The 287168-nt window shown below is 42.9% G+C and overlaps 3 protein-coding genes, 1 long non-coding RNA gene, 3 other non-coding genes and 3 pseudogenes across 16 annotated transcripts in view, besides 22 other annotated features; 6 read left to right on the plus strand and 4 right to left on the minus strand.

Annotated features, from left to right (window-relative positions):
- Positions 1242 to 111518, minus strand: MFHAS1 (multifunctional ROCO family signaling regulator 1). Of its 3 annotated transcripts, none has more exons than NM_004225.3 (3): positions 107949 to 111518; positions 15253 to 15379; positions 1242 to 3943 (listed from the first exon to the last, which is right to left on the minus strand). In NM_004225.3, the coding sequence occupies exons 1-3, from the start codon at positions 110944 to 110946 to the stop codon at positions 3910 to 3912; spliced, it is 3159 nt and encodes a 1052-aa protein (NP_004216.2). In that variant the 5' UTR covers positions 110947 to 111518; the 3' UTR covers positions 1242 to 3909. The 3 variants fall into 3 exon arrangements, with proteins under 3 accessions (NP_004216.2, XP_047278375.1, XP_011542154.1); XM_047422419.1 differs by lacking the exon at positions 1242 to 3943 and adding an exon at positions 8213 to 8322; XM_011543852.4 differs by lacking the exons at positions 1242 to 3943; positions 15253 to 15379 and adding an exon at positions 84165 to 84728.
- Positions 12853 to 13053: a silencer, noted in NCBI's record as "peak6897 fragment used in MPRA reporter construct". NCBI's record gives its function as "represses an SCP1 promoter by STARR-seq MPRAs in K562 erythroleukemia cells {active_cell/tissue: K562}" and the evidence as "EXISTENCE:reporter gene assay evidence [ECO:0000049][PMID:32103011]".
- Positions 39597 to 40139: an enhancer, noted in NCBI's record as "H3K27ac-H3K4me1 hESC enhancer chr8:8679219-8679761 (GRCh37/hg19 assembly coordinates)". NCBI's record gives its function as "activates a minimal SCP1, AML or CMV promoter by ChIP-STARR-seq in naive H9 embryonic stem cells {active_cell/tissue: H9 hESC(naive)}" and the evidence as "EXISTENCE:reporter gene assay evidence [ECO:0000049][PMID:30033119]".
- Positions 61971 to 62110: an enhancer, noted in NCBI's record as "active region_26977". NCBI's record gives its function as "activates an Ori minimal core promoter by ATAC-STARR-seq in GM12878 lymphoblastoid cells {active_cell/tissue: GM12878}" and the evidence as "EXISTENCE:reporter gene assay evidence [ECO:0000049][PMID:35858748]".
- Positions 63349 to 63398: a silencer, noted in NCBI's record as "silent region_18901". NCBI's record gives its function as "represses an Ori minimal core promoter by ATAC-STARR-seq in GM12878 lymphoblastoid cells {active_cell/tissue: GM12878}" and the evidence as "EXISTENCE:reporter gene assay evidence [ECO:0000049][PMID:35858748]".
- Positions 66036 to 66245: an enhancer, noted in NCBI's record as "active region_26978". NCBI's record gives its function as "activates an Ori minimal core promoter by ATAC-STARR-seq in GM12878 lymphoblastoid cells {active_cell/tissue: GM12878}" and the evidence as "EXISTENCE:reporter gene assay evidence [ECO:0000049][PMID:35858748]".
- Positions 78314 to 78523: an enhancer, noted in NCBI's record as "active region_26979". NCBI's record gives its function as "activates an Ori minimal core promoter by ATAC-STARR-seq in GM12878 lymphoblastoid cells {active_cell/tissue: GM12878}" and the evidence as "EXISTENCE:reporter gene assay evidence [ECO:0000049][PMID:35858748]".
- Positions 86367 to 86661: a silencer, noted in NCBI's record as "tiled region #1187; HepG2 Repressive non-DNase unmatched - State 15:Elon, and K562 Repressive non-DNase unmatched - State 23:Low". NCBI's record gives its function as "represses a minimal TATA promoter and a strong SV40 promoter by Sharpr-MPRA in HepG2 and K562 cells {active_cell/tissue: HepG2 | K562}" and the evidence as "EXISTENCE:reporter gene assay evidence [ECO:0000049][PMID:27701403]".
- Positions 102206 to 103180: an enhancer, noted in NCBI's record as "OCT4-NANOG-H3K27ac-H3K4me1 hESC enhancer chr8:8741828-8742802 (GRCh37/hg19 assembly coordinates)". NCBI's record gives its function as "activates a minimal SCP1, AML or CMV promoter by ChIP-STARR-seq in naive H9 embryonic stem cells {active_cell/tissue: H9 hESC(naive)}" and the evidence as "EXISTENCE:reporter gene assay evidence [ECO:0000049][PMID:30033119]".
- Positions 108018 to 108978: an enhancer, noted in NCBI's record as "H3K27ac-H3K4me1 hESC enhancer chr8:8747640-8748600 (GRCh37/hg19 assembly coordinates)". NCBI's record gives its function as "activates a minimal SCP1, AML or CMV promoter by ChIP-STARR-seq in primed H9 embryonic stem cells {active_cell/tissue: H9 hESC(primed)}" and the evidence as "EXISTENCE:reporter gene assay evidence [ECO:0000049][PMID:30033119]".
- Positions 108979 to 109938: an enhancer, noted in NCBI's record as "H3K27ac-H3K4me1 hESC enhancer chr8:8748601-8749560 (GRCh37/hg19 assembly coordinates)". NCBI's record gives its function as "activates a minimal SCP1, AML or CMV promoter by ChIP-STARR-seq in naive H9 embryonic stem cells {active_cell/tissue: H9 hESC(naive)}" and the evidence as "EXISTENCE:reporter gene assay evidence [ECO:0000049][PMID:30033119]".
- Positions 109939 to 110899: an enhancer, noted in NCBI's record as "H3K27ac-H3K4me1 hESC enhancer chr8:8749561-8750521 (GRCh37/hg19 assembly coordinates)". NCBI's record gives its function as "activates a minimal SCP1, AML or CMV promoter by ChIP-STARR-seq in naive H9 embryonic stem cells {active_cell/tissue: H9 hESC(naive)}" and the evidence as "EXISTENCE:reporter gene assay evidence [ECO:0000049][PMID:30033119]".
- Positions 109939 to 111013: a biological region, named in NCBI's record as "H3K27ac-H3K4me1 hESC enhancer GRCh37_chr8:8749561-8750521".
- Positions 110744 to 111013: a silencer, noted in NCBI's record as "silent region_18902". NCBI's record gives its function as "represses an Ori minimal core promoter by ATAC-STARR-seq in GM12878 lymphoblastoid cells {active_cell/tissue: GM12878}" and the evidence as "EXISTENCE:reporter gene assay evidence [ECO:0000049][PMID:35858748]".
- Positions 111124 to 111403: a silencer, noted in NCBI's record as "silent region_18903". NCBI's record gives its function as "represses an Ori minimal core promoter by ATAC-STARR-seq in GM12878 lymphoblastoid cells {active_cell/tissue: GM12878}" and the evidence as "EXISTENCE:reporter gene assay evidence [ECO:0000049][PMID:35858748]".
- Positions 111414 to 111663: a silencer, noted in NCBI's record as "silent region_18904". NCBI's record gives its function as "represses an Ori minimal core promoter by ATAC-STARR-seq in GM12878 lymphoblastoid cells {active_cell/tissue: GM12878}" and the evidence as "EXISTENCE:reporter gene assay evidence [ECO:0000049][PMID:35858748]".
- Positions 113701 to 113806, plus strand: RNU6-682P (RNA, U6 small nuclear 682, pseudogene; annotated as a pseudogene).
- Positions 131750 to 132359: an enhancer, noted in NCBI's record as "OCT4-NANOG hESC enhancer chr8:8771372-8771981 (GRCh37/hg19 assembly coordinates)". NCBI's record gives its function as "activates a minimal SCP1, AML or CMV promoter by ChIP-STARR-seq in naive H9 embryonic stem cells {active_cell/tissue: H9 hESC(naive)}" and the evidence as "EXISTENCE:reporter gene assay evidence [ECO:0000049][PMID:30033119]".
- Positions 134876 to 135141: a silencer, noted in NCBI's record as "fragment chr8:8774498-8774763 (GRCh37/hg19 assembly coordinates)". NCBI's record gives its function as "represses an EF-1alpha promoter that drives an FKBP-Casp9 reporter gene in an ReSE screen in HepG2 liver carcinoma cells {active_cell/tissue: HepG2}" and the evidence as "EXISTENCE:reporter gene assay evidence [ECO:0000049][PMID:32094911]".
- On the minus strand, positions 151566 to 151979 carry MRPS18CP2 (MRPS18C pseudogene 2; annotated as a pseudogene).
- LOC124900259 (small nucleolar RNA SNORA70) lies at positions 179463 to 179596 on the plus strand. Its single transcript, XR_007061200.1, has one exon. It is a non-coding gene; the product is annotated as a small nucleolar RNA SNORA70 (small nucleolar RNA).
- RPL10P19 (ribosomal protein L10 pseudogene 19) lies at positions 179635 to 180012 on the plus strand (annotated as a pseudogene).
- On the plus strand, positions 181114 to 205976 carry LOC124901866 (uncharacterized). Its single transcript, XM_047422504.1, has 4 exons — positions 181114 to 181177; positions 181213 to 181589; positions 196885 to 197093; positions 205775 to 205976. Exons 1-4 carry the CDS (start codon positions 181114 to 181116, stop codon positions 205836 to 205838), a joined length of 714 nt encoding a protein of 237 aa, XP_047278460.1. The 3' UTR covers positions 205839 to 205976.
- Positions 195787 to 196081: an enhancer, noted in NCBI's record as "tiled region #10847; HepG2 Activating DNase matched - State 8:EnhW". NCBI's record gives its function as "activates a minimal TATA promoter and a strong SV40 promoter by Sharpr-MPRA in HepG2 cells {active_cell/tissue: HepG2}" and the evidence as "EXISTENCE:reporter gene assay evidence [ECO:0000049][PMID:27701403]".
- Positions 205977 to 206369: 393 nt separating the features above from the next.
- Positions 206370 to 220630, minus strand: LOC105379227 (uncharacterized). Its single transcript, XR_002956680.2, has 3 exons — positions 220549 to 220630; positions 215100 to 215216; positions 206370 to 206443 (listed from the first exon to the last, which is right to left on the minus strand). It is a non-coding gene; the product is annotated as an uncharacterized LOC105379227 (long non-coding RNA).
- Positions 216598 to 216657: an enhancer, noted in NCBI's record as "active region_26980". NCBI's record gives its function as "activates an Ori minimal core promoter by ATAC-STARR-seq in GM12878 lymphoblastoid cells {active_cell/tissue: GM12878}" and the evidence as "EXISTENCE:reporter gene assay evidence [ECO:0000049][PMID:35858748]".
- Positions 220631 to 220784: 154 nt separating the features above from the next.
- The window catches only part of ERI1 (exoribonuclease 1), a 97208-nt gene continuing 30824 nt past the window's right edge, over positions 220785 to 287168 (plus strand). For 2 of the 8 annotated variants that reach the window (NM_001354638.2, XM_047422402.1), the window contains exons 1-6: positions 220785 to 221059; positions 225858 to 226036; positions 229430 to 229640; positions 234210 to 234293; positions 236185 to 236294; positions 238238 to 238352. In NM_001354638.2, coding sequence (NP_001341567.1) covers positions 220952 to 221059; positions 225858 to 226036; positions 229430 to 229640; positions 234210 to 234293; positions 236185 to 236294; positions 238238 to 238352 — 807 coding nt within the window. In that variant the 5' untranslated portion in view covers positions 220785 to 220951. Of the gene's footprint in view, positions 221219 to 221961; positions 222185 to 224750; positions 225133 to 225857; positions 226037 to 226919; positions 227099 to 229429; positions 229641 to 234209; positions 234294 to 236184; positions 236295 to 238237; positions 238353 to 247679; positions 251227 to 287168 lie in introns of those variants that run through there. The other 6 variants (XM_005272401.4, NM_001354636.2, NM_153332.4 and 3 more) reach the window with 6 other exon arrangements.
- Positions 232539 to 233248: an enhancer, noted in NCBI's record as "OCT4-NANOG-H3K27ac hESC enhancer chr8:8872161-8872870 (GRCh37/hg19 assembly coordinates)". NCBI's record gives its function as "activates a minimal SCP1, AML or CMV promoter by ChIP-STARR-seq in naive and primed H9 embryonic stem cells {active_cell/tissue: H9 hESC(naive and primed)}" and the evidence as "EXISTENCE:reporter gene assay evidence [ECO:0000049][PMID:30033119]".
- On the plus strand, positions 266333 to 266406 carry MIR4660 (microRNA 4660). Its single transcript, NR_039804.1, has one exon. It is a non-coding gene; the product is annotated as a microRNA 4660 (primary transcript).
- Positions 276427 to 276518, minus strand: SNORD3I (small nucleolar RNA, C/D box 3I). Its single transcript, NR_145772.1, has one exon. It is a non-coding gene; the product is annotated as a small nucleolar RNA, C/D box 3I (small nucleolar RNA).
- Positions 278452 to 278997: an enhancer, noted in NCBI's record as "NANOG hESC enhancer chr8:8918074-8918619 (GRCh37/hg19 assembly coordinates)". NCBI's record gives its function as "activates a minimal SCP1, AML or CMV promoter by ChIP-STARR-seq in primed H9 embryonic stem cells {active_cell/tissue: H9 hESC(primed)}" and the evidence as "EXISTENCE:reporter gene assay evidence [ECO:0000049][PMID:30033119]".
- Positions 283704 to 283910: a silencer, noted in NCBI's record as "fragment chr8:8923326-8923532 (GRCh37/hg19 assembly coordinates)". NCBI's record gives its function as "represses an EF-1alpha promoter that drives an FKBP-Casp9 reporter gene in an ReSE screen in K562 erythroleukemia cells {active_cell/tissue: K562}" and the evidence as "EXISTENCE:reporter gene assay evidence [ECO:0000049][PMID:32094911]".

Below are 287168 nucleotides of genomic sequence, written 5' to 3' on the forward strand. Positions count from 1 at the left end.
GGAGTCTTGCAGTGAGGCCCTCCTGGTCTGAAGCGATCCCTTCTTCCCTGTATTGCGCTGTCTTCAGGGCAGGGCTCCTCTTGTTACAGTAGGTAGTCAGGCACACATAAGCAGGGCAGAAGAACGCCCCCCAGCAACCATCAGGTGAGATGGTCAGGTGGTTGTTACACTGTCTCTCTAAAATAATTGGTGACAGCCGGTGCCAGGGAAAGGCAGGCTCCCAACAGACAGAAAACACCTGAAGCTGGTGATCAGCAGCTTTCGGATAAGAGCTCAGGATTTGGGTGCGTGGGCTGAAGCATGCGCATTAAGAGGCAAAAGGACGGCGCTTGACTGGTATAGGACCTTCTAGGAACATTCAACTAGTAAGGGAAGAACACCTCAAGTGAGCATGCGCACAACTCCAGTAATACACTGCGCATGCGCCCCCTCCCAAGCGCTGGCAGGCCTCTGCGTATGTGGACGGCCAACCCCAAGGAAGAATCAGGGGAGACCTCGGAAAAATGCCCACGTATAAAACCCCAGGTCAAAGGTCAAACTGTGCACTTGCTCTCTCAAGCCGCCTGCTTGGCCCTCTTCCAAGTGTACTTCCTTTCGTTCCTGTTCTAAAGCTTTTTAATAAACTTTCCCTCCTGCCCTAAAACTTGCCTCCGTCTCTCCTGCTGTCTTATGCCCCTCGCTTGAATTCTTTCTTCTGAGGAGGCAAGAATTGAGGTTGCTGCAGACCCGTTATGGATTCACCACGTTAACACCCTGGCTTTGGTCCTTCCTTATCTTCTCTTTGCCTTTATTTAAACAATATGGAGTACTAAATCCTCTGATGGGTACCTGAGGGGCCTGCTCTTCCAGTTTGCAAATAGGGCACCCTGAGGCAGTATGTAGCAGGACTTCTGCTAAGAGCCTTTGAAAGAAAGATCAGGGGAACTTCCAAAGCTACCATAAATTCAACAGCTGTGACTTAGGAATATAGTGGATCATTGAAAAAAAAAAAAAGATTCTGATTTAAGAGAGCTGATCTTCAAGTTATATCCTCAGCCTGAAAACAGAGGCAGTTTTAAAACAGGGATTCTTTAGTTTTCTCTTCGGAGACCAAACAGATGAGAGCTACCACCACCCACCTCCCACAGCTCCAACAGTACCACTAAGGACTAAAACTATAAAAGTCATTCCTTAACTGATAGAATTAAAAGTAAAAACAAATGAACAAAATCTGAAATAATTAAGTTCTGGGAATACAACTGTTTAACCATTTCTTTGTATTTTTATTGATTTTTCTTTTTTAATTTCTGCCCAGTTACAACAACGAAATGGGAAACCACAATTAAAATTCACAAACCATGGCATGAAAAACAACACGCACCCCATCAGGAATTACACCAAACCCCTTTTCCTTTTTATTCATTCAAAAGAGAGTCCAATACACAAGTGTCAAATATGAGCACTGTCATTTTTTTTTTCTTAGAAGGGGGAAAAACATTTATTTTGGCAGTGCTTTGACAATTCCAGGAAGTGGTTTTGATACCACAAGTTGCAGGAATAGAAACCCTAACAAACTTGGAGGGCATTTGTTTGAGAGGCAAGGGACGCCTTGCTTAGAAAACATTCCTCTTGTGCTTAGTGAATCACCTATCGCCTCGGTGGGCTGCTGTGTCTTTCCAGGTGCTGAAAGAGAAAACGGAATTTCTTGCATAGACAGCTGAAGAGTCCTGTAGAGCAGAGTGATTTTTGTATCTCCAACCCTCCTCCCAACTTGAAACAAATTCTCAAGCTTCTCTGGAGCATCTTTTGGTCACATGACCCTCGATCATGGTAACCCTTTTGCTAAGACACATGTGACACCAAGGTTTCCTCTGACACTGCTTCTCTAGGGTTCAGATGACAGCATAAAACATCACTGGTCAAAAATATTAGATATTAAGAATGTGGGCGTTTATGTTCGTAACAGCAAATACTTTGTAGGGTGTGTCACCCAAAGGAGCATTTTTGTCATTTAATATGGTCCCCGGGGAGTTAGCCCAAAATCATACAAATAAGCCTTTTTCTAAAGACAGGTCAAAGTTGGTTAATTTAACAGTTGAGGAACCGTCTCATGCCAATTAAAAAATTCTTACTTCCCAACTATTCAATGGTCCAAAAAGCAATTAAATGTGACCATTCAGTTTTACACACATGCACACACACACACACGGAGACGCGCACACACACACGAGAACTGTGACAAAAGGATTCACCAGATTAATCTTGTGACTGTGTTCTAAAAGAAAATGAAATCTCAAACTTGAGGTGTCCTATTCAAGTATTAAAAAAATGCAAACATCGTCTGATCCCATTCGATTTTTATCATCATAAGAAATCATTCTCTGAACTGCAGGTTCTGGAGTCAGTGAAATTAATGCCTGGGGCACAAAATATTCTACAAAAATCGGTTTGTGATTTCTAGCAGGGCAGTCGCTTGCTCCTTATTTCTTTTAAAAAACATGTTGAGACTTTGTATACTGTAGCCTTCCAAGAGTCAATACTTTACAAAAGAAGTAAAAGAGTAGCGAGTACCAGCAACTCACTCTTCTTGTCTGAGGCTGGCGAGAAGCAGTCAGTTTTATACATTTTCGATCAACCCACGGAGGAGGCAAATGTAAACAGAGTTTTTTACACTCTCCGAAAAACATGTTACTACTGTAGCATATGCTGTTTGGCCCAATTAAAAGTAGAATGGAGAGCAATTTGTTTGGTTGGCTTTTTAAGTTTTACCTTGTGAAGATTTTAAAACAAGGGTATTACTAGTTCTTGGCAGGAGACCGTCCAATCAGAGGCTCTGTATTTATAAATAACCCGTGTGGGATTATGCTCTCCAGTGAATGTAACTGGAGCCTAAATTCACAACCTTAAGATCTGACAGCCAGATGTGGAAGGTCTACAAAGAGCTCTGCTAATAAGTAATATGTTTGCAAAGTGCTCTGCTAAGTAAGGTACTTATTAAGCAGAGCACTTTGTAAGATTCAGAACTGACTCCTGATTATCTTAAGCCATTAAAAGACTCAAGTTTTGCATGGACTTTTTGTCCTCTTTGGCCCCTGAGTGTGCCCCATCTCTGCCCAGCACTAATAACACGTTGGAAGAGCAAAGGATTTCCCACCAGCGTGCCAGATGATTTATATAGGCAGGGACCTTCATTGAAAAGAAGGGAAGGGACACTGTCTTAAATGCACATTTAAGGTTCTTTCTGATTATTGGCAATCTCTATGAACCAACACTTAATCCATGGGCTAACAGAGAGATTTTTTTTTTAATGTGAAGAGGATTAAAGAATAAAGAAAAAACAAAAAAGTCTTATACTAAAATAAGAAATCAGCCCCATCTTGGCACAGTTCTCATGCAGAATATTGCACCCAGTGTGAACTAACGCTAGAAGCTTCAAACTGTATAAATTTAAATGTATTTGCATATTATAAAAATAAAGATAAACATATACATATTTTACACTAGTTATGGAACAGCAATGAACGTCAGTCGATCCCTCTTTCACATTTAACAGAACTGAAATCTGAGTGCTCTAAATACTGCCACCTGTACTGTAACTATGGCTTATATGTGCACGGAAAACAAAATCCCTGAGAAGCCATTCGACTTTTTTTTTTTTTTTTTCTTTTCTTCAAGTAGCGCGCTCCTTGGAGGATCACAGTTCTGAGGTTCAGGTTGTAAAACATTTGCTCCATGTTCTCGTCCATGCTTCCCCCCACCACCCCCTCCCCACCTCTTCCCCAGTCGTCCAAAAAGCACCCTGCAAGCACGCGTTGTCACTCAAGTTCACAGAACACGCTGGGGTGAGTGCAGAGGGTCTGCCAGGTGCAAAAGATGGTCCAGGTGTTCAGATGCTCTCTTTTCTCCATGGAAATTCCACAGCCACAAACGTCACTGGTTTCTGTGCTTTTCACCAACATTCTTCCTGTATGGGTGGACAACAAGAAAGCACAGAGATGACAAAAACGTACTGGACAATGCTACCCTCAATAAGAAAAGGAAGTGATGATAGAAATCTATTTTCTGCACATATTTTCATTTCTACTTCCAGGACTCATTATAAACATGTAAATGTCAGGCAACTTATGTCCCCACAAAGGAAAGAGTCATTTTAGCAGTCTATTTGCCAAACATTTCTGTTGGTGTGTTAAGCTCAGTTCAGCTATAAGAGGGAACTGTACTAACTGGCTGTCATCACTTATTCCACTGTAATTTTATAGCTTAACTAGACCTCTAACTAACAACCCAAAACTCTAAACACGGAACTGTTTCCTTTCAATAAACACACACGGTCACACGCAGACACACACCAAATAATCCTCTAGAAGAAGGAATATATACTAAAAAGTGAGATGTCTGTCTGCCTAAAATGCATGATTTTACTTAAAATGTTATAAGTTAAGTTGTCCACGCAAATCTGGAGTCTGATCAATATAGAATGAATAAACTACTGCAGCCTCAGCAAATAAAGCGGGATTCAGTTCCGATAAAATGGTTAGAGGAAAAAATATCAAGTGTTTTTCTCATTTTTGCTTCCCTACAATGACATGTGATGGGATGTTTTTGAAAGTGGTTTTTTTTTTTTAGCAACTTTTAATAAAATATACAAAGACATTGAAAGGAAAGGAAAAAGGAGTTACGATTCGTTTCCTCCAATCCCCCATCTCTCATTAGGAGAGACGCTGATTTCATGGACACTGATAATTCAGCATCTGCCTAAACACTTCTCCAGTCCATACAAGATTCAGTCATGGGCTCATTCAAGCATGATAATAACGACATCACCAAAACAAAGCAAAGCAAAGCAAAACAAAACAAAACAAAACAAAAAAACCAAAAACCTCTCATTTACTAACTACATGCCAGGAATTAGGTTGTTCACTCTAGTGCATTATTTATCTTCAACTCCTAATAATCCCACCATGTAAGCTCCATCTTACTCAGTATTATTATTATTTTTTTTTTTTTGAGACAGAGTCTCGCTCTGTTGCCCAGGCTGGAGTGCAGTGGCGCAATCTCGGCTCACTGCAAGCTCCGCCTCCTGGGTTCATGCCATTCTCCTGCCTCAGCCTCCCGAGTAGCTAGGACTACATGTGCCCGCCACCACACGCGGCTAATTTTTTGCATTTTTAGTAGAGATGGGGTTTCACCATGTTAGCCAGGATGATCTTGATCTCCTGACCTCATGATCCGCCCACCTTGGCCTCCCAAAGTACTGGGATTACAGGTGTGAGCCACTGCGCCCGGCCTCAGCATCTTACTAGGAAGGGAACTAAGGTTCCAAAAGATGAAATAACTTCCCCAAGGGTGCATACTAGCGAGTGACAGAGCCAGGCCTTTCACTAGGGTGATCTGACTCCAAAGCTCAAAGAGAAGTTGGATATTTGGAGCCCTAGGAAAGAGTTTCACATTTCTAAGGCACTCTGCCACGAGAATTTTTTGAATGCCTATTAATATAGTAAACTCCCAGAAGAGAGGGTTTTGAAAACTGCCTCAAATTCAACTAATAATATAATCAATCTAACTGTAAGGAGGACGCCAGTGTAAAAACACACGTCTCAACCTAGCAGCTAACTTTGGTGGTGTGAGTTTTGGGTTCACGTGGGAGATGTGTTACATAAACATTTTCCCACTGAATCTGACAGACCTTCAGAAATGCAGACAGTCTGCTCCCCGGGCTACACGTAAGACTGAGAAACACAAGAATACCTAATCAAGGACACCTAGACGGAAAATCCCACTGTTCAACCAGCTTGAAAATTGTTTCACATCTATATGCCTTTTTCCACATTTGGGATCTTAGAGAAAACAACCATCAAAATCACCAACCTTCTCTGTTTCTCCCCACCTCTCTAGCTCCATAAACTTGTCCTCCTTCTTCAAGATCCATCTCAAGTACGACTTCCTGGAACTTTTCCTGATTCTTCCTGGTAGAGTTCTTTCTTCCCTGTGCTTACAAGACTCTGTTCATACACCTATCATGGCAGGTACCATGTTTCAATTATAATTAGACTCTGATAAGTTTGCCTGGTTATGGCTTTGATTCCTATCTTCTCCAAAGAGGCTATTAGGTTCTGGAGGGCAGGATTTGATTTAGTTCTTTATGTATCCTCAACACCCGGCCCAATGCCTACTAGAGGATAATTACTCAACAAAGATCTGTTGAATGAATGATGGGTCAGATGTGATGAAAAAGCCACAGGTAAAAAGTAGCCAAGATACTATGAGATCATTACCAAAAGAGGTATATAAAAAGTACTGAGGAGAGCCAGGTGCGGCAGCTCATGCCTGTAATCCCACTGCTTTGGAAGGCTGAGGCAGGCAGATCACCTGAGGTCAGGAGTTTGAGACCAGCCTGGCCAACATGGCAAAACCCTGTCTCTACTAAAAATGCAAAAATTAGCCAGGCGTGGTGGTGCATGCCTGTAGTCCCAGCTACTCGGGGGGCTGAGGCAGGATAATTGCTTGAACCCAGGAGGCGGAGGGTGCAGTGAACCAAGATTGTGCCAATACACTCCAGCCTGGGTGACAGACCAAGACTCTGTCTCAAACAAAGAAACAAAAAGTATTGAGGAGACATGAAGAACAGAGTGACTGGTTACAGTTAGGATGGTTACGGGAGGCTCCCCAGAGGAGCTGACATATGACCTTGGCCTCAGCGACCAATGGGCCTTAACTGGGTAGGAGAGAAGGGCAGCAGCCAGCCAGTGGACTGAGAGGCAGCCACGGCCCACCACGGCTGACCTCCCATGGTAAGGGAGTATCTGTGTGTTGGCAGAGTGGCTGGGTCTGATTGTGCAGGGCCTTGTGAGCCACGGCCAGGAGTTTGAACTTGAGCCTGTGATCACCAGGAAGCCATCCAAGGCTTTTCAACAGGGAGAGATGTGATGAGGTCTGATGTTAAAAGACAATTATTGTCGGTTTGAAGGACAAAAAGATAAGAGAGCAGGCAGCCAGCTGAGACTCAGTCACAGGAACCTTGGCAGAGACGGGGGAAGTGGTGGCTGGGGGGGTTGGGCCCTAGAGGGAAGCCCGAGGCTGAAGCTGAAGATGTGGGTCAAATTCATTCATGTCACGACACAGATGAGATGGGATAAAAGGTGTTGGAGAATTACTACATATAGGGAAGAAAGCAGAGGAAGGCAATGAGGCTTACGGACTCCTAGCTTGGAGCCGATGGTACAAAGCTACGCTGTTACCCAAGACAGGTCACAGACTGAGGAAGAACTTTGCGGGAGGAAGGCAATAAATTCAGCTGTACACCTGTGAAGCCTACAGACATCCAGGGATGATGCCACGTGAGACATTGGAAACAGAGGTCTGGGGCTGAAGGGAGGGTCCAGCCTGGGGGGCACCCAGCCCCCGAGTCCTCCCAGGTTAGGGAATTGAAATCTGCCCTTCCAGGATGCAACAAAGAAATTATGACGCAAGGTACCGAGACACTTAGGCTGAAACTGAAGCCATGGCATGTTGTATTAACCATGTCTTTTATTTTCTGTATTCTGGTGCTTTCCTACTCCGGACCTTGCAAACTCTGGAGGGACTGCCCCTCCTAGGATTAGCCAATTCCTAGAGATGGTAAAACAATTTGCCCGGAGTATACTCTTCCAATACAAACCAACTAATCCTGAACCCACACCTGGAACACCTCCTTTACTGGCTCTCACACTCCAGGCCACCATCCACCTGCCCTAATCACCCCTGAGCCAGGTGCCAGACGACTAAGGCAACCCCTCTGCCCCAGGGCCACTGAGATTATTCAAATAAGCCTGTCCTAGACCTGCCTACCCGGCCTTGCCCGTTCCTCCCCTCTCCCCTCCTGCCCCCAGTCCCTCCCTTTCCCTACTTGTGACCATCCCGGTACTTTCCTGTGTAGTTCCTGAAGGTGTGGACCCACTTGATGTTTTATTTCTGCATAATATTAACATTTTTCAAAAATGACTTCCTTTTTTGAACAAGGATCTAAGATCACTGTCTATGCAATATCATAGTAAATTAAGCAAAAGAATCAAGCAGTTCCCTTCTTCCTAATTCCCATATGCAACTTGATTCTAGAGATGTATAAGGTTTGTCTAGGATTCCTGTTCTCCAAAATCTCTTCATCCCAACACCCCCATATCCCCCCTAATCTCTCTGAGTCCTCAAGAGGGCCTTACCTATTTAAGAAATTCTCTCTGTTTCACGGAGACTTACCCTTAAAAATTGGTGCTCCTAAAGTCACAGTTTGGGTACAGTAAAAATGATGGCATAAGGAAAAGAAGCACTATCTTTTCCACTTAATTTTCCAAGAAAGTATGAAGATACCTAAGCAGAGAGGGAAAAATTCCAGTATCAATGTGGCTGACGGGAGACTAAATAATTAAAGAAACACAATTCCTCCTAGCTTGTTAAAACAGCAAGGCAAAGAGCTGCCTCACTCCTTGCATAGAACAAAACAAATCAATGCAAATCAATGTGAAACACCCCACAGGCAACCTCCACATGTGGCCTTTTCTTATAAAATACCATCCCATCCTCACCCTCTATATTTTAAAATTCTGTGGTCAGTGAAAAATTCTCCATTGTGATGAAGCCTAATTCATATCACGCCACTGCTTTTTAAAAATATTTTATCAAGTTCATGCTAATTTGTGTGCTGTTAGGCATACGTGGCCTGTTTATTTGGTGATATAAAGGCTACAGACTTCATCCTGCTTTTTATGAAAGGCTACTGCAACTGGTCTTAAATGTCTTTATGTCAAAACGATGTTACTGCCAAAATTCCTGTGCAAAGTAACCACGGTACTTCTGAGAATACTTACAAACAGCTAGCAAGTAACTGGAATTTAGTGGGGATCTTGCTTGAATGGGAACTCTACAGTATAGAGGCAATAATCCAAGATTTTAAAAGGGTATTTCGAAATGCAATAACTCAGCCTTCCCCTCTATTATTATTAGTACTTCCTAAAAAAGGAGAAAGCTTAGCTCAACCATTTTCAAACCACCACCCCACCCGTTTTTTTTTTTTTTTTTTGCTAATTCTGTTAACACATGATCAGCCAAAATCAGAATGAACTAACTTCTTCAGTCTCAGAACTCCCACCATTCCCCACATATCGGAGCACAGACAGATACGGTATCGCTGCAGGAGAAACGTCAACCATCAGGAAATAAGAGTGACACATGCCCATTTCCTGTATATTCAAGGGTCAGTCCATTAAGAAACCACATGTTAGAATGTGGGTCGCATTCCAGTAATGCCTCAAGGTAAAACATTTTCATATGATGACCTGTTGAATTTGCTTGGTCTTTTACCCAAAAATCAGTAGATAAACTGGGTTATCTGGCAGGTTATCAAAGAGTCTTCAGTTTGGTGGAGGACGGATTTGCTCTAAAGCTCTTTAGAAGGAGAAAGAGAAGCATTCTGCAGGAACCCTAGAAATGAAACGCAACCAGCAAGCTGCCATTTGTCCAGAGAAGCTCACACTCCCTGGGAAATGGAATATTGGGTCTCAACCTGAAGAGTAGCTGGACAGAGACAGGAATTCACAAATAAAAGCTTTAAAAGATAATGCGGTCTACTTGCTTCCTACCTTGCCCACGGGAAGTATAGGTTTGCCCTATCTTTTGACTCCTAATGTCAAGGCTCAGTACCCCTGAAATATCTAGGGCCTAATTAGGCTGCCATGAAGAAGTTCTAAAGGAGGAGCTCTCCAAGCAGCTCCAGCTCCTCTCCACCATCCAGGAAATAGGGGGCTGGCAGTGGCAGGAGCAAGATAAGCCACTGCCTTTAGACTGAACTGTGCCAAGGATAACGTGTTTATGAGAACCTCTTTAAAACTCAGAAATCGGCCAGGCACGGTGGCTCACGCCTGTAATCCCAGCACTCTGGGAGGCCGAGGCAGGCGGATCACGGTCAGGAGATCGAGACCATCCTGGCTAACACAGTGAAACCCTATCTCTACCAAAAATACAAAAATTAGCCAGGCATGGTGGCATGTACCTGTAGTCCCAGCTACTCGGCAGGGATAACAGGAGAATCATTTGAACCCAGGGGGCAGAGGTTGCAGTGAGCCGAGATCATGCCACTGTACTCCAGCCTGGGTGAAGGAGTGAGACTCTGTCCCAAAACAAAAGCTCAGAAATCTGCTTCATACTAACACACCAGCCTGCAAAACCATTCCTGAAAGTGACACTAAAAATATTTATTGGCCGGGCGCGTGGCTCACGCCTGTAATCCTAGCACTTTGGGAGGCCAAGGCGGGCAGATTATCTGAGGTCGGGAGTTCAAGACCAGCCTGGTCAACATGGTGAAACTCCTTCTCTACTAATACAAAAAATAAAAAATTAGCTAGGTGCAGTGGCGTGTGCCTATAATCCCAGCTACTCTGGAGGCTGAGGCAGAAGAATTGCTTGAACCCAGGAGGCGGAGGTTGTGGTGAGCCAAGATCACGCCACTGCACTCCAGCCTGGGCTACAGAGTGAGACTTCATCTCAAAAAAATAACCAAAAAAACAAACCAAAAAAAACTTACTGACTGCATGAACTAGGTGTTGGATAAGACACAAGTTAACTGCAAATAGGCAGGAGATTTCTTTTTGGGGTGAAGGAACGTTCTAAAATTAGATTGTGGTGATGGTTGTATAAATACAACTCTGCAAATACGTTAGTAATCATTGCACAGGTGAATTTTCTGGTATGGAAATTATACATCAATAAAGCTTTTAAAAATGTATCTGTCACAATCTGTATCCTTGAGGAGGCCAGAATTTTTCAGAGCGACCCAGGCAAATTTGCTACTAGGTGAATGTTCACCTCATCTTAAATGCAGATATCCTTGAAAATCATCTCAAGATATTCAAAGCATGGAAATGACTCACATTTCTATCTGATAATCAGCAAGGGGGAGAAGAAGCCACTCAGCTCCTGTTTCTCCCTGGAGGGTGAGGTGCAGAAGGGGAGGCATTTCATCCTGTTCCTGAAACCTCTTCCCAATGAAACGCTGGTGGAGACCTCAACCACCAATCCACTGAGACAAGTTATAAGAGTAAATCATGTTGTTAAAACAAAAAAAAAAATATCACTACCTACTTCTTATTCTCTGTCTCTCCCCATGGGGGAATAAAATGTCTACAAATTGTTTAAAATAAGAAATAGAAAAGCTTGGAATTCATTTAAAAAAGGCCAATCAGGTAACAGTCATCTACAGTTTCTTCTTTATAAAGAAAGCATTGCAGCACCATTAGTCAAAGACAGGCAGTTAAATGACAAGTCTCTGATTTGACCAATAAAGGAGAGGGCTAAACCAGCCAAAGAAGAGCTTGGAATGTCTTTTTAAAAACCATCATGAGATCCAGATCAGCCACCTAAGCCCCACAAAAGCCAGCAATCACCTAGGGTAATTATTCTGGTCTACCTGGGAGCTTTCTCTAGGGCACCCATCATCCCAACATGACTGACAGCCGTCCCATCACTCTCAATCCTCTCCTGATTTGAACAGTGAGTGATATGTTCACCTTACCTGAGAGTGGGAGGGACTGTGCTGAGGCTGAGAGCAGACAGCATGGACAGTTTTGCCTTTGTGCTGCAGAGCAGGTATTGACCACAGAGCAGTCCTAAGGCCCCACTGGCCAGGGAACCCACCCTTAGAGGCATGGACTGGAACTGAACCATCAGAAAGTCGTGTACACACGTTAGACTCATCTGGGTGGCTTCTTCTGTTTTTTAGTGACTCATGCCTGGTCCCTTCCCTGAGAAATTCTAACTTAACAGGTCTGATTAAGAAAGCCTGACCTTGGCTGGGCACGGTGGCTCATGCCTGTAATCCCAGCATTTTCGGAGGCTGAGGCAGATGGATCACTTGAGGTCAGGAGTTCGAGACCAGCCCAGCCAACATGATGAAACCCCGTCTCTACCAAAAAATACAAAAAATTAGCTAGGTGTGGTTGTGTGCGCCTGTAGTCCTAGCTACTTAGGAGGCTGAGGCAGAAGAATCACTTGAACCCTGGAGGTGGAGTTTGCAATGAGCTGAGATCGCACCACTGCACTCCAGCCTGGGTGACAGAGTGAGACCCTTTGTCAAAAAAGAAAAAAAAAAGCCTGACCTCTATGGTGACCTGCTTAAGTTACCTCGGCTGGAGTTGAAAGCCAGTGCAATAGCCCCGGACTTCCAATGTCTAGTGCCTGCTGAGACCCCAAGTCTCAGGCTCAGGCCCAAGCTGTGTTGACTTAAGCACAGATTCTTTGCCAGCTATCCTAACCGATCCCCCCAAATCTCCCGCTTCCAATCCACTGTCAACCACCCATGAATGGGACCTTCCCCGGAGCCTGGCCCGGCCTCCACATGAGTTTGTTTTTGTCCATGTGTTCATGGATGTAAACTGTGGGTGCTTAAGGCGGTGAAGGTGGGGGAACACTGGGCAGCTCGAGCACAGGCTTCACATCTACGTGTGCTTTTCTATAAAGTCACACAAGAGATCATTTACCCCTTGCAGCTGCACTAAAATATGGTAATTTTCCAAGAAACGTCTTGCCAGGAATATGAAACTTCCCTACTTAGAGAACATTCCTTCATTTAGAGTTGAGAATTATATTGCAAAGCTGTCATCCATTTCATGAGACTTTTTTTTTAACCTCTTTCAAAATAAAATGATTCTGATAGCTAGGTCAAAAGTGGTTCAATGCCTAAAGAGGCTTCCTCGGCATTTGGATGTCTGGCGCCATGTACCGCCGCTTACCCATGACTTTAGGCTGCTTGTTCGTTCAGGTTCAATACGCTGTCGAGAGAGAGGCTGATAACATTTTTTTCAGGTTGGTATAAACGTGGTCTTTCTGCGGCAGTACAAGAAGCCCATGGGAAAACACTGATAAAGCTGGCTTGGTGCCAGGAAGGTTTCTAGCGCAAATGGATATTTTAACTCCTACCTCTATCGCACCTATTCGACGGCACTTGGCTATGGCAAAACAATAGGTTCATGTCTCTCTTGGCTCTGGAAAGTTTACGCCAATGCAAAGTATATTGAATTTTTGTTTCCTCTGTTTCATACCTTGCTGGTTCTGTAATATCCCCTTGAGCTTTAAGAACTTGCGGGGTATTAAAAAAAAGAGACAGAAGAAAAAGAAAACATATAATATCCCCTTATCCATCCTCACCCAGGTGTATCTGAAAGAAAGGGACCAATATGTACAATTTCAAAGAAATTAAAAGAGAAACAATAAAATTTCCGTTGTTTGATATGTTCAGGACAGGGGATATTCAGGTTAATATTCGGTTGGTGCAAAAGTAATTGTGCAATTACTTTTAACAGTTATTCTGTAATCCTATTTTAATATTTAAGAAGCACTTCAAGATTCACAATGTCTTAGGGTCAGTGATAAATTAAACTATGCACATGATAGTTAAATAGTACTCTGAATACAAGAGCATTAGATAACAGTTTCCCTTGGGTGTTCGGTGATATTTTCCAGCAAGGATAGATTAGGGATGTTCTATGTAATGAGTTTCCCAGTTTGGAGAAACGGGGCACTGAGCCGAGTGCCCTCTACTTCTACTGCAGCAGCTAATGAGTAAGAATGCCACTGGGAACCCTCGCTTTGCAGGGAGCACACCAAAGGCAGGGAAGCTGCCATGTGAGGGGTGAGATGGATGCCTGTCACACTGCCTGGAATGCAGCCGGACAGCAAGTTTCCCAAGAGGAGATGACAGGTCACAATTCCCAAAGGCGCACTTTCCAAGCTCCCTAAAAACAGGCTTAGATTCATACATAATTTTTTCATTAAAAAATTCCATGTGGCCAGCTAGGAAGAAAGAGTCGAGTTTGCTGCATGGATATGAATACTATGCTGGAGAAATCATGGTGCTGACATCACCCAGATCATGAGATCTGACCCAAGAAGATCTGTGGCTGCTGCTTTTCAGGATTTGAAGTAACAGGCATTTCATCTCAGCTTAAAAGCGGCCTCTTTGGTTCTTAATACAAACAAAACAAAACGAAAAACACACATACATAAAACCCAAACCAACAGGATGAGTGTTATCTAGAATAGTAGTAACCCAATGTTCTATCTGAAAGTTACTTGGCATGTGTGCGTTCTCTGTCTTCAAGTCCATTTTGGGGCAAGGTGGTGGCAAACTGCACAGCCCTTGATTTTCAGGGACTGACTCCGCAATCAGAACCATGCAACAGAAAACGGCCTATTACTGACTTTCTGCAGGCTTTGCTCATGGAATGGGCCTGCGCTGGTTTTTGATGTGAGAGCCAACTTCATTCTGCAATGACAGAGTTAAGACTGCCCGTCAAAAAACTATTTTCTTTTGTAATCCCAGCACTTTGGGAGGCCAAGACGGGCGGATCCCGAGGTCAGGAGATCGAGATCATCCTGGCTAACAGGGTGAAACCCCGTCTCTACTAAAAATACAAAAAAATTAGCCGGGCGCGGTGGCGGGCGCCTGTAGTCCCAGCTACTCGGGAGGCTGAGGCAGGAGAATGGCCCGAACCCGGAAGGCGGAGCTTGCAGTGAGCCAAGATGGCGCCACTGCACTCCAGCCTGGGCGACAGAGCAAGACTCCGTCTCAAAACAAAAAAAAAAAAAAAGGCAAAAAAAGGCCGGACGTGGTGGCTCACGCCTGTAATCCCAGCACTTTGGGAGGCCAAGACGGGCGGATCCCGAGGTCAGGAGATCGAGATCATCCTGGCTAACAGGGTGAAACCCTGTCTCTACTAAAAATACAAAAAAATTAGCTGGGCATGGTGGTGGGCGCCTGTAGTCCCAGCTACTCGGGAGGCTGAGGCAGGAGAATGGGGTGAACCCGGGAGGCGGAGCTTGCAGTGAGCCGAGATCGCACCACTGCACTCCAGCCTGGGTGACAGAGCGAGACTCCATCTCAAAAAACAACAACAAAAAAAATGTTCTTTTTGGTTCCATATACCTGCAAATAAACTGAAAACCAATGAACTGTACACTTAGGTAAGTGAACTGTGGTATGTGAATGACATCTCAAAAAGGCTGTTAAAAAATGTTCTGACTTTATTAGCTAAAGTAAAAAAAAAAAAAAAAATCACAAAAAAGAGGAAATAAAAGTTCCTGTTTTGCTGCATAAATCATGATGCTGATGTCATCCAGAAGAATTATGTCTGTTCAGGAGGACTTTGCAAGGTTTGTGCAGATGCAGTTTAACCTGGATTTTTGTGGTCATATCTATGGAGCTGGGATCAGGAGCCAGGTCCCGGGGCCAGAGGGACTTTGAGAACTCACTTGGAACAGGGGCTGATCACAGTCGGCGTGGGTGGGTAAACCAAGGCAACATTTACTCGCTCGCTGCCGTTCTTGGGGCAAATGATCTCTGCCACTCCTTCCGGTCTGGGCTGACTCAGCAACTCCCCTGTAGGAGGAGAGAGAAAAACGTGTTAGGGAGATGTGCACTAAAAATGGGCTCATTTTACAAAGACAGCACTGCCCGGGGATGGGGGCAGGGGGAGAAGGGCAGAGGTGAAGCAACGAAGGATGTGAGAACAAATGTGCAACCAAGAACAGCAGAACTGCCTGGGCGCCGGCTCCAGCGCCTAAATCCTCCTCTGCGTCACCGTGGAGAAAATTTTCATGGTTATGGCAGGAAGGCCCACACTAGACAAAGACAGCATCTGTCACTGCTCTGCTCACCTTCCTTTTAACAGACTGACTCCAGGGATCTTTATCTAGATATCAACGACTGAGCCAGAGTCCCCAGAGCCCACCGAAGCAAGGGCTGCCAAGGAGGTGTTCATAATTAGGATTTGGGGCAGATGGGACTCAAGCAGACCACAGCAACCATTCAACAAAGCCCTATATAAATGATCTGGAAACACAGCAGACTAAAAGTGTTAAAAACACAAACAGCCTAAGATCAGCCCAGCCTCCTCTGGGCAAGGGGATTGCCCTGATAGGTATGTGTGAAGCAGATGCACGACACAACACTATCTAACGAGTCTAGCAAAAACACATAATTAACCTAATGGATCACCACAATACTTAAAGGAACGCTATTACTCTGCATGCCCTGGATGTAATCTCTCTTCAACTAGATCATTACATCTCTAAAAGCAGTGATGACTTCCATTCTCTCATCCATATACCCAGGGCACCCTGCCCTTTCTCAGAGAGTACTCAAGAAACAGCTCCTGGCTGCAGATGGGACACATTATTGTTCAAACTGCCCTACTTAAACCTAGGAACTAAATTTTTTGTTGTTGTTTTGGAGACAGGCTCTTGGTTTGTCACCCAGGCTGAAGTGCAGTGGCCTAATCACAGCTCTCTGCAGCCTCAATCTCCCAGGCTCAGGTGATCCTCCCACCTCAGACTCCCAAATAGCTGGGACCACAGGTATGCAGCACCACATCTGGCTAAATGTTAACCTTTTACTTTATTTTTGTAGAGACAGGAGTCTCGATATGTTTCCCAGGCTGGTCTCAAACTTCTGGCCTCAAGCAATCCTCCCACCTCAGCCTCCCAAAGTGCTGGGATTACAGGTGTGAGCCACCATGTCTGGCTTCTAGAAAGTCAATTAACCAAATCAAGGATGTGAAATGTACACCAACTGGGGAAAGACACTACTGCAATTACAACTTCAACTCTCTGCACCAACCACTTCTACTGCTGACTTGAAATTCTAGAGACTCCGGGCTGGGCGCGGTGGCTCACACCTGCAATCCTAGCAGTTTGGAAGGCTGAGGCAGGTGGATCACAAGGTCAGGAGTTCGAGACCAGCCTGGCCAATAAGGTGAAACTCCACATCTACTAAAAATACAAAAATCAGCTAGGCATTTGTGGCAGGTGCCTGTAGTCCCAGCTACCCAGGAGGCTGAGGCAGGTGAATCGCTTGAACCCGGAAGGCAGAGGTTCCAGTGAGCCCAGATTGCGCCACTGCACTCCAGCCTGGGCGACAGAGTGAGAATCTGTCTCAACAACAACAAAAAAAAAAAAAGAAAAGAAATTCTAGAGACTCCAAAGAAGAGCAGTCCCCCCTTATCCCTCAGACATGCGTTCCAAGACCCCAGCGGATGCATGAAACCGAGGACAGTACCGAAGACTATACAGACTATGTTTTTGCCTATAAGTAGATACCTATGATAAAGTTTAATTTATAAATTAGGCACAGTAAGAAATTTACAACAATAAATAGGACAATGATAATATACTGTATTAATAATTAAACTTTTATGAATATGGTCTCTCAAAAACTATTATTATGCTGCATTCACATGTATTTGGACCACAGTTGATTGCAGGTAACTGAAATCACAGAAAGTGAAACCATGGATAAGGGGACCACTGTATCTGCTGACGTATAATGATATGAAATTCCTTTGCTTCAAAGTACTGTATTTCTGGCTGGGACAGTGGTTCATGCCTCTAATCCCAGCACTTTGCGAGGCAAAGACGGGTGGATCGCTTGAGCCCAGGAGTTCAAGATCAGCCTGGCCAACATGGTAAAACCCAGTCTCTACTAGAAATACAAAAATCAGCCAGGCATGTTGGCGGGCACCTGTAATCTCAGGTATTCGGGAGGCTGAGGCATGAGAATCACTTGAATCCAGGAGGCAGAGGTTTCAGTGAGCTGAGATCAGGCCACTGCACTCCAACCCGGGCGACAGAGTGAGACTCCGTCTCAAAGAGCAAAAGAAAACAAAAACACCGTATTTCTAAATGTCTCATCCCCCGCAAAGGCCACACTGATAGCGCAGGCCCATATCAGCACTGGGCCTGCAGTTTTAAATGTACACCTCGTGTAATCTTCACAATGGCCCTAGATGGGTTTATCCTCATTTTACAAATGAGGATGCTAATGCTCAGGGAGGTTATGCGATGTACCCAGAGTCAGGAGCTAACCAGCAGCAGACTTGGGATGTGAACTTGGGAACCCACTTCTGGGGCCCTTACTCTTTGCCCCCAGGCTAATGCCTCCCCAAAGCAGGGACTGCTTCTTTATGCCAGAACTCATCTTTCCTAAATGAGCAATCTAAAAACGCTATTTTTAATTAATGAACTAAGCGGCATACTTTTATGAAAAACATTAATTTCCTGACGTGTACATTTTTATATAGTGTCGCACAATATTAAGTGAATGTAATTTGAGTTCCTTAACCAAACTCCTGTAAACAGCAAACTGCTACAAAAGTTAATTTAGCATCATTAGCTTGTAGCATGGCTATGTGGATATCAAAAATGCACTTCAAACACCAGCTAGGAAAAGATCCTCAAATATAAAAATGCAAGTTAAAAATGTAAATGTTAAATGCTTATCAAAGTAATAAAATGAACCCAAGTAACAGCATGTTCGAGCTAGACTGGAACCTGGAAGGCATCCAGTCCAAACATCAACTAGTAAGTCAGAAGCCCTCTGAGTTTAACAGATTTGCTCCAAGTCCCACAGAGAGCTGCAGGTCTGTAAACCAACCCACCCACCATGCACCACAGGGGCCAGGACTCCAACGAGAAGTTGCTGTGGGCACCCCAGTCTCTTAACACTCTTACTTCTGAGACTGCCCTCACCTAGCTCCTTGCCTGCTTATCTTCAAGTTCTACTTTTGTCCTAAAATCATCCCCAGGGCTTGAACACAGATGCAGCTTCTTTGGTTTCCCCTGAAAACTCTCTCCTGGTTGGAATTCCACACAGGCCCCAGCTCCACCTGCTTTTATCTGCCTGGACACTCAGAATAACAACAGCAGATGCCAAGCCCCTGTCCTCAGCACCCATCCCTGGCACCAGCCTGGTGCAGCAGGCTTCTTGGCTAGTATGTCACAGCTTTCGGTGGTCAGATCATTTTGCCAGAGAATTTGAAATAACAGGCTGGGTGCAGTGGCTCACACCTGTAATCCCAGCACTCTGGGAGGCCGAGGTGGGCGGATCACAAGGTCCGGACATCGAGACTATCCTGGCCAACATGGTAAAACCCCGCCTCTACTAAAAATATAAAAAATTAGTGGGGCGTGGTGGCACGCGCCTGTAGTCCCAGCTATTCAGGAGGCTGAGGCAGCAGAATCGCTTGAACCTGGGAAGTGGAGGTTGCAGTGACCCAAGATTGAGACACTGCACTCCAGCCTGGACGATGGGGTGAGACTCTGTCTCAAAAAAAAAAAGAAAGAAAGAAAGAATGTACAGCAGACTATTAAGCCTCCATTATCAACTCTAACTGTACCCCAGACTGTCCACGTCACACAGAGCCAGGTAACTGGTTTTGTTTGGGTCTTATCTCTAGCAGGACTGCCATCCATGGAAACAGAGCACGAAGGTGGAAGGCACTGAGAAGTTTCACACATGTGAAAAATTCACTTGATGTTAACAAATACTGAGCAGCAAGCAGAACAGTCCACAGTTTCCAGCATGTTTGTATACTCCAACAACCTACTACGCGGTGCCAGTATCCTCAGGATTTAAGAAACGTGCACAGTTCCTAGATTAAGAACATAAGAAAAACAGCTTTTTCCTTTCAAAATGATCTTAACTCACATATGAAGAATGGTTTATTTGTGTGCTATCTAGCAAAACAGAAGCTAATCATTCTCAAATTGAACATAAACTTGATCTTCAAAATAAAGTGCATTATTTCACTGAGTAACTAACTATTGAGACCTTACTGTGGGTGAGGACTGAAGAAGACGCAGGGGTCTGAGAGTTGAGGGCACAGCCTCCACCATGGAGGATCCCAGTGTCCACAGGGGAGGCCAGGTGTGCAAAGAACTACAGTCCTGTATGATGAGGCCCCCAAGGAAATTTACAGGAGATGCTGGTGGAGTTCGGAGAAGGAGAGATTCATACTGATTCACAGGACTGGGAAAGACTTCAGAGTGGGGAACACTTAGACGAAGGACCCAGCAACTTTTGTTATCAGAATGGAGAACGATGCGTGCACTTTACCTTACCATCATGGTGTAATGTATGTCAAACTGCAAAATAAGCCTAAGTTAATCCAGGAAGAAGAAAAGATGACCACAGCAGCAACTGACATTGAGCGAGCACTTTTTACTGGCTTAATGTTGTTTATGTACCATCTCAGTCTTCACAACAACACCAGAAGGGAGGGACAATTATTATCCTCATTATATACAGAAGAGGAAATTGAGGCTCAGATGCAAGAGGTAGTTTGCCAATGGTCACAGGAAGAAGTGGCTGTGCTGAACTCTGACAGTAGGACTGACTAAACTCATCACTACCAGATATCCTGTGTCAAGGATAGCATGATGTTTAAATTAGGTAACACATACACGAAACATACTGAACACTGTATCTGGCACCTAGTAAGTACTTGACCCTATTACTGTAGTCACGAGAAGATTCTCTAAAGGCTTACTCTTCTAAATACACAAAGAGTTCATACAAGCGCATGTGAGGACATGGCGAGAAGACACCATATGTGAATGAGAAACCCCTCACCAGATACCAAATCTGCTGGTGCCTTGATCTTGGACTTACCAACCTCCCACACTGTGAGAAACAGATTTCTGTTCCTTATAAGCTACCCAGTTACAAGGAATGAAGGGTAGGGTATGGAGCAGCTCCTTGCATGGTGGAGAAGCTGGCTGGACTGCCCTAGGCCAGACTGTCCATGATCAGCTGGCCAAAGCTAGCAGGCAGGGGACTGTCCTCTGGGTGCCAACAAATTCCCTGGGAAGCTATCTTGGGGGGTGAAGGAGCAGGCTGTGCGGAAAGCAGGCTACAGAACTTTCTGGGAAACATGATGAGGCAACAGCTGTGGTCCCTGGAAGGCCACCCACACGGGATGCTGAATTCATGGGGAAGGCAGGTGGAACATCCTTAAAGGGGCTGAGTTGCTGCTGAACTTGCAAGAGACTTACCCAAGGTATGCAGGCTATCGGTAGATTTGGCAACAATCTTCCTGCATAGCCACTAACAAGTCAGCTGGGGTACCCACAGGTATATTCTACCACTAAGCCACATATACTCTTAAGGGGTTTTGGGGATTCAAAGAGTGGTTCCCCAAAACTGTAGGGATGTTGCATTCTTCCTGTGAACAAGGTTTGCTCTTGGCTCAATTACAGAGTTAGCCCTCCTTATCAGTGAGTTTTGCATCCACGGATTCAACCAACTGCAGGTCGAAAAAATTGTTTTTAAACTGCACCTGGGCTGGACGTGGTGGCTCATGCCTGTAATACCAGCACTTTGGGAGGCCGAGGGGTGGGGGCAGATCATTTGAGGTCAGGAGTTCAAGACCAGCCTGGCCAACATGGTGAAACCCCCATTCTCTACTAAAAAGATGAAAATTAGCCAGGGATGGTGGTAGGCACCTGTAATCCCAGCTACCTGGGAGGCTGAGGCAGAAGAATCGCTTGAACCCGAGAGGCAGAGGTTGCAGTGAGCCGAAATCGCACCACTGCACTCCAGCCTGGGCGACAGAGCAAGACCCTGTCTCAAAAAAAAAAAAAAAGAAAGAAAAAGAAAACTAAATTCCATCTGTACTGAACATGTATAGACCTTTTTCTTGTCATTATTCCCTAAACAAAATAGTATAACAACTATTTACATAACATTTGTATTGTATTAGTTATTATAGGTAACCTAGAGATGATTTAAAGTAAGGGAGGAGGCTGGGAGCAGTGGCTCACACCTGTAATCCCAGCACTTTGGGAGGCCGAGGCAGGCAAATCACCTGAGGTCAGGAATTAGAGACCAGCCTGGCCAACCTGGTGGAACCTCGGCTCTACTAAAAAAACAAAAATTAGCGGGGCATCGTGGCACATGCCTGTAATCTCAGCTACTCCAGAAGCTGAGGCAGGAGAATCACTGGAATCCAGGAGGCAGAGGTTTCAGTAAGCCGAGACTGTGCCATTGCACTCCAGCCTGGGCGACAGAGTGAGACTCTGTCTCAGAAAACTAAACTAAAATAAAATAAAGCATCCGGGAGGATGTTCGTAGGTTATGTGCAAATACCATGCCACTGGATATCAGGGACTTGAGCATCCAAAGACTTTGGTACCCATGGGGGTCCTGGAACCAGTGCCCCACAGATATCATTCCTTTTCAAAACGACTCAAACTCATAGGCTCACTTGATAATTGAATATATCCTAAGGTATGGTTCCAACGACAGCTACAAAAACTTACACCATCAAAAATTATGACCCTCTCCTAGAACCGTTTTCATTTTCAGCACACATCTCTGCAACTCTTCAAAATGTAGGAATCCACTGAGTTCTGGGCAATTTAACAATGTAAGGAAATTTCCATTTTCAGGCATTTGTGGAATTCTCAAGTCCGGTTTTGATATTGAATGCTGAAACTTCAATAAAATAAAATAAACAAAAAACAAACAAACAAAAAAACAACATTCATAAACACCCTTCAGCGTCTTGAAGCTTTGGAAACCATTTGTGAAGTCTTAGCAGTCACAGAGTACAATCGGTAGGGTAAATAAACCAGGCCAGTTGGGGCCTCTCAGAGATGCCCTTAAATCAGAAAGCCCTCAGCACCTATCTTCAGTGAGTATTCATGGCCTGGTCACTAGGCAACACTAAACAAACTCAGTGTCAGCACTTGGCTTCTTCCACTTCTTCCAAGCATCCTCCAAAGTGGTGATAGTTATAGGCAGAAGGAAGAAAAAAGGCCACACTCTTGATTACTTCTGCGACTCACACAATGGTTCTCAGATTCTCCCAATGAATAACGCCAGGGAAGCCGTGCCAGGCCCACACACTGGGCACGGATGACGGGCGCCTTTCAGTTTTCCTTTCATGGCAGGTGCTCCACCTGGAGCCCATGACCTCAGCTTTTCCTTGTTTAGCCCAACTCCTGGCAGAAGACGATCGTCCTGACAGTAATGTTTGCTTGCTAATTACATAAAGCTTTGTTAAAATTATTTTTTGGTTTGAAAGATAGGAGGGAGAAGGGGATGACTAAATGATCTCAGGTTTGCTAAACCAAGAAGAGCTGCAGTTGGTCCAAGGGCCCCTTGAGGGATCATCAGTCAGGTCTCTTCTAGATCAAAAAGCTGAGGCCTCAGATCACAACGGCCCTTCCAATGCATTTGGTAAACGTTCAACCACAGAAAGCCAAGGGGAAAAAACTGCTACTATTTTTCAAATCTCTACCAGAATTTAGTCTCTTCCCTCACATTACAAGCTTATATAGTTGACCCTTGAACAATCAACACCCCAAGCAGTCAAAAATCCACGTATCATTTCTGACCACCCCCAGAACTTAACTACAAAAAGCCTACTGTTGACTGGAAGCCTTACCAATAATGTAATCAGCTGATTAACAGATATTTTGTGTGTCACATATAGCATGTGCTGTATTCTTACAATAAAATAAGCTAGAAAAAAGAAAATGCTATTGAGACAATCTTGAGAGAGAATATATTTACTATTCATTAAGTGGAAGTAGACCATCATAAAGGTCTTCCTCATCATTGTCTGTTCATTGAGGAGGCTGGGGAGGAGGGGGAAGAGGAGGGGTTGGTCTGGTTGTCTCAGGGGTGGCAGAAGTGGAAGAAAATCCTTCTGTAAGTGGACCGGCACAGTTCAAACTCGTGTGTGTTCAAGGGTCAACTGCATTTCCCTTTCATGACAACCTTTTGTTTGGAGGGTTTTTTGTTTTGTTTTGCTTTCTTTTTTGAGACAGAGTCTCACTCTGTTGCCCAGGCTGGAGTGCAGTGGCATGATCTTGGCTCACTACAACCTCCACCTTCCGGGTTCAAGAGATTCTCCTGCCTCAGACTCCCAAATAGCTGGGATTACAGGCGCGCACCACCATGACTGGCTAATTTTTGTATTTTTAGTAGAGATGGGGTTTTGCCATGTTGGCCAGACTGGTCTCTAACTCCTGTGACCTCAGGTGACCCGCCCACCTTGGCCTCCCAAAGTGCTGGGATTACAGGCGTGAGCCACTGTGCCTGGCCGTTTGGGGGTTTGTTTGTTTTGTTTTGTTTTAAAAATAATTCATACAAATCCAATCCTCTGTAGCATTGTTCCCTACGTCTTCCTCATGCCTGGTTATTTGCAATTCCTCTTCCTCCTGCTTTCTCTGTTTCTAATACCTGCAACAGGAGAGCCCATCTCCCCTCCTCCAAGCCACTCTTCCTCACGGGACGCCCACCTGCTGCAAAAGCGTCAGAGTCTTGGCATCTCCAGAGTCCCTGGGGAGTTTCCTTCCCCAAGTGTCCATTACAACACTGGGATGAGAGGCCAGGTAGAAACTTCAGGAGCATTCCACTTTGAAGTGTGAGGCTCTACCAGACACAAAATAAATATAACTGGGGGCCAGAATAAACATCCAGGGCCAGCAAGTGAACCTGGCTTACGTGGCATGCATTAATATTTGGAGAAATTTCCCCAGCGAGGTTGCAGGAAGCTGAGTCACCTACTAAGAAGGGCTTTATTTTTGGTTCTAAAAGACAGAACAATAGCAAAGTAAAATATTGTTCTATATCAAAGTTCTTTAAACTTACTGTTCTCAGCATCTTCATCAGTCCCAGATTAACCCTGACACTATACAAATTGCAATAACACAAGAACAATAGATGCTTTCTCTAGATTTTGTATGAGATTTCTCTGGAATTTCTAAAAATCCTAGAAAGGGGCCGGGTCCGGTGACCCAGGCCTGTAATCCCAGCACTTTGGGAGGCCAAGGCTGGCAGATCACTTGAGGTCAGGAGTTCGAGGCCAGCCTAGCCAACATGTTGAAACCCCATCTCTACTAAACATACAAAAATTAGCCAGGCGAGGTGGTACACATCTGTAATCCCAGCAACTTGGGAGGCTGAGGCAGGAGAATCGCTTGAACCCGGGAGGCAGAGGTTGCAGAGAGCCGAGATTGTGCCACTGCACTACAGCCCTGGGGACACAGCCAGACTCTGTCTCAAAAAAAAAAAGAAAACACAGAAAGGAACCATGAGGCACCACTTGAAGCTTCAATGAGGTGGTTTTATGATGTTGGGGGTATAGAAAATCATTCCTCAAAATATGGCACCTGAGCACGCTGGGCGCTTTTGAAAGCTGAGCGGCCCCTGAAGTAAGCCTCAGAATGAAGGTCCCTCTAACCTTGTCTTGTGCCTCCCCAAACCACAAGGGCAGGGACTATTCCTGGAACGTCCTTATCTGACCAAGAGCGCTCACCAAAAGAAACATAAATGCTTTCTATGCCCTCCCTGGAATCTCATTATCTCAGAAAAAAAGCCTGACGAATGTGACCACACCTGACAGACATTTTCCCGAGATAATGTCTGCCTCTCAGGCCCATTCAGATTCCAAAGAGAATCACTTACAATTTCATTTCGGTCTCTGTGGTCCATTCATTCTCCCTAATCCTCACTTACTGCCTCTCAAAAGAGCTGTCTACATTCTCATCTCTTCCCTCCCCTATGAAAAAGCGTATAGCTTCTGTATCCCACTGTGATTCCCTTTGAATGTTAATAAATTTATTTGCCTTAGTAATCTTCTTATTCTTATTAATTTGCCTTTCATCAGTTGATTTTCACTGAACCTTCTTCTGAGAGCAAAGGGAAAGTTTTCCCTGTACCCCCTACAATGAAAAGAAGGCATTCGCGTGGATGGCATGCACACTTAAAAACCTCACCATCCACAAGAAGTGGCCAGAGCTGGTGTGAAAGGCTGAGACTAATTCAAGGAAGTAAATTAATAGTGGGACACACTGTAAGTAGCTAAAACTTCCGAGGTCAATGTTGCAAAGGAGAGCTAAGGCCTTCTACAACATTATTCTCTTAGTAACAATTTAAAAAGCAAAATGAACTTGAACTTGTCATTCATCTGTATGTATCACTATATATAGTGATATATTTAGATATACAGTGGTCCCCCATCATCTGTGGTTTTTGCTTCCAAAGGTTTCGGCTACCAGCCATCAATCTGGGTCTGAAAATATTAAATGAAAAACTCCAGAAATAAACAATCATCAGTTTTAAATCTAGCACCATTCTAGTAGCATGATGAAATCTCGACCTGTCCAGCTCCATACCCCCCAGCACCATGAAATCTCCTGTGTCCACTGTCCCCACACTGTAGACGCTCCCCTGGGAACCCTCCTCTGCCCAGTGTCCCCACACTGTAGACTCTCCCCTGGGAACCCTCCTCTGCCCAGTGCCCCCACACTGTAGACGCTCCCCTGGGAACCCTCCTCTGCCCAGTGTCCCCACACTGTAGACGCTCCCCTGGGAACCCTCCTCTGCCCAGTGTCCCCACACTGTAGACGCTCCCCTGGGAACCCTCCTCTGCCCAGTGTCCCCACGCTGTAAACGCTCCCCACCTGCTCATCACTTAGGCACTTTCTCGGTTATCAGATCCACTGTCAAAGTGTTGCAGTGCTTAATACGTCACCCTTATTTTACTTCATAATGGCCCGAAAGTGTAAGAGTAGTGATGCTGGCGATTTGGATCTGCCAAAGAGAAGCTGTTAAGTGCTTTAGTAAAAAGCTGAAAGGTCTTGACTTAATAAGGAAAGAAAAAAAATTGCATGCTGAAATTACCAGATCTACAGTGAGAATGAATATTCTGTGAAACTGTGAAAAAGGAAAAATAAATCCATGCTAGTTTTGCTGCTACACCTCAAACTGCAAAAGGTATGGTTACAGCACCTGCTAAGTGCTTAGTTAAGATGAAAAAGACATTACATTTGTGGGCAAAAGATATGACCGGAAACGTTTTCCAATTGATGGCAATTGGGTTTGGTGCCATTGGTGGTTTCAGGATCCAGTAGGGTACTTGGAAAGCATCCCCCGCAAATAAGGGTTGGAGGAATGACTCTATAGCAAGGGTGCCCAACGCCAGGGCCATGGACTGGTACGCGTCCATGGGCAGCACAGAGGGAGGTGAGTGGTAGGTGAGCAGGCAAAGCTTCATCTGTTTACAGCCACTCCCCATTGCTCAAATTACCACCGGAGCTCCATCTCCTGTCAGATCAGGGCAGCATGAGATTCTCATAAGAGTGGGCAAACCCTACTGTGAACTTGTATGTGAGGGATCTAGGTTGCGCGCTCCTTGTAAGAATCTAATGCTTAATGATTTGTCACTCCCATCACCACCAGATGGGACCAGCTAGTTGCAGGAAAACAAGCTCAGGGCTCCCACTGATTCCACATTATAGTGAGTTGTATAATTATCTCATTATCTATTACAATGTAATAATAGTAGAAATAAAGTGCACGACAAATGTAATGCACTTGAATCATCATGAAACCATCCCACCAACCCCAGTCTGTGGTGCCGAACAAGGTTGGAGACAGCTGCTCTTGGTGATATAGACATACAGTGAGATGCACACACACCCTGCCCTTTGTTGCTCTACAATGGCCCGACATGTAAGTATGTCCTTAAGAAAATGTGCACAAGGACTTACACCATCCTCTCCTCACTGACCCTAAAAAGGTCTGACACCATGTGACCCAAGTCAAAGCCGCCTCTTCCCGCCACTCACTCGTCCCACCACGCCTCCCTGCAGACGCGTGTGCCACTTGGCTCCATTTTGCTCGCTAAGGGTTTATATAAATACAAATCCACCCAAGAAAGGAAAACTATTTCCCCTTTTCCTGCTCTGGATAAAGTTCCAGCAGACTTGGCTAAGGATGAGACAAGCTTCACAGATCAAAGACAGTTGGGGAGAGGGGGAGGGGGAGGAGCAGAGCACAAACCTAGCTCAGCCCTCTCCTCTCACAAAACACAAGTCAAGATTATAAAAAGCCCACAGTGCTGCACTGAAGTGCTTTCAAAAGGTTACTCTTTATTTTGATAGCCTGTCACCTACTTCTTACTGGAAAATGGTTCCAGACTCAGAGAGGTTACTGCAGACGGCATAAAAGCATTCAGACGACAACGTTCTCTCCCCAACATTCATTTTCCTTGCAAGAGAAAATAGGACGAACCCTTATGACCTGAAATTATAAAACTAGCGCCCAAGGACCTTATCAAAATCTACCTGACTTTGAAGTACTAAGGGGAATCATGTGAAGTCCTTAATAATGATCAGAAGCCAGGCCGGGCGCAGTGGCTCGCGCCTGTAATCCCATCACTTTGGGAGGCCGAGGCGGGCAGATTGCTTGAGACCAGAAGTTCGAGACCAGCCTGGCCGACATGGTAAAACCTCATCCTACTAAAAATACAAAAATTAGCCAGGCATGGTGGTGGGCACCTGTAATCTCAACTACTCAGGAGGCTGAGGCAGGAGAATCGCTTGAACCTGGGAGGTGGAGGTTGCAGTGAGCCTAGATCATGCCACTGTACTCCAGTATGGGCGGCAAAGCAAGACCGTCTTGGGAAAAAACAAATGATCAGAAGGCGTATACAGTCAACTCCTGAACAACAAAGGTTTGAACCATGCAGGTCCATTTACAGGAAATTTTCTTCCACTTCTGCCACCTCCTGAGAGAGCAAGTCCAACCCCTCCTCTTCCTCCTCCTCAGCTCACTCAATACGAAGACGATGATGAAGATCTTTATGACAATCCACTTCCACTGAACAGTAAATACATTTTCTCTTCCTATGATTTTCTAAACATTTTCTTTCCCCTAGCTTAGTTTATCGTAAGAGCACAGTATATAATACATAAAACATACGAAATACATGCTGATGAACTACTGATGTTATCCGTTAAGGCTTCCAGTCAACAATAGGCTATCAGTAGTTAAGGAGTCAAATGTTATATGTGGATGTGATTCCATGGGAGGGGGCTGGTCAGTGCCCCTAAACCCCGAGTTGTTCAAGGGTCAAGTGTACTTGCTTCTTGTCTCCTAACATTTCTGCAGATTCATTTTTCTCCAAGGAAGGGGAGGAAGGAGAAGGAGTGAAGGTTGGGACTGGGAGGTCTGGTAGAGCTGAGGCCTCCCTGAAGAGTCCTGGGAGAGAGGAGAAAACCCACAGGCTTGCAATCGGACCCACAGCACCTCAAGGCCAGAAGGAACCTTGAAATGGCTCAACTTTCTCCTTTTGCTCATGAATAATATCTCGCGCAGGCAGAAACATCTCCCACAGCACTACAGGGAGAGGATTCCAGCTGGAATCCTCTCTCAACACCAGCTTTTCTTTATCTACTCCCCTACCCAAGTGTCATCCGCAGAATAAAATCCAGCCGGGACTTGAGGCCATTTGAAACCCACAGCATCTATGATGACGGGAAAAGCACTAAATTGCACAACTAATTTAAACCCAGCACTGCCAAGCCTCTTCAACCTCTGAAAAATTATAATTGCAAACCAGAATAAAAATTTTTTTTTTTTTGAGATAGGGTCTTGCGCTGTCACCCAGGCTGGAGTACAGTGGCGCAATCATAGCTCACTGCAGTCTCAGCATCCCAAGTAAATGGGACCACAGGCACACACCATCATACCTCATTTTTTTATTTTTATTTTTTGTAGAGATGAGGTCTCGCCATGTTGCCCAGCCTGGTCTCAGACTCATGGTCTCAAGTGATCCTCCCACTTCAGCCTCCTAAAGTGCTGGGATTACCGGCGTGAGCCGCCATGCCTGGCCAAGGCCAGGGTTATTCTCCTTTGGGTAACTAACGTCCACCTGACGCATACTAGCTGATGCTGCGTCTCCTCTGCAGGGACGTAAGCTCCACAAGAGTGGGATTTTCCTTACTCACTGTGGGATCCCAAGCATCCAGAACAATGTCAGGCACACGGCAGGCCCTAGATATATGTTAAAGAACGAAACTCATCCATCCCCGAATCCATAAGTTGGGGCATAAACACGGAGGTCTCTCAAGTGCCCTCAAGCGTGTGGTTCTGAATCCGACACTGGTGGGGCACAGGGTTAGGCTGCGGGGGCCAGAGTCCACACCCTCTTCTTCCACAGGGTACACAAGTCACCACCTAGGAAGCTTCCAGACTTCCCTGGGCAGTACTACCTTCTCCGCATGCCATCCAAGGGCAAACAAAAAACCCCAAAACCAGAAGCACTCCAGGAAGTGGTCACCCTGCTTTGCTGTCTTACCAGATTACTGGATCTTTTTCAAACTAAAGAGAAAACCACAACAAAGTCAAGTTCCATGTGCGGCGACTCCAATGCCAACCTCTTAGAATATTTTCTCAATTTTGAGGATTACATGGCTCGGAGAAGCCCGTAAGTGTAGTGCAAAATGTCCTCTTCTGAATCGTAGTTGCAAATGGCTTCCTTTGAGGGGGAAAGGGCAGAGATACGAAGAATCATTTAGTGGTTCAGGGGTGTGGGGTAGGGGGAGACTGAAGCCGGCGTAAGATCTTAGCATCCCCCTTTTTGTCCTCCAGTCTTGGTTACTTACACGGGCTGGTCAGTACGCTGCTGGGTCCCAGGGTGGTGGGCACATCTCTGGAGATCTTTCTTTCTGCAATTCTCTCCTCTGGGTCGGCTATCTAGGCCACCCTCCTGGCACCACAGCCTGGAAACTCTCAAGACAGTAAGCTGGGGCAATGACAGGGCTTGCCTCCTTCATTTCTCATAGCTCAGGATCACTGTCCTTTGTTGCCTGATGCTCATGGTCTTGGAAATCATTACTTCTTATATTTGACTGGGGTTTTTGCCCTAGGTGTGCAAATGAATATGGTTCCTGTGACACTGTCTTGGCGGGAAGGGGTAATGTGGCTACAGGCATGTTTTGCTTTTGCTTTGTGCTTGTTTTTGCCATAGGTTTTTTAGTGCTTGATACTGTGAATAAAATACAGTCAGGCACTGTCTAATGACTTCTTTTTTGCCTTTTTGATATAGAGTCTCGCTGTCACCCAGGCTTAGAGTGCAGTGGAGTGATCTGAGCTCACTGCAACCTCCACCTCCTGGGTTCAAGCGATTCTCTGGCCTCAGCCTCCTGAGTAGCTGGGGTTACAGGCGTGCACCACCACGCCCAACTAAAGGTTGTATTTTTAGTAGGGACGGGGTTTCACTTTGTTGGCCAGGATGGTCTCAAACTTGTGACCTCAAGTGATCTGTCCACTTCAGCCTCCCAAAGTGCTGGGATTACAGGCATGAACCACTGCACCTGGCCTTCATATAATGACTTTTCGAGCAATGGTAGACCCCACATTTATAAGGGTGGTCCCATAAGATTACAAAAGAGCTGAAAAATTCTTATCACCTAGTGATGTCGTAGAGCAATGCATTATTCTTATGTTTGCAGTGATGCTGGTATAAACCACCTACTTCACTGCCAGTCATAAAATGCTAGCACATACAATTATGTACAGTATATAATAACAAACGACTATGTTACTGGATTATGTGCTTACTATACTATACTTTTTATCATTCTTTTAGGGTGTACTCCTACTTATTTTAAAACATTACTGTAAAACAGCCTCAGGCAGGCCCTTCGGGAGGTGTTCCAGGAGAAGGCATTTTTATTACAGGGTATAACAGCTCCATCACTGTCATTGTCCCTGAAGATCTTCCAGTGCGACAAGATGTGGAGGTAGAAGACAGTGATATTGATGATCCTGACCCTGTGTAGGCCTGAGCCAATGTGTGTGTGTCTTCATTTTAACAAAAAAGCTTTAAAAATTAAAAAACTATAAAATTTAAATAGAAAAAACTCATACAATAAGGATATAAAGAAACAATATTTTTGTACAGCTGTACAATGTTTGTATTTTAAGCTAAGTGTTACTGTAAGAATCAAAAAGTTAAAATATTAAAAGTTTATAAAGTAAAAAAGTTACAGTAAGCTAAGGTTAATTTACTATTAAAGAAATAAAGACTTAATAAATTGGATGTGGCCTAAATGTACAGTGTTGAAGTCTACAGCAGCAGTAACGTCCTGAGCCTCCATATTCACCCACACTGACTCACCCAGAGCAACTTCCATTCCTACAAGCTCCATTTATAGTAAGTGCCCTACACAGGTGTATACCACATTTTTATCTTTTTTTTTTTTTTTTTGAGACAGAGTATTGCTCTGTTGCCCATGCTGGAGTGCAGGGGCATGATCTCGGTCACTGCAACCTTCACCTCCCAGGTTCAAGCGATTCTTGTTCCCCAGCCTCCCAAGTAGCTGGGATTACAGGTGTGTGCCACCACGCCCAGCTAATTTTTGTATTTTTAGTAGAGACAGGGTTTCGCCATGTTGGCCAGGCTGGCCTCGAACTCCTGACCTCAAGTGATCTGCCCACCTCAGCCTCCCACAGTGCTGGAATTACAGGCATGAGCCAGCATGCCTGGTCACCATTTTTTATCTTTATACTGTATTTTGATTGTACCTTTTCTAAGGTTAGATGCACAAATACTTACCATCGTTGTTACAATGGTCACAATATTCAGTACAGTCACATGCTGTACAGGTTTGTAGCCCAAGAGCAATAGGCTAGACCCTACAGCCTGGGTGTGTAGTAGGCTAGACCATCTAGGTTTGTGTAAGTGCACTCTGTCATGTTCGCACGATGACACAAGCGCCCAAGGGTGCGTTTCTCAGAACATATGCAAATTGTTAAGCAAGGAATGACTGCAATTTCTTTATTTAAATGGTAAGCCTGTCATGAAAGTTAAAAAAGTTAAGCTCTTCCAAAAATGCTGAATGAAAAGACAAGTCACAGACTGGGAGAAAATATTTGCAAAGTATGTATCTGATAAAAGACCTATGTGCCAAATATGTAAAGAACTCTGAAAACTTAAGAAAATAAATAAAATAATTTTTTTAAATGGGTAAAGTTCTAACAGGCACCAAAGAAGGTAAACCGATGGTAAATAGGAGCATGAAAAGACACTCAACGTGATGCATATTGGGGAGCTGTAAATGAAAACCACATGAGATACTACTTCATGCCTGCTAGAATTTCTTTTTTTTTTTTTTTTTTCTTATTTTAGGTTCTGGGGTACATGTACAGGATGTGCAGGTTTGTTACATGGGTAAACGTGTGCCATGGGAGTTTGCTGCATAGATCAACCCATCACCTAGGTATTAAGCCCAGCATCCATTAGCTATTCTTCTCAATGCCCTCCCTTTCTCACCGCCCCCCACACAGGCCCCAGTGTGTGTTGTTTCCCTCCCTGTGTCCATGGGTTCTCATTGTTCAGCTCCCACTTATGAGTGACAACATGCGGTGTTTGGTTTTCTGTTCCTGTGTTAGTTTGCTGAGGATGATGGGTTCCAGCTCCAACCATGTCCCTGCAAAGGACATGATCTTGTTCCTTTTTATGGCTGCATTGTATTCCATGGTGTATATGTACCACATTTTCTTTATCCAGTCTATCATTGATGGGCATTTGGGTTGATTCCACGTCTTTGTTATTGTGAATAGTGCTGCGATGAACATACACATGCATGTATCTTTATAACAGAATGATTTATATTCCTTTAAGTATATACCCAGTAATGGAATTGCTGGGTCAAACGGTATTTCTGGTTCTAGGTCTTTGAGGAATTGCCACACTGTCTTCCACAATGGTTGAACTAATTCGCACTCCCACCAACAGTGTAAAAGCATTCCTATTTCTCCACAGCTTCGCCAGCATCTGTTGCTTCTTGACTTTTTAATAATTGCCATTCTGACTGGTGTGAGATGGTATCTCATTGTGGTTTTGATTCACATTTTTCTAATGACCAGTGATGTTGAGCTTTTTTTCATATGTTTGTTGCATGCCTACTAGAATTTATAAAATGAAAAACACTCAGCATAATCAATTGTTGCTGAGGATGTGGGGGAACTGGAACTCTCCTACACTGTGGGTGGCATTTCTTGAAAAGTTGAAACATACACCTACCATGTTACCCAGCTATGCCGCTCCTAGATATTTACTCAACAGACAACAAAGCATATATCCATACAAAGACTTGTAGCAGCTTCATCTGAAGTAGTCAAAAAGTAGAAACTCCCTCATTTGAAGGAATACAAGTGTCCGTTAAAAGGTCGGCACATAAACAAATTGTGGCATATTCGTACAATAGACTACTATCTAGGAAGGAAAAGGAATGAGCCATGGATATATACGCCAACATCGATGACCTGGGAATAACTATGTTGAGTAAAACAAGCCAGACCAAAAACAGAGTGCATAGTGGATGAGTCCATTATACAAAATTCTAGACAATGCAAGCTAAGCTGGAGTGACAGGAAGCAGATCAGTGGCTGCTGGGGGTGAGGATGGGAGCCAGGAAGGAATGGAAGTGAGCAAGGAGTGAGGGTGATGGACATACTCATGATGGGGTCTGGGGTGACGATTTTATGGGTGTATGTATATATCAAAATCTATCAAATTGGACCCTCAACTATGCATTTTTCTGTGTGCAAGTTATATCTCAATTACAAACAAACAAAAACACAAAACCCTATGGTTAACCCAAAACCTAAACTATCACCAAGAAATATCAATTGGGGTTATGGCATGACCATCCTCCCCAAGAAAATAAAATGCTTGACAGATTCTGAGCGGGACAAATTTCACTGATCATATCCCATGAGTTTCATGCTAAAGAATCAGGGAATCTCATAGATCAAATGCACACACAGGCAGAAATGCCATATAAGCGTGCATCGTTCTGTGAAATATTTATGATTATTTCATTTGTGCCTTACTGTATTGTTGGTAAAAGAAAAAAAGTATATTCTATGAGATGAAATTCAAGCTGAAGCTCTACGCAAACATGTAGAAAGTTCTCATATTAATAATACTAGATGCTATCTAATAATAATTGGTAGATGACACTACCTACCAATGGTTATTATATCAGTAGGTCAAAGTAGTTAAACATAGTTGATGGTTATAAACTTTGAAGGAGTAGCAATAACATGGAAACACACCTACTGACTGAAGGACCCACATGTAAGAGCTGACATTTAGGGAAAGGTAAGCCAAGGTTAACATACTCTTACCCATCTCTAATCAACTAAAGACATATATAAGCGTGGCTTCTTTCTCCTCTTCTTCTTCAGCCTCAGGAAATGACTCCCTACCTGTTTACAAGGTTCAGAGAACTGTAACTTAAAAGTGAGACACGAGCTTTAGTTCATCCAACACTATCCCCCTCGAAATGTCAAAGAGACACCAAGGCTAAGGGTAATTAGAGATCAGGACACTGGCTGCTTTCAGTATAGAAGCACACAGCAATCTAGTGGCAGACTCCGAAAACTAGCTCCAAAGAGCACCATCCTCTCTCCATCTAAACTGGATATTACATCACTTCTGATAAAATGAGTAACCACCATAATAATCTCTGTCAGCTATGAGAAAATTTACCCTGGCTTCTATGAAAGGAAAAAAAAAAAGCACTTGATTTCTTGAGCTGAGAAATTACATTAAATTACCTCCAAGCTCTTTGTTAATTGACGTCCATTTGTATCAGAGGTAATTCGCTTAATAAAGCCATTTGAAATAAAAAGTATGGGCAGTTGCCAACCTACACATACTTGACTTTCAAAAATAATAAATGGCCTCATTCCTCCTCACAGTGCTCTCTCTGAGGCTTTCAACAATTCCACCTAAGAGGCCACCTATTGCCCTGTATCCTTGGCCACAGCCCCAGCCTTGCTGCAGCCTCGAGTGCTGCCGCAGTGCCCCTGGACTCCATCCCAGCCCGCAGATGGGGGGGCTCTCGCCCCTCCTGTTCTCCTTGCTGTGGCTCTAACCCAGCAGTCCCCAACCTGTTTGGCACTAGAAACCAGTTTCGTGGAAGATGATTTTTCCAGGGATGGCGGAGGAGGGGGATGGTTTCTGGATGAAGCTGTTCCACTTCAGATCATTAGGCATTAGATTCTCATAAGGAGTGCACGGATCCCTAGCATGCAGAATTCACAATAGAGTTCAAGCTCCTATGAGAACCTAATGTAATGCTGCCGCTGATCGGACAGGAGGCAGAGCTCAGGCAGAAATGTGAGCTACGGGGAGCAGCTATAAACACAGATGAAACTGCTCACTCCTGCCCTGCAGCCCAGTTCCTAACAGCCCATGAACTGGTACTGGTCTGTGGCCCGGGGACTGAGGACCCCTGCTCTAGCCCGTATCTATACATACATTCTCACCTATGCATCCCATTATGGACTAAGAACACCAAGAAATCATGGCCACCCATACGTCATACTCTTTCAGAATGTTCTAAGTTAGGTGGGCTTTGTGGGTCCACCTTGAAACCTGACCAGCTTTCAGAGCGTCATACTTCGGGGCTGGCTCTTCTCCTTTAAAGTCAGTAGACTCAGAAGAGTTTCTGGAACACAGCCCTTTGTGGTTGAAGACAATCCACATAATCCAACAGTAAATTTTCTCTGCACACCCTACAACCTTATTAAAAGTGACTTCTTAAGTACAAGCAAAGTCATACATCACAGGTCAACCTCAGGTGAAACTGGTCTTCCACCTAGTTCCTGGTTCATGCATCCCCAGATCCTTCACAAAGCAAGAGCTACAGAGATTTCTATTTTTCTACGAGGAAGAGAAGGAGAAGGACTGTAAAAAGCTAGAGTACTTTCATGAAGTCTGAAAGGTGACTCTGCCATTTATCCACTGGATAACCCTGTGGAACTGACTTAGCCTCCTGAGCCTCATTTTTCTCATCTGTGCTCTGTGGATAGTAAATGCCAAATATGGACCTTATAGGAACACTACAAGAATTAAACAATACTTGCAACTGACTTAACCCTAGGCTTGGCACATAATAGCAACTCACTCAATGTTGACTTCCTTCCTCACATCCTTGTTACCCTGAAATATAAAAACCAAAGTTTGGGCAAAAATATCTTCTAGAAAGAGAGGTGTCTATGAGAGAAGCAACTGCAAGGGCCCTGACTTTCCTACTTCCTTCTCTAAAGTCCCTGTCGCTATCATTATATTTCATCCCACTTCCAATGCAGACCTTGTTCTATAAAGAATATCTAGCACTTTCACATGTTTCTGAAGGAAGTGTATTATTTGTAGCCCCTTTTTGGAGAAAAATTATTCTGCTTCAAGGTATTTATTCTACGGATATACTAACATGTGTCAAAGAATACAATCTCGAGTCTTTAGTGTTGTTTCTGGAGTAAAATATTGAAAATAATCAAAATGCTCATCAATAGAAGGCTGGCTAAATAAAGTCGGCTTATATAATGGAATATCACGTGGCCAGTAAAAAAGAATCAAACAGCTCTCTATATATCAATATTTTGCAGTGTATATATTAAACTTTTAAAAAGCATACAAAACACTGTTTCTATTCTACTACCATTTTGGGGTGGGAGACTTTCTCTCCCTACTCATTATATACATGCAAATATATATATTATAAACAAATCTCTAGATTTTTTAAACCATAGAGCATTTCTTTAAGAATATCCAAGAATTGGCCGGGTGCGGTGGCTCACGCCTGTAATCCCAGCACTTTGGGAGGCCGAGGTGGGCGGATCACGAGGTCAGGAGATCGAGACCATCCTGGCTAACAGGGTGAAACCCCATCTCTACTAAAAACACAAAAAATTAGCCGGGCATGGTGGCGGGTGCCTGCAGTCCCAGCTACTCGGGAGGCTGAGGCAGGAGAATGGCGTGAATCGGGAGGCGGAGCTTGCAGTGAGCCAAGATCACGCCACTGCACTCCAGCCTAGGCGACAGAGCAAGACTCCAACTCAAAACAAAAAAAAAAAAAAAAAAGAATATCCAAGAATCTGGCCAAAGTGGCTGCCTCCAGAAAGGGAAATACATGGCTGTGGACAGAACAGACAACTTCCTTTTCCCCAAAGAGCCTTTTGTACCTTTTGAGTCACCCAGGCTGGAGTGTGGTGGTATGATCACAGCTCATTGCAGCCTCAGCCTCCCAGGCTCAAGCAATCCTTCTGCCTCAGCCTCCCGAGTTTCTGAGACCACAGGTGCGCACCACCATGCCCAGCTGACTTTTTCTATTTTTGATAGAGACGGGGTCTTTACATTACCCAGGCTGGTCTCAAACTCCTGAGTTCAAACTATCCTCCCGCCTCGGCCTCCCAAAGTGTTGGGACTGCAGGCATGAGCCACCACACCCAGTCTATACAGACTATCTATGAAACACAAAACTTAAAATAAACAATCCCAGTGTAAATTTAGTTTTTGTTCTGATTTTTCCCCCAGAACAGCTCTCTCACATTTAAAAAGTCTTTCTCTAAATTTATTTAATTACAAAAATTAACAGTGCTGGTTTGAATAAGGAAATAAATATAAAGATGTGCAAAGAAAAGAATATAATCCTTTCCCTTACTCCCCCTTCCCAAGTCCCCAGAGTTAGACTGCTATGCTCCCCCTTCCCAAGTCCCCAGGGTTGGGACTGCTGTGCTCCCCCTTCTCAAGTCCCCAGGATTAGACTGCTGTGTGCCCTTCCCTACACCTTTTTCCAAAAGCGCATGCACACATCAGGAATTTTTTGTGTTGATTTCTTTTCTTCCAAGCAGAATCAAGCCATAAGCATAACTGCAACATTCTCTTCTTTCATCTGACAGTCAGGTTAGCGTGAGAATGGTATTTGGTCCCAATTCCTTTATTCACTTGATCTCAATGTCTTTCTCTTCCCCACCCTGCCCCTCCACCCGTGCTCACCCAAACAATTTTACGTAAGTAGACTAATATCATGAATTTTTTTTTCATGGAATCCCCCATTGCCTAATCAATCTCCTTGCATCCCCTTGAGGAAATGAGGCTACACGTCCATGTTCCCATCCTGTGGTCTTTCAGAGGCCCTCTCACTTGGGGCTGGCTCCCGCTCTGAGATTATCTCTAGTCAGGATGGGAAAAACTCCAGGGGTGCCCCGGGAAAATCTCTAGCCGTCTGGCCAGGCAGTTAAAGGTGGCCTTGACCAAGTGCGAAGCATGATTCCAGGCCAAAGCTGTGCTGCCATTTGCATCGTGGAATTAAATGATCTAAGTGGAGAGCCACTGGATGCTTTGAACAAACCCACATCACACATTTAATGAAGAAAAAATAGCAGCAGTGAGAGAGAGAAGCTCTCAAGCAAGACCTGGCAATGCTTCTAATTTCACTGTCCTTCCTACCCCTCTTCCTTTAAAAGCCAACAGAGATGACAGCCTACGTGAGTCAGCACAGGGAAGTGGGGAGGCCTCTGGGTCTCAGTTCCACATATCTTCCCCCTGCCTGTTCCCAGGGGTCTGCAGGTCCAACGGCCACTCCCTGCGAGTCCTTGGGTGTCAGAGGGAGCAGCTGCCAGGTGGAAACGGAATGAACTGCCTGCCTGAACTGCCTGCCGGGGGATTAGCAGCTTCTGTGCAAAGCTTACAGGATGCCTCTAAGGCCCCTGTGGCAGGAGGTCAAAGAATCTTAACAAGGAGGTGGGAAGTGGAAATAGAAGGTCACTTACTACTAAGCCTATTTCCACCCTGCATTTTTGGTTCTTGGATTTCATCACGCCGAATTTTACAGAATGCAAGTAAGTATGTACAAAGATCGAAGATCGGCATGGAGAATAGCATGAAGCAGTAACCTCCCTCCCAAATTTGCTTACAACTCTTATGTCCATACAAAGTTGTTATTAATGCCACAGGTTATGAAAATACCAGTCAATCATCACTGATTAATCACACTTTGATTTATGCCAGAACTTCACATTTTCTTAAAAGGTGGGGGGTGCTTTTTAAATATCGCACAAAAAAGCCAGCAGTGTTTAAATCTTCCTTTGATGTTGCTACACAGACTTGATGTATATTAAATCCTCCTCTGCCTCCAAGCATGCAAAGATGTTAGCAGATACTACGCAGGTTTTCCATCAAGGTTTTAATAAAATCCTATTGCTATCAAACCTAGTCTAGGTGCCTAATAGTAACTTTTCCAACTATGTGCAAAAGACAGCTGGGTTTAGTCACCGTAGGAGCATGTGGACATCTGAGGAAATCACTGATTAACTGTGGATAAGCCCGCGTCAAAAGGAGAACAGCGCAGCGCTGGCTTTGGGGTCTGGCTCCAGCTCTGCCATCTCCTAGCAGCGGGTCGCTCGACAAATGGCTCTGACAGCTCTAGGCCTGAGTGCACACGTCTAAGGGCAAGGTCACCGCATGCCTCGTAAGACTGTGGTGAAGCCTGCACGAGATGCTATACGCAAGTGTGTAGCATGAGGCCTTGAGACCCTGGCCACACACAAGACGAGGACTCTCCACCCGGCCACGGGCAGCCAATTCCTCTGTGCGGCAGCACCAGGCAGGCTGAGAGGAGCTGAAGCAGGCAGATCAGACAGCTCCCTGGGGATTTGAAATTGGGGTGAGAGATAGAATTAGTCTGTGGTGGGGGACTGAAGCCAAGAGAGGCTGGGGCGGTCATTTGCATCGTGCGCAGCTGCAGAGCAAGCTGGTCTGAGGGGAGAGGAAAATGGAGCGAGTCCTCAGGGAGAGGGTGAGATGGCACTGAGACGTGACCATGCCTGATGCAGAGGGACAGAGATGGGGGCAGGGGATGGAGCGGGAGACAGGGGACCACGCCAGGGGCACTGAGATGGGGACAGGGACCAAGTCAGGGGGGATTGAGATGGAGACAGGGACCCAAGTCAGGGGGACTGAGATGGGGACAGGGATCACGTCAGGGGGATTGAGATGGAGACAGTGACCCAAGTCAGGGGGCCTGAGGTGAGGACAGGGACCAAATCAGGGGGAATGAGATGGAGACAGGGACCCAAGTCAGGGGGACTGAGATGGAGACAGGGACCCAAGTCAGGGGGACTGAGACGGGGACAGGGACCAAGTCAGGGGGACTGAGATGGGGGCAGGGACCAAGTCAGGGAGACTGAGATGAGGACAGGGAACCAAGTCAGGGGGACTGAGATGGTGACAGGGAACCAAGCCAGGGGGATTTAGAAGGGGACAGGGACCAAGTCAGGGGGACTGACACAGGGACAGGAACCAAGTCAGGGGGACTGAGACGGGCACAGGGACCAAGTCAGGGAAACTGAGAAGGGGTTGGAATGACTGAAAACCAGAAAATCAGGACAGGAGGTACCGACAGGCTGGTGGCGGGAAGGGAGGGTAACAGAGCCAGGCATGGGATCCCGCACAGAGGACACAGACAGAAGACCGGGAAGGAGAGACAGAGGGACACAGGACAGTCTCGAATTCTAGTCCATACAGAGATTCTCTTCCCCATCCTTGGAATCTGGGGATAGCTCTCCTCCTGCCAGAATCCTGACTTTCCTTTCAAATTAGCTCAAGAGCTCTGACTAGAACACAGTAACTACAAACGGTTTTTCTCAGGGGTATCCATTTTTCTCATTAACTGTAAATGTTTATTTGCAAGTTACTATGTGGCTCTAACAAATTATTATAAAAACAGCTTCTGAAGCCTTGCTTTCAGATGAATAATGTTTCTCTCTGTATCCAGAGAAATGTACTGTGAAGGCCCGGTGGGCATCGCTGCCAGAACAAAAAGAGTAAGGAGCTGGACACGGGGCCCCGCGCTCCGATCCTGGTGCTGCGCTAACTCCCTGCAAGTTCCCGAAACACCGTGAGTCCTCTGGGCCTCGTCCCTTCTACTGCAAAAGGAAGAGACTGAACTGGTTTATCTCTAGGGTCTCTTCGAGCTTTAAATAGTCTGTTCCAGCTTAAAATACTGTAAAAATATATTTTCTACTTAATTTTCTAGGCTTCATAAAACTCCTCACAAATTTAGCATGAAGTAGAACAATCGCCTAAATAGGGCACACAAACATGTCCTTGGTTCTCCCAGGCCACCACTTCCCTAATTCTCCCGTCTTCAGTCTTTGACACAGGTAATGAACCCACAGGTCACCGAGAAGAGCATCACCTGCGAAATTTCAAGACCCACGGTGGCTGTGCTCCATCTCTGATGTAGCACAGAAGATAGTGGGGGCTGAGAAAAGAAAGAATCTCGCCTCTCAGAGATGTGCCTGTCTCCATGCGCTTCAAAGATCTTAGCCACGTCGTGCATAATGTATGAGTGAGCGCTCACAGAAAAGGCCTGTTACGCAGTTCTCTATCACAGCAGATTTCCCTACAGGGAAGAAAACAACGGGAAATCATATAAAAATAGGAGAGATTTAATTTTGTGCTTAAATAAACATGCTTTTCATTCCCTACTTAGCAAAAACAGTTCCCCCTAGGAGCTCAGGCTACCTGCCTGTGAGGCAGAACTAAATCTATGCATCCGTACAGCTCTTTTGTCTGACACCTGACCAGTGGGGTCCTCTATGCTCCCTTGAGAAGAAGCCAGTAAACAGACAGGCAAACTCCATAAATAAGGCCACCTTCTCAGGGGCTCTGCGGGGAGCAGGATGCCTGGAGGCCAATCTCTCCTCACCTTCCATCATCTAAGCATCTCACATCTTGCATCTTCTTAAGCATCTTAAGAAATACAGGACTGCCTCCCTCCAAGCACACAGGGTACCCCGGAGTCCTTACCCACTCCAGCACAGGAAAACCAGCCCTCATTTAGCCTCAGAAAAGATCCAGTCTCCCTTAAATGGCCTGGAACACTGCAGGCCATTTCAGAGTCTTCTGGCTCAGATGCAGTGCTAGGGTGAGGGCTTAAAGGGCAATGAAAGTCTTTCTCTTTCTCTCTCTTTCACACACACACACACACACACACACACACACACACACACACACACACCCCTTTCTGCTCCATCAGAAGAAGAAAATGATTCTTGCCAATATCTATAAGAAGGTCACTCATGTAACATAAGATCCTGCCCTCAAATCTCACCAGCTGAAGAGATATAGATCATCTCTAAAAGATAAACCATTTGTAGTCCAGATGGGTTTAGCGGTCAGAAGCCAGGCAAGGAATCTAGAGTGAGACAGGGTATCCATCAATTCTGAAGTTCAAGGAAAGAAAATAGATTAGAGAACAGGTAAGCAAGTTGGAGGCAAGGCCCCAAGGAACCCAGGAAGGAGGTGTGCACAGCGATCGCACCCTGGAGGAAGGCTGCGCTGGCCTCACGGGAACAGATTTGCTTCTTCCAGTCAGATGCGCTTCTCTGCCCCCAGGCCACGTTTAGCATTTGCAGGTTCCCAGGCTAGACTCCTAGGGGACCTGCTTTCACCAAGGAAGGGAATAGAGGCAGTAGCTAAGTCAGTGCAATCTCATGCTGTCCTAGAGATTCTGCAAAATGCAGAGCTCCCCTCACAAAGTGTAAAGGGACAGAAGACTGCATCAGCTTGCTAAGGCTATCATAACACAGGACTACAGGCTGGAGAACTTAAAGAAAAGGGTTGCGGTTTTTTTGTTTTTTGAGATGGAGTCTCCCTCTATTGCCCAGGCTGGAGTACAGTGGCGCAATCTCTGCTCACTGCAACCTCCGCCTCCCGGGTTCAAGGAATTCTCCGGCGTCAGCCTCCAGAATAGCTAGGATTACAGGTGTGCGTCACCACACTCAGCTAATTTTTGTGTTTGTAGCAGAGACAGAGTTTCACCATGTTGGCCAGGCTGGTGTCAAACTCCTGATCTCAAGTGATCCATCTGCCTCAGCCTCCCAAAGTGCTGGGATTATGGGTGTGAGCCACCATGCCCAGCCTAAGAACAGGTATTTATTTTCTCAAATTCTGGAGTCTGGAAGTCCAAGATCAAGGTGCTGGCAGGGTTGGTTTCTTCTGAGGCCTCTCTCCTCTGCTTGCAGGTGGCTGCCTTCTCCCGGTGTCTTCACGTGGCCTTCCCTCTGAGGATGTTTGGGTACAAATTTCCTCTTCTTGTAAGAACCCCAGTCCTACTGGATTAGGGCCCAACCTAATGACCTCATTGAACCATAATTACCTCTTTAAAGACCCTAACTCCAAATACTACCTTCTGGAGATTAAGATTTCCAAATATGAATTTTAGAGGGAACACAATTCAGCCATAACAAAGGCTAAGTAAGAACCTGTTTAAAATCCTGGATGTCTTTTCTTGCTAAAGGAGCTGACTCTTAGTTCTCTCCTTCAGCTCCTGGAGATTGTGTAATTAACTGGAGGAGGCTCAGAGGTAGAAGGAGCCTAAGATACTATCTATTCTAGCCTCTCATTTTGCAGTTGAGGCTGAAGTTCACAGAGGTTAAATGACCTGGTTCTGAGTAACTGGTTGGACAGCTGTACCCAAGAGGTTCTGATAATGGATAGTTGTCAGCTTCCTATCAACTTCCTTCCTTTAAAGTTAACACATATTCATTGTTTTTTTAAAAAATTTGCAGGAAAGAACACTATAAAGTGAAAAATAAATGTCCACCTTCCTCCTGACGGCCAGTCTATTCCACAGAGGTAACTACTGTTACCCATTTCTCAGGCGCCTTCCAGAAATACTGCATGCAAACACAAAGAGTGTGTGTGTGTGTGTGTGTGTGTGTGTGTCGCACACTGCTGCCTACCCAATATCCCTTCTCCTCTTCTTCCATATTCACAGAACTCTGGATTGTGTGTCAGGGAAGAACACGTGCCTAATCAAAATTTTTGCCTTGACAGATTCCCTGAAGGTCTGGGTAGCCATGGGATAGTTCTAGCCAATGAAATGTAAGCAGAAGTTGGGCCAGGCATGGTGGCTCACGCCTGTAATCCCAGCACTTTGAGAGACCCAGGAGGGTAGATCACTTAAGGTCACGAGTTCAAGACCTGCCTGGCCAACACGGCGAAACCTCATCTCTACTAAAAATACAAAAATTAGCCGAGCGTGGTGGCGGGCGCCTGTAGTCCCAGCTACTCGGGAGGCTGAGGCAGGACAATCGCTTGAACCCAGAAGGTGGAGGCTGCAGTGAGCTGAGATCACGCCACTGCACTCCAGCCTGGGTGACAGAGTGAGGCTCCATCTCAAAAAAGAGCTGGTTGGACATTTCTGGAAATATTTTGGGTTTTCCGATTCCAACTTCTTACCTTCCTCCTTACATCTTTTTTCCATCAGAAATGCAGATGTGAGGTCCGGTACAGTGCAGCCATCTTGCTGCCATAAGGAAACACACCCACATAATTAGTACCGCAGAGGAGAAAGATGGCATCTGAGGCAGGGATGGCATAGTGAGACCCTGTCCCAACCCTGCACTGCTGACATATGAAGATGTCTTGTTGTACAAGGTAAATACATTCCCTTCATTTTTGTTAATTTATAGCTAATATCTTCCTTACTGATATCCCGTATATCTTTTTAATTTTTAACACAACATCCTCCTATGCATAGTGATTTGCTTTTCCATTTAGTATCCTGAACCTTTCCTAGTTAGTACGTAGAGAATTGTGCCATTTTTAACACTACACAATATTTTGCTGGACACCTACAGATGGTCATATAAGCTACCTCTATTTTTTGCTAGTATAAATGCTATTATTACAAATATCTGCGTAGTTATTTTTGTGTACATGCTGGAAAACATTTACAGGGTCATTAGTGGAATGACTGAGTCTAAGAATACGAACCTTTTAAATTCTAGTCTAAGGATATTGTAGAAATGCCCTTCAACAGCACTGGTCAACTCAATATGTCTGTTTTCTCATCCTTTCACCAGCAAGGTGGGTATTATCAGACTTAGCCACATCCAATTTCACAGATGAAAACAATGAGACCTCTTTATTTTCCTTTGCATTTTTAAACAAAGTGAAGTTTACTATGTTTTCACAAGCTCACTTCTAGCAATGAACATTGGTTTAACTATTCCATTTTTCATTTTTCCTATTGACTTCTAAGACTTCTTTCCATGTGAAAGGAATTAGCTCTGACACATAGGCTGCAAATATTTTTCTCCAATATATTACTTGTTTTTTGACCACATTTATGGAATTTTTGCCCAACAGAACTTTAAATTTTCCTCATGAAATTTTTCTTTTAGGAAAGTTAGCCTTTTTCTTTACAGCTTCTGTGTTTTGTGACACGCTTTGGGGGGAAAAAAGTCTTCTGTCTACATTCCAAGATATATTTAAAATTTACTCATGTTTCGTCTAATAATTTTTATGAGTTCATTATTTAAGTCTAAATCTTTCAGACAATTTAATTTCTTTTTTTTTAAGAGACTTTCTTTGTTATGTAGTTTATTTTTATCTAAGGAATGTTGGAGGGACCCCAGCTCCCTTTTTTTTCTAACAGCTCTTCAGCTGTCCTAAACCACATTTATTGATGAATTTACTTCCCCCGGTGATTAGGAATGCCACCTTTTCCCAATCTGGAGGCACAGTGTGAAGCAGCCTACATCTGCCAGGACTCTGACATATGCCCTACCTTCGAGAATGTTTCAGTGAATGATGCTGATGCAAATATACAAGGGAACTCGTCAATCATTTGTGTCGCTTACAACCAAGAGAATAAATTAACAGGATGAAACCAGAGATTAAAAAACATCTCAAAAGCATGGAGCAACAGGAACTGTTTAACAAGATAATGTCTAATAGGATATAGTTTGAACTTACACTTAGGTGCGGTGAAATCAAAGCCATCAAATACAGAAGAGAAATAGTGGGGAGGCAGAACACATGCCAAGGCCTCCTTGGGACACTGCCAGTAGCTCTGACCTAGGGCAGTCTGAAGCTGCAGTGTTCTCAGATGGCCTTCAAAGACGCAGGGCCATACTGTATCTTAGGCCGTCTTCACAGAAAGAAGGTAACAGCCCGGGCCCTAGTCCACATTGCTCACACCATTACCTAGAGCCTGCAATTCAGTTTCAGACACGACCAGTTAAGGGGAATATCAACTAGACCACTCCACGGAGGAAAAACGCAAAAGCTAAGGGCATTTAAAACAATATCACATGAAGAAGGAATAACTGGAGATGCCCACTGCCCACTAAGCAGTGACACTCTGTAATGCGGGCAAGGCCCACGCCACCTTTATCTGTGCAGTCCTCACGGCGTGCATAGCCTGGAAAGAGCTGGCCCCTAATGAATAAGCATTGAGCAAAAGTGGAGAACTGAGGGGACAGGATTTGCTGCTTTAGATTTATGAGGTAGATTCCTTAGAGACTAGTGGCCGAGCTCTTATCCCGCCCCTAGCTCAGTCCTTCATGTCTTTCCTTTAGATCAGGCTCTGTCAATCTGCTAAGAGCACCCCTGCCTCCCTCTTCCGGCCCGTTACTGCAGCCAGCAGCCTTCTTCCTACAATGCAAATCTATTCTCCCCAGCCTCTCACATTCAAGTGAACTCCTTGGACACTGCAGAATGGGCCCTTTGTGATCCAGCCCCCTGCCCACTTTCCCAGCTCCTTGCTACTTTAACATAAGGAAATCAAACTTTTCAGGGACCCCAATACGTCACCTCTCATGCCTCTGCTAAGCTCTTCTCTGGGTGCGGAGCGCCCTCCCAGAACCCCTTCCCCATCCTGAGTCTGGCAGATTCCAACTCAGTATGTGTACCGGGCTGCACCCCCACCTGGAGGTCCTCTCCAGCACCCTTCTCCGTGCAGCTCAGCACCCTGGACATCATCTTCTTCACTGCCTTTCTCACACTGTGCTCTAGTTCATTCATGGACATCTCTATTTCTATATCAGATCGTGAGATCTGTCCAGCGCCATGGCCCATGCCTGTAATCAGAGCACGTTGGGAGGCCTAGGTGGGTAGATCACTTGAGGTCAGGAGTTCAAGACCAGCCTGGCCAACATGGTGAAACCCCATCTCTACTAAAAATACAAAAATTAGCCAAGCAAGGTGGCAGGCACCTGTAATCCCAGCTACTGAGGAGGCTGAGGCAGGAGAATCGCTTGAACCCAGTAGGTGGAGGTTGCAGTGAGCCGAGATCACGCCACTGCACTTCAGCCTGGGCGAAAGAGTGAGACTCTGTCTCAAACCAACAAACAAAAGATTGCGAGATCTTTGAGAAAGGAGATTGCGTGGGGTATCCTCAGTGCCTGACACAATGGCAGGACCAATGGATGACAGCAAGTTAAACTAGAAGGGAGGGGAAGACACATTTCAGATAAATACAAAAAAGAGACTTGAACAGAACTGTCCACAAATGGAACAGATTGCCTCACGTGAGGTCACGTTCAGAGGTGCCCAGAGGCCAGATGGTCTGCTGGGAAGACCATACAGAAGATTCTTCACTGTTCAACTAGAACAGTGCTTCTCAGCCTTGCTTTAGAGTGTGCCTGCTTCGGCAGGTCTGGGGTGTGGCCTGGGATTCTGCATTCCTAATATTCTCCCAGGGGAGGTCGAAGCTGCTAGTCCAGGGACCACATTTGAAATGCCCGGGACTAGATGACCTCTAATTTCTCTCCAATCCTGGGATCTGTCCCAGGACACATATATGAGGTGGCCCCACACCTCTGGCGTGGGGAGCCATTAACTAAGGAGAAAGCATGGCTTCGAGTTCTGTGTCAGGAAACACCAAGCAAAAGGCTCAAGGAAGAAATGACTGTAAAAACTCCTAAAATAAACTAGAGTCTGGTTCTATCTATATCAGGATTTTCCTGAAGCATTTTAACTAAAAGAAGACTAAGTTATTATTAAGTGTCAGCCACCGTTTTCATCAAACGATTTGGCTTTCAGTATTGTTTTTGTTCAGCTATTTTAAAACCTGAATCAGGGCAGAGAATACAAGTAAAAGAGAAAATCACTCATAATCCATCTAAAATTACAGGTTATTAAATTTAAATAGGACATTAGTGGGGGCTATTCTAGAGTTCTCTGGACCAATTTTCTAATTTTACAGGAAAGGAAACATGTACCCAAGGTCACCAAAGTTGGCCCTAAAGCAAGGAATCCTATCCTATATATTTCTTTTTGAGATGGATTCTTGCTCTTTCTTCTAGGCTGCAGTGCAGTGGTGTGATCTTGGCTCAGTGCAACCTCCGCCACCCGGTTTCAAGTAATTCACATGCCTCAGCCTCCCGAGTAGCTGGGATTACAGCACCACCATGCCCGGCTAATTTTTGTATTTTTAGTAGAGGCGGAGTTTTGCCATGTTGGCAGGCTGGTCTCAAACTCCTGACCTCAGGTGATCCGCCCACCTCGGCCTCCCAAAGTGCTGGGATTACAGGCATGAGCCACCGTGCCCAGCCAATATTCTCAGTATACTTTCCCTTCCTTTAAAGTCAGCTTGCTCTTTGTCTTAGTCTGCTCAGGTTGCTATACCAAAATACTACGGATTGGGTAGTTTAAACTACAGAAATGTAGTTTCTCACAGTCCAGAGGCTGGGAGGTCCAAGATCAGGGTGCCTGCATGGTTGGTGTCTGGTGAGGGCCTCTCCCTAGCTTGTAGAATGCTGCCTTCTTGTTATGTCCTCACATGGCAGAGAGAGACACAGTGGGCTCTCGGGGGTCTCTTCCAATAAGGACACTAACCCCACTGAATCAGCAACCACCCTCATGATCTCATTTAACCTTAAAACCTCCTTATAGACTCTATCTCCAATATACATTGGGGGTTGGGGCTTCAACATATAATTTGGGAGTCACAAATCAGTCCCAAGCAATGCCAACTTTGAAAAATGATACTCTTACTTCATTTTTCCAATATGAGTAGAATAATGCATTTGATAAAAGTTTGATCGAATAAATCCAACTTAAAAATACACCTTCTTGTCTACAGCCATACTACCTGATCTGGAAAGCTAAGCAGGGTCGGGCCTCGTTAGTACTTGGATGGGAAAAATACATCTCCACAATCACCTGATTTCAAAACGTACCACAAAGCTACAAGAATCAGGGTAATGTGAACAGACATATAGATCAATAGAACAGAATAGAGTTCAGAAATAGACAAACACATAAATGGTCAATTTTTTTTTTTTTTTTTGAGACAGTCTCACTCGGTCGCCCAGGCTGGAGTGGTGCAATCTCAGCTCACTGCAACCTCCGCCTCCCAGGTTCAAGCGATTCTTGTGCCTCAGCCTCCTGAGTAGCTGGGATTACAGGCATGCGCCACCACACCCATCTAACTTTTATATTTTTAGTAGAGACGGGTTTCACCATGTTAGCCATGCTAGTCTCAAACTCTTGACCTCACGTGATCCGTCTGCCTGCCTCAGCCTCCCAAAGTGCTGGGATTACAGGTGTGAGCTACCGCCCCCAGCCGTCAATTGATTTTTGACAAGAGCCCAGGCAATTTAAAGGAGAAAGAATAGCTTTTTTCAGCAAATGGTGCTAAAACAACTGGATATCTGTATGGAAAAGAAAATAAACCTCAATCCTTACTTCAAGGCGCACATGCACGCGCGCGCGCGCGCACACACACACACACACACACACACACGCACCAAAGTAACTTGAAATAGATCCTAGACCTAAATGCAAAAGCCAAAATCACAAACTTCTAGGTGAAGGTCTTCTTAACCTTGAGAGGGACAGAAAGAAAGAAAAAAAAAAGTACTAACCAGAAGACTTCGACAAATTGAAATGTTGAACTCTTGCTCTTCAAAAGACACTTGAAGAAAATGAAAAAGCAAGCCACCCACTGGGAGAACATGTTTGTAATACATACATCTGGCAAAGGACTTGTTTCTAGAATATATTTAAAAACTCATACAGCTCAATGATAAGACGACAAGCAACCCTATTAAAAATGGGCAAAAATTAGAACAAGATACTTCACACACACACACACACACACACACACACAGAGCCAGTAACCACAGAAATGGCACAATGAGCAAAGATGCTCATCATTAGCTATCAGAAACACAAACAGAAACCTTACGAAGATACACAACATAACCACTAGAATGCCTGCAATTAAAATGACTGACAATACCAAGTACTGATGAACATGTGATGCAACCAGAATTTTTTTCTTTTTTTTTTTTTTTTTTCAAGACAGAGTCTCTCTCTGTTGCCCAGGCTGGAGTGTGGTGGCTCAATCATAGCTGACGGCCACCTTGAACTCCTAGGCTCAAGCGTTCCTCCCACTTCAGCCTCCTGACTCGCCGAGACTACAGGCACATGCCATTACTACATGCTAAGTTTTCACTTTTAATTTTTTGTCGAGGCGAGGTCTCTTTTAGTTGCCCAGGCTAAGAATTTTTACAAACTATTGGTCGAATTGTGTAGTAGCCCATTCTTACACTGCTATAAAGAAATACTTGAGACCGGGTAATTTATAAAGAAAAGAGGCTTAATTGGCTCACAGTTCTGCAGGCTGTACAAAAAGCACGGAAGCATCTGCTTCTAGGAGGGCCTCAACGAGCTTTTACTCATCACAGAGGGCAACGGGGGAGCAGGTGTCTTACATGGCAGGAGCAGGAGGAAGAAAGAGAAGGGAAGGTGCCACACACTTTTAAACAACCAGATCCCATGAGAATTCACCATCGTGACAACACCACCAAAGGGGGACTGGTGCTACACCATTAGAGACCACCCCCTGATCCAATCATCTCCCACCAGGCCCCACCTTCAGCACTGGGGATTGCATTTCAACATGAGATTTGTGTGGGGACATAGATCCAAATCATATCAGAATGTAATGGTACAAACACTCTGGAAAAATTTGGCAGCTTCCTATAAAGCTAGACATGGGCTGAGTGCAGTGATTCATGCCATAATCCTAACATATGGAGAGGCGGAAGTGGGAGGATCGCTTGAGGCCAGGAGTTCAAGACCAGCCTGGGCAACACAGGGAGACCCCATGTCTACAAAAAAATTAAAAATTAGCCAGGCGTGGTGGTACATGCCTGAAGTCTCAGCTACTCAGGAGGCTGAGGTAGGAAGACTGCTTGAAACCAGGAGTTCAAGGCTGCAGTGAGCCACGATTGCACGACCACACTCTAGCCTGGGTGACAGAACAAGACCCTGTCTTTAAGAATAAATAAATTAAATCAACAAATAAACAAAAAGCTAGACATGCACTTTCCATATGACCTAGCAATTCTAATCTTAGAGCAATGACAATATATGCTTACACAAAGCCTTACATGTGAATGTTCATAGTGACTTTATTCACATTGCCAAAAAAATGAGAAGAACCCAAATGTCCCATCAAATGAATGAACATACTGCAGTACTTCCTAAAATGGAATACTACTCAACAACAAAAAGAAACAGCCTACACTTTGGGAAGCTGAGGTGGGCGGATCACCTGAGGACAGGAGTTCAACACCTGCCTGGCCAACATGGTAAAACCCCGTCTCTACTAAAAATACAAAAATTAGCTGGGCATGGTGGTACATGTCTGTAATCCCAGCTACTCAGGAGGTTGAGGCATGAGAATCGCTTGAACCCGGGAGGCGGAGGCTGCAGTGAGCCAAGATCGTGCCACTGCACTCCAGCCTGGGCAACCGAGTGAGACTCTGTCAAAAAAAACAAAAAAAACAAAACAAACAAACAAACAAACAAAAAACAGGAACAGACTACTGTCACATGCAGCATAATGACATTTTATACTATGGTGGTCCCATAAGATTATAATGGAGTGGAAAAATTCCTATCACGGAGTGACATCATAGCCGCCATAACTCAATTTTTTAAAATAAATTTAGTGTTGCCTAAGTGTTCCATGTTTATAAAGCCTACAGTAATGTGCAGTAATGTACTAGGCCTTCACATTTACTCATTACTCATTCACTGACTCACCCAGAGACACTTCCAGTACGCAGGCTCCATTCACGAGACGTGCCCTATACAAGTGCACCATTTTCTGTCTTTTATACTGTATTTTGACAGTACCTCTTCTGTGTTCACATTTGAGATACACAAGTACCACTGTGTTATAATTGCCTATAGTATTGATTACAGTAACATGCTGCACAGGTTTCTATTCTAGGAGCAACAGGCTTGACCATATAGCCTAGGTGCATAATAGGTTGTAACATGTAAGTTATGTGGGTCCACTCTATGATGTTCATACAACAATGAAATTGCCTAATGACACATTTCTCAGTATCCCCATCATTAAGGGATGCATGACTGTATTCATTCATGTAACAACATAAATAAACCTCCAAAACATTATGCTAAGTAGAAGAAGCCAGATCTGTGGTTCCTCAACTGTGCACGAAACCACCCCAGGGCCCCCAGTGAACTCACAGACATGCCACTGGATATTTTAAATCTTGGAGGGAAACAGCAATAATTGTGGGACACCATGTAAGCTACTTTTAATGAGTTCTCTGGATCTAATGGAACTGGTAGGTATCCCTTTTAACTTTCAACACCATAAAAAATTATGGATTCTAAAGGCACTGTGAACCAAGGAAGTTTGCAAACCTCTAAACCAGACACAAAAAAAGTACATACTAAATGACTGAATGTATAGGAAGCTCTCTAATAGGGCAACCTAATTCCCATGGACAGAAAGCAGATGAGTGGTTGTTCGAGGGTGAGCATTAGGGGAGTGAGGGTACATTTGGGGTAATGGGAGTGAATGCTCTCTATCTTGATTGGGAGTGAATGCATGTCAAAACCCATAGAATCTATCACACACTTAAAAAAATAGGTGCATTTTTACTGTATATAAATTATACCTTAATAAAGTTTATTTAGAAATTAAATACTGCAAGAAAAGTTTAAAACACACATTCCTAAACACTATCCTGTCCCACGGGTCTTGAGCATCTTTCTAGATGGTGGGCATCCCGGAGCAGAGTTACGAGATACCCATCATGCAGCCGCCATCTCAGTGACTACAAGGTATCACAGCTCACACTCAGGAAACAAATGTTCATTAATTCCCTCATTTTCCTCACGATGAAGATGTTTCTACAAGGAAATGAAAATTGAAACTAAATTCCAAACTTGCTATATAATGATCTTTTATGTGAACAATTTTTTCAACAACTTAATTTTCAGCACTTATTAATATTTATAAAGCTTTTCTCTCTCACTTCCTCAGGATTCCTGCCACTGAATATGGTTTCAACTTAAAATTTTAAAAGATCCTTTACTGGGTAAGAGTATTTGGGACACCCATTATACTACGTAGAAGAGTCAATATTCAGACCCAGTTCTCATGTATGGAAATTAAACTTTTCATGGCCTCTTGTGATTATTTAGAACAAAAGTTGGCAAAACATGGCCCGCTGCCTGTTCTTGTAAATAAAGTTTTATTGGAACTTAACCACAGCCAGTCATTTACATATTATCTACGACTGCTTTCCAAGGTAGTGCAATTCTGCTAACCGATGCTACTACAGTGGCACAGGTAGGTGGTTGCCACACAGGCTATAGCCTGCGAAGCGAGAAATAATTACTATCTAGCCCTTCAAAGAAAAAGTGTGCTGAACTCCAATCTATAATATATCTGTTGACCTAAAACAACATGCTGAACCATGCAAGACAGAGAGGAAAGAAAAGGAGAAAACCAAACACCTCAGTGATGTTATTTCTTTTTAAAACACAACTGAACAATTACATAAAGGCTGTGTATGTGAGAAAAGCACACTGTTTCAATTGCAAATTTCAGGCAACCCTGTTGCTTCTGACAAAATAATAGTTTGAGTAGCCTCAGGTTCTGGGTGGCGTCCCTCTCAAAAAGTCTGCTTCTGTGAGTTGTAATTATCAATGGCTCTTGGCTTCTTAGAAAAAGTACCCAGCTTTCCTTTCTACTTTATTGTTTTGTTTTGTTTTTTAGAGACAGGGTCTTGTTCTGCTGCCCAGGCTGGAGTGCAGTGGCATGATCGGAACTCACTGCAGTCTCAAACTCCCGGGCTCGAGTGAACCTCCCACCTCAGCCTCCAAAAAGCTGGAGACTACAGGTGTCCACCACCACACCCAGCCAATTTTGTTTTTTCTGTGGAGGCAGGGTCTTCCTATGTTGCCCAGGTTAGTCTCAAACCCCTGGCCTCAAGTGATCCTCCCACCTCAGTCTCCCAAAGTGTTGAGATTAAATGCATGAGCCACCTCGCCCAACCATCCACTTTTCCTTTTTGAACACTTCCTGGTATCTCCATTCATCTCTATCCATGAACTCAAGGTTGGGGAGAACAAATGAAGTAGAGCTAGATAACTTCCTTTAGTTTCCTTTCTGCACACAGGGGTCTAAAAATTCTGATTCCCTTTCCCATCTGAATCTTGCCATTTTTCTCTAAGTTAACCAACCTTTCTTCTTTCCTCTTTTTGTTCCGCCGCAGTGACAGTCATCTTGTTGTTTATTTAAAATGACCCTTTAAAGACATATTAAGTCTCATTCTGTCTGCTTAATGTCATGACCAAAACATAGTTTCATGCAAAAGAGATTTTAAGCATTTTTGTACAAGCTGAACTGGATTGGGACGTGCAATGGCGGAACTTGTGACTTTGGCAAAACATAATAACTAGGCTCAGTGCCCACAAATATTTATTTAGCATTTTGAAATATGAACTATTCTAAATATGTAATTAGCAACTAGATGTTCATACCACTGCAGTTCTGAAATGATGATACAAATGTTCTGCTGAGTTGAGCAAGATCTTTATATATTCTTAGAGCAGAAGAACAAAATAGTTATCCTTGCTGGGCTTTCAAGTCCAAATATTTTAAAAAGCAATGCAGCAAAGGAGTTGAATAGACATTTCTCCAAAGAAGAACATCCAATAAGTACATAAGAAGATGCTTGGCCAGGCGCAGTGGCTCACGCCTAATCTCAACACTTTGGGAGGCAAGGCGGGCGGATCACTTGAGAGATCAGGAGTTCGAAACCAGTCTGGCCAACATGGTGAAACTCTGTCTTTACTAAAAATACAAAAATTAGCCAAGCGTGGTGGCGCACACCTATACTCCCAAGCTACTCGAGAGGCTGAGGCACAAGAATTCCTTGAACCCAGGAGGCGGAGGTTGCAGTGAGCCAAGATCGCGCCACTGCACTCCAGCCTGGGCGACAGAGTGAGACCCCATCTCAACTGAAAAAAAAAAAGAAGAGGAAGAAGATGCTCAACACCACTTATCATTAGGAACATGCAAATTTAAAACACAATGAGATACCACTGCACACCCATTAGGAGGGCTACTATTAAAAAAATAAATAAATAACAAGTGTTAGCTAGGATGTGGAGAAACTGGAACTCTTGTGCACTGTGGGTGGGAATGTAAAATGGTACAACCGCTACAGAAAACAGTATTATGACTGCTCAGTAAAATCAGCGAAATGATTTAACACCATGTGACCCACCATTCCACCCCTACATGTTTACTCAGGAGAAACAATGACATGTCCAGCACACAAAGACTTGTACATGCATGTTCATAACAATTTTATTTATAATCACCCCAAACTGGAAACAGCCTCTATGTCTATCAGCTGGTGAATGGATAAATAAACCGGCATATTCAGCAATAAGATGGATGAAGTACTGACCTGTGCAACACCTCAAGAGTGAGTGTCAAATACATTACACTGAGTGAAAAGGTCAGACAAAAGACTATCCGTTAGGATTTCTACGAAGCTCTAGACAAGGCAGATCTAATCTATAGTGACAAAAAGCCCATCAGTGGTTGCCTGAGGCTGGCATGAGGGAGGCCTGGCTGGGAAGAGGCAGAAAGCAACCCCAGGATTGAGGGGAAGGGTCTATATTCTTGATTGTGGTGGTAGATACCTAAATCTGTCACAATTCACCCAAATGTATAGTTAAAATGGTACATTTTATTGTATGCAAACTATACATCATTAAAAAAATTTTACGCTATCCTGCTGTGTTTTCATATTGAAAGATGAAAAGAAGCGAAGCTGTCCTTCTTCCCCCTATACCCCACACCTTCTAATAAGCCTCACATAAAATTCCATATATCAGCTGGGCACGTTGGCTCATGCCTGTAATCCCAGCACTTTGGGAGGCAGAGGCGGGCGGATCACCTGAGGTCAGGAGTTCAAGACCACCCTGGCCAACATGGCAAAACCGTGTCTCTACTAAAAATACAAAAATTAGCTGGGCATGGAGGCGGGTGCCTGTAATTCCAGCTACTCAGGAGGGTGAGGCAGGAGAATCGGTTGAACTGGGAGGCAGAGGTTGTAGTGAGTCGAGACTGCACCACTGCACTCCAGACTGAGCAACAGGGCGAGACCCTGCCTCAAAAAAAAAAAAAAAATCCACGTACCTTCAAGCTTCTCTTCTCCCTTCCTGAGTACCAGTTATTTTCATATTTTAAAGGACTTTCTCTTTCTCTGATCTAACACAATGACAACTAAGCAAAGGCATGTACCATTTTATAATATATGCAGGGTCTCTTTGCTCCACTCTATACATGTGAAAGATTTTAATTCAAGTACAAGTTACTACTCAGAAAGACAAATGCTATTAAGAAATGACAGTAATATTGACAAACTAGACCACTAAAATTTATGAGAACAATAAACCCATTTCCTGCAGGAACTATCTATTCTGGATATTACTTAGTATTATAAATCTGCCTCTTAAGAAAATTAAACCTGGGGAAGAGAGAATTAAAAAAAAAATAAGGACTATAAAAGACTTGCTGCAAAAACTGACTGAGAAAGAGAAAAATAAAGTTTTTTTTTCTTCTCAACAGTATGCAAAGACTCTAATTTCTCCACATCTTCATCCAACATATGTAAAGCCATTATTTGTCTTTTTGTGAAGAAAATGTGCTATCTATGTAAAAGCCTGTCAAACTGTAAAGTGTTATATATTTGAAAGCTATCATCATTAAAGAGCCAGACTATCCTTTTAACCAGATGGCCCCTTTAACAAATATCACAGAAAGAACACTAGGCTGGAAATGAGATATCCTAGTTCTGGTCCCAAATCTACCAATTATGAAATTAGTGACTGTGGGTAAGTAACCACTTGCCTTAACCCTCCATTTCTTATGTCCACCAATCCATGCCTTCCTCATCTCATAAGCTTGCTCTGCAGATCTGATGATGGCATATAAACAAACTTTGAAAATCACCAAGCCACTCTCAATAAAAGAGAGCAGTATTATTTATTCCTAGGTCTGGCTGAAATAACGTAATATATTATTGATTACATATATCAATGAAACACCATCATGATATCCTTGTAACACGAGCCCAAAGAGTAACGGTCACCTGGCTGAATCCACCTGTTTCTAAGAAACAAAGAATATCTCATTTCACATAGTATTACAGTGGAAGATCCAGAACCTACCATGCCTGGACTGTCTCAGATGAGTATTTCCAGAGCTTTAATAGCAAGTCAAGATAAACACAATAATTGGAGGAAAAAGAAAAAAAAGATACAAACCCACTAGTATTTGAATGCATTCTCTTAATTCTAGTAAATGGATATACATATACGTATATATACACATATATGTTTGTACAGTGTAACTCAATGTTTTTAAGGAATTGTTATCCATCAAAAGACATATCCAAGCACCTACTGTTCCAACCCCACTGCCACTACCTCATTATTAGGAAGACTCCAGGGACGCAACAAAATGCTCATTACTGGCCGGGCACAGTGACTCACGCCTGTAATCTCAGCACTTTGGGAGGCCGAAGCGGGCAGATCACTTGAGGTCAGGAGTTTCAGGCTAGCCTGGCCAACATGGCAAAACCCTGTGTCTACTAAAAATACAAAAATTAGCCAGGTATGGTGGCACACACCTGTCGTCCCAGCTACTCAGGAGGCTGAGGCATGAGAATCACTTGAACCTGGGAGACGGAGCTTGCAGTGAGCCGAGATTGTGCCACTGCACTCTAGCCTGGGCCACAGAGTGAGACTCCATCTCAATACAAAAAAAAAAAAAAAAAAAAAGAATGGTTCATTACCATCTGGAACATCTTGTTCAAATCTCAAGGACTTGGCAGCCATGATGGTGCCGGTCATTCATGGACCCGACCCGGTAATGACATACCATCAAACTCGGCACACTGTACACGAAAGCAAAAGTATCCTTCAGTTCTTCTGAAGGCACAATCTTTTAAGATGGATGATCACTTCTTCAACATTCCTTTAGGAACAAGTCCATTAGTTAGATGCCGTTGGTTCTTAGAATCCCTGTCCCCCTAAATCTCACACCTCACTACACTTCTAGTCGAATTCTATGTACTGGATGCCTAACCTAGTGATTTGCCTTGCCTTGTGTGATAAACATGCTCCTAAAAAGATGGTGTAGAAGGTACCACTTTTTAAAGTACTACAGGATTCCTGATTCAAATATCTTATAAATCCTTTAGTAAAATGATACACTTCTTACACAAGAGCATATTCTCATATTGGATTTGTTTTAAACAAGGCACACAAACTATGACATTGTATGTAAAACTATAAGCCCCATCACATGTAATATTTTAAATGTCTTCATTTAACCTTAAATAAGTAAAAAATAATAAAATGTAGGGCAATTACCAAGTGCCTTAATAAAGGTCAAGCTACCTATGTAACATCTCCTTCGCATATTCCTTAAGATATTCTTCATGTGCTAAAAATACCGATGGCGGGCTGTACTTCAAGACTTCTTTTTGGGTCGGGCGTGGTGGCTCACAACCGTAATCCTAGCACTTTGGGAGGCCGAGGCAGGCGGATCACCTGCGGTCATGAGTTTAAGACCAGCCTGGCCAACATAGTGAAACCCCATCTCTACTAAAAATACAAAAATGAGCTGGGCGTGGTGGCGCACGCCTGTAATCCCAGCTACTCGGGAGGCTGAGGCAGGAGAATCGCTTGAACCCAGGAGGCAGAGTGAGCCGGGAATGCACCACTGCACTACAGCCTGGGCGACAGATCAAGACTTCGTCTCAAAAAAAAAAAAAGACTTCTTTTTGTTGTTTGCTGGGAATGGATCCACCACATGTAAAACACTCACTCATTCCCCTCAAGCAAACATGCTGAATGTAAGAGGCCTTGTGAGCTGACAATCACTCGGTCAGACAGTCGAGTGGAGGACTTTTATTTCAAAAATGGCAATGGTAAGGCCAAAAGGAAGTTAAGTAGCTCCTTCCAGGCTGCAGAGAGACTGAACAGGAATAAGAAGCCAGCCCCTGGTTATACTCTTCCCTGCTCCACGAAGCCTTCCAGACCCCACATGGGCCACACCCCACGGGTACGAGAGTTTGGGTTGAACCAAAAAGACTTGATCTTCCTGTTCGTATCCCAGAATAAGCCACCCTTATGTTGCTGCAGAATTTTAGGAAATATGCCATCCTACTTTGGCAACCTTATGTGAGATTTTCTGCATTTAAAGAAAGAGGGATGTGTGTTCTGCATTAGCTCCAGAAATAAAAACCCCTACTCAGTCTCAGCAAGGCATGCAGTTAAAAATAATCAGAGCCGGTGTTTCTCTACGGTGAAAGAATGAGCCAAGCAATGTGGGAGGCTGAGTGCCAACAAGGCTGCGCCTTTATAATCATCTTAGTAACCGGACAGCCTGCTGCAGGTTTTCAAGGGAAGTCCTGAAAGAAGCAGCACGACCCACCCTACCTTCTTCCGGAGAAACTGTAACTTCACAGGTCTGATTTTCTTTTCTTTTTTTTTTTGAAACGGAATTTCGCTCTGTTGCCCAGGCTGGAGTGCGGTGGCTCAACCTCGGCTCACTGCAACCTCTGCCTCCCAGGTTCAAGCGATTCTCCTGCCTCAGCCTCCTGAGTAGCTAGGATTACAGGCACCCACCACCAAGCCCAGCTAATTTTTGTATTTTTAGTAGAGACAGGGTTTCACCACGTTCACCAGGCTGATCTCGAACTCCTGACTTCAGGAGATCCACCCACCTCAGCCTCCCAAAGTGCTGGGATTGTAATAGGCGTGAGCCACCATGCCCGACCCCACGTCTGATTTTGAATGCTAACATTTCCTCGGTACACAGTAACTCACAACATCAAAGTGACACAGGACGCACGTGTAAATCGCACTAGAAGCCTCATCCGTACAGCCTTGCTATCAAGTGTGGTCTGCACCAGCAGCACCGGCATCACCCAGGAGCTGGTAAGGAAAGGAGAACCTCAGCCCCTGCCCCAATCTCTGGACTCAGCATCATCCATTTTGAGCAAGGTGCCCAGGTGATCGGACAGCACGTTAAAGCTAGAGAAGCAATGCCCTAATCCTAGTAACCCATGCACCATCATGAGAAATCCCAGACACTGCCTCCTCTTCCTTCCCACCTGATGCTGCAGGACACAGGACGGATGCTCATAGTGCTCCCTGTGATCTCTCCAATTTCTCACTTGGGCCTTTGCAATCTGCATTTACAAATTAGCATGGTTTGAATTAACAGAAAAACAAAAGAGTAGTATCTGGTTAGCATCTAAGAAAGCGAAAGAGGCCGGGCGCGGTGGCTCACGCCTGTAATCCCAGCACTTTGGGAGGCCGAGGCGGGTGGATCATGAGGTCAGGAGATCGAGACCATCCTGGCTAACAAGGTGAAACCCGGTCTCTACTAAAAATACAAAAAAAAAATTAGCCGGGCGCGGTGGCGGGCGCCTGTAGTCCCAGCTACTCGGGAGGCTGAGGCAGGAGAATGGCGTGAACCCCGGAAGCGGAGCTTGCAGTGAGCCGAGATTGCGCCACTGCAGTCCGCAGTCCCGCCTGGGCGACAGAGCGAGACTCCGTCTCAAAAAAAAAAAAAGAAAGCGAAAGAGGGCCAGGTGCTGTGACTCACACCTGTAATCCCAACATTTCGGGAGGCTCAGGTGGGCAAATCACTTGAGGCCAGGAGTTCGAGACCAGCCTAGGCAACATTTCAAGACCCCATCTCTACAAAAAATAAAGAAACTCAGATACGGTGTTGTGCACCTTTAGTCCCAGCTACTCAGGATGCTGAAGCAGGAGGATGGATTGAGCCCAGGAGGTTAAGGCCGTAGCGAGTGGTGATCATGCCACTGCATGCCAGCCTGGGCTAAAGAGTGGGACTCCGTTTCAAAAATAAATAAACACATAAATAAAAAGAAAGTGAGAGAGAAAGCAGGGAGCGGGGTCTGTTTGGGAGAGAAAAAGAAGAAAGTGAAAGGTGAGCAGGTCCGGTGTGGAAGAAGCAGGTCAGAAGAGAGGGCAGAGGCTCATTTCTCCCCACACGTCACCCTGCACCTGCTCCCATAAACATCAGCGAACTCATCCCTATCTTACAGGCTGGAAAAGGAGTCACATTTCTCTTAAATTTAACTTTTACGCTAAGGTCCAAAAATGGAAAGGTAGAAATTGAAGAATTAATTACCTCTGTTTTATCATTAACCAAAGCAGTATTACCTGCCTAAAGAGGACAAAATATTAAAAAATAGCAGAATCTTATTTTATAAGGGATTGTGGGATCAATTTAAGTAATTAACAATCCACTGTTCTCTGGGACTCTACCTACATGGGTGTCATGCTGAAAGGCACAGAAACGCAAATTCTAATCCTTTTGAAAAGAATGACAGATGGAGAAGAAAGAACTCTGAAGTCAGCAAGCCCAGAATGCAGTGTCAGCCCTTCTACTACTAACCTAGCAAGAGAACTGTGGGCAGTTTCTCAGGCTCAGCTTTGTCATCCAAAGAAACAGGAAAAATCAACCAACGTTGTCTCCAAAGGTCCTTCCATAGGAGCCCTAAAAACTGTATGATTCTAAGTCAGTTAATCATTGTCTCAATATTACTATTTCTCTTTAAAATGGGAAAAATGACTCACAGGTAGTCTCACCAGATGCAGGCTTCAAATGTGTCATTTGCTCATTTTAGGAAATAGTCCAGACTTCTTCAAAACATGACTCTATTCACACTTAGCCAGTCTTGTTTACCAAAATACAAATAAGCCTAGGCATATACACAGCACACCTGTCATTGTTTAAAGTTAGCATGACTCTTGCACCAGCTTCTTATCTGAAAAGATCTAAAAATGACACAACTGGCGTGCTCTAATTCTGCAGAGGCAGGGCTGGCTTCTGTCCACCTTCTCGGGCATAAACGGGAAGCTCCGCAAGGTCAGCTCTCTGCTTCAGATGCCTCCTTCTCAGACCATCTCTCATGCACCACCCATCACACTCTATCCCCTGAACCTCTCTTACATCTTCTCAAAGCTTAAATTATAATTGGCATATTGGATTACTGACCATTCCTCTTCCCCAACTTGATTTTCAACTCCTAGAGAGGAGGGGTGTTACCTGGCACTACTACTACATCAAAACAGTGTCTGGCACAGAGGCCATAACCACTGGCCAAATAAGCAAATTTAAGTTCTAATACTGGTCAGTGAGGTTGTTGCTGTATTTTCAAGAAGAAGGCCCAAAACTATCTGCATGACAAAGCAATCCTTGGATGAAGATAAGAACAAGAGCAACAAAAGAAGAAGAAGAAGAAAAGAATTCATTTTTGTTGGAGTAAGAGGAAAACTAAGAAGACCTATAAAATGGATTAAGATACAACTACCCTCAGTATTCTGAATGCACATGTGTTTTTCCCTTTAGAGTTACGAACAGAAATTTAAACTGACCCTCTGTCATTCATATGCAAAGAGGATAAAATCAAGTGGATTTTTTATGTTCTGCTTCAACTGCCATTCTTTTTCAGATTTAATCAGCTGAACAAATAATGGTAGTTTTCTAGGTTAGTTCACATAAAAGTCAGAAACAGTCCTATAGACACTTAAAAACTTTTTTAAAAAGGTGCTTTCATCATCAATACCAATATTGGCAAGATTACAATTGATGTATCTGTGAAGCAGCAGAAAATCATATTCCTTTTCAGTAATATTAGCATATCACAGAGCATACCGGGTAGTGAAACCCAAGCCTGGGTGCACGCTTATCTAGCGGCAGACCCAGGAGCAGAAGATTATGAGTGGCATCTGTGAGGCTGCCGGAAACAGGTTCTCAATGAGACACTTATAATTTCATTAAATGGCCTTTGACAAGACCCTCCTGCTGGGGGGCCCATGGCAGGCTCCGGGGAATGCTTCTTCCTCAGTGGTCTTTTCTAGTCTTTATCCTGAATTTTCCTTTTTTTGACTTAATATTTCCCTATCTTAAGCTTAGTGTTATACTCTGAGATTTGTTAACAAAAGCACACTTATCCCTATAGAAAAGCATAGAGAAGACTGAATGAGACAATAATAGCTTTTCATAACAACCACAGCAAAAAACTAAATGGGTCCCACACCCAATTTTAATTTTCCCCACAAAATCTGCTCCTCTCCCTAGCTTTCCCAGTTCAATAAATAGCAACTCCATCTTTCTGGTTGTCAGGCCAAAAACCTTTGTCTTTACCTCTTTCTCTCAAAACCCAGAACAAATCCATCAACAACCCCTTCAACTCGATCCTCCAAACAGATCTAGAAAATGGGCCTGGCACAGTGGCTAACACCTGTATTCCCAGCAGTTTGGGAGGCCAAGGCAGGCGGATCACTTGAGGTCAGGAGGTTGAGACCAGCCTGGACAACATGGCGAAACCCTGTCTCTACTAAAAACACAAAAATTAGCTGGACATGGTGGCACGCATCTGTAATCCCAGCTACTCAGGAAGCTGAGGCAGGAGAATCGCTCGAACCTGGGAGGTGGAGGCTGCAGTGAGCTGAGAACATGCCACTGCACTCCAGCCTGAGCGACAGAGCGAGACTCTGTCTCCAAAAAAAAGGGGGGGGGGGAAGGAGGAGGAGGGGGAGGAGGATAAGAAGGAGGAGGGGAAGGAGGAGAAGGAGGAGTAGGAGGGGGAGGAGGGGGAGGAGGGGGAGGAGGAGAAGGAGAAGGAGAAGAAAATGACCACTGGTCACCAGCTCCACTGCTACTATGCAAGTCCAAGGTATCAGTGTTCCTTGCCCAAACTACTGCAAAAGTCTCCTGCCTTACCTCCCTGCCTTCACCCTTACCTATTCACCACACACTCTCCAGGACCTTTTAAAACTAGTTCATTTAAAATGTTCTCAGCTCAAAGTTCCCAAGCCTCACAGAATCTCCCCTCTGCTGCTGGCACCTCTCTGATCTCTTTTCTCCTTCTTCCCCTGCTTGCAGCCTTCCTGTTGTGCCTCAAACAAACCAAGAACACAGCTGTCTCGGGGCCTCTGCACTTGTTCTCCCTGCCTCAAATGCTCTTCCCTCACATAATAAGATTGCTCATTCCCTTACTTCATTCAAGGTTCTGCTGAATTAGCCCTCCTAGACAGGTTTTCCTTGGCTGCTTTATTTAAAATAGCAGCGACCCACCCCGCCCATCATTCTGTCTCTCATCACAAGTATGTAAAACCCATAAAAACAATGACTTTGTGCAGTGTCTACGATGACCTTTGATACACTGCATTCAACAAATGCTTGCAGAATGAAGGAATAAACTTATTATGCATCTACTATATGCCAGACACAATAAATATTTGTTGAATGGATGAATAAATGAATGAGTGAATTCCAACATCCCTCCTCCAAACACACTCAGAAAAACAATTGTCTTAGATTTTTCAGAGGAATCACCAAAATGAGGCTAACACCAATGATATTTTTCGTAATTGGCAGGAAGACTGGAGACACAGGTACTTGTGTATACTCGCTAGTTAGAAATATTTTTTGTTTTTTTTCTTTTGAGACAGAGTTTTGCTCTTGTCATCCAGGCTGGAGTACAATGGCTTGATGTGGGCTCACTGCAACCTCCACCTCCCAGGTTGAAGTGATTCTCCTGCCTCAGTCTCCTGAGTAGCTGGGATTAGAGGAATGTGCCACCGCACCCAGCTAATTTTTGTATTTTTAGTAGAGACGGGGTTTCACCATGTTGGCCAGGCTGGTCTCAAACTCCTGACCTCAGGTGATGCACCTGCCTTGGCCTGTCAAAGTGTTAAGATGACAGGTGTGAGTCACCACGCCCGGCCAGAAATATCTTAAGAAACAAAGAAGCAGAAAGGATCTACTCAGAAGCAGGCAGGATCTACTTGACAAAAGACAGAATGGAAATTCATTATTGATAAGACAGCTGGTGGTTATATACTAAGAAATAAAAAGAGCCCTATGCTTAGAATTGTCATTTACTAACTACCTGATGAAGACATCTCATGACAGACGTATAAAACAATTTTGCAGTAAATTCCCTGCACACTCTGGACCTTCAGAAAATGTGTATGAACTAAAATTCCATTTTATCATCAACAGTGATAGGAGAGTTTCTATTCCCAACCGCTTCAGACAGCAGGTGTTTAAAGTCAATTCATTCATTAAGGGATGCTCAGCTTAGTCTAATCAATATCTGGTATAGCCCATGTTGCTGAACAACCTCAATTTCACACCACAGTTATGCTTTAAAAAAAGATTTGTAAATATTGAAAGAGGCAGTATACTTGCTGTGATGCACACATGTAACATTAAAAACACTATCCAAACATCCTTCCCTGTTAGGGGATATTTTCCCCATCCTAGGATAAAAGGTGAGAAAAAACAAAGCACAGCCTAGACACTGGGTTGCAACTGAACTGCTGGGACAATCATCTGGGACGGCTGCTTTCCACCCAGCCCGCCCAGGGCTGCACTGGCTAGTCCCTTTGCTTCTCTGTCCCTTTTAGCCGAGCTCCCAGAGTGTTCCACCTGACACCACAGGGTTTGCAGTTGCCATCTGCATCCTGCTGTTCTCATCTCTTTAATCATTTCTCCAACATTTATCATAATAGCCTCCTCCTAGTCTTCAAAGAAGGGATTATGACTCCAATTTACACACCGCTGAACCCGTGTTAGCCATTTGGAGGGAGTGCCTCTACTTTCCATTTTAAAAAGGGCCAGTCAGGCCTAAAGAGGAAGAAAAAAAAAAAAAAAAGAAGCCATGCCATCCCACTTCATTTTCCTCTCCACTGCAGGCAAAGGAATAAAAGTGAAAGCCATTAACATAAAGAGACACACGTAAAGGGCAAACGGCTCAGGCAGAACTCAAAAACCCCTGATCATTTAACTGGAAATTGAATTAAAATACTTCATGAGATAAAGACAAGCCCTTTTACTACTAACGGAGCTGGGCAGTTATTAATTTTTTTTAAACAATCAGATCTCGCAAGAGGTAGTTATTTTTAAACCATAAATTGAGTACTCAATAGAGAATGGACAAAGATTTTGGTCCTTACATTAGGACGTGTTTTTTAAAGCAAACAAATGAAAAACACAGACTGCTATGGCAAGCAGTCGGCCCACAGGCTACTTAACACAAATGAATTAAATAGCCACAGAACCAATTTAATCAAACAGTGCGAAGTCGGTTTCCGTTCTCAAAGCTGGTGTTTTTAAAAACTGGTTAAATCAAGTTACCTTTTTTCTTCTGAAGGTAGGAAGAGGGATTTACTTCTGAATTCAAAACACTATTATACTTACTTTTTTCTTAAATTGCTACATGATGGAATTGACCACTTCCTCCCACTAGCAGGGTAAAGGTACACAATGCAAAGAACAGCTCTGCAGCAATTAATTCCTTTTTACCTTTTTTTTTTTTTTTTTTTTTTTTTTTTTTTGGAGACATAGAGTCTAGCTCTGTTGCCCAGGCTGAAGAGCAATGGCACGATCTCAGCTCACTGCAACCTCTGCCTCCCGTGTTCAAGCGATTCTCCTGCCTTAGCCTCCCGAGTAGCTGGGACTACAGGCGTGAGCCACCATGCCCAGCTAATTTTTGTATTTTTAATAGAGACAGGGTTTTGCCATGTTGTTCAGGCTGCTCTTGAACTCCTGGCCTCAAGTGGCCTGCCTGCCTCAGCCTCCTGAAGTGCTGGGATTACAAGTGTGAGCCACCGCACCCAGCCTTGTAGCAAGTAATTCTGAAAGCCTTGCAGAAAGTAATACTTGCAGCAAGTAATTTCAGTTCACTGATTTTCTGCCTTCACCACCCCACATGTGCATAATGTGTGTGCACTTACACGTGTGTGTATTCTGTGTCAGTAAGAAACGTGGGGTTATTATAAAGATATTTGCCAGTTGCAAATTAGACCTTCACAGCTGCGGTCCTGTTCAGTCCAACTGTGGCCCCAAAGAGCCTCCCCTGGGCTGAAAATGCATTTTGTGTCTCCTGGTCAAGAAATGAGCAGTCCAAGTGGACACTTCATTGTGGTCAAGGGAAACTATGCTTTTGTATAAATAAACTATTTGTCTAAACTTCAAACAGGTAAGGGTAGATAAGCTTTACTTTCTAGCAAGGGCAAAAGTTATCTCCTTTCCCTTTCTCTCAGAGGGAACCAAATCCTGAAGACGGTTCATGGCTCAAAGCCCTAATTGCCTGGTATGACCCAGGGAAAACTCCATTTTAAGAAAATGTACTTTCCTTTAAATATTCTGAGACAGAAAGCAACCAGGTCTCTGAAGAAGCTGCTAGACTTTCTCAGGATGGTAGAAACTTTCAGGAAAGCAAAGGAATTTAATGAAGCCTCAGAGAGAGTTTGAAATCTTTACCTTACATAGCACTGATGGCTAATACTATGCTTGTTCTAATGAAGATAATTTTGTATGATTCTTGACTAGGTTTGAGGCTACCAAAACCAAAAATCAGTGTGTATACCTTTAAATCCCGAGGCAACTAACAGCTATTAAACTAGTTAACATTTATAAACCATTAACTCTCACCTACACCCCTTGTAAACTATTAACTCTCAGCTACACCCCTTGGTAAATGTTAACAGTTAAAGTTCTCTTTCATTCATTAAAATGCAAATAGCTTAACATGTCTGTGACAATACACACTAATAATTTCCCACTTTTTATTAAATGTTTAATAGCACTGATACCCAATCTGAAAAAACTTCCCATATTAGAGAGATAGACTGTGGTGCTAATATTTTCCTAGCAAACGACAGAATTTTTAAATTGGAACAGACTTTAGAGATCATTTCATCCAGCTTCTCATTTTAAAGATTAGGAGATAGAACCAGAGCCTCTGAAATGTCCAAAGCCACAGAGTTTATTAGTAAATATAAAATCAGAACACCCAGGGTCGGGTGCGGTAGCTCACGCCTGTAATTTCAGCACTTTGGGAGGCCAAGCCAGGTGGATCACTAAGGTCAGGAGACCAGCCTGGCCAACATGGCAAAACCCTGTCTCTACTAAAAACCCCAAAATTAGCCTCGCTTGGTGGCGCACACCTATAATCAGGAGGCTGAAGCAGGAGAATCGCTTGAATCCAGGAGGCGAAGGTTACAGTGAGTGGCGATCGTGCCTGGGCAACAGGAGTGAAACTCCGTCTCAAAAAAAAAAAAAAAAAAAAAAATCAGAACACCCAGAAAGATCAGGTCAGCACCCGCTACACACCAATTCATCTAACCCTTCAACACTCACGTAATCTCAGCGATCTCTTCTCTTTCCCCATCTCCAGCTAGCAGGTTCCATATTCACCCCATAGCTCCATCTGTGGTTTTACCACCCTGGGCACTACACCTGCTCTGTTCCTCCTTAGTGAATCTCCTCGACTTTATCACCCAAAAGTCTTACATAGGGTCACGTATATAAGCGTGCCTCAAGAGGTTAGGAGAAAATCCCAAGGCTAGATGAATTACAGAAGATGAAAAATACATTTTTCTCTTTTTCCTAACCCTTGGTGGTTTTCAGGATGCTGAATGTTACCAAAAAGAATGTGCACACTTCATTTGTCCTACAGTTTATTTAGTCTTGGGTGTCTTATAAATAGAAACTATATTTTGTGGTTGATCCCAAATATTAATATTTAGCATTCCTCCAGCACTTAAAATGCACACAGTTTCTGCCATTTCAATGAGTCCCTACAAGTCAGTAGGACACTAGGCTTTGCACAAACATAAAACAAACAGTCAGCACACAAACGTCTCAGAAATGCATGGACAGGTTCAGGGAAATACTCTTAAAAGTGAGGTCTAGATACCACAAAACAGGCTCTTCAAACTCTACGTGTGGAGTTGTTATCTAAATCAACAAGTTTGCTTGGCAGCTTAATTAAATTCATCCTACCATGTAGTACAACAAAATCGTGTTTCCATATACTATTAAAAAACCAGGGACTAGAAAGTTTACAGTTCTTATCTACTGTTGCAAAACAAAACTGGAAACAAAACTCTATTCTTTCATATTATACCCCTTCCTCTTGCCTTGTTTTTCTCTTTCCATTCACTGAGTAACACTTTAACTAAAGAATGTATTTAAAATAAGAACAAATACAGGAAGTTAATCCAACCAAAACACTTAAAGTAATAGTAAACTAAGGTACATGGAAAAAGAGGAAGTTGTGATGCCCCCCGCAAAATAAAGATTTCCTGGCAGGTGAGACTTGAAAAGCGATCACAGTGTTCTCCATTCTCTTGGTGACAGAGAAAAAATGTTTTCCCTCAACAAAGTTGAAGCTTAAGTGTAAATCTGAGGTCACCAGGCGGATCCCTAATAAGGACAGAGCGCTCCCTCAGGAACAGCGATGCCAAGCCCAGTTTTGGATACATAGGGAGTGGGTGGTGGAATGCCGGCTTCCATTCGAAGGAGACCCCTCTCCAGCACCATGGGAGTCGCACCCTTAGCAGATATTCTGTCCTCCAGAGAGCTGAGGTTTCAGGAGTGCCAAGCAAGGTATAAATGTCATTAGCGTGAGTACTTAAAACATACCACAATGTCCAGGTGCGGTGACTCACACCTGTAATCACATTTGGGAAGCCGAGGCGGGCAGATCACTTGAGGTCAGGAATTCGAGACCAGCCTGTGCAACATGGTGAAACCTCATCTCTACTAAAAATACAAAAATTAGCTGGGTGTGGTGGCATGCACCTGTAATCCCAGCTACTTGGGAGGCTGAGGCAAGAGAATCGCTTGAACCTGGGAGGCGGAGGCTGCAGTGAACTGAGATCACGCCACTCCAGCGTAAGCAACAAAGCGAGACCCTCTCTCAAACACACACACACACACACACACATACACACAAACACACACACCCACAAGAGGGTTTAGACCTGGTGCCTGCTGGTTTCAGCCACTCTAAAACCAATGGGAGGATTTTATTATTTTATTTCTTTGCAAAATAATTGGTTCTGTGGACACCATCGCCCTTCATTAAGGCTGAGATTCTGACTTCCATGGCCATTTGCCATTGATGCTTTTAATAACCATGCATTAATTCCGTTCTGAAGTCCAGAGAAAAAGCTTTCTATTTTTGCCTTCCCTAATAGGGCACAGCCAAGAGAAAGCATCCCACCATGCAAAGCTCTAGCTTGGCTGACATCAGAACAGAGTCCGGTAAACAGTTTCTTATATTAGGCTATCATTGTTGTTAGCCCCGATGAGTCAAATTTACATTCTGGGAGAAGGGTATGAGCCCTCACTTCTACATACTTAAAGTCAGAAGTGATTGCATTTCCATAAGAACATTTATACCCGGATGTATTTCAGAGTCCTACTTTGTGGCTGGGAAGGTGGCCTAAAAAACCCAATATCACCCAAAGGAAGCAGGAGGTCCTGATTCTGTTCTCAGCAGCAACTGCCTGGCTCAGTCCGTGTGTCTGCTCTCAAGACCCCGACTATGCCCCTGCAGGCTCCATTTCTCCTACTACACAAACAAGGCTCTTGCCACCCACTCAGGCTTATTTACTTGCACTGTGTACATATACACCGACTCACACACACACTCACATACCCCCCAAAAAAAATGGAGGCTTAAAATACCCCATTTTGTCACAGTTTGCTCGGAAGCTACTCCCTCTAGTTCAACAGGCGGCAAGCTCCTGTCCTACCTGCCCCTTTCTACCTTTTGGGAATAAAAAGGAGCAACCAGAAATAGCAGAGAAAGCGGAAGGGAACCAGGATCTGACTCGTAATTACAGTTCCATAAACCCAGACAACTATTTTTGTTAGTTAACCTGGACAATCGCACAAGGTGTCTGCTCATTCTTAAAAAAAAAAAAAAAAAAAAAAAACCACACACAACTTAGATTGCTAGTGCCTGGCACGTACAAGGCAAACAGTGTGGGTACAACCATTAGGTCAGGTCCTAGCTACGTATATATATTTGAGATGGAGTCTTGTTCTGTCGCCCAGGCTGGAGTGCAATGGCGCAATCTCAGCTCACTGCAAACTCCGCCTCCAGGGTTCAAGCGATTCTCCTGTCTCAGCCTCCTGAGTAGCTGAGATTACAGCTATGCGCCACCACTCCTGGCAAATTTTGTGTTTTTAGTAGAGACAGGGTTTCACTATGTTGGGCAGGCTAGTCTCGAACTCCTGACCTCAAGTGATCCCCCTACTTCGGCCTCCCAAAGTACTAGGAGCCACCACCCCTGGCTTAGCTACCTATTTCTATTGTCAAGGTTATCCAACTGTTGTAGGTTAAATGGTCCATACTCACTAACACACTGGTGAAGGTGGATAATTACTATTTCCAATTCCCATGTTGCATTCCATAAAAGACACCAACCAACTCCATGAACACCTTGATTTGTCTTAGTTGTGTTCACATTATTAAATTACACTGATTTAGGAGCAAAAAATCCTTTGTAAGTCATGGGCATTGTATAAGGTTGCCCAATTTACAAAACAAAAATATACGCTGGGTGTGGTGGCTCACAGCTGTAATCCCAGCACTCTAGGAGGCCAAGGTGGCAGGATGACTTGAGGTCAGGAGTTCAAGACCAGCCTGGCCAACATGGTGAAACCCCGTGTCTACTAAAAACATAAAAATTAGGCCAGGTGCAGTGGCTCACGCCTGTAATCCCAGCACTTTGGGAGGTCAAGAAGAGGTCAGGAGATCAAGACCATCCTGGCTAACACAGTGAAACCCCGTCTCTACTAAAAATACAAAAAATCAGCCAGGCTTGGTGGTGGGCGCCTACAGTCCCAGCTACTCCGGAGGCTGAGGCAGGATAATGGAGTGAACCCGGGAGGCCGTACTTGCAGTGAGCTGAGATCGCACCACTGCACTCCAGCCTGGGCAACAGAGCGAGACTCTGTCTCAAAAAAAAAAAAAAATTAGCCAGGTGAGGTGGTGCATGCCTCTAGTCCCAGCAACTCAGGAGGCCGAGGTATGAGAATTGCTTGAACCTTGGAGGTGGAGGTTGCAGTGAGCCAAGATTGCACCACTGCACTCCAGCCTGGATGACAGAGGGGGACTTTGTCTCAAAAAAAAAAAAAGGAAGAAAGAAAAAAATATGTATTATGACTAAATCAGAACATCACATGGAACATATTTACACTAAAAATTATTCGTTGCTTACGTGAAATTCAGATGTAAGAATAGATGTATACATGAGACCCACCCATAAGCAACACTTTATTGTTTATCTGAAATTCAAATTTAACTGGCTATCCTGTTTTTTTGGTTTTGGGTTTTTGGGGTTTTGTTTGTTTGTTTCTTTGTTTTTGATACAGGATCTCACTCTATACCCCACGCTGGAGTGCAGTGATACTATCACAGCTCACTGCAGCCTCCATCTCCTGGGCTCAAGTGATTCTCCCATCTCAGCCTGTCAAGAAGCTGGGACCACAGTCGTGGTCCTCCCTCAGTATATATGGGGGGTTTGGTTCTAGGGCCCCCACCCCCAGCATACCAAAATTATTTTTTATTTCTTGTTGAGAGAGGTCTCGCCATGTCGCCCAGGCTGGTCTCGAACTCCTGGGCTCAGGGGATCCACCCGCCTCGGCCTCCCAAAGTGCTGGGATCACAGGCGTGAGCCACCACACTCAGCCGACATCCTGTATTTTATCTGGCAATCTTAACATTGTATTAGGACAAGCGGAAAACAGATGAATTAAGACATGGCATCTTACCACAGGAGCTCATTGTCTGGTGAAAGAGCCAGACCTGAACTAGAATCATACAATGGAGGATTGGAGGCGCTTTCCAAGCGCTTTCAAGAACACAGGGAAGGAGCAATTAAATCCTAACTGAGATGCACACTAATGTCTCCATCCTGCACAATGAAAATGAACGTTATAGAATTTATTCTATCATTCTATATATCCCACAGATTCTTTAATCCTGATTCATGAACTCGCTACAGTGTTTTCAGCCAGGCACGGTGGCTCACACCTGTAATCCTGGCGCTTTGGTAGGCCGAGGCGGGTGGATTACTTGAGGTCAGAAGTTCAAGACCAGCCTGGCCAACATGGCAAAACCTACTCTCTACTAAAAATACAAAATTTAGCCAGGCATGGTGGCAGGCACCTGTAATCCCAGCTACTTGGGAGGCTGAGACAGGAGAAGCACTTGAACCTGGGAGGCTGAGGTTGCAGTGAGCCGAGATCACGCCACTGCACTCCAGCTTCGGCAACAGAGTGAGACGCCGTCTCAAAAAAGAAAAAAACAAAAAATTATGCTTTCTGCCGTTATTTTCATCTGAAGCAAGTTACTGACAAGGTAATGTGAAGGGGGTTATAAAACACTGGCCATAACAGATTCAGAAACACAGATGAGAAAAGATGCTCAGTTATTTCAATGCCAAATAAGCCTCCTCACTTTTGTGCTTTGAAAGCGAGCGGGGACTGAATGTTTACCTGTTTCAGAACTACAGTTTAGAAGACGGTCTTCCCCATGTCTGCTGAGATGAGGGATTCCCCATGAACTCCTCACATGCACAGCTCTGAAAGTAAGATCTGGGGCCCTTATTTGGAAAACAAACTCCCTAGATCTTTTTGCTCCAGCAGCCAAAGGAGCTGGGCATGGTACAAGAGTCACTGGTCAGGTGGGGTCAAGCCAGGACAGTGCTGGAGAGATCTGTCCCGAGCTCACTCGAGTGTCTTTCTCATGGCACTGGGGCAAGCATGACCTGCACAGCCTGGCACAGAAACAGCACTTGCCCAGAAGATACTTCCCCGTATTTCAAGATCAAACAAAGTAGGACGCAGAAAAGAAAAGAAGCAAGGGAGGTAAGGGATGGTGTGTACATATTTCCTGTTGGAATTCCTCTGGAGTATAAAAAAGAGGGCCTGACAATTGCCAAACATATCAGGTGAGGCTTTGGGATCCACTGGTGGGAAACACTGAATATATTTAATATCCAAGACAATAATTCAAAGACTCTAAATTGGGAAATTAGCTTAATAGTATTTTACTTGCAAGGTCCTACATTTCAATATTAAAAATACTGACACATTAAAAAATGAAATTGGTCTTTTATTCCTAGCCTATTCATCTTTGCATCTTTCCCAGCACAGAGCATCCCCATGGCACTCAGCAGACCCCCATGATGTCTGGTCAATTAATGAGTTAATGGATGGTTTCAAGCCCATGAGCCAGATTCCTGTCACCGGCATGTATCAGTTTATTGCTGCACACGGGAAACCTTGCAGCCACAGGGCTTTGTTTATACACTGCCCTAGAAGCCACTAGGATTCTCTAGATCAGAAAGAGAAATATATTCTAGTTCTCATCTTTCAAACTGGCTCAAAACCTGACACTTTCACATCAGGAAAGTGAAAAAAAAAAAAAAAAAAAAAAAAAAAAGAGGAGAGATACCGAAAGAGCCAGGCTGTTCATAATTTTGTTTTGGAGGCAGTGCAGAAGAAAACATCCTAGAGAGGCACTGCCAAATTCTAAAAAGAGTCTTAGAATGCCAAAAACAGATTCAGTCCCTTAAGCAAAGTGGAAGGGAAAAAAGAAGCCTATCAATTCAAAGCAATAAAGATTTAAACAGAAAGTTCATGAGACATCAATAAATTCCGCGTGTGGCCCTATTGTTTAGTTACTAAACTGCCAATGCAACTTTCAGTGGTTAACCAACACAGCACAAGTTTGCTCCTAATTTAATATCCCTTTCAGATTTCTGATTCCATAATGAGATATCTTCCAGGCCAAAATATGCCAAATTTTTCTACCCTGAAACAAACCTGTGAATTTTCTGGGCTTAGGTCCTTTCTTTTTTCCTCCATTCAGCCACTGAAATAATAAGAATTCTAATTAAAAATGAGTTCAGGCCCGGCGCGGTGTCTAACGCCTGTAATCCCAGCACTTTGGGAGTCCCAGGCAGGTGGATCACAAGGTCAGGAGCTCGAGACCAGCCTGGCCAATATTGTGAAACCCCGTCTCTACCAAAAAATATATAAAAATTAGCCAGGCATGGTGGCGGGTGCCTGTAGTCTCAGCTACTCAGGAGGCTAAGGCAGGAGAATCGCTTGAACCCGGGAGGCAGAGGTTGCAGTGAGCCAAGATCGCACCAAGGCACTCTAGCCTGGGCAACAGAGCAAGACTCCGTCTCAAAAAAAAAACAAAAAAAAATCTTTTGTTTGTAAACTCAGTAGATATATAACTGTCCTACAGTGACATTGACAAGTTAACTTTTAAAATACCTAAAGCAAGTTTCCCTGTAGAGTTGGGCAAATTCCATATGCTGACTGCCCACTTGTTGATACATTTTGCTATCAGGAACCCAACACCACCAATTTTGGGGAAACCTTTTTCTAAACAAATGAGAAAATCCAAGATGATTCAAATAGCTGAGCTGAACAAAACAAAATGCTCTGAGACAATGACTGGTGTTCACTGATCTGGGTCATTTGCCTGCCTCCACGCCTGACAGCCTTTGACCTATCCCAAAGCAACAGCCATCTGTCTAGTATCTGAACAGAAATTGGGACGGAGCACAGGGGGTATACAAGGCAGGGAGTAGTTAAGAAGCCAGCAAGGGAAGGAAGGAAATTGTTTAGTAAGTGCCCACTACATGCCAAGCATTGTCTTAGGCATTTTTATATGCATTATTTTATTCAGTCCTTACAAGAGCTGTATGACATAAATTTTGCTTTTTTAAAACTAAGCAAGTCTCAGATGTCTCCATGTCATCAAAATCTAAATATATAACATTATTACCCTTTGAAAATTCTAATAAATGAAAGAAAATTTAAATTTAATATTTAAAATTATATTAAATGGCCCATCCAGTTTTGGAGCCTAGGAAGGGTTCAACAAGAGTGATTTATTTTACTAAGACCTAGAGCAACAGATGAGACCTATGTTACTGAAAACGATTATGCAATGCTATAATTACAACTATATTAAAAATATGCCTTTTGGGGGATACTCTCTTCATTGTGGCGATGGCCTCACAGGTAAAAAACAAAAATAGACAGTCCTCCCTCGGTATATATATGGGGGGTTGGGTTCTAGGGCCCCCATCCCCAGCACACCAAAATCTATGCATAAAGTCCTGAAGTTGGCCCTCGGGACCTGCATATGAGATGAGCCAGCCCTCCGTATGCACAGGTGGCGTCGAGGTGGACCCAAGCAGTTCAAATCTATGTTGTTCAAGGATCAACTACACTCATGATTCAGACCAAAATAGAAATAAACAAAGTGAAAATATCCGTAACAACAAGGATAAAGCATTCTCAGTCAAAAAAGACTATATAGAGGAACACAAGCCAGATATCTGTTTTATATTTCTCAACATATTTTCTGCACAATACCAGCTCCAGCGGATGTTACTTCTTACATATGCACACACATACACACACACATAAAGATTCTTCAGTCAATAAGTTTGAAAAATGCTTGGTTAAACAAAGCTCACCACGGCTGGTAGTGATGGCTCATGCCTGTAATCCCAAAACTTTGGGAGGCTGAGATGCAAGGATCACTTGAGGTCAGGAGTTCGAGACCAGCCTGGCCAACATGGCGAAACCCCGTCTCTACAAAAATTACATGGGTGTAGTGGCACACGCCTGTAGTCCCAGCCACCTGGGAGGCTGAGGCAGGAGAATCACTTGAACCCAGGAGGTGGAAGTTGTAGTGAGCCAAGATCACACCACTGCACTCTAGCCTGGGTGACAGAGCAAGACTCTGTGCCCCTCACACCAAAAAAAAAAGTTCACCATGTTTCCTAACTGTGGAACTTCTCAGAGGCCTTCTCATACACTAAGATACTTGGTGCTATTCAAAGACAGCTTAATAAAATACAGTTGATCGTTTAACAACACGGGTGTGAACTGTGCTGGTCTACTTATATGACAGTTTTCTTCCACCCCTACCATGCCTGAGACAGCAAGACCAACCCCTCCTCTTCTTCCTCCTCCTCAGTCTACTCAATTTTAACATGACAAGGATGAAGACCTTCACCGATGATTTACTTCCATTTAAGGAACAGTAAATATATTTCCTCTTCCTTACGGTTTTCTCAGTAACATTTTCTTTGCTCTAGTTTACTATATTGTAAGAATATAGTATCTAATATCTATAATGTACAAAATATGTGCTATTGACTGTTAATGCTATCAGTAAGACTTCCAGTCAACAGTAGGCTATTAGTAGTTAAATTCTGCAAAGTCAAAAGTTAGATGTTCAACTGAATGGGGGGTCGGTGCCCCCAATGCCTGCATTGTTCAAGGGTCAACTGTATTTTTTACTAATTTTAAGTGATATCTGGTATTAATCCCATTTTCAGTTAAGTGGCAGTTCAAACAAATTAAAATAACTTACCCATCAGGACTGCATACCTTAGGTGGAGGATTTAGGATCTGAAACACATTTGGCTGGCTCCAAAGCCTGTATTCTCTCCCATTGTCCCACAGTGCCACAAAAAAAATGGAAATAATTAATTTGGGTCTGCCTGCTCCCTCTCAGGGCTGCAAATCCTTCATCAAGAGTCAAGGTACGGTCAGAGGGAGCACACGCAGGCCTGAGATTCCACAGAAAGAGCACAGAACAAAAGATGGAAACCCATCCCACTCACACGACAGCCCTTCTTGGGTACACTCTCTTTGGTGGCAGATGCCCAAAGATAACAGACTGTGCTACGCGTCAACAATCTCATCTGACTGCTAGGTTAGGTCCATTCCATGTAAAAATAACAACAACCCCTGCCTTCTCAGTCCCCTGTACTTAATTATTAGAAAAAGAGAAGGAGAAAATACGCCAGTTAGGAAACTTCAAGAACGCCCTCTGTTCCTTTCCATTTTGCTGGCATGCATCTCTACTAGAAGCCTGAGAAAATAAGGCATCAAGGTGACCAACCTACATACACTTGTACCGGATTCTCTAGAATGTGTCTTCAGGAATTCCCCGGGGCTCTTCCTGTGGTGCTGAGAGTGGCTCTGCCACCATCACAGCAAACAGGAGGCTTAAGGATGAAGTGACAGCCGCTTTCCCAAATGAAATGCCATAACATCACCCAGACCGCCTCACTTAGGACTGAGGGCTCCACGCATTCAAGCAATAACTAAAGGAGAATCAGTGTGAGGTCATCCACTGAGTCATGCCAAACTACAAGACCTTTTTTTCTCTTGAAAAAGGGTGAGAGAGATGTTTGCTCTTGGCAGACAGTTCTAATTTTCATGCAAATTAAATCATTGGTCTCGTTTCCATTTCTTCTGGGCTCATACGCATACATATTTATGTATACATACGTATACAAACCCACAACCACTTATTTCATCACTATGAAAGCCCAAATACCTTATTATAATCACTGCAATGGACATGACAAGAACTGGGAGTTCTATTTCACAGTCCCTATTAGCGATTATGACAGAAAGTCTACACGTGCCTTTTAATTTCATCACTTAACGTTTCTTGGGCTGAGGTAATATCAAACTCATCTTTACATTCATCCACTGTAATTTCAAGTAGAATGCCTGAAAAGTGGTAGACATATATAAAACATCTACCGAACTGAATTAAAGCAAAATAAAACATGTAATGTAAAACAGAACACTCAGGCCTTGTGTCTTACAAAATCCTTGAAACTTCACAATCGAGATGTGACCATTGCCAAGTCTTTCCAATGAATTAAAAAGCAAACAAAATTTCTACTATACTTATGCCACGTGAAATTGCTGCTTTTGTAGGTCAAGAATGATTGGATATCAACAATTTCATGTGGTTCAGTCTAACAGAATATAATCAATCACACAAACTAAGGTAGAAAATCTGGATATATCTCCAACAACAATGTTCCACTTACCACAATATTCATATACAAAGGATATAATCACAAGGTATATACCAAATTAGTGTGAAAACAGCATGTTTCAGGACATCTAAGGAAATCGTATAATCAAAACTTATTTTTTAAATTAACAAGATATAATAAAGGCATTTTACGTGTAATAAAATTCACCAATTTTAAACGTAGAACTTGATGCATTTTGACAGATATAGTCTCGTAACCTCCACTACAGTCATGAGGTAGAATATTCCCGTCACCACAAAAAGGTTCTCTTGTACCCCTCTGCAGTAAATCCCTTCCCCATACCACCGGCCCCAGACCTGCTTTCTGACAGTGTATCAGTTTTGCCTTTTCTAGAACTTCATATAAATGGAGTCATACAATATGTACTCGACTGGCTTCTTTCACTCAGCATAATGCTTTTGAGAGTCATCCATGTCGCTTTATCAGTAGTTCATCTCTTTTCCTTGCTATGTCGCATACCACAATGTGTTTATCTGTGCACCAGACAAGTTGTTTCCAGTATGTGGCAATTGTGGAAAAAGCTGTTATGAACATTTGTGTATCTTTTTAAAATGTATTTTCATTTCCCTTGGGTGAATTAACTCAGAATGAAATTGCTGAGTTAGCTAGTAAACATGTGTTTAACTTTATATGAAACTAGCAAACTGTTTCCCCAAATGCTGTATCATTTTCCACTCCCAAGAGCAGCGTAGGAAAGCTCCAGTTGTCACAGCTCCTCGTCAACATTTGGTATGGTCAGTCTTTTTCATCTTAGCCACTCTAGGGAACATGCACTAGTATCTCCTAGTGGTTTAATTTACATTTCTCTAATGATTAATGATGTTGACATCTTATACTTACCTGCTATTCATGTATCATATTTTGGAAAATCTCTATTCAAAATATGTTACTCATGTTTAACTGGGTTGTCTCAGCTATAAGAGGTTTTTTTTTTTTAATCAGATATATATTTTTCAAATATTTTCTCCTAGACTATAGATTGTCTCTTCATCTTAACAGATCTTTTGAAGACCCAAAGTTTTAAATTTAGATTAAGTTAAAAAAATTTCTTAAACTAAAAAATTATTTAGTTTCTATGCTAAAAAGAAAAAATGTCTGCTGTTAGGGGGTGGAGGTGATGAACAGGCAGAGCTCAGAGGAATTTTAGGGCAGTAAAACTCTTCCGTATGATACTATAACGGTGGATACATCTAATTACACATTTGTCCAAACTCATAGAACACTAAGAGTGAACCCTACCTAGTGTGAACTACTGGACTTCGTGTGACAATGTTGTGTCAATGTAGGTTCATCGATTGTAACCAGTCCCACTGTGGTTGGGGATGCTACTAATGGAGGAGGCTGCGCATGTGTGGGGACAGGGAACAGATGGGCAATCTCATGCCTTCTGTGCAATTTTGCTGTGAACCTAAAACTTCTCTAAAACATAGTCTATTTAACAGTAAAAATCTTTGCCCGTCTGAAGGTCACTAAGAGTTTCTCCTATGCTTCCTTGGTAAGACTGTATATTTTTAGCACTTACATTTAGATCGATTACCCATTTCAAGTTAATTTGTGTATATAGTACAAGGAATGACTCAAGGTTCATTTTTATTAATACAATTATCTGATTGTTTTGGCACCACTTGAAAATATTCTTTCCTCACTGAATTATATTTGTACCTTTGTCCATAATCAATTGGGCATGTATGTGTGGGTCTATTCTGTTCCATCAATCTATCTGTTTATACTTACGCCAATACTACACTGTCTTAATTACTATAGCCGGAAAGTAAGCACTGAAATCAGGCAGTGTAACTTAGAATACAGTACTGATTTTTAAATAATTTAATAACTGTGGGACAATTCACCCCCAATGGATATATCACAGGACCTCAAACTGATGCTGTTACTCCCTCCATTCCTTTTTCCTGTGTAAATTAACAGTGGCTCCTTGCACACATGCCAGTGGGACTTCAAAGGCCTCCATGTATTTCCTGCCTAGATGGAGCATAAAGAATTCCTGCCCAGTTGACCTCATCCAGAATGGACTGTTACCTATATTTATTACCACGTATGATCTTTTCTTGTTCCACTGGCCATAACCCCTTGCACCCGTGGTCTCTAGTCCTTAGATTTTTCCAGACCATATCATTAAAATGTTTCTAACCTCTGTTTTGACCATCTGATTCCTACCTATTTGGACTTCCTCAGAGAATCATTTCCCTAACATACTGGTCCTTAACCCAGACCATGGCCTGTTTTCACTAAGAGTCTGGCCCTTACCTGTAACTGAAACCCACCCCATCATCTCACAGAACTAATCTATTAATATGCAGTTTCTAATGAGCTTAGAAATTGACCCACCCTGTCTTAAAACTTAAGAAAGTTGCATTTGTTTTATCTGAATTCCTTTCTCAGAAAACCAACCATCAGGGCTCCCAGATATCAAGGAGCTGAAACTCACCAGATCACTGCATTTGGACAAGGAGACACCAGACCCTTCACCCATTATGGCTGCCTCAGTGACCACCAGCTTCCTGTTGACCAACTCCTCTTCCTTATACCTTCCTAATTCCTGTTTACCGGCATGTAGTTACATTGCCTTCCCACTATATAAGCCCCCAATTTTAGTTGGTCAGGGAGATGGATTTGAGACTGAGCTCCCATCTCCATGGCTGCAGTACCCGATTAAAGCCTTCTTCCCTGGCAACACTTGTCTCAGCAGTGATTGGCTTTCTGTGCGGCAAGCAGCAGGACCTAAACCAAATCTCTGGTGTTCTGGTAACATAAACACAGAAGGGTAAGTTAAAAAAACAAAGCCATTTTCTGCCCCTATGCTCAACCAAATCTGCTGCTACTGGCCATGAGGGCCGCCCACTGCACGATTCAAGGATGCCATTCACACCAAGCAACAAAATGGCCCTGCCCGACTCCTCCTCCTCTTTGCCCACCCTCCCACATTAGTAGAAACAATGTCTTCCTATCAGAATCACCAAGTAAAAATATTTTTAATGTTCCTTGGACCAAATTCATATCCTAAATATTCTTATGTTAACCTTGATGTGTTTCAGACAAGTCAAAATGCAATCTACAAATAACTGTTTCAGTGAGATCACTTTTTATTTCTCCTAAAATCCTCATATATTTACATCATCTTACAGAACCACAATGAGCATAAAATTAGCTACTCTCTTCCTATCATTTGTACCAGCTACCCACCAGACACTTTTGAAATGTATCATGTAAACTGAATTTTCCAGTTGCATGCCAGGATAAAAGTCCTTGAACTTGGGGTCACTTGGCAGTCATTTTATCTTTAAACTCACACCTACAGGCACTAGGGAAAAAAGGAAAGGGAAGGAGAGAGGGAGAGAGAGAGGACTCAGATAAGATGATATCATAAAGTTATATAACATGGTGCCGAAATTGTCTCATCCAAAAAATTACTTGAGATTTCTTTTGGCTTTAGGTATGAACCACATATTAGTTACTAGAAAGGGTATCTAGTTTCCACCTAGATTAAAAAACAAACCAAAAACATGTTTCAGGCCAGGTCTGGTGGCTCATGCCGGTAATCCCAGCACTTGAGGAGGGCAAGGTGGGTGGATCACTTGAGGTCAGCAGTTCAAGACCAGCCTGGCCAACATGGTGAAACCCCATTTCTACTAAAAATACAAAAAGTTAGCTGGGCACGGTGGCATGCACCTGTAATCCCAGTCACTCAGGAGGCCGAGGCAGGAGAATCGCTCGAACCCAGGAGCTGGAGGTTGCAGTAAGCCAAGATTGTGCCACTGCACTCAACCCTGGATGACAGAGTGAGACTCCATCTCAAAAAAAAAAAAAAAAAAAAAAAAGAAATGTTTCACTGTCAAGATGACAGGCTGAGAAATTATTTCCCCATAAAAACCTAGCTCCACTTAGTTTAAGAAACAAAACTCAAAAGGCAAAAATCAGAAACTCCTGGATACAAAAATCAGAAATGGGAAAAGAGACACAAGGTACAGAGGATGGAGAGGAAGGAGACTAGGAGTTACTACCCTAACTCGATGAAAGCTAAACACAACCAAGGACCCCTCCCAGGACAGCCCTGGTGAAGTGGAATCACATAGAAAAGCAACAGATGACACTTGACATGAATTACTGTCCAGAAAACTTCATTTTAGAAAATGGCTGTTAAGTACAATTGTATATCACTCAACTGTCAAATCCTAGTCTACTCAAGGTGAGGCTCCTATAACTTCTTTGAAATTTCTAGTAATTATTATCTGAACTGAGTTGCCACTATTAAACCAGGCAGCCACTTAGTCCAACTATTTTTGGGTCCCAAATTTAACACTTAGTGTCTTAGAAGAATTTAATTTTCATAGTCCAAAAAGGTCAGAAGCCTGGTTGATGTAAAACAAGTGGTGTCTATTATTTCTCTCAGGAAGGCAGAAAAACTAGGGCAGGGATTACTGCAGCTACAGAATGACTGTCCTCCACACCTCTCCTTGTTCAGGCGGCTTGGCCTACTCTCCTGACAGTGCAGCCACGGAAAAAGTGCCAAAGCATGCCAACCTCAAACAGAGGTGATGACAGAGAAGCTGAAATCCTGGTTTCCCTGGGGATTTGGCTGGCCAATTTTTAGAAAGCTCTACTCCTAGCTGAAGTGCTTTTATTATTCTCTTTTTCTAAGCAGGAAGAATACAGAAGAACAGGGCCTGGGAACCTAGGAGCACTTCTCTTTACCATTGGTTCAGTAAAATCAGTGTCATTTTGCCTGCGAAAAGCTCTCTAACTGATCCCTGTTTTATCAGACGATAAAACTCTGACGCTGAATGGGAACCTAGAACAGGGATCTATGGCAACTTAGCAAGGATCACTTCTTTTTTGTTTTTTTTTTTTTCTTTTTTGAGACAGGGTCTTACTGTCCTCTAGGCTGGAGTACGGTGGCGTAATCTCAGCTCACCGTAGCCTCTGCCGCCCTGGCTCAAACAATCCTCCCACCTCAGCCTCCCCAACGGCTGCAACTACAGGCATGCACCACCACGCCCAGCTAATTTTTTATTTTTTGTAGAAATGGGGTTTTGCCATGTTGCCCAGGCTGGTCTTCAACTCCTGGGCTCAAGCGATCCTCCCACCTCAACCTCTCAAAGTTTTGGGATTACAGGCATGAGCCACTGCAGTCAGCCAGTAAGGATCACTCTTATCCCTAGTAAAAAGGATCCGTGATACAAAATGGCCACTGAGTCCCTTCTCTCTCCCCAGTCTCTTACACATTCTCATAAACAGTGATTGACTCACTTATTTTCTGCAGAAGACAGAATGGCATGAATGGGACGGAAACGGTTCATATGACTACTTGGATATCTCTCATCCTGTGAACCAGTCTAACAAGCAATTACCTTGAGGAATCTGAAAATAAAATCGTGATATGAATTCATGAATCAGGAAAGAACCGTGTACTTGCATAATTAGCCTTCTTTAGAGAATGGGGAAATACATATCTGATACAAGACAATTTTTAAGGTGTAATCCCATCATTTGCAAGTCACTAAGAATAAATGTGAAGGTGACAGTGGGAAAAAAAAGAAAGAGAAAGAGAGATGGGTTGGTATGATCTATTTTTAGCTTACAGTTCAGCTACACATAATATATTAACAAAATTTCTGATACTGCTAAGGTGCATTAATATAGATTAAAGGAAACAAGATAATAAAGGAGATGGACTGAGCTCTTCAAGTCTGTACTAGTAGGAAATGGAATTAAACACAGGCTGTGGGGTTTTATGAAAGTCACAATGGTCATCAGCATATGCAAACCCACTAAATTCTTCACCATATAAACTTTTTGTTACATTTTTATAACAAAAGTTAAAAATATACCCTCACATTTTTGAAAGTATGCTTCTTATGGTTCCTAAGATACCAAAAATAAAATAAAACATTCCTAAAACAGTCCAAAATTAAAAGGAGGCCCATAGGTACTTGCCTATAGGTGTCGCACAGAAAATTTTTTTTATAAAAACAATGTTTCTACTCTTTTATTATTAATCCAACCCCAGAATTTTAAAAGTATGCAAAGTATTATTACACGCCAATAAGCTAATGATAATTCAAACATTATAAATTGCTATACTTTTTTTTTTTTTTGAGGTGGAGTCTCGCTGTCTCCTAGGCTGGAGTGCAGTGGCGCAATCTCGGCTCACCAAAAGCTCCGCCTCCCGGGTTCATGCCATTCTCCTGCCTCAGCCTCCCAAGTAGCTGGGACTACAGGCACCCGCCACCACACCCGGCTAATTTTTTGTATTTTTACTAGAGACGGGGTTTCACCGTGTTAGGCAGGATTGTCTCGATCTCCTGACCTCGTGATGGGCCCACCTCGGCCTCCCAAAGTGCTGGGATTACAGGCGTGAGCCACCGTGCCTGGCCATAAATTGCTATACTTTTTTAGTAACAGGTTAAAAACCCTGGGATCTGAGGGAAAGACCAATTGTTTAACTCCATTCTTCATTCTCAACATGTGTTTCCTACCGCTAATAAATGGAACTCGAGTTTTTCCATGGCCCCACTCAGTTGGAAGAATCCTCTTTCTCGCCTGAACTTCTGTGGCACTCTGTCCAGACTGACTTTTATCATTTATTATAATAAGTGGTATAGCGCACAAACCTGATCCATTTTCTAGACCAAGTTCCCAACGCACAGGCTCTGAGGGGGATTCAGTTGAATCTCCCAGGTGCTTATTCCTTGCTGCAAGGCCTCTGGAAACTCCTGCTTTATGAATCTAGAATCAATGAATAAATATCCTGACAAATAGCTACTTACATGTAAACTCTAGATGTTATCTCATTTCTCTACACTGCATGAGCACTGTGTTGTATCTTTCGGCTAATAATATAGACAAACTAAGTTAATGATTATTCTTGCAAAGATGCAAAGATTTTTTTTAATCTAGTATGAACTAAAAGCCATAATTAATCACCGAGAAGGATAGCCTCAACTTTTTTAAACTGACTGTAAACTGATTACCTAGTGCCACTCGGCTAATACACTGGAACCAGCCCTTGGTAGACAGATGTGCCCTTCCAAACAGATATGCACAGTAGGCCTGGGCTCATCCCAATTTGGAGCTACTCCCAACTACTCGGATCTTTGCCTTGGATCAGCCCAACAAATGAGCATCTTATGGAAGATGAGGCCGCTCACAAACCCACAATGAAATACATGGCTTGGGCCCTCTCTAATGAATTACTCATGAGTCAGGCATGACACCTGAGTCTGGGAGGCTCCTCTCATAAAGTCGGTAGTAACCTTAACATAGAAAGAAGTTATAAATGACTATGCAACCTTACAACTGGCTTCCACCCATAGTCATCGCTACTTCATATGCAAACAGCACCTCTGATATCTCACTCAGATTCTAAAGAAATCTTTGCTAGGGGAAGAGAAAAAGGGAGAGGAAAAAAAAGACATTCTCTGCTGTGTTTTACATTTCTTAATCCTCTCTAGTTTCGTCTAGAGTTTAGAGAAAGTCAGTGAGAAAAAAGATTATGGGCATGTTCCTAACCATTTATTTCAATTTCCTTTATTATTAGGTGGAAAAGTAGTTAACAGCTATGCAAAGCAGGTGCAGAGAGGAGGAGGAGGAAGGCAAAAAGAGGGCCGCTTTTGAGGTGCATGAACCAAGAAGAGTCGCTGCCTGCTCTGTGCCATCATGCAGCTGTTAATGCCACAAGGCTGCTCTCCCACCCTCCCCAAAGTTGATAATGAAAAATCAAAGCACAAACAAAAGCAATGCACAGAACAGGATAGCAAAACCCGATCATCCTGCACCAACCACATCTCTTCAGTGCATCTGCTTTGACCTCTGCTTTTACAAGCACTACCACTGAAAATAAGCTAGAACAAAAGCTGATTCGTTATGCACAACCATAAAGAACTCCGGGGCACGCTACATACATAATTCATCATGCCAAGCACGCGACAATCAGCATCATTTATCTTTGCGGTATTTTAAAGCGGTGACAGGTTACTAGATATTTATAAAGTCTCTTATTTCTATGAGACCCTTCCAAATTTAAGAAATAAAGAACCTTATTCCTCTGCAAATGGCACTGCTTACAAACCTAAGACTATATATCTCCTGGAATTCACCTGGTATCCATCATAAGAGGGTGGCTACACGACCCTAATAAACCAATTAAGCTAGCAGCCGTTCCACATCAGTCCTGTTGAAATTAATCTTATCAAATCACTTCCGCTTTCTGTTTTTTAAAACATGCTGCAGTCTTCTTCCCGCTGTGGTTAAAATTTTTCTTGAAACATACACTTAAATCAGTCATGCTTTCTGTCTAATGGATGAGGAAACCGGAGCCTGGGAAGGTTCAAGAGCTCAGAGCTAGGAGGAGAGAGGCCCAGGACTCTGCCTCATTAACATCCAAGACTCAATTGCCTTCATCCCCAAGGACCTACCTGGGGGCCTCTATTGTTTATTATTGTCTGAATTACCTCTAAGTGGTCCCTCTGACTCCATTCTTACTCCATTGAAATCCATCTTCCACACTGCTGCCCTGAGTGTGCTGACAAAATGGAAATTTGACATTTCCCCATTTGACCCTTCAGTATTTTCCTCTCACCCTCTGAAAAAAACCATCAGGCTTTAATTTAGCTTAACACCCAGATGCCAGAAGTTCCTTCTGGTGAAAAAGTGTTAGCTAGTGAATAGATAGGCTAAAAGTTATTTACACGGGATATGTACAGTGGTTCAACCTGTAATCCCAGCACTTCGGGAGGACAAGATGCACAGATCACTTAAGCACAGGAGTTCAAGACCAGCCTAGGCAACATAGTGAGACCCTGTCTCTACAAAAAAAAAAAAAAAAAAAAAAAAATTAGCCAGACATGGTGGCACGCACCTACAGTCTCAGCTAACTCGGGAGGCTGCAGTGGAAGGATAGCTTGAGCCCAGGAAGTTGAGGCTGTGGTAAGCTGAAATCGCGCCACCTCACTCCAGCCTAAATGACAGAGCAAGACTCTGTCTCCCAGGAAAACAAAAAAGGTTTAAAAAGAAAACAAAAATATTTACAGACGTGCATTGATAAATGAATAGTTGGGCTGCCAGTAATTTGTACAGCCCATCACACGTCAGGGGCCCTGGTTTTACAGAAAGTCCCTACGACTCACCTCCCCTGGAGACCTCCCATCCATCTAACCACCCCACACACACACACGTGGATCAAGACAGATTCCATCCCGCAGGCCTCTCCGAGCCCCTGGAGATCTTTTTCTCCTGGAATTTATTACACAGCCCTGCAAATCTCTGCTTACTGTCCACACTGCTTCCCTGGACTGCAGCTTCCCGGGGTCAAGGCCTTGCTCCCCTCCCATGCCCCATGCTCTGCCCCATGGCTGGTCACTGCCAATCCCCAGCAAATGTTTATAGTCCAGTACTGCAATGTTAAAAGCAACCATGTGCATTTCACACAAGGAGTCCTTACTTTTTTTCTTTTTTTGGTGACAGGAGCGTCACTCTGTTGCCCAGGCTGGAGTGCAATGGTGCAATCTCAGCTCATTGCAACCTCTGCCTCCGGGGGTTATTCTGCTTTTCATTCAAATAACTACCCATTTTTAATGGGTGACAAGCTATTGCCTTCCTGAGAAGCAGCACAGGGTGACAGCAAAGACCATAGGTTCCTGAGGACAACCTGGGCTCTGCTACATGCTGTGTGCCCCTGGCCATATGACTTAGCCCTCCTCTGTCTCCACTCCTCATCTGTAAACCAGGATGATGGTAATCAGAGCTAATGTTTACTGAGCCCTTATTATATGGTAAAAACTACTTGCAGCTGGGCGTGATGGCTCACACCTGTAATCCCAGCACTCTGGGAGGCCGAGGGGGCTGGATCACTTGAGGTCGGGAGTTTGAGACCACCCTCGCCAACTTGGTGAAACCCAGTTTCTACTAAAAATACAAAAATTAGCTGGGCATGGTGGCACATGCCTGTAATCCCTGCTACTCATGACAATGAGGCACAAGAATCATTTGAACCAGGGAGGTGGAGGTTGCAGTGAGCCAAGATCACTCCACTGCACTCCAGCCTGGGCAACAGAGTGATCACAAACACGCAAACAAAGAAAAAACTACTTGGGGACTTGACATCTATTCATTCATTTCCCCCTCACAACATCTAAGGAGACTCTGATAGCAGGTGTAAATGCTTGGGAACTGTTAGAATTATTTTTACCTATTTACAGACGAAATTGAGGCCCAGGGAGGCCAAGTGGCTTCCCAGAGGTCCAGGCCCCCGACTTCCTAATCCACTGATTTAATTACATCCAAGGCTCAGATGCATGGGCTCAGATGTATGAATGGCATTCAAGAAGTGCCTGGGAGAGGTTAACATACTGCTGATAAAAGATGCAAGGCCTCTTTCTCTAATGCTGGTTTAATATAAAGCAAGTAAGCTGCATGGCAATATTCATCTCTAGCTACAGCTAAGGTGACACTTGTTCTGTCACCCTACCTAGGAAACCGTATCAACTCCCTGAGATGAAAATCTGCCCCATTCCAGAAATGAGCTAAATCAAAGGAGGGAGAAGGAAGGAAGAGGAGGCTAAGGCAAAAAGTTATTCACACTTTGCATAAACATGCCCGGATGGCAAGCATTATAAAACGATCTGTGTAACATAAGCTTCTGGGTCCATGGGAGGCAAGGGAGCATGTGACTGTGCACGGATATGAACAAAGCCAGCGACACACCACCAGATTCTTCAAAAGCAAATATTTGTCTATGACCAAAGAATCGGGATTCTTTTCTAACAAAGAGGAATGTACACCGTTCTAATTCCTGATTCTTCCTCCTGCTTTACAGTGGGTTATGATCTCGATGGAAATCCCCCCATGAATAAATGTGTCTGCAATCACAAATGGCCCCATAAATCAGAAGATTTATGAACTGTAAAAGGGGACGGCAGGAGGATTCCAACCTTGCAGCTTCCTTCATGCGGACCACCTGGGGCCGGATGCATGGCAGTTTATCACTTCCTGGAAACAGTCATCTGGCTTTTCTTTTTAGCTAAGCAAGAAAATGTTATCAGCCCTGGTAATCAACAAGATGCAATCATCCCTGCTATTTGGGTAAGCTTTTAATGCCGCACCACATTACACAGAGGAGGCTCAGATGCATAGGCTCGGATGCATGAACAGCATTCAAGAAGTGTCTGGGAGAGGTTAACACACAGCTGATAAGCTCTGGCTGGCTGCAGTGAGGCCTGGCCCAACAGCCCCTAAGGCAAATTCCTGAAGGGACTAAATAGAAAATGAGTGGATATTCCCTATTCCAAGGGAAAAAATAAAAATAAAAAAAAAGATGGGAACAATACAGTAACCAGGGAAAAGCACAGAGCATGCACATGTGTGTTTTTCTTGGGGAGGGGGAAATGCATATATTTCAGAGGCTTAACAAATACATTCAAAAGAACACCTGCTCCATCCCAGACAGGCAGCAGAACATCGTGCAAGAGTGAGACGGAGACAACCGGGCAGTGCCACTCGTGAGCCATCTGGGAGTGAGGGGTGTCAGGGAAGGGGACAGATGCACCCTACAGGGCTTTGCATCCCAGTTCTTATTACTGTACCTTGGGCACAAAACAGCCCAGCTCTAGGCAAGCCAGTGAGCCATTTTTGGTATCATAGTGTTCTTTTGGAAAATTCACATTTCTATTTTTAGTTCTTCCACATGCAATTCATAAGCAATAGCCCTCCGGAATCAAAGTCACCTCAGCTATGCCATGAGTCAAGAGAATCCCAGTGAATATATTTTTTAATAGCATGTTCAGGGAAAATGTGACCAGCTCTGTTCGGCCATACTGTCTGCATTGACTTGGCAGTTAGCATGAAATGAAGGATTTTAAAGACCAAACACTTCAATGAGTCCTGTGAAAAAAACTCCCAAGAACCTGACTGGGGACTTTGTTAGCTTGAAATAAATATATACGTCATTAAGTATGTTTTAAACACAGAAGCAACTATAACAGGATTTAATTGCTTACTTTTTTTTTTTTTTTTTACAGGTCAAACACATTTTAGAGTGCTGGGTTACACCCACTCTTTCTTCATCACATGTACAGAAAGGCAAAGAGTGTGGGTAATCTCTTAAATTTTAAATTCCCACTTGGTATGAGGATAAAACATCCAAGAAACATTTCCTGTGCAGAACACACCAAGCTTAGGTGTAGAAAATACAACGGTGTGGAACTCGAGAGGATGGTTCTAGGATACAAATAAAAACAACCACGCAGCGCGGGAAGATTTTTGTTTAGAAAACAGATGGGACAGAAAGGCAGATGCAATGTTTTGAGTCAATGAGATACAGTTCGTTCTTAATTATATTTCATTGATTTCTTACATGGACAGAACATCATTCTTGCTGCCACTGTTTTATTTTGATCAGCGGTATATCTATCTGTAAACATGTACAATTTGTAATTATTGCTATGTCTAAACACTGCATCACGTGTAATGGCTGAATTAAGCTGTGAAATGCGTAATTATGCTGAAAACAATGGTGTTCCAATACACATCACCAAAGCCAATTTAAAAAAATTACCTTGTTTCAAATCACAAAGCGAAGCCTTCATAACCCTCGAGGCTTTTTTTAGGTCCCACCACTTTGATTTAGAGATTTGTCTTTTTCTAATTGCATCTCAAGAGTGTTCCGAGCACAGAGAGGGATTATTAACCCTGAAGGAAATAAAACTGAGTATTTCTTACACCTCTGGAAGGTGGAGAACGTACTTAGTTTAACAATCTGGAAAGGATCAAAGGTCTGCCGGTATAGGTGTGACTGAACAATACATCCATTGGTAGACTACTATGCTATATTTGTAGGATATACTATAACATTCTACACACACACACACACACACACACACACACACACACACACACATAATAATCTTCTATAACAGGGTTCTAACTGTTCATATGGAGGCATCTCAAAAATATATTTTGAAGTGATCAAATGCGAGGTGCAGAACAAGGAGTACAGCATGATCTCATTCCTGTTAAAATATATGCAAATACATGCTTTATTTTCCCTGGAAGAAATCAGCAAGAAACATTTTACAGAGGAGACAGTTTGGGGAGGGGTTATGAAAAAGGGGGCTTTGCTAATGAATCTACCATCCACATATGGATAGCACTTTTTTTATTTTCAGTTAAAGTTATAAGGGTGAAGAATCACTATGTGATTCCCGCTGTCACCTCTGTATTTAGAAAAATGTTATGAGGTTTTTTTAAGCTCTAGAAGAAATCACAGAGGAAGCTATTAATATACTGAATGAAATTTGAAACTTCAAAACGTTAAAGGTTTTTAAAGCAAAGAGGGGAACAAGCTAGAAAAAAATGCCTTAAGTATGATAGACAAAAGGTTATCTTTTATATATGAAGAGTTAATATAAACTGATAAAACACTGTGATTAAAAAAAAAAAAAGAAAAACCACCAAGATGATGCCAGAAGATGTTATTAGAGGATTCAGAAAAGAAGCAACACAATTAGGCAACATTTATACAAGAAAACGTTCACATCCACTAGTTAAAATCTTCAGTCACCAGTGACATATTGTTTCCATTAAACGGTAGTGCATTTTATAGATGATACCCAATGTTGAGGAGGTACAGTGAAAAAGATCTTGCATCTGACGTGCCCATCCTCATGGGAAGCAACGTAAACGTGCATTGAGATTTAATGACATTTTTTGCCTTTGACTCAATGACTCTACTTCGGGGATTACTGCCCAAATAAAAAAGAGTTTTTATAAAGAAATACAGTCATCAGAGAATCACTCACAAAAAAAACTGGGAACAAGAGCACAAATGGTTGGATAAACAAAAAGAACACAAGGTTAAATAAACAAAGGTGAAAAATCACCTTGATGTACTATTATGCAAGCATTTTTAATTACTGTATAAATACTAATCACAGGAAATTATATCCATGTTAGCATAAGTTTAAAAAATCAATATTTGAATTATTTATACAATTATAACTACATATTTTTAAAACCTAAGCTTAAGGAGGAAACAAAGCTAAAAGACACAGAGCAAAATGTGTAGTGATTACTTTAGATACCCACCATGAGAAACTTTTTTTTCTTCTACTCTCCAAATTTTTTATGTTTTTTTGAGTCAGTCTCGCTCTGTCACCCAGGCTGGAGTACAGTGGCACGATCTCAGCTCACCGTAACCTCTGCCTCCTGGGTTCAAGCGATTCTCCTGCCTCAGCCTCCTGAGTAGCTGGGATTACAGGTGCGTGCCACCACGCTCAGCTAATTTTTGCAATTTTTTACTAGAGACGGGGTTTCACCATGTCAGACTGCTCTCGAACTCGTGACCTCGTGATCCGCCCGCCTCGGCCTCCCAAAGTGCTGGCATTACAGGTGTGAGCCACCATGCCCGGCCTATAAGTTTTTATAAAGGGGAAAAAGCATTTTTAAAAGAGCATAAGGTGTTCATATGAACAGAGATCATACTGTATTCCACCTCTTCTATGAAGAAAAGAGTTTTGATCCACAAACTTATCACTCTTCTAAAAGTATGTTTAGACTCTTGTACCTTCTGGAATGGTGGAAACAGCAGCAAACTCCTACTGAGCTCTTGCCAGGTGTCAAGCATTGTTCTAAGCATTTAACACATATAACTCAATCTTCAGAACCAACACAAACTATTATGATGCCTAAAGTCACATAACTAAGAAGCAGTGGCACAGGGATTAGAGCCCAGCAGTCTACTCCAAGAGCTCTTGCAACTAACCACCATATTATAATGCTTCAATTTGAAAACTACACAAAATCCCAACTGTTTCAAGTCAATCTATAAAGCAAATACAAACAAAATATAACCTAAGACTTAAAAATACCTTGTACTTCCTAGGATTTGATTAAATGTAATTGAGGAAACTTTGATAAGTTGGCAGGCAAGGGAAGACAAACTCAAATGATGATAAGATGCAAGAAACCACTGTTGTCGGCCGGGCGTGGTGGCACATGCCTATAATCCCAGCACTTTGGGAGGATGAGGCAGGCAGACTGCCTCAGGTCAGCAGTTCGAGACCAGTGTGGCTAACGTGGTGAAACCCCGTCTCTATTAAAAATACAAAAATTAGCCGGGCATAGTGGTGTATGCATCGTGATCCTCCCGCCTCGGCCTCCCAAAGTGCTGGGATTACAGGTGTGAGCCACCACACCTGGCCTATAAGTTTTTATAAAGGGGAAAAAGTACTTTTAAAAGAGCATAAGGTGTTCATATGAACAGAGATCATACTGTATTCCACCTCTTCTATGAAGAAAAGACTTTTTATCCACAAACTTATCACTCTTCTAAATAGTGGTCCCAGTTACTCGGGAGGCTAAGGTAAGAGAATCACTTGAACCCAGGAGGCAGAGGTTGCAGTGAGCCAAGATCATGCCACTGCACTCCAGCCTGCATGACAGAGCAAGACTCAGTCAAAAAAAAAAGAAAAAAAATGAAACCACTGTCATAGTGCGGTAAGTGGTGTCCAACAAATGAAGTGCATAAGACATGGTGGTCCAGGGCTGGGCGCAGTGGCACACACCTGTAATCCCAGCACTTTGAGAGGCCAAGGTGAGTGGACTGCTGGAGCCCAGGAATTTGAGACCAGCCCAGGCAACGTGGCAAAATCCTGTCTCTATAAAAAATATAAAAACTAACTGGGCATGGTGGCATGTACCTGTAGTCCCAACTACTGGGGAGGCTGAGGTGGGAGGATCACTGGAGCCCAGAAGGTCAAGGCTTTAGTGAGCTGTGACTGTGCCACTGCACACTCCAGCCTGGGTGACAGAGTGAGACCCTGCCTCAAAAAAAAAAAAAAAAAAACTACGGTGTTCCATTAATGCAAATTTAATAAAAATGGCATTTTCAGTCAGTGAGTAGTGTCACACACAAAAAAGCATAAAGTAAATATAGTGAAACTTAAACAGCCCACAATAAAATGGTAATTGTGTCAGATCCGAATTTGCCTTTATTGCAGGGTCTATTAGGGTAAGATTTAGAGCAGGGAAAATCGATGTTCTGGAATACATTCCTAGGGATTACAGAGGCATGCGGCTCTCTGGCTGATGTTAGAATGAATAACCAATGCTACTCTTCTCCCTCTACTCCGACATAGTGAAAGTGACCAGCAGCACGCTTAGACATGGCTCTGCAGAGCAGGTGTTCTGTCAGCTTAACAATAACTTGATTATGAGTCTGAGCAAATAATGTGAAACTACCCTTCCGTTTTCCCAGCCATAAATCTCTTCCAAGGTCTCAAGAGAGCCCAGCCCAATGACAAAGGGACAGGCTAGAACAATGCTTTTAAAACTCTAGTTGATGGGCCAGTGGGTCACTGGCAAGTGTCTACCAGTCCATGAATGCCATTTAAACAAAGAAGTCTCTCCCTTACTATAATTTCTAAATGCAAAACGCATCTGTGCCCACACATGCCCACCCCTAGGCCTGCTGAAGTCTTTGTCTGCTCCCTGCCTTTTAAATGGCATTCTAACTTGAAATGCTCCACCCACCTCCCTTCTTCAGGTGGTTAACTAGAAATCATCCTCTGACACTCAACTACAGTGTGGCCTTTCTGGGAACCCTTCTCTGAGACCCCTGATGGCGCTCTCCCCACCTTACCTCCACCTGACCATGACCTCCGCTGACCTCTGCACGGGCAGCTCCTGTGCAGTACCAGACTGTCTGCCCAGAACTTAGAATATGAAGGGAGAGGAGGTGAGCTGGTGTACTCTGGAAATCAATGGCAACCTAACTGAGACCCAAGTGACGGTGGGTCAGAGCAGAGGTTTGGGGCTGATATCCTAGAGTTCTCTAACTCTGGGGAATTCACTTAATTTCTAAATGTCAATTTCTCCTTCTGAAAGCAAAGACAGTAATAATACCTACTTCCTAGGGCTGCTGTGGGGATTAAATAAGATCACCCCTAGGAGGCACTTAGCACTGTCTCTGCAACATGAGAAAACGTCAACATTGTCACCTCTTCTATTTTTCTCCAAAAATAGGGAGACTGATGTGATGATTAACACAATTACCTTTATGACATGAAAAACAAGAATCATATTAAAACAATAATAAAGTTGGTAAGTCAAACAACGGCACCCAGGCGAAATATTTTTCTGGTTTTATGTTTTCCCTTTCCATTGCGTTTTTAAAAATTCCTTCTTTTCAAAAAAAGAAAAAAAAAAAGGAAAAAAGGAGGGAAGGACAGAAAGAGTGAGGAGGAAGGGAGGGAGGCTTGTTCTAGAGACCTAAAATTCACTACTGCTATAACCTAGTACTAATACAATGTTAATAGCATAGACTTCATTTTAGGAATAAGGAGGATCTAAGAAAATTAAACTCTTTAATTTTCTCAACATTTAATATGCTAATAGTACAAAAGTACTTCAAAGCATCTCTCAGCAAAGAAATCCAGCAGTCATATATTTTTATTATGATGATATGCACTTTAATGGATGCTGTCTTTGGAGTCAGCATTCATATAGTCTTTGGTGTTCAGAAATGACTGATGATTTGAATCCTTCCCCAGATGGGAGCAAGTCTATAAATGACAAAAAAGGTAAGGACTACTGCCAGGCATGGTGACTCACGCCTGTAATCCCAGCACTTTGGGAGGCCGAGGCAGGAGGATCACTTGAGGTCAGGAGATTGAGACCAGGCTGGCCAACACGATGAAACCCCGTCTCTACTAAAAATACAAAAAAAACTAGCTGGGTGTGGTGGCACATGCCTGTAGTCCCAGCTAGTTGGGAGATGAGGCAGGAGAATCACTTGAACCCGGGAGGCGGAAGCTGCAGTGAGCCAAGATCGCATCACTGCACTCAAGCCTGGGTGGCAGAGAGAGACTCCCATCTCAAAAAAAAAAGGTAAGGACTCCTGAAGAAAAGGCATTTCTTTTCCTTGGAAAGGCTGATTCGTTTGGGAAGTTTTTAGAGATCCTCATATACAATGAATTTCCTTTTTCCAGCATCCTCACAAGTTCTGCCTGAGATTTCTCGCAAACAAGTAATCCAAACTGAAAGTCAACTCAAAAGAAGGACTTGACCATTACTTTCCACCTACTCATACATCTGAAGGAAATTCAAAGCTGTGGCCTGCTTTGCTCAGTAGGATCACATTTTTTTTCTGGAAAAATCAAAAGCCAGGGTTCCCCCCAAAGTAACATTCAAATATGCAAATGATTTTCTCCATATGGGGTCAGATTCCGTATTTACAAGAATCAACAATGACATTAACCAAGATCCCAACACAGCTCCCCAAGCCCAAGATCAGGTATTTTATTTTCCTAGAACTCCCAGTTCAGTACAAACTTCTGTATAGAGCAGGTATTCAACAGTGATTGACGACACTTATCTAATCTGGTAATCATCTACATTTGTATCACTGCCACCATCACCACCCGCTGCCACTCTACCTTCATTAGGTCTTGCCAGTCATTCCAGGAGTTAAACTTAAAATTTATCTTTAAAAAAAAGCTCTATGCAGAAGACAAGAATTACACAACATTTATTTGTACTTCTCTTCTACGTGTTCTTTACGGAGCTCGTGTATGTCACCCCTCATTAAATCACATACACCCTAGAACAGACCAGGAGGCTTGGATGCCCTCCTTTCTGTCCTCTCATCCACACTAAGAGGATCCCCACAACCGTGTCCAAGATCTCCAATCAACATGGCATCTCCAGGCCTAGCCCCAAAACCCCTACTCTTAAGTTACACCTTGGAAAGAAAGTTGCTACAAAGCCTGGCAAAAGAATTCCCAGTCACTTGGCCCCAGGAAGAATGACACCAATGTATCTGCCCCACCCCTCCAAAGGTGCTTGGCTGAGATGTGGCAGGTGCACAACACTGGGAATGTACTAAATGACAGGGAATAGTTTACTTTAAAATGGCTTTTTCATATTATGTGACTTTCACTCAATAGGAGGAAGAGGAGGAGGAAGATGAGGAAGAAAAGCAGCATCAGTCATCAGGGCTTGACTCATTAAGCCACATCACCCAAAAGGCAGAATGGCACACGCACAACAGAAACCTCCAGAGAGTAGTCTTAACATGACTCCAGTTTCCCTGCCTCCTCGCCCTTCTCCCAAGCATGCTTGTTCAGATTTGCAAAAGTGAAAGAAACCATTTGCAATAGGCTGGGTGCTGGGGGCTGTCGGTCTAGGGCAGGACATCCCTTCCTTTTTTGTTTTTTTTTTTTTTCCCCCAGATGGAGTCTTGTTTTGTCGCCCAGGTTGGAGTATAGCGGCGCAATCTCAGCTCACTGCAACCTCCGCCTCTTGGGTTCAAGTGATTCTCCTGCCTCAGCCTCCCAAGTAGCTGGGATTACAGGCACACACCACCACACCTGGCTAATTTTTGTATTTTTAGTAGAGATGAGGGTTCACCGCATTGGCCAACCTGTTCTCGAACTCCTGACCTCAAGTGATCCACCTCCTCAGCCTCCCAAAGTGATGTGATTACAGGTGTGAGCCATCACGCCTGACCCATACCTTCCTAAGATGGGTGAAACAGGCTCCAAACTCACAATGTCCCTGCAAGCCCACCAGCAGTAACCCGATGCCTCTGTCTTCCTCTGCCCACATTCTTCTCCTGCTCCAACGTGCACTTTTTAGACTCTTTGCTTCTATAAATTTACAGCAAAAGAAAAAAACTTGTTGGTGATAGCTTTTCATTAAATTTACTCTTTTAATAAACAAAGCCCCAGTATTTTCAGCTAAGAGATTGAGGAAGGAAAAATGTTCTGAAGGATTTAGTGCCAAAAATAAAAATAACTCAGAATGTTTCCTTCTTGGTCTCCAGAAATAAGTCAGCCCTGCTAGCAGTGGATTCTGGGAACTGTTATCCACGCAGCCACCATCATATAGAGTACACATGCAATCATCTCTGCATTACGCCAGCCACCCTTCCATGACCTTCCAGGAACTCACACCAGCAGGTGTAACCTGTACACACTTTCCGGGAACCACTGAAAACATCTTCCTTCCTGCACCTATTCCACCTCCACCATCAGACCTCACGCTCCTCACCATCTATATGCTCCCCACTATAGAATGTTGGCTGGGCATGGTGGCTCACGCCTGTAATCCCACTTTGGGAGGCTGAGGCGGGCGGATCACCTGAGGTCAGGAGTTTGAGATCAGCCTGGCCACCATGGTGAAACGCTGTCTCTACTAAAAATACAAAAATTAGTCAGGCGTGGTGGCAGTTGCCTGTAATCCCAGCTACTCGAGAGGCTGAGACAGGAGAATCACTTGAACTTAGGCAGGAGAATTGAGCCACTGCACTCCAACCTGGTGACAGAGTAAGACTCCGTCTCAAAAAAAAAAAAAAAAAAAGAAAGCAGCAGCCAGTGAACCATCAGCTTTGGGAGGTTGGAGTATTCACTGCCTCAAGGCCAGGTGGTAGAAGGCTTTCTGTGGCCAGCTCCTGCATTAAATGCACATTTGCATCCTGCTGCTAAGTGCCCCTTGCCCACTCTTCCCCCATTTCTGTAAGAATTAGGCGGTAGATATGGAAGGCAGGAATATGTATACCAGAAAAACCACATGGGACAATGACAATGGCTTCCTTTAAAATGCATAAAGATAAAGAACATCACAGGCCGAGCATGGTGGCTCACACCTGTAATCCCAGCACTCTGGGAGGCCAAAGCGGGCAGACCACCTGAGGTCAGGAGTTCGAGACCAGCCTCACTAACATAGTGAAACCCCCATCTCTACTAAAAAAAAACACACACAAAAATTAGCTGGGGGTGGTGGTATGTGCCTGTAATCCCAGCTACGTGGGAGGCTGGGGCAGGAGAATCACTTGAACCCAGGAGGTGGAGGTTGCAGTGAGCTCAGATAGTGGCACTGCACTCCAGCCTGGAGACAGAGCGAGACTCAGTCTCAAAACAAACAAACAAACAAACAAACAAAATATCATAAACAACCAAAAAAGCACTTGCCAGGCATCAATTAAGAAATAGCCGTGCGTGGTGGCACACGCCTGTAATCCCAGCTACTCAGGAGGCTGAGGCAGAAGAATCACTTGAACCCGGGAAGCAGACGTTGCAGTGAGCTGAGATCGCGCCATTGCACTCCACCCTGGGCGACAGAGTGAGACTCCATCTCAAAAAAATAAATAAAATAAAATAAAAATGAGAGTTTGAGTTCTTTCAAAATAACCAACCTGCTCTGACCCCTTCTACCTGATCTGCCCTGTGCCAGGCATTGCACAGCTTCATTCATGCTAGAGCAGCCTTGGAGAAGGCAGGCCAAACAGGGGTTCCTAATCCCTCCCTGCTGAAGTGAAGGCTGCCAGCCCCCAGAAGAAGGTAAACCTGACAACCACCCCCCAGCAATTAATGTTGCAATCAGAAAAGCTGAACCAGGCTGGGTGCGGTGGCTCATGCCTGTAATCCCAGCACTTTGGGAGGCCGAGGAGGGAGGATCATCTGAGGTCAGGAGTTTGAGACCAGCCTGGCCAACATGGTGAAACCCTGTGTCTACTAAAAATACAAAAATTAGCCAGGCATGGTGGTGCACCCCTGTAGTCCCAGCTATTCAGGAGGCTGGAGCAGGAGGATCACTTGGACCCAGGAGGTGGAGGTTGCAGTGAGCCATGACTGTGCCACTGCACTCCAGCCTGGGCGCCAGAGCAAGACTCCGTCTCAAAACAAAAACAAAAAGAAAAGAAAAGAAAAGCTGAACCAGAGAGGACTGAGACCTGAGCCTACCTGATGTGCTTTCCACAAAGACTGGAAACACAAAGCAGACCTCCATCCCCAGGGAACAGGGACGCCAAGGCTGCCAGAGACAAGAGAGGGCAGTACTGGGCCTGCACCCACCCGCTGGTTTTCAAAACAAAACAAAACAAAATCAGCAGGCATTCTGATGCCCTAATGGATGGATGGTCAGGTGTCCTTAATCAAAAAGGGCTCCCATGGGCCAGGCGCAGTGGCTCATGCCTGTAATCCCAGCACTTTGGGCAGCCAAGGTGGGTGGATCACGTGAGGTCAGGAGTTCAAGACGAGCCTGGCCAACATGGTGAAACCTCGTTTCTACTAAAATTACAAAAATTAGCTGGGCGTGGTGGTGCATGCCTGTAATCCCAGCTACTCGGGAGGCTGAGGCAGGAGAATCACTTGAACCCAGGAGGTGGAGGTTGCAATGAGCTCAGACAGCGCCACTACACTCCAGCCTGGGCAACAGAGCGAGACTCAGTCTCAAAAAAAAAAAAAAAAAAAAAAAAGAAAGGGCTCCCATGGATAGAAGCAAGTTAATAGGTAGATGAGAAGAAAAACAGAAATGTCCAATTCCTCCTTTCCCCACTCATTCCCCTCCTATAATACAGAGTTAAAGCCCCTCACCTCTTCACGGACAAAGGGGAATAACCTCAGAGTATGACATAAAATATCCACTAAATAAAAAATACTGGTTGGGTATGGTGGCTCACGCCTCTAATCCCAACATTTTGGGAGGCTGAGTGGGGAGGACCATTTGAGGCCAGGAGATCAAGACCAGCTTGGGCAACATAAAAAGGCCCTATCTCTATTTCACAAACACACACACACACACACACACACACACACACACACACACAAAAAGAAAAAAAAAATTAAAGAAAAAATACTTTAGGAAATTCTAAACTACTTGTGCAGAGATGGACTTAAGAGTCTATTCCAGGGTTTAAAGAAGAGGCACCTAATATTTAAAATAATTCAAATACTCCAAAGGCCTTTCTAGCCTTCTAGAACTCTATTCTGCACAGTATTTGTTTATCCTAGTGCCTGATTAAGGTTTTGATTTTTACATAAAACAAAGTCCCAGGGAGTTCAGAGGCCTATTCATAAAAAGAAAAGCCAAGAAGCATCAATATTAATAAAGCTTAACCAAAGAGATATTGAAAAACCTTTGTAAAATTAAAAACAATGACTAATTCAATCCAAACAACTAGGTCATGCTCAAATTCCAGTAATTCTAAAACTTAGATATAATAAGGCAAGAATTTTGCTTTGCTTCAGTGGTCAAAATGAAGGACCCATTCAAGGGTAAGACCAGTCATAGACGCACAATGGGAATGCTGGAGGAACACTGTGAGGGGGAGGGAGTTGGGAAGCTAAACAAAGCCAGATAATCATTACAATACTACCTGGGATTTTCACTGAGTGTGTGAATAACAAAGAAAAAGAGATAGTTCTCAGGCAGGGCATGGTGGCTCAAGCCTATAATCCCAGCACTTTGGAAGGCTGAGGCAGGCAGACTTTGAGACCAGCCTGAGCAACACAGCGAAACCCTGTCTCTACAAAACAACACAAAAATTAGCCAGGCATGGTAGGGTGTTTCTGGAGTCCCAGCTACTCAGGAGGCTGAAGTAGGAGGATCATCACCTGAGCCCAAGAGGTCGAGGCTGCAGTAAGCCATTATTGCCCCAATGCATTCCAACCTCGGTGACAGAGTGAGACCCTGCCCCCACCCCCCCAAAAAAAAAGTTATTTCTCACAAAAAGACCAAACTATCATTCAGCAAACATCTGAGAGGCTCTGCAGAAGCTACTAAGTCTCGGGTGTGTCTCTGGCTCAGAAGCAGCAAGTGAACAACCTAATCAAAGATATATCATGACGCAACCAAACACCAACAAAACAAGTCAAATATGCTGTGTTGTCGGAGAGGTACACTCCGTGTGCAAGAAACTGAGGGACAGAAGACATTTGGCATGAGATACAAAAAGGCATCAAGTTACTGAGTAAATGAAAGACAGTAAAGCTAAAGAAAGCCACATAACTCATTCTGTCTACTGATTTGGGTTGCTTTCTCCTTATTTTTTAAAATGACCTTAAATAATTTGGAGAGTAGGATATTTAGTGAAAATCTGCAGTCAATGCAAGTTTAACTCACTAAGACACACTCTTCCAATTCAAAAACACAGTATTCACTCATCTGCTTAAAAGGAATATCAAAGCACTTGAATCTTGCTGCAGGCCCGTGTCCTAACCACCACATCTTAATGTACCCTCACTCAACTTCAAGAGTACCAACTCTTTGAGTTTAGAGGTCATACTGGTAGAACAGAATAAAAGCATAAACAAATATCCCACAAGAAGAAACTTGCTCTAAGACAAGTATACAGGACCAACCAATGAGAAGGAAAACAGCAAAAGGAAGGGAATCCTGGCTACCAGCTATGGGCAGCAAGTCTGCAAAAAAGAAAGGGTACCTGCAGGAAGCAGGTAAAGACTTTCTTTTCGGAGCCAGGGTCTTGCCCTGTCGCCCAGGCTGGAGCGCAGTGGCACAATCTCAGCTCACTGCAACCTCCGCCTCCCAAGTTCAAGGGATTCTCGTGCCTCATTCTTCCCAGGAGCTGGGATTACAGGCATGAGCCACCATGCCCAGCTAATTTTTTTGTATTTTTTGTAGAGATGGGGTTTCACCAGGTTGACCAGGCTAGGATGTTGGCCAGGATGGAGAAAGCAGGTCAAGACTTTCACAGTGACATTTAGGCTTCATCATAGGCCATCTCCGAGTTTCCAAAAGAATCTCCTGTCACTCAACCCATTTGTCTTAAATAAGATGTCTTAAAAAGATAATCACGTTGTCAGATTACCTATTTTAAATAAGACAAATAGGTCTTCTCTCTGACAATGTGATTTATTTTTACAAAAAACTATGAAACTAGTGATTGCTGGATGTGCATTTTCCAATCATTTCTTTTTTTTTTTTTAAGAGACAGGGTCAGAGTGCAATGGCACAATCATAGTTCACTGCAACCTCAAACTCCCATGCTCAAGTGATTGTCCCACCTCAGCCCCCCAACTAGCTGGGACCACAAGTGTGCACGCTTAGCTGATTTTTATTTTTTATTTTTTTTTGTAGACACGGAGTCTGGCTACATTACTCAGGCTGGTCTCGAACTCCTTGACCCAAGTGATCCTCCTGCCTCAGCCTCCCAAAGCAAAGGGATTACAGCCCTGAGCCACTGCACGCTGCCCATTACTTTTCTTGTATAAACCAAAATAAGAAAAGAGAAATTTACCATTATACTTCCCGTGGTCAACTACAGTAGGGCAGCTCAGGCCAGAAAATCCAACAGGACAAGGCCAAAATAGGCTTTTCACATAAAAATACTTTAAAAGATATTAGTGCAACTTTATACATTTTTTCTGTATAAAATCAAGAGAGACAGTAATTTACTATTTACTTTTACTGTAACATCCCAAAGTTAAGAAAATTCAAAGTCCAACTTTTTCAGCGTTGCATATAAAATTGTTATAGTTTATAGGACAACTTAACGCTTTTATAAAACATAAAAGTAAACAATTTTTAATGTCCCCAGAAGCAAAATGACTTCTTAAAAAGACAAAGGTGGCCAAGCCTAGTGGCTCACGCTTATAATCCCAGCACTTTGCGAGACTGAGGTGGGTGGATCATCTGAGGTCAGGAGTTCAAGACCAGCCTGGCCAACCTGGCGAAACCCCCGCCTCTACTAAAAATACAAAAATTAGCCAGGTGTGGTGGCGCATGCCTCTAATTCCAGCTACTTGGGAGGCTGAGGCAGGAGAATCGCTTGAATCCAGGAGGCAGAGGTTGCAGTGAGTCAAGATCACTCCACTGCACTCCAGCCTGGGCAACAGAGCAAGACTCCATCTCAAAAACAAACAAACAAACAAAAAAACATGAAAAGGCAAAGGCTGCCAATAGATTCAAAGGGTTTCTGCTGAATTAATATATATTTTAATAATCTAGGGATTCAATGAATCTATTTTTAATGTATGCTCTACTTAAACACTCAACATAATTCTGTTCCCACATTTAGCTTTTATTTCTAACTCATTATTTTAACTTTTACCAAATCTTTCGTAACTGTAACAATTACTAACAAATGATGGCTATCACAGAAAAATACAGAAGAGGAAAATGTTTTTTGCATCTTCTTAATGTAACGAGAAATGTACTATAATCATGTTTTCTACTATTCTATACCCTCTGCTACTTTTGAAAAACAACACAATTCAAAAAAAAACAAAAAGACTATAAGACAAAAATATGTACGTTGGTGTATATATACATATATATTTTATATGTACATATTTTATAATTATATGTATATGTATATATTTTATAATCGTGCTCTAAAAACAACTGATGATTTATTCCTATTCAATCTATAAGATAATTTTACAATTTTTCAATCATTTGTTTTCCACATTGAAAAAAAATCTCTTCCTTATAGCCTGGATTGCAAAACCAGGTGTGCCTCATTTGAAAGGCAAATAGACAACACAAGACAAGGGGCTTGTTTCTGCATCTCAGTACAAGCTTGTCTGTGGAATTTATGACTGGTAAAAATTAAACATAAAGAGCTGACGTTAGCAAAAAAAACAAAAAAAAAAAAAAAAAAACCTCCAGCCTCGCCCCTAACTCCTCAAAGTTCTTAGAAGATCTTTACTTGCTCAATAACCTATGTCTCTCCTTTTGTTGTTAATAACATTCGTTTTTATTACTTTGGATTAAGAATGGCTTCAGGTTGCTCCTTCAGTAAACTACCCTGTAAATGCGTAACTCCCAGTCACTTTATTCCATTTGGTATCACAATAAAGAAGTATCTTGCTTCCATGAATAACACACAATGACAAATATAAAACAAACTGAAGAGTCTACCAAGTCATGGAGTGTGACAAGATTCCAGATAAACATACAGAATGGATGTCTCAGTTGACTGGTAACTGAATACGCTGGCTTTTTTCATGCTTAAGAATTAAATTCAACCTAGATCCAGGGCAACGGAAAGATGTCACCTTCGGAAATATTGGTATTCAATTCCTTCCTGATACTATTACCAGCTGCATTCTTGTTGTCCCTCTCTGACCAGGACAAAGATCAGAGTGGGACGCAGTCTTCCATTTCATCACCCCTCCGGGTCCCCTGGGGGTGGGGACCCAGGTGAGAAACGTGCAAGGATGCTATTGTTCTGTCTGGTTTGTGCTTAGGACACTTGGAATGTTGTTAACCACCTGCTCCACAAAAAAACAAAAAACAAAACACACACACACACACACACACAAAAACAGTTGTTTAAAGAACTACAAAGGATGAGGAAATGGACACGTTCCCAACTAAAAACTAGTTTGATACCAATTAACCAGGCTCAAAAGAAAAAAATCCCATATAAGTAAAACGCAAAACTTATGGAGACAGTAAAAAGATCTGTGGTTGCCGGGGTTGGGGGGAATGAATTGGCAGAGCACAGAGGATTTTTAAAGCAGTAGAACTACTCTGTATGATACTATAATGGGGGATACAGGTCATTGGACATTTGTCCAAACCCACAGAATGCCCAACACAGAGTAAACCCTGTGTAAACTATGACCTTTGGCTGGTACTGATGTGTCACTGCAGGTTTATCAACTGAAACAAATGTACTGCTCTGGTGGGAGATGTTGACGTTGGTGAAGCTACGCATGTGGGGAAGGGGATATATGGGAAATCTCTGTACCTTCTGTTCAGTTTTGCTATAAACTTAAAACTGCTCTAAGAAAAAAAAAAAAGTCTTCAAAAAAAAAAAAAACAAAAAACCCCAGACAACTAGTCCTGGAATTCTTCCACTTGCTTATGATGGTTTAAAAAAAGAAAACGAAAAAAAAGTCTACTGGAAAACACTCTCCAGAAAACTCTTAGCTTTCTGTCCCTTCCGTCTCAATTATTAAGCACTGCCAGAAAGCTTCATTTGCTTAACACTTACCAAAAAACAAACCTTAAGACGTCTATAAAACTCGAAACTGCCAGGAAATTCCCGAGGAAACGCCCCTCAAAGATTTCAGTCATCTATCTTCCATGTCCCTGAGTGGGCGGAGGGGAGCAGCAGCCCCAGGATTTAGTCATGCATTACAGTCTGAAATTTCTGTCTTTACTCATCCATTGTTCACTCCAATTACAAAAGATTTTCTCTGGAATTTCTTAAGAAAAGTGAGCAGTAATTTTTACTTTCTAATTACATTCTGAATGTAAGCAGAGTGCTTAAATGCTTGAGGGGATGGATACCGCATTTTACAATCTGATTTCTATGCATTGCATGCCTGTATCAAAACATCTCATGCACCCCACAAATATACAAACCTATGTACTCACGAAAATTTAAGTTTTTTAAAAAATTGTGACACTGGACACTTGAAACTCAAACTCATCTACCCCTTTGAGACGTGTCTAATGAACACTTTAGCCAACGATCAGTAAGAGGCTAACATCGGACACTGTCCAGAATCTATCTGTTCAACCACCTGAAATTTCCTTCCACCAAATGTGGGCTACATCGACAAGAGGGGAAAGGAGATGGCAAATGTTGTGACTGGAACCCATTTTGGAAGTCTGAGTCTGTTAGGAGAGGATGACACTTGTGACTGCATTTCATAAGGCTCAGGTACTTACTACCTTTTGCTCATCTCCAAATCTCCCTGTGTTTCCCTTACGAAGCTTTCCTGGAGAACCCGTGAAGTTAAACAAACATTCTGCCAAATGACAACCAAGTATCTCCAAAAACATATCTTACAGCATACCACAGAAGAACTTCTCCCTCTCTCCACTTACCTGGAAAAGCATGTGGATTGGGCGATCCTCTCTTAAGGCACTTAGAACAGAGAATGTGCACGGTGTAGTGCAGTCCAGGCCATTCCTGAAGTAGGACATTCAGTTCCTCCACCAAGGGGGTTATGGCTTGCCATGCGGTCCATATATTTGGTAATGATGCATGGCTAGCAATGGACAGGGTGTCTGGCTGCAGGACTCCCCTGGCAGGTCTGTAACTCACAACCACAGGAACTTTCCCTCTATAGGCAAAGATCTGAAATTTACCATCCGACCTGTGCACCACATGGCTGTTGATCTGGACACTGTAGCGTGCAAACAACCCAAGTGGAAAAGTAAAAGGAAAGCTATATTCAATCTGCAACTGCTCAGCCACAAAAGACTGCCCAGCTAGGTTGGTCCCATTAATCCAGGCTTCTGCATGGGGCACCTCGTTCTGCACATAGCATGGGAACTTGTACCAAGCTGTGGACCCATTCAAAGGCTTGCCCTTGGGTTTATTGAGGCAGTAACAGAGTCCCATCTTCTCCAGCAGCTCCAGCAACAGCTGCAAGTCCTGCTGGGCCTGGACATGAGGCTTAAGCAGCAACCGAATGACATGAGCTGGCAAGAGCCCATGCAACAGAAAGCCCTCCACATACTGATGGAGCTGGGTGGCCCGGAGCAGTTCCTGGCTGGGGGTGGACCGCGCCATGGGCGGGGAGCTTTCCCCCTCCGCCTTGCCCTCTCCACTGGTCCCTAGGAGCAGCTTATGCAGCAGCAAAGAGGGATCCCTCTGGAAGAAGACATTGAGGATGTCGATGAGGCGGGTGAGGTTGTGGAAGACGTGCTCCTTGAGAGCCGGACTGTCCTCAAAGTAGAGTAGCTTGCCGCTCTCATGCAGGTAGGAGAGGGCACTCTGCAGTCGGTCCTCGGTCAGACCCGCCTGCAGGCCCAAGCGCGCCGAGTCCCACCAGCTTAGCCACAGTCGCTGGGCCTGAGGTGGCTGGAAATGCAGTTCCTCCAGCACCTGCCAGGATCGAGGCAGTACTCTGTGTAAGTTGGGGAAGATCTCTCGGTGCTCAGCAACTGACAGCAACTTGTCCCGAAGGCGTCGTAAGTGGCGCGGGTCCCTGCAGCTAACAGGCAACACGGGGGAGAGGATCTGCAGCCGGTGGTTGAGCAGGTATTGAAAATGGGCCTTGCGCCGTCGAAGGTTCTTGTCCGAAACGCCATAGTAGGCTGCGTGGGGGCTGGCAGAGCGCAGCTCGAAGTCCCGGGCCAGTGCCTCGTCCACCACCTTGGCCAAGCGGCTCAGTCCCTCCGCGTCGTGCTTCTCCTGCAGGGCGATCTGGCGGTGAATGTCCAGACATTTCTCCTCCAGCTCACGCTCTCCGCACAGGTCTGCGTGGGTGCCCACGATGCACACCACCGCGTGGGGCACTCTCGCCCCGACCCGATGCAAGAAGGAGCCCACGGTGGTAGGAAAGTGGCGAGGCTCATAGGTGGCCAAGTTGACCACCAGCACGTATAGGGCCCCTGGGGACAGGAAGAAGGGCTGGATCACCTCATAACTTTCATCCCCAGCTAAGTCATACACGATGAACCGCAGGCCCCGGGAGGCATCGGCCGTCCAGCTGGTCACCTCGATGCCCTTGCTCACAGGGGGAGGTGACGGTGGGTAGCACTTCTCCTTGTCCCCTCCTCCTGGGCATCCCTCCACTCTCTCCTCGGTGAGGCAGTGGCGCAGCAAAGTCTTTCCTGCAGCCTTATGCCCCATCAGGAGCAGCTTGAGCCGGGGCTGCACCGCCGGCTGGGAATGAGCCAGTTCCTTCTGGTAGGCTGCGATGTAGGGGATCCCCTTCATGCAGACCTCGTAGGGGGGCTGGATCAGTGGGTTGTCTTTGATCTTCCACAAACCCACCCGGGAGAGCTGGCCAAAGTGGTCGGGCAGCACCGCGATCTGGTTCCCCTGCAGCACGAGCTCCTCCAGGCCGGTCAGCTCCACGATGGAGTCCGGCAGGTAGCGGATGCGGTTATTATCCAGCCACAAGGTGAGAAGCCGGCCCAGGCCCGAGATAAGGGATGGCACCGAGGTGAGCTGGTTGCGACTAAGGTAGAGCTCCTCCAGACCAGCCAGGGGCAGCAGCGCGGCAGGGAACTCCTCGAAGAGGTTGGAGGAGAGGTTGAGCATTTTGAGCCGCTGCAGGCAGCTGAACTGGGCGGGCAGAGCCTGCAGCCCGTTGTTGTCTAGCATGAGGCTCTCCAAACTGGCCAGCTCGCAGAAGCCGGCGGGCAGCGTGCCAAGCTCGGCCCCACTCAGCCAGAGGATCTTGAGGGCACGCAGGGCACTGATATCCTCAGGCAGGCCCCGCAGCCGGTTGCTGGACACGTCCAGCTCCTCCAGGGCCACCAGCTGCAGCAGCTGCCGGGGGAAGGCAGTGAGCTGGTTGTGATCCACGTCCAGGGTGCGCAGGCGGGAGAGGCAGGAGAGGGAGTCAGGCAGGTGCGCCAGCCGGTTAAAGCTGACATCCAGCTCCTCCAGGTGAGCGAGAGCGCCCAGCTGGGCGGGCAGGGCGGGCAGCTGGTTGTGGCTGAGGTTGAGCTTCCGCAGCTCCCTCAGAGCACTCACCACCTCCGCGCCCAGGGCGGTCAGCCGGTTGTGGCTCACGTCCAGCTCGGTGAGGTGGTGGCCGAGCTCGGCCACCGCCGGGGGCAGCCGGGCGAAGCGGTTCCTGCGCAGGACCAGGACGCGCAGGCTGCCCAGCGCCGACCCCAGCCCCTCGGGTACCTCCTCCAGGCCGTTGTTCCCCAGGTTCAGTGCCTCAATGTCCCCGAGGTTGGCCGGCAGCACGAGCTGGGGGGAGGCGGGGGACTCGAGCGCGTCGGCCCCGGCCCCGGGGCAGGCCCCGGCGGCGGTAAGCGTGAGCTGGCGCAGGTTGCTCCGCAGCTTCCTGGCACGCAGGGCGGCGTCCCGCCACAGCCTCGCGGTCTTCAGGTTGCCACTGTCCATCCCAGCCATGGCGGGGCCCCGGGCCGACAGCCTCACGCGGACGCGGGAGCCCGCAGCTACATGCCGCGCCGCGCCCCGGGCCCTCCGGCTCCTGCCCCTGCCTGCCCTCCCGCGCTCGGCGGCCGGCGGCCGCGGGTCCTAGCGCAGCCAGCGGCCGAGCGCTGGCGGCTAGGGGGCGGCGGCGACGCGAGCGGCTCCGGGGGACGCCGAGCGCGTGGAGAGCAGCTTGCATTCTCCCTGCGGCCGGGCCATGGGCGCGCCGGGCAGCAGGGCCGCCGCCCGCGCGCCGCGGAGGATGCCTGCTCCTCCTCCCTCTCCGCCCGCCGCGCGGCGCCTCGGGGGGCCCGGCTCCGGCCCCGCTACCCTCGCAGCCGCGGTCCCGCGGCCGGCAGCGGCGTCGCCTCCTCGAGCTCCTGGGGGAGGGCGGCGCTCGGCCCGGCGGCGGGCATGCTGCGGGCGCAGGGCTGGGGCGCAGCCGCGGGGAGGGGGCGGCGGCGCCTCCTTGTCTCCGTTTCCCCGGGCTCGGGCGGGAGCGCGGGCGCCGCGTCCCCGGCGCTGGGAGGGCGCGATTGGGAAGCGGCAGCGCCGCCCGCCGGAGCGGCCCCCACGTGACCGGCGGAGGCGCCGCGTTTTCCCGGCACCGCCCCGGGGGCGGGAGCTGCGGAGGGCGCCGGGTGCGGGGCCGGGGGCGCCTGGCGCGGGGCCGGGTCCGCGCCCCGGACCATGCTGGGCGGGGAGGTCGTCCCAGCGGCGGATGTGGGGCTCCGGGGCCCCCCTGGTGGGTTCGCCCGCGCCTGGCTCTTTGTTGGCCCCCAGTCTCTAAGGATTTCTTTTTCTTGTTCTCTAATGCGTCGGATCCGCCGGCTTCCCTTACTCATCCTTTACCTGCTCCCCTGCCGCTCGCCTTGCATCCACGCCGTAGTGGAACTGGCACAACTCGGGGGCCCTGGGTATCATCATAGAAGCTTAGGACAAGAGTGTGGTTAAACAAAATTAGAACAGGCAACCATTCATTCATTTGGTAAATATTTCCTGAGGCCCTATTTCGTGTTGAACATGGGACAGGAGTAATGCAGGCTGGTCAGAGGAGAATAAAAAATACCAGGCAGCAGTTTCACTTGACTGGAGGCTATGGGCTGATAAGACCCTGAAAACCAGGGTGTGTACCAAGCTGGCTAAGACCGGCTGGACCCGACGTGGTCCTGGATTTGACCTAGGTTTCTCCTAGGCCTCCATTATACGCTCTTTAACATCCTAAGTCACACCAGTGCCATGACAATTCCGGGGACACCCATATTTGAAGTAAAAATGGGTGGCACCACAGTCCCGAAAAATCTCCACACTTTTCCAGGAATTTTCATGAATATTTCACCCCTTGGTTAAAGAAACCCATAAAGGTAGCAGCCCCAAGCCCCGTTGTGAGTGACCCTCTCCACAATCCCTTTTCCTGGGTGTGTACTTTTCCCTTTGCAATAAATCTGCATATTGTCACTATTTTCTGAGTTGTCCTTGAACTCATTCTCTGGATGTGTCAAGAGCCTGGACATTGGCTGGGGTCAAGGTCGCACTGGCTTTAGAGGATCTCCCCCAGCCCACCCGTACCAGAACTACTAAAAGACGGTTTTAACCCCCCTGGGGAAGGCTTTTGAGCAGGTGGCCCGCCAGCCTAAAGGAGGGTTGTTAAGATGGGGGGGACACAAGCTGTTTATCTGGGGTATCCCGTTTATCTTCACAACAACGCTGTGAAACAAATACTGTATCCCCATTAATACAGTACCTGTTGTTCTGCGGACTCAAGAAAACAGCTATTTTGGGAAACAGTCACAGTCCATTGTTCAACTCTAATGCTTATTTTTATTGCTGTTAGGAAATGTTTCTTTGAGCTCACATCTATGCTAAGTCAATAATTTCTCCCGAACTTATGAAAGTCTGGAAACCTACCAAGACTCCCAGTGTCACCTCCATCATTCCCTTCAGGTTGATTGATAAGGAAGCAAATAGTTTTCAGGGACCGAAAACTGCGTTCAGTTGGTTAAAGGCATCACTTGACCCACTGCAGCTCTCCCCGACATGCGCTATGGCTGTCATTTGGGGACCCATATTTGGTGCAGTAACGTGAGAAGTGTGTGTTTCCAAAAAGAGCACCTGAACATCTGAGGCTGGAAATCCACCCCAGTGATGGTTATCAGGCTGCAGGTAGTACATGCTGTAACTGGAGGATGTTCCCCAGTTCTGCTGGGTCCCTGAGGCTCTGACACCACAGATGAAATGTGAGTAAGTGAACAGCAAGAGCTGATCTGTGTTCACTCTGAAGGACTTCCGAGAGTTCAGATGGCTCAGGGTAGCCCCACCCACACTCCCTCCCAGAGACAGTCAATTTTACAACAAATATTCTGAGTTATCTAGGCTGACCCTTTTTTTCCCCCACAGAGGAGGAAATGGGCTCAAAGTAAGTGACTTCTCAATCAGCCATCAAAGTAGAGTAGAGGCAGGACTGCTAACTCCCCGTGTGGAATGTATTCCCCTGTGATCATCACCTGTACTCACACTGTTCTTGAGCCAGACCCCAAATTCTCCATCCTGCAGCTTCTTCTAACAAAAATATGAACTCAGCCTGGGTAAGGAGACTGGAGTAGGCATCACCATCCTACACCACCTTACATGATTATATCTCAATAACTGCTAACTGTTCCTCTTTAGAAGCCATCAGAAAATTATACTTCCTCCTGCAGAAGCTGAAATCAATTGAAAAAAATGAAAATTGTGCTTGCTTCAGCAGCACATATACTAAAATTGGAAAAATACAGAGAGGATTAGCATGGCCCTGCACAAAGATGACATGCAAATTCATGGTGTTCATTTATTTAATAATATTTTCATTTAAAAAATTATTTTAAAAAAGAAAAATGGCCGGACATGGCATCTCATGCCTGTAATCTCAGCACTTTGGGAGGCCGAGGTGGTGGATCAGTTGAGGTTAGGAGCTCAAGACCAGCCTGGCCAACATGTCAAAACCCCATCTCTACTAAAAATACAAAAATTAGCCAGGCATAGTGGTGCGCACCTTTAGTCCCCAGCTACTCAGGAGGCTGAGGCACGAGAGTTGCTCGAAACCAGAAGGCGGAGGTTGCAGTCAGCCAAGATCACACCACTGCACTCCAGCCTGGGTGACAGAGTGAGACTTTTTCTCTGAAGAAAATTATATTTTCCTTTCTTTTCTTTCTTTCTTTTTTTTTTTTTTTTCTGGAGATGGGGGTCTTGCTTTGTTGCCCATGCTGGACTCGAACTCCTGGGCTCAAGCAGTCTTTTTGCCTGAGCCTCCTGAGTAGCTGGGATTATAGGCATAAGCCACCCTGACCAGCTTATACTTCTATTTTAAATGTCCTTGGAAAACTGCACTCTTCATTTGTCAGGAGATCATCTATAATTTGCTTTATCTAATAAAAAGTACTGGCTAGGACCCTGCGCTAGGGGCTTCAAGCCCCACTAAAGCCCCAAAGCCTGGAGTGAATAAGTGTGCTGGGGGTGGCAATTCTTTGTGAGCCCCTCAGCTGATGCAGTCAATATAGTAGGAAGCCTTGTAAGAATCCTTGTCTATGAGTTCTTTGAAAGTCAGTATGTGAATGGGCACAGGGGTATATGCCTGTAATCCCAGCACTTCCAGAGGCTGAGGCGAGCAGATCATTTGAGCTCAGGAGTTCGAGACCAGCCTGTGCAACAAGGCAAGACATCATCTCTACAAAAAATACAAAAATTAGTAGGGTGTGGTGGCGCACACCTGTAGTCCCAGCTACTCAGGAGTGACGCGGGAAGATCACTTGAGGCTGGGAAGTGGAGGCGGCAGTGAGCCAAGACTGCACCACTGTACTCCAGCCTGGGAAACAGAGTGAGACTCTGTCTCAAAATACAACACAACACAACAAAAGAAAGTCAGTATGCTAAAAACTAGAAAGTCAAATGATAAAAGATAACTCAATGATAAAAGAAAACTCTATGAAAAGATATTGTGTTCCATATAGCTTTAAAATTTTTTTTTCTTTGTGCTTTCCACTTTCAAAGAAACTGCTTCGTAAAGAACTATAGAAATGATTCCTGGGCTGGGTGCAGTGGCTCACACCTGTAATCCCAGCAGTTTGGGAGGCCGAGGCGGGCAGATCACAAGGTCAGGAGTTCGAGACCAGCCTGGCCAACGTGGTGAAACCTCATCTCTACTAAAAATACAAAAATTAGCTGGGCATGGTGGTGGGTGCCTGTAGTCTCAGCTACTCAGGAGGCTGAGGCAGGAGAATCGCGTGGACCCGGGAGGCAGAGGTCACAGTGAGCCGAGATCATGCCACTGCACTCCAGCCTGGGCAACAGAGCAAGATTCCATCTCAGAAAGAAAAAAGAAAGAAAGAAAGAGGATTCATGAAAGTATCATCTTTTCTGTTTTTTCATTGAGACAGGGTCTGCTTATGTTGCCCGGGCTGATCTCGAACTCCTGTGCTCAAGTGATCCTCTCAAGTATCAACCCAGGCAAGGACTCCTGCCGTGGGCACCTAACCTGGCCCTCCTCTCACCATGCTGTACCCCGTGTGGTTAAGTTTCTGATGGGCCAAGGGGGCACGCCCCCTCCACCTTCTAGAACACACATGGTATGGAGGACCCTGAATTCCCAATGCAAATAGCCTCAAGCCTGGATGGGGAGCGTGGGGCAGTCTTTCATAGTCATTCGAAAGAAGTTATTGAGGTGGGCATCCCTAGACCTGGGGGTTGTGCAGGAGCTGGACCTCAGCTGTGTGCCGACGAAGCTCCTCTCTGTGCTGGATGTAGCCCAGGCTAGGGCAAGGAGTGTGAATGTGCCACATCTGTTAGGGTGATGTAACACATTTAGATATTTAGGCATGTGGCATGTGGGCCTTCCCGTGTACCCTTTCCCCAGGCCCTGCAAAGGATAAGCGTGGCCCTGCAAATGGTAGGGTTTTTCTAAAAGCAAAAACAACAACAACATTGTTTGGAGAAGAGGAACTCTATTATATAAAGTTTTCTTTCCTTAGAGGTCTATCCAATGTCATGAATCTAATCTATAAACTTTCCAAAACCTTTTCAGCTTAAGCCTTTTAATATATCCTGTTTTCTGACTCTTAGATTGTTTTCTCTTTCGCTGCTGCCTTATGATGGCAAGAGCATTCCATACACATTGGCTTTGTTCCAGAGTCTAGACCCTGTCTGCAAGAGCAGAGTCATTCAGGAGAGTGGAGAGTACATGGAAAGAGGTTGTGTCTTGAGTGAGGCCTTGAAACATGGCTGTTTAGAAGGGAGAATCCTAGATGCTCCAGATAAGCGTCTTTTGTCAAGAACAGTCTGGATTGGCAATGTGTGATGGCTCACGACTGTAATCCCAACACTTTGGGAGGTAGAGGTGGGCGGATCACTTGAGGTCAGGAGTTCAAGACCAGCCTGGCCAACACGGTGACACCCCCTCTCTACTAAAAATACAAAAAAAAAAAAATTAGCCAGACGTGGTGATGCACTCCTGTAATCCTAGCTACTCAGGAGGCTGAGGCAGGAGGATCACTTGAACCCAGGAGGCAGAGGTCACAGTGAGCCGAGATCGTGCCACTGCACTCCAGCCTGGACGACAGAGCGAGACGCTGTCTCAAAAAAAAAAAAGTCTGAATAGAGGTGGGCAAGAGTAGTTTGTTCCTATCCTTTGCTAAAACTATCAACAAGCCCCAAGTAAGCTTTCATCCTAGTTTCTTTTGCTGTGTCTTCAGCATATTCAATCAACCTTCTTCCATCTTGACAGATTTCTCTCAACCTTGCTAATGCCCTAGCTACTGTCTGACTACTTTACTTCCTTTCTCTGTCAAATATCTTCCATAATTGGTCCACGCTAGTCTGACTCCTCTCCCCTGGCTCCCTCCTTGGGCCAGTCCAGGAATCTGGTTTCCATCCCCACCATGCTGATGAGCCTTTCCCTCTTAAGGGTCAACTCACCCTTTCTCCTCCTTGACCTCCCATCGCTGAAAATGTTAAACAACTTCCTTTGGAAACTTTTTCCTTTCTTGGCCTATAGGATATTTGGTGTCACTTTAAGGTTTGGGTTTTCAAAAGGAGTCCCTATAAAGGCTAATTATTTCCTTATAGGGATCAAGTTTGCAATTAGAATAAGTGCTACCAAACGAAGCACTATAACTACGTGGGCAGAGTGGCCAGGATTTGCCTAGATAATGATAGCTTCTTAGGAGGATATTTAGTCAGTATGGTTTTTCCACTTAAATTTATATTATTCTATTTCTATTAAAGATGCATTTTGAAAATCATATGAGCACCCTTTTCCATTGAATTTTAATTTAATCTATCACAACTTAATCAAGTCTTGATTTTAAGGTGACAAAATGCTCCAATGTGCACAAGACTGAGGGGTCTCTCAGGATAGGAGACATTCTGTTCTTAAAACTAGGGTAATCTTAGGAAACTAGTACAATTTGTTAACTGACTTGGTCTTTAAAACAAACCCTTTAACTTACTCTCCCTTTACCCTTCAGGAGTTCAGAAAGCACAGCTTCCAGGAAATGTAGCACATTTTCAGCTGCTTTAGTTCTGATTTAGACTTTGTTCTGATTTCATTTACCTAGTTGTTCACTACCTTAGAAGACAGGATATTCATGGGCTGGAGGTTCCAGCTGACTTTGGAGTATGAAAATTACCTGTCTAGTCTTGAAAGAAAATTTGGCAATCACTTAACCCTTCCACACAAATGAGACCCAGGGCTGGGTTAAACATCTCATGAGAAAATGAACTGAGTTTTCTCCTTGAAGTCTGGAGAAGCTGAAGATATGCTGCCTGTATCATGAAAAGGGGCAAAGGGTTTCCCACATTTCTCCTTTCTTGTAATTTTAGGTCGTGTTTTGCTTTAAATAAATGACAGCAACAACAATGCTTCCTCCTATGTGGCTAAAGGCAACTAAGAGAAAATCTCACCTTTGAGATTTTAATTAGGCCACACCCTTCTTGGCTTGTCTTTGGAGGAGATAGAAGTGGAAAAAGTCAAGAGAAAAACAGACAGAGGAAAAGGAAGAAATATTTATTTATTTATGTATGTATTTATTTGAGACAGAGTCTTGCTCTGTTGCCCAGGCTGGAGTGCAGTGCCGTGATCTAGGCTCATTGCAATATCTGCCTCCCCAGTTGAAGAGATTCTCCTGCCTCACCCTCCCTAGTAGCTGGGACTACAAGCACACACCATCAAGCCCGGCTAATTTTTGTATTTTTTAGTAGAGACAGGGTTTCACCATGTTGGCCAGGCTGGTCTCGAACTCCTGACCTCAAGTGATCCACCTGCCTCAGCCTCCCAACGTGCTGGGGATTACAGGTGTGAGCCACTGCACCCGGCCAGGAAGAGATAGCCCTTCGAAAGGTGTTAGGCTTGGTCCAAAGCAGGGGATTAGAAATAAAGTCTTAAAAATGGACATCAAACAGTTTTGTCAAACGAGGTCTTGGTGATCATGGCATTCTCTCCTGCCACTGGGCATCACTCAATGGGAAATCTCAGAATAATCACGAGTCATGATAGCTAACATCTCTTAAAAGTTTTCCATGCACCCAGGCACTGTGTTGTGTGCTTTTCATGCAATATTTCATTTAATCTTCACAACAGCCCTGAATAGTAGGTTCCATTAGCCTCATTTACAGATGGAGAAAAATGAAAGCAGAGCTACTGAGTGGCAAAATTCACTCAAAACAAAGCAGACTGTAAAATTCATGTATTTAATCACGGTGCTAATTCTTCAGGGGTCAGGAGGGTGGAGGAGATTGGTTCTTAACTGACCTGGAACAGACTGTGTATTTTAAGCTGTAGAAAAGAGGGAAAGAGGTACCAGCTGGAGACAGGGCTGCCACCCAGTCTTCAGTAGAAATTGAACTGAGCTCTTACAAAATTGAAGAATATTATATTGGGCAATCCAAAGCTCTAAACACAGTGTCCCCAACTACAAGAACTGGGCTGAACAACTATTCATAAATGTCACTGCAGGAAACCAACAGAATGTCTATGCTAATTGTAGATCAGCTGTGTTTGTTCAATTTGCTAGTTTTACACAGAAAGGGTTTAATAACAATGACCGTAAATCTACACTCCAATTAGAGGGTGTTTCAGACTTCATATTTTGACTGCATTTTTTGAAAAAAGATGGAAGATGAATTTATTAAGCTCAGATTAGATACAAAGAATCTGACCCCTTTTGTTTGGATTTTTTAAAATTTTATTTAAAAAATATATAAAACATACCTCACCCCTCTTTCCTAAATTTAATAAATCTGCCTTGGACTCATGTGATTTGAAAGCAAGCCAGTTCTGATCAGCAATGGCTAAGAAGCCTGAGAATTGCCACTTAACTACAAGCGTGGAGCATAAAGTATGTGTTCAAGACACTGACTCCTCCAGAGAGCAAAGGCAAAACTATACCCAGACGACTGTTGTTTTTTCTTTCCCTTGCTCTCCAGAAAACTCATTTATCTTGGAATGAGCAACATTACATTTAACATTGGATCTCTTTGTGTTTCCAGGTCAAGTGGGAACACACACGCTCCCTACTGGGGAAAATAAACTGTAATGTATTTTTAGCATCCGTTGAAAGTACTTTCAGCTGAAGATATTCCACAGGACCCAGGCCATTTCCCTGCAAGCCAAAGGATTTGCCTCGACGTCACCTAGAATTCCAGAACTTTTCCTGGGGGTCCCAGAGTAGCAGTGTCCCCTCCCAACCCCCAACTGCCCACCGAATCCTGGAGAAAACATCCTCTTTCTGAGAAAAACAAGGAAAATTAGTCCAGTGAAAGACCAACGGAAAATATCTGTGAAATAGTCATGACACATGAGGCTAACTGTAGCATACTTGGCATTTTGAAATGAAGCATGTCCAGGAGGAGGGGAGAGGGAGAATGGGTTGCAGAGAGGATGTCCCTATCATCCCCCGCTTCGTGTCTATTGCTAACGGCAAGCATTGGACAGGGAGACACTCTATTGTGGGGCTTTTCAAAAGGGGCCTGTATTAGTCCGTTTTCACACTGCTGGTGAAGACATACCTGAGACTGGGAAGAAAAATAGGTTTAATGAACTCACAGTTCCACGTGGCTGGGGAGGCCTTCACGATCATGGCAGAAGGCAAGGAGGAGTAAGTCACGTCTTACATGGATGGCAGCAGGCAAAAAGAGAGAGCTTGTGCAGGAGAACTCCCCTTATAAAACCATCAGATATCATGAGACTTCTTCACTGTCACAAGAACAGTATGGGAAAGACCTGCCCCCATGATTCAATTACCTCCCACCAGGTCCCTCCCATAGCGTGTGGAAATTCAAGATGAGATTTGGGTGGGGACACAGTCAAACCATATCAGGGCCTGTATGGTGCCTCAGTGAAAGGGAGAGCAATGCATCACTCTCCACAGACCCAACCATGCTCCTAGGCATGGTGAGTGAAGTTTAGGTGCTTTTGTCTTCCATGCCTTCTTCCAAGGGTGTGTGTGCACAGCATAAGCTGTGTAGCCCTGGGAATGGAGTTTCAGTTACCAGTCTGAACTATAATGAGATGCAGTCACAGTGAGATAAATGGTTTAAGACCTTGCTTCCGTCCACAAGGCTTTGAAATATTTTTCATATTTAAAAATAAATGTACTAGTACCTACCTTTTAAATAAACGACCCAGGGATATTGGGCCCTCCTTTTTGAACATCGTAGTTCCAAAATTTCAGAAAACTCTACAATGACCTAACACATACTATAAAGCGTAGCATTGAAAATGTAAAGTCCAGCCCAGCATGGTGGCTCATGCCTGTAATCCAACCACTATGGGAGGCCAAGGTGGTCAAATCACTTGAGGTCAGGAGTTCGAGACCAGCCTGGCAAACATGGTGAAATCTCGTCTCTACAAAAAATACAAAAATTAGCCAGGCATGATGGCAAAAGCCTGTAATCCCAGCTACTCAGGAGGCTGAGGCTCAACAATTGCTTGAACCTGGGAGGTGGCGGTTACAGTGAGCCAAGATCATGCCACTGCACTCCAGCCTAAGAAACGGACAGACTCTGTCTCAAAAAAAACTAGGGAAAAAAAAATGTTAAGTCCTACCAAATTAGTGTAACTATTGTTATTAATATTAATATTATTATTGAAGACAGACTAAACTTTGACTTTTTTTCTTCTCTTGCCCAAATTCCTACCCTAGGGGCCTGGGGAGTCACGGCCTACAAACCATAAAATCTCATCAGAGAGGTTATATTTAACCCTATATAATGTGGCCTGCCTTCCAACCTGACTCTGTCCTAACATCACATAACAAGGAAGTAAATCAAAATATTTTAACCCCAAATATGTTTCCTTGCCATACCTTGAAAGTGTCCTGCACAGTCGTCTCTTGTGGGGAAAAATCTGCATTCTATAAATAATCCCCTTTTCCCTTTTTCCAGGCCTTTTTCTGGATCCAGGAGCGAATCAACTAAGAAAGAGCCTAGCACCCTTTTAAGTCCGGTAAGAAACATTTACAACCTATTCTCTGTGAAGCCTGCTACCTGAAGACTTCCTCTTGCGTAGTAAAAACTTTGGTCACTAAAATCCTTTATCTTAACCCAGACATTTCCTTTCTATTGATCCCAGGTCTTTAGATATACTCAACAAATTGTCAACCAGAAAAATTTTAAATCTTCCTATAGCCTGGAAGCCCCACCCCCGCTTTGAGTTGTCCCACCTTTCTGACACAAACCAATGTACATCTTAAATGTATGTGATTGGCCGGGTGAGGTGGCTTATGCCTGTGATGCCAGCACTTTGGGAGGCTGAGGTGGGCTGATCACTTGAGGTTAGGAATTTGAGGCCAGCCTGGCAAACATGATGAAACCTCGTCTCTATTAAAACTACAAAAAGTACCCAGGCCTGGTAGCGCGTGCCTGTAATCCGAGCTACTCTGGAGGCTGAGGTAGGAGAATCGCTTGAACCCAGGAGGCAGAGGTTGCAGTGAGCCGAGATCATGCCACTGCACTCCAGCCTGGGCAACAGAGTGAGACTCTGTCTCAAAAAACAAACAGAAAAGAATTTGATTGATATTTTATGTCTCCCAAAAATGTATAAACCAAGCTGTGCCCCACACCTAGGGCACGTGTTCTCAGGACTTCCTGAGGGCTGTGTCACCGGCCATGGTCACTCATATTGGGATCCGATTAAAATATTTCTTCAAATATTTTAGAGTTTGACTTTTTTCATCAACATGATGAAGCCATGTATTTAATAAACCCAGGAAAACCAAAGTTATCATTTATTTCTGATACTAATGACTCATAGCAAAAACAACTTCTGTTTACTTTTCTGTAAAACAAAACAAGAAAACCTAGTCTACTCTCGATGTCATCCTATGAAATAAGAGTCCTTGAAATAATGCCATAAGGGACTATGGTGTATAATAATGTAAGCATCGCCGTTGGTCATAAGTTCATTACTAACCCCACAAATATTTATGTAAGGCCCTGGCTAAGCTGCCTGGACTCGAGACAACTTAAGAAGACTTCTATCTTTGTTCTCTCCCTCAAAGCGTACACATAAAGCATTTAGCCACTATTGATTAAGGTGCTCTTCCAAAGCTGTGGTCCTCTGATAAAGTTAACAAGATACACTCTGTTTCAAAATTCTCTGATTTGATGGAAGTAGCTAACAGACCCCTCTGTCTGGTTCCTTTGTCCCCTAATTACAGCAGCTGTTCTGGTATTTAAGAACAATTTGAGGAAGCCGTTCCCTTTCTCTGTAAGAGAATATTGTTCCATTGCCTTGGTGGATCTTGAATACAATGATGTTAACATTTAATTTATATTTTCAAAACAATACTTGGAATATTAAGTTTATGTATTACAGGTTTGGTTTTGTTCTAGTATGGAACGCTGAATTTATTATTATTTTTCTTAGTTGGGCTTATTTTAGTAAGTTCTTATTAGCAAGTTTAACATGTTGTACCAATTAAATGAAAATATCCTCCAAAATTGTTTGGAAAAATTATAGAAGCCTTATCCTAGCAGCTTAGGACATAATCATATGTCTCTGCTGCTTATCATGACTGTGTTACAGGCTGTGTCTCTGCAGAGCAACTGGATTTAACTGGAACCAAACTCAGGTTTCCTCTTAAATTTTAGTGTTCACTTTCTTACGGATGATGTTCTTAAAATGGATAGTTTATTTTTAAATATCCTCATGCGTAACATTAAATCTGACAAAAGATTCTAGGACATGCTTTTAAAAATACAGTTGCTGTGATGCACAGCTTTTTCGTATCTGTGTAAATTCACAATGGCTCTTCAACTGCTCCCTGTCTCCCCCAGTAGTGGGCTGTCAGGAGCCATTTGTCCATGTGACCCCACATCCTTGCCTTCGAATAATTAGACCTGAGGTAGGTGCTTAACTGAAACGGGGCCAAAGTCTCTTTCTTAGAAATTTGGACTTGGTCACGCCTATAATCCCAGCACTTTGGGAGGCCGAGGCGAGTGGGTTGCCTGAGTGCGGGAGTTTGAGACCAGCCTGCGCAACACGGTGAAACCCCGTCTCTACTTGACAATCACTTGAACTTAGGAGGCAGAGGTTGCAGTAAGCCTAGATTGCGCCATCAAACTCCAGCCTGGACGACTGAGCGAGACTCCGTCTCAAAAAAAAAAAAAAAAAAAATACAGCAAGAAATTTGGACTTGGGGTTGAGAGAAGGAAAGCCAGTCTTTCTCTGGGTCCAGATGGTAAATTTGGAACCATAAGAAGGCAACTCCAGACTATTAAGGGGACTTAGGAGCAGAGAAAAGCCAGTCCACCGAGAAAGAAGATGGCAAATATGAGAGGCCACGTTTCTTGAGTTTCCAACATTTTGCTTTCTTGACTGGTATTCTTGAATCCTAGCTCCTCTCCCTGCCTTCGAGACTTACAATAAATCTCCTGCTTTTGCTAGAGTGCCTTTGAATTGGTTTCTCTTCTTTAAAACCCAAAGAATCTTAACATAGAAATTTTTATCTGGAAGTGAGTTTACAAGTTACAGTCCATTAAAGGAAATTGTTATATCAAAGCAGATGGGGTGAGAAGTGGATAGTCCTCTAACCAAGAAACAGTATGGTTTCATGTGTGCAGTTCTTGTAGACTTTCAAGGAAGTACAGTAAGAGCAAGAAAGAGAGAGACTTCAGGCCAAGCTTGCCTTGCTGAAAGAAGACAATGGAAAATAGAGTAAGAATACAGTTATGTACCAGAAGCCTTTCTGATCACAGCCAGCCGTCTAATCTTGCTGAAAGTTAATCTAAAAAGCATCTATAAGGGCCATTCATGGTGGCTCATGCCTGTAATCCCAGCACTTTGAGAGGCCAAGGCGTGTGGATCACCTGAGTTCAAGAGTTCAAGCCCATACTGGGCAACATGGCGAAATCCCTTCTGCACAAAAAATACAAAAGTTAGCCGGGTGTGGTGGCAGGCACCTGTAGTCCCAGCTACTCGGGAGGCTGAGAATGAGAATTGCTTGAGCCTGGGAGGCAGAGGTTGCAGTGAACCGAGATTGCACCCCTACACTCCAACCTGGGTGACAGAGCGAGACCCTGTCCCAAAAGAAACACATCTGTAAGGACACAAACCATGCTAATTATGTATCATGCTTAGTAGCAACCAGATCCTTTATTGTAACCATTTTTGAAACTAAAATTGGGGTGTTGATTGGGAAAATGTATGTTTATAATTAGAATGAGAATATCTGATAGAAACCAGAGGACCTAAGGACTTCAGCTTCAAAACTTCTGCTTTGATTCCCAAAACCCTGCACATGTCTGTTTCATTCCATTCATCCCATCAGATAAACACGCTGAGACCTGCCCCCTTGTAAAGCAAATCAGTTTTACAACAGCTTTGCAACATGGGGGCACAGGTGACATTTCATGATTTATTAGAGAAAAAAAGTGTCATCATAAGTTAAAGACAATGATAAAGTGTTTTCAATACATACGACATAGGGTTTATGGTAAAAATATATAAGGAGTTCCTACCAATCAATTTGCGAAAGATGAGTACCATAATACAAAAACAGGCAAAACAGTTTGCATTAGGACAAATGCAAATAGCTAGTAAACATATTTTTAAAATAGTTTAACTTTGAAGAGTAATCAAACTAATGCAAATTAAAATAGGATACCATATTTAGCCTCTCAAATTGGAATCAATTTTTAAACATCCAATATTAACCAGAGAATAGGCAAAAGTAACACTAACAAATACTGCAGCTAGAGGTGCAAATTGGTAGAACGGTACATAAACATTTAATAATATACAGCAAAAACCTAAGAAAATGTTCTACTCTTGGGAATTATTTTACTTTTAGAAATTTCTGCTAGCCAAAAAGCTGAGAAAAATAAAAAGTTTTCTAAAAAGGCTTGGTACAGTGGCTCACACCTGTAATCCAAGCACTTTGGGAGGCCGAAGCGGGTGGATTACTTGAGGACAGGAGTACTTGAGACCAGCCTGGCCAACGTGGTGAAACCCCATCTCTACTAAAATAAAAATTACGAAAAAAATTTTTTAAAAAATTCTAAAGAAATAGAGATGCACCCAAAGATCGACATACAAGGATATGTAGAGGGGAATACTGAAAACACTCTGGATTTCCAAATGATTAAATAAATGTTGGCATGGATATATGATGGAATCCATGTAGCTATTAAAAACTGTTTTCCAAGAAAATTTAATAACTTTTAAAAATACTTATGCTGTAGTATTTGTTGACAAGATCAAACTACAGTCCTTCATATAAACATGACCTTACTTTGATAAATAAAATAGATCTATTTGTAATTATATATATAATGTGTGTGTAAATATGTATTCATAGAAAAAAGCCTGAAAATATATGCATCAGATTATGAGTAGTTGTTAGTTCTGCTTACTGGAATTACAGCAATTTTCTTTTCTTTCTTTTTTATTTTTCAAATTTCCTATAATAGGTATGATCTTTATCAGAATAAATTATATATCAAAAGAAATTCACGCAAAAATATACATACACTTTGTTCAATCACAAAAATACTTGTAATATTTAATGTGATATTTCTATATCTCAATTTATGATTCAGAGCAAATATGTTCACAAGGAAATCCCCCTCTTTCCTGGAATATCACACTCTGTGCTTCCTTCTTGGCCATAACACAATCCTTATTCAACATGTGCAGTTTCTCCAAGTTAATTGCATGAGACTCATAAAATTGGGGATTTTTAAATACATTTCAACAATGTCAGGAATCTGGTTGCTTAGTATTTCAGTACAAAACATTTCCAGCACTCTCACTTCTAGCTGAAAAAAAAAAAAAAAAATTGAAGCAGATGAAGTTCTGAATATGCTGTTTTTGCTTAACTTTAATCCTTTTAAACAGACTCTTCTGCCCCACCCCTCCCTTTATAAACACCCTATTTCTCTACCCCTCATCCCTTTGTGTAGAGCTGATCATTGGACAATAGGCGAACATGTGTAGGTGTCAAGCTTAACAGCAGGTAAAGAGACCAAGAGCACCAAAGGGGATTGAGCCTGAGAGACAGGAGTCTGGGCTAATGACCCATATTATACTCTAGTTTGCCTTCACCTGGCATGTGCATGGAAGATGGTGCTTGATGCCTTGTCCAAGTTGATACAAATATGCTACCAGAAGACCCCACATGTGAGAATTTGAGGTATTATCAAAGACTGGGTAAGGAGGTACATCGGGTGCAATGGTACCTGTCACATGGATAATCTGTTAGGTGGAGTTTTGTAATCAAGTGATAGACAAAGCCCCATTGTAATTATAGTGAAATCTCTACCCTCCCTCACTCTGTGACCATGGGCAAGTTGCATAGCCACCATGACTGTCAATTCCATCAACTATAAAAGGAAGGAGTTGAATTATATCAGGTTCTCTTTTTTTTTGTAGACGGAGTCTTGCTCTATCATCCAGGCTGGAGTGCAGTGGTGCAATCTCGGCTCACTGCAACCTCCGCCTTCCGGGTTCAAGCAATTCTCCTGCCTCAGCCTCCTGAGTAGCTGGGACTACAGGCACCTGCCACCATGCACAACTAATTTTTGTATTTTTAGTAGAGACGATGTTTCACCATATTGGCCAGGCTGGTCTCAAACTCCTGACCTCAAGTGATCCACCTGCCTTGGTCTCCCAAAGTGCTGGGATTACAGATGTACATCACATTCTTAATTTGGAGTCTGATGATGGGCATCAGAAGGTCCATGAACAGGTAAAATTATCAGCAAAATAATATGCATTTTTCTAGGAAAAAGATTCATAGCTTACATCAGATTCTCAATTCATGAACCCAAGAGAGACTGACCCACAGAATTATACAACCTTTAAATTTCATTCGAGATCAACATTCCAGGATTCTCCATTGATGCATATTTTGGATAGAACTTTTACTTGATTAGAAAACTTTATTTTATTGTATCTCAGCTTTTTGGATAGAAAAAAATTTTTAATAATATAAATAAATGAGTAAAAAGAAAGCTTTATTTTATACCACGTTTAGGTTTACTCAGACTTCAAACAGGTAAGGCCAGACTCCAGTGTGAAGTAAAAAATATGTTTCCTCTCTCGTCTATAAGGAATTTTTCTACAAAAGGGGTTTGAATATGTATGGGTGCACAGGAGCTACAAAATACAGAAAATATATTAAAATAGTTAAAAATCTGTTATATTTCATGTCAGTGAAGGACATTTTGCAACTGTGGGAAATTAGACACAATTTACTAGTTTTGTTCATCCAATTAAAATATTTTAAATGTAATGTGTCTTAAGGATAGTTATACACAGTGTTTTCAGTATATGATCCCGATGCCAACCTTGGCATAGTATTTTTTTTTCTTTTTTGAGACAGATTCTCACTCTGTTGCCCAGGCTGGAGTGCAGTGGCTCCATCACAGCTCACTGCAGCCTTTATCTCCCCAGGCTCACATGATTCTCCTACCTCAGCCTCGTGAGTAGCTGGGACTACATGTGCACGCCACCATGCCTGGCTAAATTTTGTATTTTTTGTAGAGATGGGGTTTTACCATGTTGTCCAGGCTGGTGTCGAACAATCCACCTGCCTCAGCCTACCAAAATATTGGAATTACAATTGTGAGCCACCACACTTGGCCAGCATAGTATTTTTTTTTTTATTTTTTGAGACACAGTCTCGCTCTGTCATGCAGGTTGGAGCGCAGTGGTGTGATCTTGGCTCACTGCAACTTCTGCCTCCTGGGTTCAAGTGATTCTCCTGCTTCAGCCTCCCTAGTAGCTGGGACTACAGGCATGTGCTACCATTCTTGGCTAATTTTTTTGTATTTTTAGTAGAGACGGGGTTTCACTATGTTGGCCAGGCTGGTCTCGAACTCCTGACCTCATGATCTGCCCACCTCAGCCTCCCAAAGTGCTGGGATTACAGGCATGAGCCACCACGCCTGGCCTCAGCATTGTATTTTTACAGAGTAGGCTGGGCTACAGAGGAAGACCCTGTCTCAAGAAAAGAATAGATTGGAAGGATATGGGGGAATGTTATAGAACTGTAACTCCAAGATCCCTAACCCCATCAATATGTAAATAATGTAGCGATAATGAATTCAGAATCTCCAGATTTTCATTCCCTGCTTGACATTAATAATGTAACATATCTATTCACATCGGTCTCTCTGACATTTACCTATTCTTTCAAGAGACCACATTAAAAGCAACTAAATGATGATACAGACGTTTAGCATCTTGCGGCTTTGGACACTAGCTAGAGATGTGTCGGGAAATTCTGTATGGAAGGAGCACTCTGGGAGCGTTTTTGCTAGGGGCCACTGAAGCATGGTGCTAGATAATAGCCCTGTTTTTTGACCAGCCTCGCTGAGCATGCAGAGCTGATCTCACGTGTTCTGGGTGACCTGCAACGACGTCAGTGTGCAGCAGAGACACCACATCCACAGAACAAAACAATAGACCGGCCCTGCAACTGTGGACCGCAGTTCATTTTTATTCTAAAGTAGTTAACCTTGGATTGTTAGAGCTCCTATAAAAGTCTTACAAAAGGTGAAATTTGGTCATTTAATATTACATTGCTCATCTCTTTAGCTTTTTGAAAAATATTGCTACCATGTATTTTTATGTAGTGTTGTCCCCCCAAATTCAGTCAATTTGCAAATGAAGATGAAAATAAAACAATTAAAAAGAATAAGACATTGGGGAGGCTGTGGCTGGTGGATCACTTGAGGTCAGGAGTTCGAGACCAGCCTGGCCAACATGGTGTAACCCCGTCTCTACTAAAAATACAAAAATTAGCCAGGCATGGTGCCATGAGCTTGTAATCACAGCTACTGGGGAGGCTGAGGCATGAGAATCATTTTAACTCGGGAGGCAGAGGTTGCAGTGAGCCGAGATAGCACCACTAAACTCCAGCCTGGGTGGCAGAGTGAGACTCAGTCTCAAAAAAAAAAAGAATGAGACAATTGGATAAAAACAAAATGTAGTATATTCATGCAGTGGGATATTATTCAGCCATAAAAAGGAGGGAAATTCTGATATATGCTATAATGTGGGTGGGTCTTGAAGATGTGATGCTGAGTGAAATAAGCCAGTCACAAAAGGTCAAATATTGTATGAGTTCACTAATATGAGACACCTAGAGAAGTCAAATTCAGAGCCAGAAAGCAGAATGTTGATTGTCACACTGTTGAGGGAGTTGAGTGGGCTGGGGAATGGAGAGCTACTGTTTAATGGGTGCAGAATTTCTGTTTGGGAAGATGAAGACTCTCTGGTGATGGATGGTGATGATGATTGCATGACAATATGAATGAAGTTAACGTCACTCAACTTTACACTTAACAATGGTAAATCTTACGTTGTGTATATTTTACCACAATTTTTTAAATCCACTGAATTGTAAAACAAACAAACAAAAGGCTAGGCATGGTGGTGCATGCCTGTAATCCCCACTCTTTGGGAAGCCAAGGCAGGCAGACAGCTTGAGGTCCGGAGTTCGACACCAGCCTGGCCATCATGGTGAAACCCCATCTCAATTAAAAATGCAAAAACTAGCCGGGTGTTGTAGCACGTGCCTGTAGTCCCATCTACTAGGGAGGCTGAAGCACGAGAAATGTTTGAACCAGGAGTCAGAAGTCCCAGTGAGTTGAGATCTCGCCACTGCACTCCTGGGCAACAGAGTGAGACTCTGACTCACAAGAAAATAAAAAGAACAGAAATAAATAAATTGTGAGATAGTGAAGGAAATTTGAATACTAAGTAGATGTGCAATGATGTAGAAGAATTATTATTAATTTTGATCTCTTTCAAAGACTCTCTTTTAGAGCTACTTAGTGAAATCTTTACAGATGAAATAATGCTGTCATTTGCTTCAGAAAAATCTGGTGAGTGCTAACAAGGAGGGTAGAGATGAAACAGTGTCAACCATGAGTCACTTAAATTTAAAAAGAGAGGGAAAAAAGAGCACACCTGTAAACACATATTGCTGTTAACCTTACATAAATAAAATCAGAATCTATGATTTTTAACCAAAATGTGTTACCTATTGGAATCTAAACTTTAGTTTGCTTGCCCAAACTAAGAGTGAATTTGTGTATATATTCTCTAAACTGTGTACTTCTTGAGAACCAAGTTTGTTGTTTTATCTTAAAAAAAGTCGAGAAAATAAAGGGCACTAATAAATATTTGATGAAGAAACAATGGACTCTATTTTTGGAATTCCTATGCTGCCCTGTAGACCATCACTGTTTACTTGGAGAAGAAGTCTGCCTATCTTACTCTCACTCTTAGGACACACGGGTTGATATTGACTTACACAAGCCCCCCAGTCACTCCATCCCAGCTGCCAAGCCTTTGTATTGTAACTTATAGGCCCCCACACATTCTATTTATGATTCCCTTTGTTTAGAAAGCTCTCTTAAGATGTTTGCAAGAACCTCCTCTCCCTGCTTTTTCTTGTAACCTTCCCTAGACACCTGCTCTAGCCACCGCGATATGGTTTGCATCTGTGTCCCCACCCAAATCTCATGTTCAATTGTAATTGAACATGTTCAAGGTGGGGCTTGGTGGGAGGTGATTAAACCATGGGGGTGGATTTCCCCCTTGGTGCTCTTCTTGTGATAGTGAGTGAGTTCTTGTGAGATCTGGCTGTTTAAAAATTGTGTAGCATCTCCCTCTCTTGCTCCTGCTATGGCCATGTAAGAGGTAGGTGCCTGCTTCCTCTTCCCCTTCCACCATGATTGTTTCCTGAGATCTCCCCAGAAGCTGAGCAGATGCCAGAATCATGCTTCCTGTACAGCCTGGGGAATGAGTCAACTAAACCTCTTTTCTTTGTAAATTACCCCAGTCTCAAGTATTTCTTTATAGCAATGCGAGAACCGGCTAACACGGAAAATTGGTACCGGGGATCAATAGGATCCCTACTCTTACTTTGTCTACCTCTCTATTTCTTTACCCATATCCTATCTCCTCCCTCCATGCACTTACCACTACCTGATATGTTTGTTTGTTGTCTTCTTCCCCTATAAGACTATAACCTCATGAGGAAGGAAATTTGACTGTTTTATTCACCATTGACTTTTAACCTTGGCCTTGGCACAGGGTAGGTCACAAATGAATATTTATTGCATCAATGAATAAAGTGTTAAAAAGGCACTAACATTAAAGAGATTCTAACTTCTAGCTAGAACAATGAACTTCACTCATCTTTAGCAACCTCTTCCTTGGGAACTTTCATGGAATTTAACTACTTGTACTTTTCATCTTCACAGTGCATGTAAATAATTAATGATTTTGCTCCATGACACAGATGCTAATGCTGCATTTTATAGATGGGAAAACTAAAGCATAGACTAACTAAATCCCTAAAGATCAATGAATGAGTCAACGTCAGAGCCAGATGAATAGAATTTGGGATATTTAGTTCTGAGCAACTGATTCCCCAAAGTCGTTTAACTATATTTTGTGCTTGTTATAGCTCATTTAAAAGCATTCACAATTCCCCAATTTAAAATCTTTTCAAGTGAGGAATTGGTTTGTTGTGACAGCAGGTGATTCAGTTGCTGTAAGCGCTCATTCAGGAACTCATTCCTCAATCTGGATACAGTAATTCACAAAGTAAGCTAATGCTCTCCTACTGATCTCTCTGCCGCCAGTTATTTGTTCTGCCAGGCATCCTTTAGAAAGACGAGAATGTCTTTCTAAATCCCAAATGAGGCCAGGCAGGGTGGCTCATGCCTATAATTCCAGCACTCTGGGAGGCCGAAGTGGGTGAGTCACTTCAGGCAAGGAGTTTGGGACCAGCCTGGGCAACATGGTGAAACCTCATCTCTACTAATAATACAAAAAAAAAAAACAGCCAGGCGTGGCGGCATGCACCTGTGATCGCAGCTACTTGGGAGGCTGAGGCGGGAGGATCACTTGGCCCGGGAGGCAGAGATTGCGGTGAATCAAGATTGCACCACTGTACTCCAGGCTGGGTGACAGAGCAAGACCCTGTCTCAAAAAAAAAAAAAAATCCCAATCTGATTGTGCCACACCCTAAACACATGTGTGTAAAAGTTGCATAAAGGGTTAACAGAAGCAGAGTTCTTCCTTCAGAAGGTAAAAATGTGTCAAGAAAATTGAGAAATAAAATGAAGAAATGCTGAGTGAGAGCTCAGTAAGTATCTAGGACTATGAATAACTACATCCAAGACATTAGTATGTTTGTCTGTATAAAATATGTTGAATTTGCTTGTAAAATTCAGGCACTCTAATAGATTTGTTTTTCTGCTGCTGGAAATATTAAGGAATGACCATAGGTCAAAATTTGCATTTGCTTCCTATCATGTAGAAACTTAAGCAGAATAAATAGGATCACAAAATTAACATTTTATTGTATTCATTTCAAAGATCTATAGTCACCTCACTAATCTCACTGAATGAAATTATCTTGTTACTTATTTATATAAGGAAAAAAGAGCAAGTCAACTTCAATGAATAAAATGTGAATTTTTTTAAAAAAGTAAGTAGCGGCTGGATGCGGTGGCTCATGCCTGTAATCCCAGCACTTTGGGAGGCCGAAGCGGGCAGATTACCGGAGGTCAGGAGTTCGAGACCAGCCTAGCCAACATCGTGAAACCCCGTCTCTAATGAAAATACAAAAATTAGCTGAACGTGGTGGCACACACCTGTAATCCCAGCTATTTGGGAGGCTGAGGCAGAATTGCTTGAGCCCAGGAGACGGAGGTTGCAGTGAGCCGAGATCATGCCACTGCCCTCCAGCCTGGCCGACAAAGCAAGACTCTGTCTCAAAAAAAAAAAAAAAAAAAAAAAAAGTAAGTTACTGTTTTAGCAGAACTATATGGTCTATAAATAATTTACCAGTTAGTAGTTTCATTAATGTTCATTCCTCATTTTGTTTTAAAATGGATTGTGCCACCCCACATCTATTGCAAATGTAGGGGAAACCCTTTGTGTAGTGTCTGTGAAAGAGTTTCTCAAAGTCTAATTTAATTTTTAATTATTCAAATGTTACTAGAAAGTATGACCCCAAAGTTCAGTATGCAATCTCGTTTTTCATTAAGAATTCTCTTTTAAAATGCGGACGTCTCAAAAGGAAAAAAAAAGGGGGGGGCGGTGGGAGCTGGGGGCCATGGCTCACACCTGTAATCCCAGCACTTTGGGAGGCCTAGGCAGGCCGATCACTGGAGGTCAGGAGTTTGACACCAGCCTGGTCAACCTGGTGAAACCCTGTCTCTACTAAAAATACAAAAATTAGCTGGGCGTGGTGGTGCTTGCTTGTAATCCCAACTACTGGGGAGGTTGAGGCACAAGAATAGCTTGAACCTAGGAGGTGGAGTCGGCACTGAGCCGAGATCATGCCACTGCACTCCAGCCTGGGTGACAGAGTGAGATTCTGTATCAAAATATAAACAAATAATCATAATAACAATCATTATATAGGGACAGTGGTTCTCAACTTTGGCTGCACTTTGGAATCACCTGGAAACTTTACAAATAGTGATCCCTGGATTCCACCGCCTAAGATGTGTGTTTATTTGATCTGAGGAGTGGCCTAGGCATTGTGATTTTTTAAAGCAGCATCCAAAATGCAACCAAGATAGAGACCCTTGAAGAAGAGGCTCAGTCCATGGAAGTCCCTATGCAAGACCTGAGAATGGAATCTAAGAAGGACCCAAAGCCAGAGAACCCCGAATATAATGGTTTCTAGATTTCTCTGTAAGTCTAGATGTTGTAAACAATTTCAGTATTGCCGTTAGTAATATCTTACTGTATTCTTCAATGCTGTGGCTATTTCTCAAAAGGATCTAGTTTTCAGAATCTAGGATTTAAGTTAAATTAGGCTAAGATGAAAAGGATGTCAACGTAATCAAAACTTTGGTATTAGGCCGGGCACAGTGGCTCATGCCGGTAATCCCAGCACTTCGGGAGACTGAGGCCATGAGGATCACTTCAGCCCAGGAGTTTGAGGCCAGCCTGGGCAACATAGCAAGATGCCGTATCCACAAAATTTAGCCAGGCATGGTGGTGCATGCCTGTAGTTCAAGCTACTTGTAAACTGAAGTGGGAGGATCACTTGAGCCTGGGAGGTCGAGGCTGCTGTGAGCCATGACCGCACTTCAGCCTGAGGGACAGAGTGAGACCCTGTCTCAAAACAAACTCTGAGAAAAGAAAAAAACAACTGTGGTATTACATGTGAGCCATGCAGAACCAAAGTGGTTATTTGTATAATATAAACTGCCTCAATATAATTCTTAATAATAAAATACACACGAAGTATGTTTACTCTTATTTTAGAGCTCTTAAAGCTTCATCATCAATCATTCTCTCTTGCTGGAAAATGGATACAGATTTGAATGCCTGAAAGTTCTACCCATGCTGATACCTATAGCTTAAAGTAAAACACAGCCCTGTTGTTACACAGTAGTTATTACATTTAACAATTCAGATCCCTCTATATGAAGAGTCCCAGGGGTACATGGTTTGCATTTATTTGCTAGCAAGTTCTCACACCTGGTATGTATTTGGTTTGCTTGCTTGCTTAATTGTGAATGTTAACAAAGATAACATAGAAAAATAGATACAGGTGGTGGCTCATATCTGTTATCCCAGCACTTTGGGAGGCTGAGGCAGGTGGATCACTTGAGCCCAGGAGTTCGAGACCAGCCTGAGCAACAGGATGCAACCCATCTCTACAAAAAATACAAAAATTAGCCAGGTGTGGTGGCACATGCCTGTAGTTGCAGCTACTTGGGAGGCTGAGGTGGGAGGATTACTTGAGCCCAGGAGGTGGAGGCTGCAGTGAGCCATGATTGCACCACTGCACTCCCGCTTGGGTGACAAAGCAAGACTCTGTCTCAAAAAGAAAAAGAAAAATAGATACAAATGAGGAAGTAATTACTGAAAAAGAAATCCTTTTTTCATAATGAGCAAGAAAAAGCACAAAAACTTTGACCTCTGAGATCTAGGACTAGAAACCCTGACCCTCTCCATAGTTCAACCTTTGCATCTCACTGGGAGCTTCCAGAACCCTGATTGCCTGAATCCCTTCCTTCACTGGTGGTGGTGTTGGATCCTTGTCACTAGATGACTTAAGCTCCTTTAAAGTGTTGCTTTCCCCCTCCTTGCTGCAGGCTGTTGGGACAACATTTGCTATACGTTCTCAGAAGCAAGGAAGCTGGTGTCATCATTCAGCACCCCTGTTCAAACACTCCCTTTAATAATTCCTCCTGTTTCGTCTGGCTCATTGGGTGTTGCCCATAAAAACAGTTTGGCTTTTGTAATTACAATTAGAGCAGGCGGCATGACTAATCAGTCAGTTCACTGCATCTCTTGTTATCTTCTGTGAAGTGAGTCAGTTTCAACTTTGCCTTTGTGCTTATGTGTCATTCTCTGCTCTTTGATGTTCAAGTCTATATTGGTTCCAGACTCTGTTTTATTTAATCTGTTTGTTTTCTTTCTAAAAACATATTCTATATTCCCGTTCAAGAGTGGAGCTAACTTCACAGGATTTGGGAAAATTCTGATTATTCTAGCCCATACACAGAATGCCCAGGACAAGGAAGACACCACTTCTCTGAGGAATTGTGCCAAGAATACAAGTCGGTGAAGTCAGCATGCACATGTTGAATGTTTACAATGTGCCAGGTACTTTCATATACTATTCTATTAAAAATAAGCAGTATATGGCCAGGCACAATGGCTCACGCCTATAATCCCAGCATTTTGGGAGGCCGAGGCAGGCAAATCACAGGAGGTCAGGAGTCCGAGACCAGCCTGGCCAACATGGCGAAACCCCAACTCTACTAAAAATCCAAAAATTAGCTGGGTGTGGTGGCAGGCACCTGTAGTTCCAGCTACTCAGGAGGCTGAGGCAGGAGAATTGCTTGAACCCAGGAGGTGGAGGCTGCAGTGAGCTGAGATCACGCCACTACACTCCAGCCTGGGCAACAGAGCGAGACTCCACCTAAAAAAAAAAAAAAGCGCTATACGTTAGAGCAGTTTTAGGTTTACAGAAAAATTGGGAAGACAGTACAGAGTTTCCATATATGCCATACTCAAGTTCCCCTATTATTAACCTCCTACATTGGCATGATCCATTTGTTACAATTAATGTAATGCTATATGAATATTGGTATGTTATGATTAACTGACATCTATACTTAATTTTTATTGCCTTATTTTTTACCTGTTGTCCTTTTTGTGTTCTGGAATCCCTCCCAGATACAACATGACATTCTAGTCATCCATCTCCTTAGGTTCTTCTTGGCTGTGACAGATTCTCAGACTTTCTTTTTTGTGAGCCTGACAGTTTTGAGGAATATTGGACAGGTATTTTGTAGCATATCCCTCATTGACATTTGTCTAATGTGTTTCCCATTAGACTGGAGTTAAGTGTTGGTGGGAGCAAGACCACAGAGGCAGAATGCCATTTTCATCACATCATGCCAAGGGTACATACTATCAAGATGGATTATCACTGCTGCTTTTACCTTGATCACCTGGCTGAGATTGTGTTAGTCAGGCTTCTCTGCTGTAAAGTGACCCCGCTCCCCCCCCAACACTTCTGTTCTGTGCTCTTTGGAAGGAAGTTGCTATGCATGGCCCACACTTAAGGAGGAGGGACTTACAGCCCATCTCTTTAAGACAGAGGATTTATATAAATTATTGGAAGTTCTTATTTAGTCATTTATTTATATCAACGTGGACCCAAGGATTTTTTTTTAATGTTTTGAGTTATAATCTAATTCCCTTCTTTTCCTTCCTTCCTTCCTTCCTTCTTTCCTCTCCCCGTCTCTCTCTGTCTTTCTCTTGCTTTCTTGCTTTTTTTTCCAGCTTTGGCCATGCTGCAAGCTCTTTCAGTTGACTTCTCTGTACCTATGACATACTCCTTTGTGTGTGTGTGTGTGTGTGTGTGTGTGTGTGTGTGTGTGTGTGTGTGTGTTTGAGCACTTCCTCAATTTCTGGCTCTACAGGATATTTCAGACATCTTGTATATTTTCTCCTCCGCTAGTAGAATCAGCCATTTCTCCAAGAAGCCCTGGTTCCTTTTATTGAAAAATGGTACTAAATATCAAGATCTAGGTGGTAGATATGGTTGTTGCTGTGGGGAAGTCTTTGCTTCTCAGCTGAAAGAGAAAGGAAATATATGTGCATACACTAACCCATATATTTACATATATCCATAAACATTGCTGTGTGTGACCATTTATAGTGATATCAAGTTAAATATGCATTCATAGGGATGTCCCAACTCTATTCCATTACCTCATGGATCATTCTAGCCTCTTTCCCTTCCACCAACAGTGAGAAGTCTGGCTCTGACCGTCAATCATCCATTTACTTAAGACCTCCTGGCCTCAAGTGGTCTGCCCACCTCAGCCTCCCAAAGTGCTGGGATTACAGGCATGAACCACTGGGCCTGACCTTAATTTTAGCTGAATTTCTATGAAAGGGTTGGTTTTTTTCTTCTTGGTACTTTTGACACAAAGCTCATTTCCTTCCTTTGCCACTTCCTTTGCTGCTGCATCAGCTCCATCTTTTTTCAGCCTCCGCAGCAGCCAGCCATCACTAACAGAAGTAAGGGGAGAAGTCTTAGCAACTTCATTAGACATTGTGAGGTGAGAGGGCACAGCTGGGTAGCCAGGTGGTGATGGATGGATGGAGGGAGGGAGGGAGAGAGGGATGGAGGGAGGGAGGGAGAGAGGGATGAATGGAGGGAGGGAGGGAGGGATGGATGGATAGGTGGATAGATGGATGAAAAAAGTATCAGTTTATAGGTGCTGACTCATCCAAGATATTAATACAGCAAGGGGAAAGAAACATGTATGGTGGGACAGGATTTACATGTGACCATTAGTCAACTGTAATTTATATCTGTTAGGATATAGATTACACACCTCTGACTAGTCGGTGCCTCTTCATTGAGCTGTGATCAAATCAATCATCAGCATGCTCTTGTCATCCAGTGACAGTTGGTAATTTAAAAACAAACCCATGTCCACGTTCCAATCTGACCTGATGTCTGGACAATAGTGGATGTGTGTCATTATATATTTGTCAAAACTCATAGATCGGGCTGAGTGCAGTGGCTCACATCCGTAAACCCAGCACTTTGGAAGGCTGAGGCAGGCAGATTGCTTGAGTCCAGGAGTTCAAGACCAGCCTGGGTAACATGGTGAAATCCCATCTCTACTACTAATAAAAAACAAAACAAAAACCCATAAGTTGTGCAATATCAAGAGTAAATTGTAGTCATAATGACATCTCAATGTAAGTTCATTGATTGTGATAAATGTAGTATTATTGCGGTGTTGGATGTTGATAGCAGGGAAGGTTGTGGCATGTGTGGGGAAAAGGGGTACATGGGAACTCTCTGTACTTTCTACTCAATTTTGCTATGAACCCGAAACTGCCCTAAAAAATAACTTTTATTAACATATGGGCCAGGCACGATGGCTCACGCCTGAAATCCCAGCACTTTGGGAGGCCAAGGTGGGCAGATCACCTGAAGTCATGAGTTCAAGACCAGCCTGACCAACACAGTGAAACCCCATCTCTACTAAAAATACAAAAATTAGCGAGGCGTGATGGCGGGTGCCTGTAATCCCAGCTACTGAGGAGGCTGATGCAGGAGAATTGCTTGAACCCGGGAGGTGGAGGTTGCAGTGAGCCGAGATCACATCACTGCACTCCAGCCTGGACCACAGAGTGAGATTTGATCTCAAAATAATAATAATAATAATAACAAACCTAAAGTTGTCCCTAAAATATGAGCTGATTGAGAGTTTAAGATTGTTGAAAGAAGAAAATGGCGTGGTGAAAGGAAAGGGGGTTTTGCAAACTCACTCATCTAAGTTTGAATCCTAGCTCTGCCACTTAATAGCTATGTGACCATGGGCAAATTATTTGTCGTTATTTATATGAAATTGATATTAAAATATTAAAGTATTAAATATAACTCATTAAAATAATATGTAAATGCCATCCTTTATTAATATTTAAAATGATATATGACAAAACTCATACAATTTGATAGCACCAAGAGTAAACCCGAATGAATGCACATTTACTAATCATTCATGAGGTCAAAAGATCCCAGGATAGAACGTGGAATGCAGTAAAACGATCTAACTGTTTTACAAAAGTATGAAACCACCTCACTGAAGAGTGGAGGGAAAAGATGTCAACCTAAGTAACTCTGGAAATGAGTAGAGTCTGATAGACTAAAGGCAAAAGAAATTGTCCATAAACACTGCTGTAGTCAGAAGTGGAATATGAGATTTCCACCAAGTGTCTGTAAAGGAGAGGTGCCTTTCTCCTCATCTCTTCCTTTCCTACTGGGTAGAAGGAGAACTGATAGGGCTCGGCTCTGTGTGCCCACCCAAATCTCATCTTGAATTGTAATCCCCACATGTCAAGGTAGGGACCTGGTGGGAGGTGATTGGATCATGGTGGTGGATTCCCCCATGCTGTTCTCATGATAGTGAGTTCTAACAAGATCTGATGGTTTTATAAGTGTTTGGCAATTACTCCCTCACTCTCTCTCTTTCCTGCTGCTTGTGAAGAAGGTATTTGCTTCTCCTCCGCCTTCTGCTATGATTGTTAAGTTTCTTGAGGCCTCCCTAGCCATGCAGAACAGTGAGTCAATTAAACTTCTTTCCTTTATAAATTACGCAGTCTTGGGTATTTCTTCTTCCTCTTTTTTTTTTTTTTTTTTTTTAGATTGCTCTGTCCCCCAGGCTGGAGTGCAATGGTAAAATCTCAGCTCACTGCAACCTCCACCTCCCAGGTTCAAGCAGTTCTCCTGCCTCAGCCTCCTGAGTGGCTGGGATTACAAGCACGCGCCAACATGCCCCACTAATTTTTGTATTTTTAGTAGAGGAGGGGTTTTGCCATGTTGGCCAGGCTGGTCTCGAACTCCTGACCTCAGATGATCTGCCCATCTCAGCCTCCAACGGTGCTGGGATTACAGGCATGAGCCACCGCACCCAGCCGGGTGTTTCTTTACAGCAATCAGAAAATAGACTAATACAGGGACAGGTGCCTGACATGGAAGGAACATCCATCTTGGACTACATGGAGTGAAAAGCAAGGGCTGAATACGATGGAACAAGAAGACGGAAGACGCCTGTCTTCTCAGGATGGTGGTGCCATTATGCCAGCTGAATCTATGTGCAACAAAAAGTAAGCTTCTACCTTGTTTAACCCACTCTGATTTGGGGTTTTCTGTCACTCACAGATCAATCTAATCCTAACTAATATAAATTTTAGTTACATCTTCTTCTCCCTGCCTTTTAACTCTCCAACAACACCAGCATCCCTTAAAAAATGAGGCTACACAACTGTTCATGATAAAACTCTCCTTGTGGGATACCCTAAGGTACCCTTAAGCACCTAATTCTAGTCAATAAAAGCAGGGCACGAAGCAGACTCTCCCTCACAAAAAGATTATGCCCTTACATGGAATAATAATTGATAATAAGTAGCATAATTTTTGTTAACTCATCATCTTTACAAAAGAGATTTTTTTAATGAGCTTTCAAACAACAGTATAAATTTAGCTTTTGTTTCCTTTACATAAAAATTACACACTTACTGAATTTTGGGAGAAATGCCAAGAAGTATGACCTATTAAAATGTAAAGGAACACAAATTGCTTTGGTTTGGAAGGTGTTAAGTATGGGGTTTGAATTAGTCCGTTTTCACGTTGCTGACAAAGACACACCCGAGACTGGGAAGAAAAAGAGGTTCAATTGGACTTACAGTTCCACATGGCTGGGGAGGCCTCAGAATCATGGCAGAAGGCAAAAGGCACTTATTAAGTGACAGTAGTAAGAGAAAATGAGGAGAAAGAAAAAGTGGAAACCCCTGATAAACCCATCAGATCTCCTGAGACTTACTCACTTTCACAAGGATAGCACAGGAAAGACTGGCCCCCGTGATTCAATTACCTCCGCCTGGTTCCCTCCCACAGCATATGGGAATTCTGGGAGATTCAATTCAAGTTGAGATTTGGGTAGGGGGGCAGCCAAACCATATTATTCTGCTCCTGGCCCCTCCATATCTCATGTCCTCACATTTAAATACCAATCATGTGTTCCCAGCAGTCCCCCAAAGTCTGAATTCATTTCAGCATTAACCCAAAAGTACACAGTCCAAAGTCTCATCCAGACAAGGCAAGTCCTTTCCGCCTATGAGCCTGTAAAATCAAAAGCAAGCTAATTACTTCCTAGATACAATTGGAGTATATGTACCGGGTAAATACAGCCAATCCAAATGGGAGAAATTGGCCAAAACAAAGGGGTTACATAGCTCATGCGTGTCTGAAATCCAGCAGGGCAGTCAAATCTTAGAGCTCCAAAAGGATCTCCTTTGACTCCAGGTCTCACATCCAGGTCACGCTGATGCAAGAGGTGGGTTCCCATGGTCTTGGGCAGCTCCACTCCTTTGGCTTTGCAGGGTGCAGACTCCCTCCCAGCTGTTTTCATGGGCTGGCATTGAGTGTCTGTGCCTGTTTTCCAGGCACATGGTGCAAGCTGTCAGTGGACCTACCATCCTGGGGTCTGGAGGACGGTGGCCCTCTTCTCACAGCTCCACTAGGCAGTACCCCAATAGAGACTCTGTGTGGGGGCTCCAACCCCATATTTCCCTTCAGCACTGCCCTAGCAGAGGTTCTCCATGAGGGACCTGGCCTGCAGCAAACTTCTGCCTGGGCATCCAGATGTTTCCATACATCCTCTGAAATCTAGGCGGAGGTTCCCAAACCTCAATTCTTGACTTCTGTCCACCAACAGGCTCAATACCGTGTAGAAGCTGCCAAGGCTTGGGGCTTCCACCCTCTGAAGCCACAACGTGAGTTCTATGTTGGCCCCTTTCAGTCACTGCTGGAGCAGCTGGGACACAGGGCACCAACCAAGTCCCTAGGCTGCACACAGCAGAGTGCCCTCGGCCCACCCCACAGAATCACTTTTTCCTTCTGGGCCTCCGGGCCTGTGATGGGAGGGGCTGCCATGAAGGTCTCTGACATGGCCTGGAGACATTTCCCCCATGGTCTTGGGGATTAACACCAGGCTCCTTGCTACTTATGCAAATTTCTGCAGCTGGCTTGAATTTCTCCCCAGAAAATGGGGTTTTCTTTTCTATTGCATTGTCAGGCTGCACATTTTCGAAATTTCTATGCTCTGTTTCCCTTTTAAAACCGAATGCTTTTTTTTTCTCTTTTGGAGACAGAGTCTCGCTCTGTGGCCCAGGCTGGAGTGCAGTGGCACAATCTGGGCTCACTGCAAGCTCCGCCTCCCAGGTTCACGCCATTCTCCCACCTCAGCCTCCCCAGTAGCTGGGACGACAGGCACCCACCACCACGCCCAGCTAATTTTTCTGTATTTTTAGTCGAGATGGGGTTTCACTGTATTAGCCAGGATGGTCTCTATCTCCTGACCTCATGATCCACCCGCCTCAGCCTCCCAAAGTGCTGAGACTACAGGCGTGAGCCACTGCGCCCGGGCAACTGAATGCTTTTCACAGCACCCAAGTCACCTCTTGAATGCTTTGCTTCTTGGAACTTTTCTCCACCTGGTACCCTAAATCATCACTTTCAAGTTCAAAGTTCCACAAATCTCTAGGGCAGAGGCAAAATGCCGCCAGTTTCTTTGCTAAAACATAACAAGAGTCACCTTTACTCCAGTTCCCAACAAGTTCCTTATCTCCATCTGAGACCACCTCAGCCTGGACCTTATTGTTCATATCACTATCAGCGTTTTCGTCAAAGCCACTCTACAAATCTCTAGGAAGTTCCAAACTTTCCCACATTTTCCTGTCTTCTTCTGAGCCCTCCAAACTGTTCCATTCTCTGCCTGTTACCCAGTTCCAAAGTTGCTTCCATATTTTTGGGTATCTTTTCAGCAATGCCCCACTCTACTGGTACCAATTTACTGTATTAGCCTGTTTCACGCTGCTGACAAAGACATATCAGAGACTGGGAAGAAAAAGAGGTTTAATCGGACTTACAGTTCCACATGGCTGGGGAGGCCTCAGAATCATGGCGGGAGGCAAATGGCACTTCTTACATGGCAGCAGCAAGAGTAAATGAGGAAGAAGCAAAAGTGGAAACCCCTGATTAACCGATCAGATCTGGTGAGATTTATTCACTATCACAGAATAGCATGGGAAAGACCGGCCCCCATGATTCAATTACCTCTCCCTGGGTCCCTCCCACATCACGTGGGAATTCTGGGAGATACAATTCAAGTTGAGATTTGAGTGGGAGCACAGCCAAACCATATCAGGGTCTAAAACAATGAAAATATTGACCAAATAGTTATTTATGAATGGCATGTTGTTTAAGTATTTTCACAAATACGCACTAATATCTCTCCATCTCTCTCCCCCTCCACCCTTCCTCGTTGATGTTATACTGGATTTAGGAATTAAGATTTCTGTTCTTAGAAACAGGAGAAAAGGAAGATGGCAGTTAGTAGTGGCTTGATGGCCATTTCAAAATGGTTACCTAGCAACAGTTCCAGGCTGCAGCCACTAGGAGTAGCTCCAGCTGCTCACGGTTAAGCCGGCTTGAGCTACATAGTTGCTCTGCTACACAACTTATTTGTATGATTTTCAAATAAGAATCACCTTTTGGGGTTAGATGGGCTGATGCTTCAGATGGCCATCTATTTGTCTTGTCTCGTTCCTTGACAAGGTGAATGTGCTTGCTGTGTTTATAAAAGAAAAAAAAACCCGGTCGGGTGCAGTGGCTCACACCTGTAATCCCAGCACTTTGAGAGGCCAAGGCGGGCTGATCACCTGAGGTCAGGAGTTCGAGACCAGCCTTGCCAACATGGTGAAACCCCGTCTCTGCTAAAAGTACAAAAAAATTTAGCCAGGTGAGGTCACGGCCACCTGTAATCCCAGTTACTTGGGAGGCTGAGGGAGGAGAATTGCTTAAACCCAGGAGGCGGAGGTTGCAGTGAGCCAAGACCACCCCATTGCACTCCAGCCTGAGCAACAAGAGCAAAACTCCGCCTCAAAAAAAAAAAACAGTTGTGAAAAAAAAAAATCTGACAGTATTTGGAGCCAAAACAAAATGTCTCTCAAAGCTCCTAGATGTCAAGTGATAGCAACTATGTAAACTCATAAATAGATTTTAAAAATTTTAATAAATAAAATCTATCCCAGCTACTTAGGAGGCTGAGGCAGGAGGATTACTTGAGCCCAGGAGTTCAAGACCAACCTGGGCAATATAGTGACAACCTGTCACAATATTTTAAGTCCACTTTTAAGTAAGAATATTAATAGTTTACTTAAACCCACAGAATGCATTTGAAGAGTTTAAGTCAGGGTTAAATAATTTTCCTAAAAGTTAAATATCATTCTAAGATCACTCTACCCCTTGCCTCTTAAGTTTTAATCTCCTTATGTTCAATTTCAGGAAACCAAGACAAGTATCCACAAAAGGAGAAACATGGGCCGGGCGCGGTGGCTCACGCCTATAATCCCAGCACTTTGGGAGGCCGAGGTGGACGGATCACAGGGTCAGGAGATTGAGACCATCCTGGCTAACATGGTGAAACCCCGTCTCTACTAAAATACAAAAAAAAAATTAGCTGGGCGTGGTTGCGGGCGCCTGTGGTCCCAGCTATTCGGGAGGCTGAGGCAGGAGAATAGCACCAACCCGGGAGGCGGAGCTTGCAGTGAGCAGAGATTGCGCCACTGCACTCCAGCCTGGGCAACACAGACTCCGCCTCAAAAAAAAAACAAAAAACAAAAGGAGAAATACAGGATGTTTTACAGTGCTTGTGGTGCTTGATTTTTATATCTTGTCATTAAGCTATGCCTTTATTTCCTTTGTGTTAAACCTCTATTCTTGTTTACACCTGTTTTCTATCTGTAGTTCAAAAACATAATGAATATTTCATCTATGTAGTTTCTTTGTAAAGTCTTTTGAGCTCTAACCTCTCAAAGGACAGCCACTCAATATGGTCTGTTTATTTATCTATCTATTTATTTATTTATTTATTTATTTATGTATAGACAGAGTCTGGCTCTGTTGCCCAGGATGGAGTGCAGTGGTGTGATCTCGGTTCACTGCAAGCTCCGACTCCCAGGTTCACACCATTCGCCCGCCTCAGCCTCCCGAGTAGCTGGGACTACAGGCGCCCGCCACCACGCCCAGCTAATTTTTTTGTATTTTTAGTAGAGACGGGGTTTCACCATGTTAGCCAGGATGGTCTCGATCTCCTGACCTCGTGATCTGCCCGTCTCAGCCTCCCAAAGTGCTGGGATTACAGGCGTGAGCCACCACACCAGGCCCATCAATATGGTTTGAACATGCATCACACATGCTGAGGCCGGGCACGGTAGCTCACGCCTGTAATTCCAGCATGTTGGGAGGCTGAGGTGGGCAGATCACTTGAGGTCGGGAGTTCGAGACCAGCCTGGCCAACATAGTGAAACCCCGTCTCTAATAAACATATAAAAATTAGCCAGGGGTGGTGGCACACACATGTAGTTTCAGCTACTCAGGAAGCTGAGGCAGGAGAATCGCTTGAACCTGGGAGGAGGAGGTTGCAGTGAGCAGAGATCATGCCGCTGCACTCCAGCCTGGGCAACAGAGCAAGACTTTTTAAAAAATTTAAAAATAATAGTAAATAGATAAATACCCATCACGTATGCTGAATATGTAGAAATTGGATGGCTACTAAAAATCATATGCACATGGACTCAGCTATTCGTACACCAAAGTTTATAGCAGCATTATGCATGATAGCCAAAAGATGGAAACAACCTAGCTGTTCATGGATAGGAAAACGTGACGTATGCACACTATGGAATATTATTCAGCCCTTAAAAGAAATAAAAATTTTTACACATTCTACAACATAGATGAACCTGGAAGACGTTATGCTAAGTTAAATAAGCCAGACACGAAAGAACAAATACTGTATACTTCCACTTACATGAGATAACCAGGGGAGTCAAATTCATAGAGACAGAAAGTAGCATGTTGCAATGGGGAGCAATTGTTTAATGGGTACAGATTTTCAGTCTGGGAAAATTCATTTAGCTCCCACTTATAAGTGAGAATATGTGGTATTTGGTTTTCTGTTCCTGCAAAATTTTGGACATGGCTGGTGGTGATGGTTGCAAAACGATATTAATGTACTTAATGCCAGTCAACTATACACCTAGAAACGGTTAAAACAGACAATTTTATGGTATGTATGTTTTACATAGCTTAAAAAAAATCAAATGTGCTTATTTGGTCCAGACAAATGTTAGCAATGCTCTGATTTTCCCTCGTGTTCCAGTATTTTGCCACATACCTAGTGGGAGATCATTACATTACTAAAAGAGAAAAATCTGCTATGGAGATTGTGTAACGTGCACCCATGTATAGAAAAATGAACCACAATGTCTAGAAAGCAAAATCCTGGCCAGACACAGTGGCTCACACCTGTAATCCCAGTGCTTTGGGAGGCCGAGGTGAGCGGATCACCTGAGTTCAGGAGTTCAAGACAAGCCTGGGCAACATCGTGAAACCCTATCTCTACTAAAAATACAAAAATTAGCTGGGCATGGTGGCGGGCGCCTGTAATCCCAGCTACTCAGGAGACTGAGGCAGGAGAGTTGCGTGAACCCAGGAGACAGAGTTTGCAGTGAGCCAGGATCACGCCTGTGCACTCTAGCCTGGGCAATAAGAGGGAAACTTGGTCTCAAAAAAAAAAAAAAAAGAAGAAGAAGAAGACTGACTTCATTTAAAAGTATGATTTTTATCTTTATATATATTTCTTCTTTCGTTTTTTTCTTTCTGTTTTTTCTTTTCTTTTTTACTTATTTTTTTGGGGAGGACAGGGTATTGCTCTGTCACCCATGCTGGAGTACAGTGGTGAGATTATGGCTCACTCCAGCCTTGAGCCCTTGGGCTCAAGCAATTCTCCTGCCTCAGCCTCCCGAGTAGCTGGGCCTACAGGCACACACCACCATGCTTGGCTAATTTTTTTATTTCTTTGTAGAGATGGGAGTCTATGTTGCCCAGGCTGGTCTTGAACTCCTAGACTCAAGTGATCCACCTCGGCCTCCCAAAGTGCTGGGATCACAGATGTGAGCCACTGTGACTGGCTATAATGTTATTTACTATTGCAAAAGCAAAATGTAGCTATTATAGAAAAATCAGAAAATGCATGCAGAGCGAATAAATCCTAGGGGCACACGCAGACCAATGGCCACACATAATTCTACCAAAGAAGTAGCATGTCTGCCTCTAGAGACACTGGCCCAATATGTCCATCATCTACAGCCCATTTCCCTCAGATCCATCCTTCCAACCTTCTCTGTGATGCTCTGTCCCCTTAGAGTTGGCCCTCACATGCTGTATCACCCAGGTCCTTCTGGTTGGGCATACCAAGGGAGTAGCGAATTATCGGAAAAAAATTCAGAAGAAAGAATTCCCAGAAAGAATTTAACACTTCCCCCAATAGCAGATCTTGAAAGAATAATTTGAATGTAAGCAGTTTATTTGGGAAATGATCCCAAGAGAGTGTAGTGGGGAAATGAGGACGTCAGATAGAAAAGAGAAGAAACCAAACAAATGGTTGTTACCAAGTTACCCCTGTAGGCAATTGGAGTTTAATTTCTGGGGAAATCTTGGAAATAGTGAGGAACATGGACCTGTGAGCTGTCCCACTTGAGGGTGGGGAAGTTCCAGTATGTATCGCTACTTCCCATCTGTCATCAGCTGAGGACTTACTCCGGGATGGTGTACATGAAATGTGAGGTCTGAGGAGCTATGGGGCAGATGGTCGAGGGGACCACCTAGTGGGACGTGAAGACAAGAGAAAAATAGAGAAAGGCCAAAGGGTCAAAAAGCTACACAATAATGCTGTAAACAAGTACTGAACTGTGCCCATCAATTTCTCAAAAGGAGTAGCTGGATGGACCATTTCAGTGGAACAGCAGGAGCTAAAGCCAGAATGCTTCAGAGTAAGAAGTAGAGATCATGTGTGGGGACAATTCTTTTTTTTTTTTTTTTAAACGGAGTCTCACTCTGTCACCCAAGCTGTAGTGTTGTGGTGTGACCTCGGCTCACTGCAACCTCCGCCTCCCAGGTTCAAGCTATTCTCCTGTCTCAGCCTCCTGAGTAGGTGGCATGTGCCACCAAGCCTGGCTAATTTTTGTGTTACACGGGATTTCACCACGTTGGCTAGGCTGGTCTCAGTCTCCGAAAGTGCTGGGATTGCAGGCGTGAGCCACCATGCCCAGCCAGTTCTTTACAACGCTTGATTCTGAAAGGAAAGAAAGAAAGAGGGCTGTAGCCAAAAGGCTGTGAGGTTAGAGCAATGTTTTTCAAACTGGGGTCCTTGACAGATTCTCAGTCTGTAAGACCTGAGAATTTTAAAAGACACACACAGACACACACACACACATACACACACACAGTGTCCCCTGGATGCCAATTTCTAAGTGAATATTGCTTCCAAGTTTCAGTTCCTCTGTTTATATTTGTGTTTACAATCAAGTTGTAGCCAGGCAGTAATACTTTAAAGATCATTTTCTTTCTTTTTTTTTTTTTTTTTAACTGAGTTTCGTTCTTATTGCCCAGGCTGGAGTGCAATGGTGTGATCTCCGCTCACAGCAACCTCCGCCTCCCGGATTCAAGTGATTCTCCTACCTCAGCCTCCTGAGTAGCTGGGATTAAAAGTATGGGCCACCATGCCCAGCTAATTTTTTTGTATTTTTAGTAGACACAGGGTTTCCCCATGTTGGTCAGGCTGGTCTTGAACTCCCAACCTCAGATGATCCGCCCCCCTCGGCCTCCCAAAGTGCTGGGATTACAGGCGTGAGCCACCACGCCCGGCCTAAAGATCATTTTCAAACAGAAATTGTTCATGCTGTCATGGAGAAGGTATTATCCGGATGAACGTGTTTCTGTGTTGACAAGAAGGAACAGAGCGCTGCCTTCTGCTCTGATTGTTCCAGCTTTAGAGGTGTTTGAATTAGAGTGAGTGTTCCCCATGGGGGATGCTTGTGTCCTAGAAAAGACATTGAGGGCTGGGCACGGTGGCTCATGCCTGTAATCTCAGTACTTTGGGAGGCCAAGGCGAGTGGGTCACCTGAGGTCAGGAGTTCGAGAACAGCCTGGCCAACATGGTAAAACCCCGTTTCTACTAGAAATACAAAAATAATTAGCCAGGTGTGGTGGCATGCACCTATAATCCCAGCTACTAGGGAGACTGAGGCAGGAGAATTGCTTGAACCCATAAGGCAGAGGTTGCAGTGAGCTGAGATCACACCACTGCCCTCCAGCCTGGGTGACAGACAGAGCAAGACTCCATCTCAAAAAAAAAAAAAAAAAGACATTGAGCCTCAAAGAGAAAAATAAGAAACAGTGTATTAGTCCATTCTCACACTGCTAATAAAGACATACTGGAGACTGGGTATGTCTTTCATGGACTCACAGTTCCACATGGCTGGGGAGGCCTCACAATCATGGCAGAAGGCAAAGGAGGAGCAAAGGTGTGTCTTACACGGTGGTGGGCAAAATAGCAAGTGCGTGTGCGGGGAACGGCCCTTCATAAAACCATCGGATCTCGTGAGACGTATTCACTATCACGAGAACAGCATGAGAAAAACCCACCCCCATGATTTAATTACCTCCCACTGAGTTTCTCCCACAACACATGGGGATTACGAGAGCTACAGTTCAAGATGAGATTTGGGTGGGAACACAACCAGACCATATCACAGGGGGAGCAACGTATCGATGAGGGTAGATTTGTCACAACAAAACAGGAGCCCAAGCCGAGAGCTTTATCACATATACTCATCAAATCATTCTGGCTACTGCAGGACACTTGTCCTGAAAGCATCTCTGGGAACATCCAGCTGCGAAGGACTCCAAGGCCTTAATTTTCAGAGAGGTCTCTCTTTAGTGGGTCTACAAGTGAATGCCTCCAGCTCGATTGAGTGGAGAGGGCTCCTTTGTGGCCATAGCAGCGTTGGAATTGGGGATACAGTGGGCAGGCCAGATGTAAAAGCCACTTGCCATTTGGCCACCCTGAAAATCTTCCTTTCTGCATGGGAATGCAGGCCCTGAAATAATAAGATTTATGTGTATCTTCAAAAGCAAGGAGAACTTATATCATAGGTAATCTCAACATTTTGATGTTTCATAAGAAAGCTGAAGAACTTCAGTGATTAGGATAAATCATCTTAGACCTATTCAGTGTTTAAAGAAGTTTTACAAAAAGCACATACACATGTACTCATGGAGAAGAACACCGCTTTAAAGGAGTAACTAGTTGCAACTTGTTATGTTATTTCCAATCTTGATCTATGTGCCTATGGTTTTAGATCGTTGCGGTCAACATGTTGAATATTTCATGAGTGACCCCAGACAAACCACTTCACCTCCACTCATCTATTTTCTTATCAGCAAATGGAGATAATTGCTTTTGTTTCACAGGGCTGTTATGAAAATCAAGTGAAGTAAGATAATACAAAAACAATTCGTAAACTCTAAAGTATACAATTATGAGACATTTAGTGACACGTAATTGCTTCTGTTATGTTTTTCTATGTATCACTTGTAACAGTTGCATATTACTCTGAGTTGCTGTCATAGTTTGTTTAACCATTATCTACTTGTTACTCATCCTTGCTTTTTGCTATCATAAATAAAGTTGGTTATAAACATCTCTGCATGGTTTGCATTTTTTCTCTTTTGAAATATTTCTTTAGGAGGAATTCCTGGAAGTGGAATAAATGAGTTTGAATAGTAGTTGAGACATTCTTTCTTAGATGATATACATCATAGTACAAACAAACAAAAAACTAGCTCATTATGCTGTACCATAATTCAGACAAATTAAGAAACTAAAACTAATTCTGGTGGTGTTAGCAAGCCAGCATATATAAAATCATATCATCATAATTTTCAAAAGGCAAATAGTTACATTTTCTTTGATTATGGAACATGCCTCCTGATGGCGTGAAATCCTTTTTTTGGAATGTGGCAGAATAGAGTACGAAATGTAAAGACTTAACGCAGTAGCCTTCTTTTACAGTTTTAGCATACTCTGTTTACAGAAGACCTGGTTTTTTTGTTTTTTTGTTTTTTTTACTGTAAAATAAGTTTATTAGTAGTAAGGTGATAGAATTTATTCCCGATATCTGATGTTACAACCTTTAGGGTCCTTGAGATATGCAGGATCCTTGTATGTAACTGACATAAACCCCATTATTTGAGCTCTCTTAATTGCTTTCGTGATTTCTTTCTGTTTCTTCCCACAAAGACCAGGTCCTCGTTGCTGGATACCTGTTTATATTGTGAACAACCTCTTCTCCAAAGCACCGTGTGAGTCCCGGAATGTGTAAGGCTGACAGCAGCCGTTACCAGGTGTGTCAACTTCTTCCTCCCTAGACCACCGCAAACAGCAACCATAGCGGCCGTGGTTCCGCATTTCTTCCACTTCCTTTCATCCCAAATCCAGGACCTGGTTTTTAAAGGATCACTTCCTTCCCAAGTGAGGCTTCAAGCTCCTTGGCATCAGTTGGTTTTGATTCAGAGCAAAGTCATTTTAGTAAAGGACAGTTTGCTACATGGATTTTAGATTAAAATCGAGGAGATGAATTTTGTGCAGCAGGTATGTAAAATACAAAAATGTATTCTCCATGATGTGGTTCCAGTTTTCTGGAAATATCAAAAAAAAATTTTTTTTTTTTTTGAGGTGGAGTTTTGCTCTTGTTGTCCAGGCTGGAGTGCAATGGCATGATCTCGGCTCACGACAACCTCTGCCTCCCAGGCTCAAGCGATTCTCCTGCCTCAGCCTCCCTAGTAGCTGGAGTTACAGGCATGCGCTACCACGCCCAGCTACTTTTTTGTATTTTTAGTGGAGACAGGTTTTTTTCCATGTTGGTCAGGCTGGTCTCAAACTCCTGACCTCAGGCCTTCTGTCCACCTCTGCCTCCCAAAGTGCTGGGATTACAGGCGTGAGCCACCGCACCCAGCCAGAAAGATTAATATTTTAAAAGTATATGCAGGCCAGGCATGGTGGCTCACATCTGTAATCCCAGCACTTTGGGAGGCTAAGGTTGTAGGATCACTTGAGGCCAGGGGTTCAAGACCAGCCTGGGCAACATAACAAGAATCTATCTCTGCAAAAAAAAAAAAAAAAAAAAAAAATAGAAATTAACCGGCGTGGCGGCACACACCTGTAATCCCAGCTACTTGGGACACTGAGGCAGGAGGGTCGCTTGAGCCTGGGAAGTCAAGGCTGCAGTGAGCTATGATCATGGCACTGCATTCCAGCCTGGGTAACAGGGCAAAACCCCATTAAAAAAAATTTTTAAGTATATACAGATTCCCAAACTTCTGGAGTGTAAGTGCTCTTAACATCTATTATCTGACACAATTTTTGGAGCCTTAAATGCTCAGATTGGCAAGAGGCTTCTGCCTTTTTGGACTGAAGTTTTGCTTCTCTCTGGGCATTTCTTTAGAGATGGTTGCGGAATCAAAGAAGAAATACCTGACCAAACTAGTATGGTTCAATAGAAACTTTCCCTATGAAACATTTCAGAGGAATTTGACCTATACCACTTATCAAGGGATCAGGGTGATTGATTATTAAGTGTTTCGCTCTATTGCCCTTATTTTGTTTCTCCAGTCACTTCTCTTTTAAATGGCTTGATAGGAAGTTAAGAGGAGGTATAACGGGAAAGCCTTGGCTGAAAGTTACATTTGATTCATGAGTTCAGCTTTGCCACTAACTAGCTGGCTGACCAGATCCAAGTTACTTAACCCATTTGGGCCTGAGTTTTCTCAAGCACAAAGTGGAATCTAAGATGTAGTCCAGTTCCAACACTCTGTGATTTCATCTGGAGCAAAGGCCTTTCTCCATGACACAAGTAATCTTCTGAGGGTCAAATGACTTAAAGACTCTTTTGCAAATGTCATGTGACTGTTGCTGTGCTGCGTGTGTGGGTGCGCGGCAGGGAAGGGTGGGTGGAAGTCAATTCCTACTCTCTACAGCAACAGTTAAAAAAACAGGTTGAAAAAAATACAGTGCTCTCCTGTGTTTGGGCAAACAGGAATCAGGCCACCCTGACCTCATGGTCCCGCGGATGCTGCCAGGAAGCCCGAAAACTCCATCCAAAGCTGCTGAGACAGAATCTTTGGCAGAGCTGAAAGGAAGCTGAAAGGAGCGGTGCCGGGAGTTCCTGCCCAAAAAGGGGTGAGCACGGCACTTGGCAAACACGCAGCATGTATTATGTGCTGAGTTAACACCCCTTAGTGTCATTATTAGCACTTTCAGAAATAGCCAGCAAAGCTATTTAGAGAGGGGGTTAAAAAAAACACCACCAAAACCTTTAACTTACTCCAATATTACTTCAGGTGCATTAATACTTTTAAAACCTAAATTGTAGTCTTTCTACTTGTTGTTAAGTCATCATTATTCTTCAGACTCAAATTCTGGCAGTTCCTTGTTGATATATTCCTTCGGTGTTTCTTTGGCATTGCTGTTGAGTCTCAGATCCCACATTGGAGGATCAGCTGCTACGAGGTGTAATATGAGGGTTAAGTGAAAGCAAACCCCAGGGTCTTACGTGACCCCAGCAGGCTCCCTTCCCCTTCGGGTCCTCACTGTTCCAGACCCAGAGTGTTGCCTGGCCATCTGAGGGGCCTTAGTCTCACCCAGTCTGCTCACCTCTGCTAATACCTCTGTATGATTATACTTTTATTTATTGCTAAAGCCTCGCTAGGGGTTCAATCTGACACTGCCTGCTGGTCTGGTTCTGCACCCTGCAGCCTCCTCATGCAGCCCCTAGCTCCATAGAAAACCATTTGCCGTGGGCTTTCAAGTGCCCTTCCCTGACCTTCCTCCCAGAAGGTTCTTGCCCCTGCCTGCTGGCCTAGTAAACTCTTAGATTTGCCATCCTTAGGTCAGAGGCATTCCAACCAGAGCTGTGCCACCTTGAACATGGGCTGGGTAAAATAAGGCTGAGACCTACGGGGCTGCATTCCCAGGCGGTTAGGCATTCTAAGTCATACCATGAGACAGGAGGTCGGCACAAGATATAGGTCACGAAGACCTTGCTGATAAAACAGCATGTGGTAAAGACGCCAGCCAAAATCTGCCAAAACCAAGATGGCAAACAAACTGACCTCTGGTTGTCCTCACTGCTCATAATACAGTAATTATAATGAATCAATATGCTACAAGACGTTACCACCAGTGCACAGACAGCTTACAAATGCCATGGCAACATTAGGAAGTTACCCTGGTCTAAAAAGGGGAGGAATCCTCATTTCCAGGAATTGCCCACCTCTTTGCCAGAAAACTCATGAATGAGCCACCCCTTGTTCAGCATACAGTCAAGCAGTATGTAAGTATCCTTGGTTGAGTAGCTCAAGCTGCTGCTCTGTCTGTGGAAGAGCCATTCTTTACTCCTTTACTTTTTTAATAAACTTGCTTTCATTTTACTCTATGGACTCACCCTGAATTCTTTCTTGTGTGAGATCCAAGAACCTTCTCTTGGGGTCTGATTGGGACCCCTTTCCAGGAAGACTTCAAGTCTCAGCTAAAATGTCTCTTCCTGGTATTTTACTGTTTCCTCTTGCGAGCTACCTCAGCACCCAAGACAATTCCAGCTGACCCTTGAAAAACTCAAGGGTTAGGGGCGTCGACCCCCTGCACAGTCAAAAATCTGCATATAACTTAACTCCTCCAAAACGTAACTAGCAATCGCATCCCATTGACCAGAAGCCTTACTGATGGCATCCACAGTTGATCAACACATATTTTGCATGTTACATGTATTACATACTATATTTTTACAATAAAGTAAGCTAGCTAGAGAAAAGAAAATGTTACTAAGAAAATCATAAGGAAGAGCAAATGTGTTTACTAGTCATTAAGTGGAAGGAGATCATCCTAAAGGTCTTTATCTTTGTTGTCTTCAAGTTGAGTAGGCTGCAGAAGAGGAGGAAGAGGAGGGGTTGGGGGTGGGTGGGTAGCAGAGGTAGAAGAGGTGGAAGAGGTGGAAGGAAGGGGGAGCAGGAGAGACAGGCACACTCAGTTTACTTTTTTTTTTTTTTTTTTTTTTTAGAGAGTCTCTCTCTGTCACCTAGGCTGGAGTGCAGTGGTGCAGTCTTGGCTCACTGCAACCTCCACCTCCCAGGTTCAGATGATTCTCGAGCCTCTGCCTCCCGAGTAGCTGGGATTACAGGCACATGCCACTATGCCTGGCTACTTTTTGTGTTTTTAGTAGAGACGGGGTTTCACCATGTTGGCCAGGCTGGTCTCAAACTCCTGACCTCAAGTGATCTGCCCCCCTCGGCCTCCCAAAGTGCTGGGATTACAGGCATGAGCCACCATGACGAACCTTCAGTGTAAATTTCATTGGAAAAAAAATCCACATATAAATAGGTTTTGACTCACATTCAAACCTGCGTTGATCAAGGGTCAACTGTATATATCCACCAGAGACTGAGTTTTTTGGAGCCAAGCATTTTATTTTGATTTTTATATTTCAAGCTTTGAAGCTTGAGCTCAGAATCTGGTAAAAAGGTGCCCAGTAAATGCTGTATAAATACATAGATCTGTGTTCCAACAATCTCTTCTTCAATTCCTACTTAGAACAAGGTGAGGGAGGGTGTTAAATGAAAAAGAAATTTGTAAACTGACTGTGGGAATTTATATTAAACCATGTTTATACTTGCTTTGTGGAAACCTGTCCTGAAACAAAGAAAAAGAGAAGCAAAATAGGATCCCTTTCTGTTTCAAAGATCTTATGTAAGAGGAGAGTCCCTTGACACCCCTGAACACCCCATCCCCCACACACAGGCCCATGGATTTCCCTCACATTCTAGTAACCATGGGCTCAAGTTTCTGTTTTAAAAACTTCATTACTTGTTAGGAAGGCTAAGCCTCGTTTATCCCTTAATGCAAATTATTCCACATAGAGATCCTCCTACAAGAGCTTCTCGCTGGGGACAGTGAGCACCAGAGATGCGACTTTGAATGTGGGACCCTTTCCTGGCATCCAGGCCATAGCTCAAATGCTAATCAGTGCTCCTGGGCTGCAATCCACTGTTGGCCCAGATTCCTGGCCCGTGGAAACAGGTCTCCACGGTGTAAAGAGCCTGAGCATTCTTGCCAGAAAAAGCTACTTTCAATTCCTGGCTCTGTCACCCACAGGCTCTATGACTTGGGAAATGTTACCTATCTTAGCAGAGCCCCTGTTTTCTCACCCATAAAATGGTGATAACAGTAAATGCCTCACAGTTGTTGGCAAATGAGATGAGAGGGCTGAGGTCCGGTCATGTAGCAGGTGCATATAAAGAGTACTTTGTGTGTCTTTGAGTGACTCTGGGGCTCTGAGACTTGCCGGGAGTAGGTTTAGATTGGCTGGTTATTGGGTCTTGCTATGAATTGGAGATGGTGTTGGGTGTGGGTTGGTAACAGCACAGGGGTCTGGGGGATACCTGGTGAGGTATGGCACACTGTGGACCCCTGAGGTTGGTCTGCTGGGAGATATGGTATTCCAGGAGCTCCAGGGCAACTCTAAACCCACAGCCTGCAAAAGTGGGCACTGGGTGATTCGATTCTGACACCTACTTCCTTTTCCAATGGATAATTTTTTCCATTTCTAGCTCGCTGAACAAGAGTGGGCCACTGGCTCCATAGAGCACTAAACACGAGAAACTTGGATTGTTGAAAAAGAAATTAAATGTCAGAATCAGTTCCCATCTGTAAATGATATATCTCCCTATCTGACCTTGGAGGTGAAACCCAGAGAAGATTGTTTCTCAAAGTAAATTCAGAGCACCTACTCCTCAGAGCTCAGACATGTTGAATCAAGATCTCTGAGATGGGGATGGAGAATCTTCATTAAATCAAGTTCCCCCAGGTAGTCCTGGTGCACCTTATACCCTCACTACTTCAAGTGTGGTCCCTGGGACAACAGCATGGGCATCACTGGGCCGTTACAAAAACTTCAGAAACTCATGCCTAGCCCCAAACCTACTGAATCTGCATGTTTAAAACATCATAGTAAAATGTAATACACATAGCGTACGATTTACCTTCTTTAAGTGTACAGTTCAGGAGTGTTAAGTGCATTCACATGATTGTATAACCTATCTCCAGAACTCTTTTCATCTTGCAGAAATGAAACTCTATACCCATTAAACAACCCCCATTTCTTAGTCCCACAGCCTCTGGCGACCACCCAGAATCTGCATTTTAACAAGATTCCCAGGAGATTCTTATGCCCATTAAAGATGAAGAAGCCCTGCACTAAGTATGAAAACCACAGATAACAAAATCAGGAGCCTGCCAGTAGGCTTAGCGAGGCAACCAGGCCATTTCCTTAGGGCAAGATTAGGGAAACCAGTGAGCAGAACAATAGCAAATCCCTCTAGAAAATTCTGATGCATGCTCCAGTTTGACAATCACTGCTATCCAGAAGTGATTCATAACTCAATGTACATATTAGAATCACCTGGGAACCTTCCAAACATATTCATGCCTAAGACTCGTCCAAAATCCACTAACTCTAATCTCTAGAGGCAGGGCCCAAGCACCTAAATTTTTTAAACATCTCCCAGGGATTCTGATTACTCAGTCAGATTTCTTTTCTTTTCTTTTCTTTTCTTTTTTAACAGTCTCACTCTGTTTCCCAGGCTGGAATGCAGTGGCATATTCTCACCTCACTGCCATCTCCTCCTCCCAAGTTCAAGCAATTCTTGTGCCTCAGCCTTCTGAGTAGCTGGGACTGCTGGCTCGCACCACTATGCCTGGCTATTTTTATTTTTTATTTTTATTTTTGTTTTGTATTTTAGCAGACATGGAGGATTTTTGCCATGTTGGCCAGGCTGGTCGTGAACTCCTGGGCTCAAATGATCCACTGGCCTCAGCCTCCCAATGTGCTGGGATTACAGGCATGAACCACTGCGCCCCACCTCAGTCAGGTTTCAGAACCACTGATCTGCAGAGATGAAGGAGGTTGGTAGGATGAGGCAGATTCTGTAACCGTGCATGAACATTAGAGGAAAATAATGGGGCCGGGTAAGGCCTCAGAGCTGCTTTTTTATTTTATAATCTGCTCAGCTCTCCTGGTATGAGTGATTGTCCTGGGGAGTTTAAACCAACCAACAAAGCTGTGTTTGCAAAAAGAAATCGCTATCTTATTTGATGTTCCAGTGTTTTCCATGCAAACAATCCTTACCACCTCTTCCCTACTGCCTGCCATTATTTCCTATCACAGCCCTCTGTTTATTTTCCTAATAGCATTTACCACAATTAGCAATTATTATGCTCATTGTCTGCCTCCTCTCATTAAAACAATAGCTAACTGTCTCTGTGTAAAAACCAGGTTCATAGGTCTTGTTCACCTCCTCCTCACACAGAGGCCCCTGATAAATATTTGAATGAATGAAACACACATAGTACTCAATCAGCTGATGTACCAATCAACTTTGCTATGCCATGGAATCACTGCCCCCCTCGTGGCCCCAAACCAGCTGACATAATATAGAAAGGGAGAAGCAGTTGTCTTAAAAGAAACTGCTGCACTGTCAGGATTGAAAGAATTATGGCAGACAGGCTGTGCACTAAAGCCCACAGGGAGCAGTCAAGGGCAGTGGTGGCCCAGTGTTGTCAGGTGGTAGAGACCAGTGTAGGGAAGCAGCAGTGGCGGGCGGATTACCTGAGGTCAGGAGTTCAAGACCAGCCTGGCCAACATAGTAAAACCCCGTCTCTACTGAAAAAGAAAAAAAAAATTAGCCCAGTGCAGTGGCGAGCACCTGTAATACTGTAATCCCAGCTACTTGGGAGGCTGAGGCAGGAGAATCACTTGAACGTGGGAGGCGGAGGTTGCGGTGAGCCAAGATCGCACCACTGCACTCCAGCCTGGGTGACAGAGTGAGACTTCATCTCAAAAATAAATAAATAAATAAATTAGAATTCTTCGATGAGTGAGTGATAGTTTCATTGAACTGGTGAAATCTGCATGTAAATGTGACCTCATCCAGAACCTCCCAGCTGGTGAGGCTTGGATTACAATGTGTTTATGCAACTCCCCAGGTAGAATTCTATAGCAGAAAGAGCATAGATTTTGGAACAGTATTGAAGACAACTTCTGCTTCCTCTACTAGCTGGCTGTTCAACAGTGGGAAATTACTTATGTGAGCTTCAGCTTCCTCATCTGAAAACGAGATGATCTTTCTCTCATATATTATGCCAAGCGCCTAGTAAACCGCCTGCTGCATAGCAGCGTTTGATGAACGTTAAGTCCTAAATCGGCAATCTAGATTTTCTTACCCATTCTTTCTCAGACTTTTTCTTCCTTTAGTTACAGCTTAGCCATTACCTCCTCGTCACTGGAACCACATGCCATCACTTATAATACTTACTGTTTGTAACATTTGATTGGCCGAGAAAAAAATCACATACTGCCTTGTGGATTTTCTTTCATCATTATATTGAGACTTCTTGTATTGTGAGTATATTAAAAGCTGAAGAATTTATCTAACTTATTCCTCAGCACAAATGGAAATACTTTTGGAGATAGGAGGCTTTTACCAGAAAGGGGTCCTGATCCAGACCCCTCAAGAGGGTTCTTGGATCTCCAGCAAAAAAGAATTCAGGGAGAGCCCACAGAATACAGTGAAAGCAAGTTTATTAGAGAAGGAAAGCTCTCGGGGCTGCAGGTTGGCTATTTTTACGGTTATTTCTTGATCATATGCTAAACAAAGGGTAGATTATTCAGGAGTTTTCCAGAAAAGGGGTGAGGATTTCCCAGAACTAAGGTCCCTCCCCTTTTAGACCATATAGGGTTATTTCCGGATGTTGCTATGGCATTTGTAAACTGCCGTGGTGCTGGTGGAGGGTCTTTTAGCATTCGAATGCATTTTTATTAGCGTATAATCAGCACTGAAGACAACCAGAGGTTACTTTCATCACCATCTTGGTTTGGTTTTGGCGGGTTTGGGCCGGCTTCTTTACTGTATCCTGTTTTATCAGCAGGGTCTTTGTGACTTGGTCCTGTGCTGACCTCCTATCTCACCCTGTGACTAAGAATTCCTAACCTCCTGGGAATGCAGCCCAGCAGGTCTCAGCCTCATTTTACCCAGCCTCTATTAAAGATAGAGTCCCTCTGGTTCCAAGGCCTCTGACACTACTTCCTGCTTCTTGCTGTTCTTTAGCACTGAATTCCACAGTCAGGCACAGGTCTGGCATGCACCATCTAGAGCTCAGCAAGTGTAATAGCTCAGATGAGGAACAATGGTTGCTCCCTAAATAGTCTTCATCCCTCCACGCAAATACTCTTAAAATGCAGCCCAACCATGCATTGGTGATACAATGAATTGTTTATTTATTTCTAGCTATTATTTTATGATTTTTTAATTAATGCATAATAGATGTACGTATTTTCAGGGACGTGTCACAATTTAATACATTCACATGGTTTGTAAAGACCGAATCAGTGTAATTGGGATCTCTATCACCTTAAATAGTTGTGATTTCTTCATAGGGGAGACATTCGAATGATTCTCTTCTAGCGATTTAAAAATATACCATACATTATTGTAAATGATAGTCACCTTACTGATATGTCAAACACTAACTCAGCCTTATTTCTTCTATCAAAGTATATATATATTTTTGTTGTTGTTGTTGTTTGTTTTTTTTTTTTTTTTTGAGACGGAGTCTCGCTCTGTCGCCCAGGCTGGAGTGCAGTGGAACGATCTCGGCTCACTGCAAGCTCAGCCTCCCAGGTTCATGCCATTCTCCTGCCTCAGCCTCCCGAGTAGCTGGGACTACAGGCACCCACCACCATGCCTGGCTAATTTTTTGTATTTTCAGTAGAGATGGGGCTTCACCGTGTTAGCCAGGATGGTCTCGATCTCCTGACCTCATGATCCGCCCGTCTCGGCCTCCCAAAGTGCTGGGATTACAGGCGTGAGCCACCTCGCCCAGTTGAAACTTTATTTTTGAAATTCTGATGATATCCCATACGGATTGAAAAGGGTTTTATATTTTTAAATCAGATTTTTATCTGCTTTATCTTTTAACAGAATTCAGTGTTATGAAAGAGCTGTAGCATCTTTCAATCATTGTGATATTATTTATGTTAAGACAGTGGCAAGAAATACAAATTTCTTTTCCCTATTTAGTCTCTCTTTTTTCTGCAGTAATATATCTCCAATTTTTGGTTGGTGCATTGCTGTCCAGTTAAAAGATGACATTTCCTAGTATCATTTGAAGTTGACTCAGTCAGGTATCTAAGTACTTGTCATAGAAATGTAAGTCAAAATACTGCATAGTCTTCTGAGAAGTCTTATAAAGGAAGTGTTCTGGCAGGGAGTGGTGGCTCATGCCTGTAATCCCAGCACTTTGGGAGGCCGAGGTACGCGGATCTCCTGAGGTCAGGAGGTCGAGACCAGCCTGGGCAACATGGTGAAACCCCGTCTCTACTAAAAATACAAAAATTAGCTGGGCATGGTGGTGGGCACTTGTAATTCCAACTACTCAGGAGGCAGAGGCGTGAGAACTGCTCTAACCCAGAAGGCAGAGGCTGCAGTGAGCCAAGATTGTGCTATTGCACTCCAGCCTGGGTGATAGAGCAAGGCTCTGAAACTGTTCTGTGTTTATTCTTTCTCTTTTGCTGCCAGCCTGAACCCTGGAAGAGATTACTGGAGCACCAGACACCTTAGACCATGAGTATAAGGACCACACGCTAGAGACTATAGATCTGACAGCCTGAAGGAGATTGAGTCCTTAATGAATTTGGGGTACCTTGCCACACTCACACCAAACTGCCTACTTACAAAATCCCTTTGCAAGAGAAAGCAACCAAGTGTTGTATCAACCTGAACCTAATTTGAACTGATACAAGCTGTAGTAAAATTATACTTTTTTCATATTCCATTCTTATGAATGAGGTTAATTACAGACAATTAATGCATTGGTTCTATGATGACCAAATAGTTTATAGCCTACTAATTGGTCTGAAGTGCTGGCTGAATGTAGCATTTTGATTATAATGCGAAACAACAATATTAAGATGTTTAAGAAAATACAATTGACCCAAAAAGTCAATTTTAGACAACAATCAATAAATAGGCTCTATGTTTCTCTGGGCACCAAAGATCACCCCTTCAGGAAAACATATGCCAAAAAAAAAAACACCATAATCTGCTGAAAGAAAAAGCATTGCCTTTGGTTTTATGGATTTTTCTAGCTATTTTTCTGTGTCTTAAGTTTTAAATAGATTTTAGACACATTTATTGTGCTAGAGAATTTTTTATCTCTAGCAAGAAACAAAATCTTTGTCGTAGAAACACATATATGTAATTTTTTGGTCTTTGTTTATTACTGAAAAATGAGCACAATGAGAGAGAGGTAGGAAAACTGGGAAAAATAGAAGTTAGAGGAAAATGATGATAGAGGTTGTCCTGTAGGTTGGCTCGGATATAGGAATGTCAGAGGTGTTTGAACTAGAGCAACTCCACCTTGAATAGGGCCTGGGTAAACCAAGGCTGAGACCTACTAGGCTGCATTCCCAGGAGGCTAGGCGTTCTAAGTCACAGGATGAGATAGGAGGTTGGCACAAGGTACAGGTCACAAAGACCTTGCTGATAAAAGGATGTGGGAAAGAACCCTGCCAAAATCCCACCAAAACCAAGACAGTGACAAAAGTGACCTCTAAGTGACCTCTAGTTGTCCTCTCTGTTATTATATGCTAATTATAATTAATTCTCATACTAAAAGACACTCCCACCAGCACCCTGACAGTTTACAAATGCCATGACAACATCAGGAAGTTACCCTATATGGTCTATAAAGGGGAGGAACCCTCAGTTCCGGGAATTGACCACCTCTTTCCCAGAAAACTCATGAATAATCTGCCCCTTGTTTAGCATATAATCAAGAAATAACCCCAAAAATAGCCAACCAGCAGCCCTCAGGGCTGCTCTGCCTGTGGAGTAGCCATTCTTTTATTCCTTTACTTTCTTAGTAAATTTGCTTTCATTTTACTCTATGGATTCACCCTGAATTCTTTCTTTTGTGAGGTCCAAGAACCCTCTCTTGGGATCTGGATCAGGACCGCTTTCCAGTAACAGGAGTAATAATAATATCCACTATTTGAAGAATAGATTTCTGTTTACGAAGCCCACACGTTATCTCACTCAGAGATAAGACTTAGGAAACAGGTTGGATTGCCAGGGGTTACGGGTGAGGGAAGTGATGACTGTAAAGGAGTATCACGAGAAGGTGGTTTTTTTTTTTTTTTTTGGATAATAAAAAAGTATAAAGTGAGTGGGCACGGTGACTCAGGCCTATAATCTCAGCGCTTTGGGAGGCCAAGGCGGTCAGGAGTTTGAGACCAGCCTGGACAACGTGGTGAAACGCCATGTCTACTAAAAATACTAAAATTAGCTGGGAGTGGTGGTGGGCACCTGTAATCCCAGCTACTCGGGAGGCTGAGACAGGAGAATCACTTGAACCGGGAGGCGGGGCTTGCAGTGAGCCGAGATCACGCCACTGCACTCCAGCCTGGGCAACAGAGTGAGACTCTGTCTCAAAAAAAAAAAAAAAATAGTATACTCCAACTGTCCGTGATAACCCAGGTTGGCCATAATGTTTGTCATGTATGTAAATATCACGGAATGATTTAGGTTTTTAAAATATCAAATTAAGTTCAAGGTCTTCGAAGAAATTTATGCAAGTGAGAGCTTCTGAGCCTTAAATTTCATTAGCTCCACCATAAATCCACCGCTGATCATTATTTATACTTTAAAAACAATCAAAACAGTGTTCATAGTATGCACATTGTTCTGTAAACTTTTTCCCTTCGACTATGCATCTTGGATACCTTTTCCTGTCAATACAGAGGGTTCCAGCTCATCTTTTAAAAACAATTCTGTTTTTTAAAAAAATTCTGTAGTTGTCCAATATTCATTATATAGTTCTTGAATGATACTTAAATTGTTTCCACAATTTGTTCCTCTCACTGGGGAGATACTTTATACAACAACAGAGCCTGGCATATAATAAGCCCTAAATAAATGTGTGTTGAGGTCAAGTGCAGTGGCTCATGCCTGTAATCTCAGCACTTTGGGAGGCCAAGGCAGGTGGATCACTTGAGGTCAGAAGTTCAAGATTAGCCCGGCCAACATGGTGAAACCCCTTCTCCACCAAAAATACAAAAATTAGCCAGGCGTGGTAGTGGGTGCCTCTAATTTCAGCTACTCGGGAGGCTGAGGTAGAGAATCACTTGAACCCTGGAGCAGAGGTTGCAGCGAGCCAAGATCATGCCACTGCACTCCAGCTTGGATCACAGAGTGAGACTCTGTCTCAAAAAAAAAAAAAAAAAAAAAAGTGTGTTGAGTTGGTGCCTTGTTATGAGCTTGGTTCCAGGTTTGCTGGGGTGTTAAAAGATGCTGATCTTTACTTGCAGCTCCCCTGGCTTGGAGAGGTGAGAGGAGAGAACAAAGCCCACTATTCTCTTCTTCCCCTCCTCCCTCATTTCTGTTTGTCCCTCCTCCCACCCGCTTCCCCTGGCTGTCATCACCCAGCCTGGCTGTTAGTGAAGGGTGGGAAACATCACCACTGAACAGGTTTGGCCAGAAAGCAAGATGGTGTTCTGGGACTATGCTCTCAATTTCAAAGCACTTTTAACGTTAGAGGAAAGTTTTCCTGAACTTTCTTTCCCCACATCAATGACAGGAAAGTCCCAGACATAAAACTGGAACGACAGGGGCTATCTGAGGGTCCGGAGTGCATTTGGGTAACGTGAGCCTGAAAAACAAAGAATACTCAAAACGAATAAAAATCCCACAAAATCAAGGAGTGTGAGACTCAAAACGAATAAAAATCTCACAAAATCAAGGAGTGTGAGACTGACTCTAGAGATAAAATTCTCTTTATATTCTTGTGTGATAGAGGGGATTATAGACAAATCTACTTTAGCTAGGCCAAAAGGTGCCATCAGTTTTGTGGGTTTTTTTTTATTATTTTTTTAAGAGGTTCTTACTCTGTCGCTCAGGCTGGAGTACAGTGGTGCAATCATACCTCACTGCAGCCTCAAACTCCTAGGCTGAAGCAATCCTCCTGCCTCAGCCTCCCAAGTTACTGGGATTACAGGCATGAGCGATCGTGCTTGGCCTTCATTTGCGATTAGAAATGTTCTTAGTCACTAATAAGCAGAATAAATGTATTGAGGAAGAAACAGTCGTTTCAAAGTCTATCATCCCAGAATGATAGAATTTTAGTGTTTTTTTTTGTTTGTTTTTTTCTTTTTTGAGACGGAGTCTTGCTTTGTTGCCTAGGCTGGAGTGCAGTGGCACAATCTCGGCTAGCTGCAACCTCCATCTCCCGGGTTCAAGCGATTCTCCTGCCTCAGCTTCCCAAGTAGCTGGGACTACAGGGACACACCACCACGCCCGGCTAATTTTTGTATTTTTCGGTGGAGACGGGGTTTCACCATGTTGCCCAGGCTGGCCTTGAACTCCTGACCTCAAGTGATCAGCCTGTCTTGGTCTCCCAGAGTGCTGGAATTACAGGCGTGAGCCACTGTGCCCGGCCAAGTTTTGGTGTTTTTAATGAGAAAATGTATATGTTCATTTCCTAGAATAAATCTCTACATCACTCATGGAAGTTAGTGGAATATTAAGCCTGCCAACTTCTCTCTTTCCAGCCTCTGCAGCCCCTTGATAGTTTGGCCTGGGACCACTCTTCTCCGTGGATTTCATCATGTTCTGAGGCTCAGGAGAATCGAAGGGACCCAAGGCCAGGTGCTCAGCATGAAGTCCAGGGTCACTGCTGTCCCTTTCTACTTTTTAGCTGTTACATTGGCTTGCCAGGATTGGGCTCCTGCTTCATTTACAGGGTTCAGTGACTGCTAATGGGGTTCAGGACACACTATCCCAAAATATTTTAGGCTGAAAGAACTTGAGAAAATGGCAAAACAAGAAGGTGGCTGTCACCTTTCCCCCTACCCTTCTTCCTTGAAGCAGGTCATAAACTTAGGAAGGATTTTTTTGATGTTGCCCTAAAGCAGGTCATAAGACCCTCATTCCAGAGGTGCCCTCCCTATACCTGGAGGAAAGGAACATCCTAACCTCCGACGACACAGGGACCCAGAGGAGAACCTGAACAAACAGGCCTGGCTACGTTTCTCTCCAGTTTACTGCCATTAGATCATACGGCTGTGTCCAATCATACTTTTCCACGGCCATCCTCATCTTCATCAAACTTAGCATGAAAATACACGGGCTTACCCACTTCTTCAGGGCTTCATTTCCTTATGAAGGCTCCCGTGTCACGTAAAACTTATACTCAATTTGTATGCTTTTTTTGATTTCTTTTCTCTTGTTTCTTTTGTTATAGAGATCTAAGCCCTGAACATTGAACCTGAGATAGGAAGGTGAGGTAGTTCTCTTCCCTGACACTCGCAAGCCAAGTAACCAGGTCGTATGTCTATCCCATAGTGTTCTCCAGACTGTTGAGCCACTTTGGCCATTTATTTATTTATTTATTTATTTATTTTGAGACAGAGTCTCACTCAGTCGTCCAGGCTGGAGTGCAGTGGCGTGATCTCAGCTCACTGCATCCTCTGCCTTCCAGGGTTCAAGCGATTCTCCTGCCTCAGCCTCCCGAGTAGCTGGGATTACAGGCGCCCACCACCACGCCCAGCTAATTTTTGTATTTTTAGTAGGGAAGAGGTTTCACCATGTTGGCCAGGCTGGTCTCAAACTCTTGACCTCCAGTGATCCACCCGCCTCAGCCTCCCAAAGTGCTGGGATTACAAGCGTGAGCCACAGCACATGGCCTTTAGTTGTGTTGTTGATGCTTATTTGATTCAGTTCATTTCTGGCATTCAATGTCACCCTGCTAAGGGAGAATGGATTTTGTTTGGTTAACGGCCTAACCAGCATGTGTGGTTAGACACTTTGCCTGTTTCCTTCATTCACTAAAATTATAACGTATTTTACTGCAAATGTCTCTCCATTTAGGCATTGAGTGTAATTACCGTTGAGTCTCTGCTGCTTCTAGTGAATTACCTAATTCTTCTTAATTACTTGCTAAGGAGCCTGACAGCCAAATGGTTTTAGTAATAGTTTAAGGTAAGAAAAAATGTAAACCTGGACAGGAGCACCTCATCCTTAACTTTTGTGGGTGTCATATTTCTCTATGGCCATATGAAAGCATTTACATCCCCTGTCCCCATAACTTTCACAGAGACCAGGAGACCTGGAGGCAAATGACAAGAGTCAATGGGACAATAAAGGGGTTTACTCTTGTCATTTGCAGAGCTTTGTCTCTTTAAAGCAAACAGCCTCTTGTTTTACAGTCACAGCCTTCTCATAGTCATACTCAGAAGCAAACAAATGTTGAGAATGTGCCAGAATCACTCATGAGCAAGCTCTTTCTTTTTGAATCAGCCTTCCTCATGACTTTCCACTGTCCCGCCTAGGGAAGGCTTCCTATGCCTCCTACTCCCTCAGCCTATGCGTGCAAAACCAGTATCACAGCCAACTCTTTTTCACCTACTAATCCCGATTTCTGTCTTTCGTACCTCCATTGCATGGAGCTTTGGAAGTACAGAAATGATTAAGACAAAGTCTCCTTCCTCAAAGATCGTGCAGCCTTGTGAAAGAGACAAACACATATACATTTAATTTTAATAAAATGTGTTTAGCCAGGCACAGTGGCTTATGCCTGTAACCCCAGCACTTTGAGATGCCAAGGCGGGAAGATAGCTTGAGCCCAGGAATTTGAGACCACCCTGGGCAACATGGCAAGACCCCATCTCTACAAGAAATATAAATAATTAGCAGGGTGTAGTGACACGCACCTGTAGTCCCGCTCCTTGGGAGGCTGAGGTGGGAGGATCACTTGAGCTCCAGAATTCTTGGCTGCAGAAAGCCATGACTGCACCACTGCACTCTAGCCTGGGAGGCGGGGTGAGACTCTGTCTCAAAAACAACAGGCTGGGCACGGTGGCTCATGCCTGTATTCCTAGCACTTTGGGAGGCTGAGGCAGGTGGATCACATGAGGTCAGGAGTTCAAAATCAGCCTGGCCAACATGGTGAAACCCCATCTCTACTAAAAATACAAAAATTAGCTGGGCATGGTGGTGCATGCTTACAATCCCAGCTACTCGGGAGGCTAAGGCAGGAGAATTGCTTGAACCTGGGGGACGGAGGTTGCAGTGAGCTGAGATCATGCCACGGCACTCCAGCCTGGGTGACAGAGTGAGACTCTATTTCAAAAAACAAAACAAAACAAAAAACAATAACAGCAACAACAAAAGGCAGGGGGAAATTGCTATGATAAAGTTATACATAGGGTGCTATGGGAGCACAGAGAAGGGACACTGAGGCCAATGCACAGCTCATGAAGGTTTTCAGGGGGAAAATGATACCTAAGGTGAACCACAAAACAACGAACGCTGTTTGAACATAAAGCATGAGGCAGGAAACACTGGGCTCTGATGGTTGGAGGGGTACATACAGGAACCATCATAGAAGTCATGGAGGTCAGGGCTTAGAAGGGGCATTCAAGCATGGCTTTGAATTATTTATTCCTATGAGAGTTTAAGCTCCCTCAGTGCAGGAACCTGGTCTGTCTTGCTCACTAATGGGTCTTCAATACTTAAAATGGTGCCTAGCATCTAAATGGTACTAAATAAGTATTTGTGGAACTGAATGAAAGCTTGGAAATAACACCACCAGATATATATCTCTTATAAATCATTTTGGCAGCTATGTGGGACATCAGTCCTGAGGCTAATGCAATAGTCCAGGTAGTGAATTGAATGAGACCCCAACATGGCAATGAGAACAGGATAAGGAAGAGGGAAGTTATCTGAGAAATGTTTACAAAGTGAAATCAGCAGGAATTGGTAACTGGATGTGGGAGGTGAAAGAGAGGCAAGGATGACTCTTAGTCGTAAAGACTATAGGAGAAGGGATGGGAGTGGTGGCTCACGCCTGTAATCCTAGCACTTTGAGAGGCCGAGGCAGGTGGATCACCTGAGGTCAGAAGTTCGAGACCAGCCTGGCCAACATGGTGAAACCCTGTCTCCACTAAAAATACAAAAATTAGCCGGGCGTGGTGGCTTGTGCCTGTAGTCCGAGCTATACAAAAGGCTGATGCAGCAAAATCGCTTGAATTTCCTGCATCAAGCGATTGCAGACTGCACTTCAGTCTGGGCTACACATTGAGACCCCATCTCAAAAAAAAATAATAATACTGCAGAAGGAGGACTAGATTTGGGGAGGGAATAAAACGAAGAAACCTACATGGCTAGAAATTCTATCTGAGAAAAATCTTTCTTCCACTTCCCTTTTCATTATCTGCCCTTGATCCTCGGGGACCCTCTAGACAGGTGATGTTCAGATCACATTCATCCGGTCATACACATTCAAGTCATGTTTATGTAACTTTGAAATTGTATCATTTATGAAATTATGATTTGGAATATAATTATATGTTATTTTTATAGTTTCTTCTTTTCTGAAAATATTTTCAGGTTTGTCATTTACTTATTTAAACCTGGTAAGCAGAATGGGTTTATCATCTGCGTCTGAAAATTCTGATCCCTGAAGTCCATGTGGCCTTTTTCTATTATCTGTTGTTTCTGCTGGTTCTCCCTCAAGTGCTTTTGCTTTCATGTGAGTGTGAGTCTCTTTAACTACATGTTTGACACTGCTCTTGAAAGTTACACATGAGGGTTTCCTGAGGCTCCGGAGGAATATGCTTTCCCCTGGGAGGCTGCGCATGTGCTACTGTCGGGTGCTTAGACACGCTGCTGCCTGGGAACCATCTCAAACCAAATTAACGCTTGAGGCTCTCTGGCTCCCTTAGATTCTGTGTGCTCAGAATGCAAATATATGTGAGAGCTGGTCTGTGGCCAATATTTCTAAGGATTTTTTTCCTTTTCTTTTTTTCTCCTGTTTACGTTTTCTAGTCTCTTGCGGTTATGAGGCAGAAGAGCATGTTTAGTTCTGCTTAACTCTCATGCTGTGGGGGTTGCACCTGTGGTTAAGGGCTATAGGGACACTTTCGGACCTGTCCTCCTGTGCTGGACTTCTGTCTCCCTCACTCCACAAGACTAACAACCTTGGCCAACTGGGTGTTGCCCCCAGTTCCCTCAGGGAAAATGTAGCTTGGATCTCCCCTAACCCCGTTCAATATATTATTCAGAAAACAGGCTTTATCCTAAAAGTGGACATTGAGTCCCCACTCGTCAACTTTTATCAGCTTTTCAATTTTTAAAGGCAATCCAAATAACCTAGCCCTCCTTTTCTGGAAAAAAGAAGTCTTCTGCTAGAAATATTGAACTTTGTAATTAACAAAAGGTAGAATAACCCAAAAGTTTTTTGCTTTGGGAATCTGCTGATAAAAATGTAGGTGAATATAGCTTGATTTTATTAAAGAATAAATGTTTATTAGTAATAGTCAAGATAAATCATTTCAGTTGGCTTCATTATTTGTAAAGCTGTATGAAATTCCAAGTAGCACTGTCTTTCTATCTCTGCACCTGGTACTCAGTTGATAAAAGTGTTTTGAATGACCAGGGACACAGATGGTGACCTGTACTAGTTTTTAATCATGTGACCTTAGGCTTCCATTTTCTCAATTTTGAAATGAGAAGGTTGAACTCTGAACTCTGAAATGACAAGGTCGTATCAGTTGAAAAAGTAGCATGGCTTATTTCAGAGCTAATAATCTGGGCTAATCACATTTCAGCTCTTTTCCCTGGGAAGGAAGGGAAAAACAGGTTTATCCAGTTACTACTTTTTCCCCCTCTCCTCAGTCTAAAGAATAAAAGAGTTTGTGACAGCATATGAACATAAATGAATATAGTAACACAGAAATATATACTGGTACTTTAAAAACAGAGGAAGAGAAAAGAGATGAACACACACATTTATTCCCTAATGTCCTATAATTGGGTCCACATCTATGCAAAACTGTGTGGTCGCCCAAGCAGAAAAGAAAACTTGATTAGTTACTAAACTCACATCGTGTGTGAAATAATGGCAAGCCACAGAAAAGCTTTTCTAGATCCTTGTTCTGAGAAAATCTTCTCCCATGGGTTTTTAACGTCAGTTTTCTAGGTCTTCCATAGAAAATGACCACAAACTGGGTGGCTCAGAACAATAGAAATGTATTCTCAGTTTAGGAGGATGGAAGTCTGAAATTGAGGTGTTGGCAGATTATTTTGGGGGATGCTGAGGCTGTCCCAGGATGACCTCCCAGCTTCTAGTGGCTGCTGGCAACCCTTGGTATTCATTCTTGTTTGTTTGTTTGAGATGGGGTCTCCCTCTGTTGCCCAGGATGGAGTGCAGTGGCATGATCTTGGCTCACTGCAGCCTCCTCCTTGGGCACAAGCAATCCTCCTGCCTCAGCCCCCAAGTAGCTGGGATTACAGGCATGCACCACCACGTCTGGCTATACATTATATATATATATACACACACACACACACATATATATATGGTATTTTTTGTAAAGACAGGGTTTTGCCACGTTGCCCAGGCTGATCTCAAACTCCTGCACTCAAGCCATCTGCCCATCTCAGCCTCTTGAGTAGCTGGGACTGCAGGCGTGTGTCACCACGCCTAGCCCTTGGCATTCTTTAGCTTATATTTGTATCACTCCAAATTCTACCTGGCATCTCATGACCTTCCCCTCTGTGTGCCTGTTGTCTCTGTATCCAAATTTCACTCTCCTTTCTCTTATTAAGACACCAATGGATTTAGAGCCCACCTAAATCCAGTAGGACCCCATCTCAACTTGATTATATCTGCAAAGACCCTGTTTCCAAATAAAACCACATTCACATGTACGAGTGGTTAGGTCTTGAATATGTATTTTTGGGGGACAAAATTCACAGGTCTTTACAAAAGAAAGCCTGAAGCGTGTAGCGGAAACATTTACACCTCCTCCAGCTGCCCTGCTCCCAGAGTATCCAGCGCCTCCTGTGCTCCACCCTCTTGTATCTCATCACCCCAAAGATGACTCCTTGACCACCTGGATGTCCGGCATATTCTAACAGATTGTTCTGAACTGCCCAGAGGGGCATTAATAAATAACAATAGCTGTATTAGCTATATCAGCTAGTTATTTGTACAAGAAATAGAAAAAGCACTGTCAGTACTTACTGTGAACTGAAGCTTCCTGGAAGAATACGAGATTTTAGAATCGTGATTAGTTTATCTTGGCTGAGTCTAATTAAGGTTTTGGAATGAGGATCTAGCCATCTTTATCCTTACTCCAAATTTCTATTTGAATAAACTGCCATGTTTGCTGCTATGTTTTAGCTAAAGTATGCATTGGGCAGAGTTTTCTGTGCCAAAGTCCAGAGAAGTTAAGACAATGGAGGTTCTGGGAAGAGTTTTGAGCCTCTGTGGTTAAATGGGTGCTATGGTTTGCATGTGCCCCCCAGATTCCGTGTACTGGAAACCTAATCTCCAGCTTCATATGTTGATTGGAGGTGGGGCCTTTGGGAGGTAATTAGAATTAGACAAAGTCATTAAGACAGGGACCCCATGATGAGACTAGTGGCTTTATAAGAAGAAAAGAGACTTGAGGTGGCAGGCTCTTGCCTTTTGCCATGTTATGACACAGCAAGAAGCCTCACTAGACACTAGTGCCTTGCTCCTGGACTTCCAAGTCTGCAGAACTGTGAGCTAAATAAGCTTCTATTGTTTATAAATTATCCAGTCTGTGGTATTCTGTGATAGCAACAGAAAGCAGACCAAGACAATGAGTTAGACACAGAAGCTGCTCTAAATGTTAATTGAGGAGCCTCAAGACATAAGCATACTGCTTTAGGGTTCATATTGGGGCATAGAGCCCAGGGAGAGGGAGGCTTTGTCATTTTTCTGTGGACACACAGCTTGACCATGCAGCGGGGAGGAGGACCAAACGGAAACCTGTGCCATTCTGTGTATGAGAACGTTTGCAGCATGGAGAATGTAGCAAGTAAGGAAGTAGCCTTCTGTGTGTTAGAGAAGAGACACTGGTAGCTATGGCAGTGAATAAGTGACTCCTCTCTCAAACACTTCTAAGTAGAGGACTTACTCATATAAGAAAGTTGGCCAGGCTCAGTGGCTCATACTTGTAATCCCAGCACTTTGGGAGGCCAAGCCAGGCAGATCACTCGAGGTCAGGAATTTGAGACCAGCTTGGCCAATGTGGTGAAACCCTGTCTTTACTAAAAAATACAAAAATTAGCTGGGCGTGGTGGCACACACTTGTAATCTCAGCTACTTGGGAGGCTGAGGCAGGAGAATTGCTAGAACCTGGGAAGCAGAGGTTATAGTGAGCCGAGATCATGCCACTACACTCTAGCCTGGGTGACAGAGCAAGACTCTGTCTCAAAAATAAAAAAAAAATTTTAAATGCAATGCCAAAATTAATGAACATGAGTGAATTTGTTTCTGAGCAAATGTGAGACAATTCTGGAGAGTCCCTGGAACAACTAAGATAATTTTTATTAAAAAAAAAAAATCTTGAATAGCAACCATTTTATTTTTATTGTGGTAAAATATACATAACATAAAATACGCCATTTTAATAATTTTACAATGTACAATTCAGCAGCATTAAGTACATTTACATTGTTGTGCAGTCATCACCACCATCTATGTCCAGAGCTTTTTCATCATCCCAAACTGAAACTCTGCACTCATTAAACAATAATTTTCAATTCTCCCCTTACCCCAGCCCCGACAACTTTGATTTTACATTTTGTCTCTAGGAATCTGACTACCTTAGACAATATTTGTACAATATTGTACAATTATTAGACAACATTTGTACAATTGTAATTTGTAAATATTGTACAATTATAAAGTATCGTACAATGTTTGTCTGTCTTTGTTTGGCTTATTTCACTTGGCATAATGTCCTTAATGTCCATCCACATTGTACCATGCATCAGAATTTCCTTCCTTTTCATGCCTAAATAATATTCCCTTATATGTATGCACTATATTTTGTTTATCCAGTCACCTGTTGACAGCCAGGAGAACTCTAATGTGGGGACTGAGGTCCTGCAGCTGTGTTGATGGGAACTAACAAGGTGACAGAGTTCAGATGCCAACACTAGCAAGAACTCAGTTGCACCATAGATTTGTCATACTTTTGGACACCCAGGTTACTGAATTGTGTGATTCTTTTCATCTGGCAAATGTCTTTTTTTACAGCTGAGGAAATGAACCCCCAGCTTGCTAAAGTCCTCGTATGTGCTGTCCCCTCTGCCCATGCTTGTCCCCTGATGACTGGACTTGGGCTTTGGCTCTGCCAAGAATGAATGATTGGCCAGGTGTGGTGGCTCACGCCTGTAATCCCAGCACTTTGGGATGCCAAGGTGGATGGAACTCTTGAGGTCAGGGGTTCGAGACCAGCCTGGCCAGCATGGTGAAACCCATCTCTACTAAAAATACAAAAATTAGCCAGACGTGGTGATGCACACTTGTAATTCCAGCTACTCAGGAGGCTGAGGTGTAAGAATCACTTGAACCCGAGACGCGGAGGTTGCAGTGAGCAGAGATCGTGCCACTGCACTCGAGCCTGGGCGACAGAGCAAGACTCTGTCTTAAAAAACAAACAAAACAAAAAACAATGAATAATTGGCTTCTCTCCCTTAAGCCTTGCAAGTAGAATCAGGGGGCCGTCCAGCCCAGTCATAAGAAAACTGAAGTGACCTCTCTTCTCTCTGACTGCCAACAGAATGGGTCACAAGAAACAAGCTCTCTCTATCGTTATTGGAATTCTTAATTTATCTTTGTGGAAATAAATCCTATTTACATAAAAAGAACTTTATCAGATTTACTTGTTCATGTTCTCTCAAGAGTTATATAGAATTGGTAGATATATTCCCAAATTGCCATATTGTCAGATGGGCAATTTGGCCCATCTGACTGTTAGAACACTGAGAGGGTGTGATTGATGTGTGCAGAAGAACACAGCTGGAGGGCCATTTGAGTGTAATTACTTGGGGTTTTATTACTCTCCTTGCAAATGAAAAATGTGAAGATGTGCAAGTGCCAATTGTTCCCAATTACTTGAAATAGTTTCTGTTAATATCCAACCCCTTTCTGCAATTGTATTGCCAACTCCAAAGGGAAATTACCAGATTATTGTATAGATTGTTAAGGTGGCTGAGCATGGTGGCTCACACCTGTAATCCCGGCACTTTGGGAGGCCGAGGTGGGAGCATTGCTTGAGCCCAAGCATTCAAGACTAGCCTGGGCAACATAGGGAGACCCCATCTCTACAAAAAATTTAAAAATTAGTCAGGTATAGTGAAGCCCACGTGTGGTCTTAGCTATTCAGGTGGCTGAGGTGGGAGGATTGCTTGAGCCCAGGAGGTTGAGGCTGCAGTGAGCACCACTGCACTCCAACCTGGGAGACAGAATAAGACTCTGTCTCAAAACAAAAAACAAACAAAAAGGCCGGGCACAGTGGCTCACGCCTGTAACCCTAGCACTTTGGGAGGCCAAGGCGGGAGGATCATCTGGGGTCAAGAGTTCGAGACCAGCCTGGCCAACATGGTGAAAACTCATCTGTACTAAAAATACAAAAATTAGCTGGGCATGGTGGCGGGCACCTGTAATCCCAGCTACTTGGGAGGCTGAGACAGGAGTATTGCTGGAACCTGGGAGGTGGAGGTTGCAGTGAGCCAAGATCGTGACATTGCACTCCAACCTGGGCAACGGAGCAAGAACTCCATTTCAAACAAATAAACAAATAAAAATAACAACAACAAAACATATACATCCATATATATTGGTTGAGCTATATACACACACATATATATATAGCTTAATAAAACAATTACATGGTTGAAATAAGATCATCAGAAAAGTTACCTGAATTCAATTAGAACAGTATGTGTCACCTCTTTGAGGCTCAACGGAATATTGATAACAAATTAATAAATAAATAGCCACATAGAAAATACAATATAACTTTATACAAATAATAGTATATTGCCATAACTAGATATGTAAAGTCTCCTTGACACATAAACAGTAAGAGGAAAAACCACAAATCAAATCAAACTTTTTAAAAATCTTTTTTCCCTTTCTAATTTTTTTTAGTTAGCTTTGAGTTCAGCTATCAAAACCAAACTTTTTTTAACTCATTTTCTCTCCTGACAAAAAAAAAGCATAAGTAGAAAAATAAAATAAAATTGGGAATATTCGTTTTATTCCACAAAAATGAAGTGAGCAATTCTGAGTGGAACTTTGGTTACAGAAGAGACAAGCTGCTTCCTGAGATAGGGGGATTTTATGAAGAAGATAGAATGAGAGAATACAAATAATGGTTGATCTAATAATTTGCAATTGAAGTTGAGACAACCTAAGCCACCTTCCCAACTCTCCCACTTCTCAGGAGTGATATCAATGTCTTATTAATTTAATGAAGCCCTAGGAATCATGAAACTGAGTTGTACTTTGGAGAAAAGGAATCAAAAGTCTCTCTCTCTCATTGAAGATACCAAAAAGATAATTTAAAACACATATTCTATTTGACTTTGTATTAATCCATTTTCATGGTGCTGATAAAGACGTACTTGTCCTGGGCAATTTACAAAGGAAAGAGGTTTAATGGAGAGCTCCAGTTCCAGGTGGCTGGGGATGCATGATGATCATGGCAGAATGCATGCAGGAGCAAGTCACATCTTACATGGATGGCAGCATGCAAAGAGAGCTTATGCAGGCGAACTCCTGTTTTTAAAGCCATCAGATCTCATGAGACTTACTCAGTATCACAAGAACAGCTTGGAGAAAAACCCACCCCATGATTCAATTACTTCCCATCAGGTTCCTCTCACAACACATGAGAATTGTGGGAGCTACAAGGTGAGATTTGGGTGGGGACACAGAGCTGAACAATATCATTCTGCCCTTATCCCCTCCCAAAACTCATGTCTTCACATTTCAAAACCAATCATGCCTTCCCAACAGTCCCACGAAGTCTTAACTCATTTCAGTATTAACTCAAAAGTCCACAGTCCAAATTCTTATCCAGATAAGGCAAGTCCCTTCTGCCTATGAGCCTGTAAAATCAAAAGCAAGCTAGTTACTTCCTAGACATAATGGAGGTACAGGAATTGGGTAAATACAACCATTCCAAATGGGGGAAATTGGCCAAAACAAAGTGGCTACAGGCCCCATGCGAGTCCGAAATCCAGCAGGGGAGTCAAATCTTAAAGCTCCAAAATGATCTCCTTTGACTCCATGTCTCACATCCAGGTCATGCTGATGCAAGAGGTGGGTTCTCATGGTCTTGGGCAGCTCTGCCTCTATGGCTTAGCAGAGTACAGCCTCCCTCCCGGCTGTTTTCACAGGCTGGCATTGAGTGTTTGCAGCTTTTTGAGGTACATGGCGCAAGCTATTGGTGGATCTACCATCCTGGGGTCTGGAGGACGGTGGCCCTCTTCTGGGCACAGCTCCACTAGGCAGTGCCCCAGTAGGGACTGTGTGTGGGGTCTCTGACCCCCCATCTCCCTTCTGCACTGCCCTAGCAGAGGTTCTCCATGACAGCCCCACACCTGCAGCGAACTTCTGCCTGGGCATCCAGGCGTTTCCTTACGTCCTCTGAAATCTAGGAGGAGGTTCCCAAACCTCAATTCTTGACTTCTGTGTACTGGCAGGCTCAACACCACATGGAAGCTGCCAAGGCTTGACGCTTGCACCCTCTGAAGCCACAGCCTGAGCTCTACTGTTGCTCCTTTCAGCCATGGTTGAAGTGGCTGGGACGCAAGGCACTAAGTCCCTATGCTGCACACAGCGTAGGGACCCTGGGCCTGGCACATGAAACCACTTTTTCTGCTAGGCCTCTGGGGCTGTGATGGGATGGGCTGCCGTGAAAACCTCTGACGTGCTCTGGATATATTTTCCCCATTGTCTTGGAGATTAACATTCGGCTCCTCGTTACTTACGCAAATTTCTGCAGCTGGCTTGAGTTTCCCCTCAGACAATAAGATTTTCTTTTCTATCGCATTGTCAGGCTGCAAATTTTCCAAACTTTTATGCCCTGTTTCCCTTTTAAATCTGAATGCCTTTAACAACACGAAAGTCTCCTCTGGAATGCTTTGCTGCTTAGAAATTTCTTCCCCCGGATACTCTAAATCATCTCTCGCAAGCTCAAGGTTCCACAGTCTCTAGGGCAGGGACAAAATGCCACCGAGTCTCTTTGCTAAAACATAACAAAAGTCACCTTTGGTCCAGTTCCCAACAAGTTCCTCACCTCCATCTGAGGCCACCTCAGCCTGGATCTTATTGTTCATATCACTATCAGCATTTTTGTCCAAACCATTCAACAAGTCTCTAGGAAGTTCCATACTTTCCCACATTTTCCTTTCTTCTTCTGAGCCCTCCAAACTGTTCCATCCTCTGCCTGTTACCCAGGTCTAAAGTCATTTTCACATTTTCAAGTATCTTTCCAGCATCACCCCACTCTACTGGTACCAATCTACTGTATTAGTCTGTTTTCACACTGCTGATAAAGACGTACTCGAGAATGGGCAATTTACAAAGGAAAGAGGTTTAATGGAGAGCTCACAGTTCTGCGTGGCTGGGGATGCCTCACAATCATGGTGGAAGGCAAGGAGGAGCAAGTCACATCTTACGTGGATGTCCAGAGAGCTTGTGCAGGTAAACTTTATTAACTATCATGAGAATAGCATGGGAAAGACCCGCCCCCAAGATTCAATTACCTCCCACTGGGTTCCTCCCACAATGCATGGGAATTGTGGAAGCTACAAGATGAGATTTGCGTGGGGATACAGGGCCAAACCATATCAGATTTTATTTTCAAACGCATTTTCTTAATAATACAAGGTGCTTTTTAAAGAAATTATTTATACATATTCCAATTGGCATATATATTTTGTTACCATAAAAAGGTAATATACACATATGGTTGTATATGAAGAAGAAACAGATAGTAGGCTACATGTAAAAATGATAAAGGGCTGCAGCCAATTGAGCTGATGGAGTTCCTTTCCTCCTGGGGCCCAGTGTGCAAAAGCTGCAAACAGCAGCTTCCTTGGTAGTGTACGCAGCCTGTTTCTTATATGGGTTGCTCTAAGGGACCTTGGAGACAGTCATATGGTTGTTCATGTCTCTGACCTTGCACTACCCTCAGTGCTCTGAATAGGTATTCGAGGTGCCTTTGAAAAGCCCCAGGGTGCTGTGGCCAGGGTTCACATTGGCCAAGTCATCATGTCCATCTGCACCAAGCTGCAGAACAAGGAGCATGTGATTGAGGCCCTATGCAAGGCCAACTTTAAGTTCCCTGGCCGCCAGAATATCCACTTCTCAGAGAAGTGGGACTTTACCAAGTTCAGTGTGGATGAATTTGAAGACATGATGGCTGAGAAGCAGCTTATCCCAATAACTGTGGGGTCAAGTATACCCCCAATCGTGACCCTCCGGACAAGCGGTGGGCCCTGCACTCATGAGGGCTTCTACTGTGCTGCCCCCTCCTAATGCCCACCAATAAATCCTACTTCCTGTCCACCTTAAAAAAATGACAAAGTGTAGTCACCTCTTGAGAGTAAGAATAGGGCTGGTGTGGAAGTGAGTTTTTACTTCTCACTGGACATATTCCATGTTGGAAAACTGTTCTGAAGTGGGTATCATTTTTATAACATTTAAATTTCAAAAAATATTTCACTGTGTGCCTAGTCTGTGCAAGGGGAGAATGCAGAGGAGGGAGGCATTAGAACCACACGTGAGGAACTCTGGAGTCCAGTGTGTTTGACTGCAGAAAGCCATTACTTATCATGTTTGGCTAATAAATACTGTGTGAAGATTACTTCTGATGTGTAATCTCTTAATTACAGATACACAAAAAAGGCCAGTCATGAATCACGCCAAATTGGAAGCAACCAAGATGTCCTTCAGCGTGTGAATGGATAAGCAAACTATGGTGCATTCAGGTAACAGAATATTACTCAGCGCTAAAAAGAAATGAGCTATCAGCCATGAAAAGATGTGGGGGGTATTACGGCCATATTACTCAATGAAAGAAGCCAGTCAAAAATGGCTACAGACATACAATCCAACTGTATGACATTCTGGAAAAGGCAAAACCACGGAGACAGTAAAAAGATCAGTGTTTGCCAGAGGCTGGGGAAGGAGTGAAAGAGTAGGATGAATAGGTGGAGAACCGGAGAATTTTAGCTCAGTGGAGCTAGTTCTGTATGAAACTGTAATGATGGAGAGAGGACTTTAGGCATTTGTCAAAATCCATAGAAGTGTACGATACAAACAGTGAATTTTAATGTATACCATGGATTCAATTAATAATAATGGATCCATATTGGTTTGTCAATTGTAACAAACGTACTACATTAATGCAAGATGGTAACAGCCTAACTGCTGGGCAAAGAGAGGATGCATGGGAGCTCTCTGGACTTTCTGCTCAGTTTTTCTGCGAACCTAAAGCTGCCCCCCAAAAACTAAAACCCAAATTAAGAACAAAGTTAATGCTGTTTAAACATAATAATAATAAAAGGCTACTAATAACATACTAATATAGAAAACTAGTATTTCAAAACCAAGTCAGGACTATGATGCTCTTATCCATATTTGTTTGTTTGTTGTTTTCAAGGTTAGGCGATGCTTTCCTTCACTGTCCAGTTTGCAGAGCCGTCTTGGAGCTGGCGCGGGTCCTCCCTCTGTCGTCCTGGCTCTTGGAAAGGAACCAGGCGGGCTGAGGAACTGGCGCGCCCTCGTCCGCCCACAAGTCCTTGGAAAGCGCAGGCCTCGTGCGCTCTCCAGCGCCCTTCCAGGGCGCAAGGGCAGGACAGGTACATCCCGCGTGCTGCGGTGGCGATCAGCGCGGACACGGAGCCTGGCTCCACCCGTCCGCCCAGCCTTGGGGTTCTGCCAGAGCGCCGGGCGCAGAGCAAGCGGGTCTGAGCTCCAGCACCTTTGGCAGCTCCCGGCCCCGGGGTGCGAACGGCGGCCGTGGCTCACCGCTTCAGGAGCAGGCGACCAGGACACTAGGAAGAGAAGCCCGGACCAGGGCTAGTTTGTTTCCCCAACTCCTCTGGCCAGCTCAGGTTCTTAAACCCGCCGTGCAACAGACGCAGGTACCGGCTCAGAAAGCTCAGTCAGTGGTGCAGGAAGCCTGGGTCGCGGTGCATCGTGTTTAAAAATAAACACACACTTCCCTTGGGGCCAGTGGCATTTATTCTATTTAAATTACATAGATCGTTTCCATTCCTTGGTGTCTGAAGTATTAAGGCTGAAGTCTGCTTTCCCAGCTATTTGCATGTATTTGTTTAGGGATGGAGTCGCCCTGCAACACGGGCTGCTCCTATGGCAACTGCTACAAAACAAGATCAGGCTTCACCAGGGTCGGGAGAAGAAACCTCCCAAGAAAGCCAGGCGCTAGAGTCATGGGTGTGGATGTCCTTTTAGGGCCTAGGAAAGTAGGGTCTGATGAGGAGGCATTGAAGAAAAGCCAGTATGACGACGATGCTTTCATGGTGAAGTTTTGTGCATCTTCTACTGAACATTTTTTAAAGTATGCTCTTCTTTTTTGAGTTAGAAGGAAATATTGGCATTCAGAGTTAATGCTTCTTAAAAACAGTTACGTGGAAAGGAAAGCATTCCATCTTAGCTCATTTGCAAACAATTGCATTATTCTTGATCTTTGTTTATATCTATGTATGTGTCCAATGAATATACTGTAGGATGTATATGTAATTATATATCGTATGTATAGTATAGAATATAATTATATAACTTTTGAAACTTTGTACTTCAGAGAAGGCACTGTTTGGGAAACACATGGACATTTTATACACTGAAGTTTATCTTAAGTTCTTTTTTGTTTTTTTGAGACAGAGTATCACTCAGTTGCCCAGTTTTAAGTTCTCTCTTTTGAGAGGCAGTAAGTCATGATTAGGGAGAATGAATGGACCACAGAGACCGAAATGAAATTGTAAGTGATTCTCTTTGGAATCTGAATGGGCCTGAGAGGCAGACATTATCTCGGGAAAATGTCTGTCAGGTGTGGTCACATTCGTCAGGCTTTTTTTCTGAGATAATGAGATTCCAGGGAGGGCATAGAAAGCATTTATGTTTCTTTTGGTAAGCTCTCTTGGTCAGATAAGGATGTTCCAGGAATAGTCCCTGCCCTTGTGGTTTGGGGAGGCACAAGACAAGGTTAGAGGGACCTTCATTCTGAGGCTTATTTCTGAGGCCGCTCAGCTTTCAAAAGCGCCCAGCGTGCTCAGGTGCCATATTTTGAGGAATGATTTTCTATACCCCTCAACATCATAAAACCACCTCATTTAAGCTTCAAGTGGTGCCTCATGGTTCCTTTCTAGGTTTTTTTTTCTTTTCTTTTCTTTTTATTATTATACTTTAAGTTTTAGGGTACATGTGCACAACGTGCGGGTTTGTTACATATGTATACATGTGCCATGTTGGTGTGCTGCACCCATTAACTCGTCATTTAGCATTAGGTATATCTCCTAATGCTATCCCTCCCCCCTCCCCCCACCCCACAACAGTCCCCTGTGTGTGATGTTCCCCTTCCTGTGTCCATGTGTTCTCATTGTTCAATTCCCACCTATGAGTGAGAATATGCGGTGTTTGGTTTTTTGTCCCTGCGATATTTGCTGAGAATGATGGTTTCCAGCTTCAGCCATGTCCCTACAAAGAACATGAACTCATCCTTTTTTATGGCTGCATAGTATTCCATGGTATATATGTGCCACATTTTCTTAATCCAGTCTATCATTGTTGGACATTTGGGTTGGTTCCAAGTCTTTGCTATTGTGAATAGGGCCACAATAAACATACGTGTGCATGTGTCTTTATAGCAGCATGATTTATAATCCTTTGGGTATATACCCAGTAATGGGATGGCTGGGTCAAATGGTATTTCTAGTTATAGATCCCTGAGGAATCGCCACACTGACTTCCACAATGGTTGAACTAGTTTACAGTCCCACCAACAGTGTAAAAGTGTTCCTATTTCTCCATATCCTCTCCAGCACCTGTTGTTTCCTGACTTTTTAATGATTGGCATTCTAACTGGTGTGAGATGGTATCTCATTGTGGTTTTGATTTGCATTTCTCTGATGGCCAGTGATGATGAGCATTTTTTCATGTGTTTTTTGGCTGCAGAAATGTCTTCTTTTGAGAAGTATCTGTTCATATCCTTTGTCCACTTTTTGATGGGGTTGTTTGTTTTTTTCCTGTAAATTTGTTTGAGTTCATTGTAGAGTCTGGATATTAGCCCTTTGTCAGATGAGTAGGTTGCAAAAATTTTCTCCCATTCTGTAGGTTGCCTGTTCACTCTGATGGTGTTTCTTTTGCTGTGCAGAAGTTCTTTAGTTTAATTAGATCCCATTTGTCAATTTTGGCTTTTGTTGCCATTGCTTTTGGTGTTTTAGACATGAAGTCCTTGCCCATGCCTATGTCTTGAATGGTATTGCCTAGGTTTTCTTCTAGGGTTTTTATGGTTTTAGGTCTGACATGTAAGTCTCTAATCTGTCTTGAGTTAATTTTTGTATAAGGTGTAAGGAAGGGATCCAGTTTCAGCTTTCTACATATGGCTAGCCAGTTCTCCCAGCACCATTTATTAAATAGGGAATCCTTTCCCCATTGCTTGTTTTTATCAGGCTTGTCAAAGATTAGATAGTCGTAGATAATGCGGCATTATTTCTGAGGGCTCTGTTCTGTTCCATTGGTCTATATCTCTGTTTTGGTACCAGTACCATGCTGTTTTGGTTACTGTAGCCTTGTAGTATAGTTTGAAGTCAGGTAGCGTGATGCCTCCAGCTTTGTTCTTTTGGCTTAGGATTGACTTGGCAATGCGGGCTCTTTTTTGGTTCCGTATGATCTTTAAAGTAGTTTTTTTCCAATTCTGTGAAGAAAGTCATTGGTAGCTTGATGGGGATGGCATTGAATCTATAAATTACCTTGGGCAGTATGGCCATTTTCAAGATGTTGATTCTTTCTACCCATGAGCATGGAATGTTCTTCCATTTGTTTGTATCCTCTTTTATTTCATTGAGCAGTGGTTTGTAGTTCTCCTTGAAAAGGTCTTTCACATCCCTTGTAAGTCGGATTCCTAGGTATTTTATTCTCTTTGAAGCAATTGTGAATGGGAGTTCACTCATGATTTGGCTCTCTGTTTGTCTGTTATTGGTGTATAAGAATGCTTGTGATTTTTGCGCATTGATTTTGTATCCTGGGAGTTTGCTGAATTTGTTTTTCAGCTTAAGGAGATTTGGGGCTGAGATGATGGGGTTTTCTAGATATACAATCATGTAATCTGCAAACAGGGACAATTTGACTTCCTCTTTTCCTAATTGAATACCCTTTATTCCCTTCTCCTGCCTGATTGCCCTGGCCAGAACTTCCAACACTATGTTGAATAGGAGTGATGAGAGAGGGCATCCCTGTCTTGTGCCAGTTTTCAAAGGGAATGCTTCCAGTTTTTGTCCATTCAGTATGATTTCTTTTCTTTTGTTTTGAGATGGAGTCTGGCTGTGTCCCCAAGGCCGGAGTGCAGTGGCACAATCTCAGCTCACTGCAACCTCCACCTCCTGGGTTCAAGTGACTCTCCTGCCTCAGCCTCCCCCGTAACTGGAATTATAGGCACATGCCATGACGCCCAGCTAATTTTTGTATTTTTAGTAGAGACAGGGTTTGATATCCACTCACTTTAACCTCCCAAAGTGTTGGGATTACAGGAGTGAGTCACCTCACTCGGCCTATCTGAAGTTCTTATATTAAATATAGAGTTGACGTTTAGGATTCCTCTGGATCCAGCCTAAAAAGCAAGGCTTTATTTCCTTCTAAAGACTTGTAACACTATCAGACCCAATGCTCACCATTTTTCTTCCTTTTTTTTTGGAGACAGAGTCTTGCTATGTTGCCCAGGCTAGACTGCAGTGACTATTCAATACTGGCACCATCAGACTGCACTGTGGCCTTGAACTCCTGACCTCAAGGGATCCTCCTTGAGTTCTCGGCCTCCCCTATAGCAACAGGCATGCACCAATCATCTTTCCTTTTTTTCTTTTTTTTTTTTTCTTTTGAGATGGAGTCTCACACTGTTGCCTGGACTAGAGTGCAATGGCATGATCTTGGCTCACTGCAACCTCCGCCTGTCAGGTTCAAGCGATTCTCCTGCCTCAGCCTCCCAAGTAGCTGGGATTACAGGTGCCCACCACCACGACTGGGTAATTTTTTGTACTTTTTGTAGAGACCAGTTTTCACTACGTTGGCCAGGCTGGTCTGAAACTTCTGATCTTGTGATCCACCCACCTTGGCCTCCCAAAGTGCTGGGATTACAGGCGTGAGCCACGGAGCCTGGCCCATGCTCACTTTTTATAAGCAAATTTTTCAGTAATACCTACTATGGTTAATTTTTAAAAAATAGTCTTTATTTTTAAGAGCAGTTTTAAGTTCACAGCAAAACTGAGTAGAATGTAGGTACAGAGATTTCCCATACACATAGCTTCCCCTACACATAGCTTCCCCTATTATCAACATCCCCAGTCAGAGTGGTACGTTGTTGCAATTGGTGATGCTGCACTGACACATCATTATCACCCAAAATCTGTGATTTACTTATGGTTCACTCCTGTACATACTATGGGTATGACCAATGTCTACTGACATGTATCCACCATTATAGTATCATACCGAGTAGTTCCACTGCCCTAAAAATCCTCTGAGATCCATCTATTCATTCCTCCCTCCCCACCAACCCCTGGCAAACACTGATCTTTTCACTGTCTCCATAGTTATGCCTTTTCCAGACTGTCATATAGTTGGAATCATACAGTATAGAGCCTTTGCAGATTGGCGTCTTTCACTTAATAATATACATTGTAGGTTTCCTTTCTGCCCTTTCATGGCTTGAGGGCTCATATCTTTCTAGCGCTAAAAATTTTCCATTGTCTGGATGTACCACAGTTTTTTCACACATTCACTTACTGAAGGACATCTTGGTCATATCCGAGTTTGGGCATTTATGAATAAAGCTGCTATAAGCATTCGCGTGCAGGTTTTTGTGTGGACATAAGTTTTCAACTCATTTGGGTAAATACAAGAACTATGATTGCTGGATCATATGACAAGAGTACGATTAGGTTTACATTAGTAAGAAGCCTCCAAACTGTCTTCCAAATTGTCTGTATCATTTTGCATTTCCACCAACACTGTGGAAGAATTCCAGTTGCTCCACATCCTCACCAACATTTGGTGTTGTCAGTGTTCAAGATTTTGGCTATTCTAATACGTGTGTTGTAATATCTCGTTGTTTTCATTTGCATTTCCCTGATGATATATGAGGTGGAGCATCTTTTCATGTGTTTGCCATGTAACAAATATCCTTAACACCTCCTTAACAATTCTGAAATGCAATTCTTAGTTAATATCATTTACCTACAACATAATTGTTAAAATAATCAATACAATGCTCTAAGAAATAAAGGACTAAAAGGAAAGTGATGAATAATGACATAGTACAGGGACCCCACGAGAGAAGACATGAAGAATTAGACAGATGATTGCCCTTAAATGTCATAGAATCACCATGGAAGTGCCTCATATTGGCAAGTAAAATATCCCAAATCAGCAATGATATTCTCTAAAATGGCAAACAGCTGTCAGTAAAGCAAGCAAAACAAAGTATAATCTTCCTTCTTTTCACATTGTAGTTGCATGTGTGGAAATTTGTTGTATATTAAAATTACACAAAACACATTTCGTGTTTATATGTAAAATAGAGTTGAGGTCTAGATGCAGATAATTATACATAGGGTGCTTAGTTTGTTTTTCTTACACAAACATCTGTTGGGATATTCAGAATTTGACAGAACTGTCCCATGCCAACAGTGCTACCCCAATATTGTGAAAAAAAAAATCCTACTTTAAAAACCACTGTTCTAAAAGATGGAACTTGGTTGGGTGTGGTGGCTCATGCTTGTAATCTCAACACTTTGGTATGCTGAGATGGGAGGATTGCTTGATTGAGCCCAGGAGTTCAAGAGCAGCCTGAGCAACATAACAACACCCAGTCTCTACCAAAAATTTTGTAAATTAGCTGGGCATAGGGCATGTGACTGTACTCCCAGGAGGCTGAGCTGTACTTATTCATAGAGGGTCTTGCCTGCAAGTTGTCCAGGTTAATGGCATTTTTGAACAAAGAATTGGACAAAATGCACAGCAAAGCAAGGAAAGAATGAAACAAAGAAAGCAGAGATTTATTGAAAGTAAAAGTACACTTCGCAGTGTGGGAGCAGTTGGAGCAGCAGCTCAAGGGCCCAGATGCAGAATCTTCTTGGGTTCAAATACCCCCTAGAGGTTTCCCATTGGCCACTTGGTGTTCACCTCATGTAAATGGAGCGGTGGCTCACAATCAGTGTGATTGGTTACGGACAGTAACCGATCAGAGGCTGAAGTGAAGTTACAAAGGTCACACTCCTATGCACACATCTGATTGGTCTCGCAAAGCTAACAATCAGAGGGTAAAGCGAAGTTACAAAGTTGCTCTTCTATGCAAACCAAGACTTGGCTGGCAATCAGAGATTGGTCTTGGAAAGCTAACAGTCAGAGGCTAAAGTAAAGTTTCAAAGTTACACTCCTATGCAAACGTCTGATTGGTTGCAATCAGAGGTACTTTCAATTTCCCATCTGCCCGAGCAGAAAAGACGGGTTTGCAAAGGGAGTAGCCTCTGGTCCTTGTCACTTAGGTGTGGAAAGTTAGGGTTTTCCTTCCAGGGCCTATTGTTCTACCTCAGGAAGACTGATTGAGCTAAAGAGCGAGGCTGCTTTGAGCCATGATCACGCCACTGCACTCAAGCCTGGGTGACAAAGCAAGACCCTGCCTAGCAAAAAAAAAGAAAAAGAAAAAGATATAACTCTTTCTCCAACAGGAACATTATGAATTTTATTCACTGACTTGAGATTTGAGTCCAAGAAGGAAGGTGAAGTTGCTGAAAAACCAGACTCACTTAAAAGTCAAAAGCCGAGCCAGGCATAGTGGCTCACACCTGTAATCCCAGCATTGTGGGAGGCCAAAGTAGTTGGATCACCTGAGGTCAGGAGTTCAAGACCAGCCTGGCCAACATGGTGAAAACGCGTCTCTACTAAAAATACAAAAATTAGCCTGTCATGGTGACAGGTGCCTGTAATCCCAACTACTTGGAAGTCTGAGAATTGCTTGAACCCGAGAGGTGGAGGTTGCAGTGAGCTGAGATCACACCATTTCACTCCAGCCTGGGTGACAAGAATGAAACTCCGTCTAAAAAAAAAAAAGAAAAAAGAAACAAAAAAGTCTAAAGCTGGTAAACTAATCCCAATGAGAAGCTTGGCATTGAAATGATGAGTTTATTCACAGAGAAAAAGAGCAAAGTCTCCAAAAGTTTTCTAGGCATTTTATAACTGAGCTGGCCCCAAGTGCAGGTGCAGGAGCTCTTAGAAGCTCAGCCACGGGGAATAACACTGCAGGAAATACATGTCCAGGGATGAGCTGAATGAAATGGGTGGGATGGGATCCAGTATCCCATCTCTTCAACTTCGAACAGCTGCCCGCCTGTAGAAACCGTTGCAAGCTAGCTTGAGGACAGTATCCCTTCTGCAGGGCTGCATGCCGTTTGCTTGTCTGGCAATCCCATAACTCATAGGCAGATGCTGTATGCCATATACCAAATAGCAAAGTGGAGATGTGCAGGGTAGGAAAACTGGATTGCGAGGAAGGAGATGAGGCAATCATTCTCAACCTTGGCTGCACGACAGAATCTCTCGGGAAGACTTTATAAAATATGAATGCCAGGGCCCATTCCTATGGTGTTCTTTTTTTCTTGATAAATGTTAGCAATGGTTTTATTAGTCTTATGTCCTTGCTTTTGTGTACTATCTGTCCCCAGGGAGATTATTTTTGAGAATTACCCCTAAATTTTCATTGTTTTCTCCCTTCAAATTCAGTGCTTGTGAGACACATTATGAAAAAGAGAAGCGACTCCGCGTTTGTTTAATGCATTGCTTCCTCCACTTAACCTCTTGCTTATTGGAGCTAAAAGCAGATTCTGTAGTCCTTATCCCCTAGTGGCTCTAATCCCCACTCTCCTAACCAGGAATTTACCATTGTAGTTTCAATGCAATGGCCGTTTCATTTTCTTTTTCCATCCTAATCCAGTAGTTAGCTTAACTTGCTCTACAGTGAAATACACGCATGGTATTCTGACTTAATTGACCGAGTGCATGACCCTGGCATCAAAAATTTTTAAAGGCTGATAAGGTGATTCTAATGTGCATTTGGGGTGGAGAATACCAATCTGGCAGCTGGAAACAAAAGAAGAGTGAACATTTTCCCACTGGGCGCTTCCAGAAAGTAATTAAATACATATAAGTGCTGGGAAAAAAGGAGGCTAAGTCCTGAGATATTAACTAGTTATATGATGTTGAGCTGGCTATCTTATCTAAGACTCAGTGTCATCTTTAAAAGGAGGGAAACTATAGCACCAGCCATATACAGGTGTGAAGATTAAATGAGCTAGTATGTGTAAATCACTTAGCATGGTGCTTGACAGTGCCCAACAGACAGGCCCAAGGCATAGTGGCTCATGCATGTGGTCCCAGCGCTTTGGGAAGCTGAGGCAGTAGGTTCGTTTGAGCCCAGGAGGTTGAGGCTGCAGTGAGCCATGATCGTGCCACTGCATTCCAGCCTGGGAGACAGAGAGAGACTGCATCCCCCCCAAAAAAAAAAAAAAAACAGTTGGCTGGGCACGGTGGTTCATGCCTGTAATCCCAGCATTTTGGGAGGCCGAGGTGGGCGGATCACCAAGGTCAAGAGTTCAAGACCGGCCTGACCAACATGGCAAAACCCCGCCTCTACTAAAAATACAAAAATTAGGCTGGGCACTATGGCTCATGCCTGTAATCTCAGTACTTTGGGAGGCCAAGGCGGGTGGATCACAAGGTCAGGAGATCAAGATCGTCCTTGCCAACATGGTGAAATCCCATCTCTACTAAAAATACAAAAATTAGCCATGCGTGGCTGTGCACACCTGTAGTCCCAGCTACTTGGGAGACTGAGGCAGGAGAATTGCTTGAACTCGGGAGGTAGAGGTTGCAGTGAGCCAAGATTATGCCACTGCACTCCGGCCTGGGCGACAGAGCAATACTCCTTCTCAAAAACAAACAAACAAAGTGCCCAGTAAATGACTGGTGTTTCGTCATCATCCTCATTGTCATTTTAGAGAATAAAAACATTGGATTAGAAGTTTATATACAACATATTTGCCTCCATAAATAAGTGCAAATTCTGAAATTCAAAGCAAAAAATTTTTTAAAAATCATTTTATATTTGCTGAGAGCTTTTCCTTTGAACATAGATTGGGGGAGGCAGTTTCATGGATTTCCATGTTCATAACTGGATCTGTCCCCAGTCTTTTTCTGGCATTCCCAGCCTTGAACCGCGTCTTGTTAATCCTCCTCCACAAAAGCCCATACTAGCTTTTATTTATTTTCTCTCAGAATATTCCATGTCTATAATTTCTGTTGATTTATGCTCTATAAATACTAATTCCAGACTTGTGTAGCCAGCACTTTCTGGCCCCAAGCGCTCCACAAAATGGACTCAGATTGTCTTCTTGTATAACGCACAGTCTACCAGTTTGGTGAAAGGTGATAAAGTGATCTGTGGAGCTCAGATGGAAAGAAGCGTCTGGGAGAGCCAGGCTCCTAATCACTTAAATCCTTTCCAAACGTGGGGAGGGGGGTGGTGCGAGGGAGAATGAGAGCAGACAAAGCTGGCTGTCATTGCTATGATTAGGCTTTCGCTCTAAGCCTCCAGAGAGTTGTGAGCTGGGGTAAATGATGTGAAGGATTCATTTCGCCTGGATAGAGATAGGCTCAAGGAGCTGCACCAGTAAAAGTGGGATGAACGGCGTCTTAGACTCCCTTTCCTCTAAGCCCAGCGCAAGCCACAGCCTCGTGAACAGCTCAATGTAATAAGACAAATCCAAGGAAAAAGAAGGAATACGCTTCCTCCTGAGAGCTAGATTGGAGTGTCTCTAATCCCCTCAAACTGTTATCTGTCAGGAATCTTATTTGTGAGCAACAGAATCCAACTCCAATAACTTTGGAAGGAAGAAATTTAGCAGAAGGCTATTCAGGAGCTCCGGCTCGTGCTGAGCAGATGGGAGAAGCAGGCTTAAAGTCAAAGCTTTGGTGGCAGGCAGGAGCAGAAGTCAGTCAGTGAGGACACCAGTGCAGTGGGCATTGGACACAAGACCACAATGCTCACCATGGCTGATGCTGGCACGAGATAGTGGTTGCTGATGCAGGCATCGCTACCTCTGCACTTGGGAACTTGCCAGTACTCCCCCATCTGCCACCAACCACCTATCCGTGGTTTCGCCACCACCCACCTATCCGTGGTTTCTCCACCACCCTGCTTCCTGGGATGCAGCAACCCCCAAACAGATGCAGTTTTGGGCCAGCGTTATGGAAGAGAAAGCAAATCCCCCAAATGTCTGAATCACAAACACAGAGACCTCACCCCCGTGACAGTGGAAACAAATGCCCTGGCCTCTGACCCCTACAGATCCGCGTTCCTGCCCCTAAACGGTGCAGTGAGGGGAGAGCTGGGCTGCAGAACAGGTGGAGAGAAGAACGTGGTGTGTCCCCTAGGGGTCAGTGCTAGGACATATTGTCTCCAGGGTCTCGTGCCTTTCTGTTTGGTTGAGGGCAACATTTCTCAGAAGTATGTGGATACCTGGGATTTTAAGAGGGTATCATGGCAACTCTTTCACTCTCTAGTTTTAGAGGTGATCTTGACAAATGTCTCTCACCTGAGAGCCTTTGAGTATGTACCAACTAACCATATGGAGCAATTGGGGGATCAGATAAAAAGGCTGATGACACGGTCACTCTATTGAGTTAGCACCAGCTGAGCACAACAGCCCACCATGTTGTCTCTGACTACCATGGAGCATGGCAGGCTGCTTGTTGTCACCCCACATCCATTTTCCCCTTCTTCATTAGAAAATGGTGAGCCAGCTAAAAATTGTATTTCCCAGTCTTCTTCTTCTCCTCCTCCTCCTTCTTTTCCTCCCTCCTCCCTCCTCCCTTTCCCCTTCACCTCCCCTCCCCCTTCACCCTCCCCAACCCCTTCTCTTCCCCCTTGTTCTCCTTCTCCCCCTCCTTCTCCTTCTCCTTCTTCTGACAGGGTCTTGCTTTTTCACCCAAGCTAGAGTGCAGTGGTGCAATCATGGCTCACTGAAGCCTCAACCTACTGGCTTAAACGATCCCTCCACATCAGCCTCCCAAGCAGCTGGGACTACAGGCACACACCACCACGCCTGGCTGGTTGTTAGATTTTTTTGCAGATATGTGGTTTTTGCCCGAGCTGGTCTTGAACTCCTGTTCTCAAGTGATCGTCCCACCTCAGGCATCCAAAGTGCTGTGAATATAGGTATGAGCCATCACACCCTGCCTACCCCAGCCTTTTTTACAGCTAGGTGTGGCCATCCAGCTAAGTTTTCATCAGTGAATTGTGAGAGGAAATAATGCACGAAATTTTGATTTCAGCCGGGCTCAGTGGCTCACGCCTATGATCCCAACACTTTGGGAGGCTGAAGCTGGCAGGTGGATCACTTGAGCTCAAGACTTCAAGATCAGTCTGTCCAACATGGTGAAACCCCATCTCTACTACAAATACAAAAATTAGCCAGGCGTGGTGGCACACGCCTGTAATCCCAGCTACTGGGGAGGCTGAGGCAGGAGATTCACTTGAACCCGGGAGGTGGAGGTGGCAGTGAGCCGAGATCACTCTACTGCACTCCAGCCTGGGCAACAAAGTGAGACTCCATCTCAAAAAAAAAAAAAATTCTTTTTTGGTCTTACTTCCTTAAAACACTCCCCAAAACTTGGCCTTTACTTCCCCCCAAATTGTTACAGATTTTCATTTTTTCCCTTTCTTGAATCAGAAAATAGCTATGTTTGCTGCTTGACTTTGATTATGTAGATTAATTCATAGCCCTAGGTCAGTTTTTTTGTTTTGTTTTTTTGTTATTTTTTTTTTTTTTTAGATGGAGTCTCGCTCTTTCACCCAGGCTGGAGTGCAGTGATTTGATCTCAGCTCACCGCAACCTCCACCTCCTGGGTTCAAGAGATTCTCCTGCCTCAGCTTCCCAAGTAGGTGGGATTATAGGCTCGCACCACCACGGCCAGCTAATTTTTGTATTTTTAGTAGAGACAGGGTTTTGCCACATTGGCCAGGATGGCCTCAAACTCCCGACCTCAAGTGATCTGCCTGCCTCAGCCTTCCAAAGTGCTGGGATTACAGGCATGAGCCACCGTGCCCAGCCCAGGAGCTGTTAATCAGGGTTTTATGAATACTCAAGGAATTTGGGGATATAAACCATGTGGGTTAATGAAGTTAAATCAGGGAAAAAAAGTCTTCATTTCAATTTAACTCTAACTGAAATTGTGTTTTTCAATTATGAATACAGGAAAGTAACCACAGTATTAAGAGTACAGGTAACTTTGTGACCAATAGAAAGGTATTTTTATTTCACATTTCAGCTGAAGATATCTCAAAATATTATTTGTGCTCTTCACCAGTTTGAAATTGTGATACGAGACAATTTGACCCTACTAGATCTTTCTATTTAATGTATTAATAAAGAAGCAAATATATTAGTAATTCACACATTTGCTTTATAAGCATTGTGATGAATATATTTCAATATAATTGCTATCTTTTATAATCCTATACATTTTCTTTTATATCTTTGAAAAAATTATTCTGAGGCTAGGCATGGTGGCTCTCACCTGTAATCCAAGCACTATGGGAGGCCGACATGGGAGGATGACTTGAGGCCAGGAGTTTGAGACCAGCCTGGTCAACATAGCAAGACCTTATCTGTATTAAATAATAATAATAATGATAAAAAGAAAAAAATTATTCTGAGATAGTCCATAAGCTTCACCAGACTGTCAAAGGGGACCTTGTCACAAAAAACTTAAGAAGCAACATGGTTTCTTTTTTCTAGTCATTCTGTCTCATGGGATGGCAGAACAACTGGCTCTCAGAATACATGCGGAACAGATCTCACCCTCAATGAAACCACTCACCTACAGACGTTAAATAAGAGAGAAATAAACCTTATGATCTTTAAGCCATGCATTTTATGGTATTTTTGTTATAGAAGCTTAAAAAATACTCCAACCATACATATAAAGTTATTTTATTCTCACTTTCTTGTTTTAAAATTCATATCAACATCATTCGTTAAAGGTAAGAAGCATACAGATGTCAAAATCCAACAACTTGCTGAGGATTATTAAAATGATAATAATTATGCAAATTTATTTCAAGGAGATATTTGCAGTTTGTATGTTGTATTCATCTCAACAAAAGTGTTATTTAGCACAACAAAATACTTCTTGTACTTCAAAATATATTAAGAGAGAAAATATGGTGCCTATTAAATTTAATTTGACTTCTTATTTATCAAAAGTAAACATTAGCACCTGAAATACGTTGTTTGCACAGAAATACCTGTATTTAGAAGCTTGAAATATTTCCTCTGAATTGATAACTTAGAAACAAAACATGGAAATTATAGTAAGTGAATTTCCTATTTAATGTGCTAAAGGCAATCTGTTTATACAGTAGTATGCAATTTTAAATTTTAAACCAGTTTTTAATATATGTTTGATCCTAAGGCTAAATATCATATATATTCTTCTTGAATTAATTTGTTTATAAAGCATGTTTTTGCTACTTAATTAATTAATTAATTATTCTGGATGGACTGTCACTGTTAGCTGGAGTGCAGTGGCGCCATCTCGGCTCACCGCAACTTCCACCTCCCGGGTTCAAGTGATCATGCCTCAGCCTCCTGAGTAGCTGGGATTACAGGCATGTGCCACCATGCTTGGCTAATTTTTGTATTTTTAGTAGAGATGGGGTTTTGCCATGTTGGCCAGGCTGGTATTGAACTCCCGACCTCAAATGATCCACCTGCCTCAGCCTCCCAAAGTGCTGGGATTACAGGCATAAGCCACTGTGCCCAACCTGATTTAAATGAATAGTATGTATCAATTGTTAAGTGGGAAAAAAACTAAATGTTTCTATATATTTTAAATATTACTACACATTATATAAAAGTGAACTCATATGCTAATTGAAAATACACTTTATACTTGAAATTACTTAATATTGTATGCCCTGCAAAGTTGATAGAATTTTTTTTAGTTGTCTTTTTGCATCCCTTGGCTATGCTATAATGCGGCTTTGAGGATCAAATAAGGAGCTTGAGAGCATTGAAAGTACCACCAAGTTGAGAGGGGGAAGACCTCATATGCAGGAGAGGATTAACTTTGCCCATACAGGGGTCTGGCCTTTGCCCTCAGCTCCTGGAAGATAATCTCTAAACCACTGGAATATCCTGCTTGATAAGAATGTTTACCTGAGGACTTTGGAACAAGCTCCATAACCTATGCTAACAATGTAATCGATAATGCAGGCTTTGGGCCACACAGCTCCAGCTCAGCCTCCGGAAGGGCTGGAAACTGACCATGTCGATGTGACAGAACCCCAGTAAAAACTGTGGACATTGAGGCTCAGGTGAGCTTCTCTGGGTGGCAATTCATGCATATCCTCACACATCACTGCTGAGTTAGTTCTCCACTGGGAAAGAACAACTGGAAGCTTTGCACGTGGAGCTCTCCTGGACTCTTCCCCATATGCCTCTTCCCTCAGTTTATTTATTTATTTAGAGACAGAGTTTCACTCTTGTCGCCCAGGCTGGAGTGCAGTGGCGCAATCTCAGCTCACTGTAACCTCTGCCTCCCAGGTTCAAGCAATTCTCCTGCCTCAGCCTCCCAAGTAGCTAGAATTACAAGCATGTGCCACCACCAGCACACCTGGCTAATTTTTTTGTGTTTTTGTAGAGATGAAGTTTCACCATTTTGGCCAGGCTGGTCTCGAACTCCTGACCTCAGGTGATCTGCCTGCCTTGGCCTCCCAAAGTGCTGGGATTACAGGTGTGAGCCACCACGCCCCGCCCCCTCAGCTGATTTAAATTTGCATTCTTTCACTGTGATAAGCCACAACTGTGAGTATAACAGCTTTCAGTGAGTTCTGTGAGTCCTTCCAACAGATTGTCAAATCTGTGGGTGGTCTTGAGGATCCCTGAACTTGCAGTTAGTATCTGAAGTGAAAGTGGCCTTGGGGCCTCCTGAACTTCACGCCTGGCTTCTAGTCCTGACTGCCCCTAACTCTAGTTATCAACAAATCTCCATTTGCCTCCAAGCCACAGTGTCTGCTGGTTCTCTGCCAAACTCCCACCCTTCTCTGCCTTCCTTTGTGTCATTGCCTATGTTCCCTAACTCCAGGGGAAGATGAGCAGGTGCGAGACAGGGAGAAGCCATCCTACTTCTGGCTCCAGCGGCAGCGGTACCAGTGACTGTATACAACAGGGGGCCCGAGAAGCATCTGAGGCTCCAGCGGAGACACAGGATTGGCTTCCGCTCCCCAGCAGTGGGGACGTCTCCAGACATTCAGCAGCTCCAGCCCGGGGACTGCTGCAGCTTCTACCCTCTGGGTAACACCCCTCTTCTCTCTTTTGCTCTTCTAGCATACCCCACACCTTTGTCAACATCCCCTGAATTAATTCTCTCTCTGCGTTCAGTTTTCCTGAAAGGGGAAATCCCCCTTTTCTGTATAAGGGGAATAATAATAATTGTATCTGTTCTCTGTATCACTCAGAGCTGTTGTGAGCATCCACTGCTAATGGTTGATTGGTTGCTTTAAGGTTAATAAAGAATCACCTAATTTCACACTATTATGATCATGCAAATAGGGGCGTTTGCATCACAAAACAAGTATCGAGTAGGGAGGAGATTCTCTGGAACCTAGAACAAAGACAGGAAATATATTTTAAAATATTCTTACTGTATTATGATGCATTTAAGCCTTGTAGTCAAATCCCAGCTTTACCATTTATTGTCTGTGTGGCCTTAGGCAAGTTGCTGAAGTTCTCTGTGTTTTATTTCCTCATCTGTGAAATGAAGATAACAATGGACCTACCTCACTGGGTTTCTGTGGGGATTAAATACAATAACTCATACATGACCAAAAGGTTGTATAAGCAATATTCATGGGCCATGATAAGAAACCACCTTTATTTTGTTTCTCATTGTTTATTTAAAATTTCTTCAGCAGGAGAAACTCTTTTCCTGCCCCTAAATGTGAAATCAGGTGGTTCTCTAATGCTTCTGACCATCCTTAGGTAATAAAAAGTTCTACAACCACATTAAGTTGCAAAACACACTCTCATTTCTAGATTTAGAATGTCACATCCCATGTAATAATAAAAGCTTCCAGTTTTAGGGAAAGTTCCCCCTAGCTGGGGTCTTTTGCTACGGAGCCAGGTTTAGGGGGTATGATTCTCTTCTAGACGGTCACCTTACCCCTGCAGTCCCAATTTGATAACCATAGTTTCTCATCAATTGAAGTGGGTTAGGTTGGGTTAGGACAGAAAAGGTTAGGGTGTGGCCAGAAACCTTCACCTTAAGTGACACTCTTGTAGGCTATGTTCTCACTTTCTGGGTTTGGCAAATGGTTAAAGGTGACCTTTTCTTCCTGGTGCTTCAGATTTCACCGTGACTTTCAACTGTGCTTCCCATGTTGAGGGCAATGTATTTGCTCCTGGTTGCTTTTCTCTCAGCCGTGTGTGTGTGTGTGTGGGTGTGTGTGTGTGTGTGTGTGTGTGTGCGTGTGCGTGCGTGCATGCATGTGTGTGTGTAGCTATCCACCGTGCACAGAATCTCTGTTGAAGACCCCTGTTCTTCCAGGCGTCCCTTGACCAGAGTTTAAACAAGCTCCAAGCCATCCTCCTCTCCCTCATGGTCCACACTTGAATTTTTTGTCCTGACATACTTTGGGAGTGCAAGCTGACCTCAGTGCAGAAGGAACTCTCCTTCACCCTGTTAATGTCTTTTCCAGACTGCCCTTCTCTCTTGACCTCTAGATTCTCTGGATGCAAGTCAGACTGTAGTCTACTGTGCTTCCACCTCCCAGGGGACACAAACCAAGCTCTACTCGGTCCTAGTAAAGTCTCTCTTGACCTGACATGAAGAGGAGGCATCCCTACCAGTCCCCATTGCTGCATGTGATAAAGGACCCATACAGCACCTCTTTCTAGACACAGTTTCTTCAATTTTTTTCCCTCAGTTTCAACTTTTTAATATATAGCCATGTATCACTTAATGACAGGGATACTTCTGAGAAATGCATTGTTACATGATCTCATCATTGTGCGAACATCATAGAGGGCACGCACACAAACATAGATGATCTAGCCTACAACACACCTAGGCCATGTGGGACAGCCTATTGCTCTCAGGCTATGAACGTGCACAGCATGCGATTGCACTGAAAACTGTGAGCAATTTCCATACTATTAGTATTTGTATATCTAAGTATATCTGAATATTAAAAAAGGTATACTAAAGCTACAATATTATAATCTCTTGGGACCATCAACGTATGTGCAGTGTGTCATTGACTGAAAAGTCATTATTCACTGCAGGACTGTATTTCTTTTTTGTTTTTGTTTGTTTGAGATGGAGTCTCGCTCCTTTGCTCAGGCTGGAGTGCAGTGGCATGATCTTGGCTCACTGCAGCCTCCGCCGCCCAGGTTCAAGCAATTCTCCTGCCTCATCCTCCTGAGTAGCTGGGATTACAGGCATGCGCTACGCCTGACTGATTTTTGTATTTTTAGTAGAGAAAGGGTTTCACCATGTTGGCCAGGCTGGTCTTGAACTCCTGACCTCAGGTGATCTGCCTCCCTCAGCCTCCCGAAGTGCTGGGATTACAGGCGTGAGCCACTGTGTCCGGGCCAGGACTGTATTTGACTTAGTGGAAGTAGTCCAAAATTGTGTAACTAGTTTTTGACTAAATCCTACTTTATAAGCCCTCTGGGGTGGTCTGTGTGAAAACTCACTTTGGTATTTAGTATCTATTATCCTCATGCCTCAGCCAAACTGGGAAAGAAGGAGCCTCATTTTTACATCTTTTATATGTGAAGAGCACTTAGAACAGTGCTCAATAAATGTTAGCCATTGTTAACTATTGTGAACAGAAAACACAACATGTGGGTAGTTTGAAATAAGCAAGTGGAACCAAAACAAAAGGATCACCCATTATCCTTCTTTCACAGAGAGCTTTAATGAATTCGATATTGTGGGATATCTTTTCTAGCTTACTTTCAGAGTAGAAGAGATTTTCATCTATTTGGAATGGATTAGCTGCCATTCAGCTTAAGCCGAGCAGTGAACTTGTGACCTCTTATTTCAGGTTCATGATGCTTTGAAACTCAGCCACAGGAAGCAAAGATATGGGTGGCAAGGCTGGGCACAATAGCTCACGCTTGTAATCCCAGCACTTAGTGAGGTCGAGGCAGGTGGATTGTTTAAGGCCAGGAGTTCGAGACCAGCCTGAGCAACATAGAGAGACCCCCGTCTCTACAAAACAAACAAAAATAGAACAAAGCAAAAACCAGCCAGATGTGGTGGCTCATGCCCAGCTACTCCAGAGCCTGAGGTAGGAGGATCGCTTGAGCCCAGGAAATTGAGGCTGCGGTGAGCTGTGATTGCACCACTGCACTCCAGCCTGGGTGACAGAGTGAGATACTGTCTCAAAAAAAAAAAAAAAAAAGATATGGATGGCAGCAATTTTGCCCCACATGGGGCCGCAGTGAGTGTATCAGGCCATGGTGTTTCTTGGGAAGGAGAATGCAGCAATGTTAATAGTCAACCTATTTAGAAATACAGCAACTATCATTTCCTTCCACAGGTATAGTAGGGAAACTGAGTGGTGCTGTCCACACGCTTGGAACCATTCCTCCAGGGCTGACTTTTTACAGAAAAAGGCTTATTTTATTTTACTTTATTTTTCAAGACAGTTTCACTCTGTCACCCAGGCTGGAATGCAGTGGCACGATCTCCGCTAACTGCAACCTCCACCTCCCAGGCTCAATCAATCCTTCTGCCTCAGCCTCCTGAGTAGCTGAGACTACAGGCACGCACCACCATGCCTGGCTAACTTTTGTATTTTTAGTAGAGATGTGGTTTTGCCATATTGGCCAGACTAGTCTGGAACTCCTAACCTCAAATGATCCAGCTGTCTCGGTTTCCCAAAGTGTTGGGATTACAGGTGTGAGCCATGGCACCTGGCCAGCTTATTGCTTTTTAAACCTGAAATATTTTCATGGACTGGGAGAGACATAATTTTTGTTGTTGTTGTATAAATTCAGCCTCTTTCTTTGCACTGTCTTTTCTATTGAAAGTTGAAAAGTTTGATGGAATTGGAATAGGGAATGTAGTTCTAATTGGACCAGTCAATTCCCAGCTCTTAAAAGCCTGGACTGATAGTCACGGATTCCTTGCAGCCTCACTTTCTTATTCCATAAAGTGGGATCCACAGTACCTAACTGCCGTGACAACTCACAGAACTGTTTTTGTTTTGTATGCTGTTTTTAGAGACAGGGACTTGCTTTGTCACACATGCTGGAGTGCAGTGGTGCGATCATAGCTCACTGCAGCTTCAACTTCCTGGGCTAAAGGGATCCTCCCACCTCAGCCTCCTGGTTAGCTGGGACTACAGGTGCTGCCACCACACTTGACTAATTGTTTAATTTTTTGTAGAGATGGGGTCTTGCTATGCTGCCCTTACTGGTCTTGAACTCCTGGCCTCAAGCAATCCTTGCACCTTGGCCCCCAAAGTGCTAGGATTACAGGCGTCCCTCACCGTTCACACCCTCACAGAACTGTTTTAAGGATCTGATCAGCAAACGGGTGTTAAAATTGCAATAATATTATTTCTTTATCATGAAAGCACTTAATAAGTGTATCATATAACCAGTTTTCCTATTGTGTTTGTGTTTGGATCTGCTAAAAATACATTTTACACTGAGCAGGCTGAAAGAGAAAGCAAAACACCAGAGAGCCCGGTGTTTTCTGACTAATAAAATATTCTACATAATCATGTAATGAACAATTGCTGAACACAAGTCTGGTGAGTTCATTTATGTCAGTAAACAAATTCCAATTTTTTTCAATGAACATATTTTGTAGAATGAAAAATTAATTCAATGTTTTATAATAGTGTGATCACACATTTTGTAGCTGAAAGTCACATCTCTAGGAGGTTAAATGAGAGCTAAGTTTTTATTTATTTATTTTTTTTTTTTTTTTGAGACAGTCTCACTCTGTCCCCCAGGCTGGAGTGCAGGGGCATGATCTTGGCTCACTGCAACCTCCTTATCACGGGCTAAAGTGATTCTCATGTCTCAGCCTCCCAAGTAGCTGGGATTACTGTAGTATGCCACCACACCTGGATAAATTTTGTAATTTTTTAGTAGAGGTGGGGTTTCATCATATTGGCCAGGCTGGTCTCGAACTCGTGGCCTCAAGTGATCCACCTGCCTTGGCCTCCCAAAGTGCTGGGATTACAGGCATGAGCCTCCCAAAGGCTGGGATTACAGGCATTACATCTACCACTCCCAGTGGAGAGCTAAATTTTTAGCAGGTGAGCATCCTCTGGATTATTTTGAGAAGGTTATTTCCTCTCAATAAACATAACAAGTCATAGATCCTGCAGAGATTTAAACGGAAATAAGATGGCTGTGCAAGGAGACAGCAGAGACCGTGGAGACTGAGATAAAATGATAGGAATATTGAAATATGCAAGTAAATAACTACATTGGGAAAAATTAAAGGCAGATATTTTACTGTGGAGGAAGAGATTACAAATATAAAAGGCTGAGAAAAACCTTGAGGTGTGGGGTTGAAACTGATGATATCAGTGTGAACTCATATTTATATAGGCAAAGATACATAAAGATGGAAATATTTATATAGAGTATGTGTATGTGTGTGTCTTCCATCTCCGTTAATGAGAGGTCTCAGAAGCAATGACCCTACTGTAGCAATGAGTATATTCTTCACTAGGCCAGGCGCAGTGGCTCACGCCTGAAATCCCAGCACTTTGGGAGGCCGAGGCGGGTGGATCATTTGAAGTCGGGAGTTCAAGACCAGACTGGCCAACCCAACATGGCAAAACCCTGACTCTATTAAAAATTTTTTAAAAAATTAGCCAGGAGTGGTGGCACACACCTGTAATCCCAGCTACTGGGGAGGCACAGGCAGGAGAATCGCTTGAATCCAGGAGGCTGAGGTTGCAGTGAGCCAAGATTGTGCCACTGCACTCCAACCCGGGTGACAGAGTGAGACTCCACCTCAAAAAAAAAAAAAATTTTTCAATAAAAGACCCAGGACTCCTTAGAGAACTGGCAAATTCCTGGGCCAGGACAAGGGAAAGACAGAATGAGCTTGAAACAGTTTGTTGCACAAGAATGTAAGAAAATGCTAAAAAAAAAAATAATGGGAACATGTCAAAAGGACATAGGAAGCAGCTTGAAGAAACTCCCTTGGCCAAATCTAGGTTAATCTGTGTCATCCCCCTCCCCTAAAAAAATGATAGAAATGGATTACATTTCCTCAAATAAAATAGGAAGCCATGAGTCCATACTGACATATATATATATATATATGTAAATTAAACAGGAAAGCATCTCTTTGTAGTAGAATGTCAACTACAGAAGGAATTATGGAAATAGAAAAAATCATCATTTAAGGCTGGGCGTGGTGGCTCACGCTTCTAATACCAGCATTTTGGGAGGCTGAGGCAGGTGGATCACCTGAGCTCAGGAGTTTGAGACCAGCCTGGCCAACATGGTGAAACCCCATCTCTACTAAAAATACAAAAATTAACTGGGCTTGGTGGCAGGTGCCTGTAATCCTGCTACTCTGGAGGCTGAGACAGGAGAATCACTTGGACCCGGGAGGTGGAGGTTGCAGTGAGCCGAGATTGTGCCATTGCACTCCAGCCTGGACAACAAAGTGAGACTCTGTGTCAAAAAAAAAAAGTTAAAGTCATTGTTTAAGGAGTACCATAATGATAGTTGATTCAGACAGGAATGGGTAATGAATGCTCCAGCCTGTGTGCTGGCATTTGATAAGGTACAGATACTCCTCAACTTACTGTGGGGTTATGACCTCACACATCCATCGTAAGTTGAAAATATCATCATGTTTTAGATGCACAGTGCTTCTTCTGATTACAGAATTTAAATATTCTTGAAATTTCCCTTTCTTTTCTTAATATCAGTGGTTTTGTCACTAAGACTGAAACTTAGCAGTTTAATCTTGTCCTATTTCCATTAAAATATGGTTATTCTTAATACCTACTCAGAATCCCTGCAATGTGAGGTACAAATGAAGATTCTGAGGCTACCCAGATCTATAAAGTCAAATCCTGAAATAAGGACCCCAGGAATCTACATTATTATGGAGTTCCTCGGGATTCTCACACACACTAAAATTTAAGGGCTATTGTCATATGGTTTCTATAATATTGAGCTTTGTGATTTTGACAATGACCAAAGAAATGCCTTCAATAAAACCCTACAAAATTCCATCATGAAATCTCCATTTTAAATGTAATAATTTTCAATTGCCTAGAGTACTTATTCAAACATTTTTTAATGGGCCCTTGCATAGCTAAGAATTTTTGTTTACCTCACAAACGACAGATACCTTGGTTGACAATAAAATTCTTAGAGTGTAAACTTTTTCCCTCAAAATGTTGTAAATGTTGTTTATTGGCTTCTGGAATTTAGTATTTCAGATAAATTTGAGGCCTATCTAATTTTTGCTGTTTTAAGAGTTCTAGTTTTTGCTGGGTGTGATGGCTATGTCTGTAATCCCAGGATTTTGAAAGGCCGAGGCAGGCAGATCACTTGAGCCCAGGAGCTTGAGACCAGCCTGGGCAACATGATGAAACCCCATCTCTAAAAAATTACAGAAATTAGCCGGGCTTGTGGCACACACCTGTAGTCCCAACTACTCAGGAGGCCGAGGTGGGAGGATCGCTTGGCCCTGAGAGGTTGAGGCTGCAGTGAGTTGTGATTGTGCCACTGCACTCCAGCCTGGGTGACAGAGTGGGACCTTGTGTCAAAAAAAAAAAGAAAAGAAAAGAAAAGAAAAAAGAGTTCTAGTATTTTTACACCTGGATAATTCTGTAATCTTTTATCATTTTAATTCAAAAATTTGCCAAGACGTGCCATTAATCTTGCTTGCTCTCGCACTAGGAATGTTTTCTGGGAACAGGCTATTGCCTTCCATTGCATCTTTGATTATTGGTCCCACGAGTACCATGGCAGGTACCTTCAAGCCTCCTCCCCTTTCTGCGAATTTCCTGAAGTATACCCCCGCCTCCTCTGCCTGGAAACTTCCTCCTCATTATTATATTTTGCCATAGTTTAATAAAACATTCAAGTTTATAATTATATTATTTAGAGCAAAATAGAGGCTTATAATTTTTTGCAAATAATGTTTTTCTCTTCTGTACTTTTACAAATGGTAAAATGTATTATATACACAAATGAACTTTTAACAACATATAAGTAACATACTACTATTAATGAAATGCTTTTTGCATCTATCATCCCCACTGAGAAATAGAACTTAGTGCATTAGGAGCCCCCACTTGTCTCTTTTTTATTGCCTTTTCAAAATCTATTTTTCATGTAGGGATATGCGCCTAGCTATCATATTGTTTAGTTTTGAAAATTAAGATGCAAACACAAACTTAGCTGTATGAGGAGGGACAAAATCGTCTCTATTTGATGAAGTCTCCCAGGTAATCTGAACAGTCTCTAAGTCACAGCCTGGCTCCATCTTGCTTGATTGCTGATGGGAAACCTTTGGAAATTGGTGGGCAAAGCTGTATGTGTGTCCTAGGAAATGTAGGCATGTAAGGGCATCAGACAGAACTATGGCGTGGATTACCAAATATCAAGAAGACATATAGGCCCGGCACAATGGCTTACGCCTGTAATCCCAGCACTTTGTGAGTCCGAGGCAGGTGGATCACAAGGTCAGGAGATCGAGACCAGCCTGGCCAACATGGTGAAACCCCATCTCTACTAAAAACACAAAAATTAGCTGGGCGTGGTGGTGTGCACCTGTAATTCCAGCTACTCAGGAGGCTGAGTCAGGAGAATCGCTTGAACCCGGGAGTTGGAGGTTGCAGTGAGCCGAGATCATGTCACTGCACTCCAGCCTGGGTGACAGAGTGAGACTCCGTCTCAAAAAAAAAAAAAAAAAGAAAGATATATGGTTAGACACAGTGAGTTACAGTGTGTTTTCTCTTTCTTAGCTTACCACGTTTTATCTCCAGCTCTTGCATAATTCAAAGCACAATACTTCTGTGGGGTGAATGAGTATCTTCAACTGATATAGCAGCAGGACTTGGAGGGGAAAGTGGAACTTCCTCAAGTTTTGATCAAGAGAAAGTAAGCAGCTGGGTGTGGTAGCTTGTGCCTGCAATCCCAAAACTTTGGGAGGCCAAGGTGGGAGATCACTGGAGGCCAGGATTTCGAGACCAGCGTGGCCAACACAGAAATCTCATCTCTACTGAAAATACAAAAATTAGCCAGGTATGGGTATGCACACCTGTAATCCCAGCTACACAGGAGGCTGAGGCACAAGGATCGCTTGAACCTGGGAGGTGGAGGTTGCAGTGAGCCGAGATTGTGCCACTGCAGTCCAGCCTGAGTGACAGGAAGACTCCGTCTCAAAAAAAAAAAAAAAAAGGCAAAGTAATCACACATCAAAATCTGACTAGATTCACTGGACTTTCTGTTCACCTGTTAAATAGAGTATGCAATAGCATTCAACATCTTGGTGGTAACAGCATTCAACGTGCCTGTCTCTTGAATTGCGCTGCTCCGATCCTCACAACTGTCCCCTGGAGCACAGCTGTCATGCTGCGATCTTCCTCCATCATCTTGGGGATTCTCTCTGCCTCTGTCCTGTGTTAGATCTCCTGTTTTATTATGGACATATAAGAGTTGTACACATTTATTGGGTATATGTCATATTTTGTTACAAGGATACAATGTGTAATGATCCAATCAGGATAACTGGGATACCCATCACCTGAAGGATCTGTCATTTCTTTGTGTTAGGAACATTTCAATTTCACTGTTAGATATTTCGAAATATACAGTAAATTGTTGTTAACAACCTTTGAAGATTTTGCGGTATAAGTGTGGTTTGTTCTCAGCTTTCCCCCTGGCAGCTTGGGATTTTGTTTTCTCATATTGTTATGAGAAACAAGTTTGTTAAATCACTTTGCACTGATCCACTGGTTTTGCAGCTTCTAAAATGTCATAGCTGTTGTCTCCTCTCCTATTCTTCTAGTCCTTGTGGGTTTAGGTCTCAAAACAAAACAACTCCTATTTTTATGGGGTTCAAGAGAGAGAAAAATTAAAGGGATATGTTCAATTCACTACATTAGCCTGGAAGTCCAAAACTGCCTACTTCTGTAAGGTCCAGTTCCTCTGGGAAGCATTCTTTTGATTCATCTGCCTTTAGCAGAATTAATCCTGTCCTTCAAAAGATTTTTAGTGTGGTGCACAACACATTGGATTCTAATCCATTTGTTTACATATGCCTCTTCCCCCAGAGAAAATATGAATCCTGAAATGTCAGAATCAAGTTTTACTCTAATTTTATCCATGGCACCCATCATAATACCAATATGTATTTGATAAATGTTTGCTATCTACAGGAATGTGTAATTAGGTTCCAAAAAGGATACTGCTGAACCTTTTCAAAAATTGGACATTTATTCAAATACATGTTATACTGACTAGGAATTTTTAATTCCTCCTTATCAGTTGTCAAACTAAACTAAAACTGAAAGCCGGTGAGCTCCTTCAACAGCATAGAAGCCTGTTTCTTGCACTCCAGATAGAGCAATGTTTCGTTTGAGTACCCTCTGGTGGCATTTGAAGAAACTAACTTATTTTACAGCCTGATATCTGGTTCTGTTGCTATTAAAAAGCTTGATGGAAGACATCCCTCATTTTCTTAATTTTCTCAATTGAACATGCATGACTTTTGCAATCAGAAAAATTGTATAATTTTTTCCAAAACAACTTTATGAGTTTCTGAGACAACAGAAGACGTTAGGAAGCTGAACAAACATACAAATAGAAATTGCACGTATTTTTAAATTAATCTATTTCTAATGCTTGCTTGCTTTTTTTTTTGTTTTCTTTGAGATGGAGTCTGGCTCTGTGGGTCAGGTCGCCCAGGTTGCCCAGGCCGCCCAGGCTGGAGTGCAGTGGCGCAATCTCAGCTCACTGCAACCTCCGTCTCCTGGGTTTCAGCAATTCTCCTTCCTCAGCCTCCCATATACAGGCACGTCTCACCACACCTGGCTAATTTTTGTGTTTTTAGTAGAGACAGGGTTTCACTATGTTGGCCAGGCTTTCCTCAAATTCTGGACCTCAGGTGATCCACCCACCTCGGCTTCCCAAAGTACTGGGATTACAGGCATGAGCCACCACGCCGGCCTGCTTTACCTTGCTTATTTCTCAGTCTGAGTGAGTCAAATTATGATAAGCCTCAAATTAATCATTTATAATTCAAATGGTAAAAAAAAATCTGGAATTCTTCATACTAGAAAGTCCATTTTCTTTTTTATGCCAAAAAAAATTGAGTTTCTTCCACTCAATTTCAAAACAAATCTGAAATTTTTAACATACAGGCTTAAGCATGTTTATTTAAACAAAGACACATAAATATGTGCAAAATGAACTTTGATGGATGACATATTTTTTAAGTTTTTATTTTTGTTTTTTCTTTTCTTTTTTCTGTTTTTTTTTTCTTTTCTTTTTTTGTTTCATTTTGGTTTTCTTTCTTTTTCTTTTCTTTTTTTTGGTGAATTTTTTTTTTTTTTTTTTTTTTTTTTGAGACAGAGTCTCATTCTGTCACCCAGGCTGGAGTGCAGTGGCGTAATCTCGGCTCACTGCAATCTCCACCTCCTGGGTTCAACTGATTCTCCTGCCTCAGTCTCTCAAGTAGCTGGAATTATAGGCATGCACCACCACGTTAGCTAATTTTTGTATTTTTAATAGAAACGGAGTTTCACCTTGTTGGTCAGACTGGTCTTGAGCTCCTGACCTCAGGTGATCCGCCCACCTCAGCCTCCCAAAGTGCTAGGATTACAAGCGTGAGCCACCACGCCAGGCCTTGGTGGATGATATTCTTAATGAAAGGGTCTGGATATGTGTATACCTTCCTATCAGCGGGTTGTGCTTGTCAGCAAGGCTACACATTCTGGTGCTGTGATTAGAGCAGAGGATCCTGTTTGTTTTTGTGATCAAGATTAGATAGGGCATGATTTGTACCAGGTCACACAAATGTTCTTAAACAATCGTGTAATGCTTAGAATGAGACTTGGGGGTTGCCTCCATTAGGGAAAGGGCAAGTATGTTTTATGTGTAGGAAAAACGGTATGTGTGGATATGTGGGGTCACCAGAATTGTGGCAGAGACTGTTAGTGGTCCTAATATTTGATCTTCCCTTCTTCAATAGTGATAGACTTTCAATTGTTCATAAGTAATTGTCCACAGAAACAAGACAACATTTTCACCAGTCTAATTTTGCAACTAATGTGTGGTCCTATAACTAAGTACCAAAGGGCAAGATATAAGCAGAATTAATATGCATGACTTCAGGATGTGAGAAGAAGTTATAGAGAAATACATAGCCTCCCTTTTACTGTTTCTGTCTTTCCATTGGCTGAACGGTGTGTGAAATGGGGAGGTGTCTGGAACATGGGAATGAGGACAGCATACTAGGAATGATAAAGCTACAAGACAGAAAAGCCCTAAGTCCTCGACATCTTTCTATTAACCTCAGAGAGAAATATGTTAACTTCTACCTCACTGAAGCCACATATATTTAAGGCCTATTTTATTCCCAATCAAATTTTAATTGTATTTTTTCCTCTTTATTTTTTGTAGAGATGGAGTCTCACTATGATGTCCGGGCTGGTCTCAAACTCTTGGCTTCAAGTTATCCTCTCGCCTCAGCCTCCCAAAGTGCTGGGATTACAGGTGTGAACCATTGCCACTGGTCTTTTCTTCTTTTTTTCAAATCTTTATCCTAAACAAAAGAAAACATGCCAAGAAAGGAGGCAGATTCCACAAAGGGTGAGATGTAACAAAATCTGGGAGTTTGGGGGGAAAATCCTGGAGGAAGGGAAATTGAATCTCTGACCTAAACAATGAATGAAATTAGCTAACAAAAGTTCTGAAATGGGAACCGGCATGGTGTGTGGAGGTACTAAAAGAAGAATGGAAAGAGAAAAAAGGTAGTTTGTGCTAAATCAGGAGACAAAAATATAACACAGATCATCCTGAAGGCATTAAGGAAGGAAAAGATTTAAAAAAGTCAAAAGTGATGCCCATATTTTTGGCCCAATCAACTGCGTGGATTGTAGAGCTATTTACTGAGAAAAGAAACACCATTCTGGGCATGGTGGTTCACGCCTGTAATCCCAATACCTTGGGAGATCGAAGTGGGAGGATTGCTTCAGTCCAGGAGCTGGAGACCAGCCTGGGCAATATGGCAAAACCCTGCCTCTACTAAAAAATACAAAAATCAGCCGGGTGTGGTGGTGAGCGGTTGTAGTCCCAGCTAGTCGGGAGGCTGAGGTAGGAGGGTCACTTGAGCAATCATTGCGCTACTGCACTTCCAGCCTGGGCGACAGAGGGACATCCTGCCTCAAACAAACAAACAAAAAAAAACAAAAAGAAAAAAGAAAAACAGAAACACTAGAGAAGTGGCTGGTTTGGGGAGGAAGATGATGATTTCACCTTGGATATGTCAAGTTTGTGGTGTTTGTGAATAGGCAAGTCGTTATGTGGCTCTGGTGCTCTGAGTTAAGATCGTGGGTAGAAACAGGTTTTGGAGTCATTGGCTACTGGATGGTAAATAAAGCTAGATGAATGCATAGAATACCTAGAGCAAGAATCTATACTTTGAAAAGAATATAAAAGTTATGAACAGGGCCTAAGATCCAAGTCCTGAAGGAATTCCGGAATTAAATGATTGGATATAAGAGGGGGAACTGATCAGGGAGATTGAGAAGAAATGGCCAGAGAAAAAGGAAGGAAGCAGGCGAGTGTGCTGTCATGGAGACCAAAGGAAAAGAGTGTTGCAGTAAATAAAGAATAGTCAGCCGGGCGTGGTGGCTCACGCCTGTAACCCAAGCACTTTGGGAGGCTGAGGTGGGCGGTTCACGAGGTCAGGAGATGGAGACCATCCTGGCTAACTAGGTGAAACCCCGTCTCTACTAAAAAATACAAAAAATTAGCCAGGCGTGGTGGTGGGCGCCTGTAGTCCGAGCTACTTGGGAGGCTGAGGCAGGAGAATAGCGTGAACCCGGGAGGCGGAGCTTGCAGTGAGCCGAGATAGCGCCACTGCACTCCAGCCTGGGCGACAGAGCAAGACTCCGTCTCAAAAAACAAAAACAAACAAAGAAAGTTAGCAACGCTGGATGCTGTTGAAGGATCAAGTCAGATGAGCTTTGATAAGAGGCTACTGGGTTCAACCACACGGGGATAACTAGTGACCTCAGTGGAGAAGTAGATGTCAGTGGACCATGGGGGTGGAAGAGAAATTAGGGTAGGTTGAATAGTGGGTAGATGTGTGAAAAAAGCGACAATTCTTTCAAGAAGTTTAGCACCAAAGGGGGCGGGAGAAAAGATAGTGCGGCAGCCATAGGAATTCTGAGGTTGAAGGAGGTGTTTTGTTTGGCTGGAGGGCTATTTAAGTTGGAAAATTTTGAGTCAAGCTCATTTAAATGCCAAAGGGAAAGGTCTACTGATGAGGAAAACACTGAAGATACAGAACAGAGATTGGATAATACAAAATTCAAGATTGCTGGGAAGGTAGGAGAGGAGGGGAATTGAGGGAGCGAGTGGTGGTATCAAACCAGAAAATGAAGGTGGGAGGGAGGAGTGGCTGAAAGGGGCGGGGCTAGGACTCAGGTGGGGCGGGGCTAGGACTCAGGTGAGGCGTCGGAGGCACTCACTTTAGGCACAAAATTTAAGGAGGCATCCCCCCAAAATCAGTAATTAAGATAAACACTTTAGTGTAATTTTTTTTTTTGAGACAGCATCTTGCTCTGTCGCCCAGGCTGGAGTGCAGGGGTGCGATCTCAGCTCACTGCAACGTCTGCCTCCCAGGTTCAAGCGATTCTTGTGCCTCAGTCTCCCAAGTAGCTGGGATTACAAGCATGCTCCACCATGCCAGCTAATTTTTGTATTTTTAGTAGAGAAGGAATTTCGCCATCTTGGCCAGGCTGGTCCGAAACCCCTGGCCTTTAGCGATCCTCCCGCCTCGGCCTCCCAAAGTGCTAGGATTACAGGCATCAATCTCTTAGTACATCAAAATTAATGTAAGAAATGTATGATGAACAAAAATCAACATAATAAACAAAGACACGACCAGATGTGAGCATGTAGACTTGGCAGTAAAAAGCTAAAACTGTTTTCTTTGTGAAGCAGGAGGCAAGGTTGTCTGGTGAGAGTACATGGGAAAGGAGATGGAAGGTTGGAGGTGAGAGCAAAGAAGGTTTGCTGCAGAAGTTGTGGAGAGAGGGAAGACAAGACAAGGAGAGAAATATGACGGCTGCCAAGGAGGATTAGCACCCAGGTGGAGCAGGTGGTCATTAATTCTTCACATCACTGATCTGGCCATTGTATGATCTCTAAGGCCTCTCTCAGAACTCAGAGAAAGCATGAAGAAGGAAAATAGATTTATGATCATGGCGGGTTTTCGCAGGGAAAAAGGTTGGGATGTTGGCAAGGGATTTATGATAGTGAACCACAGAAGCTATGAGAAGTTATGATAAGGGGCTGTTGAAACTAAGCCAGCGAGGTAATAAGCCAAAACATGAGAAATAAACTAAATCAAATGTGAAATGATAGCTCTGCAATAGAATGTAAATGCCAAATGTAATGGGGTGAGTTGTGTCCCCCTAAATTTATGTGTTGAAGACCTAACCCCCAGTACCTCAGAATGTACCCATATTTAGAGTGAGAAATAAAAATAAAATCCTAAATCCCCTAAGGCCACGTGTGGCAGCTCACACCTGTGATCTTAGCACTTTCGGAGGCCAAGGCAGGCGGATCACCTGAGGTCAGGCATTTGAGACCAGCCTGGGCAACATGGCCAAACCTACCTCTACTAAAAATACAAAAAAAATTACCTAGGCTTGGTGGTACACACCTGTAATCCCAGCTACTCAGGAGGCAGAGGCAGGAGAATTGTTTGAACCCGGGAGGTGAAGGTTGCTGTGAGCCAAGATTGTGCAACTGCACTCCAGCCTGGGTGACAAAGTGAGGCTCTGTCTCAAAAAAAAATAAAATAAAAATAAAAAAAAAATTCCTAAACCCCCCAAACTTCTGAATGGACCCCATTCCAGCCAAGAAGACCCCAGAGAAACCTTAAAACAGAGTTCCAGGTCATCTCAGGACAGGAGGTCAGACATGCCTCAGTCTGCCCCTTCCTTATTAACCTTTAACCAGAATCTTTCCTAAGAAGTAAACAGGAATCAGCTGTGGAAGACAAGAGCCGATGACTTACTCTATTATCACTATTAGCCAATTGTCTGAGGCCATGACGAGACTTCCCTTCCCTCTTTACAGTTTCGACATGACAGCTCGCCAGTTTCACAATGCATACCTTCCTTATCAGAGACCGTTGATGATGGAGATGCTCTGGCCAGTCTATAGAGAATGCACAGAGGATTTTCGGTCCTCTGCTTCACCTTCTGATGTCAGAAGGCTGAAAACTCCACACTCAGATTATGCTAATGCTGCCATTTGTGTACATGTGACCCATGAAGAGGTATGAAGCTCAAGTGCACATGCATGCTTCTCCTTTCATAAACATTAATGATTCCTCCTATTACTTATTAAATATGTATATTTGGCCACTATGCTCAGCATACATTCCTGTCTTATGCTTCCTTCCCTTAAGGTGCCTATTTCTGGCTTCTGGCTGGAGGCTACACTTCCCAGCCTATCAGAATGGCAGCCTGCAAGGATGCATAACCCCAACCCTTTATGAGAAATAAAGCTCTCTTTTCTATACTTATGAACCTTGTCATTCTTCAGTTGGCAGGAGATTAGGTCTTTAAAGAAGTGATTAAATTAAAATGAGGTGGCCGGCATGGTGGTTCACGCCTGTAATCCCAGCACTTTGGGATGCCAAGGCAGGTGGATCACCTGAGGTCAGGAGTTCAAGACCAGCCTAGCCAACATGGTGAAACCCCATCTCTACTAAAAATACAAAAAATTATGTTTTTTATTATAGAAAAAAAGGAGAATCCTCACCTAGATCTATTACAATGAAATTTAAGAACATCAATGACAAAAAGAAAATTTGCAGACTCCAGAGAGAAAGAACAGATTATCCATAGACGAGCAAGAATCATATCAACATTACACTTTTCAAATAAACATAGGATACAGGAAGAAAATAATGTTTTTAAATGACTGAAGGAAAAGACTTTGTAACTTGCAGAAACCATTAAACTAAATAGAAAAGCTTTATACACATTTCCCATGAAATCAGCACAGCACCATTACTATTAATATATTACAAAGACTCCTGGCCAATGCAATAAGAAAAGAAAGAGATATAAGGGGTATAAGGAAGGGCAGGGCTAAAACTGATTATTTGCAGAATTTGATAATTTTAGAAAAAAAGCAACAGAATAATAAAACTATTAAAATTTACAAGAAAGTTTAGAAATTATCCAGAATGTTCTGGGGATTAATAAAAAAAGAATGTTTAGAAATTAAAAACCATCAGGAGTTTGAGACCAGCCTGGCCAACATGGTGAAACCCTGTATCTACTAAAAATACAAAAATTAGCTGGGCATGGTGGTGCACACCTGTAATCCCAGTTACTTGGGAGGCTGAGGTGGGAGAATAGCTTGAACCTGGGAGGAGGAGGTTGCAGTGAGCCGAGATTGTGCCACTGCACTCCAGCCTGGGCAACAGAGCAAGACTCCATCTCAAAAAAAAAAAAAAAAAAAAAGAAGAAGAAGAAAAAGAAAAAGAAAGAAATTAAAAACCAATTTTTTGTCTTCAAAATTTTAATTTCTTTTTCATCAAAAGCAAGGTTACATAGAGTGAAATGCGTAGATCTTACATGCATAATTCAATGTGTTTTGATAAATATATACATCACATAATCACTATCCCAATTAACACATAGAATATTTCCAGGACCTGGAAACTTCCCTTGTGTACCATTCAAGTTAATCCTCAACCCCTAATCCCAAGCTGAAGCAGTCACTATTGTGAATTTCTATTATCATAGATTAGTTTGGCCTATTCTTGAACTTCATATAAGTGGAATTAGAGTATGTCTTCTTTTGCATCTGGCTTCTTTCACTCAAGATTTTTCCAAATTCATCCATACTATTGCATGTATCAATAGTTTATTATTGACTGGGCACGGTAGCTCACACCTGTAATCCTAGCACTTTGGGAGGCTGGGCCAGGTGGATCATTTGAGCTCAGGAGTGCAAGACCACCCTGGGCAACATGGTGAAACCCTGTCTCTACAAAAAATACAAAAATTAGCTGGACATGGTGGCATGTACCTGTAGTCCCAGCTACTTGAGTGGCTGAGGTGGGAGGATCACCTGAGTCCCAGAGGTCAAGGCAGCCACCATCCTGCCATTGCATTCCAGCCTGTGTGACAGAATGAGGTTTTGTTTCTGAAAAAAAAAAAAAAAAAAAAAGGCTTATTATTATATGAGGAGTATTATGCCATTACAGGGATACATCACATTCTGGTTATCCATTCACTTGTTGATGGAGATTTGAGTTAATTTCATTTATCAGTTATTTTGAAAAATGCTGCTGGAAATATCCACGTCCAAGCCACCACCTGGACATTCACTTTCACTCCTCCTGAGTGAATACCTAGGACTGGAATTGCTGGGTGATAGGGCCAATGTATTATGTTTATTTAATTAATTCATTTATTTATTCATTTTTGAGATGGAGTGTCTCTCTGTCACCCAGGCTGGAGTGCACTGGCACTATCTAGCATCACTGCAACCACCGCCTCCCAGGTTCAAGCGATTCTCCTGCCTTAGCCTCCCGAGTAGCTTGGACTCCAGGTGTGCACCACCAAGCCTGGCTAATTTTTGTATTTTTAGTAGAGACAGGGTTTCACCATGTTGGCCAGGCTGGTCTCGAACTCCTAACCTCAGGTGATCCACCCTCCTCAGCCTCCCAAAGCACTGGGATTACAGGTGTGAGCCACTGCGCCTGGCTCTTTGTTTCTAATCTGGTTGTCTTTTATTTCTTTGCTTTTGTTTATTTAACTTAAAAATCAATAATATTTTATGTAATGGTATAAAATAATTTACCATTCATAATGGGAAAAAACTCATAATGTATCTAGGATTTCTTGGTTACGAATGTACAAGATATCTATGGAGAAAATTGTGAAATGTTAAAGATCATCATAAAAGACAATCTGAATTAGCAGTTCTATATTACAAGAGGATAAATTAATATGTCATTTCTCCTCAAATCAATCGAGTGAATTCAATCTTAATGAATTTTTTGGATTGGATTGGATTGGATTTTTTGAAGAGCAAAAAATTTGTCCTAAAGTATACATGAAAGATTAAATATCCACAAATAGCTAAGTCAGTATTGAAAAAGAAGAGTAAAGAGGAGGAACTTGTTTTATAAGATATGAAGACATATTGCAGAGCTGAGTAATAGAAAGCAGTGTGGGAAGGGTATAAGAACAGATACCAGAGACCAAGAGAACAGAGCAGGTTGCTCAAATACAGACCTAAACATATGGAATTATCTAACACGTGGCATCAGGCAGCAATGGGAGACGGCTTAGAAACAAAAGGCATTTTGCTATGTGAAAGTCACATATTTAGTGCAGCCTAGAGTAATTTACTAACCCTGCTGTCTAACAATACATTGATCTTCACTGACAGCTGACTAATCCCAGGACACTGAAGCTAGAGGAAGGGTAGGTACATTTTTCCACTGGGGTGAATAGAGAATAACCAATTCTCGAACTTCTCTTTTAGACTGTTGCATAGCTGAAATACTCAGGGAAGCTTTCTCTTTAACTGTTCAACTATGGCACACATTTTATTTTAAACAGGAGGTGCTAAAGTCATTGGGATTTCCCCTTTGGTGTTATGTGGCAAGTTACAGCAGAGTCAACATTTAAAAACATCGGCCAGGCAAGGTGGCTCATGCCTGTAATCCCAGCACTTTGGGAGGCCAAGGCGGGTAGGTCACCTGAGATCAGGAGTTTGAGAGTTTCGCTTGGCCAACATGGTGAAATCCCACCTCTACTAAAAATACAAAAATTACCCAGGTGTGGTGGCAGGCGCCTGTAATCCCAGCTACTTGGGAGGCTGAGGCATGAGAATCTCTTGAACCCAGGAGGCTGAGGTTGCAGTGAGCCAAGATAGCGCCATTGCACTCCAGCCTGGGCTACAGAGCGAGACTCTGTCTCAAAAAATAAATAAATAAATAAATAAATAAAAACATTTAGGTCTCCTGCATACTGATGTCACACAGTCATAAGAAAGTACTGAACACAGTGATATTTCTTAAACATTTTGGGTACACTCCCAGCTCAGGATCTTTTCACTTGTTTACTCTGCCTAAACTTCTCTTCTCCCATATATACTCAGTTTACTCCCTTGCCTCTTCAAGTCTTTACACAAATGGCACATCATTAGAGAGGTCTTCCCTAACGATTCTATTTAAAATTGTAACCCCCTCCATACCTGGGCACCCTCCCATTCCCTTTTCCTGTTTTACTTTTCTCCATACTATAAGCATTTTACTTATTTCTTTTGTTGATTGCCTGTCTTTCTTTTTCTTTCCTTCCCTCCCTCCCTCCTTCCCTTCCTTCCTTCCTTCTGTAGAGATGAGGTTTCACCATGTGGCCAGGTTGGTCCTGAGCTTAAGTGGTCCTCGCACCTCAGCCTGGCAAACTGCTGGGATTACAGGTGTGGGCCATCACGCCTGGCCTTACAGTAAATTCTTGATAAACAACCCAGCAACTGCCTCTTTCCTTTAAAAATTCACTTGTAGCTTCTACTGATCTGAGTATACCCAGGGCAACTTGAATCTACAATTGCAATCCTCAAACTTGGCCCAGATAAACTCTACTTATATTAATTTTGCCTCATCTTCCTTTTCGGTTATTTCATGCATGTTTCACTTTGTTCAACCTTTAATAGCTCAAACCAGAGTCTAAAGACAAAAAAAGTTACTGCACGATAGTAATTTTCATGTAGCTATTTTCATCTAGCTTGTATTTTTTTTTTTTTTTTTTTTTTACTATTTTTTGACTGACTTCGACTATTTTCACCTAGCTAGGATTTTTCAGAAGGGACATTCTTTAACTGTGTCTCACAATCCAATTTCCTCAGAGAAACTTCTTGGAGTTTCCCCAGCACAGCTGCTCATCATAGGCTTCATGGACAAAAGCCTCACTACTTATTAGAGTATCTTCTTCTGGGTCTTTTTATTTATGGCAGGTCTAATTTCTTGATGCTGCTGCACTAGTTCTAGAAGTCAAAGAAACAAAGTCAAAAGAGTTGTTTCTTGAGATAGAAGCTGAGATGGAGGTATGTATGGTTAGAAAGGGCTACTTAACCCCATCAAAGATTATTGTTATTGGAATTATGCCCTATCTCAATTGCCTATTTAACAAAGCAAATAATCTAGAATGGGCAAGACTTAAGACAATTATGATTGGTTACTAAGTGTTCACTTAACTTCCAAACTGGCATATCTTCTGAGTAGATGGATTCAGCACAACTTCAATTCTATGCTCCTGGGTTGCAATCCTCAAACTTGGACCAAATAAACTCTCTAGTTATATTAATTTTGCCTCAGCTTCTACCTTTTAGGTCAATAGTATTAAGCCTCTTCAAGTGGTCCTGAAGTATTAAGCCTCTTTAAGTGGTTACTGAAGCTGTATTCATCTTTTTTCTGTGTGTGTGTGTGTCATTTTGTATTGTTTCTGTTGCTATATCTTTGAATTTATTTACCTTTTTCTCTGCATTGCTTAATGCGCTAGCAATCCCATCCAAAGAAATTTTTATTTCAAATATTTTTCACCTCCATCCAGAAATTTGATTTTTCAAAAATCTTTCCAGTTTCTCTCCTATCATGTCTTCCTTTAAATCTTTGAGCATATTCATAACAGGTGTTTAAAATCCTTGTCTGTTAATTCCATCATTTTTATCATTTTGGGGTTTGTTTCTATGAACTTCGTGAGATATTTTCTTACCACTTGGTCTCTCTCTCTCTCTTTTGAGACAGAGTCTTACCCTGTCACCCAGGCTGGGTTGTGGTGGTGCAATCATAGGTCACTGCAGCCTCAAACTCCTGGGCTCAAGCAATCCTCCCGCCTCAGCATCCCCAAGTGCTGCGTGTCTTTCAATTTTTGACTGGATGTCTCACATTTTGAATTTAATGTTGTTGAATCCTGGATTTTACTGTAGTCTTTCAGAGAGTTTTAGAATTTGTTCTTACAGGTAATTAGGTTACTTACAGAGCAGTTTGATCCTTTCAGGGCTTGTTTTAAGGCTTTTGAAGAATCTACAGTAGTTTATGTTCTGGGTCCTGCAGTCTACGGTTATTATATCTCACTAAGGCATGACACTTTCGTAACCACCCAAAAGGTTCATCTTGCCTACTGCCTAGACAGAGTCGATTTATCAAGACAGGGGAATTGCAATAAAGAGCAATTCATGCAGAGCTGGCAGTGCAGGAGACCTGAGTTTTATTAATCAAATCAGTCTCCCTGAGCATTTGGGGATCAGAGTTTTTAAGGATAATTGGGTGGGTGAGAAGCCAGTGAGATGGGAGTGGTGACTGGTTGGGTAGGAGATGAAATCATAGGGAGTCGATGCTGTCCTCTTGCACTGAGTCAGTTCCTCCCGTGGGGGACACAAAATCAGATGAGCTAGTTTATCCAAGATCAGGTGAGTCAGTTTATCAATCTGGGAGGTGCCAGCTGATCCATCAAGTGCAGGGCCTGCAAAATATCTCAAGCACTGATCTTAGATTTTACAATAGTGATATTATCCCCAGGAGCAATTTGGAGAGGGTTAGAATCTTGTAGCCTTCAGCTGCATGAGTCCTAAATCATAATTTCTAATCTTTCGGCTAATTTACTAGTCCTACAAAAGCAGTCTAGTCTCAAGAAGAGGGTTTATTTTGAGAAAGGGCTATCACCTTTGTTTTAAACTATAAGCTATACACTAAGTTCCTCCCAGTGTTAGTTTGGCCTACGCCTAGGAATGAATAAGGATAGCCTGGAGGTTAAAAGCAAGATGGAGTTGGTTAGGTCTGATCTCTTTCACTGTCTCAATGATAATTTTGCAATGGCAGTTTCACATCTGAGGTTTCTATTGCGTGTTCCATGGTATTCAATAATCTCTTCACTCTGGTTGCTGGGAGCTCAAATGATTCCCAGTTCTGTGTGACCTCTCACCATTGTTTGGTGTACTGCTCCCCAGTAATTGTTCTTTCCTGGCCTTGTGGAGTTTCACGTTTTTTATTCAGTTAAAGATTCAAGGTACTCCTAAGCAGATTTCTGAAGCTCTTTTTCCATGTAATTCCCTCCTCTCCAGAATTCTGCCCTACAAATTCCAACCGACTTGGCCTACCCCAATTTCGTCAACTCCAATCTCTGTCTTTTCAACCCAGGAGATCCTAGGTTTCCATATGATTTCCTTTCATCGCACCACAGACTGGAAATCGCCTCTGGGCAAAAGGGCAGGATGATATACGGCTCCTTTTATTTCTTTTCTCTCAGGTAAAACAGTCCACAGCTGTCCGTTGTCCAATGTCTGAATAGGTGTCTCCTATATTTTGTTCCGTTTTCTAATTGTTTATAGTGGGACACTAAGTCCCGACCCATTTTCTTTTCTTGCCCAGAGTGGAAGTTTTAGGAAACTCCTTATGGAAAATGTGAATTGTTTTATTATTTTTTATGGTCGAAAACATCTTTCTCTATGATATCTTCCCACTCACCCTACTTTTTTCCTTCTCAGGAAACACTGACGGGAACACACGTGCCGGTGCTACCCTCCAGTGACTGGACTAGATCCTTGCGCAACTTCAACCCGCGCTAGCTCCGCCTACGGCCGGCCACGCCCCGTCTTCTCACCGGCGCGCCTCCCTCTTGTTCGTCCTCCCTCCCCCTGTGGACTGCGGCGCTGGCGTTCCGCGCACGCCGGCTCACTGCGCCTGCCCGGCGTGTGGACGCCACACGCTCCCGGAAGTGGGAGGTGGCCGCTGGAGTTTGTGTGGCCGCCGCCGCGGGAACGCGAGCCCGGTAATTTTTCAACGGAGAAAGGCGAGGCTTTCGGGCTCTGCAGAGTGAGAGTTAGCAAGTGTCCGGCTCCAGCAACTCTCCTCTGGCGTGACAGCCGGCATGGAGGATCCACAGAGTAAAGAGCCTGCCGGCGAGGCCGTGGCTCTCGCGCTGCTGGAGTCGCCGCGGCCGGAGGGCGGGGAGGAGCCGCCGCGTCCCAGTCCCGAGGTGAGGAGTCGACCCGCGCCTGGCTGTTGGCGCCAGCTGCCCCGTCCCCAAAGCGCCCTCGGCACCCCTTTCTTCTCAGGTGTCCCGCAGAAGGTGCAGCTGTGCGCCCTTGGACCCCAGCCTCTTCCTCGGTGCCCAGCTCCCTGGCTTTATCCTCGGGTGGGTGTCTTGGAGCCCCCTCAGGGCCGAATCACTCTCTGGGAGGGAGGAAATCGTCAAGACCAGTTCTGTCTACAGTGGGTTAACAGGTTCTAAGAGGGAGTTTTGCTTTAAACTTAATTCTGTGTTCACGGTTGCTGTTGTCACTCCATGTAGCCGTTATGGGTAGTTTGCAAGGCTTTATGTTTTTAAAATCTCACCATATACGCTAGGTATGTCACTTCATGCCTGTTTTTAAAAAAAGAAAAAATTTAAAAAGCACTCACCAGCATCCCTGTCTCTGTACCTGTTAAGTGGAGCTTCGTCTTAGCTGCTTTTGCTCATTAACTGGTGTCTCATATAACCATAGTATAAGATTGAATGAATCATTTTGACATCTCATCGGTTGAACTTAGTTACAGTGGCAAAGTTGTAGAACAGTCTTAAAACTTATTTAACGAATGTTAATTGTTGACTAGCGCTGCGGATTGTAAGTGATTGAATACTAAAATTGATCTTTTCCTAATAATAAACATGTTGAACACTTCGTAAAGCTTCATAAAGTGCGTATTTGCAAGAGGCCTCCTAACTCTTGCTCCTTCCGTCCACAGTCAGTTTCCATCTGGCAGCTAGAATGAGCTTTTCAATAACATGAATTTGGCTTATTCCCCTCCTGAGTCACTTCCATTTGCTGCTCTGCGGGGTCGGGTGCCTGCCTCCCTTGGTAATTGCATCTCACACAGTTTTTTCCCTTTTGTTCCCAGTGCCCCTCGCTGCCTTGTGTTCTTTGACATTGGAAAGAAGGTCTCGTTAAGGATCTCTGTATGTTCCTTTTGCCCTGTGTGCACTTCCTTTGGATCCTTGCAATTATCTTTCTCCTTCTAAGGTTGTTATTTCAAAGAGTACTTGCACATCCCTTCTCTTGTAAAGAACCACTCTTCCACCTGCCTCCCTCTTCAGCCTGAGATACGTTGTCAATCTCATCCTGTAAGTGGGTTTTAAAATAAATTTCGAAGTTTATTTTTAGTAAAAGAAGTGTGTTTGAATATGCTTCTTTATATTTGAAAGTCTTGACACTTTTACAGCTACTTAAGGCCTAGGTCTCTGTTCCAAATTGGCTTTAGTGACGGTAGTAATTGTTAAAAACTTACTGTTGCATGCTCTTTATAGTGATACTTTTTTTTTTTTTTTTTTTTTTTTTTACAAAAAGCCGGTCGTAGTTGCCCTCTCCCGTAGTCCCAGCTACTGGGGAGGCTCAGTGGGGAGGATCACCTGAGCCCATGGGTGGAGGCTGCAGTGAGCTGTGATCGTGCCACTGCACTCCAACCTGGGTGACAGAGTGAGACCCTGTCTCAAAAAATAATAGTAATGATACTTTTTTTTTTTTTTTTTTGGAGACGGAGTTTCGTTCTTGTTGCCCAGTCTGGAGTGCAATGGCATGGTCTCAGCTTACTGCAACCTCCCGCCTCCCGGATTCAAGTGATTCTCGTGCCTCAGCCTCCCTAGTAGCTGGGATTACAGGAACCCACCACCACGCTTGGCTAGTTTTTGTATTTTTAGTAGAGATGGGGTTTCACCATGTTGGCCATGCTGGTCTGGAACTCCTGACCTCAGGTGATCCGCCCACCTCGGCCTCCCAAAGTGCTGGGATTACAGGCAATGAGCCACTGCGCCTGGCCATGATACAGTGTTTTTCAATCTGGGCCAAAGTTTTTTGTTGAATTCAGGTGGTAAATTTCCATTATCTCTAATGCTAGTTGTCTTTGTAAACTAGTAGAAGCTATTGCATATTTATATTTTTAATAAGTAGGTTCAGATTTCATCAGAACTCTCCTTTTGGAAGAACGTCAATCAAGAAAAATTCTAAGTTTTTTTTCAGTGTGCAGATGCAGAGGTTTTCCTTTTCTTTTTTTAAAAGGTAGTACCTAGATTTTTGGCAGCAGAATAATAGCATTTCCAGAACATGTTTTCAAAATGTTCTCTATACAGAAAAAGTTTTATTTGACAAGCAGTTACTTTGTAGCTTACTGTTAAAATGTGTTTTCTTTTTTCTTGCAACAACAGATTGTGTTCCTTTAAAAAAATGCTAAAAATCAAGCTCCGGTACCCTTCCCAATAAGAAGAGGACAGCAATTATAGAATACCTGTCTTTTTGTAAAAGAAAATTTGTAACTCATCTTTAAGTTCAACAACAGTTTTTTTATGTTTTTTTTTTTTTTTTTTGAGAGGGAGTCTCTCTCTGTTGCCCAGGCTGGAGTGCAGCGGCTCAGTCTCGGCTCGCTGCAAGCTCCGCCTCACGGGTTCACGCCATTCTCCTGCCTCAGCCTCCTGAGTAGCTGGGACTACAGGCGCCCGCCCGGCTAATTTTTTGTATTTTTAGTAGAGACGGGGTTTCACCGTGGTCTCTATCTCCTGACCTCGTTATCCGCCCGCCTCGGCCTCCCAAAGTGCTGGGATTACAGGCGTGAGCCAACGCGCCCGGCCTCAACGACAGTTTTAAAGTAGTTTGCCACAAGATAGTAAACCTCTGTTTGGTATAGAAGATTTTCATGGCCACATCCCATAATGTAAAAGCTTCTCTTATTTGAGATAATATAAACCATACATCCACTTAATTGAATACGTGAATATTGCAAAATGTTACAGTTCTGTGATGGTGAATGTTTCTCTCCATATTGTGGAATCTATCACTTTTCTCATTATATGGTCCGTATTATATGTGACATGTGATAGGTGGATGTAGTTACTGGTACGGATGCTGATGCAAATGTAAGTATGTATTTCGTAAACTAATTTTGTCTTTCTGCAGATTAACAATACAAGTAGGGTTTTTAGTATTTTCTTTCTGCTCCTTGGCAGATTGATTTGAGCATCCTTCTTTGTGAACCATTAGTGTAGATTTGAAATTTGGGAGGAGACACTGCTTTCTGAGGATTGGACCTCGGCTGTCTCTAGAACTTCACTGAAGGAAGAGAACTAGAGCTGGACCTAGGAAAGGAAGCAAATTTTTCTTTATGGAAGTCATAATTTATAGCATCTATAGAAGAGGCCTAAGTGTTACTTGTGAATAATTTTTCTAGCTACAGTTTAGGATGAGAATTAACCAGTGAATCAGAAAGAGGATTTATCCAAAGAGAAAATCTGCTTAAATTAACTGAGACATCTGTTTTGGTAGACAAACTGTTACTTAATGTTGACCTAAATTTTAACCTGAAATTTACTAAATGATGACTAAAGATGAAGTTTCAAATTCAATGTAAATTTAAAGTCAAAAGATAATTTTTTGTAAAATTCTGGTCAAGCAGAGCAATATCTATTGTAAATCTAATATATTGTTGAAAGTGAATCATTGGTCAACTAGCAATACTTTTTTTTTCCTTAACATTGTTAACAAGGAACCTCAGTGTGGCTGTTCTTTAATTTATGGACAGTTCACACATTGGAACTGCTGACCTCTTCCTCAAAGGAAATGGGTGAGTCACTCTTGAGTACTCTGGCACCTTACCTAGCATTACATTTCCAGTAAATGTGTGTTGCATTAAATTGAGAGCTTAGAGTAAGAAATGGTTCCTGAACCATCAGGATCAGTTCTGAGTTAGGGACTGTGGCCTCTCTGTGATTATCCTTCCTTGATCTATAATTACAGTTTACGTGAGGACAATGTGGTACATTATAACTAAGGTAACAAGCTTTAATAGGGATAATTAGTACTAAATATTTTTCAAAATTATGGAACATAGCTAATATTTGTGATATTGCATGTGGAAAATAACTTACAAATGAATCTTTGGAACTTAACATATTAGTAATTTGAGACTGCCTGTGGAGAAAATAGAATTGAGTCATGTTTTTTCTTAACAGATTTTTATTTATGAAAAAATTCATAATTCTATAGTTCTTCTGGTTAGTGGACCTAAGTACAACTTTTGGAAAATGTAAGTTTTGAAATTAAATACATTTCCTTCTTTGAGTACTAGGAAGCTGTAAATTAGATTTGCGGTCCATTTTGTTTTTATGTTGGGCAATTTTTGTTAACTTTGTGAAATGAAGTCAGGTTAAAAAATTATCAGAAGTTATTACACATGTATAATGTAAAAGTTCATTTAAAAATGGGTTCATTTGTAAATATTAGCATATTGTTTGTGAAGGGCTTGTTGTATAGCCTGTGATATTAATAGTTACCATTTATTAATAGCTACTGTGGGTGTAGGGGTCTGATACACATAATCTCATTTAATCTTTGTAATAATTCTGCCCAAACACTATTTACCATTACCAAATTACCATTTTATAGATAAGGAAATTGAGGATCAGAGGCTAATACGTAGCTATCCAAAGTCATGCTGCTATTTCTAGTAAATAGTCAGCTGGGGTTCTCTATTGAGGTGGTGTTGACTCCCACCACCAGTCTTCTTTTTACTTAGCTTTGTTTCCTTTGAGGAACCTCATGACTCATAATAGAGTGGGGTAAATTGTATTGGAGACGCATCTTCCTTCTTATCCTTTCCTCCGTTTAGGAGCTGCAGTGAACACTTTTCATTGAACATGTAGCATGAAGAGGCTTCAGAAGTTTGAAAGTTTGAATCTTTAAATCTGTGATGTTTGTACTAATTATAAACTACATCCTTTTTTTTTTTTTTTTTTTTTTTTTTTTTGGTAGGAAACTCAACAGTGTAAATTTGATGGCCAGGAGACAAAAGGATCCAAGTTCATTACCTCCAGTGCGAGTGACTTCAGTGACCCGGTTTACAAAGAGATTGCCATTACGAATGGCTGTATTAATAGAATGAGTAAGGAAGAACTCAGAGCTAAGCTTTCAGAATTCAAGCTTGAAACTAGGTAATTAAAAATAACTTATAAAATTATAAAAGTAGTACATGCTCATTTTAGAAAATCTTGAAAACATTGAAATATTAAAAATCATCTGTAATCCTACCGTAATGACATGATCCTATTAACAGTTCACAAAAACTAATTAACATTTTTTATGTGCAACTCTGATTATTTTTGTCTGTCTTCTAGATGATAGGACTGCTGAATCAAAGTCAAATATTTTAATGACCTACCGGCAATGTATAGGAGTCTCTGTCTTATTATGACAAGAGTGTTTTAAATTTTTTTAGTTGCTCATTTAAATGATGGATAGTTATATTAGTGAGATAGAGTATTTTTTATTTTCTTTTTGCCATTTGTATCTTTTATAAAAAGAGTTTGTTTGAAATCAGGTACAATAAATTAAAAACATTCACTTAACAGGAATATTTTTTGTTTTAATTTCTAAAAAATAATCTACAATGATCGTTTGCATTATGTTTCACTGTATATTGAGTGAGAAAACAATGCAACTTAGTCAACTGTATGTGTATTTTAATGAGATATACACATACCTAAGTTTTTAGTAATTTTTTGCGAAACAAATCACTTTACGTTCATTGGGCCATGGGGCAGAAATGGCTTTTGGAGTCCAGAAAAATACATCGATTTTTGATAAACGGTAGAACTGCCAGGCATCAAGAAAAAAAATTGCCTGTATGAAATAGGTAAAAACTCTTCCTTTTTCAAGACATCTCTGAATCATAATTCTCTTAATAGTAGTATTCTTCCTCTTTAGAGTTTCACCACTCTTCAAAAGAGCACAAATTTATTAATTTCTAGATTGTCTACATCATAATGTATGAAGAAATTTTTGACTCCTATTTCCCCGATTCTTTCTGTTATGAAGGTACAACTTGTAGCCTACAGAAGATTTTCCGAGCAAAATTTTTGTCCTTCCCAGGTGTGAAGATCAGTTGCTTACTCCTGGCTTGCGTGGGAGCTAGCGATCTAGATGTATGTTTATACGTTTATTCAACAAGCCTGTATTGAATTCTAAGTACTGCACTAGGCATTGAAGTTATAAAGGTAAATACAGATATGTTCCCCACTTTGGCAATCTCAGTCTTTTGGGAAAACATACAAAGAAATCATCACAATACAGAGTGGCCAATGCTATATTGGAGGTCTGGCCAGGTACAGCATGAGAATACAGAGGAGAATATTTCTCAGGAATTCAGAAAGATGACATTTGAATTGTGCCAAACAGAAAAGGGAGGGGGAGGGTATTTCAGGCAAAAAAATAACAGAAACTTTTCTAATTCCAGTTTGTATGGTTTCTGCAACATGATCTTGCCTTTTCTTCACCTGTTGTGCAACCAAAGTTATAGGACATAAAAGTGTATTGAGAACATGCCTTTTATTTTTTATTTTTTTGAGACAGAGTCTTGCTCTGTCGCCAGGCTGGAGTGCAGTGGTGTGATCTCGGCTCACTGCAACCTCCGACTCCTGGATTCAAGCGATTCTCGTGCCTCAGCCTCCTGAGTAGCTCGGATTACAGGCATGCACCACCATGCCTGGCTAATTTTTGTATTTTTAGTGAAGATAGGGTTTCTCCATGTTGCCCAGGCTGGTCTCGAGCTCCAGCTCAAGTGATTCACCCCCCTCCCAAAGTGCTGAGATTATAGACGTGAGCCATCTGGCTGGTTGAGGCCATGGCTTATAGTATATTTTGTCTGCAGTACACAGTATACCTCAGGAACATGTGACAATGATAGTGAAATGATAGGTTGTAGCCAAGTTGTGAAGGAACTCTATGCTGAAGTCTGCATTTTACCTCGTAAGCAGAAGGGAGCCACTGAAGATATTTAAGCAGAAAATTGGTGTTAGTGCTCAGTTCTCAAGTAAAGTAAAGAATGAATCGAAGTGTTGTGGTAATGGAGGCATTTGCCATGCTCAACGAAGCTAATGAGAGCCATAGCAGAAAGAATTAGAGAGAATCATATTCTGAATATGTTTCTGAGTTAGAATTGACAAACATGGTGAATATTTGGAAGAGCAAAGGAGATGTTAAAGATAGCAGGTTTCTATCCAGAGCAACTAGTTGTATGTTTGTCCTGCCATTAGCTTTGCAGACAACTCTGGTAAATGTAGTCTCTCCCCCTATCACACCTCCCACCCCACAACAATAACAACCAATAAAAAGATAAAAAAAGAAAGTAATCCAAAGCTGTCACATGACACAGAGGTCACTCACAGTGCCTTAATATGAAAGAGGTTAAGGATTTTCTCCGTAGGTCTTGATAATTTTGAAAATCTCAAGCAAAGAAACAATATTAAGACATTTCATCTTAAAAAAGCTAACTGGTTGATTATTACTATTTTCATGGGTAGGATTTTTTTCAGTGCTTAATTGTATTTTAGAAAGGAAAATAAAAGACTAAAAAGGTTTTTTTTAAATAGTCATTAATCAGTTAACATGATACTTTACTTGGCACTACACATTAATTATAATTTAGATCTTTTTATTTTTACTTCCATTTCATATTTGCAGGCCAATATAGGATTCATTTATATAACGCTGAAGGAAGCCTGAATGCTGGTTGCAACTTAATTTTTTGGAAAAATACATATTGTTTAAAGAATGAAGTCACCTGATCACTGTTATCTGTTAGGATGACCTTTCTCTCCTCCCCACTACTCCATTTGTGGAATGTATATTTTAAAGCTACCTATAATATTGAAATCCCCTAAATCATATTCTACCCATGATAAATTAAGAAACTTATTTCTAGTTAAGAACCTACTAGTGTGATAATGCTCCTTTGGACAGTTTACTTAGAGTGTATTCTAATTGAGTTTTCCTTGTTAAGTAGCCAACAGACATTCACCTTTATATGCTAGGCTCATAATGCTTTCATATTCATATGAATCTTTTGAGTTGACTAACCTACAAAAGCCAAAAGAAAGGAAAGAGATAATACGATATTTTCAACTTAACCCAAATTTTTATATTCTTAAGTTTATATTTTGGCCAGTGGAATAATTTTATATTAATTTCAATGTTTGTATCATATATGTTATCTTAGTATATAAGGCAGTATGACGACTGTGTTGGTAGTATATGCTGACAGTGTTTATGGTTTGAAGTACCAGTATATGTTGGAGAAAATACTGTTATATACTACTAAAATAAAAAAAGACTTGTGAAGGAAAATGTTAATGTTGTAATAAACATATTATTTTAATTAGTTCTTTGCTAACTTAGCTTTGAGTCTTGCTTTTCTTACATTTATTTTAGCTAGCATTTGCTAAATTTCGCTGTGATTGTCAGTGTTCAGCCCAGTGCCAGCAGGTGAGAGTTTTGATTCTTGACTGTAGAATTTACCTAAGTGTAACTAGTCTTCTTCTTCTACTTAGAGGAGTAAAGGATGTTCTAAAGAAGAGACTGAAAAACTATTATAAGAAGCAGAAGCTGATGCTGAAAGAGAGCAATTTTGCTGACAGTTATTATGACTACATTTGTATTATTGACTTTGAAGCCACTTGTGAAGAAGGAAACCCACCTGAGTTTGTACATGAAATAATTGAATTTCCGGTTGTTTTACTGAATACGCATACTTTAGAAATAGTAAGTGAATTTTTGTATTTTAATTGTATTTCTAGCAGCAACTATTCTGGTGTTTACTGGTTATGTGGAGGACCTCATTTGCTTTTTAGCCAGAATTAGACTTCTAAAGTAAGTTTTTTCTTTGCCATGAACTTTATATCAGCTTGATTAATAGAAAAGCTGTAACAAAGCAATTTTAGAGACTACTGCTTTCTTTTTGCAGTAGCGGAAGTTAAAATGTTGTTTTCCATTTGCTTAGAACATCTGGGTGTGGACATCAGAATCTCCTGGTAAGTAAAAAAATAAAGAAAACACTAATGATACTGATGCCTGGCCCTAGTCCCAGAGATTCTAATTTAGTTCTCTGATAGGGCCTCTGACATCAGCATTTTTTTGAAGCTTTTCAGTTGGTTTTAATATGCGGTCAGGCTTGATAACCACCACTGTGGCCTAGTGTGAACTCTGATCTCTAAGAATGATAATTTACAAAAATGACTTTTGAACCTCTCTCTCTGGTGGAAAGTTTAAGGGTGAAATGACTCATATAACCCTGGTTTCTAAGCCAAATAATATGTGTGCTTTAGATACTTGTCAGTGCTTTATTAGTTAAGAAAGTCTAGTAGGAATTCCCTAAAATAATACTGTTTACCTTATAAAATCTGAGCAAGAATATCCTAACATCTCAACTTTCCAAAAGTCACTTCTGTGATATCCTCAGTTGCTACCAACCCACTTGGGAGTAAGTATAAAAAGGTTTTGTGAATTAAAATGCATAGGTTATTAGTGCTATTCAAAATCTCTTTTAGTTATAGTCTTAGCCTATTTCTATAATTTTCTTATCCAAAGCAGATTGAAGGTCAGTAAATTAGAAGGAAAAATGGCAGCTATGAAGGCAAATAATCTTGCATAAGTCACTAGATTTTACTTCTCTCTTACTCAAGGACGTTACTGTAGCAGTTCTCCCTCATTTGGACATTATGATTTATTGCTTTTGTCTATATTGCTCCCACTACACAAAAACATGTTATATTTTTCACACTGTGTAAAAACTTCATCCCACTTCACTGCCAGCTACTGCATTTCTTTGTTCCTCTTTTTGGGAAAATTCTTCACTTAAGTTATAGGTACTTATATGTTTATCTCTTTCCTTTTCTTCCATTCTCTCAAATTTATACCATAACCTTCAATAAAGTTTAAGCTGTGTATTCAATCCCATCATTCCACTAAAATCACTCATCAACATCATCTTTGACCTTTACCCTAACTCCTGGCAAAATTGACCATTCTCACTTTTTTTTTTCTTTTTTAAGATAGAGTCTTGTACCCAGACTTGAGTGCAGTGGTGCAAACCCAGCTGACTGCAACCTCCACCTCCTGGGTTCGAGCAGCTCTCCTGCCTCAGCCTCCTGAGTAGCTGGGAATACAGGTGTGTGTCACCACGCCCGGCTAATTTTTTGTATTTTAGTAGAGACAGGGTTTCATCATGTTGCGCAGGCTGGTTTCAAACTCCTGAGCTCAGGCAATCCACCTGCCTCAGGTTCCCCAAGTGCTAGGATTACAGGCGTGAGCCACCATGCCCGGCCATTCTCACTTAAAAAAAAAAAAAAAAAAAATTAACACTGCACTGCTGGCTTGAATACTCTTTCCTTGGAGCATTTTCTTCAGGTATAACTTGTTCTGCTTGATTTTTCTCCAGCCCTACTGGATTCCCCACTTGCAGTTTTCTTTGCTGGTTCCTCCTTTCCTTCCCAGCTTCCCCGTATCAGATGACCCAGGTCTCAATCCTAGCCCCCGTTCTCTGCTTACATCCTCTTCTCTGCTTACATCCTTTCGCTTGATGATCTTATCTAGTTCCATAGCTTTCAGAAGCTGTCTCTTTGCTGGTGACTTTCAAATACATATTTCCAACCCGTTCCAAATCCAGATTGCTTATTTGAAATCTCTGCTTAAGTGTCTCAACCTTTTGAACTTACCCCAGCCCATTCTATCTTTAGCCTCCTGTAGCCTGGGGGATGGCAGCTTTTTCTAATTAGAATCCTTCTAATTGCTCAGTTCAAAAACTTTGGAGTCATCTTTGACTCTTGTTTCTCTCACATCCAGGTCATCAATGATTCCTGTTTGGCTCTGCCTTCAAAATATATCCAGAACCCAGTCACTTAACTGAACTGCTGTGACTTCATTCTGATCCTCTATCATTTATGTGACTTACTGCATTCGCCACCTAACTGGTCTTTGTGTTTCTGTCTGTGTCCGCCTACAACCAGTTCTCAAAAAACTGGCCAGAGTAATCCTTTTAAAATACAAGTCATTTCACCCCTCTGCTCAAAACCCTGCAATGGCTCCTCATTTAACTCAGAGTACAACCAATATTCCTTACATGACCTGGCCTATTGTTTCCTCTGATTGTTTCCTGTCTTACTACTCTTTTCCTTAACTCATTCCACTCCAGGCATACTGACCTGCTTGCTCATTCTCAAAAATGCCAGGCATGCTTTATCCCATTACTTGCCAGGACTTTAGCTCCAGTTTTCTTAGCCAGAAGTCTTGCTGGCTGATGTTTTTCTCCTTCTCTCCCTCCCTCCCGTTTTTCCTTCCAGTCCTTCCTTAAATCTTACCTCTAAATAAAGCCTACTTGATTATCCTATTTAAGAGTGTGGCCTGTGCCCATGTTTCTGACCCCCCTTACTGCTCTACTTTCCTTTGCTTGCTCAAGGGAGTCTCCTACTTTATCTTCCTGAGTAGCTGGGATTACAGGCACCCAGGTTCCTTTAGTTTTAATAACCCTTACTACCTTTTAACTTACCTAATTTATTTAAGTGATGATTAAAGATTTGGCCAATGAATGTATAGTTCTCTCTAGCATTCTTCTGTTAAAAGTATTTAGTAGCGAATAACATTTTAGTAATATCTGTTATTTAGTACTACCGAATTATAATTATAAGGGAAGTTGCAATATATTTTTGAAAGAATGTCATTTAGAATGATAAAATAGTGATACTTAAAAGGATATAGACTTAATTTATCTGTGATATGCAGTTAAGTGGAATGTTGCAGTGTATCCGGTAAGAGTGTCTAACTTTTGAAGTTCAATTATTCTTTTGTTTTGTTTTGTTTTGTTTTTTTTGAGATGGAGTCTTGCTTTGTCACCCAGGCTGGAGAGCAGTGGCTCAATCTCGGCTCACTGCAACCTCTGCCTCCTGGGTTCAAGCGATTATCCCACCTCAGCTCCTTGAGTAGTTGGAACTATACGTGCATGCCACCTCGCCCAGCTAATTTTTGTATTTTTAGTAGAGACAGGTTTCACCACTTCGGCCAGGCTGGTCTTGAACTCCTGACCTCAAGTAATCCACCCCCCTTGGCCTCCCAGAGTGCTGGGATTACAGGCATTAGTCACCACATCTGGCCTCAGGTGTTCTTTTTTGTTCTTTACTGTTGCTCATTTACAATTCTTTACAACCATTTATAGCTCATCCACTTAATAGATTAGTAGGTAGAAAGAATTTATTCTTAGGAAATACAAACTTTTCTTAATTTTTAAATCTTCTGCCATGAAGAATATTTTTTGTCATTTTCTCTATATCTACTACCTAGGATTAACAGTTGCTGCCTTTAAATCTTTAGGGTTTAAAATTGTCCTTAATCTCAAAATTGACTCAGTGTGTTCTGGTTAGGGAGGCATTACTGGCTAGAGGAAAAAGCACTTAGAGATCGGAGCCTGATAACAATACTGGCCTCACTTAGTTTACAGAGTTGTGAGCATAAAATAAGACCATCGTGTCAGGAGATCGAGACCATCCTGGCTAACATGGTGAAACCCAGTCTCTACTAAAAATACAAAAGATCAGCCAGGCGTGGTGGCAGGCGTCTGTAGTCCCAGCTAGTTGGGAGGCTGAGGCAGGAGAATGGCGTGAACCTGGGAGGCGGAGCTTGCAGTGAGCCGAGATTGTGGCAGTGCACTCCAGCCTGGGAGACAGAGCGAGACTCTGTCTCCAAAAAAAAAAAAAAAAAAAGAGACCATCGTGAAAGCTTCTTGAAAAGATTCAACATTACTGTAGATACACAGTGTTAGCAACTCTTAAACTACCTATATATCATACAGTTAAATTTTGACTATTTAGAATTTAGTTCAATTGGATTTTTATATGAAAATAAAGACTATTCAGGAGTAAATGAGAGAAAAATAGTTTAAAGCTAATTTATTATAACTGCAGGCTGGCATTTCTTCAAAAGAATTTATTATTTTTAAAACTTAGTATCTTGAAGTAGAGGATGCATTAATGCGCTTTATAGTTTTAAAATATTATGAACAAAATTATTAATATTTTGTTCCTCAGGAAAATAATTAAATTTTGGGTTGAAATCTTTCACACACTCACTTTATCGTAAAATATTTTAAATTATGAATCAATTCATTTTTTAATTTAAAAATTAAGAGTGCTTTCGATGTGGGGAATTATTCTTAAAAACTGGAAGGGTTTATGCCGTGAGATCCTATGAAATTGCAACCTGCTGTGATGAATTCGTCGTGTATCATGTATCGTGTATCTTAACTCATATAAATTACTTTAACTTGCTATCCTTCCCTTGCAGGAAGACACGTTTCAGCAGTATGTAAGACCAGAGATTAACACACAGCTGTCTGATTTCTGCATCAGTCTAACTGGAATTACTCAGGTTATAATTCTAAGTTCTTCTTTCTAGAGTTTGAAAGAGTTCTTGAAATTAGGGATTTATTTTATACATAATTTAAAAAAATTATTACTGTTGTGAACAATTTAATACCTTGCTTGGTAAAGATCTTTCATGTTGTAATAATTAAAAAAAAAAAAACAGCAAATTTTATATCTGGTAACATTTTCCTCAGCCTTTCCTCTTAAGGAGTTGTAGTGGTGAATCGAAAGATTTCGTCTGTAAAATGCATCAGCAAATTGTTTCCATACTGAACTTGGAGATGTTTGATTTATTTATTTTTTTGAGACAGTCTCACTCTGTCACCCAGGCTTGAGTACAGTGGCGTGACCTCGGCTCACTGCAGCCTCTGCCTCCTGGGCTCAAGCGATTCTCCTGCCTCAACCTCCTGAGTAACTGGGACTACAGGCGCGTTGCCACCACACCCGGCTAATTTTTTTATTTTTAGTAGAGACCTGGTTTCGCCATATTGGCCAGGCTGGTCTCGAACACCTAACCTCAAGTGTCCCGCCTCGGCCTGCCAAAGTGCTGGGATTACAGACGTGAGCCACCATGCCCAGCCAGAGATAAGTTTTAGAATGTATCTGTTTACAACCTGACTTTATATTTTGCATTTATTTTTTATTTTTATTTTTTTGAGATGGAGTCTCACTCTGTTGCCCAGGCTGGAGTGCAGTGGCACGATCTTGGCTCACTGCAACCTCTGCCTCCCAGGTTCAAGCGATTCTCCTGCCTCAGCCTCCCAAGTAGCTGAGACTATAGGCACACACCACGATGATTGGCTAATTTTTTTTTTATTTTTAGTAGAGACGGGTTTCACTGTGTTGGCCAAGGTGGTCTTGAAGAACTCCTGACGTCAAGCCCTCCTCGGTCCCAAAAAGTGTTGGGATTACGGGCATGAGCCACCACACCTAGCCTGTTTCATGAATTTTTAGGTCTCTGATTTTTTATTGTATTCTAATGTGGTAGGCACTTTTTTCATTTAGTTAGTTCATTCATTCACTCCACGTGTATTTGAGTGCCTACTATAATATATGCCAGCATTTGTATATATCTTTATGTGTATATAGACGTATGTCTGTGCAGTGGTCACAGTAGGCCTAATAAGTCAGTGTTTTATTGCGGTGTTGTGGACATCTATGAAAAGGGCTTCCATATATGACAGAGGGAATAGAAGACTGTCCTGGGGAAAAACATCCTCAAGTTGATGAACTTGGGCTGAGTCATGAAAGATAGGTAGGCAGAAAAGAATGGCTGGGCATTTCAGGTGGGAACTGGCAGACCTACAGGTAGTTCAGGATGGTTCAGATGTGTATGGACTGTTAAGAAAATGGTCCAGATAGGCAGAGGCAATCCAGATCCTGAAGGGTCTTGTGCATCTATTTGTCCTGAAAGCCTTGGAGAGTGGTTGGAGGATTTAAGTATGAGAGTGATAGGGCGGACCCGATTTACGTTTTAGGAAGATCAGTCTGGCAGCAGTATGTAGTATGCGTGGAAAATTGTGAGACCTGAGATGGGAAGACACTTAGGGAGCTGTGGCTTTCAGCTTAGAAGAGATTTCTCTTTTCCCTCCTCTAGAAATCCAGTAAGCCGCTAGGTTCAGGCCTATAAAAAGAGAACCACTGGGGATGATCTTAAATCTTAATTTTGGGAGGATTATACTTTTCAGTTGAAAGTAGTCCCAGTACTTGGTTATGAAATTTTTAGAATTTCTTAAAAATGAAACTTTAGGTGGAGCTAAGCCAAGGAAACCATGAATTTAAAGTATCAGCCTTTCTCATACTGTTTCTTCCCCTCCAACTTAGGTCTGGGTATTTTGTAGGTCTACGTGAAGCTGCAGCCCTGATTTTTGTATATTTTACTTTTATATCCTCAGGATCAGGTAGACAGAGCTGATACCTTCCCTCAGGTACTAAAAAAAGTAATTGACTGGATGAAATTGAAGGAATTAGGAACAAAGTATAAATACTCACTTTTAACAGATGGGTAAGTATTTAGGAAGATTATTTTTTTATATCTACTTTTTAAAGATTAAAGATACCCTTATTTATCTGATTTTTAGAATAACCACAAACTATTATTAGAGACCCTAGAGTCTCACCCCACAGGGAATAGTATTTTTCCTTTCACCTAAGGATGAAAGAGAGGAAGAAAACAGTGGTCACAGTCCAATACAGGACTAGAACACTACAGAAAGTTAAAAATATGTAAAGCTAAAAAGACTTTGCTAAAACTCTGTTTTTTCATGACACTTCCTTACTCAAAAAAGTTCAGACTCTTGAGCTTGGCCTTGAAGCCTCTTTCCTCTCATCCCACGCTACCTGTTTAATCTAATTCACCTGCCATTAATCCTCTTTAGTCAGACTGGCCCAGGAATTCACATGGTTTACCCTTTCTCTGTGTAGTTACTTATGCCTCCCTCTGTACTGAGAGTGTCTTCTCGACAACTTTATCATTTTTCAAAGCCCATCTTGTGTTTTACCCTGACAACGCCATTGATCTTTTTTTTCCTTGAAACCTTATAATTTCTATGGTATATACCATTCATGTTGACATCTGACCATATATTCTGATATATAATCTTTGTGTACATACATAAGACTTACTTTTGCAAGGAAATCTAAAATTCTTTCAGAGAAGGACTTTTGCTGCCTAATAATCTTCCATAATGCTTACCTTAGTGCTGAGCTTAAAGTGTATGCCCAAAAAGCATTTGTTAAATGAAAAGCTAAATGGGAAGATCAGAAAGATTAAAACATAGATGACAGACGTTGTGCCAGGGCAACTCCGATACCTTAAGGCCATTAAGGTTGAAAAGAACGTCCTAAACAACTTCTGTTTCAAACTGTGCAGGTTATCCTCTATACCTGAGATGTCACCAACATAGAGGGTTTGGAGATCCTCACATGTGATAGGAGAAAAGCATTGAATTTAATCACATCATAACTGTTAAGTTTGGAAAAATGTTTATGGACCTCTTTAGAAATCCATTACTGATTTTAAACATGAATGAGCAGTGCTCTGCTAAAGTATACAGGTGTTTCTGCTGTAGTATAGTATACGCAGTTCTGGTAAAGTCTCATTTTGTGGGACAGATCACTCAAAACCTATGCAATTTTGTAACAAGAGCACTAACAAAAACCAATCATTAGAGTCTCCATTAATAATTTGGCAGCCCAGGCAAGCAGCTCAGGGAAGGTGAGGTTGCGTCAAAGTATATGAAAATTGTACAGAAGCACTAGTGTCCTGGGGACATACACTTATTTTTAATTTTCTTATAATATAGTTGACAGTATTATAAGAAAATACAAAGGATTATATCCTGTTCCCAGTATAGCAGCTGAGTTGAGGGCTTTTCTTATTTCCTGCTGAAGTTTATAATTTCCACTGCTATTATTCTGACTCTCCTTGCCTAAGAAAAACCACGTAGGAACCAACACAATTTCCATATTACACAATCAGTATTGTCCTTAACTACAATAAATTGGTTAGTGTTATAGAAAAATGTTGTAGCAGAACAGATTGTATTTTAACCATTTGATACCAGCTGCTTTTGTTTCTTTCATTTTTTTGTTTTTGGTTTTATTTCAAAGCATGCTGTCAACTTACCATGCTAAGTCTGGCAGTAAAAGTAAGCTTAGCATAATACTCAGCAAGATAGAAGCCTGCCCAGAACCATGAAAACAATCAAGATGAGCCTAATAGGAATTAGTTTGTGAACAAAAGTTAATATATCCGACTTCTTTGTTTGGTTTTTAAAGCTTAATTTTGAATTAGTATTTTGTAGGAAGCAAGGTTAATTTTCTCAGCTTGATGTTACATTTGAATATGAGAAAGTTGACATATATAAATAAATGATTTAAAATACTCATTTGTAAGAATAGCATAGCGTTTATTTCATCAATTTTTTGTCCTTTTTTAATTTATAGTTCTTGGGATATGAGTAAGTTCTTGAACATTCAGTGTCAACTCAGCAGGCTCAAATACCCTCCTTTTGCGAAAAAGTGGATCAATATTCGGAAGTCATATGGAAATTTTTACAAGGTAAAATTTCTATATTTAATAATTACGTGGTTCTTAATGATAAATTTGTTAAAATTTGCATGTACGTTAGATTGTAATTTTCCAGGTGTTTTTCATGGAAAAAAGCCATATAATTAGTTCTTACTCTTCAGATTCCAAATTCCTTATGTTCAAATTAGATAAGCCTTTTTCTCATTCAACCTGTTAACTTTATTTAAGTAGGTTAACTATATATACCTGACAAGTTTGAAACTGTAGGGGCAGTCAGTATGTGGATTGTTCATGGAGCAAATGCTCCCCACTAGATTTTAATTTTACTTCACATTTATCAAAGTTAATATGCGTGTGCCGTGTAAATGTTTAAAATATTATTGCAAGACTTACAATGAATGGCAGTCTTCTGCCATAGCCTTCACCAGAACTGGTTCCTGTTCTGAGGCAAACACTTTCAACTTATGTAAAGCTCTGTTTTTGTTTTTGTTTTTGTTTTTTTTCAAATATTTACCTTTGTATTTCTAAGTTTCATGCTTATACTACTTCTTGACTTTTCAGTTTGCGATCTATTGAATTCCTGCCCTGAAAGATCAAGATTGAGTTCAATTAAGTTACCACTCCTGCTTGTCCTTCCCTTCCTGCATCTTCCTACTATAGCTCTATTACCTTTCAGTCAGAGCACTCAGTGTTCATACTCCCGTGACTATGGAGAGTGTCCACAACTTTCCCCTGGATGTAATAATTTACTTCCGCGGTTGTTTACTTATCCCCTTACTCTCCATTCAAACTGTAAGTCACTTCTTATGACTGAGAACACTCAGGTAGTCTGTCAGGTTTTCTTTTTTCATCTGTTTTTCCCTTGCAGACTATCTTCCTGGAGCCTTTAATCCTGTTCTAATCTGAACTGTTAGTTCTTCAGGCTTCTTTTAAAATCATCTTAGGGGATTTCCTTTAATTCTCATGCATTAGATACTATGTCATTTTTCTCCCTTTACAGTTTCATTTTGGAGAAGCATGTTCTAAAGTAGTTTCATGAGAAAAGGTGCTTTTCCTTACAGACTCTTCTGTTTTAACAGTCTTTTAAAACTGAGAAGTATGCATGCAGAAAAGTAGAGTTTTGCCGATTGCTATAAAGCAAATACCCTTGTAACTTCCACCCACTTAACTCCCTTCCTTCCTCCTGGAGTTAACCCTAATTCTTCCTTTCATGGTAATCATTTTCTTATTATTCCTTATAGCTTTAGTATTTAAATGTATATCCTTATATTATATAGTTTTGTCTGGCTTTGAGCACGATATAATTAGTATTATACTGGCTATATTATTTGTTTTTTTTGTTTTTTTTTTTTTTTCAATATTATGCTTGAGATCCATCCACGTCTTGTATGTCACTGCAGTTCATTCACTTTATTGCTATTAATTCCATTGTGTGACTATACCAGATTTGTTTATCTGTTCTACTTTGGCTGGCCATTTGGATTGTTTTTATTTGGGGCTTCCATGAAGAGTACTTTTATAAGCATTGTTGTGCATGTCCCCTGGTGTCTGTGCACTCGTTTTTCTAAGAAAAACCTAAGAGTGCAGTTGCTGGGTCATGGGATATGTACATCATTGACATTACTAGATAATACAAAAATAGTTTTCCAATGGAATTGTACCAGTTTGCACTCTTATCAGTGCTATGTGAGTTTATAGTTACTGTAAGTTTTTGCTAGCATCTGATATTGTCATACATTTTAAATGTTTTGTAAATCTGACGGGTGTGTGATACCATCTCATTGAGGTATCAGCTATCTGGATTGCTTTTTTGCGAACCCCTTATTTAAATTTCTGACTGTTTTAAAAAAAATTGGGTAGTCTGTTTTTTCATTACCTGTGTATTTTACTGGTCTATAGATTTTTACTTTGGGTGCTAGTCCTTTGATTATATTTGATAATCTTTTTGTGTGAATTTATTTTGTTTTTTGGTTTATTTGTCTTTGAGATGAAGTCTCATTCTGTTGCCCAGGTTGGAGTGCGGTAGTGCGATCTTGGCTCACTGCAACCCTGTCTCTTGGGTTCAAGCAGTTCTCCTGTCTCAGCATCCCGAGTAGCTGGGACTACGGGCGCCCACAACCACAACTGGCTAATTTTTGTATTTTCAGTAGAGACGGGGTTTCGCCATGTTGGTGAGGCTGGTCTCGAACTCCTGGACTCAAATGATCTGCCCGCCTCGGCCTCCCAAAGTGCTGGGATTATAGGCGTGAGCCACTGCACCTGGCCTTTTGTGGATCTTTTTTTGTGTTTTTGAACTCATTTTGTGAATTTTTTTAAAAATTGTGTTATGGAAAATTTCAAACATAACAGAAATAGGTATGAGTCCTCATGACCCAGGTTCAACAATTAGAAACTCATGGCCAGTCATGTTTCATGTGTATCCCCACCCACTTTCCTCTTCCTTATTATTTTGAGGCAGAAGTCAGACATTATGTTATCTGATCTGTAAAAATTTCATTACGTAGCTCCAAAAGCTAAGGGTCATTTTCTTAGAAACACAGCTACCATACCATTGTGACATCTTAAAAAATTAGCAGTAATTCCTTCATCAAATAGTCATAAATATTTTCTTTTACCTTTTGTGTGTTGAGTCAGATCAGGATAAGGTTCACAGATTTGTAGTTGGTTAATATGTCTCTTAAGTTTTTTAGTCTTTGATATGTTTGGTATGTTAATACATCTCTTTAGTTTTTTTTAATCTCTTCTTTTTCTTCCCTAGCAGTTTATTTTACTTTATTCTTTTAAGAAACTGAGTCATTTGTCCTGTTGTGTTTCCCCTTATCTGGATTTTGTAATCATATCCTGGAATGTGGTTTCAGAGGTGTCTCTGTCTTTTGTATTTCATGTCAGTTTATACTCCAGTTGAGAAGCTCGATCCCCTTTAGGTTCTTTTTTTGCTACAACTCCCAGATGGAATAATTTTTATTATTAAAAATTAATAAACCTTAAAATAATTTTCAGTCAGTTATGCATAAATCTACAGCTCACAGTATATTAGTGTAATCGGAAAGTTGTAGATATTATAAGGCAATAAAATGCTCCCTCCTTTTTTGAGTAAACAGTGGTTTCTCTTTGTGCACCTGTTTATTTTGGCCAGTTTGTTAGCCTGCTCTTTTTGTGTGTGGTTTTCCCCTCTTCGTAATAGATAACTATAATGCAATTAGTTGTATAAGTAGAAGAAACTTATGTTTTCCTTCTTTTTTTGTACCTTATCTAAGACCTAAATAAAACTCTCTGTCACAAGTTTCTGCTGTATATAATGCTAATAAGGTATATTATATGGTATGTCTAAAAACATTTTTTTTTTAAGTAAAAATGACTTTTTTTTTTTTTTTTTTTTTTTGAGGCGGAGTCTCACTCTGTCTCCCAAGCTGGAGTGCAGTGGCATGATCTCAGCTCACTGCAGCCTCTGCCTCCCGGGTTCAAGCAGTTCTCCTGCCTCAGCCTCCCGAGTAGCTGGGATTACAGGCATGTGCCACCACGTCTGGCTGATTTTTTTGTATTTTTTAGTAGAGACGGGGTTTCACCATATTAGCCAGGCTGGTCTTGAAGTCCCAACCTTGTGATCCGCACACCTTGGCCGTCCAAAGTGCTGGAATTATAGGCATGAGCCATTGCGCCTGGCCAAAAATGACCTTCTATCCAGTCTTTCTTGGGGGCAAAGGGTGGAAATGGGTAATTAAACTTGGAGCTTAATTTAAAAGGCAAATAACTGTAATACATTTCTGTGAAATAATTCGCTTAGGATGGGACTTGGTTTTTCTAAAAGTAGGCTGAAACAATATAAATAAAAATACAGTTTAAGACAGATTTTTGTATAAGATTTTGGGGGAAATCCCAAACTTTCTTTGTGCGTGGCATATCAAGCGCAAATGTGGAGTTAGCATTTACAAAATTATACAGCTGTTTCTTTTTGCTTTTCTCTTCTTTTTTCTCTTTTCTTTTCTTTTCTTTTCTTTTCTTTCAAGACGGAATCTCACTCTGTCATCCAGCCTGGAGTGCAGTGGTGGGGTCTCAGTTCACTGCAACCTGCGCCTCCTGGGTTCAATCAATTCTCCTGCCTCAGCGTCTCAAGTAGCTGAGATTACAGGTGCCTCCCACCATGCCTGGACTAATTTTATTGTATTTTTAGTAGAGACTGGCTTTCACTATGTTGGCCAGGCTGGTTTTGAACTCCTGACCTCAAATGATCTGCCCCCCCTCGGCCTCCTAAAGTGCTAGGATTACAGGCATGAGCCACCAGGCCCAGCCTCTTTATGTTTTTATAGGCCTATGTATATGCATTACAATGCTGTTGTTGAAGTAAAAGGAAAGGATGAAATACACCTCTTGACTGTAAAATGTGTTTTCTTTTTTTTTGTCCTCCCTTTACAAATACTCAATTTTAGATTGAATTTAAGATAAGCTCACATGGATTCTTTTTCTCAGGAAATTAGACAATTTCTGCCTTTGCTCTTCATGCATGTTAAAAAAAAAAGCTTGCTTACACATGTAGAAAGTTGAAAGTGCAGTGAAGTGTTACTGCTTTCAAATGAATGACAGGATACTTTGCAGAAATCCACAACTTTTCTGGGGGTAGAGCGTTAAGTCTGTCTCTGGTGTACAGTCAGATTGTACCTATAAAGCTCTTTTCTTGAAGTCAGATTCTCAGGCTGAGCAGAGATTCAGAGAAAGGATCCCTTACCTAATCATATGCTGGTGTTGAAAGGGAGGAAAAATATTTAATTATCTCCTACAGTTTTTCCATGTGGCACTCAGACTTGAGACTTTCCAATAGCTTTCCTCACTTGATATCAAGCCCAAGCAAAAGGTGGACATTTTAAGGTTTTCTGTTGTAACATGATTATTTCCAAAGACATACTCCGTTACCTTTGAAATGCAAGAATCTTGTCACTTGAAGTCAAACATTTTCTCCAGCTTCTTATAGGGACTTGTTCAGCTGATTCATGTGATGAAAAATGTCTGTAAGGAGGCTGCGTTTTGCAGCGCTTCTTCCAACTGCTCAGCAAAATCTGGCCTTTTTGTTTTCCTCTTGTTCACCTTTCAACTCAGCCACTTGATTGAGAACTTTTCCTTGCTAAGCCAGAGGAAGCAAGAGGTTGGTTTGTTCTTTGTCTAGATTTCACATCATTTTTAAAAACACGATGAAGTGACTGGGCCTTTGTTTAATAAAGTTAATAACTCTTTTTTGGGCACTCTCTAGGACTTTTCATTTTAATCTTTTTTTTTTGTGTGTGTGTGTGTGTGTGTGTGGTTAAAATGTACATAATACAGGTTGAGTATCCCTAATTGGAAATGATTGGGACCAGAAGAAATGTTTGAGATTTGGGGTTTTTTTCAGATTTTGGAATATTTGCATATACATAATGAGATACCTTAGAGATAGGACCCAACTCTAAATATGAAATTCATTTTTGTTTCATATATACCTCATACACAGAGCCTGAAGTTAAGTTTCATACAGTTTTGTGGATGAAACAGTGTATGTACATTGAGCCATTAGAAAGCAGAACTGTCACTGTCTCAGCCACTGATATGGACAGTCTGGTTGTTTGGCATCATCTTTCCTGATGCTACCAATAAGCAATAGCTTTCTTAGTTACACATAAATTAAGCATGTGTCATGTACCTGTGTTTTGACTGCGAACCATCACATGAGGTGTGTAATCTTCCACTTGTGACGTTATGTTGGCCCTCAAAAAGTTTCGGATTTTAGAGCATTTCAGATTTTGGGTTTTTGGGATTAGGAATGCCCACCCTGTATAACACTTGTTGTTCACTTAAAAATGCTCTCAATCATTTTTAAGTGCACAACAGTTCAGTGGCATTAAGTACATTCACATTATTGCACAACCATCACCACATCATTCTCCAGAACTCTCATATTCCAAAAGTGAAACTCTGTGCCTGTTGAACTTCCCCTTCCTGCCAAACCCTGGCAATCATCATTCTTCTGTCTCTATCAGTTTGACTTATCTATATACCTCTTATAAGTGGAGGCGTACAGTATTTGATCTTTTGTGACTGGCATATTTCACTGAGCATAATGTCTTTAAAGTTCATCCATGTTGTATCATGTGTCAGAATTCTACCTTTCTGAGGCAGAATAAGAATTCATTGTATGTATTTACGGGCTGAGTATACCTAATCCAAAAATTCAATATCTGAAATGCTCCAAAAATCTGAAACTTTCTGGGCACTGACATTGTACTCAAAAGAAATTCTCATTGGAGCATTTCAGGTTTTGGAATTTTGGATTTTCGGATGAGTGATGCAAAAGTGGTGTAATGTAAATGTTGAATATTTCAAAATCCAAAAAATTTCAAATCCAAAGCACTTCTGTCCCAAGCATTTCAGATAAGGAATATTTAACCTGTACCACGTTAAAAAAAAAAAAATCCATTGATTGTTTGATGGACATTTAAGTTACTTCCATGTTTTGGCAATCATGAATAGTGCTGTTATGAACATGGATGTACAGATACCATTCTTCTTCCTGTATAACCAGAATAGGAGTTGGTGGAGCATGTGCTAATTCTATGTTTAATTTTTTTGAGGAATCTCCACATTGTTTCCCACAGTGGCTGTACCATTTTACATTCCTGCCAGCAATGCACAAAGTACTACATTCTCCACATCTCTGTCAATGCTTGTTATTTTCTGGTGTGTGTGTGTATGTGTGTGTGTGTGTGTGTGTGTGTGTGTTTATGGCCATTCTAATGGGTGTGAAGTGGTATCTCATTGTGGTTTTGATTTGTATTTCCCTAATGATTAGTGATGTTGAGCATCTTTTCATGTGATTTTTAGCCATTGGCATATCATGTTTGGAGAAATGTCTATTCAGATTCTTTCCTCATTTACTAAATGAGGTATCATGATGTTTTGAGTTGTAGGAGTTCTTTATTCTGGATATTAATTCATTATCAGATATATACTTGCAAATGTATCTTCTGTTCCATGGGTTGCCATTTCACTCTACTGATAACGTCTTTAGTAATAAGGTTTTTAATGTTGATGAAGTCTACTTTATTTTTTCTTTTGTTGCCTGTGTTTTGGTGACATCCAAGAAATCATTGTCCAATCCATTGTCATAAAGCCTTTTCCATATGTTTTATTCTAAGAATTTTATAATTGAATGTCTTACATTTAGGTCTTTGATCAATTTTAAGTTAATTTTGTTATATGGTGTAAGGTAAGGGTCCAACTTCATTCTTTTGCACGTGGATATTCAGTTTTCCCAACACCGTTTGTTGAAAAGGCTGTTGTTTTTTCCCCATTGATTCAATGTATTTGTGAAAGTTTATTTCTAGACTCTCTTCGGTTTTATTAGTTTGTATGTCTATACTAATACCACTCTCTTTCAATTACTGCACTCCTTCCTTCTGTTAATGCTTGTGTTAACATTATTTTTTAAATGTTGAGCCATCCTTGCATTTCAGGATAAAATCCTACTTGGTCATGGCACATAATTGTTTTAATATGCTGCTGATTTAAATTTGCTTATATTTTGTCAAGGATTATTGCAACATGATAATTGTAGGGGATATTGATCTGTAATTTTCTTTCCTCATGAGGTCTTTGTCAGGCTTTTGTATCAAAGTGATGCTGACCTTAATGGAATGAGTTGGGAAGTATTTCTTCTTCAATTTTTTTGTAGTAGTTTGAGGAGACTTGGTTCTAATTCTTTAAATATTTGCTTGAATTCAGCAGCAAAGCTATCTGGTTCAGCGCTTTTCTTTGTTAGAGGTTTTCAGTTACTGATTCAGTCTCCTTCCTAGGTATAGGTCTATTCCGATTTTCTGTTTCTTTGTAATTCAATTATTGTTAAGTTGTGTATTTCCAGGAATTTGTCTCTTCTACCTAAGTTATCCAGTGTGTTGGGCAAACTATTTTTAGAAGTGCGTTTTCCAAGTGATAATTAGTGGAAGGTACAGGGTATATTGCAGTATTACAGCTTAAGATAATTATAGGTGTTTTACATCATTTGCTTTGTGATTATCCCAGTAACCCTATGAGTAAATATTAGAGCTGTTAGTCCCATTTTACGGATGAAGAAGCTGAGGTCCAAGATGCATAGGCAAAATAGTTGTACAAACTACAGAATGTAAAACTTAACAAATCTTGATAGAAATATGAAGAAAATATAACAATTTTTTTTTTCTTTTTTTGAGATGGAACCTCACTCTGACGCCCAGGCTGGAGTGCAGTGGAGTGATCTTGGCTCACTGTAACCTCTGCCTCCCGGGTTCAAGGGATTCTTCTGCCTCAGCCTCCCGAGTAGCTGGGATTACAGGCGCACGCCACCATAGCCAGATAATTTTTATATTTTTAGTAGAGATGGGGTTTCACCATGTTGGCCAGGCTGGTCTTGAACTCCTGACCTCAGGTGATCCACCTGCCTTGGCCTCCCAAAGTGCTGGGATTACAGGCGTGAGCTACCACACCCAGCCAATAATTCTTAAAAGTGGAGGCACATATTGGAATTTGGGGAGTGTGAGAGTTTTTTTTTTTTTTTTTTTTTTTTAACTTATCAAGGAACAGGTTTTTAAATAACCTGAAAAATACCACACCACATCGTCTTTCATTCTTAATCTTCATTATCTTTAGCCATCCAAAAAGGCTAGTCTTTTTATCTAAGAAATCAGTCAAGTAAAGTAATACACTATAGAAAAATACCATGTAAAATAACTAACTTGGTTTAAAAATAAAAAGGTAGATCTTCAACTTACATGTCCTGAACAATACATTCCCTTTAATAAATTATTTTTAAATTAAAAAACTGCAGAGTTTTTAGATGTCTGAGGATCCTGTCTGTATTTTCAGCTGAAACTCTTAAGATCATATTTTAAAGCTCTGAAAATTTCAGGGTTTTTTTGATGGAGTCTCGCTCTGTTGTTCAGGCTGGAGTGCATTGGCATGATCTCAGCTCGCTGCAGCCTCCACCTCCCAGGTTCAGGCAGTTCTCCTGCCTCAGCCTCCCAGGTAGCTGGCATTACAGATGTGCACCACCACGCCTGGCTAATTTTTTTGTATTTTAAGAAGAGATGGGGTGTCACCATGTTCGCCAGGCTGGTCTCATACTCCTGACCTCAAGTGATCTGCCCACCTTGGCCTCCCAAAGTGCTGAGATTACAGGCGTGAGCCACCTTGCCTGGCCTGAATTTTTTATTTGCCTTATTTGAGTGGGGGTATTGCCCTTTGCCTAGCTTTATTTAGCTGTTAGTGCTAATTTTCAGTTTCTTATTTTTCATCTTAACTGTGGCTTATATTACAGTTTAGAACACCAAAGAATTATTTACTAAGCTGTTTATTTTTCAGGTTCCTAGAAGCCAAACCAAACTGACAATAATGCTTGAAAAATTAGGAATGGATTATGATGGGCGGCCTCACTGTGGTCTTGATGACTCTAAGAATATCGCCCGAATAGCAGTTCGAATGCTTCAGGATGGGTGTGAACTCCGAATCAACGAGAAAATGCATGCAGGACAGCTAATGAGTGTGTCCTCTTCCTTACCAATAGAGGGCACTCCACCACCACAAATGCCACATTTTAGAAAGTAACAACAGTTTTGTGTGTGGATCATTCCAATTGAAGTTGCTATGAAGAGGTAGCAGATGAATCTCATTGAATTAGTCCTGTAGTGCAAACTTTAAGCACCTTAAAACATTTAAAATCTTATTACAGGTGATAGAGATAGATACATGTATGTGAACAGATTTTGTAGGAAGGCATACTGAATTCTTTGTCACCAGCACTTTTGATATGAACAGTATTCGTTACATAGTAACAGTTCCTGCTTACAACTGAATTTTATAATTTAAGGTGTTCAAGATATATTCTTTTTGGTTTTAAAATGCAAAATCTTATTGGCTGTTCTGTTGAATGTCATATCTTACTGGTGTTTAAATATGTAATGTGTTTCTTTATTAACATCACTAGATGAAACCATATCTTAAAATGCAGAAATGATTGGAAGGTAGATCTTATCTAGCCTTTGGATTTCAAGAATATCATAGTCCTTTTGATTTTCAAAGTTTATATGTGAAGTTCACCATGTATGTGGTGAATTTCGTAAGGTACTTGGTATACATATCTGCCTATGTTTCTTTTCAACTCATAATTGGAAGAATTATGATGGATTATAGGGTTTGGTTAAAAATCCAGTTACTGAAGGAATTAATGAAAACGTAGAAGAAAGTACTAAAAGGAATATCATAAGGGCTGTAGCTCAAACTTCATAATACATAAATCACTGGGGTCTTTTTGGATTTGGTTGTTTGATTCGCCTTCCTTTTTTGACATATGTATGCCTTAATTCTTAAATCTGAGGGACCATGCTTTGAAATAGACTGAAAATTAAGGGTCACCACCTAATTTTACTTTGTATTCAGTATCGTAAGTGAGGTTAATAAAGTCAATACTTTCTACCATATATTACGTTTTTGTTATTAAAAAACTTCATTGGCCACTAGTGAAGTTAGTCAATAAAAGACTTGTTTTTCTGATTTTACATAGTAAATGGCTGCTAAGTATTGAGTAATTCTTAACTAATTCTAAAAACTAAAATGTGCATTTCGACTTGATAAGGTAAAACTCTTATCTAGAGGCTAAACCCATGTATTTTCAGAATTGAATTTTTCTCCTTGTAGCTTTCAGGGAACAATTTCATTGACATTGCTTGCTTCCTGCCTTTTACCTTTTAATAAAAATTGTGATGCTACTTTATTCTAAAGATTTATATTTTATAACCAGATGAATTTCCTCAAAGGTTTCCAAACCTATATCATATAGGGTGAAAAGCAGGAAAGTAGACATTTTTCTTGGCGTGGGAATTCTCTACATAGGGCAGTAGATTTCTTAAGCCAATGAATTTCTGCTTTTCAGCAGTAGTCATATAATCAGTATCATAAAGAATAATGTGTAAATAACAGAAGGCATATGAGAGTGTGGTGTTCCTAGATGAACTGTTACAGATTATAGTAAAATAAGGAAATCTAAGTGCTTTAAGTTTATACAGTTAACTCTTAGGATAAGAGGGATGTATGCTGAGATGTTTGTGCATCCCAGATAGCACTGTACAATAACCTGTAAAGTATTACTGAATACTGAATAGCTGAAACTGCAATTGGAAAATCTGATGATGACGAGGAAATATTACGTTTCCAGTTTTTTTAGCTCTATCTGCTAATTTCTTTGCCTGTTTTCACTTTCGCCAAGTACCAACAAGCTCATGTTGTATTTCTTTTTAAGAACTTCAACATTATAAGCTCTCAGTACCCTATTTTGTTGTTGTTGTTGTTTGAGACAGAGTTTTTGCTCGTCTGCCAGGATGGAGTGCAGTGGTGCGATCTTGGCTCACTGCAACCTCCGCCTCCTGGGCTCAGGTGATCCTCTTGCCTCAGCCTCCTGAGTAGCTCAGATTACAGGCGCGTGCCACCACACCCGCCTAATTTTTGTATTTTTGGTAGAGGCGGGGTTTCACCATGTTGGTCAGGCTGGTCTTGAACTCCTGACCTCAAGTGATTTGCCCACCTTGACCTCCTACAGACGTGAGCCACTGCGCTCAGCCATAGATTTTACTGTCTTAACCCATTTTAATTCCTCTGTTGAGTCTCTGTCCTCCCCTCCAATTTGATTTGGGATTTTGCTGATGAGATGATACTAAACATTGAGAGTACTGCTTTTTACTCTGACTTTTATTGTGTTGTCTTTGAAAGACAAATAGTACAACTTTTTACAAGGAAACACGTAAGAGATGGATGTCCATGAAAACAATATTAGTATATTCTATTATTGTTTCTTATTAATAGTTACTTAGTATTTACAAACAATTTATTATTAGCTGTGTTAACTTTTATTCTATGCTTCATATGCTCTGACATTGACATAGTGGATTTCTGCTGATTTTTTTCAAATCCGCAATCTTTATAACCAACTGAAGTATATAATAGAGCATTACATTTTATCTTTATTTGTGTTCTGTTGGATCAAGTATTTAACATTTGCTCTGAAAAAAATGTTTTTGTGATGTGTCTTTGTTGCCTTGAGATAGATCCATTTATCCTGCCTCCTAGGGAGAAGTTTCTGCCTGGATTGAAACAAAAAAACACAGGCGTCACAAGCATGTTACCTATTAAGAGAGAGAGGGTATCTCTGAAGACTAATTAAAATGGTAATTTTTAAAAAGATGTGACCAGTTGACTTTTAGTATATCATCCCAAGTATTATCCCCAAAATGATAATGCAAAACAGAATAATTTGGAGACCAGGAGAAAAACTGGTATGATTACTGGGGAGGGGAAGAAGCACAGGTGGTCAAGATAATAATGCATGTTTGGCCTCAGCTGTAGTTGCCAAAGAAACTACCTGCCTCACAGATGAGCACGCACGGGTGCATTGTCAAAGTCTGAGAAGGATGTATTGTACTTTGAAGGAAGACTTTCCATTTCTAAGCTACCATGGAGAAGTATATGCTCCTCGAGACCAGAGACTGTGACTTCTGCATCTTTGATTCCAGCGACATATGATAAAATGTTTTGCACATAGTTGAATCCAGCGTTGATACATGAAGGACAGCATTACATCTTTTTTCTATTATACTTAGAAATTTCCTCTTTGTTCTGCACCACCAACCTGTATATCAAGCCTCCTTGCCCCACAAAGCTTCCAAAGCCCGTAAATTTGTTAATCTAGAGCAGGGGTCAGCAAACTACCACCCATGGGCCAAATCTGGCTGCTGCCTATTTTTGTATGGCCTACAAACTATGGTTTTTATATTCCCTTTTGTTAATGGCTCAAAATAATATTTTGTATAATACGAAAATTACGAAATTTTAGTTTCTCTAAATAAAGTTTTGGAAAGAACTACCATTCTCATTTGTTTTCATGTCATCTCTGACCACTTTTGTGCTACAATGGCAGAGTTGAATAGCTGCATCAGTGGCACCATCTGGCCAGCAAGGCCAAAAAATACTACTGTCTGGCCCTTTATGGAGAAAGTTTGCCTACCCTTACCTCCCTTATGTAATGCAATATATAAGTTCCATCAACAAACAAGAAATGCGACTGTGATGAGAGCGTAGAGCTGAATGTTAAGGTACAATGATACTTGCATCAGACATTTATGGAGCACTGTTAAGTACTTTACTCCATTGTTTAGTAAGAATCTGGTGATGGAGAGAGGCATTCTCTGCAGTTTACAGATGGGAAAGTTGAGGTCCAGAGCGGTTAAGTTGCCAAAGTTTAAGTAGTGGGAGCTGTAGATTCTGGCAGTATGGCTTGAGCCTTGCTCTTTATCTCTGTGCTATGCTGCCTCCCGTTGTAGACTTTGGCTTAACCTGATATTCCAGGAACAGGTAGGTTGTCCTAGGTAGAATAAACATCTTCCTGTATGGTTTAAACTAGACATTTTCAATGCGATTGTACTAAATGTTGCAAATCAGGAGGTAATTTGATGTTCATTCTTTGAATGAAACAATATAAAATACTGTTAACTTCTAATGTGACCAGCTGTAAGGTTTTTTCGGAGATGGGGATAAGTGGAGAAGGAGAACGATTTTTGCTTTAAAATTTCCTCCATGTTCTTGAGATTAGAAATGTTAGTGTCTTGAGTTTATAATGACACAGAGGCTAAAGGGCTTAAGTTTGACTGATGAAGAGTTGGAAGTACTTGTTTTTCTGGATTCCTTACCAAGACTTGGGTAAGGGGCGGATGCCCGAGGCTTTAAACCAGATCTGCTTTTCTACTTGCAAGTGAATGTTCTCAAGGTAAATTTCATTAGATTTGTTTTAGGATGAATACTGCTCAATCATTGTGGAGCCACAAGGCATGCTTCATTTTATTGCACTTCTCTTTATGTGCTTCGCAGATACTATTTTGTTTTGTTTTGTTTTTTAACATACTGAAAGTTTGTGTGAATCCTGTGTGGAGAAAGTCTATTTATGTCATTTTCCCAACAGCATACTTTCACTTCATGTCTCATATTTTGGTAATTCTCCCTATATTTCAAACTTTTTGATTATTATTATCTCTCTTAGGGTGATTTGTAATCAGTGACTTTTGATGTTACTATCATGGTGGTTTTGGGGCACCACAGACCACACCCATATAAGACAACGAACTTAATTGATAAATGTCTGTGTTTTCCCCATCGCTCCCTCTCCAGACCTACCTATTCCCTGAGACACAATATTGAAATTAGGGCAATTAATAAGCCTACAGTGGCCTCTAAGTGTTCAGGTGAAAGGAAGAGTCACATGTCTTCCACTTTAAATCAAAAACTAGAAATGATTAATCTTAAAGAGGAAGGCATGTCAAAAGCTAAGACGGGCTGAAAGCTATGCCTTTTGATCCAAATTAGCAAAGTTGTAAACCCAAAGGAAAAGTTGTTGAAGGAAATTAAAAGTGCTGCTCCAGTGAGCACACAAGTGATAAGAAAGCAAAACAGCCTTATTACTGATATGGAGAAAGTTTTAGTGGTGTGGATAAAAAATCAAACTGCAACATTTCCTTAAGCCAAAGCCTAATCTAGAGCAAGACTGTAACTGTCTCATATTCTGTGAGGGTTGAGGGAGGTAAGGAAGCTGCAGAAGAAAAATTTGAAGCCAGCAGAGATTGGTCCATGAAATTTAAAGAAAGAAGCTGTCTCCATAAAACAGTGCAAGGTAAAGCAGCAAGTGCTGATGTAGAAATTATAGCAAGTTATCTAGCTAAGATCTAGCTAAGTTATCTAGCTAAGATCTAGCTAAGATAACTAATGAAGGTGGCCACACCATACAACAGGTTTTCAATGTAGATGAAATAGCCTATTCGAAGAAGATAACATCTAGGACTTTGATAGCTGGAGAGAAGTCAGTGCTTGGCTTCAAAGCTTCAAAGGACAGGCTGATTGTTGTTAAGGGCTAATGTAGCTGGTTTAAGTTGAAGTCAGTGTTCATTAACCATTCTGAAAATCCTAGGGCCCTTATGCTAAATCTACTCTGCCTGTGCTCTATAAAGGGAACGGCAAAGCCTGAATGACAGCACATCTGTTTACTACATCATTTACTGAATATTTGAAGCCTGCTGTTGAGACTTAGTGCTCAGGAAAAAAAAAAATCTGTTCAAAATATGACTGCTCATTGACAATGCATCTGGTCATCCAGGAGTTCTGATGGAGTTGTATAAGGAGATTAATGTTGGTTTTAATGCCTACAAACACAATATCCATTCCACAGCCCATGGATCAAGTAGTAGTTCTGGCTTTCAAGTCTTACTATTTAATAAATACATTTCATAAGGCTGTAGTTAGCATAGGTAGTGATTCGTCTGATGGATCTAGGCAAAGTCAGTTGAAAACCTTCTGGAAAGGATTCACCATTCTATTCTGAATGCCATTACAAGCATTTGTGATTCGTGAGAGGAGGTAAAGATATCAACCTTAACAGGAATTTGCAAGAAGTTGATTTCAGTCCTCATGGATGACTTTTAGGGGCCCAAGACTTCAGTGGAAGAAGTCACTGCTGATGTGGTGGAAATACCAAGAGAACTAGAAGTGAAGATGTGACTGAATTGCTGCAGCCTCATGATAAAACTTGAGGAATTACTTCTTACAGATAAGCAAAGAAAGTGATTTCTTGAGATGGAATCTATTCCTGGTGAAGATGCTGTAAACATTCTTGAAATGACAGCAAAGGATTTAGAATATTACATAAGCTTAATTGATAAACCAGTGGCGTGGTTTGAGAGGATTGCCTCTAATTTTGAAAGAAGGTCTGTGGATAGAATGCTATCAAACAGCATGATAAAGAGAAATCTTTTGTGAAAGCACAAATATCAGTTGATGGAGCAAACTTCATTGTTGTCTCATTTTGAGAAACTGCCACAGCCACTCCAATCTTCATCACCTACCACCCTGATCACTCAGTAGCCCTCAACGTTTGAGGCAAGATCCTACACCAGCAAAAAGATTATGGCTTGCTGAACACTCATGATTGTTACCTTTTTCTAGAAATTTAATCTTTAAGGTATATATGTATTTTTTAGACATAATGCTTTTGCACACTTCATAGACTATTGTTTAAATTTAACTTTTATATGCACTGGGGAGCCAAAACATTTGTGTGAGTTGCTTCATTGTGATACTCCCTTTATTGCAGTGGTCTGGAACTGAACCTGCAGTATCTCTGAGGTATGCCTGTATATAGTATGATCAAGAGCAAGTTTAGAATACAAGTCATTTTTTTTTTCTATTGAGTAAAAGAACAAAAGAGGAGCAAGGTTGTGATTTTCTGTTTGCTAATGTAGTGTGGCACACCATCACTGGTGATGGCAGATTGATGGAGGGCAGCGATTGAGCCTTCCCCTTGAAGTGTCCATTCTTGCTTGCCGACTCTGCACCTTTGAACATAGACCTGTTTTCCCTTTGGATTTATTTTTGTCAGTGGGACCATGATTATCACAGTCACATAGGATTGAAACCATGAAACTCATAGTCCCTCCCTCCCCCTTTTAGCACAATGTCCTTTATTGTCCAGTCACTTTATCCTCACCCCAGCCTCTGTTATCATCATTGCTACACAGACTATTGCTAAAATTTAACAGACTTCTCTCTTGCTGTCTCTTCCTGTATACCACTGTCATAAAAAACCTTCCTAAAATGTTGCTTTGCACACTGATCTCAGAAACCTTCACATTTCTGATGGGATAAAACTCAGCTCTCTGTTGGCATATAAGAACCTTCACAGTCTGATTTCTGTCTGCCAACTTTTACAGTAACCATCTGCTCTAGGGTAATAGTTACTCCCCTCACCATCACACTCGCGTTGAGTCGCATGTGCACCATCCTACTTCTGTCCCCAGGAAGTTAGCCCATCAGTCTTATTCTCTTGATTCTGTTTTGTTAAAGACCTGCTGTGATTTCAGCCTTCTTCCCAGACAGCCCGGACCTTTGGCAACAACTCCCTCTATTTGTTCATTGCACTTTTGTTACATTCATTGGGCCCTTCATTTGTGCTGCAGAGATTCATATGTACTGTATTGTTGGGTTTTTTTTTTTTCTGTTTCCCCAACAGGAGTGTAAATTATTCAGGCACAGGTTCTTACTTGTATCTCAAGAACCTAAGACACAATGGGTGCTTAGTTAAAAATAATTAGTGATGGTAAAATGTATCTTGTAAGGTTAGTACCTGTTCCTGAAATTGCAAAAGGTAGCGTAAGTCCTGACTGCCGTGATGAATGAGTTACTGTTTTGGCAGAGTTACAGATAGGAGCTATCCCCTTTCCTTTTACTGTGCACCATAAATAAATTTTTAGAGGCTCTGTCTCGAGTAGAAATGTTTAATCCCTGTCTATGCTTGACTTTCCCCCTAGGTGCCAGGAAAAGCAAACAAATGTTAAGCTGTCCTTCCTAGTAGTTCAGTCTGTACATTGCTGATTTAAAAAAAAAAAAAAAAAATCTGCTCCAAGTATCTTTGGCCTTGAAAAAGGTCATTGGTTGCCTTTCCTCTGTGTTGAGCACTGATTTTTCAAACTTTTTTGCACAAGTACTCCCTAATACTTGAAAAAAATTGTTTGAAAAGGAAACTGTACCTATTTGCACATTTAAAGCTATTCCTAAGTTCATAGTATAAATATTGACATTTAAAACAAAACAGGCTTCATTATATAATCAGTGGAGTCTCCATACCATAGAAATTTAGTACCATCATCTGCATAGAAAATACATAAAGGCTTTTAAAATTCCTCTTTCTCCTGGAACTTCTATTTTTGGTGCAGTTCTCCCACAAGGTTTTATTCTAATGTAATACAGTAGTCCCCTCTTATCCGTGGTTTTGCTTTCCATAGTTTCAGTTACCCAAGGTGCAGTAACAAGATATTTTGAGAGAGGGAGACACCACATTCACATCCAGTTTTCATGTTATAGCTTGTCATCAGGTTTTACTCTGTATTTTTCTGCCTGAAAGTCATTGATCATACTATCATACATCTTTGTAACAAGTGTATATACATTTAAAATTATATATGGCTGAGTGCAGTGGCACATGCCTGTAATCCTAACACTTTGGGAGGCTGAGGTGGGTGGATTGCTTGAGCTCAGTTCTGGACCAGCTTGGGCAACATGGTGAAACCCTGTTTCTACAAAAAATTCAAAACTTAGCTGGGCGTGGTGGCACAAGCCTGTAGTCCCATCTACTTGGGGGGCTGACTTGGGAGGATTGCTTGAGCCCAGCAGGTGGAGGCTACATTGCACGGAGATCTATTTATTGTGACCGTAAGGATGTGTGAAGTTTCTTCTATATTTACTCAGTCATTTGCATAATGGATCAAGATGTAAATATATTAAAATTTTTGGAAATACTTTAATGAGATAATGTTTTTACAATTAGTTTATATATCTGGATTAATATGACATTGCTAGAATGAAAGGGGGTCCAGCATCAATTCTATAGCTTTACCTGAAAGGCTTTTACTCAGTTCTTTAATTTCCGTGACAAAAATCACATTGTGATCTGTGATGATAAATCATTCTTCAGCTGACAGCATGATTAGTTTCTTGTTTATTTTTGTTGAAAACAGAATTTTTGAAAGGTGCCTAACTTTTAGAAGTGTTTACTTAGAATTTACTCGTTCTTATATTTGGGGATGTAAACCCAAAGGGCTTTACCAAGACTATCAAATAATTATTCATTATACCTGTTACTCTTTAACCTAGAAAACCTTTATTTCAGTATATTCATAAAGGGTTGGGAAAATCCAACCTGTTACTTTCAAAACACCTTTTAGGATATAATACTCTTGGCACAGTTAGTGCTTTAAATATATTTTTATTATATGTTTCGTCAAAACCTTGGAGCTACAGATTTAGTCATTCATTTCATGATACATGTTCATCATATAATGAAATCAAGCAAAATATCCATGTCATGAATCAAATCAGACTGACTTTGTCAGAAAAAGGTCTGGCTTGAAAATTCAGGTTGTGTTACTGAATTTTGAACATACAAAAATCATTAAAAACCATCACAGAACACCTTTTGTAAATGATTAGTGAAAACAGTCAAGATTTAAAATTTCCCTTATTTAACTTATAACAAGTCGCAGTCATCTGTGGCAAAAACAAGTTATTTAGGAAGCAAGTTAGGTTGATGAAAGGCAAGATATTCTTTCAATATAGGTGTGTACGTATATTGAACTAAGGTATTTGGCTTTTGGCAGAATTAAGAATCAAATAAAATTCTTTAGTGTTAATAATATTAACTTTTACTAGGATTACGCTTTTCCTATAGAATGTTATCCTGCTAAAAACTAACTGGCAGATATCTAGAACCTAATTTATTTTCTGTTAAGAGGTAGTAAATATTTCCCATTTCATAAGATGAAGTAGATTCATATTTGACTGTATTTGGAGTAAATATTTCACAAAATGATTGTGGTCAGTTTTTTTCATTTTTTGTGAGCAGTTTTGTCTATAGGTTTTATTCAGTGCCTCATGAAAATTCTGATAGTCCTGAAAATTATTCCAAGTACAATTAAAATATTCAGCATCACTAAACTCTTTTTGTTTTGACTGTCCAAGGGTATTTTTCCTTCCAGTCAATGATTGTTCTGTGGATGAGTTTTTAAATAGTTGAAAAAGTAACTTAGAAGAACAGCTGTTTGTAGCAGTCAGTATTTCTCACCGATGCTTGCTGCTTTTTGCTGTTGGGGCCTCCACCAAGAGTGATTTATTTCTTGACAGGAGTCTTGGAGAGGGAAGTGGCCAATTTGTTCAATAAAAATCATTACTTTCACTTTACCACATATTCACATTTTGAATATCCTAACAAGTCCCCAAACATCCCCATTTCTAAATCCCCTTTTACGGAAGTTTAGAACGGGGAAAGTCACAAAGCCCTAAGGCCTTAAGCTGACTTGAGACTTTCCGGGTGGTAGGAGGCTTCTGCTTTGTTCTCTGTGTTCGCTAACGCCTTGGGGCAGCAGTGCCAAGTGAGCTGGGAAGGTGAGTGGTGTCTTTGTTTTGTAGAACGGAAGAAATAGTGTGGATGCCACGGTTTTGCTTTTGTTAGAGGGCTGTATGAAAGCTCAGAATTACCTTAAATTCCAAATTAATTAGGTCATCCTGTAAAATTACCCTTGCTGAGGCACCCCTTAGAAGGTTTCAAGGTGGCCCTAGGGTTAGACATATCCCACATGAAGACCTCTGGTCCAGTGTTGAAAATTTCTGTTATTTTTGTATGTTAATAAAATGTTTTCATCAGTAATATAGTGTGTGTGTGGGGGGGGGGTGTGTGTTAGTTCACATTTGATAAGGTTCTTGTTTAGGACTTCCTTAGCGCTGACAAAACGAACTTAGACTTTTGTAAGGAGAGTGGAGCACAAACCTGCCCCTGCCTCATTGTCAAGAAGCCTCTCCATCAGCCCGCCAGCACCAAGCCTTTTGAGTTCCTTTAGATAAAGTCAGTAACACCTGGGTTAGCATTATTCCCACCTCGGTCTAGTGCTTACTCAGTCCTGGGCCATGCTGAAATTGCATGCATACAAGGTATAGCGTAATGAGACCGTTTTCAGTGCAGACAGCTGAGCCCCCAGGCACTTGCTCCGCTGAGTGTTTCAGCGATTACGCTGCACTTCTGCTCGCCTGCCTAAAACGCATGAAGAGTACAGTGGGGGAACAATGAGCATGACTTTTGTTCATTCTGTGTGTCTGGTGAGAAAAATGTGGGAATTCCAAGCAACAACGTATTAGGGATGATTCTGGAAATTCAGGAGAAACAAGTAAAATACAAAGAAACCTTAAGTCGTAAAATTTATGTTAAATCCTACATTCCTTACTACAGGCAACTTCCTTGTATTCTCCCAAGAGAGAATACAAGGAAGGTAGGAGAGTAGGAGGGGGAGCTTTTAAAAATCAGGTGTGTTGAGGCATACACGCTCTTCTCATCGGCACATGGAACATTCTCCAGGGTTGACCATAGGTTAGGACACAAAACAAGTCTCAAGAGCTTTTAAAAAATCGAAATTGTATCAAACATCTTATCTGACTACAACGGAATTAAACTAGGCATCAGTAACAAGGAACATTCAAAACTAAACAAACACGTGCAAATTAAACAACATGCTCCTGAATGATCAATGGGTGAAAGAAGAAATTAAGAATGAGATTTAAAACTTCCTTGAAACAAATGAAATAGAAACACAGTGTACCAAAACCTATGAGACCTAGCAAAAACAGTATTGAGAGGCAAGTTTATAGCAATACGTGGCTGCATTTAAAAACTAGAGAGATTTCTTTCTTTTTAGACAGAGTTTCGCTGTTGTCGCCTAGGCTGAAGTGCAGTGGCGTGATCTCGGCTGACTTCAACCTCTGCCTCCCGGGTTCAGGCGATTCTCTTGCCTCAGCCTCTCGAGTAGCTGGGAATACAGGCATGCACCACCACGCCCAGCTGATTTTGTATTTTTAGTAGAGACGTGGTTTCACCATGTTGGCCAGGCTAATCTTGAACTCCTGACCTTGGGTGATCCTCCCACCTTGGCCTCCCAAAGTGCTGGGATTATAGGCATGAGCCACCGCACCCAGCCAAGAGATTTTTAAATGAACAACCTAACAGAGTACCTCAAGGAACTGGAAAAGCAAGAACAAACCAAACCCACCTGGGGGAAAGAAATTAGATGTAGTAGAATAAGATAAGCATTAGGAATTCCTCAAGGCCAAGAGAAATGTCTGCACAGAAAAGAGAAGGAACTTGGAGGCTGCATTGCCAGAATGCCTCACCCAGCGTATGTTTTGTACGCTGTGTCCTTGGTCCTCCCTTTGCGATAATTTCTCTCTGTGGCACACAAGATTTCAACTATCCCTTCTCTGCAAAAGGTTCCTAAAATCTATTGCCCTGATCTCTCTTTTGAGATCCAATTTCTTGAGTATTTCATAGGTGTCACCAGCGTTTTAAATTTTATACATTAAGAAACAAACAGATGCTTATTTCCTCAACTGCTACGCCCTCTCCCGCCTCCAACACACACACAGCCTACTCTTGTGTCACTCAAGTCAGGGAACACCCTCCCATTATACTCAAATCTGCCAGTTCCCTGTTCTTTGAGGAGGTAGCGTCATTTGTCACACCGCAGGCCTTCTGGGGCTTTGTGGCCCTGGAGGAAGCCTAGATGCGATGGGTCCTTGTGTCCAGAATGAAAGTTAGCTAACAAAACTGGAGGGAAGTGTTATGCTTTGAGGAGGTAACACAGGTTGAGCATCCCTAGTGCGAGAATCAGAAACGATCCAAAATCTGAAGCTTTTTGAGTGTTGTCATGATTTCGGATTAGTGATGCTCAACGAATAAATATCAATATAATACGGATATTCCAAGATCTGAGAAGATTCAAAATCTGAAACATTTCTGGTCCCTAGCATTTCAGAGAAGGGATGCTCAACCTACACGTGCACCTGCTTCAGTCAGTTACCCTGCATGCTCCCACGCGCAGTGCCGTATGTCCCCCGGCACATGCTCTGCAGTCTGCAAGGATCTGGAGAAGAAAGGTGTGGCTGCACTTCCTGGCAGTAGACACTTCATTTCTGCTGTTGGAATAGATTGTGTTTGATTCTACTCTTACGTCTAAGGGCATCTCTTTAGGTTTCTGGCCTTGGAACCATGCTTGACTGTGGAAGGGGTACATAATTCGGATTTATTTTTAAGGTGTTATTCTACTTCTTCGTGTATAATTGATGCAAACCATTTCTGACATCCTTCAAAACACTTGTGTCTTCTTGAAACTCCCACCTTTAAGACAAGCAATGAGTGTGTTTTTGTGTGGCTCAGATATGTAGGTGAAACCTGTGTATGCAGCACCCTCCCCCAACCACCCAGTTTCAAGCCCAGCTTTTGTGACGCTTTTGTGACTCAATTATGAATAATCAGAGCTGTGCCTGGACCCCATCATTCTGTCTTACTTTTTACATTCTTCACCCAAGCATGTAGAGGCCAGGCCTAAATCAAAGAGCTCAGAGGAAGTGGTGGTTCTTTGGAGTTCAGGAACATCTCTTATGGAAGATGGAGACAATTGTGGAGAAATCTTTTCATCATCCATGATAGGCAGATGAGATGCAAATAGGCCTAGACTCACTTTGGTAGAAACTTTTAAATAGATAGTTCTAGAAAATTATTATGTATTTGGTATTCCATGAGAGGTTGGGCAATTTTGGAAGCTTTTTTAAAGTTCAGTCCAGTGACACACTATCCATAATTGTGTTGTTTATTGGAGATATTATTTTTGTTTTATTTTCGTTGGAGACAGGGTCTCACTATCTTGCTCAGGCAGAACTTGAACTCCTGTGCTCAAGCCATCCTCCTACCTCAGCCTCCTGAGTAGCTGGGACTACAGGCCATAATTGTATTGTTTATATTCAACAAAGAAATATTTACTGAATATTTAATTCTAATTGAGAAAATAAGGCATAAGCAGGGAAAGATAGTTAACAATGTAAAGTAAGTTTCAAAAGAGGCCTACGGTGTAGCATGGTGTTTAAGGCTATAAGAGATTGGAATTAGACCTGGGTTTAGATCTTGGTTCTGAGACTTACTGGTGGTGGGACCTCAGCAAGTTACTTAACCTTTATGAGCTCCCAATTTTCCTTACAAAACTCTTCATAGGGTTGTTGTCGGAGTTAAATAGGATATCATCTGAATTATGGGTAGTGAATTACAGCTGATTTAGCGAGGGTATCAGAGTAAGATAAAACATCTTCAAATAAAACATCTTCAAAATCCATCATGGTGCGAAAGGATGTCCTTGTTAGCATGGCATGCTGGATGCAGGGCAACAAGTCTAGAGCTCCTTACATTTTCTCTGATTAGCGGATAAGTGATCCCGGATCCTGGAATGGTGCTGAGATTGTTGAAAGAAGCGAGGTGACTTTGGTGTGGGAATCAGGAGGATGTGAGGAACAGAAGGGAAGCCAGCGACCAGGTCAGCAGACACATCACTGCGTCAGTTCAGTAGGAGAGTTCACACTGGCCCCCATACAGGTAGGTCTAGTTAGCAAATTGCCAACTACCCATCATCAACTGGAGATGATGGAGAAATAATTACAATCCATGATGTGGCCAAAGTACACAGAGGACAGTGTAGGAGCAGAAGCAAAGCTTAATGGACTAGGGGGTCAAAGAGGGCTCTTTCAGGTGGAAACACAAGCTAAGCCTTGAAGAACAAATCATGACATTAGAAAGAGAAGCAATCGTTTACCAAGCAGCAGACACAGCATGTTGAAGAAACAGAAACACAGAAACATGAAACACCACTGGAGTCTCCAAGACGGTATTTTCCCAGTGGAGTTCTCCTTTTCCTCAATGTGCAGATAGAGATTCCAAACCTGCCCTTGACTCTCACCCTGACCTGCCACACCTGCATCATCATCTTGCTAACACTGAGCCAGATTTCACATGGTGAGAACTGTTCTGAAATCTCGCCTTAGAGTCCTGACCACGAAGCCCTTAAGAGTAGTAATATTGCCAGGCGTGGTGGCTCAAGCCTGTAATCCCAGCACTTTGGGAGGCCGAGTCAGGCGGATCACGAGGTCAGGAGATCGAGACCATCCTGGCTAACACGGTGAAACCCTGTCTCTACAAAAATACAAAAAATTAGCTGGGCGTAGTGGCGGGCACCTGTAGTCCCAGCTACTCTGGAGGCTGAGGCAGGAGAATGGCGTGAACCAGGGAGGTGGAGCTTGCAGTGAGCAGAGATCGCGCCACTGCACTCCAGCCTGGACGACAGAGTGAGACTCTGTCTCAAAAAAAAAAAAAAAAAAAAAAGTAGTAATATTACGTTCAGCCCTAAGCTGGCTTCTCAGATTTCCACTAGACTGGTTCTACAGCCAGTGCTCTGTAGGGTAGGGACTTCCCCATCCCACTTACGTATACTTGCACTGAAACGAATTGCTCACTCCAGCTGTATAGGTCTAGCCTCCACGAATAGATAGCTTAATAGGCAGGCTCTCATTAGACTTTAGTAGAAACATTCATGGATACCAAAAACTGTGTTTCAGTGGCTCTCAAATCTGATGTATTGACCCTGGGCATGGTGGCTCATGCCTGTAATCTCAGCTACTGGGGAGGCCAAGGCAGGAGGATCACTTGAGCCCAGGAATTTGAGATCAGCCTGGGTAACATAGCAAGACCCCTATTTGTATTAAAATATAAATAAATCTAATTTATCATCAGAATCTATAGAATTTTTTTTTTTTTTTTTTGAGATGGAGTCTCACTCTGTCACCCAGGCTAGAGGGCAGTGGCACAATCTCGGCTCACTGCGACCTCCACCTCCCGGGTTCAAGTGATTCTCCTGCCTCAGCCTCCTGAGTAGCTGGGATTACAGGCATGCATCACCACGCCTGGCTAATATTTTTGTATTTTTAGTAGAGATGGGGTTGCACCGTGTTGGCCAGGCTGGTCTTGAATTCCTGACCTCAAGTGATCCACCTGCCTCAGCCTCCCAAAGTGTTAAGATTACAGGTGTGAGCCACTGCACGTGGCCATATCTATAGATGAATTTTTAATACAGAGTCCCAGACCCCACTCAGAGATTCTAGGGGGCGGAGTTGGGCCTGTGTTAAAGAAAATTCATTTAAAAATTAAATTAAGAAAACAAATTCCCACAGGTAACTGTGATCCTTAGATCTGGAGACCTTGGCTGAGAGGACCGCTGCTGGGCCATCAGCCATCGCCATTGGTCTTGCTGATGGAATGTGACCAGTGAGGTTCTCTGTCCTGAGAAGCGGTTCTGAAAGATGCTAGTTCTTCTGAGCATATCTCTTGAGTGGCAGTGATGAGTCTGCCCTCCGAGTGACAGTGACATTTCTCCTTGCAGCCTGGCAGTAAAAGCCAGTCAGCAGAGAGAGACATGAGCAGCACATATGCGAGACTGCCTAGAGGAGATGAGGCAGAGCAGCCCTGAGACCTCTGCAGTTCCTGAGGCCACACTGCACACGGCCACACTCCTCTCCTTGCTTCCATGAGATGCTCCTTTATTTCTTTGAGAAATTCCCCTCTCCGGCTAAGGACAGCACAAGTTGGTTTCTGTTACTTGCAATTAAAGAGCCCAGTGACTACGACTCTTACTCAAATAGCATCCCTAAAGAACAATGAAGGGACACACTTTAAACATGCTAGGTATGAAATATCAACTTTCTCCCCAAACAACTCTGGAAATGAGCTCTTGCTCAGGAAGGAAAAAGCAAAAACACCTTTACTATTGAGTCTTTTATGCAGCTATTAGCTTGGTACAAAGAACATCCCCTTAGGAAAAGAGAAATTCAAGATGCTGTCTGGATTGGAAGAAATGGAAGAAAGCAGTGGAAGTTCCACTCTCACAAGCAGGGCCCACATCGGCCTCCCCTTGGGAAGAGGAAATACAATCAGTTTTGTGGCACAGATGAGCTCCAGGCAGAGCCAATTTCACACACGCTGATTGCAGCCTGTACCTTCTGCCTCACCCTCCGAATCAGCCTGAGGCTGGCAGAGGTCTGTGAACTGGGCTGAGATTTTTTTGACCTGTTAGGTTTTAGCATATGGCAGAAACAATCAATACTGCCCAAGAACCGAATAAAGCACGGCTGTTCCCAACAGGGAAAACAGGCAAGCTGCTCTTTCCCAGAAGGAGCACTCCTTGCCAAGCCTGCATGCCCTGACCATCTTCCTGCACAGGGCACTTAGATATTCACCTACTTAGGAAACACATTCCAGCCTCTAGCCACCATCCCACACCTAAAAATCAAACAGAGACATTCATCTGGCTGGGGACTGGGAGTTTATAGCAGTGCCTTTCGGGTGAGTTGGTGAGCTCAGCTAGTGGTGGCTTACTCCACTAATTAGCCTGTGGCCAGAAAGCCACTTAGGCTAAGGAGCCCTTCTCTGCTCACTTCTGTGGCCACAGAGTGGTCCCTGGGCCTAGCCAGTCAGCTGGCTGGCAGATGCTTGCCACTAGGAGATGGGAAATGGGCTGCAGAAGTTCTGAAGCTGAAAATGTCACCTGACCAGCCTGGGCAACATAGCAAGACCCCATCTCTAAAAAAAAAAAAGTTTTTAAAATTAGCCAGGCTAATTTTTACACACCTGTACACAGGTGCATATCTGCAGTCCCAGCTACTCAGGAGGCTGAGGTGGGAGGATGGCTTGAGCCCAGGAGTTTGAGGCTGCAGTGAGCTATGATAGCACAATTGCACTCCAGCCTGGGCAACAGAGAGAGACCCTGTCTCTTAAAAAGAAAGAAAAGGAGAGTGAAGCCTGCATCTCTCCCTCCCCTCTCCCCTTCCAACAGAGCAGTTCCACCTATACCTATTTATTAATTGAGCTTCCTATCATTTTGTTTGAAGAAGGGATTCATCACTGCTAATACTAATCGTTCACGCTGTGTGTTGGGGTGCACGAGTGCACACACGCCCACCAGGCACCATGCCAGGTGTTCCAGATGCCTTGGCTTGATCTCTTCAAACAAGTCCAAGAGGGAGATTCTGTTATTATGTCCATAGCACAGCTGAGGAAATGAAAGTCAACTCTCTTGTCCAAGGCCACAAAGCCAGTAAGTGGGAAAGCCAGGACTTGAACCTAGGTCCCCCAGACTCTGCAGCCTTTCTTGCATTGTCCTCTGGGAAGGGCCACAACCACCTGAGTGAAGAAAAACAAAGCCCAGTCTTTCTCTAAAGCAACTGTGCTCAACCTTGTCTGCGTACTGGAGTCATCAAGGAAGCTGCGACCAGCGCAGACGCTGGGCTGTCATCTCTGGAGGCACTGATTTGCTTCATCGATCTGAGAGCAGCTTGGGCATAGGGATTTGTTTTTTTTAAGACTGAAAATCACTGCATTAGGGAAGCAGTGATGAGAATTCAATAATTCGAATTACATGTCAGCACTGATGTGAGGGTTCAAGATAGGAATTTCCCTCCTGGCACATTACTCAATTGATAGTTTAAAAAACGTCCTTAAGAAGAAGAAAGACAGCCAAACTCCTTCTGCAGCTCTGGTGGAAAATGGAGAAGACTTTTCCTTTCCTCCATCTCCCCCAGGGCCTGGTGGAGTGAGGCGTTGCCCAGCTATAAACTGTGGTCACTCTTCTGGTGGGGCCAGCAGATAACAGCTGATGTGTGAAGGAGGCAGGGAAGGACATGGGGAAAAGGTCCAGTGGAAATCAAAGCCCATTGTCATAATTCTGTCCTTTGTTTTGAGACAGGATCTTGCTCCGTTGTCTAGGCTGGAGTGCAGTGGTGCAATCATAGTTGACTGCAGCCTCAATCTCCCTAGCTCAGGTGATCCTCCCACCTCAGCTTCCTGAGTAGCTGGGACCACAGGTACGTGCCCCTGGCTAATTATTATTATTTTTATTTTTAGTGGAGATGGGGTCTTGCTATGTTGCCCAGGCTGGTCTTGAACTCCTGGGCTCAAAAAATCCTCTCCCCTCAGCCTCCCAAAGTGCTGGGATTACAGGCGTGAGCCACCGCGCTCGGCCAGCATTCTGTTCTTTATGCACCCAGTCCAGGATCAAGATAGGTGGAGGTGAGCGAGATGTAAATGCAGCCGTCCACATAAATAATGTTTGAATGCCATCTTTACAAAGGGCAGCTGGGCGCAGTGGCTTACACCTGTAATTCCAGCACTTTGGGAGGTCGAGGTGGGCGGATCACCTGAGGTCAGGAGTTCTCAAGCTTGGCCAACATGGTGAAACCCCGTCTCTACTAAAAATACAAAAATTTGCCCGGCGTGGTGGCGGGAGCCTGTAATCCCAGCTACTCAGGAGACTGAGGCAGGAGAATCGCTTGAACTGAGGAGGCAGAGCTTGCAGTGAGCCGAGAGCACGCCACTGTACTCCAGCCTGGGCGACAGAGTGAGACTCCGTCTCCAAAAAAAAAAAAAAAAAAAAAAAAAAAAAGAGCAACATTAATGCAAAAAAATTAATGGTGAAAAAAAAATGTCAAGTATTGAAATATGGATAGCATCTGACAGGGTTGCTGAGGTTGGGGTGAAGGGAGTGCGGGGAGTCCTGCAACTAGACCTTTGGATCTTGTCTTTATTTGAATTTTGTGGATTTTTTGGCATTAATTTTGACTTTAAAAAAAAAAGCATGAAAATATTATTTTTCTTAAATTGTGTGCCTAACAGTGAGTCCCAATAAATACTTCCTTTAGGAAATACTTAAAGGAGTTAAACAACTTTTGACTTGCTGATCCTTCTGCATTGAGGGAGGAGACATCTCAGAAGCATGCCCTTTGAAAAGTATCAGAATACTAGGCATCCTCCTGTGCCTCCCACAACCCCCGCAAAAAAGAATACTAGCCCTCCCAAAGGCCGGATGGGATTTCTGCATCAAAGAGAAGACATCAACGGAGAGATAACCTAGTCATTCAGAGGCCGCAGGTGAGGAGAGAGGGACAGTGGACAGCAATGCCCAGAGAAGGCAATTTGAGTGCATGACCATCAGCCCATGCCAAGGGCAGCCTGCAGAGTTCCTCCCTCTGTTGATTCATTTGGCTAGGATGAGTTCTAGACCTGAACACGTCCTCCCCATCATACAGGATTACCCACTGTTACCTTGGTAAATTAACCTGTTTAACCTTCGGCTCCCTGGTCTGTAAGATAGAACTAATACTATACCCCTCACAGTGATGTTTTAAGGATAAGTGAGGTAGAATATATATAAAGCACTTTACAGAGTGCCTGGTACATTCTAAGTGGTCAAAAAAAAAAAAAAAGATAGCTATTTTCGCCTTACTATTAGATTTTCTAGGTCAAGGCTGGGCGCAGTGCCTCACACCTATAATTCTAGCACTTTGGGAGGCAGGGGCTGGTGGATCACTTGAGGTCAGGAGTTCGAGACCACCCTGGCCAACATGGTGAAACCCCATCTCTACTAAAAATACAAAATTAGCTGAGCGTGGTGGCACATGCCTGTAATTCCAGCTACTTGGGAGGTTGAGGCAGGAGAATCACTTGAACCTAGGAAGTCGATGTTGCAGTGAGCTGAGACGGTGCCATTACACTCCAGCCTGGGCAACAAGAGTGAAACTCCATCTCAAAAAAAAAAAAAAAAATTCTAGGTCTGTTCTTGAAGCTAGAACAGAAAAAGAGATTTTCTAGGTCTATTCCTGTCTGAGTCCTCATTGGGAACGTTTCACTGCTGACTGATAAGTCACCAGAGTGTAGGCCAAGCCAGTGAGCTTTGATGCGTATTAATATAAAATCTGGGAAATTGTCCCTAAAATGAGTCAGAGTTACGGAAGGAATGGAGAAGCCTGGATTCCGGTCTCAGCTTCAGGACTTGTTAGCTGTGGGAACTTAGGTCTATCCCACCACAACTCCGGGCCTCTTCCTTCTTTATGCAATAAAAATAACAGCATCATTCCTATTGCTCTTCTGCTGTGGGGACCAAAGAGATAATAAGGTGCAAAAGTGACTCAGGGCAGCACCTTTGGATGGAAATGAGCTTTGTTAAGGCGTTGTTCTTTCAGTGGGCTCATTTCTTTGTCTGGGCTGGTTCATCTGGTTCTGATCCTGAACTTAATGATCTTTGGAGGTAGATTCTTTATTCTGGACTTTAAAATGATAGCAGAAAGAATTAGCTGAAAGTAACAAATTATTATTTAAAGTAGGTACGATAGATATTAGTTCTGGTATTAATTATATTACTTTCCCATAGGGAATTGGAGGTATATATGAATATATATATGTATGTATATATGAATATATATATATATGAAAAGGAGTTTATTTCTTACAGTATGGTGGCTGAGAAGTCCACGGTTGAGGGACTGCATCTGGTGAGGGCCTTGTTGCTGGTGGGGACTCTGTGGAGTCCTGAGGTGGCTCACAGCATCACATGGTGAGGGGGCTGAAACTGCTAACATGCTCAAATTGGAGGTGTTTTTAAGAAGCATGACTAAGGGCTGGGCGTGGTGGCTCATGCCTGTAATCTCAGCATTTTGGAAGGCTGAGGCAAGCAGATCCCTTGAGGTCAGGAGTTCGAGAACAGCCTGGCCAACATGGTGAAAGCACATCTCTACTAAAAATACAAAAATAAGCAGGGCATGGTAGCATGCACCTGTAGTTCCAGCTACTTGGGAGGCTAAGGTGGAAGGATCACTTGAACCCAGGAGGCAGATGTTGCAGTGAGCCGAGACTGTACCACTGCACTCCAGGCTGGGTGACAGCGCTGAGACCCTGTCTCAAAAAAAAAAAAAGAAGCACGACTAAGGGAAACGCCTTCCTCTTGGTCCTGCCTAGAACCACTTCTTTAGTTTTTCTGAGTTTGTATGTTTAGATCTTTGTAAGTGTCCTATGTAGTTATACATTTTCCTTGATTATGAGTTTGAATGATCACTTCCTTTTCTCAGGCGAATGCACTCACTTATGAGAATTTTCAGTCATTTGGACTATAATTGCTTAAACTTCAGACTGTAGCTGCAGAGTCGTTTTGTAGCCATCCTTAGAGAGTGAGTATGGTGTAAGGATTGAGAGCCCAGGCTCAGATGCCATGCCACAAAATAAGTGACCTTGCTCTGTTAAACGGGGGCATGCCAGCCCAGATCTCATAGGGTCGTAGTGAGAAATGAAAGAATTAATGTTTATAAAGTGCTTAAAATAGTGTTTAGTGAATAATAACCCTTCAGTAAATGTTAGCCGTTATTGTACTGACCCTATTTGTGTTAGCTCTTATTACACGGGTCTGCCCAAGGCTGAAACTTGGGGCTTATCCTCTATGGGACGTTTTCTGTGAGTTTCAGCTACTGCTCCTAGTACACTTCCTGGCAGTGTTTTTGTCTCTCTCTGTGTTCTATTTCTCTGCTTTCTTCCATTCTTCCGTGTCCATGGAAAGGACTAGATATACTTTTTTTTTTTCCAATAAATCCCCTTTAAGCAAAATTGAGTCAGGCGTCTCTTGCTACCAAAAGAACTGGACAAACTCCACTAGTTTGAGAACAGTCACCTCCTATTCTGGTGCTGATTGGTTGAACTCGCCTAGAGCACTGAGTCTCTGGGATTCTGGCAAGGTACCGTCACTGACACCAGCAGCATTCTGGGTAAGCAGCATATACCACTATTACCCGTGAACGAATCAAGGAACATGCTAGGTGCACACGTATGAAGGGACATCTTTTGCACACAGAACTGGGGCACAGTTGGCAAGGAGGTTAAATATGTTAACTTCAGGATACATTTAGGGAAACTGCAATCAAGAGATTTACCCAGAAAACACATTTCAGAACTATGGTATAATAAAAAATATGTTTGGTCTTTATCCCTGACTCCTGGCACTGAGCATCAAAGACCCTTGGAAATTTCCGAGTGGTTCGAATGTCTGTTGTTATACATGAATCCTTTCTGATCATAACTAAGTTTATGCTATTGAGGTGAATCAAGGTGGGCCCTTAAATAGTTTCAGGAGAGAGGCTGGCCACACTACAAAGACCAAGCTTATGATTAGAGGGTTGGAACTTTTGGCTCCACCCCTCAACCTCTGGAGAGAAGAGGGGAACTGGAGATTGAGTTCAATCACTAGTGGCTAATGATTTATTTATTTTTGTTTTTGTTTTTGTTTTTGTTTGAGACGGAGTCTTGCTCTGTCACCCAGGCTGGAGTGCAATGGCGCAATCTCAGCAGACTGCAACCTCTGCCTCCCGGGTTCAAGAGATTCTCCTGCCTCAGCCTCCAGAATAGCTGGGACCACAGGCATGCACTACCACACCTGGCTAATTTTCATATTTTTAGTAGAGATGGGGTTTTGCCATGTTGGCCCCACTGGTCTCGAACTCCTGACCTCAAGTGGTCCGCCTGCCTTGGCCTCTCAAATTGCTGGGATTATAGGCAAGAGCCACCGCGCCCAGCCAGTGGCTAATGATTTAGCTGATCATGCCTAAGTCATGACACCTCAATAAAAACTCTTGAGCAACAAGCTTCCAGGAGCTTCTGGGTTGATAAGCTCATGATGTGCTGGGAGGATGGCATGCCCAGAGAGGGAATGGAAGCTCCACAGCCCAGCCACTAGCCCCATACCTCGTCCTACACGTCTCTTCCATTTGGCTGTTCTTGAGTCGTATCCTTTATGGGAAACTGTATGTGAATCATCAATACAGTGCTTTGTTGAGTTCTATGAGTCACCGTAGTCTGTTAATGAACCTGAAGCAGTCATGGAAACTCCTCAATTTATAGTCAGCCAGGTAGAAGTGCAGGTAGCCTGGGGACCCCACTGGCCCTGGACGTTTTGTGGAACTGAGGCCTTGGTTTGTGTGATATGACAGTAACTCCTGATAGTACCAGAATTGAACTGTAGGACACCCAGTGAATGTTAGAGAATTGATGTTGAAACCCTAAGAACTTTGGAGGAACTGATTGTAAGAATTCTCTTCTGAAAAGCAGCCAAGTCCTCTATTGCCTCCAGAGAACCACGTTCAAATCATTGATAACAGAGTATAGTATTCTCTTTCTCTGCTTTCTTCCTCTCTTTGGTGGTTTTCAACAGGTTGTTTGGAAGTGAAAGGAAATATGTCTGTGATAGGGGGGTAAACAACACCCTGTGGCATTCAAAGTTCTAAGGCCTGATAGGCTAGAACTCCCATTTCCACATTCACATATGAAGTTGACCAGATTTGTGATTTATTCTGCTGAAATTCCCCAGAGATGGTCCAACTCTTTTACCATGGAAAAGCAACATCAGGGGATTGCATACATTAAAGGTGATATAAATTGTAGTGGGAATGGTGTTTTAGAGCACATTTTAAATAACCTATTTTGGACTCATGGCAGGCTCCCATTAGAAAACAGTTGTGAGGGCAAAATTATCCCCATCAAAATACATCAGTTATGTACCCACTTCGTCCTATTCGGCTGCACTTTTTTGTAGGATTCAGCTTTCCTTTTCTACAAATACATTTCTTCTCTTTTTTATACTTCTTACATTTTTGTTTCTATTCTTTATGTAATTGGAGTGAGGATTGTAGCGACAGAAAGGGGATGATCCCTTTCCTCCCCATCGTAAGGCTCACGGCTGACACCCCTACAACAAAAGACAGGAAAAAAGCACAACAAATTTATTTGATTCTAGTTTTATGTGGCACAGGAGGCTTCAGGATAAAGACCCAAAGACCCAGAGTAAACTATCCGTGTTTACATTTAGGTTCAAGGAAGCAGGGACAGCCACGTAGAAACGTGATTGGGCCAGGCACCATGGCCCACGCCTGTGATCCCAGCACTTTGGGAGGCCAAGGGGGGCAGATCACTTGAGGCCAAGAGTTTGAGATCAGGCTGGCCAACATGACAAAACCCCATTTCTACTAAAAATACAAAAATTAGCCAGGCGCAGTGGCGGCAGGCACCTGTAATCCCAGCTAGTCAGGAGGCTGAGACAGGAGACTCGGTTGAACCCAGGGTGTCAAGGCTGCAGTGGGCAGAGATCGTGCCATTGCACTCCAGCCTGGGTGACAAAGCAAGACTCTGTCTCAAAAATAAACAATAAATAAATAAAATCAACACATAATAAATAGAAATGTGATTGGACAAAAAGGGTATGAACTGTTAAAAGAAAAACTTCAGCTGAATTACATTTAACAGAGTTTAATTGAGTAAACAACAATTCGCGAATCAGCAGCTGCCTGAGCCAGAGTAGGCTCAGAGATGCCAGCACAGCCCCGTGGTGGAAGATTTGTGGACAGAAAAAAGAGAGTGACATACAGAAAACGGAAGTGAGGCACAGAAACAGGCAGATTGGGTATAGGTTAGTGTTTGCGTTATTTGAATGCAATTTAAACAGTTGGCCACATTTGATTGGCCAAAACTCAGTGATTGGCACAAGAGAAGACTACAGTCTATTTACAACTCCATTGAGGTTATAGTTCATGATGTGCTTTAGGTCAAACTTAAAATATGTAAGGAGAGAGCTTTAAGCCAAACTTGACTTAACAGAACTGATGGTAATAAACGGAATGGGGAAACCTAGCCAGGCTTGCCTGTTCAGATTCTTCTTGGCCTCTCGTTTGCAGCATTTCTTCTTCCTTGGTGTAGGGCAGGACCCCTCTGGAATGAGGGTCTTTATTTATGGCCGGCTGATACATTGACAGGTGGGGGAAGGTGAGAGTAATATTTTGTTGTTGTCGCCTAGACTGGAGTGCAGTGGTGCGATCTCGGCTCACTGCAACCTCTGCCTCCCTGGTTCAAGCCATTCTGGTGCCTCAACCTCCTGAGTAGCTGGGATTACAGGCACCCGCCACCATGCCTGGCTAATTTTTTGTATTTTTAGTACAGATGGGGTTTTGCCATGTTGGCCAGGCTGGTCTTGAATTGGCCTCAAGTGATCCTCTCCCTTCTCAGCTTCCCAAAACCCTGGGATTACAGGCATGAGCCACTGTGCCCGGGAGGAATATTTTTAAGCTTTATAGCTAGCTTTGAGGGAAAGGGGTTCTGGTTTCTATGACCTACCTTGGGGAAGAGGAATACTAGTTTCTGTGGCTTGCCTCAGGGAAAAATGAGGGGCAAGAGACAGAAAGGCAGGGGAAGGTCAGAGAGAAACTTCACTCCTAAGCCTTCACTTTGGGGCATCACTTTCTGAGCTCCAACATTGTTACTTGGATCCTAATTCATACACATCCCTCAGAAGCTCTGGGATCTCACAGGGTGCCTATGTGCTATGGGTTCCTGGAGCTTCGAGGAGACATCGTGAAGAAGAGTTTGGAAATGGAAAGGTTTCTGGGCCTTGGAGCTGTGATCCCCAGCTCCGCTGGAAGTGGAAGACACTGTCTCTGCGGATTTGGGATCAGCTGGATGGGGCACTCCCTGAAGTCAGAGAATGCAGGAGCACAGCTCTGTCCTGCTCCTACCTCTGTTGTGATTTGACCTGCCTTTTCCCCTTATCTGTTGGGGTAAGGGGTTATACAGCATCATATTAGGACTTGCCCACGTTGTTAAACTATTAGTGAGTCCCTAAAACAGAATCGAGTTGATGAGCCGTGTATAGTTTGCTTAACCATGTTCTTATGGCCAGTCATGCAGGTTGTTTTCAAGTTTGGCTTTTATAAATGCATCTGTAAGTAAAATATTTGTCCAAAAAAGATGTTTCCACATTTAAGGTAAATTCCCACAAATGAATTCCTCAACATCTTAAGGCTTTTGGCCCATTTTCGAAATAACTTCGCGAAGGGCTCGGTTTTCTAAAGGGCAAAGTCTAAAGTGCATTTTTTTCGTTCCTTTGCCAGCACTATTATAGTTTTTAAAAACCTTTACCAATGTAGTAGCTGGAAAATTGTTGTATTGATTTGATAAATACTTCCCTGATTACTTTTGATGTAATCAAACACTTTTGATTACCCGTCAATTTTGACTATCCCATCAATTACGTGGGAACACTTTCCCCATGTAATTGTCTGTTTTTTGAGACAAAGTCTTGCTCTGTCACCCAGGCTGGAGTGCAGTGGCAAGATCTCGTCTCACTGTAATCTTTGTCATCTGGGTTCAAGTGATTCTTCTACCTCAGCCTCCCGAGTAGCTGGAACTACAGGCAGCACCACCATACCTGGTTAATTTTTGTGTTTTTTATAGAGGTGGGGTTTCAACACGTTGGCCAGGCTGATCTGAAACTCCTGACCTCAAGTGATCTGCCTGCCTCGGCCTCCAAAAGTGCTAGGATTACAGGCCTGAGCCACCACACCGGCCTGTTTTTTTGTTTTTTTGTTTTGTTTTGTTTGAGACAGGGACTCGCTCTGTCGCCCAGGCTGGAGTATGGTGGTGCAATCACTGCTCACTGCAGCCTTGACCTCCTGGGTTCAAGTGATCCTCCTGCCTCAGCCTCCCAAAGTTCTGGGATGACTGACGTGAGCCACTGTCCCTGGCTCCTGTGTACGTGTTAGCCACTAATTTTTTTCAGGTGCTTTGCCCAACTCTGGGCTGTGCTGCCTCACACAACTTGTAATTGCAGAATGAAACGCACTAGGGACTGGCAACAACTCCAATCGCCACCTAGATGACCCAGCACGTAGCTCACAGACCCAATCACTTTTGCGGTCCAAGTTTAGAAATCACAGTTGTTAACTAGTGTGTGGTTTGCAAAACAAGTGTTAGGCATCTAGTCATTTGCTGATTCATCACATATTTTTTATGGGCCCTTTATGAGCCAGACACTATTTTAGGCCTGGTGAAAAAGACAAAAATCCCTCTTTGTACGGACTGTACATTCTAGTGAGGAGAGGAAGAAAGTAAACATCCTTAAGTCTGTTGTCAAATAAATTAAAAGATGTTCATTGCTTTAGGAAAATGAGCATCAAGGGTAGGGGGTGGTTTGGAGAAAACTGGAGGGTGAAACCTGCTGCAGATGTAAAGTGTGGTCAGGACAGAGCCCAGCAAGGAGGTGAGAGAGCCTTGGGAGCTGCCTGGGGACACTGCGTCTGGCAGAGGCACCAACCATGGGGAAGAACAGTAGGAAACCAGGAAGGCCGAAACGGGGCAAGCAATCGGAGTAATAGGACTTGATGTCAGAGAAGTCCAGGGGGTGGATCTCATAGGGTCTTGGGGGCCGTTGCAAGCATTTGGGCTTTCCTAAGGGTGAGATGGGAGGACCAGAAAGTTTTCAGCCACAAGAGTGATGAGATCTGTCTGCCGTTTGAAAAGAGTAGCTGTGGCTGGCTGCTGCATTCAAAACAGACTGCAGGGGGTCAAAGGCAGGAGCTGGAGGAGAGGGCGGAGCAGACAGACTGCTGCAAATTACCCAGAGCCCTCACGTGGCCCTGGAGCTGGTGAGTGAAAAGATCCAGGAATCCGGCAGAGCTGATGGGATTTCCTGATGGAGTGAATGTGCGCTGAGAGAAAGGGTGGAGCCACGGGCAGTTTCTATTTAAGACCTCGTAGGTTGCTATGTGCCCCATGGTCCCTTAACTAATGTCTGAGCATTTCCAGAGTTAAACCAGGAACACATTTACTCATGGGCCTAGCTCCTGGTATGAAGGGCATGATAACTAATCCCTGCCGTGAGAATTCAGAAGGGGCAATGGTTTTCTCCATGTTAATGAGGTGATGAATAAAAATGATAATGACATTGTGGCATTTGGTCCATTCTTTGATGATCTTCATGTATTCCTGTTTAACATTTTTTTCTCTACACGTTTAGAGGAACTTCTCTAGTAGCAAACTACAGAAATGATCCCTGAAAGTATCGTCTTCTGTTTAACTTGACTTAATTGAATTGGCATAGGTATTTCCTATCTTGGCAACCATGTGTGGATCTTATACAAGATTTATGCATGATGTCTTTGCTGTTGTTGTTAGAACAACTCAGCAAAATAAAATTCCATTTCATCGTTGGACAACATTGTTTCACACATCTGTGAAATAGGCCAAAAAAAATAAATAAATAAACAGCAACTTCATTGATAAATAAATAAATAAATAAATAAATAAATCTTTTATCTTTGGCCTTTTTAACCGTCTCATACAAACCAACTTTCATGCGCGTCCGTGTGAAGAGACCACCAAACAGGCTTTGTGTGAGCAATAAGGCTGTTTATTTCACCTGGGTACAGGTGGGCTGAGTCCAAAAAGAGTCAGCGAAGGGAGATAGGGGTGGGGCCGTTTTATAGGATTTGGGTAGGTAAAGGAAAAAGCGGGGTTGTTCTCTGGCGGGCAGGAGTGGGGGTCATAAGGTGCTCAGTAGGGGAGCTTCTGAGCCAGGATGAGCCAGGAGAAGGAATTTCACAAGACAATGTCATCAGTTTAGGCAGGAACAGGCCATTTTCACTTGTTTTGTGGTGGAATGTCATCAGTTAAGGCAGGAAGCGGCCATCTGGATGTGTACATGCAGGTCACAGGGGATATGATGGCTTAGCTTGGGCTCAGAGGCCTGACATTCCTGTCTTCTTATATTAATAAGAAAAATAAAATGAAATAGTGGTAAAGTGTTGGGGTGGCGAAAATTTTTGGGGGTGGTTTGGAGAGATAACGGGCGATGTTTCTCAGGGCTGCTTCGAGCAGGATTAGGGGCAGCGTGGGAATCTAGAATGGGAGAGAGAAGCTGAAGGAAGATTTTGTGGAAAGGGGTGATATTGTGGGGTTGTTAGAAGAAACATTTGTCTTATAGAATTATTGATGATGGCCTAGATACAATTTTGTATGAAGTGAAAAAAGAAGGGAATAAGACAAGGAGAAAAACAGGTATTAAAGGACTAAGAATTGGGAGGACCTAGGACATCTACCTAGAGAGTGCCTAAGGAGGTTCAGCATAGCCTTGCCAGCAAAGATTATTTATTTACTTTAAGAGTTAAGAGTGGCGGTTTGGGGATAGCACCAGGCGATATCAGCTGCGATGGCTTGGAGAAACAGTGTGAACCGGCAGTGTAAACAAGAGCAGGGCATGTATGAGTAGTTGAGAATGGTGAATAGGAGTATGACTAGACAGAAGATAGTAGGGATGACAAGTTTTCTGGGGCACAGTCCAAGTTGGTCTGGTGTCTGGAATGAGACTGGGGCTTAATAAAAAGGAGCGTCCATACAGGAGCTCAAATGGGCTGTACCCTGTAGCATTCCGAGGACAGGCCTGAATTCTGAGAAGGGAAAGTGGTAAAAGTATTGTCCAGTCCTTTTTAAGTTGGAGGCTGAGCTTGGTAAGATGTGTCTTTAAAAGACCATTAGTCCGTTCTACCTTTCCTGAATATTGAGGATGGTAAGGGGTACGAAGTTTCCACTGAATACCAAGAGCCTGAGAAACTGCTTGGGTGATTTGACTAATAAAGGCTGGTCTGTTATTGGACTGTATAGAGGTGGGAAGGCCAAACCGAGGAATTATGTCTGACAGAAGGGAAGAAATGACCGCGGTGGCCTTCTCAGACCCTGTGAGAAAGACCTCTACCCATCCAGTGAAAGTGTCTACCCAGACTAAGAGATATTTTAGTTTTCTGACTTGGGGCATGTTGAGTAAAGCCAATTTGCCAATCCTGGTGGGGGGCGGGGGCAAATCTCCAAGCTTGATGTGTAGCGAAGGGAGGGGGCCGGAACAATCCCTGAGGGGCAGTAGAATAGCAGATGGAACACTGAGAAGTGATCTCCTTGAGGATAGATTTCCATGATGGAAAGGAAATGAGAGGTTCTAAGAGACGGGCTAGCGGCTTGTAACCTACATGGAAGAGGTTATGAAATGACCACAGAATAGAATGGGCCTGTGAGGCTGGAAGGAGATATTTTCCTTGGTCTAAGAACCATTTGCCTTGTGTGGGAAGAGATTGATAGGTGGAAGTTTCAGCGGGGGAGTAGGTGGGAGTGAACGATGTGAAGGAGAGAAACTGGCCGTGAAGGACAGAAGTTGGAAAGCTAGCTGCTTGTCTAGCCACCTTATCAGCATAAGCATTGTCTAGAGCAACGGGATCTGATGCGTTTTGATGCCCCTTGCAGTGAATGACCCCAGCTTCTTTTGGAAGTAAAGCGGCCTTAAGCAGAGTTTTTATTAAAGAGGCATTAATGATGGAGGACGCTTGCGTAGTGAGGAAACCTCTTTCAGCCTGTATAACAGCATGGTGGTGCAGAATATGAAAGGCATATTTAGAGTCAGTATAAATATTGACGCGTAGTCCTTTTGCAAGAGCGAGGGCTTGAGTTAAGGCAACTAATTCGGTTTGTTCAGAGGTAATGGAGGGGAGCGGAGCGGTAGCCTCAGTGATAGATGTGGAAGATACTATAGCATAGCCTGCCTTTGCTGATGAGTGGCGATTAGGCCTGCTGGAACTGCCATCAATAAACTAAATGTGATCGGGGTGAGGAGCAGGAAGGAAGGAAATATGGGGAAATGGGGTGAATGTCAGGTGGATCAGCCAGATACAGTTATGAGGGTCAGATGTGGTATCCAGAATAATGTGGGAGGCCAGATTGAAGTCCGGGCCAGGAACAATGGTAATTGTGGGAGACTCAACAAAGAGTGAGTACAGCTGAAGGACCCGGGGAGCAGAAAGTATATGCATCAGGTGTGAGGCAGAAAATAGACTTGGGAAGTTATGAGAGGTGTAGAAAGTGAGTTGACCATAGTTTGTGATTTTAAAGGTCTCTGAAAGTATTAGGGCAGTGGCGGCCGCTGCACGCAGACATGAGGGCTAGGCTAAAACAGTAAGGTCAAGTTGTTTGGACAGAAAGGCTACACAGTGCTGTCCCAGCTCTTTTGTAAGAATTCTGACCGCACTAACCATGCCTGGGAAGGAAAGGAGTTGTTGTTTTGTAAGGGATTGAGGTTTGGGAGATTAGCCAGACATGATCAGCAGGGAGAGCATGTGTGTTTTTATGAGAATTATGCCGAGATAGGTAACAGATGAGGAAGACATTTGGGCTTGACTGAAGTAATGGGTGCTGTCCGTGAAGTTTTGCAGCAGTATAGCCCAGGTAATTTGCTGAGCCTGATGGGTGTCAGGGTCAGTCCAAGGGAAAGCGAAGAGAGGCTGGGATGAAGGGTGCAAAGGAATAGTAAAGAAAGCATGTTTGAGATCCAGAACAGAATAATGGATTGTGGAGGGAGGCATTGAGGATAGGAGAGTATATGGTTTTGGCACCACGGGGTGGATAGGCAAAACAATTTGGTTGATAAGGCACAGTCTTGAACTAACCTGTAAACTTTGTCTGGTTTTAGGACAGGTGAAATGGGGGAATTGTAAGGGGAGTTTATAGGCTTTAAAAGGCCATGTTGTAGCAGGTGAGGGAAAACAGGCTTTAATCTTTTTAAAGCGTGCTGTGGGACAGGATATTGGCATTGAGTGGGTAAGGGTGATTAAGTTTTAATGAGATTGTAAGGGGTGCATGATCAGTCGCCAAGGAGGGAGTAGAGGTATCTTATACTTGTGGGTTAAGGTGCGGGGATACGAGAGGAGAATGCGAAGGAGGCTTTGAACTGGGGAAAAGGGCAGCAATGAGGTGTGGCTGTAGTCCAGGAACAGTCAGGGAAGCAGATAATTTAGTTAAAATGTCTTGGCCTAATAAGGGAACCGGGCAGGTGGGGATAACTAAAAAAGAGTGCAAAAAAGAATGTTTTCTAAGTTGGCACCAGAGTTGGGGAGTTTTAAGAGGTTTAGAAGCCTGGCTGTCAATACTTACAACAGTTATGGAGGCAAGGGAAACAGGCCCTTGAAAAGAAGGTAATGTGGAGTGGGTAGCCTTCGTATTGATTAAGAAGGGGACGGACTTAACCTCCACTGTGAGAGTTAATCAGAGTATCTGTGATGGTCCTGTAGGCTTCCGAGGCAATCCGGCAGTGTCAGTCTACAGCCGCTAAGCTGAGAAGATCTGGGAAGGAGTCAGTCAGAGAGCCTTGGGCCAGAGTTCCAGGGGCTCTGGGAGTGGCTGCCAGGTGAGTTGAACAGTCTGATTTTCAGTGGGGTCTCGCTCAGATGGGACGTGGCTTAGGAGGAATCCCGGGCTGTGGGCATTCCTTGGCCCAGTGGCCAGATTTCTGGCACTTGTAGCAAGCTCCTGGGGGAGGAGGTTCTGGAGGAACCCCTGGCAGCTGCGGTTCAGGTGTTTGGAGTTCTTGTGTGCTGGAGATGTGGCTGGGGTTTGTCTCACAGTGGAGGCAAGGAATTGCAACTCAGAAATATGTTGCTACTTGGCTGCCTCTACTTTATTATTGTACACCTTGAAGGCCAGGTTAATTAAGTCCTGTTGTGGGGTTTGAGGGACGGAATTTAATTTTTGGAGCTTTATTTAATGTCGGCAGCAGATTGGGTAATAAAATAAATGTATATTGAGAATAAGACGGCCTTTTGACCTTTTAGGGTCTAGGGCTGTAAAGCGTCTCAGAGTTGCTGCTAAAGGGGCCATGAACTGGGCTGGGTTTTTTATATTTGATGAAAAAGAGCCTAAACACTAACTGATTTGGGAGAGGTCAGATAAAGAAAAAGCATTAACCTTGACTATGCCTTTAGCTCCAGCCACCTTTTTAAGAGGAAATTGCTGGGCAGGTGGGGGAGGGCTAGTCATGGAATGAAACTGTAAGCCAGACCGGGTGTGAGGAGGGGAGGTGATAAAAGGATTATAGGGTGGAGGAGCGGAGGCTGAGGAAGAATCGGGACCTAGCTCGGCCTGGCAAGGAGGGGAGAGGTCAGATGGGTCTGTAGAAAAGGAAGATTAGAAAGACTCAGCGATGCTTGGGGTTGGGACTGAGGGGACAGGCGGGAGGGAAAGAAGGAAGATTTGGGATGAGTTGCATGGGGAACAGAGACTAGGGAGGGTCCAATGTGTAAAAGAATGCCTGGACATCGGGCATCTCAGACCATTTGCCCATTTTACAACAAGAATTATTTAGATCTTGTAGGATGGAAAAATTGAAAGTGCCGTTTTCTGGCTATTTGGAACCACTGTAGAGTTTATACTGGGGTCAAGTGGCATTGCAGAAGAAAATAAGGCATTTAGGTTTTAGGTCAGGTGTAAGTTGAAGAGGTTTTAAGTTCTTGAGAACACAGGCTAAGGGAGAAGAAGGGGGAATGGAGGGTGGAAGGTTGCCCATAGTGAAGGAGGCAAGCCCAGAGAAAAGAGAGAGTAGAGACACGGAGGGAAGGGGTTCAGGGGTTCTTACCCTCCAGAAAAGCAGGAAAGGGGTTGGGGTGTGTAAATAAGGGGTTGGGGCACAGAGATAAGAGGTTGGAGTGTGGAAATAAGGGGTCAGGGTGCAGAGATAAGAGGTCGGGGCATGGAAATAAGGGATTGGGGCACAGAGATAAGAGATCGGGGCATGGAAATAAGGGATCGGGGGGTTCTTGCCCCCTAGAGAAGCGATACTTGCCGCTAAGGGTGAAGGAGAAGGGGGGTTGGGGGGGTTTCTTGCCCCCCAGAAAAGCAGAGAAGGGGTGGAGACATGGAGAGAAGGAGTTGGGGGGTTCTTGCACCCCAGAAAAGCGGTACTTGCCGCTAAGGGTGAGGGACAAAGGCAGGCGTCCTTGAGTGGTCAGACACCTCTGAAACATGGGTGAATTATCAGAGAGGCGTCCCTACAATGATTAAACACCAAGGGAAGGCTGCCTTCCCTAGTCCGTGACTGGCACCGGAGTTTTGGGTCCACGGATAAAACGTGTCTCCTTTGTCTCTACCAGAAAATGAAAGGAATTGAAATTAAGAGAAGTGAGAGATTGAAGGGTGGTGCAAAGATTGAAAGGAGAAAGTGGTTGAGGGATAGTGAGAGAGGTTGGAGAAGAGAGTAAGAAGAGGCTGCTTACCCAATTTAAAATTGGTGAGTTGTTCCTTGGGCTGGTGGGTCTGAGGACCTGAGGTCCTAGGTGGATCTTTTTCACGGACCAAAGAGCAGGAGGACAGGGGATTGATCTCCCAAGGGAGGTCCCTTGATCCGAGTCATGGCACCAAATTTCATGCGCATCCATGTGAAGAGACCACCAAACAGGCTTTGTGTGAGCAACAGGGCTGTTTATTTCACCTGGGTGCAAGCGGGCTGAGTCCGAGAAGAGAGTCAGCGAAGGGAGACAGGGGTGGGGCTGTTTTATAGGATTTGGGTAAGTAAAGGAAAAAGCGGGGTTGTTCTCTGGCAGGAAGGAGTGGGGGTCACAAGGTGCTCAGTAGGGGAGCTTTTGAGCCAGGATGAGCCAGGAGAAGGAATTTCACAAGATAATGTCATCAGTTAAGGCAGGAACAGGCCATTTTCACTTCTTTTGTGGTGGAATGTCATTAGTTAAGGCAGGAACCGGCCATCTGGATGTGTACGTGCAGGCCACAGGGGATATGATGGCTTAGCTTGGGCTCAGAGGCCTGACACCAACTATCTATAGTACAGCTAAGTGCATGTACAAAAAAAGTTACTGGAATGCTCAGAATAAGATTGTTTAGTTGTTTTTGCTTCTTTCTACGAGGTTTCTTTTGTTCTTTGAGGTGATGATGAACTTGGTCACACCACAAGTAAAGTCAGAAGTAAGGCAGAGGATGCTCAGTAGGCTGGTTTGATCACCTGAGATCATTAAAAATGGCTGACTGCCAGCTGGGCGCAGTGGCTCACACCTGTAATCCCAGCACTTTGGGAGGCTGAGGCAGGCAGATCACGAGGTCAGGAGATCGAGACCATCTTGGCTAACGTGGTGAAACGCCGTCTCTACTAAAAATACAAAAAATTAGCCAGGCGTAGTGGGGGGCGCCTGTAGTCCCAGCTACTCGGGAGGCTGAGGCAGGAAAATGGCATGAACCCGGGAGGCGGAGCTTGCAGTGAGCTGAGATCGCAGCACTGCACTCCAGCCTGGGCAACAGAGCGAGACTCCATCTCAAAAAAAAAAAAAAAAAAAAGGCTGACTCCTGACAATACGTGCAAAAATATAAAAGGAAACTAAAAAATACTAACAAATCTCCTTTTAAAATTACTTAAAAAAATAAAAATAAAAAGCAGGGCCTTGGAAGTTTTGATTCCTTTTTCCTCTCCTGTTGCAAACTCATGTTGTGGTTTTGGGTGGGTGGTGGAGAGTGTGTCACCAGCAGGTGGCGCTGTCGGCAGTGGCTGGGCCTCTCTCTCCAAGGTGACCATGTCTAGTTTATGAGAAGGGAAGTGGAGGGTGAATAGGTCACGGCCGCCTTTTTTTTCTTTGACTTTTCTGCTGCCTGGCTATCCTCCTCATCTTCTGCTTTGCGATATCAACACCACTATCTTCTCTATCTGCAGTGCCCTGTTTGCCACCAGGGGCTCTAGCTTCTTCATTCATCTCCACCCTCTTCCTTGCCTCCACCTTCTTCCTCCTCCTCTTCCTCCCCACCTTCTTCCTCTTCTTTGTCCTCCTTATCGTCAGCCTCATCTCCCCATTTTCTTCATTGGGGTTCCCACTAGCAGGGGCATCTCTTCCCCTTTCTCCACCTGCACAACTTGTTTCTTCTCCTTTAAGTGGTTGGTGGTCATCTCAGAGTTGGTGTCCACAGATGGATGTCTGTGACACAGCGGGCTCCCCGGTGATCCCATGTGTTGGATAAGAAGAAAGCAAGAGTTTGAGGACTCTGCCAATAAAATGGGGACAATGCAAAGATGGCTTTTCAGAGCGGCCAGTGGGCACCTGATGACTTTTGAACTCACCAACACTGGCAGTGATTTGATTTTGTGTTCACCTGGCCTTTGGGTTGTTGGGCACGGTGAAGGAGGGTGACAAATGACAGGCAGAAAGGAATCAGATGCATGATTTTGTGAAGATGTAGGACATTTTGTTATTCAAGGAATGTTCAGTTATGAGTGCCGGTCATTGTTTTTAAAGGAAGGGACATACTTAACATTTTAAGTATTCTATTTTCTTACCTGAAATTTAAAAGAAAGGAAGAAATAAGAGGTCTGGCAGCCCCCACTGCAGAGACTAAAATGTGACAGGCGGGTGAGTTGAGAGGGAAACAGCTGGCTGGTTTGTCTCTGTGGTGGCTTCTATTTTGGGAAAGTTGGTGATCGCCTTGCCTCACTGTTCTGATGTTCTCAGTGGCCTCAGCTGAGCTGCAGTGGAGTGAGGGGTGGAGGAAGCACGAACGGTGACAGTCGTTCCAGCTACCTTGCAATGTGGCAGATGGGAATAAACGCCCATGAACTGGGAGAAGATTTGACGGCTGCCTATTGCTGTGTAAACCTGGCCAAGGCATTTTACACTTCTAAGCCTCAGGAAAAAAGAAATCATTCTCATTGCCCTACCTATTTCTAAAAATCGCATGAGTCTCCAAAATTGCAAGTGATATGACATAAAATCGTTTTGGGAACACTAAAGACCTATACAAATATAAGCCCCCATTATTGATTTAGCTGCAGGGTACGTCATTCATACACATGAAGTATGTTATACTCAAAGACTGTATACACGTTCCTGTATCAGCCTGAAATCTGTATTAAGTTTTCTAGATATAAAGAGTCCATTATTTTATGACTGGAATTTTCCTGCTCTATGCACTTGTTTATTATAAAGGTCATGATGGGATTTCATTTTTAACCTGTGTGCATGTGTGTGTGTGTGTGTGTGTGTGTGTGTGTGTGTGTGCAATATCAATAGTAGAAGGGAAAAAAGAAAGGTGACCTAGCCTGGGCAACATAGAGAAACCCCATCTCTACAAAAGATGCAAAAATTAGCTGGGCATGGTGGCATACACCTATTGTCCTAGCTACTTAGGAGACTTAGGTGAGAGGATCGCTTGCACCCAGGACCTCCAGGCTGCAGTGAGCCAAGATCGCACCACTGCACTCCAGGCTGAGCAACAGAGTGAGAACCTTTCTAAAAAAAAAAAAAAAAAGGTGACAAGACCTTCCATAACATGGATAAGGCCTTACAGATGATCCAGTCCAATTTCCTCAAGTTTTAAAGAAGCTGGGTTCCACGGTATTAACTGAATGATTTCAAGATTACACAGCTAGTCTGAGCAGAACTGGGACAGGTCCCCAAGTCAACAAACTCCTGCCCCAGCAGGTTTTTTTACCTCCTTTTCCTTCTTTCACATTTTCTACAATTTTGCCATACATATGAGCACAGAGAGTTATGCTACAAATACACACACACACACACACACATATATGTATATACACACACAAATATTATATAACATTCTTTCCTCAACAGTCTCCTTCCCCCAAGCAAGAAGTTTCCACTAAACCTTGAACAATTTTGCTCAAAGCTTTATGGCTAAAAAAGTGGAGGAAGCAGAGAACATATATTTTCAGAGCAACATCTAATCCAGAATTGCTTTTCTCCTTAGCCCTTAATTAACTTCTTTTTAAATTCAAAAATTTTTTCAGATATATCTAAAATAGTATTATATACAATTGACCTGAGACTGTCTCAGATTTAAAGAAGCGTTTCTGGAAATCTCGCCCAACACCTTCCCTCGCACCTCATGTGGCTCTCCTGCCCTTGGGGAAAGTAGTTTGGGTTTCATAGTTTGCTTTTAGTAGAGGTTCTCTTTCTCTCTCTCTCCTTTTTGGAGACAGAGTCTCATTCTGTTGCCCAAGCTGCAGTGCAGTGGCAGCATCATAGCTCGCTGCAGGCCAGAACCTCTGGGCTCAAGTGATCCTCCTGCCTTGGCCTCCCTAGTAGCTAGAAGTACAGGTGTGTGCCATGACGCCTGGCTAGAGACTGTCTTATGAATGCTGAGTGGAGGCTGGATTGGTGGGAGCACTGGCCAATTGCCATAGGGGTCTTTATTGAGCACCAAGCAAAGCAACCTCCTCCCTCGCCTTTAGGGTCCTCATATCCATGCTTGCTTCTCTTCCTAGGATGCATTGTGTCTGAGTTTATCTTCTTTCTTTATCTGTGTACATATGTATTGTCTTACTCTCTCTTCATTAGAATGTAAGCTTCCTGAGAGCAGAGAGCTGGCTTGTGTTGTTCACCTGCGTACCTTGAGTGACCAGAGAGTGATTGGCACTGTTTTTAAATTTTTTAAATTTTATTATTGGTTTTTGAGACAGGGTCTCTTTCTGCCACCCAGGCTGGAGTACAGTGGTGCAGTCATGGCTGACTGCAGCGTTGACTCCCTAGGCTCAAGCAATCCTCTTGCCTCAGCCCTCCCTAGTAGCTGGGACTACAGGTGTGCACCACCATGCTTGGCTAATCTTTTTATTTTTTATAGAGATGAGGGCCGCGCTGTGTGGCCCAGGCTGGTCTCGAACTCCTGGGCTCAAGCCGTCCTCCCACCTCAGCCTCGCAAAGTGCTGGGATTACAGGCATGAGCCACCACATCGGCCATTTTAAATATTTATTAAAAGGACAAAAGGGTTGTGGGGTTAACGGTTTGAACATCTTGATCCATATTCTCAGATCACCTTCCCAAAAATGTCAGAATTCACAATCCCATTAGGAATGTCTAGGAGGATCTTTTCACTTGAATCCTCTCTGAAGCTGGGTATG

This window comes from Homo sapiens, chromosome 8 (genome assembly GCF_000001405.40).
Source record: "Homo sapiens chromosome 8, GRCh38.p14 Primary Assembly".
NCBI lineage: Eukaryota > Metazoa > Chordata > Mammalia > Primates > Hominidae > Homo > Homo sapiens.

Coding starts and splice junctions, on each gene's coding strand:
- MFHAS1 (NM_004225.3), bottom strand. CDS start 110,946: ATGGCTGGGATGGACAGTGGCAACCTGAAGACCGCGAGGCTGTGGCGG. Junction 15,380..107,948: donor CAATCCACATGCTTTTCCAG/GTAAGTGGAGAG, acceptor CTCCTCCTACAG/GGGAGTTGCTGAGTCAGCCC. Junction 3,944..15,252: donor GTGATCAGCCCCTGTTCCAA/GTGAGTTCTCAA, acceptor CCACCCATACAG/GAAGAATGTTGGTGAAAAGC.
- LOC124901866 (XM_047422504.1), top strand. CDS start 181,114: ATGCTTTCCTTCACTGTCCAGTTTGCAGAGCCGTCTTGGAGCTGGCGC. Junction 181,178..181,212: donor GCGCGGGTCCTCCCTCTGTC/GTCCTGGCTCTT, acceptor AGGCGGGCTGAG/GAACTGGCGCGCCCTCGTCC. Junction 197,094..205,774: donor CTGCAGCTTCTACCCTCTGG/GTAACACCCCTC, acceptor TCTCTTTCTTAG/CTTACCACGTTTTATCTCCA.